This window comes from Lutra lutra, chromosome 4 (genome assembly GCF_902655055.1).
Source record: "Lutra lutra chromosome 4, mLutLut1.2, whole genome shotgun sequence".
NCBI classification, from domain to species: Eukaryota; Metazoa; Chordata; class Mammalia; order Carnivora; family Mustelidae; genus Lutra; species Lutra lutra.
Genome location: NC_062281.1, coordinates 94,040,227 through 94,322,354, shown reverse-complemented (window position 1 = coordinate 94,322,354; position 282,128 = coordinate 94,040,227). Strand labels below are relative to the sequence as shown.

General features: G+C 40.4%; 3 protein-coding genes and 1 pseudogene across 4 annotated transcripts; 1 reads left to right on the top strand and 3 right to left on the bottom strand.

Moving 5' to 3' along the window:
* Positions 1-5,936: 5,936 nt before the first annotated feature.
* REG4 (regenerating family member 4) lies at positions 5,937-20,970 on the bottom strand. 2 transcript variants are annotated; one of them, XM_047726670.1, is made up of 6 exons: positions 20,822-20,970; positions 18,247-18,422; positions 15,442-15,539; positions 11,745-11,882; positions 10,030-10,135; positions 5,937-6,516 (listed from the first exon to the last, which is right to left on the bottom strand). In XM_047726670.1, the coding sequence occupies exons 2-6, from the start codon at positions 18,311-18,313 to the stop codon at positions 6,449-6,451; spliced, it is 477 nt and encodes a 158-aa protein (XP_047582626.1). In that variant the 5' UTR covers positions 18,314-18,422; positions 20,822-20,970; the 3' UTR covers positions 5,937-6,448. The 2 variants fall into 2 exon arrangements, with proteins under 2 accessions (XP_047582626.1, XP_047582627.1); XM_047726671.1 differs by having other exon boundaries at positions 18,247-18,356; positions 20,822-20,926.
* Positions 20,971-73,295: 52,325 nt separating this feature from the next.
* Positions 73,296-75,797, bottom strand: ADAM30 (ADAM metallopeptidase domain 30). Its single transcript, XM_047727111.1, has one exon. The coding sequence runs from the start codon at positions 75,584-75,586 to the stop codon at positions 73,382-73,384; it is 2,205 nt and encodes a 734-aa protein (XP_047583067.1). The 5' UTR covers positions 75,587-75,797; the 3' UTR covers positions 73,296-73,381.
* Positions 75,798-85,393: 9,596 nt separating this feature from the next.
* On the bottom strand, positions 85,394-260,721 carry NOTCH2 (notch receptor 2). The gene is made up of 34 exons (XM_047724773.1): positions 260,514-260,721; positions 219,314-219,395; positions 179,152-179,411; positions 174,768-175,103; positions 164,237-164,359; positions 144,879-145,112; positions 143,413-143,568; positions 142,549-142,737; positions 141,480-141,593; positions 140,538-140,651; positions 138,614-138,847; positions 134,645-134,755; positions 128,455-128,647; positions 126,927-127,072; positions 124,843-124,956; positions 122,330-122,449; positions 121,726-121,878; positions 114,035-114,263; positions 113,077-113,278; positions 111,274-111,427; positions 110,514-110,698; positions 108,824-108,956; positions 103,157-103,393; positions 100,486-100,598; positions 99,029-99,534; positions 97,360-97,707; positions 96,485-96,627; positions 96,076-96,286; positions 95,548-95,644; positions 93,969-94,137; positions 92,769-93,070; positions 91,864-92,011; positions 91,134-91,231; positions 85,394-90,000 (listed from the first exon to the last, which is right to left on the bottom strand). The coding sequence occupies exons 1-34, from the start codon at positions 260,584-260,586 to the stop codon at positions 88,612-88,614; spliced, it is 7,416 nt and encodes a 2,471-aa protein (XP_047580729.1). The 5' UTR covers positions 260,587-260,721; the 3' UTR covers positions 85,394-88,611.
* Positions 153,777-154,102, top strand: LOC125097191 (ubiquitin-conjugating enzyme E2 D3-like; annotated as a pseudogene).
* Positions 260,722-282,128: the final 21,407 nt, after the last annotated feature.

Below are 282,128 nucleotides of genomic sequence, written 5' to 3'. Positions count from 1 at the left end.
TAATCTGGAAGAAATGGATGCATTCACAGAGATGTAAAAACTACCAAAACTAAACCAGGAAGAAATAGTAAACCTGAACAGACTCATAACCAGGAAGGATTTTGAAGCAATAATCAAAAGTCTTCCAACAAACAAGGGCCCAGGGCCAGACAGCTTCCCAGGAGAATTCTACTAAACATTTAAAGAAGAATTAATAGCTATTCTCCTGAATAGGTTCCAAAAACCTGTTCCAAAAAACAGAACTGGTTTTTTGGTAGAATTAATACCTATTCTCCTGAATAGGTTCCAAAAAACTGTTCCAAAAAACAGAAATGGAAGGAAAACTTCCAAGCTCATTTTATGAAGCCAGCATTACCGTGATCCCAAAACCAAACAAAGACCCCATCAAAAAGGAGAATTACAGACCAATATCCCTAATGAACATGGATGCAAAAATTCCAGACAGAAACAGAAAAAGAGAATGTTGGAGGGGCACCTGGTGGGGCTCAGTCAGTTAAGTGTCTGTCTGACTCCTGGTTTTGGCTCTGGGATTGAGCTCCTGCAATGCCCCCCTCCCCATGTGCAGATGCACTTCACACTCAGCAGGGAGTCCGATTGAGGATTCTCTCTCCCTTTCCCCCTGACCCTCCTCCACTAGCACAAACACTCTGTCGCTCACTAAAATGAATATGTAAACCTTAAAAAAAGAGAGAGAGAATGTTGGAGTTGGAAGGGACTGGCCTCCATGGGCAAAGGTCAGTGGGCCTGCTCTGTTTGGCGCTCACACAGCTGGGAAGAAATTCATGTAATTGCTAGTTTTCCAGCTCAAACTGCTTTCCACCAAGCCACTTCACTTACTCATATCTAACCAGACCTTGTAAGCATTTGAGTTTAACTGACGACCCTCATTTTATAGACAAACTGAGGCTTAAAAAACACATGTGGCCCAGGTCACAAAGACTTACAATGGCAATGAAACTGAGAGACAGGCCATATGTTTTGGCATTTAGAAGAGGAAAAAAGCCTTCTTAAACAGTCTTAGCAAAACCAGAGGAGAATCCTGAAGGGAGAAGTGGGGCACTTGGTCGGAAACACATGCAGACATCAGTTAGCAGATGAAGGGGCTCTAGGATATTCACGACAGAGGACCTGATATGTTTGAAGGGAGGGAGAGTGGTTAATCTCACTGGTCTCACTTTTCTTGGGGCCTTTGGAGTGTTAACATAACGGGGTGAAGGGACTTGGTACTGGATTAAGAAGGTAGTAGGAACGATAAAGAGAATGAGTGATGGAATGAGGTAGAGAGAAGGGAAATAAATAATTCTGATAGAGATGAGGTTGGGAGAGGAGACTAAGGTAGGGAACATGAACATGAGGGGTTTGGTAAATAAATAGGTTTGGATTTAGGGTTTTTTCAAAGGTGACATGTTATGGGACTAACTCAGCTGTATTGCTCTGCAGAAGCAGAAAAGTCACAGAACAGGCTTTCCAGCTGATTTTTTTCCATCCCTTTTGGGAAAGTTTTTCCATAACTTTAAGTCGCTTTTATTGAGGTCTAATTTATATATTTTAAATTCACCCCTTTTAAGTGTATAGTGTGATGGGTGACAACTGTAGGCTGTTGTGTGACCACCCCAACAACCGTGATCTGGAACGTTTCTATCACCCCAAAGCATTCCCCTGTGGTCCTTTGCCACCAACCCCCTTTCCCACATACAGCTGTTGGCCAGCACTGCTCTGCCCTCTATCACTATAAGTTTTGTCTTTTCTAGAGTTTCAGATAAGTGGATTGTAGCTTACAGCATGTAGTCCTTTGTGTCTGGCTTCTTTTTCATAGCAGAATGATAATTTTTGAGATCTGTCCATGTTATGTGGATCCATAGTTGGTTTCCCCTTACCACCGATCAATATTCCATTGTATGGGTATGCTTCGATTTGTTTATCTGTTCACCAGTAGATGAGTCAATACCTTTGGATTCTTCCCAGTTTTGTGCCATTATGAATTAAACTATCACAAAATAAAATGTAATTAACAATTGCATATTGGCCTTTCTGTGGACATGTGTTCTCTTTGTTCTTAGGTAAATAGTCAGGAAAGGACTGTTGGGTCATATGGTGAGATGTTTAACTCTACAAGAAAGTGCCCAACTGTCTTCCAAAGTGACAGTACCCTTGTGCGTTCCCACAGCTATATCTAATTGAGGGCTCTGGCCACTGTGTCTCCTCAACAACACTTGGTAATTATGAGTCTTGCATTTTAGCCATTCTAGAGGATTTATTGACGTATCACATTTGGTTTTGTTGTTGTTATTTTGAATTAAAATTTGAAGTACAGTTTCTCAGGGTTTTTTTCTTTTATGGTTTTTGCTTAGAGTCCCAAGACATTTAACCCAAGATCACAAAGATTGCTGCCTATATTTACCCTTAAAATAAATGGTTTCTGACTTAATCTTCATGCCCTCAGTTTACTCTCTTCTGCTTTTATTTACCTAAATACAAAGACTTCAGATATTATAGTCAGTCTGACAGAAGTGTGTATTAAGTTTTTAAATTAATGCTTCGTGTGTCCGCCTTCACTATCCTGTCTGTGTGGCCTCCTATGTGCTTGTTCATGCAATGCCAGACAGATACACACACAGAATTTTCTGGAATCCAAGGTCTCTCATCTATAGTTGTCTTCCCATGCTCCTGCAGAAGGTATTACTTAGAGTCCCGCAGTCAGGCAGTTCATAATGACAGCTCAAATGACTTCCAGAGAGGACAGTGACATTTGTTAAGCTCTTAGGTCAGGCTCCATTCCTAACAATTTTACCTATTTTAACTAACTTAATCCTCAGATCCCTGAGGAAGAAAATGAAGGCTTCAGGCTTCCTCTAATACAGCCTGTTTGTGGCAGGGCCCAGGAGATCTGGAGTGGCCTAATTCCAAGCACTTTGCTCTCCCCACTGTAGTAAACCACCCCAGGCTGTGGCTGGAGTCTTATGTGATTGAGCACATCTTGGGACACAATATCCACCTGATTGTTGTCTTTCTCGAATCAGATGTGCCTCCAGTCTCAGTTCAGACATCTGATTCTAAAGTCCGATGGCGGGGCCTTGGGACAGAGTTTCCCAAAGAATCGCCCTTAGCCCACAGGCAGAGACCCGCATGTGTCAACCAGGCCACAGAAGAAGGTGGTGTAGTTTGTACACTGCACAAATGTACACAGCGAAGGGGGCAAGTGAAGGCTCAATTTCAGCCTGCTTTTGTCCTATGGGGTCACGGGGCTGTGTCTTCCCAGAAGATCCTGTTTAGTTCCCACAAAGGCACTGTATCTGCTAGTAGTGGCCCTGTCCTGTAGGGGAAGCTGCCTAAGCCATGGACTCCAGGGGGAATCACAGGTGCTGTCACTGGCTAAATTAATCACCACATCGCACTCTCCTAGCCGTTTTGATTGGCTGAGGACTGAGAATACAACCCATGTCGGAAGATTCTTGGTCAATGAGGCTTAATCTGGAGGGTTCCCTTTGAGGGCTGTGGGTCTCTTTTCCCAAGGTGAGGACTGGAGCTGTGGCAGACGATCTTGCAATTAGATGGGGCTTGATAATGAGGCTCATTCCCACAAACAATGCAGAGAGAAAGCCCTATTATATAATTTTGATGAGCCCTTGGTCAGGTTCTGCCTGAAGCCTGTATCTCCTCATGGACCATGGAGTAACCTATAGTATTAAATTGCCTGTTTTGCACAGACAGTCTGGCTTGTCAGTGTCTGACCAAGAAGGCACCAACTAGTCCATGCATAGTGTACCCAGGCTCCCTCCCGGACCTCTTCCTGGGTCCGTACCTCCATCACAGGGCCTGCCACCCTCTCATACGACATTATTTACTTATTTAGTTAATTGAGTTTCTCCCTTCGCTCCTCCCGCCTGCTGAAGTGTATGCTCTATAACGGGAAGGGATTTATCTGGTTTGTCCACTCATGGATGCGCAGTCCCCGGAACGAGTTCTTAGCACATAACATGAATTCAAATAACATTCTGTTGAATGATATACCTACTCGCTGAATAATTAAAGATTACTAAAATTCCATATGCACAACTGGAAACCAGCACATCTCTAAAGTTAACCAAGGACCAGCCTTCTAATAAAACACGTGGCTGCTTGTCCTTGTTTTGGAATGTCGTGAAGCGTTCCTGCACTGCGCATGCGCAGCTTGGAATGTCATGAAGCGTACCCTGCACTGCGCATGCGCATCTCGAAATATTCCCGGATATTTCAGGGAGGGTGCTTAGTGCTACGTCACCACGAATGTGTCAGGTTGGTGATACTATTTAGCTGGAACTGTTTTAAACATATTTTAAATATTTTTAATTAATGTATTTGCAGAATGATTCTTAGATTTTACTTTGAGTTGGTATATCTGTTATTTGTCACTTTTGGGATTTTTATTTTGTTTCTCTTTACTTTGCTATCATGAGCTCCTTTTCCTCAGGAGAGGATGAAAGAATTAGGGGGCACAGGTGGTCTATGGTATCTTTTATCTCTCATATGTGCCATAGTCAGGAGCCACTGAGAATTTCTTCCTGTTTGGGATATTGTGATCAAGGTTTCTTTTACATTCTGTTAAATCTTCCAGGAAATACCAAAGAATCTGATGCTTAATCCAGCAAGTTTCTTACATGGCTCCCATCAGTCTCACATTCCAGATTTATCTTCTATCTCTGATATAGAATCTGATACCTTTGTTTGTTTCTCCGACGGTGGCTGGACCAGAACACACGTAGGAGTCAGTGGCTGGTTTTTGCTGAAGCTAACAATCAGCTTCGAAAGAATGGGCTTTTCCATCTGCCTGTCATCTTGCCTGAGCTCCCACAATTAAGACATTTATCCTGTGGGTTAACAAGCTTTTCATACGTAGAAGGAGCAACACAGGGACACCTGGGTGGCTGCCCGTTAAGTACCTCCCTTCAGCTCAGGTCATGATCCCAGGATCCTGGGATTAAGTCCAGCAACCAGCTTCCAACTCAGCAGGGAGTCTGCTTTTCCCTCTCCCTCTGCTCCTCCCCCTGCTCATATTCTCTCTCTCTCCCTCTCAAATAGATAAATAAAATCTTAGAAGAAAGAAGAAGAAGAAAAGGGAGCAGCACATTACTTCTGATGTCTTCCTCTTTGGTTACCGAAAGAGTGACAAGGGTGTGGGGGTAGGGAGAAAGAAGTGGGGGAGTGACTTGAGAGGGCCAGTTCTGTCTGTTCACTTCTCTTCTCCTCATTGCCAGCATGTGACAGCTGGTCTCAGCCTGCTAAGGTTACAGGGGAGCAGGGGAGCGTTCTCAGTTTCGGGTATAAGACTCCGTGTTGACTGGTTGGCAGAGCAACATAAAGGAAGCCAATGGCCATCCACCTAGTCTGAACTGCGTGGCCACATGTCCTCTCCTCTCTGGTGCTTCTAAGAAAGGCAGATATGATCACATCAAAGCCACATTTTCTGTAATTGTCAAGTCCATATCATTTCTTCTTACATGGCCAAGTAGATTCCTGATTTAGGGAGTCACAAATCTGTATGAGGGAAAAATTACCTTCTGAGTATTGGGGCAACCTCTCATAGGGGATCTCAAACCTCACCAGGCAAAGAGACTTGAGCAAGGTGACGGGGTTGTTAGTGGCTGAGGAGAGAGGAACATCAGGCCCAAGGCGGCACCAGGCACCAGCTGTGATTCTTGTCTTCCTTCCTCAGTTGCTGTACTCATGCTTAAATAACCCCCACCCATTCACCCCCACACAGAGGTTGGCTAGGCACGTGGCCTCCCTCTCTCCTCTGGTCAGACCAGGGCTGCAGCTGGGGTGGGTTGGAGGGGGGCTATTCTGAGAAAAGGCAGGGACTTTGAGGAAGGAGATGAAGAAACACATGGGTATGTTTTCTGAGTCTTATTTCACTTTTTCATTCCCATTGCTACCGAAGTGGAACAGAGCGATCTTCCATGCAGACAGCTATTTATTAAAAGATGGCTCTGGAATTGATGGTCCACGTCAGCCTGATACGGACCCTACCAGTAAAGATTCCCCATGGTGAAGGGAAAACTGAGCAGATGTCTGAGCAGGAGAACGTGGGCACTAGAGATAGGGCAGAGGGGTGCAGAAGCTGAAGGGGGCTGGAGGCTCATTCTTGAGGTTCCTCCTCCTGTCTTCAAACATTTACCCCTGACCACCCAACTCCCGGCTACTTCACCAGTCCCCTCCCCACTCCGAGACAACCTGATGTGTGGAGGAGGAAAGCAGAGGACCATGGAGACACATCCCGGGGTGACTTTAGAGCTAGAAGCCACTGTCGTACTAGTGTTGAGGACTTCGCCCCTAATAAACCTAGAACAGTGAGTGCAACAGGGGCACCAGCTGCTATGTTTACTCTGAGATGACGGGGAGATGCAGCCAGCGCGCACACAGGGAAGGGGACAGGGGCTTGCACGATGTGGACACAGCCTCGAAGCTCATTCTATGGCCGGTATTTGCACACGAAGTGCTGGCGGTTGCGGCATTCATTGCTCTCCCAGGTCAAAAAATCTGTAAGACAATAAACAAACAGTGAAATCCATCTGGATCTGTACTGCATGTACCCGAGTCACCTGAGGATTTTGCCTGGAACACCCGGGAAGGTACTGCCATGGTTCATTTCCTGTGTCGCCTGGGCTGGGGTGTGTTCCCAGGTGTTGGGACAAACACCAGCCTACATGTGGCTGTGAGGGATTATTTTTTTAAGCTGTGATTAGTATTTAAATTAGTTGACTCTGAGTAAAGCAGAGGACCCTCCATAATGCAGGGAATCATCCAGTGAAAAGATGGAGTTTCAAGGAGCAAAGAATTCTGCATCCAAAGTGCCTCCGATGCAGCACCACGACGTGAGTGGTTGTGGGGGTCTCTAGTTGCGGGGCCCGCCCTGCGCACATCAGCTCTGCCAGCCCAACAATTGCAGGATCCACGTCCTTGAAAGAAATCTCTCTGTCTACATGTGCATCCTGTAACTTCTGTCTCTCTGGAGAACCAGACAGTCCTACCGGTACTAACTTTGTTCCCAGAAAGAAAAATAATTTAAATGTCACCTACAATTGCAGAAGCCACATGCCAGCATTCCTTCTGAGGGAAGGCAGAGCTTGACACGAATCCACAAAAAGTGGGCGTCCTTTGTATTTGAAACAGTACTGTGAGGATGCGACGGTGATTTCTCCAAAGTTCACAGCTGAGGCACTAAGCAGCGCCTGTTTGAAAATCGAAGAATTGGAAGCCGCAGAGCCAGTCTCAGCCCACAGGCCATCCCTTTATGAGGAAGAACCCAGAGCAAGGAGGAGGTGGTCTTTTGAAAGTGAAATATCTTTCAGGAGCGGTCCAGCTGTGGTTACGCACAGAGTCACTCGTCATCTGCCTGCCTCTAACATGCGGGTCCCGCCCTGGTGCCTTCTTCCTCAACACCAGAGAGGTGTGTGGAGGTGACCACAGCCCTCCCCTCCAGGTTGCAAGAACCATGAGCTTACCCCACACTGGGAGAAGCACCTCCCCTTGTACGTATTCAGATAATGTGTATTCTTGGTTTGCCCTTTTTATGGCGGGGCAACTGAGGCACAGAGAAGTAGGAAATCTGCTCCAGGTCACACAGCTATATGGAGGAACTGGAATCCCACCCCAGGCGTTCAGAATGCAGAGCCCATGATCTTGACCCCAACTCCAGTGGATATGAAATTTCTCTCTAAATAGTAACACCCTCATTATCGTTATTAAATGTGTCAGAGAGGACCGGTAGAAATGTCAGAAAGTGCTGGGAAGTGCGATTTGCCAGAGTCATAAGAGAGTTCCACTGTGCTGCAGAAAGGGAGTCAGAGAGGGTGGGAGAAGAACCAATGGGACAAAATGCCCCAGAAGGGTTGTTCAAAATAGATAGAACAGAGGAACAAGTTCCATCACACATGGGATGTGTGTGTGTGGCTGTGTTTTGATGCATTAATCTTACATTAGTCTTTTGAGTCTTAAAGAAAATATTAGCCCCCAATTTGGTGGGGCTAAATCTGTTACACAAATATAAAATGACACTGATGGCACCAGGGAAGGCTCTCTAAAATTCTCTCTGCCACCAGTTTCTTGCTAATCCTTGTTTTGTTCCTTGTGCTTTTCTGGCTTGAGCACTTCTGCCCGCTGAGAGCTGGGCTGAATGAGCCCGGGAAAGGAAGAGAGTCTGAAAGATCAGTGTTCTCAGGAGTACGTCAGGTTTCCGGGTCCCACTCAAGTGGCTTCGTTCCTAGAAACTTGCTCTGGTGAACGTGGACCAATGGGAAAGACTTGTGTTTGAGAACTTGGTCCTGTTGAAATCTGTCAGGAGAAGGACTCTGGAGGGCATTAGGTCCATGGCTTCCCCAAAGCTGGTCCAGCCTGCAGCCCTAGACTTGCAGATATTGTAGGTCCAAAATGATGACTGGAATTTGTATTTTAAAAGTGTTCCTCAATCGATTCTCCTTGCGCCTTCGAGCTTCTTTAGAAGCAATTTTAGCAGCTACAGTTGTCCACTTTCACTTGGTTAACTCTAGTGATGGGATTCTCACTACTTCCTGGGGGTAGCCCATTCGATTTTTGGGTAGTGCTAATTGTTCAAATTTTTTCCCCTTAATTTAGACAGAAATCCACATTTTGTTAGCTTCTACCTATTGGTCTCATTTGTGTTCCTTCCATCTGGGCTGTCCTGAGTCTTTCACAGCAGTGGTTGTGTTCTCTGCAAGTCTGTGAGAAGTCCTTCCTTCATCTGTGAGGAGACCCTCTTATCATGAAGGGTCTAGACTTGGCCTCAGAGTTTGTGCCTTCCATCTACCACTCATCCTTTGTCGTAGGAAAGTTTTCCCACTCTTTTTTGTGCACATAAGCTTTATTTCTCATACGAGAGCCACGCTGCCTCATGTCCCTGAGTCCTCCATCCAGGCCTTTCCCAGGCTGACTTCCTGCCTGGAGGGGTGTCCTGGTGACACCTTGGGAACTTTTAAACCCACCAGGATGTTGTCTTTGGCATCAGGTAGCCTCTTTTATCTTCGATAATCTGTTTTCTTGTTTTATAACGGGGATCTTCCATACCACTTACCTGCTGTGGTTCTCAAAAAAATTAAATATGATTTTGCCCCTAAGGGACATTTAGCAATGTCTGGAGACATTTTTGGTGGAAACAAGTTGTGGTGGGGAGGGGCGGTTCTACTGACGTCTAATGGTTAGAGGCCAGGGTATCCTAAACCTACGATGACAGCCCTCATTATGAAGAGTTATCCAGCCCCAAATGTCATAGCTACAAAGGTCGTAAACTCTATTTATTTATTTATTTTTAAAATTTGTCAGAGAGAGATCACAAGTAGGCAGAGAGGTAGGCAGAGACAGAGGGGGAAGCAGGCTCCCTGCTGAGCAAAGAGCCTGATGCGGGGCTTGATCCCAGGACCCTGAGATCATGACCTGAGCTGAAGGCAGAGGCTTAACCCACTGAGCCACCCAGGTGCCCCCAAAACTCTATTAACATAAAAAGCAAGGAATGAAAGCAGACAAGAGAAAGAAGGAGACTCATATGAATTTGCGCAGCCTGCCTCTGAGGTTCTGGGCCCTGCACTTTGGGGACAAAACTCAGGGCAACAAACAAAAGGGCAGAATTCAGGTAAAGAGGAGGTCTCCCGGGCACCCCTAACCATCAAGAAGCCGACAAAGGGTCCTCTATTTTTGCACCCGGTAGTCTGGGTTTCCTACAGTGTGACATCTTTCTTGCTCATGGCTTGAACGTAGTAGCATTTAAAAATAAATGTATTTAAGGGAAAAAGTGATGGATTTAAAGAACGTATTAAGTAAATAACTGAACAGCTGGACCTTGGGTATGGCCAAGGTTATGAAGCAGTCACAGCTGACTGAAGGTTGGTCCACCATGTCCGCGGCAAGAGCGCTGTCCTGTAGAAACAGAGTCGCTGGTGCAGATGGGGGAATGGGGAGCGGATTCCATTTTTGCTCTTACAGGTGAAGCGCAGGAGCTGGGATTCAGGAAGAGGCAATGGGCAGTGCGGGAGAACTTACTGGTCTTGGAGCTCATCTCTGCACAGTACTTGTTCCCACGCTGGAATGCTCCAGACCAGCTCCGGTATGTATCCAAGGCTCCATCAATCCACTTCCACTGATGTCTCTGCCGGTAACCAGAGATGGAAGACAGTCAGTCTGCAGGCCTTCCTGCTGGGCGCTCCCCTCCAGCCACTTGGAAACTTGTAAAAATGTGTCACTTCAAAAACTGGGGAAGCCCAGAAATGTGCACCAGAATGGAACATGGAAAACTCACCCCACTTAATCAGTGAGAGGAAAACGCCAACGTTTTGGCCTATTTCCTTCTGGTGTAAACATTTTTCTGGATCACAGTATTTTTACGTGCTAACATATGAGATGATCTTGAAAATACCTCTTCAACGGTGCATCTTGCTTTGTAAACTTTTTTAGATGGTAATGATGTACTAGAATTTGCCTTACTTCTGTTGATGATAGTTACATTGTTTCCAACTTACTCTCATTATAAAGAATACTGCCATGAACAACTTTGTTCCTGGAGCTGTTTCTGTACTTAAACTTACTTCTTAGGATAGAAACCCGAAAGCAGAATGAAGAAGTTAAAGGATATCATTTGTTGAGGGTACTGATATACATGGTCAAACTACTTTCCAAGCACTTTTCAGTTGTAGGAATTTAAATCCCATCTACTGGACAATTTCTTTATATCCCTAAAAATAGTAGGCATTAAGGGTAAGCGTAATAATTAATAACATTGAATAATTAAGCAAAAGCTTGGTAATCTGACAAGTCAAGTTACATTGCTATCTTAACTTGCATTTCTTTGATAACTAGAGACACTGCACAAATTTTTAAAGGGTTTTATGAGCTATTTACTCTCTTCAGTTATGAATGTAGAAAAGTAAATTACCAAAACAAATCTGGTATAAATAGATGTAAATATTTGTCTGGACTCTGAAGGAGAGAGTTCTGATTGATAGCAATGTGAATACATAAAAATGTATAATGAATTGTATAAAATACTGGCAACATCTATGGCAAAGTTTTGGCAAGAAACTGGAGATTTCTTCTTGGTTTCTGATGTCTGTTTGGGTTAATGATAGAAGCACCATGAAGAATCTGTAAACTGCAGGTCCCACATACCTCTGCGACCAGCCCAAAGACCTCACATGCCATTCTTTACAAGGAGGTAGTGATGGAAAGTGAAACAAGGGAAAAAAGTTATGGATGACGTGAAAAACACAGTAGTATCTAGGAAAAAGCTTGGCTGAAATTTCCTAACTTTAACTCAAGATCTAATGAGTATTATTAAGCTGGGTCCCCTAACAGGGGTGTGTGTGTGCATGCGTGCATGTGTAGTGTGTGTGTGTGTTTATATATAAATATATGTGTGGGTGTGTGTGTATACACACATATATAGGTATATATGCCTATATATACCTATATATACTTACAAACATTTTTTAAGGCTCTGAAAAGCCAGTCATGGGGTGTTCTAAGATTTGGAAGGAATTTATTTAGATAGAAGTTCTATAAAACGATGCCACTGAAATAATTTCCTCCACAGAGGGACAGAAGGGAGACCCATAGCTTGAGGCTTTGGTGGATCAGAGGCAGTGACTGAAGGAGACCCACAACCCATGCCCCTGTCAGTAGGGCTGGAGGCTATTTCCCAGGCTAGGGGCTATCTATCCGGCTTTCTGCAGGGGGCCTCTGTGGACCAAGTCTGACCTTACCTTTTCTGGGTCGTGCAGGCCGATCCACACGGGCTGGATTCTTTGGTAGCCAATTATGTAGTTCGCTACCATGGAGGCTTCGTTTGCATTCTGGAGAGACACCAGGTGGGCTCCGTTTCCGTGGGACTGACACTCGAGCTGTGGGCCAGATGTCATGCTAATCACCTCTTGAGTTTTAAAAGGGTCATCCTCACCCCAGAACCCCAGTGCACCAAGCAACAGGGTGTGCGCAGCCCCACCTGCTCCAGAAGTTGAGATCTACACCCCGTGACTCTGCTGTCTCCAGAGGAGAAAACACAATTGCCCCAAGTGTGGGGTCTCAGAGGAAGAGGCAGCTGGAGGCAAGGTCGTGAGCTTTAGGGTCCGTGGACGTGCCTGGGGTCCTCCTGGTCTTGCCTCAAGTTACTGTACATGACCTTGACAAGTCACATGACCTCTCTGAGGCTCACAATGCTTATCTGTGAAGTTGAAGAAATAATCACTCTGCTATGCAATGGACTTGTGTAGGGATATAATGGCTATAATTAAATATTCTAATTCTGCATTTCAACAAACCTACGAAATCACTAATTATAAAATGTGCCCTTTGTTTCATGTTCCACTAGAAAAGAAAGAGAGAAAAAATCAGTGCCACTTTCTTTAAGGGAACACTGATTTCGGAGGTGTTTAGACATGATCAGGATGCATCTCACAGCAGAGAGAATAGGGCAGTGCTCTTCATGGAGCACCTCCAAAATGATGAGCACCTCAACACACTACCCCCATTGAATCTTCACACCGATCTCAGGAAGTAGAACCCACCTGTAGCTTATGGTGGAAATGCATGATCAGAAAAGTGTGTCAGACTGAGTTGCCCAAGAATAGAGGCCCGGTCTATGTAACTCCCAAGTTTGATGTCCATTCTATTTTACATCATTTATTATTTATTAAATTATTATGAAATGATTCTGGCTCTATCTTGCACAAGAATAGTACATTGTAAATTGTAAACAGTGTTCTGTACATTATCTTTATCTGGTACCAGATAGGAATAGTGTGGATTGTCCAAAAATCTGTGATGCTCCCTCCAGGAGAGGGGAGACGCCTCAGATGTTGGTTTAGAATTGAAGATCCCATGCTCATGACTTTCTGATTCTAGATGAATGTGCCCGTCTGTTTGCTTGTCCTCAGCAGTAGCCACAGGATTTAATCTAGTTGGGATTTTGAGTATCTTCATCCCAGTTAAACCAGACCAGGGGCTGGTGTGGGAGTGTGGAACTATCTTATCTCTCTGTTGCAACTTTTAAAACTCAGCTCCAGACCCAAGTTTGTTTTGCTGCTGTATGTCTTTTTTGATCCCAAATTCTTGTTCTTCAAAGATGCTGCCTTCATTCCTATGCAAGAGAACATGATCTGGATTTTTCTTATCACTTCCTGAATAATAATCCCCTTTTGTTTCAGGTATTGGATGTAAGACGTGGCATAACCGTTCCCTAACCGGAAACTTACTGTTCAATTAAATAAGACAAACTTTTACATGTACGTATCTTATAGCTAGATAGAGATACCCACTTATTTCATGCTTTTTGGGGGTTGTGTTACAGGAGCTGCCTACATGGTAAAACTTAATTTAATACAACTTAATTGGATAAAAACATGGCTTTGGCTGTGCTTGCTATTCCAGTGCTTCCCTTTGGTATCCTGCTCATGATGAGATGTGGTTAGAGTTGAGTGTTTGTGCCGGCCTCCCATTTGCCAACCACTTCACAATACCAGAATGCTTCCAGACCCCTAACTTCATTTGACTTTCGAACTTGGGAGGCATGGAAGTCAGAGAACCAGTCAACATTTACTGAGAGTGCCAGTCACCAGGGATTCCTGGGACAGAAGGGAAACAGGCTCCAAGTGGTTCAGTGAGCTTTTCCTCCAAGTTCCAACTCCTGGTAGTGAGGGAATTTGGCCTGGAACCCAGACCTCTCTGCCTCTCGTGTCCGAGATCAGATGTACCCACCATTTTCATGGTCCCCTTCATACCAGGGCTCTCGAGAACTGAGATCTACCCTCAGTACTGGCAACTAGTCAAGCTAGCAGCAGTGGCCATGGTAAAGTTTTCCAGCACTTTCTCTGCATTCTGATCAGGAGTAACCGGTTAATTCTGCTAAGGCCCCAGATCAATCGTGTAGACTGTTTTTGTCTTAAGAACCTCAACTGAGTACTTAGCATGTGCCATAGGCTCTTTGCAAGTTATTTTAAGGAATCCTTCTGAGAAGCCTATGGGGTGAATTATCATCCCCATTTTAAAACAAGAAAACCAGTCAAGTGAGGTATCACTTAACTCTGTAAGGCACTGTTAGGATTGAAACTCATGTCTATATTACTCCCAAGTCCTCCAGGTATCTTCCCCTTTGTGTTGGCAGAATTCGTGTTGGAATCTCTGGAGACAGGCAGAATGGGTGGCCTTCCAAGATTTCTTCCAGTTGCTTCTCAAGAATTGAGGAAAAGTTCATTGCTTTCCATCAGCTTTCTTTCTTTCATCGAACAGTGTCTGGGAAACCCCTTCTTCATTTAATGTTCTCTCTCTTTCTTCCTCGCTCTCTCCCTCTCTCTCTGTAACTATCATCCACGTAAGCCCAGAAAGCATTGCATTAGGGCTGACTTGCCTGGGTTTGTTCCACTAGTTACTCTGGGTGGGACCTTGGGAGAGTTAGTCATGCTCACACTGCATGGAAATGTTCTGTTTAAATACCACACAATCTTGCACTGGTCCTGCACGTTTTTTTTTTTTTTTTAAAGAATTTATCCATTCATCTAACAGACGAAGATCACAAGTAGGCAGAGAGGCAGGCAGAGCGGGGGAAGGGGGAAAAGCAGGCTCCATGCTGAGCAGAGAGCCCGATGTGGGGCTCGATCCCAGGACCCTGGGACCACGACCTGAGCTGAAGGCAGGTCCTAACCTACTGAGCCACCCAGGCATCCCAATCTTGCACTTTATAAGGCCACAGATGACTTTGTATCCCTAATAGCTATTACTTGGTAAGTGCTCTGTCATTGCTGAGTTAGTTATATACAGAATTCTGAGGCCATTCTGGGCCCAGATCACACCACATTTTCCCATAAGGTGCCCCCAACTAGTCACATCAGCTCAACAACCCAGAGAGACAGCAGCATGGGCTCCCCACAATCCTCTGAGGTAGAGTGGCTACTTGGGTATCTTCTAGACAAAGCCTCAGTGAAACAAAACCAGTACATTTGTGGGTGGTGTAGACAGTGAAGCCTTCCATTTGTTTAGTCTGCTTCCCTTTCTGTCAGGGGTTTCTGAAGACCATGCCCCAGGCCTGTCTGCACCCTGGTCTTTCTGGTAAATCAGGTACAGCAATTCAGTGATTCTTTCTAAAGGTCTTTATCTTCTCATTCTCCTGTTTGTGTATTTCTGTCCTTCCTCTGGACAGTGACCTCCTTGAGGGTAATGGCTGTTTCTTGTTCATTCTTATGTCTTGACAGCCCATCTAGGGTCTGGGCATAGATCACAGGCCCCAGCAATGTTTTGAGAACTGAATGAGAGGAACACACCACCTCCTTCTCCCCATTTCAGCAGGCACGTGACTCCTCAGAATGTCTCCTCAGAAGGACCCTTAATTCTGAGTCACATGAGACCAGCAGCTCTGGGTGGCCCATGGCTTTAGAGGTACCCATCCAAGCGTGGGGCAAGATTTCTTACCTCAGCCTCAGACCAGCTCCTCAGTTTCCGGAAGTATCCGTAGCAGTTGGACATGTAGTAAAACCATCCAGGAGCACAGCTGGGTCTCATGAGGATTTCTGCAGAGACATCAAAGGGCATCACAAGTTAGGATGGCAAAAACAATCACGTCCCACACTGTGAAGTTTCCAGAATGATGGGGAGGCTGGGTACCCTGAGGAAGGGCCCTGCCACGCTCCTCAAACTTTGTGCCATTAATCTTTCTCTCAGCCTTCCCCAAAGGGAACTATGGTCTTTATAAGGCTAAGTGCACATTGGAGAAAAGGAGACAACTGGATTCTTTGAGGATCACTGGACACTGGTTCTGAACTGGGAGACTAATTCCAGGAGACTCAAAACATCACTGTGGTCTGTCAGAGCAGAGCTTAGGGAGGTTCAGGTGACCATGTAGTTTTAGCTAGGAGTTTGACGGTGGGCACGGTGGGAACCCCAGCCCACCCTGTGATTCTTTCCTGGTTATGGGATGCACCATTGTAACAGACATATTCAGCAACTGGCAGAATCCTCACTTTGGTCCTAAGGTCAAACAGCCATAATTCGAGGTAGCACCAGAGTGGACGAGGGGCATAAGTTGGCAGTTTTAGGCATTACAAGGAAGGAGTGGTGTTTTGGGCCAGAGGGACACAGGACAGGTTAGATGGCAACTTGGACAGAATCGAAGATGCGTAAGCTGGGCTGTGAGTCAGTAGTGAAGGGACATGTTAGGCCAAGGGGGTGAGCAGAGGAATGGGGGCAGAAGCTCACAAGATGTGCAGAGCAAGAATGAACACTGAAGTTTGCCTTAAGTAGAGGGAATCTTTCAGACAAGCACGGTGGAAAGGAGAAGGAGAATCATTAGGCCTGGATGCTAAGGAAACTGTGACAGAGAGAAGCACAATCTCTTCCTGCTAGTTGCCTTAGTGAGGGGGCCATGTCACCGTATCTGAAGGTTCAAGAAGCAAGGAGATGACTGGCAATGCAGAGGGCCTAGATGATGAAGGGAATGCTAGGCTATTAAGTTTGGGCTTCGTGACCCTGTGGCTGCACTCCAAGGCTAGACGTGAGTGCAGGGCTCCTCCTGCTCCTAAAGGATGTCCACAGATTGTTGTTGTCACACAGCGAGCATTTCATCTCTCCCCACTCAAATGACACCACTGTCCCTTGTTTGCCCCATTCTCCTGTTCTATTTCATCCGTGCCTATAAATCCCTAGGGACTAACTATGCTTTTATTTTTTTTTAAAGATTTTATTTATTTGAGAGAGAGAGAGAGAGAGAGTGCACGAGAAAGCATGAGAGGGGGGAGGGTCAGAGGGAGAAGCAGAATCCTGCTGAGCATAGAGCCTGATGCAGGACTCTGATCCTGGGATTCCTGGATCAGGACCCGAGCCGAAGGCAGTGGCTTAACCAACTGAGCCACCCAGGCGCCCAGACCTCCTGTGCTTTTAGATAAGCGCCCTACTCTGGCTAGCATGGAGGGCTCTAGTGACCTAGCCCCACAGCCCTATCCAGCTGGATCTTCCTATGCAGCAACCCCAGAAAGTCTCTACAGCGGGGAACAGGATCTGTAGAGGAGCAGTGGAGTGACCGGTGGGCATGTCCTGGCTCTATCACCTCTGAGGGACAGAAACCAGAGAGCTTTAGTGAAGTCCCAGAGCAGGGCGATTGGTTTCTCACTCACAGGGTGTAGCTTGGGTGAATTTCAAGTCCCTGCAGGGCAGCCAGAACAAGAAACAACAGGGATCTAACTCTCTGGTTAGGTGGCTCCACGGGAGGGCTTGGGGGCTGCTTCTTTCATACTCTAGCATGGCTTAGAGAAAGTGGCTGAATCCCCCAGGTGCGGAGCAGCCATAAAGATTGAGAGAACTGGTGGCTGGCAGTTGGCGTGGGGTAGAGGGCAGAGAGCCTTTGGGCACAAAGGGGGCTAAGGCAAGGACTTCAGACCTTGAGCCACGGACACCTATGAGGCCTGAAGAACACTGCTTCTCTTCCTTTGTCCTCCCAGTGCATCTCCCCTTGGCCAAAGTATTCCCCAGGTTATATACATGCTCAGGCATGGCTTTCCCCACAGGGCCACATGGGACTCTGAGAGGCACCCCAGACTGGGAGCCAGAATATCCTGTAGTCTTGCTATGTGATATTGGGCAAGTCCAGACTTCCTTTGGGCCCCAGCTTCTTCGTAAACAGAACAAAGGCATTATACAAGATGTGTCCACATTCCATTTCTTTCCATTTTGGATGTTCTATGATATGTATTTGTAGCTCATGTGTATAGTTTTCTTCCCGCTTTCTCTGCTGGAAGATCTTAGGGTATTGATTCCTACCTTGTTGACATGTTACTTTGTACTTGATGCTGGGTCTACATGGGTGTAGGACCCATCTCTCCAATAAGGCTCTAAGTCCCTCGCAAACCAAAATTGCTGGTATGTTCAAATGGGAAAACAATGCATGAATGTTGGGGAGCTCTAATTCTAGTTCTCGCTCACCAACCGCTAGGTGACAGATGCTTTAAATACATTATCTCCACCCTTCACCAGAAACTTGTAAAATAATGATCATAACTGACATTGAGTTGATAATTTCCCTATGGCTCACAACCACACGAGGTTGGATTTGTTTGATTCTACAGTCCTTGTGATTTTCCCCACATGACCTTGTCCTTCTTTCCTGTCTTTGATATCTATTGCCTGCAGCACCTAAACATCATGTGGGGGGAGTGGAGGGCTGAGTCAGTGTGCTGCGCGAACACTGGCTGTCAGCTCACTTCCAGCTGAATGACTGATACTCACCTCCCAGGACTTCAGTGCTGGCTACACAGCTCAGCAGTAGGAACAGACGCATGCTTTGGGGAGTCATCTTCCTCTTCTCCGGGGAAGTTGAAGTGCTTCGGAAACCTCTCCTGTAAGGGTCGCAGAGACCGTGTGAGTTTTCCCTCGAAGTTCCTGGATTTGCTTGAATCTGCAATCTGAACACAGTGGGTGAGACAGACCCAGAATTTAGATGGCAAATCACATATGGAGGAAAAAAAAATAATTTTCTGAATGAACCCAGATTATACAATCAAGGGACTCTCAAGATAACTGTAGAGATTAGGGGTATTTAATCTATGTCACCTGCAAGGCCTCTGGTCCAGCGCCAGAGACCTGACTGTGTTGGGTTGAAGAGTTTAGTAGTCTGGAGGAAGGCATTTGGTCCACTGCGAAGAGCCTGCTCCTGCTATTCTCAGAAGGACCAGAAGAGGGCGCCTAAGGCACGCTTTCGCACAGATGGGGCGGTAATAAACTTTCTATTGAGTCAACTCAATCAAATCAAGTCAGTCGCAAGAGCGAATTTGTCTGTGTTAGCACTAAAAGGGCATATATGGTCCAATACCCACATTTATTGATGAGAGGACCTGAGGTCTATGGGTATTAAGTGGCTTGTTCCTAGTCACACAGCTACAACTAGATATCCTGACTCCAGGCAACCCTCTTTCCTTCAAGCTTAGGTATAACCGCATTTTTTTTTTTTTTAAAGAAAATGACTTTATTATCTTCCCCATCACCAGACAGTACATGAACTATTAAAAGATCCGTGACAGACTGGAAAATAGGAAGTAAATTCTATCTCCCAGAGATAAACAATTTAGTGAATAGCTTATGGACATCTTTCTATGTACATATGTCTATGTGTTGGTTTGTGTAGCACTTTATATAAGTCGAGTCATAGAATTCTGATACCTGGTTTTGTTGCTCAGAAACTGATCAACTGTAATGAACCTTCTTCCCCTTGAGTAACTATTATGCAGTTTTGGTTCTCTCTTTAGTATAAATGCACATACACAGGGCTGTGACTTCACAGAACATGCATGTTGTCACACTGATACCCTTAGCTAAAATGCCTTCTGGATGGGCTGTTCCATACATTCCAGTAATAGCACATAGACAGCAATGCTGGTTCCCCCAGGCTTCAAGGAACACCCAATTTATCCATTTTTTTCTTGCTAATTTTGGCATAATAAGAAAAATCTCACTGACTAGTATTTTTAAAATATTCATAATTATATTACTTAAATTAATAATTAAAATTTTTTTCAAGATATATAAAAAGTTGAAGATCTTTTTATATGATGATTGATTAGATTTTTAAATTTTTTTGTTAAATTTTTGGTTTATACCTTTGCACATTTTTCCTGTTTGACTGTTATCTTTTTTCTCAGAAATCTGTAGGGCCATTTTTGTGCATTTGTTGTTTTTCATATATTATTAATATTTTAATATTAATACTTTAATATTAATATTAATTTAAAATATTTTATATTAAATATTTAATATTAATACTAAAATACTTTGTATTTCTTTTTAAATTTAATTTTGTTTTTTCAGTGTTCCAAGATTCTTTTTTATATCTTTTGTCACACTGAAAATTTCAAAAACTGTCATATTTACCTTCTCCTTTAAACATTTGGACTTTATATCAGAAAAATGTGTCATTACCATCCACATAAGATTAAAATATCTACCCATATTCTCTTTTATTTTCGTCCATCTGGTGTTTATTTTAGTGTAAGCATATGAATTGGGTCCAAGATTTTTTTCCCTAATAATTATTAGGATGAGTGATTCATTGAATCTTCCCTTGAGCATGCTTTATGATCCAACAATCAGAATACATATTCTAACTATCAAATAATAGATTGCTTAAGGGGAATGATGGAACATAAGGTTCAAACTTTCCCGGATATTCTACACAGGTCCATGTAAGCACTCCAACACAGTGTGAATAAAGAAGGAAACCAAATGATGAAGATTGTGATGGACCCCCAGCTCCCAAACATTTTACATCATTGTATTAGCCCTGCACTTCTCTAACGAACCTCCCTTCAGAAGGTGATGGAGGTATGTTCAATGTCCTCCAACCCCCTTAAGACACAAACAGCAAGGACTTCTCTGTCCAACCAACAATCTGGGGGGAAGGGAGGTAGAGTATATTTTGGGATAATCCGTAAGTGGATCTTAACAAACTGACAATCATTGGATGCTTGCATGTCACCTAATCTAATCATAACTAGGCTGCCTTGTAGTTATCATTAACTTATTTTACACATGTAAACACACACTTCATTGAGATTAAGGAACTCTCCCAAAGTTTCACAGCTGCTAGATTTCACAGCCAGGATTTAACCCGATGCTGACACCAAAGGCAACGCTCTTTACAGACAGAGAAGAAAGAAATGCATAGTTCAAGTAAAAAAACCAGCAGCACAAAGCATGACTAACATCATTAGACCCAGAGCTTGTCACTTCTGGCCCAGTGAAAAGCTGATAGAAGAAAACAGATGTTCAGAGAAAGTCTTCTGCCCTCAAATGGGTGGAGATTACTTACCTGGTCAGCCCTCAAGGCTTTGAGGACCCCTGCCTTCTTCAGTGTCCTGAGAGATCCCAGGCAGTTTCTTGAGTTCTTATATCTTCTTGCTTCTGGAATTATATGGCCCTTGTTTTAATCATAGAGCAACAGTACTGCTTGAAGTAATAACCCATCCATAAAAGTCTTATCTGTAGTCAAAGTGAATGCGTGAGAGAAGGGAGAAGAACCCCTCCTTATTTGTAAATAGTCTTTCCTTTCCATCCCACCTTATCAAAACTGACAACATCCTGTAATCTGTTAGAAGATAGTCTTCTCTCCCCGTATTTACCTTTTTTTCCTTGTCAATCTTTTTTTTTTCTTAAGATTTTATTTATTTATTTGACATAGAGAGAGAGAGAGAGCACAAGCTGGGAGAGCAGCAGGCAGAAGGGTGGGAGAAGCAGGCTTCCCCCTGAGCAGGAAGCCTAACTCAGAGCTGGATCCCAGGACCCCGGGATCATGACCTGAGCCAAAGGTAGCTTCTTAACCAATTAAGCCACCCAGGCGCCCCTTCTGTCAATCTTTTTATCTCTTTCTACTGTCAATTTCCTTAATTTCTCTTTCCTTTCTATAAAGATGCCCCACTTCAACTCTGGAGAATCAGGATGTGTCTATCTTTCCGAAAACTATTTGCCACCAGGCCTGGATGTAAGTTTATGCACCCCTGGGGTGTGCTTGAGGGGTCCATACAGACTTTCCTCCTTAAGACACCAACCCCATCCACCTCAGCATGCACCCCATTCCTCAAATACCTGGTTTAACTCCTTCTCCTTATTCCTCAGGAACAAGGCACTGAAATCTTGACCTAATGGAGGGCAATTATGTCAAAATAGCTTACAGTGATACGATAATTTATGATACAGTGTTTCCACCTAAGCCATTACCTGAGCTCCTAACAGAATCCCCGGGACTGACATAGGACATATATGGAAGAAACTTGATATTAAGAGAGAGTAGAGAGCCTGCTCAATCAGGATCATCATACTGGTCAGTGGTGGAGCTGGACCTTGACCTCTGGCCCTCTCTGTTTCCTGACTCACACAGTCTAATGAAGAAAATAGCCTATTTGAAAAAGGCAACACCATTTCCTTCTCTGGTGTAGGTAGCAAAAAATTAAACTACATTGAAGGTGTTGGAGATCATTCAACCTCAACGGACTAGAACGTTGAGGCTGGGAAGGATAACAGGATTTCTCAAGTCCTGGGCTATTGCTCTACCAGTGAGGAACCTGAGGCCCAGAGAAGCCCAGGAATGATTCAATACACACAGCTAGTTCGGAGTACAGCTGGCATCAGAAGCTGGGCTTTCTTCCTCTCAACTCAAGGTTATTTTTACAATGCTACTCGGGCTTTTTGCCATCAGCTTTTTCCAACCTGTGTATACATCCATGGCAGGACAAGAGAAAGTCATGTTTCCATGGTGTACAAAGTGTACCGTAGAGAACCTCAGCCATTCTGATGATGCTCTGGGGAAAGAACACAGGCCTGGCTTCTGGTGGATGTGGGTTCAGGTCCTACTCCTGTTACCTACTTGCTGCGGAACATTTGGCGTGCTCCTGAACCTCTCTGCACCTCAGTTTCCTAAGTGTATGTGGTAGGATATTACCAGATGAATTTTGTTTTTTATACTACCTGTTAAACACAGCATTTTCCCCTTTAGGCAGCTGGGTGGGAATCTCCTAGGACTTTAAGAGATCTTACACTGAATCTCCCCCATTAGTTAGCTCCAAGAGAGGACATTGAAGGAACCCACATAAAACTTTGGAATGTAAGAATACAGAGGACTCAAGAACTATCTGAACTGAAAAGGGCCATAAGAATACTGAGTAAAAACATTTGGAATTTTTCTTTTCTTTTTTTTTTTTTAATTTTATTTTTTATAAACATATATTTTTATCCCCAGGGGTACAGGTCTGTGAATCGCCAGGTTTACACACTTCACAGCACTCACCATAGCACATACCCTCCCCAATATCCATAACCCCACCCCCCCTCTCCCAACCCCCCTCCCCCCATCAACCCTCAGTTTGTTTTGTGAGATTAAGAGTCACTTATGGTTTGTCTCCCTCCCAATCCCACCTTGTTTCATTTACTCTTCTCCTACCCCCTTAACCCCCCATGTTGCATCTCCTCTCCCTCATATCAGGGAGATCATATGATAGTTGTCTTTCTCCGATTGACTTATTTCGCTAAGCATGATACCCTCTAGTTCCATCCACGTCGTCGCAAATGGCAAGATTTCATTTCTTTTGATGGCTGCATAGTATTCCATTGTGTATATCTTCTTTATCCATTCATCTGTTGATGGACATCTAGGTTCTTTCCATAGTTTGGCTATTGTAGACATTGCTGCTATAAACATTCGGGTGCACGTGCCCCTTCGGATCACTACGTTTGTATCTTTAGGGTAAATACCCAGCAGTGCAATTGCTGGGTCATAGGGTAGTTCTATTTTCAACATTTTGAGGAACCTCCATGCTGTTTTCCAGAGTGGTTGCACCAGCTTGCATTCCCACCAACAGTGTAGGAGGGTTCCCCTTTCTCCGCATCCTCGCCAGCATCTGTCATTTCCTGACTTGTTAATTTGAGCCATTCTGACTGGTGTGAGGTGATATCTCATTGTGGTTTTGATTTGTATTTCCCTGATGCCAAGTGATATGGAGCACTTTTTCATGTGTCTGTTGGCCATCTGGATGTCTTCTTTGCAGAAATGTCTGTTCATGTCCTCTGCCCATTTCTTGATTGGATTATTTGTTCTTTGGGTGTTGAGTTGCTAAGTTCTTTATAGATTTTGGACACTAGCCCTTTATCTGATATGTCATTTGCAAATATCTTCTCCCATTCTGTCAGTTGTCTTTTGGTTTTGTTCACTGTTTCCTTTGCTGTGCAAAAGCTTTTGATCTTGATAAAATCCCAATAGTTCATTTTTGCCCTTGCTTCCCTTGCCTTTGGTGATGTTCCTAGGAAGATGTTGCTGCGGCTGAGGTCGAAGAGGTTGCTGCCTGTGTTCTCCTCAAGGATTTTGATGGATTCCTTTCTCACATTGAGATCCTTCATCCATTTTGAGTCTATTTTCGTGTGTGGTGTAAGGAAATGATCCAATTTCATTTTTCTGCATGTGGCTGTCCAATTTTCCCAACACCATTTATTGAAGAGGCTGTCATTTTTCCATTGGACATTCTTTCCTGCTTTGTCGAAGATGAGTTGACCATAGAGTTGAGGGTCTATTTCTGGGCTCTCTATTCTGTTCCATTGATCTATGTGTCTGTTTTTGTGCCAGTACCATGCTGTCTTGATGATGACAGCTTTGTAATAGAGCTTGAAGTCCGGAATTGTGATGCCACCAACTTTGGCTTTCTTTTTCAATATTCCTTTGGCTGTTCGAGGTCTTTTCTGGTTCCATATAAATTTTAGGATTATTTGTTCCATTTCTTTGAAAAAAAAAATGGATGGTACTTTGATAGGAATTGCATTAAATGTGTAGATTGCTTTAGGTAGCATAGACATTTTCACAATATTTATTCTTCCAATCCAGGAGCATGGAACATTTTTCCATTTCTTTGTGTCTTCCTCAATTTCTTTCATGAGTACTTTATAGTTTTCTGTGTATAGATTCTTAGTCTCTTTGGTTAGGTTTATTCCTAGGTATCTTATAGTTTTGGGTGCAATTGTAAATGGGATGGACTCCTTAATTTCTCTTTCTTCTGTCTTGTTGTTGGTGTAGAGAAATGCAACTGATTTCTGTGCATTGATTTTATATCCTGACACTTTACTGAATTCCTGTACCAGTTCTAGCAGTTTTGGAGTGGAGTTTGGATTTTCCACATATAGTATCATATCATCTGCAAAGAGTGATAGTTTGACGTCTTCTTTGCCGATTTGGATGCCTTTAATTTCCTTTTGTTGTCTGATTGCTGAGGCTAGGACTTCTAGTACTATGTTGAATAGCAGTGGTGATAACGGACATCCCTGCCGTGTTCCTGACCTTAGCGGAAAAGCTTTCAGTTTTTCTCCGTTGAGAATGATATTTGCGGTGGGTTTTTCATAGATGGCTTTGATAATATTGAGGTATGTGCCGTCTATCCCTACACTTTGAAGAGTTTTGATCAGGAAGGGATGCTGTACTTTGTCAAATGCTTTTTCAGCATCTATGGAGAGTATCATATGATTCTTGTTCTTTCTTTTATTAATGTGTTGTATCACATTGATTGATTTGCGGATGTTGAACCAACCTTGCAGCCCTGGAATAAATCCCACTTGGTCGTGGTGAATAATCCTTTTAATGTACTGTTGAATCCTATTGGCTAGTATTTTGGCGAGAATTTTTGCATCTGTGTTCATCAAGGATATTGGTCTGTAGTTGTCTTTTTTGATGGGATCCTTGTCTGGTTTTGGGATCAAGGTGATGCTGGCCTCATAAAATGAGTTTGGAAGTTTTCCTTCTATTTCTATTTTTTGGAACAGTTTCAGGAGAATAGGAATTAGTTCTTCTTTAAATGTTTGGTAGAATTCCCCCGGGAAGCCATCTGGCCCTGGGCTTTTGTTTATTTGGAGTTTTTTGATGACTGTTTCAATCTCCTTACTGGTTATGGGTCTGTTCAGGCTTTCCATTTCTTCCTGGTTCAGTTGTGGTAGTTTATATGTCTCTAGGAATGCATCCATTTCTTCCAAATTGTCAAATTTTTTGGCGTAGAGTTGCTCATAGTATGTTCTTATAATTGTCTGTATTTCTTTGGTGTTTGTTGTGATCTTTCCTCTTTCATTCATGATTTTATTTATTTGGGTCCTTTCTCTTTTCTTTTTGGTAAGTCTGGCCAGGGGTTTATCAATCTTATTGATTCTTTCAAAGAACCAGCTCCTAGTTTCGTTGATTTGTTCTATTGCTTTTTTGGTTTCTATTTCATTGATTTCTGCTCTGATCTTTATGATTTCTCTTCTCCTGCTGGGTTTAGGGTTTCTTTCTTGTTCTTTCTCCAGCTCCTTTAGGTGTAGGGTTAGGTTGTGTACCTGAGACCTTTCTTGTTTCTTTTTTTTTTTTTAAAGATTTTATTTATTTCTTTGACAGAGACAGATCAGAAGTAGGTAGAGAGGAAGGCAGAGAGAGGAGGAAGCAGGCTCCCTGCTGAGCAGAGATCCTGATGTGGGACTCGATCCCAGGACCCTGAGATCATGACCTGAGCTGAAGGCAGAGGCTTTAACCCACTGAGCCACCCAGGCACCCCCCCTTTCTTGTTTTGAGAAAGGCTTGTACCGCTATATATTTTCCTCTCAGGACTGCCTTTGTTGTGTCCCACAGATTCTGAACCATTGTGTTTTCATTATCATTTGTTTCCATAAATTTTTTCAATCTTCTTTAATTTCCTGGTTGACCAATTCATTCTTTAGAAGGATGCTGTTTAGTCTCCATGTATTTGGGTCCTTTCCAAATTTCCTTTTGTGATTGAGTTCTAGCTTTAGAGCATTGTGGTCTGAAAATATGCAGGGAATGATCCCAATCTTTTGATACCGGTTGAGACTTGATTTAGGACCAAGAATGTGATCTATTCTGGAGAATGTTCCATGTGCACTAGAGAAGAATGTGTATTCTGTTGCTTTGGGATGAAATGTTCTGAATATATCTGTGATGTCCGTCTGGTCCAGTGTGTCCTTTAAGGCCTTGATTTCCTTGTTGATCTTTTGCTTGGATGATCTGTCCATTTCAGTGAGGGGAGTGTTAAAATCCCCTACTATTATTGTATTCTTGTCGATGTGTTTCTTTGATTTTGTTATTAATTGGTTTATATAGTTGGCTGCTCCCACGTTAGGGGCATAGATATTTAAAATTGTTAGATCTTCTTGTTGGACAGTTCCTTTGAGTATGATATAGTGTCCTTCCTCATCTCTTATTATAGTCTTTGGCTTAAAATCTAATTGATCTGATATAAGGATTGCCACTCCTGCTTTCTTCTGATGTCCATTAGCATGGTAAATTCTCTTCCACCCCCTCACTTTAAACCTGGAGGTGTCTTCGGGTTTAAGATGAGTTTCTTGTAGGCAACATATAGATGGGTTTTGTTTTTTTATCCATTCTGATACCCTGTGTCTTTTGATTGGGGCATTTAGCCCATTAACATTCAGGGTAAGTATTGAGAGATATGAATTTAGTACCATTGTATTGCCTGTAAGGTGACTGTTATTGTATATTGTCTCTGTTTCTTTCTGATCTACTTCTTTTAGGGTCTCTCTTTGCTTAGAGGACCCTTTCAATATTTCCTGTAGAGCTGGTTTGGTATTTGCAAATTCTTTCAGTTTTCGTTTGTCCTGGAAGCTTTCAATCTCTCCTTCTATTTTCAATGATAGCCTAGCTGGATATAGTATTCTTGGCTGCATGTTTTTCTCATTTAGTACTCTGAATATATCATGCCAGCTCTTTCTGGCCTGCCAGGTCTCTGTGGATAAGTCTGCTGCCAATCGAATATTTTTACCATTGTACGTTACAGACTTCTTTTCCCGGGCTGCTTTCAGGATCTTTTCTTTGTCACTAAGACTTGTAAATTTTACTATTAGGTGATGGGGTGTGGACCTATTCTTATTGATTTTGAGGGGGGGTTCTCTGAACCTCCTGGATTTTGATGCTTGTTCCCTTTGCCATATTGGGGAAATTCTCTCCAATAATTCTCTCCAACATACCTTCTTCTCCCCTTTCTCTTTCCTCTTCTTCTGGAATCCCAATTATTCTAATGTTGTTTCATCTTATGGTGTCACTTATCTCAAATTCTCCCCTCGTGGTCCAGTAGCTGTTTGTCCCTCTTTTGCTCAGCTTCTTTATTCTCTGTCATTTGGTCTTCTATATCGCTAATTCTTTCTTCTGCCTCATTTATCCTAGCAGTGAGAGCCTCCATTTTTGATTGCACCTCATTAATAGCTTTTTTGATTTCAACTTGGTTAGATTTTAGTTCTTTTATTTCTCCAGAAAGGGCTTTTATATCTCCCGAGAGGGTTGCTTTAATATCTTCCATGCCTTTTTCAAGCCTGGCTAGAACCTTGAGAATTGTCATTCTGAACTCTATATCTGACATATTACCAATGTCTGTATTGATTAGGTCCCTAGCCTTTGGTACTGCTTCTTGTTCTTTTTTTTTGTTGCGAATTTTTCCGCCTTGTCATTTTGTCCAGATAAGAGTATATGAAGGAGCAAGTAAAATACTAAAAGGGTGGCAACAACCCCAGGAAAATATGCTTTAGCCAAATCAGAAGAGATCCCAAATCGTGAGGGGGGAAAAAGGGGATAAAAAGGGGTTCAGAAAGAAAAAAAAAAAGAAACTATTAAAAAAAGAAAGCCGATAAAGAAAAAATATAAAAAGGAATATATATATATATATATATATATATATATATATATATATTAGATAAACTATTTAAAAAACATTAAAAAAGAAAACGGTAAAAGTTAAAAAAATTTAGCAGAAGAAGAGAAATAAAAATTGAGAAAGAAAAAAAAATTAAATTAACTGCAAGTCTAAAGAATCATGGGGAGAAAGCCATGAGTTCCATGCTTTGCTTTCTTCTCCTCTGGAATTCTGCCGCTCTCCTTGGTATTGAAACTGCACTCCTTGGTAGGTGAACTTGGTCCTGGCTGGGTTTCTCGTTGATCTTCTGGGGGAGGGGCCTGTTGTAGTGATTCTCAAGTGTCTTTGCCCCAGGCGGAGTTGCACCGCCCTTACCTGGGGCCGGGCTGAGTAATCCGCTCGGGTTTGCTGGGTTTGCTTTCAGGAGCTTTTGTTCCCTGAGCGCTTTCCATAGAGTTCTGGAAGACGGGAATGAAGATGGCGGCCTCCCGGGCTCCGGCCCCGAGGAGCCGAGAGCTCGGGGCCCCACTCCTCAGTGCGCCCTCAGAGAACAGCGCCCAATTACTCCCGTCACCCTGGCCTCCGGCCGCGCTCCAAGCTGACCGAGCCTGCGACCGGTTCAAGGTAACCCCGAGCTGAGAGTCATCCTCGGCTCTGTCTCTGTAGCCGGCTTCCCTGTTCTAATACCGGTAAGCTCTGCGACACTCAGACACCCCCGATCCTTCTGTGACCCTGTGGAACCTGAGGCCACGCTGACCCCGCCTGGGCTTCACCCCAGTTAGGCCTCTGGAGCGATGTCCCTCAGCGGAACAGACTTTTAAAAGTCCTGATTTTGTGCTCTGTTGCTCCGCCGCTTGCCGGGAGCCGGCCCCTCCCCCCGCGGTCTATCTTCCCGTTGCTTTGGATTCACTTCTCCGCCAGTCCTACCTTTCAGATAGTGATTGATTTTCTGTTTCTAGAATTGCTGTTCTTCTTCTCTTCAATCTCCCATTGGATTTGTAGGTGTTTGCGATCTTTAGATAAGCTATTTAGCTGATCTCCCGCTACCTGAAGTAGTCTCAGCCTGCTACTTCTCCGCCATCTTGACTCCTCCTGGAATTTTTCTATATGTAGGCACATCATACATGAAATTTAGAGAGAACCCTAAAATGGCAAATCAGCAATTACCTCCAAAACTAGGATCAGAATAGCACCATACCAGAGTAATAAAAATGGAAGGGAAATAAATGAAAATATATAAATAAAAATAAACAAATAAATAAATAACATAAAAATAAATAAAAAGTGTGAAGGGAAACAACTTTCAACCCAGAACTATATTCTCACCCAAACAATCAATGAAGGAGGGGAGCATGAAATTAAGACAAGTGAAAATTATAAAAACATAGAAAGGATATTGTCCATAGTCTGCTACTGGGATTACTGCTCAAGCATGTCTTTTGGAAAAAAATAAAATAATCCCTGAAGAAGAGAATGTGGTAAAATAAAGAGATAGGTATTGATGTTAAATAAGAATTCTAATGTTTAGAATAAGATTCCTAGTGACTTTTAATTTTTCTTCTTAATACAAGCTGGGTCTAAAATATCAGACAACGACAACAGGAATTAAGAGTTTGGAGTAAAGTTAAAATTTCATTTCTAAGGTCTGGTGCTAGTTAAATTTACTTGATTAGAAAATTTTCATTTGAGAAGACCTGAGTGGTACGGTCAGTTAAGCCTCTGATTCTTGGTTTGTGCTCAGGTCATAATCTCAGGGTCCTGAGATTGAGCTCTGTGTCAGGGTCCAGGCTCAGTGCAGAATCTGCTTGAGATTCCCTCTCCCTATCACTCTGTCCACCCCCTCAAATAAAGAAGTACATCTTTAATATAAAAAAGAGAAAATTTTCATTTGAGTCTGTGTATTTCCAGAATACTATTTATACAATGCAAACTTGATGTTGTTACATTTATGAGGAAATAGTAAAATTGAGCCCTTCCTCTATCCAAATTTTTAGGACAGCAGGAAAAACCTTCCCGTCTTAGCCCCTTTTGTGACTCTAGTCTCTGGCACTGGGGCTCACTCCACTCATGTCTGACCACCATCAACACCCCATCAGTATTTCCTGGAAACCACACAAGTCATGCCTCTATGCCTTTTTCCGTGTCATTCCCCCTTTTTGCAATACTCTTCTTTTTATTTGTTTGGTCATGTTTATTTGTCTTTTAATTAATTAATTCAACAAACCTTGAATGTTACTAAGTGCAAGGATCCTGGGTTGGGGGATAGGTGCTGTGGGGAAGACAACAAGAGGTAAGAAAAAGATCACCAATCTGGTCCCCAGCTAGCTTGGTTTTGTTCCCGACTTGAAGTTTCTCCTTATTCTACTCTTGGACAGCAGAGATGCCTCTCTTGTGCTCACAGACCGCATGCTTATATTTAAATTCTATTTTCTGCCTGTCTTCCTAATCAATCTTTAAGCTACTTCGAGTCTGAGATCATACCAACTCATCTCACAATCTTATGCTCAGGAGGTTTTAGTGCTAAACTGACCAATACCTAAGAAAGAATAGAGGCTTCCAAACCTGCCCCTCTTTTTCTTAGGTGTTTCCTTCTAGAGGACAAGCAGACTCACTCATGCCTTTCTTTTTCCCATAAACAAAAGTTTTGTTTTGTGTTGTGTTTTGCTTTCTTTCTTTCTTTTTTTTTTTTTTCGAAGACATTCACCTCATTCTCAGAGGGAAATGTTTTCTTTCCTCTTTTGCAAGAATTCTTACTCTACACTTGCTTGAAGCATTTTGCCTTCATCTATGAAGTGATTCTACTTTACTTCCTAAAAGACTCTTCCTAGGGAAAACATACACATTGGTGTATCTCCATAGATAGATGGTACATTTCTGAAAAGATGAGCATGGTTAAAAATGCTTAAATCAAATTGAATTTTCTGATGGAAAATAAAAATATGACCTCTTGGCCTGCATTCATAAATATTCAGTAAGTTCTCATCAATTCACAGCCCACTAGTACAACTGCCCTAAAGGATGGGACATGTCCTAATCTGTGCTATTAATGTGGCAGCCATTAACCACATATGGCCATCAAGCACTTGGAATATGGCTGGTGTGAATAAGGGGTTGAATTTTAAATTTTATATAATTTTAAAATTAAATCTTATAATAAAATTTTAAATTTTATATACTTTTTGTCAACTACATTTAAATGTAAACACCTCATGTGGTTGGTTAGTGGCTACCACCAAGTGAAACCAAGAAGACAGGAGAGGGTTTCTTATAGAAACAGACTGATGTGAAAGAAGGGAGAAATTGTTCCTATTTTTGAGGAAGCTTAGAGGCAGAAAGAAACTTTGCAGAAATAAGTCCTAAGAACTTGAAGGAATTGTGGGGAGTTTGTGGAGAAAACCGTACAGCTTAGATTTGAGTCAAATTCAATTTGATCTCCAATCTGACACCTAGGTTATACTTCGGTAAATAATCCTTGTCATATCCACAGTTTTCTGATTCTAGTTTCCCTGACTGAAGCTCGGATGGCAGCGATCCCTTTGCCTACCTCTTCAAGTGACAGATGAAAGCCATTCTGAGTCAAAGAGTAGAGTCACTGCTTCTTCATCTGAAGTCAAGAATAAATCACCTCCAGCTTTGGGATGGCAGCTTTACCCATTTTAATTAGTGAACAATTTCTACTTTGCTGTTGATGCCTATTGGAAGTTTTTTGAAAGGGTCAATTATTTTTTGACATCTAAACATATCAATACTATTAAATCAGCATAAGAAAATAACCTCAGCCAGTCATGGGCAGTGGGAGCACCAAATGGGATGGTGAGTGTGAGAGAGATCAAAGAAAAATGCTTTAGGGGAATGTGAAAAATGGAAGTCTGGTAGAGGGATTTGGAAAAAAACATGAAATGACTATAACAAGAAAGCAAGTCTTGAAATTTTTTCCAATTCTAAATCTTAAGAAAACAGCATAAATTCTTATTATTAAAAAAAAAACCCACTATGGAAGAGTTTCTCCTTGCCCCTTTAGGGAGCAAATTTTTAGTGTTGGACTTAATCCTTGTATATTTGACAGAGATATTGACCATGAACAGAGCTGAAGGCAAGCCCTACAACATCCTATGCTACTGGACCAGTCCTATCAACAGGAGAAAGAAAATGAGTCACTTGAGGAGGTTTTCATTAACTTTTATAGCTAGTCTGAAGAAACTCTTGTTTTGAGGGTAAGTGAGTTTATGCCTATTCACTCATCTCTGATGTGGAGGACTGGTGACATAGAGTAATCTCCCCATCTCCACCTTTCCTAGGAAGTCTATCTGTATCTGTGGAAAGCTCTACCAGCTAGAAAGAATCAGCTGATTTGCTCAAAAGGCACAATGGAAGTTATGCCACAGAGACATAAATTGAAAAATTGTATATGCAACTAGCTCTTTTCTTCATCCTTCAGTGTTTTCAACTCAGGCTTCCTCTCCTCCAGAAACCCAGCCCTAAGCCTGCCCCTTCTCTGTAATAACATTCTCCTTTATGTAAAAATTACCTTTACATAATTTTTATGTAAAAATTATTTGTTTACAGGCCTGTTGCTCTCAACAGGGTGTCACTTCTCAAGCACAGCTATGTGACTTTCCATTTCTATCTGCTTATCTTAGATATGTGCTTAGATGGTGCTTAGATAATGCTCAAAATGTGTTTGCTGGACCAAACTCACTATACTGGAATGCCCCGGGCAGTACCTGACACAAAGAAGACACATAATGTATGTTATCTTCCATCTCCTATATTTTCTTCTAAAGATTTCCACTGACTTGATTGGGCTTATTATCTGAAAACATACATACTTTACAGATGCATATATGGAGGTGTGAAAAGATTGTTATAACAGGCCCTACAATTTGTTTGGGAGGTGTTGTCTTCAAAGACATTCTCTTGATAAGCAAATTGGGGTGGAAAGTAAGACCCTAAGAATATTGATTAGCAGGATGGAAGCATAAGACATATATCTAAGTAGTTCTGCTTTTGAGCAATAAACATGAAATTTGATGGCAGAGGGGCAAAAAGAGTGGTGAGGGGAGGGTGAGGGAAGAGAGAGAGGGTTAATGAGGCATCGTTGCTTTGCCCAAAAGACTTAAAAACAGGTTTGTCTAATATTAAACCATTTTTAAAATTATTATATAAACTGTTCTACATTTCACCAAGATATTTATAAATTCTGTCATATTCACAAAGACCTTACCAGACTCTGGATTTGGCTTGCTTTTTTTTTTTTATTAGTATTTCACTGTATAATATTAATGGAAAATTATAATATTGTATGTAGACTATGATCCTATTTTTGTAAAAGAACTAAGCTATCTAGGTATTTATGTGTGTATATAGCTATGTGCCTAGAAAAAGCATGCAAACCACATTTCTCTGATTACCCTGGAGAATGAGGTGGGACTAGGAAAAGGGAAGAGGTTTCAATTTTTGTGTAATTCTGCATTGTTTCAAATGGTCAATAGCATGTTATTTGGAGTCACTTTCATTTATCTTTTCGTTTTGTTTTGGAATTCTGGATGGCTTCAAAACTTCCTCTTCCTCCTCCCCTTTTTTTCCTTCCTTCCCTTCCCTTCCTTCTCTTTCCTTCCCCTTCTTCTTCAAGTCATTTTATTTCCACTGTATTATCCACTTGTTTCTCGTCTCTTGAGCCTTGCCATATCACATCTTCAAGATGTCTGGGTGAAAATGGATTCCCTTAATGCCAAATTCCTTGATTAATTGTGTTTTGTTTTCCATTCTAAGATTTTTTTAAATGATGACTTTACCTTATTAGGTTTAATGCGTGCATTTTACACATTAAGCTTGAAATTTTTTGACAAATCTACACAGCTGTGTAACAATAACCCAATCAAGATGTAGAACCTTTTCCATCCACGGGAAATTCCCTCCTGCCCCTCCCACCTAGGTGACTTCCATCACCACAGATTAGTCTTGCCTTTTCCTTTTATAAATTTATGTGAATAAAATATGTACTCTGTTATGTCCGGATTTTTTCACTTGACATAATGTTTTTGTGATTTTTCCACATTGTTGCCTGTATTGATAATTTGTTCTTTCTAATGCCCAGTAGCATTCCATCGCACAAATATAGCACAGGTTATTGTTATTATGATTCCTCATTCTTGGTTGATGGACATTTCAGCTATTTTCAGCTTCTGACTGAAGCTGCTATGAACATTGTTAGCCTCTTAATGGATATATGTTTCCGTTCCTGGAATAAGAGTGGGATTGCTGGCTCATGCCATGGGTGTGTAGTTAAGTTTGTTAGAAAGTAACAAACTTTCCAATTTTACACTCCCACCAGCAATGTACAAGAGTTCTAAGTGCTCCACATCCTCAATAACACTTTGGCTATTGTCAGTCTTTTAATACATTCATCTCAAGTCAAAAAGTATGATACTATTTCCTGTGCTATGATTTATCACAGAGTAAGGGATTAAAAACTACCTAAAGAAAATGACTCAGATCTTAATGAGAAGAGAATTCATATGTGGGAGAATCATAGTCCTTTCTGGGCCTCTTAATTATCTTCAAAATAATAACATTGGAGCAGATGACTTCTGAGGCATTTCTAACTCAGATAATGGATTTGAAAGAAGGCCAGTGTAGTGTCTGTGCATGGCCTTTGGCATCAAGATTCAGGTTCTCACCAGGCTCTGCTATCAATTAGCTGGAGGGCTTTGGGTAGACACTTAGGCTCAAGAATACTCTATTTTTTTTTACTAATACAATCAGATATGAATTATACACCTAACATAGGAAAGTTTTGAATATTAAATGAGATATTGAATGCAAGGAGTATTGCATAGTACACAGCAAAAACTTCATAGGTATCAGATTATAAAATCATGGACACTTTCTGTGGGCATGCTGACAACACTGACTCCATCGTTGGCCCTCCATCTTGTTCTCCCCTCTCATGCACAGATGGCCCCACTTCAGATAACTCCACTGTGCCCTTACAACCATGCCCCTTGCTTTATACAAGCCATGGCTTGAGGTCCAAATGGCCAAGAGGTGAGTGCAGAGAATAGCCTTATACCGTTTAGAATGTCTGACTGCAGGGTACCTCTGTCAGTAAGTTACCTCACATAAAACTGTGTAAGTAATATGGAGCAGCTTGCTTCATTTTTTGGCCTTAAAGTGAGTTCTCAATCTGGAGGATACTTTACTGGTCTTCCTCTGCATTTTCACACTTTCTAAAGTTGAAAAGATGGTGTTCTAATGAACATGATTAATCCTTAGTGTGGTTGACATGACATGATGACACTTTTCTCCTTGTGGGATCTCCAAAGACTTGAAGTACATAATCCCCTCCAGTTCCACCCATGTTGATGCACATGGTGGGTACTCATCCTTTCTAAGGGCTGAGTTATATTCTAAGGGCTGTGGTATATATGTACCACATCTTCTTTATCCCTTCATCTGTTGAAGGCAATCTCAGCATCACACTGGGGTGCATGTGCCCCTTCTTTTCACTATATCTGTATCTTTGGGGTAAATACCTAGTAGTGACTCCAGGAAACAAACTGAGGGTTTCAGAGGGAAGGCTGTGGAGGGGGATCCAGGTAATGGATATTAAGGAGGGCACGTGTTATGATGAGCACTAGGTGTTATACACAACTAATGAATCATTGAACACTACATCAAAAACAAATGATGTAGGCAAGGTTTAAAAGAGTATGTGACCACCAAGCCAGCACTACAAGAAATATTAAGGGGGGTTAATAAAAGAAGAAAAAAACCCAAGAGTGACATGGAACAGAAATTTACAGAGACAATCTCTAGAAACAAGAACTTCAGGCAACATGATGTCAATAAAAACTTATCTTTCAATAATCACTCTCAGCATGAATGGCCTAAATGATCCCATAAAATGGCACAGGGTTGTAGACTGGATAAAATAAAAGGACCCATCCATATGCTGTCTACAAGCGACACATTTGGAACCTAAGGATACATCCAGACTGAAAGTGAAGGGATGGAGAACCATCTTTCATGACAATGGGCCTCAAAAGAAAGCTGGGGTAGTGATTCTCATATCAGATAAATTAGATTTTAAGTTAAAGACTAGTCAGAGATACAGAAGAACACCACATCATGTTTAAAGGGTCTATCCACCAAGAAGATCTAGCAATTGTAGATATTTATGCCCCCAATATGGGAGCAGCCAACTACATAAGCCAAATCTTAATCAAAATAAAGAGTAATAACTATCATACAATCTCCCTGATATGAGGAAGTGGAGATGCAACGTGAAACAAGATGGGATTGGGAGGGAGACAAACCATAAGAGACTCTTACTGTCACAAAATAAACTGAGGGTGACTGGGGGGAGGGAGGGAGGGAGAGGGTGGTGGGGTTATGGACATTGGGGAGGGTATTGATATTGGTGAGTGCTGTGAAGTGTGTAAACCTGGCAATTCACAGACCTGTACCCCTGGGGCTAATAATAATATGTTTATAAAAAATTAAAAAAATACTTGAACTGAAGAAAAAAAAAGAGTCATATTGAGGGGCACCTGGGTGGCTCAGTGGGTTAAGCCTCTGCCTTCAGCTCAGGTCATGATCTCAGGGTCCTGGGATCAAGCCCTGCATGGGCTCTCTGCTCAACAGGGACCCTACTTCCCTTCTCTCTCTCTCTCTGCCTGCCTCTCTGCCTACTTGTAATCTCTCTCTTTCTGTCAAATAAATAAATAAATATATTATTTAAAAAAGAGTCATATTGATATGAATACACTAATTGTAGGGGATCTTAACATGCCACTCTCAGATCATCCAAGGAGAAAATCAATAAAGAAATAAGAGCTTTGAATGACATCTTGGACCCAGATAGACCTCATAGATATATACCAGAACATTCCACCGTAAACAACAGAAGACTCATTCTTCTTGAGCACACATGAAACTTTCTCCAGAATAGACCACATACGGGGTCACAATTCAGGCTCAACCAATACCCAAAAGATTGAGATTATTCCCTGCATATTCTCAGATCCACAATGCTTTGAAACTGGAATTCAGCCATAAGAAAAAGTTTGGAGGGATTTAAACACTTGGAAAGCTAAAGACCAACCTCCCTCAAGAATGGTTGGATCAACCAGGAAATCAAAGAACTTAAACAATTCGTGGAAGACCAATGAGAATGAAGACACATTGATCCCAAAACCTATGGGATACAGCAAAGGCGGTCCTAAAGGGGGAAATACATAGCCATCCAAGCTTCATTCAAAAAAATTTTTAAATCCTGAATACACCATCTCTCTTTACACCTTAAAGAGCTGGAAAATCTACAACAAATCAAGCCAACCCCACACACGAGAAGGGAAATAATCAAGATTAGAGCAGAGATCAATGAGTTAGAAACTAGAGATACAGTAGAACACATCAACAAAAACTAGAAACTGGTTCTTTGAAAGAATCAATAAGATCAATAAACCCCTGGCCAAACTAATCCAAAAGAAAAGAGAGGACCCAAATTAATAAAATTATGAATGAAAGGTGAGAGATCATGACTAAGACCAAGTAAATAGAAACAATCATCAGAAATTAATATCAACAGTTATATGCCAATAAATTAAGCAACCTAGAAGAAATAGATGCATTCTGGGAAACCTCTAAACTTCCAAAACTAAAACAGGAAGAAATTGACAACCTGAATAGACCAATATCTAGTAATGAGATTGAAGCAGTGATCAAAAACCTCCCAAAAAACAGGAACCCAGGACCTGACAGATTCCCTGAGGAATTCTCCCAAACATTCAAAGAAATGATACCTATTCTCCTGAAGCTGCTTCAAAAAATAGAAACAGAAGGAAAACTTCCAGACTCTATGAAGCCAGCACTACCCTGATCCCCAAACCAGGCAAAGACCCCATCAAAAAGGACAATTTCAGACCAATATCCCTGATAAATATGGATGCTAAGATTCTCAACAAGATCCTAGCTAATAGAATCCAACAGTACATTATAAAGATTATCTACCATGACCAGGTGGGATTTATCCCTGGGATGCAAGTGCACTTCAACATTCACAAATCAATCAATGTGATAGAACAAGTCAATAAGAAAAGAGAGAACCACATGGTCCTCTCAATTGATGCAGAAAATGCATTTGACAAAATACAGCATCCATTCCCGATTAAAATGCTCCAAAGTATAGGGATAGAGGGAACATTCCTCAACTTCATAAAATCTATCTATGAAAAACCCACAGCAAATATCATTCTCCATGGGGAAAACCTGACAACCTTCCCTTTAAGATTAGGAACAAGACAAGGATGCCCATTCTTGCCACTGCTGTTCAACATAGTACTAGAAGTCCTAGCAACAGCAATCAGACAACAAAAAGAAATAAAGGTATTTGAACTGGCAAAAAAGAACTCAAACTCTCTCTCTTCACAGATGACTTGATACTTTATATGGAAAACCCAAGAGACTCCACCCCCAAACTACTAGAACAGAACTCATACAGCAATTCAGTAATGTGGCAGGATACAAAGTCAATGTACAGAAATCAGTTGCTTTCTTATACACTAACAATGAAGACATAGAAAGGGAAATTAGAGAATCCACTCCATTTACTATAGCACCAAGAACCATAAGATACCTTGGAATAAACCTCACCAAAGAGGTAAAGGATCTGTACTTGAGGAACTACAGAACACTCATGAAAGAAATTGAAGAAGACACAAAAAGATGGAAGAGCATTCCATGCTCATGGATCAGAGGAATAAACATTGTTAAAATGTCTATACTGCCCAGAGCAATATATACTTTCAACGCCACCCTGATCAAAATCCCACTGGCATTTTTCAAAGTGCTGGAACAAACAATCCTAAAAGACCCAAATTGCTAAGGAAATGTTGAAAAAGAAAAACAAAGCTGGGGGCATCAAATTGCCTGATTTCAAGCTTTACTACAAAGCTGTGATCACCAAGACAGCATGGTACTGGCACAAAAACAGACCCATAGACCAGTGGAACAGAGTAGAGAGTCCAGATATGAACCCGCAACTCTATGGTCAAATAATCTTTGACAAAGCAGGAAAAAATATGCAGTGGAAAAAAGACAGCCTCTTCAATAGAGGTGCTGGGAAAATTGGACAGCTGTGTATAGAAGAATGAAACTTGACCATTCTCTTACACCAAACACAAAGATAAACTCGAAATGGATAAAAGACCTCAATGTGAGGCAGGAATCTATCAAACTCCTAGATAAGTGCATTGGTGGTATAGTGGTGAGCATAGCTGCCTTCCAAACTCCTAGAGAAGAACATAGGCAGTAACCTCTTCAACATTGGCCACAACTTCTTTCAAGACTTGTCTCCAAAGGCAAAGGAAACAAAGCAAAATGACTTTTGGTACTTCATCAAGATCAAAGTTTCTGCACGGCAAAGGAAACAGGCAACAAAACAAAAAACAACCACAGAATGGGAGAAGATATTTGCAAACAACACTACAGACAAAGGGCTGATATGCAAGATCTATAAAGAACTCCTCAAACTCAACACACACAAAACAGATAATCACGTCAAAAAATGGGCAGAAGACATGAACAGACACTTCTCCAAAGAAGCGTACAAATAGCTTACAGACACATGAAAAAATGTTCATCATTAGCCATCAGGGAGATTCAAATCAAAACCACATTGAGATACCACCTTACACCAGTTAGAATGGCCAAAATTAATAGGACAGTACACAACAACTGTTGGAAAGGATGTGGAGAAAGGGGAACCCTCTTACACTGTTGGTGGGAATGCAAATTGGTGCAGCCACTTTGGAAAGCAGTGTGATGATTCCTTAAGAAATAAAAAATAGAGGGGTGCCTGGATGGCTCAGTGGGCTAAAGCTTCTGCCTTCAGCTCAGGTAATGATCCCAGGGTCCTGGGATCGAGCCCCACATGGGATTCTCTGCTCAGCAGGGAGCTTGCTTCCTCCTCTCTCTCTGCCTGCCTCTCTGCCTACTTGTGATCTCTATCAAAGAGATAAATAAAAATCTTTTTAAAAAAAGGAATAAAAAATAGAGCTACCCTATGAGCTTCCCTTAAAATTGCATTACTGGATATTTACCCCAAAGATACAGATGTAGTAAAAAGAAGGGCCATCTGTACCCTAATGTTTATAGCAGCAATGGCCATGGTCGCCAAACTGTGGAAAGAACCAAGATGCCCTTCAACAGATGAATGGTCAAAGAAGATATGGTCCATATATACAATGGAATATTATGCCTCCATCAGATAGAATGAATACCCAACTTTTGTATCAACATGGACAGGACTTGAGGAGATTATGGTGAGTGAAATAAGTCAAGCAGAGAGAGTCAATTATCATTTGGTTTTACTTACTTTTGGAGCATAAGGAATAACACGGAGAACATTAGGAAAAGGAAAGGAAAAGTGAATTGGGGGAAATAGGAGAAGGAGATGAACCATGAAAGACTGTGGACTCTGAGAAATAAACTAAAGGTTTTGGGGGGGAGGGGAGTCAGTGGTTAGGTGAGCTTGGCGGTGGGTATTAAGGAGGGTACATATTGCATGGAGCACTAATCTTGGAACACTGAAAAAATAAAATCTAATTTAAAATATAAAGATCTGTTTTGTTTGTATCATTTAAAAAACTAATGATATACTATATGCTGGCTAATTAAATATAAAAAAATAGACTTGAGGGGCGCCTGGTGGCTTAGTCGTTAAGCATCTGCCTTTGGCTCAGAGCATGATCCCAGGGTCCTGGGATTGGGCCCTGCATCAGGGTCCTTGCTTGGCGGGAAGCCTGCTTCTCCCTCTCTCACTACTGCCGCTTGTGTTTCCTCTCTCGCTGTCTCTCTCTGTCAAATAAATAAATAAATAAAATCTTTAAAAAAAAAAAAGACTTGAAGTACAGTACTTCATTATCACAAAAATTTTCAAACATAAATTTGAAGGGCTCTTATAAAGGTAGTATACTTTTGCCTGTATACTCATAACTTAGAATCTATTGTTAGCATTTTACTATTCTTCCTTTATCACATATTTATATATTTACCCAAATCCCAGTGTACCTATTAATCCGTGTTGTGTTTTTTTAAAAATGCATTTCAAAGTAGATTGCAGCATCAGTATACTTTCCTCTAAATGCTTCAGCATACCTATCATTTACTAGGTTAAATACTTACTTACAGATTTTATTTTGAGGTAAAATTTATATACAAGGATAAGCACAAATCTCTAGTATAGATTTTCAGTTTTGACAAGTGCGCACAAATGTGTAAACCAAACTCCTATGAAGATATAGAACCCTTCCATCACCCTGGGAAGTTCTTTGTACCCCTTCCTAATCAATTCCTACCTGAGCCATAGTCAAGTACTGTTTGTTTTTTTTTAATCATAGATTTTAAATTTCAGAACTCCTAACAGTGGAATTAAAGAGCACACACTCTTTTTTACTCAATAAAATGTTTTTGAGATTCATCCATTTTTTTAAAAGATTTTATTCATTTATTTGAGAGAGAGAGCACATGTGTGAGTGGGGAGGGGCAGGGAGGGAGAGGGAGAAAGAGTCTGAAGCAGACTCCATACTGAGCACAGAGCCTGAGTTGGGGCTCAATCCCACAACACTGAGATCATGACCTGAGCCAAACCAAGAGTCAGATGCTTAACCAACTGAGCCACCCAGAGGCCCTTCATCCATGTTGTTTTCTTGGTCAGTGATTTGTTGCTTTTTATTGATTTTTGAATATTCCATAGAGGGAAAAGATCACAGTTTATCCATCCATTGAAAGGTACCTGAATGTTTCCAGCCTGGTCTTATAATATTAAAGCTGCTATAAACATTTTTGTATAATAAGTCATTTTGTGGATGTATTTTACTTTCTTTGGGGTAAATACCTTGGAATTACTGAGTCATAAAATAGGTAGTTGTTTAGTTTAATACGAATTTGCCAGACGTTGGGGCACCTGGGGTGGCTCAGTCAATTAAACATCTGCCTTCAGCTCAGGTCCTGATTCCAGGATCCTGGGATTGGGCCCCACATTGAGCTCCCTGCCCAATGGGAAGCATGCTTCTCCCTCTCCCTCTGCCTGCCGCAACCCCTATTTATGCTCTTTCTCTCTTTCTCTGTCAAATAAATACATAAAATCTTAAAAAAGAAGAATTTGCCAGAGTTTCCTCAAAAGTGGTTAAATCATTTTACATTTTTTTTTAAAGATTTCATGTATTTATTTGCAGACGGAGATCACAAGAGGCAGAGAAGCAGGCAGAGAGAGAGGAGGAAGTAGGCTACCTGCTGAACAGAGAGCCAGATGTGGGGCTCGATCCCAGGACCCTGGGATCATGACCTGAGCTAAAGGCAGAGGCTTCAACCAACTGAGCCACCCAGGCGCCCCTCGTTTTACATTCTTATCAATTATGTATGAGAAGGGAGACAGCTTTTGCTACTTCCAAAGGGTTTTTTTCCTAACTGGAGACATGGCTGGTGACTTCAGGAGCATGAGGGTGGGATACAGGAACACTGCCACCACCATCACACTAAACTGCAGGAAGTAGGTTAATTGTATAAGGAATCCTAAGACTAGCAAGAATTCTTGTCAGACAACACAGAGTACTCAACTTATTAGGGCTTAGGAGGGCCCTGAGATTACCAGTAAGGAAGTGTCCCACGGTGAGTCATTACACCTGTGCCCACCTGGCAGGTAGATATATTTTGTCCCTCCTTGGCAACCCCTAAAGATAAGGATGGTCAAACAAAACAATATCACATTTGGAGGAACCCAGATCTTAATACAAAGTAAGAGACAAATGCAGAGCTAATGCCAAGAAGCAGCTAATGGGCATCAAATGTGAGTCTGTGGGTCAAGGTAAGGAAGGAATGAAACACACAAGTTTTTTTTGGAAGGAGTCACCAGTTGTTTTTCCTAGGCAGAGATGGGGTCTTTGTTTGCATTTCTACCTAAGGTAACCCATATGCTTCTCTTTGAATGACGATGTTGCTTAGTCAACAATTTCCTAAACACTCTTTAGATAACAATTTTATGAGCATCCCTGAAAGGGTTCGGGCTTAAAATTAACAAATTTTATGGTTTTATTCCAAAGTCTTGCCTTTGTTTCCTTTTTAAGATGACATAATTTATAATATGCAAGCTTGCTGTCTCCTCCCTTTTATGTACACATCAAATGAGCAAACAGTTGGCCATGACACAGATGGTCATAAAGTTGGTTCAATGTTTGTGAGGATAGTTACATAAAAGCCTCTTATCTGAAATAGGCCTAGGAATGCTTAGGCACAGGAGGCAGAAGGTGTTCAGCTGGAAACTTTAGAGTATGTGCTTCCAAAAGCAAAGTCATTGAAAAGGAACTAGAAATACAGGATGTCAGAGCCAGAGAAGAATATGGAGGTCATTGATACCTCCTCATCATCATACAAGGGAGATAGTGGAATGAAACAAGAATAAGCCTAACTTCTGTGCTCACAGTTCATTGGAAATTATTACAATTTAAGATTTTGTGTATGATTGATGGAGAAATACACTCCAGTCAGCTCAAATTCAAGTGGGTTTATTGAGAGGATAAAGAAGCCTCTTGCAGAAATAAAGAATGACTAGGACTCTTGGGCCCTGCCTGGGGAAATGAGAAGCCCTTAATTAGTGGCTGACTCAGTCACTGACTTGGATCACATGGTCTGTGGTTCCCTTTGGGCATGTATTCTTCTCCCTTCCCTCTTCTTTGAGCCTGGCTTTCTTTGTGTATTCATCAGCACAAAACTGAACACTGCTGCCCCAGCCGCAATGCTACCTGACCTGTTAGGTCAAATGCTAAAAGTGTGTAATGGCTGGCTCTTTATGTCTTTTGGAATGACAGTTCCAACAGTGAATATTTTGACTGCTGTTTAGTGATTTATGCTGAACTTTCTCTTCTGAGCATAAGCACAGACAGTGAAAGAGCTTACCCTCAGTTTTCTCCTCACCAAGATAGGAATAATAATGTTTCTATTTTGCAGAGTTTCGGTGGTGATTAAACACATTTAATAATTGTAAAATGCCTAGAACATATGATACTGGTGATACCTAATGTTATTAACTGGTATTTTCCTTCTGCTCTCCACCTCCCAACACCTCTACCCTTGGACATGCATCTCTGTCCTGCCTTATTCTCTTCAGAATGCACACCCTGGGCTCTCTTGTTGATAGGCTCCCAGTTAGCTTTGGTCAATGGGAGGCACCAGAAGGAGCCTGGAAGGTGAGAGGAGAGTGAGGTCAGTGTTTCCCACCCTGCCCTCCCTGCACTGACACTGGGAATCTTGTAGTACTTGCATCTTTCCATTATTTCTGTGGCCCCTCTTCCACAGTCCTAATTCTCAGAGCTCCATGCAGCTGTATTTCTCTCCTTGTTTCTTTGCCTCCCACAAACAAAAGTCCAGAAGACATCTCTTCATCAAGACTTTAAGATCCTTGGGTCTCCTGGGTGGCTCAGTCATTAAGCATCTGTCTTCGGCTCAGTTCATGACCCCAGGGTCCTTGAATTGAGTCCTACACTGGGTTCACTGCTCAGCAGGAAGTCTGCTTCTCCCTCTCCTGCTTCCCCTGCTTGTGTTCCCTCTCTCTCTGTGTCTCTGTCAAATTAATAAAATCTTAAAAAAAAAAAAAAGCCTTTAAGAACCCTGTGGTATGTCCTCTACAGGCTGCTTCTAATGGTGGGAGTTATTGCCATGGATTTGGCTTCCTGATGTTGGTGGGAATCATAGGATCCTGGAGAAGTACAGGATAGGTATGGCACTTAACCACCTAGAGACAAAATAGGAGTAATTACCTTGTGGCCAGGGACATGTGGTGGTGATTTATTATCCTGGGGTCCCTGGGAGTGAAATAGATGGTAAGCTTATTACAAAATTTTTTGACTTACATAATAATTAGAAAAACTCTAGTTTGGGGCAACAGGGACCTGCCTGATTCACCATAGTGGGAATGTACGACCTCTCGTACAGTCCTTAGACCTGGAACTCTTTAAGTGAGAAAAGACTGAGTTTCTCAGGAAGAATGAACCTTGCCAAGCAGCCACAAGTGATGCTATAAATCTTCCCCAGGGCTTCCCTAGGGAAACTGGAGCCATTTCCTGGGATGATGGGGAGAGGGAAATACCCAGACTTCCTGGGTTTATTAGATCGTAGCTCCCTGTAATAGTGGACGTGAAAATAACCACTCCCATCTCCAGCTGCAGAAACCATAACTCTTCAACAGCCCTAGCTAGTGTGCACTAAGTTTAGGGCTCTCTGACCTCTCCCCATGTCTGTATCAGCCCATGAAGAAGAAAGCCTCACACTGGGCCCTCCAATGATGAATCATGAGGATGTCAACTGTTTTTCTGGCCAACTCTGACTTTTTTTCTCCAGTCTGGTTTATTTCTGCATATTAACGTATTTATGTGAAAGAAGAGAAGAAATCCTTAGACTCACCTAAGTCTCCTTTATTGAATCCTTCAATATCATCACATATATCATTTTTTCCTTGATATCTCTTGATTAGTTGAAAAATTTCTCCCCAATCTCCACAGGAATAGTTGAAAAATTTCTCTCCAATACCAAAATTATACATATACTTTTAAAAATGGAAATTTTTAATTTTTAAATTAAACCTTTCTGTTTAAGTTTTAAATCCATTTAAAAATTACATTTTTGAGTATGGAGAAGCAGAGGCCCAATGTTATTTCCTTCTAAATGGACAGACACTTAATTTTGCCAGCATCAATTCTTTTTTTTTAAAAATCATCATTTTCTTACTAATTTGATATGTCATTACATATATTAATTTTTATAAACTGTGATCTAAGTTCTCCATACTCTTCCACTTATCTCTATCATCTATCTATACATCAACAGCACACTGTTGTTCTTAATGAACATATAGTTTAAACATAAAAATGTACCTTTTAAGTGTACAATTTAATGCATTTTGACAAATGTATACACTGGTGTAACCACAATCTCAGCTGAGATCAAAATATATTCATCATCCAGAATGTTCTCTCATGCATGTTGACAGACAATTCTTCACTGGAGCAAAGAGTGATCTGGTTTCTGTCATTGAAGATTAGTTTAATCTTCTCTTAACACTTCATAGAAATGGACTCATATGCTGTATAGTTTTTATCTGTCCTCTTTCACTTAGCTGAACAGTTTTGAGAATCTTCATTGTTATTGTTAGTATCAGTAGTTTCTTCCTTTTATTCCTCAGGAGGATTCCGTTGTATGAATATATGAAAATTTGTTTATCTGTTCACAGATACTGGACACTTTCTTGGAGGTCTAACAGATATAGAACATCATGTTAGTTTCAGGTGTACTATAGAATGATTTGGTAATTTACACTGTGAAAAGATAGTAGCCCAATATCATTATTTTGCACATGGCTGTCCAGTTTTCACAACACCACTGATTGAAGAAACAGTCCATTCCCCATTTTTTATTCTTGGCTCTCTTGTCATAAATTAATTGGCTATAAATGCATGAGTTTATTTCTGGGCTCTCTCTTCTGTTCTATTGATCTATATGTTTGTTTTTATGTCAGTACTCTACTGTTTTGATTATGATAGCTTTGTAATATTTTGAAGTTTGATGTCTCTACCTTTGTTCTACCTTAATGGACATTTTGATTGTTGCCATTTGGAGCTATTGTGAGTAAAGCAACTCACAGGATTGTGTACACATCCTTTTGTTTGGTTGTTTATTTAAAAAATGTTTTATTTATTTGCGAGAAAGAGAGAGAGAGCATAAGCAGTGGGAGGGAGAAGGACAAGCAGACTGCATTGAGTGCAGAGCCTGACACAGGGCTTGATCTCAGGACCCTGAGCTGAAATCAAGAGTTGGACAGTTAACCGACAGACCCATCCAGGTGCCCCTACAAGTCCTTTTGTAGATTTATGTCATTTTATGTCTTGAGGAGCACCGATGGGTCACACAGTAAGCATGTATCAATCTTTATAAGAAACTGCCAAACTGCTTTCTAAACAAATTATAATATTTTGCACTCTGATCAATGACAGGAGCTCCATTTGTTCCACATTCTCTCCAGCACTTGGCATTGTCAGTCGTTTTGACTGTAGCCATCTTAACTGATGCGAAGTGGTATCTCACTGTGGAATTCACTCTCATTTTCCTGATGACCAATGGGTTCCAGCATCTTTTCTTTTCTTTTTTTATTATGTACAGTTAGCCAGCATAGAGTAGTACATCATTAGCTTTTGATGTAGCATTCAATGATTCATTAGTTACATATAACACCCAGTGCTCATCACCACACGTGCCCTCTTCAAAACCCATCTGTAACTCTCAGTTTGTTTTCTGGAGTACAAAGTCTCTTATGCTTTCTCTCTCTCTCTCTCTCTGATTTCTTCACATTCAGTTTCTTTCCCTTCCCCCTAATTCCACATATAAGAGAAACCATATGATAATTGTCTTTCTCTACTTGATTTATTTCACTTAGCATAATGCCTTCTGGTCCCATCCATGTCAATGTAAATGGTAGGTAATCATCCTTTGTGATGGCTGAGTAATATTTCATTGTATATATGAACCACATCATCTTTATCCATTCATCTGTTGAAGGACATTTTGACTCCTTCCACAGTTTTCCAGCATCTTTTTATGTAACCTCTGTGTTTATACATCTTTCTCCATATAGTATTGGTTGAAATATTTGACCCATCTTTAACTGAGTTGTTTGCCTTCTTACTGCTGAATTATTAGGAGATTTTATATGATTATGATACAACTTCTTTTTCAAATAAACGTATTGTGAATATTATCTATGGCTTGCATTTTCATTTTCTTGATGGAATCAAGAAGTTAAAAATTCTGATAATGTTCAATATCAATTTTTTAAAATTTCAATGGCTTGTCCTTTTTGTTTCCTGTATAAGATATCATTGCTTAATTCAACTCGTAAAGATTTTCTCCTTAGTTTTCCTTTATAAGTTTATAGTTTTAGCTTTCATATTTAATGAATTAAAGAGGAGGTCACTTAGGAATTGTTATGATTAGTATCCTCAGAGAGATTTGAGAAGCAGTCACCCCAATCCAACAGGAGAAGCTGCTATGCAATAAGAATCACTCAGACACAGAATACAATAAAAACTTCAACAGAAGCACAGAACAGCCATACTAGTCACAACCAAAACAGTTCTTGAGACTTATGATGTTCTCTTGCCAGTGCCTGACATGTGTTCATTCATTTAAATACTTTGCCACAACCTTTAGAGAATAGTGTTATTAAACTTTATCCCACAAGTGACAAAATAAGACATTGAAATCTTAAATAACTTCCCTACATCATGCAACTAGCAAGTAGCAAGAACTGACATGATAGACATGGTTGAACAATAAATGAGTGAGCTGAGAGGTCAAGCTGAGATCTTTGTCTATACAAAGGACAGATAACAGCTCCTATTCTGAGGAGAAAAGAAGTATGGAAGGAAGGTCCAGGAATTCAATAAGCTGTAATATGAGTTTTAAAGGAAGGAATGAAAACACAAGAGGAATATGGACAACATAACAAATTACATAAACGTAGGACAATTTCCCTGGCTTGGCTTCAGATACAGAGGGTCTATCAAAACCTTCATGGTTGGGGCGCCTGGGTGGCTCAGTGGGTTAGGACTCTGCCTTCGGCTCAGGTCATGATCTCAGGGTCCTGGGATCGAGCCCTGCATCGGGCTCTCTGCTCTGCAGGGAGCCTGCCTCCCCTCTATCTCTGCCTGCTGCTCTGCCTACTTGTGATCTCTCTCTCTGTGTCAAATAAATAAATAAATTAAAAAAAAAAAACCTTTATGGAAAACTTGAAACACCCCCACACAGGGGTATCTGGGTGGCTAGTCAGTTGAGTGTCTGACTCTGGTTCTGGTTGTTGATCTCAAGACACTGTCTAGCTCCACACTGAGCATGGAGTCTGTTTAAGATTCTCTCAAGAGGAAGCAGGATGGTGGGAGAGCAGGGGAACCTCATTTCATCTGGTCCCTTGAAATTAGCTAGATAACTATCAATCATCCTGAACATCCATGAATTCAACCTAAGATGTAAGAAAAGAATATCTGGAACTCTACAGTAGAAAGTGACCATTTTTTGCAAGTTAAGAGGTATGGAGACGTGAATTTGAGGGGATTATAACAGAAAATAAATGGCGGGGGAGGGAGGGACTCTAGGAGCTGGCTACCAGAAAGTGACATAGCACTGGAGGGCGAATCAGAAACCCTTAGAAATCTGCTCTAATGAAAGACATCCCAGTCTGAAAAGTCTCATGTGGTGAAATGGAGCAGAATTCTAGGTGAGGACCATGTGGTCTCAGGTTCCCCACAGTCACAGACAATAACGGGAGTTTCCTGAGTTAGTAGAGTTTCTGAGCACTGGAGGTGGGAAAACGGTACAGTCAGCAAGACTGGCAGGGAACTCTCAGCTCAATTCCACCATAAACTGTGAGCCTAGACCAATCAGGTGACCGTTTTCCATCTGAGGACCACGAATAGGACTAGAACACAGGGACCCTCCACCTTCCCCGGGGAGCAGCGGTGTGGGTGCATGCACAATTGGGCAACCTCTCTCTGTGCCAGGGCCCTACAAATTGCAGTAGTGATGGACCCACCATCTTACCCTGAGAGAATCAGTGTGGGCATGTACTGTAGGAATCTGCAGAGGTTGGCACACACAAAAGTAAAGACTGTTTATCCCTGAGGGCTTACTGAAGAGAGGGGACTGATCTTTCAGCTCTGGGGCTGGAGATCAGGGGGAGGGCATTTTTATTTAGATCCTCTAGAGAGGCCAGAAAACCTTCAGGAAACAAAAGCCACACAGAGTAACCCAAAGAGCTTACACTGAGCCTGTCCTCAGGCAAGGGATGGTGCAACTCCACCCAGGCAAAGACACCTGAGAATCAGTGCAGGAGGCCCCTCCCACAGAAGACTAGCTGGAAGAACAGGTGAAAAGCAAGTTTATGGACCTCACAGCACTAGGAGAAAATAATATAGAATTATTATTATTTTATAGGATAAAATATAGAATTCCATGTTTTTTCCCCATGATTTGTTATCTTTCAGTTTAAATTTTCCATTTCTTTTTTTCTTTTTTCCTTTCAACTAGTTTCTTATCAACTTTTTGATTTTAAGTCTGTTTTTAACTTCCATTTTTTACATTTACATTTTATAGATATATTCTTCATTTTTGGCTTCCTTTCATTCTATTCAATTTAAATATATATGTGTATATATATGTTTTGCTTTCTTTACAATTTTGGGATTTAGTATCTTCTAACACAGACTCAGGACTATGTAGATTGCCCTATTTTGTCCACCTGTGAGACTATATGCTACCCCTTCCCCACTTTTTTTCTTTTTCTTTCTCTTTTTCTCTTTCTTTTTCTTCTATTTTTGGTTTCTGACATCTTTGGATTTGTCTACCATATATTTTGCTTGGCTTGTGGTTCATATTTTTTATTTTGTTCACTTGTTCATCTATTCTTCTCTGGGCAAAATAATTAGAAGGAGGAATTCACAACAAAAGAAAGAACTGGAGGTAATACTCTCTGTCACAGATCTAATCAATATGGGTATAAGTAAAATGTCAGAGCTGGAATTCAGGATAACGACTACACAGTTACTAGTTGGACTTGATAAAAAGCATAAAAGACATAGAGAATCTTTTAGTGCGGAAATAAGATCCAATCAGGCTGAAAATAAAAAGGCTTTAACTGAGGCATAGTCTAAATTGGACGCTCTAATAGCTAGGGTAAATGAAGGGAGAAGTAAGTGACATTGAATGCAAGTTGATGGAAAGGAAGGAAGCTGAGGAAAAGAGAGAAAGAGAGCTTAGGGAACAGGAGGGGAGGCTTCCAGAAATCAGTGATGCTATAAAACAAAACAATATCAGAATCATTGGAATGCCTGAGGGAGAAGAAAGAGAGAGGGGGCCAGAAGGTATATTTGAACAAATCATAGCTGAGAATCTTCCTAATCTGGGGAAGGAAACAGGCATTCCTGTCCGAGAGGTAGAGAGGACCCCTCCCAAATTAATAAAAATAGATTAACACCCTGACATATAATAGTGAAACTTGAAAATTTCAGAGATAAAGAGAAAATCCTGACAGCAGCTTGAGACAAGAAGTTCCTAACCTACAAGGGTAGGAACATTAGACTGACATCAGACCTATACACAGAGACCTGGCAAGTCAGCAAGGGCTGGCATGTTACATTCAAAGTACTAAATGATAAAAACATGCAGCCAAGAATACCTTATATAGCAAAGATGTCATTCAGAATGGAAGGAGAGATAAAGCACATCCAGGACAGACAGAAACTAAAAGAATATGTGACCACCAAACCAGTCCTGCAAGAAATATTAAGGGGAATCCTGTAAGTGAAGAGAGAGCCCAAGAGTAACATAAAACAGAAAGAAACAGAGACAATCTACAGAAACAGGGACTTTACAGGTAATACAATGGTACTAAATTCATATATTTCAATAGTTACTCTGAATGTAAATGAGCTAACTGCTCCAATAAAAAGACATAGGTATCAGATTAGATAAAAAAAAAAGTAAGACTCATCCATGTGCTGTCTACAAGAGACTCACTTTAGACCTAAAATGACATCTCTAGACTGAAAGTGAGCAGATGGAGAATGATTTATCAGGCTAATGGACCTCAAAAGAAAGTTGGGACAGCAATCCTCATATCAGATAAGTTAGATTCTAAACCAAAGACTATAAGAGATGAAGAGGGACACTATATCATACTTAAAGTGTCTACTCAACAAGAAGATCTAACAATTGTAAATATTTATGTCTCTAATTTGGGAGCTGCCAGTTATATCAACCTATTAATAACAAAATTAAAGAATCACATTGATAATAACAAAATAATAGTAGAAGACTTCAACACCCCATTTACAGTAGTGGGCATATCATCTAAGAAGATCAACAAGGAAATAAGGGCTTTGAATGACACTGGACCAGATGGACTTCACAGATAAATACAGAGCATTTCATCCTCAAGCAACAGAGTACACATTCCTCTTGGGTGTACATAGAACATTGTCCAGAATAGATCACATAACGGGTCACAAATCTGGTCTCAACTGATTCCAAAGATTGGGATTATTCTCTGCATGTTTTCAGACTACTGTGCTTTGAAATGTGAATTCAATCACAAGAGGAAATTTGGAAGGAATTTAAACACTTGGAAGTTAAATAACATCCTAAAAAAGAATGAATGGGTCAACCAGGAAATTAAAGAGGAATTTAAAAAATTCAGGGAAACTAGAGAAATGAAAACACAACTGTTCAAAACATTTGGAATACAGCAAGGGTGGTCCTAAGAGGGAAGTACATTGCAATATAAGCCTCTATCAAAAAATTAGAAAAATCTCAAATACACAAGTTAACCTTATACCTAAAGGAGCTGGAGGAGAACATCAAATAAAGTCTAAACCAAGAAGGATAAGAGAAAAAATAAAGATGAGAACAAAAATCAATGAAATAGAAACCAAAAGAACAGTAGAATAGATCAACGAAACTAGGAGCTGGTTCTTTGAAACAATTAGTAAGATTGAAACAATTAATATGACTGGCTAGACATATCAAAAAGAAAAGAGAAAGCACCCAAATACATAAAATCATGAATGAAAGCAGAGAGATCATGACCAAGACCAAGGAAATACAATTTTAAGAACACATTATGAACAACTGTACGCCAACAAACTCAACAATCTGGAAGAAATGGATGCATTTCTGGAAACTTAAACTACCAAAACTGAAACAGGAAGAAATAGAAAAACTGAACAGACCCATAACCAGAAAAGAAATTGAAGCAGTAATCAAAATTCTCTCAAAAAACAAGAGTCCAGGGTCAGATGGCTTCCCAGGGGAATTGTACTGAACATTTAAAGAAGAAATAATATCTACTCTACTGAAGCTGTTTCAAAAGACAGAAATGGAAGGAAAAGTTCCAAACTCATTCTATGAGGCCAGCATTACCTTGATCCCCAAACTAGACAAAGACCCCATCAAAAATGAGAATAATAGGGGTGCCTGGGTGGCTCAGTGGGTTAAAGCCTCTGCCTTCAGCTCAGGAGATGATTTCAGGATCCTGGGATCAAGCCCCACATCGGGCTCTCTGCTCAGCAGGGAGCCTGCTTCCTCTTCTCTCTGCCTGCCTCTCTGCCTACTTGTGATCTCTCTCTCTCTCTGTCAAATAAATAAATAAAATCTTTTTAAAAAATGAGAATTATAGACTAATATCCCTGATGAACATGGATGTCAAAATACTCAGTAAGATACTAGCCAATAGGATCCAACAGTACATTAAAAGGATTATTCACCACAACCAAGTGGGATTTACTCCTGGGCTGCAAGGTTGTCTCAACATTTGAAAATCAATAAACATGATACATCGCATTAATAAAAGAAAAGACAAGAACCATATGATCCTCTCAATTGATGCAGAAAAAGCATTTGACAAAGTACAGCATCCTTTCTTGATTAAAACTCATCACAATGTAGAGATAGAGGGAACATACCTCAATATGATAAAAGCCATACATGAAAAGCCCACAGCAATATCATTCTCAATGGGGAAAAACTGAGAGCTTTTCCCTTAAGTTCAGGAACACGACAGGGAAGCCCACTCTCACCACTTGCTGAACACAGTACTAGAAGTCCTAGTCTCAGCAGTCAGACAACAAAAAGAAATAAAAGATATTCAATTTGGCAAAGAAGAAGTCAAACTCTCACTCTTCACAGATGACATGATACTTTATGTGGAAAACCCAAAAGACTGCCCCCTCAAATTGGTAGAACTCATACAGCAATTCAGCAACATGGCAGGATATAAAATCAGTGCACAGAAATCAGTTGCATTTCTATACAATAACAATGAGACAGAAGAAAGAGAAATTAAGGAATTGATTCCATTTATAATTTCACCAAAACCCATAAGATACCTAGGAATAAACCCAACCATGGAGGTAAAGAATTCATACTCTAAAAACTATAGAACACGTATGAAAGAAATTAAGATACAAAGAAATGAGAAAACATTCCATACACTTGAATTGGAAAAATAAATATTGTGAAAATGGCCATGCTACCCAGAGCAATCTACCCATTCAATGTAATCCCTATCAAGATACCATAGACATTTTCACAGAGCTGGAACAGAATAATCCTAAAATTTGTATGTAACCAGAAAACACCCCAAATAGCCAAAGGAATGTTGAAGTAGAAAACCAAAGCTGTGGGCATCACAATGCCTGACTTCAAGCTCTATCACAAAGCTGTAACCATTAAGACAGTAAGGTACTGGCACAAAACAGACACATAGATTAATGGAATAGAATAGAGAGCCCAGAAATGGACCCTCAACTTTATGGTCAACTAATCTTTAACATAGCAGGAAAGAATGTCCAACGGAAAAAGGACAGTCTCTTCAATAAATGGTGCTAGGAATATTGGACAGCCACATGTAGAAGAATGAAACTGGACCCTTTTCTTACACCACACACAAAGATAAATTCCAAATGGATGAAAGACCTCAATATGAGACAGGAACCCAACAAAATCCTAGAGGAAAACACAGGCAGCAACCTTTTTGACTTCGGCCACAGCAACTTCTTGCTAGAAACTTCCCCCAAGGCAAGGGAAACAAAAGTGAAAATGAACTGCCAGGGCTTCATCAAGATAAAAACCTTCTGCACTGCAAAGGAAACAGTCAACAAAATGAAAAAGCAACCTATGGAATAGGAGGAGATATTTGCAGATGACATATCAGATAAAGGGCTAGTACCCAAGATCTATAAAGAATTTATCAAACTCAACACCCAAAAAACAAATTATCCAGTCAAGAAATGGGCAGAAGACATGAACAGACATTTTTCCAAAGAAGACATACGAATGGCTAACAGACACGAGAAAACGTGTACAACACCACTCGGCATCAGGGAGATACAAATCAAAATCACAATGAGATACCATCTCACACCAGTTAAAATGGCTAAAACTAAGTAGACAGGAAACAACAAATGTTGGCAAGGATGTAGAGGAAGGAGAATCCTCTTACACTGTTGGTGGGAATGCAAGCTGGTGCAGCCACTCTAGAAACTGGTACGGAGGTTCCTCTAGAAGTTAAAAATAGAGCTACCCTCTATTTATTGCTATAAATATAAATTGCTATACCCAGCAATTGCACTACTAGGTATTTACCCCAAAGATACAAATGTAGCGATCTGAAGGAGCACTTGCACCCCAATGTTCATAGCAGCAATGTCCACAATAGCCAAACTGTGGATAGAGCTGAGATGTCCATTGACAGATGAATGGATAAAGATGTGGTGTATATATATATATATATATATATATATATATATACACACACACAATGGAATATTACTCAGCCATCTGAAAGGATGAACACTTACCATTTACAGTGATGTGGATGGAACTGGAGGGTATTATGCTGAGTGAAGTAACTCAATCAGAGAAATACAATTATATGGCTTCACTCATATGTGGAATATAAAAAATAGGGCAGAGGATCATAGGGTAAGGGAAAGAAAACTGAAGGAGAAGCCATCAGAGAGGGAGAAAAGTCATGAGAGACTAGGAAACAAACTGAGGGTTGCTGGAGGGGAGGTGAGTGGGGGGGATGGGGTACCTAGGTGACAGGCAGTAAGGAGGGCATGTGATATGATGAGCACTGGGTGTTATATGCAACTGATAAAGTGTTGAACACTATCTGAAACTAATGATGTACTATATGTTGGCTAATTGGATTTATGTATGTATGTATATATGTATTTTTAAAGACTTTATTTATTTGTCAGAGAGAGAGAGAAAGAGCACAAGTGGGAGGAGGGGAAGACAGAGGGAGAAGCAGTTTCACTGCTGAGCAAGGAGCCAGATATGGGACTCATTCTGAGGACCCTGGGGTCATGAACTGAGGGGAAGGCAGATACTTAACGGACTGAACCACCCAGGTGTCCCAGCGAATTGAAGTTAAAAAAAAAAAGATTCTTTCTCCCTCTCCCTCTGCCCCTAACCCCTTGAATACTTTCTCTATATGATCAATCAATCAATCAATCAATCTAGCTTAATCTAGCTTAAAAAACACACAGACATGCACACACACTCCTGGGCATATTCTAATGAAAATTCAAATTTTATACTGTTCCATTAAAAAGAGGAAGGCATTGGACTCAGACAAAATAAAATATGAATCCACGAAAGTGGTACATCTGAGGAATAAAGAAAAATGATGAGTAAGATCTTATTGCATTGTAAAACTATGCATTGATGATAGAGTTGTGAATTTGATTATACTATTTTTTAAGTGACAGATTCATTAAATAGAAGGTTATGTTATTAATAATCTTTTACAAAAGTTCCAGCTGACGTCAACAAAACTTGGAAGATGGCCAGAGAACTGCAAACCAAGAAATTATTGTGTAGGAAAGCTGTGTTATCCCAAGGTAATCTTCACAGTCCAAAAACAATTCCAAAACTATGTGAAAGAGAAATCTGAGTTGTCCAAATTTAGATGTTCAGGGATCTACTGTTTTTTTGTTTTTTTTTTTGTTTGTTTTTTTTTCAGCAGGTGTCAGAATGTGAGCACAAACACTGGTGCAGTGTCTTTCCCTCGCAGTTTTCTAATGGTGTCTGCACTAACTGAACACATGCATGTCCTCAGTACAATGCATGTTCAACAGCACAGAAAGATCTGGGCCAGAGCAGTCTTCAAACAATATGTCATTGTTTCTTAGCCCAGACTGATTCTTGGTAATGTGGAAAAGGTCCCAGGCAAGGGGCAGGCCAGCCCATGGGGCTCTCACAAAAGCCACTGGAAAAGGAAAGCTAATTGATGTGTTCATATCGAGACACCATGACCTGTCTTGTTAAGGGTCTGTTAGTCTCCAAAAAAAATTCTAACATGAGGATGCAAACATACTGTTTGCATAGGTAGGTAAAAGGCAATTGGATAAGATTGCTATGCTCTCCAGTACCCAATTATCCAACCAGAGCCCTCTTGAAGACTGTCTCAGTCAGCAGGGCTTCCCAAAGTCCAGGAGGAGGTGAAAATATTTATGACCAGGCACTACAGATCGAAGTGCAATTCTGATGCTTAAAAATAGCACCAAAGTAGTGTGAGGCAATGCAGAGACCAGGCACCAGAAAAGAAGATGTTGCTGGACTCTATGGCTCTAAAGGCACCCAATGTCCGCTCTTCTTCATCCAAGATGCTCCCTCCTTTTTTCCCCAAACCTTCTGTGCAGCCCAGGGTCTTGTCTCCTGGTGCCCTTTTGTTCTGGCTGCTCCTCTGAGGCTCAATTATACAGCAATACCTGGTGTGGGCCTTCCCTGACCTTCCCTACCTTGCTCTACCTACCATGACCTGCCCTACCCTGACCTGTGCTGGGCTCTGCACTGCCCACAGCTGCACTGACACCAGGCTGAGTGGCTGGAGGCTTCCAGTGGCCTGATTCCCCTGCCTGGGCCCCTGTGGCACCTCTGGTACTGGCCACTGTGGGTCTTGCTGGGCATTGGGTCTGGGCTTGGGCTGGAGGCCAATGGGGACTTCCTAGGTCCAGGATCACTCCATTCTGTCCCTCACCTCTTGGCCATCTATGCTGTCCCAGATATTTGGGACAGGACTTATATATCCAACTCCAGTGGGTCTTTGACTCTTATGAGATCATTATCCCCAGGAAGTTGAACTCCAGAATGGAGAAACAGTCTGGACCAGGGAACATACGTGTAAACCTACTTTTGCAATTTTGGTTTGTAATATCACTTTTTACTTACTATAAGATCTAAAAGACAAATGCAAAAGAAGTTATTTAAATCTAGGGTAATGGATACACAATATATAACGAGGCAATTTGTGACAACAACAGCATAATGTTTATGGATCTAGAGCTGTAAAGGAACAGAGTTTTGGTAAATGAATGATGTTAAGTTGGTATCACTTTCAATAGATTGCTAGAGCTTTAGTATATAATATGTAATCCTCTTAGTAAATCACAAGGAAACTATCTATGGAATACACACAAAGGAAATGAGAAAATAATCTAAACCACAAAAACACAACCAAACATGAAGGAAGGCAATAATGGGGGAAATGGACAAAAGGGCTATAAGACATACAGAAAACAACTGGGAAAATGCCCAAAATAAATCCTTCCCTATTAGTAAGTACTGTATTTTTAAAAAATTATTTTATTTTATTTTTTCAGTGTTCCAAGATTCATTGTTTATACCTGTGAAGTAAGTTTCCCAATCAAAAGACTTAGATTGACAGATTGCATTTTTAAAAAAGTGGATCCAGGAGAGAGGAGCAAGATGGCAGAGGAGTAGGAGACCGAAATTTCTTCTGGTCCCAGGAATTTAGCTTGATAGTTATCAAACCATTCTGACCACCTACAAACTCAACAGGAGATCTGAGAGAAGAAAAGCAGTAATTCTAGGAACAGAAAAGCGACCACTTACTGGAAGGTAGGATGTGCGCAAAAGTAAATCTGAGGTGATATATGGGAAGAGAGACTGTGGGGGAAGGGCTGGGTCCTGGCAAGTGGTAGAGCAGCAGAGCACAAAATCGGAGCTTTTAGAAGTCTTCTCCACTGAAGGATGTCACTCCAGAGGTTAAGTCAGGGGTGGATTCCTTAGGGCGACAGTGTGGTCTCAGGTTCCTCGTAGTCACAGAAAGACTGGGGGTGCCTGAGTGTGGCAGAGCTCCCAGGTATTGGAGCAGGGAAGCCAGCTGCAGAGATGGAGCTGAGGAGTTCACTTTCAGCTCAGGGTTACTTTAAACTGTGATCCGAGGCAAAGTCGGACCACTACTCTTTGAGCAGGGACCCCACAGTTGGCAGATCTGGGGAGACTCACCTTCCCCCTCCAGGAGGAGCAGTGTGGGAGTGGGTTGAAGGAATCTGCTGGGTTTGGAGACTCCAAACGGCCACGCGCCAGAGATAGATATGCTCCATCACAGGCTGGGTGAGCTTGGATTGTGGCCAGAGACCAGGGAGATGGGAAGGAATGACTGCTTTTCTCTGAGGACACATTGAGGAGTGGGATCTGAGCTCTGGGGTCCTCTGGGACTGGAGATTGGGAGGCTGCCATCTTCATTCCCATCCTCCAAAGCTGTATGGAAGGCATTCGAGGATCAAAAGCTGCCCAGAGGGACGCCTGGGTAGCTCAGTTGGTTAGGCAGCTGCCTTCGGCTCAGGTCATGATCCCAGCGTCCTGGGATTGAGTCCCACATCGGGCTCCTTAATTGGCGGGGAGCCTGCTTCTCCCTCTGCCTCTGCCTCTGCCATTCTGTCCGCCTGTGCTCGCTCTCTCTCCCTCTCTCTAAAAAAAAAAAAAAAAAAAAAAAAAAAAAAAGCTGCCCAGAGCGAAGCCAAGCAGATTAGCCTGGCCCCTGGCAAGGGCAGTGCAATTCCGCCCCAGGTAAAGACATCTGAGAATCACTGCAACAGGCCCCTCCCGTAGAAGATTAGCAAGGACATCCAGCCAAGACCAAGTTCACCGATCAACGTGAACTGTGGAACTTCAGAGTTATAGGACTACACATTGAATTCATGCCTTTCCCCCCTCCATTCTTTATTCTTTCAAAGTTAAATTTTATTTTTTTCTTATTCTATTTTTTTTTCAGTTTTTCCTCTTTCCTATTTTAACATTTTTAAAACTGTTTTATCTTATCAATACCATTTTTTTTTATTTTATTTTTTTGGGTGCCTGAGTAGCTCAGTGTGTTAAGCTTCTGCCTTTGGCTTGGGTCATGGTCTCAGGGTCTTGGGATCAAGCCCTGAGTCAGGATCTCCACTCAGTGGGGAGCCTGCTTCTCCCTTTCTCTCTGCCTGCCTCTCTACTACTTATGATCTCTCTCTCTGTCAAATAAATAAATAAAATCTTTAAAAAAAATAAAATAAATAAATTTTATTTTGTCAAAATAAACTTTTTGAGGAATCAAAATAGAGCTACCATCAGCACTGGGATCTTGGCAGTTCAGATTTCTACCTGTGGAGCCCAAGCAGTGGTCCCTGCCAGTGGCTTTGCTTACCTGCAGAACCAAGTCAGTGGTGCTGTCTGACCAGGGAACTTGGTGGAGTGCAGACCTGCTTGATTCAGGTCTTTAAGTGAGGAATTTCACCAACCCTGGAGCCTGGTCTGTCCCAACCCAGACATGGAAGCTGTCACAAACCCCTGCTATTGAGTAAGGTTTCTGGACCTGTCTGACCAGCAGGGCTTGTGTGAACATGTGGAAGTTACATAGCCCAGTCATGCTCAGGCTGAGAGATGGGCAGGCAGAATTGATCACCTCCAGAACAAAGTCAGTATGGGTCATAGAAAGTTCCCCTACTATGCTCAAGCAAAGGGAGTTAATTTGTAGCTCCACCCATTATTGAGTATAACTCTTGGCCCCTCCAGACAGAATGCTTGGAGTGGACTCTGCTGCCCTACCCAAGCATGGGAGTTGAGTCATGGCTCCACCTGCCAAGTGTGGCCAAAGGGGCTGCCTGGAGGCTACAAAGGGCAGTAAGCTCAAGCCAAAATCTGGGCAAGCAGAACTGATAATGTTCAGAGAAAAACCAGTAGACCTGTTTGACCAGGGAACATGGAGCAAAGATTGGCTTGAGTCAAGACCATAGACAAAATAAAAGAGCCTTACTGGTCCTAGAGGTGGTTTGGCTGCTACACCTGGACAGGGAAACTGATTCATTGCCCCACTCATTGCTGATTACAGTCTTCAGCCTGTCTGACCAGAGAACCTAACCAGAACACACAGAAAGCTGTGTAGCTCATCCAAGAGTGCTGCTTACAGTGATTTTTGACCAGAGAACACAGCCCCTGGTTTTCCCCATCTGCTGAGCAAAATCAGTATCCTTACCTAGCCAGGGAATTCAGTTCATACTCTTGCCTGATTTGGGTACTCAAACAACCTGTGCAGGCCCTGGGTCCTGTTCTGCTTCCCCATCAGGGCTGAGAAGCTAATTCATATTCCCACCAAATACTACATATAGTATCATTCATAGCCATCTAGTAAACCTGACCTGAGAAGCTAGACAATCATGGAGCCCATCCTTTAGCCTTGCTAGGTCAGGGAACCAATGAAGAGCCTTATCTAAATGTTCTCAGCCAGCAGTACATGCCCCTGACCTGACATCAGAGCTTGGACATTAGCCTTGTCCCAAAATAGTAACCAAAATGGTAACCCCAAGGATGTTACAAGTAGATATGTCTGAATACCCAAAGTAAGCTACTGGTAAAGAATTGTCCCTGCCAAAACAAACTTGTAAAGTATGGAAAAGGAGACCACTTACTCAAATTAATAAATACCAATATAGGGATTCAAGGATCACACACACACAATCAGGCAAATATGACACCACCAAAGGAAACTGACAAAACTCCAACAGCTGACCCTAAAGAAATGGAGATCTATAAACTTTCAGACAAAGAAATCAGAATAATTCTCTTAAAGAAGTTTAGTCAACTATAAAAACACACAGACAGACAACTCGACAAAATTAAGTATACAATTCCTGAACAAAATGATAACTTCCACAAAGAAAAAGAAATCATCTTTTCAAAAAACCACAACCCTGGAAAGTCTAGAGTTGGAAAACACAATGACTAAACTGAAGAATTCAATAGAGAGTTTCAAAAGTAAAGTCAACTCATAATAAGCAATGAGGAGCACAGTACTCTGCATGAAGCCATGTTATAATCATTGTTCGTATTTTCTTTGGAGGATCTTTGATATAGGAGAAATTATCAAGACTGACATGCTCCTAAAGTCACTACAACTACCCAGAAGCATCTGCTCAGCTCTTGGGGCAGGGAGGGATAATGGAGTTTGCATGCCCTTCATCTTGGGTCAAACAGAACCTGTTGTTGTACCTGGTATGATTTTTTAAAAATATTTTTATTAAATTTATTTATTTGACAGAGATCACAAGTAGTCAGAGAGGCAGGCAGAGAGAGAGGAGGAAGCAGGCTCCCCAGTGAGCAGAAAGCCCGATGCAGGGCTCGATCCCAGGACCTTGGGACCACAACCCAATGTGAAGGCAGAGGCCTCAACCCACTGAGCCACCCAGGTGCCCCTGGTATGATGTTTTTTTAAAACAAGATTTAAAGGGTTCTTTAATTTATGGTTTCAACCTGACTGTGGCTGTTGCTCTCTCTGTATTTTGTAAATTTCTGTATTCAAAATCTAGACTGATATTTTCCAACTTTGATTTCTTTAAAAGATGGTACAGTGACCAAGACTAAGTAACAATGGCTAGATATGCTTTACTTTCTGAAACAACTAAAAAAGCAGATAAAACACTGGAATGAATCTTTTCAAGACATAGGACATCAGGCCAAGGAGGATAGTCATCCCTGAACTCTACTACTGTCCCAAATGTACTTCCTTAGGAGAGTTTTCAAGCCGGTCACAGGAGGGAAAACTGAGGAGGAGCCCAGCAGACCCTTTTGAGCTGAGAGTTTAAGGAGGTCAAAGTAGATATAATCCATAAGACAGAATCTCAGGCAAGATCTCCAAAAAGAAAATCATGAAAAACTTCAGAGGAATTACCTCTAATACTCCCCAGAGTACTGAAAACTACCCAAAAGTCAAGATAGAATAGGATTAAAGGGGAGAGTGTCAGTTACCCACGAAGGGCTGAGAATAGACCTATTCCCAACAACCAGAATGGAACAACTTATAATTAACAGGGAATTGGGAAGATGACTCAGGGAGGTAGCTGGAAATAATTAGCAGTAGAATGATCACTGTTCTGGACAACTTAACAAATAATTAAATCAAGACCTGAGAGAATCAAATTGTTTCTAAGTAACCTACCTGCATCGCTGAACAAAGTCCAAAATTTCTAGCAGATAAAAACTATTCAACAACCAACAAAGTAAATATACCATCAAAATATTACTCTCCATTTGAAGGAGAAGGAAAATAGGGCCAACAATAAGGATACAAATCAATCATCTGAAACTGACCCAGATTGATACAGATGTTAGAATTGGCAGAGAACAGCATTAAAACTGTTATTATAGGGATGCCTGGGTGGCTCAGTGGGTTAAGCCTCTGCCTTCATCTCAGTCATGATCCCGGGGTCCTGGGATCAAGTCCTACATCAGGCTCCTTGCTTGGTGGGGAGCCTGCTTCCCCCTCCCTCTCTGCCTGCCACTCTGCCTGCTTCTGTGCACTCTCTCTCTCTCTCTTTGACAAATAAACAAATAAAATCTTTTTTAAAAAAGTACTGTTATTATAACTATATTCCATAAGTTCAAAAAGTTAAATATACAAATGGATGGAATAAAAAAGACCCAAATCCAACTTTTAGGAATGAATAGTATAATGTCCAAGATAGACATTAAAAAATCCCAGCTAAGCTTAAGAGCAGATTAGACAGTGCAGAAGGAAAAATTTAGCAAATATGAGGCCTAGTGAAAGACATCCAAAAGGAAACACTGAGAGAAAGAAAGAATGGGAAGAAAAGCATCAGTGAGCTGTGAGATAATTCATCTGGGCTAATATATGGATAATGAGGGTTCCTGAAGGAAAGAGAGGCACAAAACTACTTAAATAATAGCAAAAAACTTTCCAAGCATAATAAAAACTATAAATACACAGATCCAAGCATCTGAACATACTCAATTATTAGAAACAGGAAAAAATTACATGAAGAACCATCATCATCAGACTACTAAAAATAATGATGAAGAGCACATTTTAAGTAGGAGAGAGGGGAGGAGTCAAGATGGCAGAGGATTAGCAGACTGAGATGACCTCAGGTCACAGGAGTTCAGCTAGATAGTTATCAAACCATTCTGAACACCTATAAACCTAACAGGAGATCAAAGAGAAGAAGAGCAGCAATTCTAGAAACAGAAAATCAACCACTTTCTGAAAGGTGGAATGTGTGGAGAAGTGAATCTGAAGCAATGGGGAGATAGACCATGGAGGTGGGGGGTCTGCTCCTGGCAAGTGGTGGAGGAATGGAGCACAAAATTCAAACTTGTAAAAGTCTGCTCCACTGAGGGCATCGCTCCAGAGGCTAATCAGGGGTGGAGCCTGCGCAGGGAGAGTGTGGTCTCAGGTCCCACAAGGTCACAGAAGGATCGGGGGTGTCTGAGTGTACCAGAGCTTTCAGATATTGGAGCAGGGAAGCCAGCTACAGAAACAGAGCTGAGGGGTGAGTTCTCAGCTTGGGGTTACCTTAAACTGTGATCCACAGCACAGTTGGGCCATTGTTCTTTGAGCAGGGACCCCACAATTGGCAGATCCAGGGATACCCACTTTCATCCACTGGAAGAGCACAGTGGCAGGATCTGCTGGGTTTGGAGACTCCAAATGGGTCTGTGTGACAGAGATAGATAGAAACATTAGATCACAGGCCAGGAGAGCTTGGAGCATGGCCAGAGACCTGGGAGACAGGAGTGATTGACGAGTGATTGACCGCTTTTGTCCTAGGACACTGAGGAGTGGGGCCCTGAAGTCTTGGCTCCTCCAGGCCAGAGATTGGGAAGTTGCCATTTTCTTTCCTGTCCTCCAGAGCTCTATAGAAAGCATTCAGGGAACAAAACCTCCTGAGAGCTAACCGAGCAAATTACTTAGCCCGGTCCCTGGCAAGGGCAGTGCAATTTGGCCTTGGGCAAAGACATTTGAGAATCACTACAATAAGCCCCTCCCCCAGAAGATCAGCAAGAACATCCAGCCAAGATCAAGCTCACTGAACAAGGAGAACAGCAGAATTCCAGAGGAGGGGAAAGCAAAGCATGGAATTCATGGCTTTCTCCCCATGAGTCTTTAGTCTTGCAAAGTTAATTAAATTGTCTTAATTTTATTTTTTTCTTATTCTAATTTTTTAAAACTTTTCCTCTTTCCTCTTTTAACATGTTTTAACTAGTTTATCTTAAAACCTTTCTAAAAAAAAAAAGATTTTTAAGCCTTCATTATTATAGTCGTATTTTATCCTTCATTGTATCTAATTTTATTTTTTGTATACATATAGGGTTTTATCTTCTAAAAAATTCTGGGATAGAATTTCTTCTAATAGATCAAAATATACCCTAAATCTAGCACAGGGCTTTGTTCTAGGCTCCAGCCTGAGCAAATTCTCTCCACTTTCTTTTTCTTTCTTTTTCCAACCAACTTACCTTATCAATTCCTTTTTTAGAATTTTTTAAAAAATGTTTCATCTTTACAGTCATATTCTATCCCTTCATCATGCTTACCCTTATTTTTGTATATATATAAGTTTTTCTTTCTTTAAAATTTCAGGAGGTAGTTTCTTCTAAGAGACCAATATACATCCAAAATCAAGTGTGTGGCTCTGTTCCATTCACCAGTCTAATATATATATGTATTTTTAAATTTTTTTTTTAAATGTTTTAACTTCATTTTACCACCTTTCTTCTCCCCCCTGATTTGGGAGTCTCTTCTGATTTGGTTAGTATACATTTTTCTGGGGTTTTTGCCACCCTTTTAGTATTTTATTCTCTTGTTCATGTATTCTTATCTGGATAAAATGACAAGGTGGAAAAACTCACCACAAAAAAAAAAAAAAAAAAAAAAGAACAAGAGACAGTACCAAAGGCTAGGGACCTAATCAATACGGACATTGGTAATATGTCAGATCTGGAGTTCAAATGATGATTCTCAAGGTGCTAGCTGGGCTCAAAAAAGGTATGGAAGATGTTAGAGAAACCCTGTCTGAGGAACTAAAACCCCTTTCTGGAGAAATAAAAGAACTAACACCTAACCAAGCTGAAATTTTTTAAAAAGCTATTAATGAGGTACAATAAAAACTGGAGGCTCTACCTGCTAGGATAAATGAGGCAGAAGAGAGAATTAGTGATACAGAAGACCAAATGATAGAGAATAAAGAAGCTGAGCAAAAGAGAGACACTACTGGAACACAAGGGAAGAATTTGAGAGATAAGTGATACCATAAGATGAAACAATATTAGAATAATTGGGATTCCAGAAAAAGAAGAAATAGAGGGGGTCAGAAGGTATATTGGAGAGAATTATTGCAGAGAATTTCCCCAATTTGGGGAAGGGAACAAGCATCAAAAGCCAGGAGGCACAGAGAACCCCCCCTCAAAATCAATAAAAATAGGTCCACACTCCCATCTAATAGTAAAACTTACTAGTCTCAGTGACAAAGAGAAATCCTGAAAGCAGCCTGGGACAAAAAGTCTGTAACATACAATGGTAAAAATATTAGATGGGCAGCAGACTTATCCACAGATACCTGGCAGGCCAGAAAGAACTGGCATGATATATTCTGAGCACTAAATGAGAAGAACATGCAGCCAAGAATACTATATCCAACTAGGCTGTCATTGAAAATAGAAGGAGAGATAAAAAACTTCCAGGACAAACAAAAACTAAAAGAATTTGTAAACACCAAACCAGCCCAACACGAAATATTGAAAGGGGTCCTCTAAGCAAAGAGCGAGCCTAAAAGTAGTAGACCAGAAAGGAACAGAGACAACATGCGGTAACAGTCACCTTATGGGCAATACAATGGCACTAAATTCATATCTCTTAACAGTTACCCTGAATGTAAATGGGCTAAATGCACCAATCGAAAGACACAGAGTATCAGGATGAATAAAAAAACAAGACCCATCTATATGCTGTCTATGGGAAACTCATTTTAGACCCAAAGACAACTCCAGATTTCTAGTGAGGGGGTGGAAAATAATTTACCATGCTAATGGACATCAAAAGAAAGCTGGGGTGGCAATCCTTATATCAGATCAATTCGACTTTAAGTCAAAGACTATAATAAGAGGAGGAAGGACACTATATCATACTTAAAGGGTCTGTTTCAACAAGAAGATCTAAAAATTTTAAATATCTATGCCCCTAACATGTGAGCAGCCAACTATATAAACCAATTAATAACAAAATCAAAGAAACACATCAACAATAATACAATAATAGTAGGGGACTTTACCACCCCCCTCACTGAAATGGACAGATCATCCAAGCAAAAGATCAATAAGGAAATAAAGGCCTTAAATGACACACTGGACCAGATGGACATCACAGATATATTCAGAACATTCCATCCCAAAGCAACAGAATACACATTCTTCTCTAGTGCACATGGAACATGCTCCAGAATAGATCACATCCTGGGTCACAAATCAGGTTTCAACCAGTACCAAAAGACTGGGATCATTCCCTGCATATTTTCAGAACACAATGCTCTGAAGCTAGAACTCAATCACAAGAGGAAAGTTGGAAAGAACCCAAATACATGGAGGCTAAAGAACATCTTTCTAAAGAATGAATGGGTCAACCAGGAAATTAAAGAAGAACTGAAAAAATTCATGGAAACAAATGATAATGAAAACACAACAGTTCAAAATCTGTGGAACACAGCAAAGGTGGTCTTGAGAGGAAAGTATATAGCAATATAAGCCTTTCTTAAGAAACAAGAAAGATCTCAAATACACAACCTAACCCTACACCTCAAGGAGCTGGAGAAAGAACAGCAAAGAAAGCCTAAACCCAGCAGAAGAAGAGAAAGAATAAAGATCAGAGCAGAAATCAATGAAATAGAAACCAAAAAAACAGTAGAACAAATCAACAAAACTAGGAGCTTGTTCTTTCAAAGAATTAATATGATTGACAAACCCCTGGCCAGACTTATCAAAAAGAAAAGAGAAAGGACCCAAATTAATAAAATCATGAATGAAAGAGGAGACATCACAACCAACACCAAAGAAATACAAACAATTATAAGAACATATGATGAGCAAATATATGACAGCAAATTTGACAATCTGGAAGAAATGGATGCATCCATAGAGATGTATAAACTACCAAAACTGAGCCAGAAAGAAATAGCAAACCTGAACAGACCCATAACCAGTAAGGAGATTGAAGCAGTCATCAAAAATCTCCAGACAAACAAGAGCCCAGGGCCAGACGGCTTCCTAGGGAAATTCTACCAAACATTTAAAGAAGAATTAATACCTATTCTCCTGAAACTGTTCCAAAAAACAGAAATGGAAGGAAAACTTCCAAACTCATTTTATGAGGCCAGCATTACCTTGATCCCAAAACCAGACAAAGGCCCCATCAAAAAAGAATTACAGACCAATATCCTTGATGACCACAGATGCAAAAATTCTCACCAAAATACTAGCCAATAGGGTCCAACAGTATATTAAAAGGATTATCCACCACGACCAAGTGGGATTTACTCCAGGGCTGCAAGGTTGGTTCAATATCTGCAAATCAATCAATGTGATACAATACATTAATGAAAGAAAGGACAAGAACCATATGATACTCTCAAAAGATGCTGAAAAAGCATTTGACAAAGTACAGCATCCTTTCTTGATCAAAACTCTTCAAAGCGTAGGGATAGGGGTACATACCTCAATATCATCAAAGCCAACTATGAAAAACCTACAGTGAATATCATTCTCAATGAAGAAAAACTGAGAGCTTTTCTGCTAAGATCAGGAACATGGTAGGGATGTCCATTATCACCACTGCTCTTCAAATAGTACTGGAAGTCCTAGCCTCAGCAATCAGACAACAAAAAGAAATTAAAGGCATTAAAATTGGCAAAGAAGAAGTTAAACTATCACCCTTTGTGGATGATATGATGCTTTATGTGGAAAACCCAAAAGACTCCACTCCAAATCTGCTAGAACTTGTACAGGAATTCAGTAAAGTGTCAGGATATAAAATCAATGCACAGAAATCAGTTACACTTCTTTACACCAACAACAAGACAGAAGAAAGACAAATTAAGGAGTCAATCCCATTTACAATTGCACCCAAAACCATAAGATACCTAGGAATAAATCTAACCAAAGAGGCAACGAATCTGTATTCAGAAAACTATAAAGTACTCATGAAAGAAATTGAGGAAGATGCAAAGAAATGGAAAAATATTCCATGCTCATGGATTGGAAGAACAAATATTGTGAAAATGTCTATGCTACCTAAAGCAATCTATACATTTAATGCAATCCCTATCAAAATACCATCAATTTCTTTCAAAGAAATGGAACAAATAATCCTAAACTTTATATGGAACCAGAAAAGATCTTGAACAGCCAGAGGAATGTTGAAAAAGAAAGCCAATGTTGGTGGCATCGCAATTCCAGACTTCAAGCTCTATTACAATGCTGTCATCATCAAGACAGTATGGTACTGGCACAAAAACAGACATATAGATCAATGGTACAGAATAGAGCCCAGAAACAGACCCTCAACTCCATGGTCAACTAATCTTTGACAAAGCAGGAAAGAATGTCCAATGGAAAAAAGACAGTCTCTTCTACAAATGGTGATGGGAGAATTGTACAGCCACATACAGAAAAATGAAACTGGACCATTTCCTTACACCACACACAAAAATAGACTCAAAATGGATGAAGGACCTCAATGTGAGAAAGGAATCCATCAAAATCCTTGAGGAGAACACAGGCAGCAACCTCTTCAACCTCAGCCGCAGCAACATCTTCCTAGGAACATTGCCAAAGGCAAGGGAAGCAAGGGCAAAAATGAACTATTGGGACTTCATCAGATCAAAAACTTTTGCACAGCAAAGGAAATAGTCCACAAAAACCAATGGGAGAAGGTATTTGCAAATGACATATCAGATAAAGGGCTAGTATCCAAAATCTATAAAGAACTTATCGAATTCAACACCCAAGGAACAAATAATCCAATCAAGAAATGGGCAGAGGACATGAACAGACATTTCTGCAAGGAAAATATCCAAATGGCCAACTGACACATGAAAAAGTGCTCCACATCACTCGGCCTCAGGAAAATACAAATCAAAACCACAATGAGATACCACCTCACACCAGTCAGAATGGCTAAAATTAACAAGTCAGGAAATGACAGAATTGAAGAATTGAAGAAAGGGGGAATTTTTACTTTTTTTTTAAGTGAGGAAATGCTTTTCACCTAGGTTTTTAAAGCAGCACAGACTGCCAAAGGCTGTTTTCTATGGACTGAAATCACATGGGGAGATTTCAAGGGTGCAGAGAAAGGGGAACCCTCCTACACTGTTGGTGGGAATGCAAGCTGGTGCAGCCATTCTGGAAAACAGCATGGAGGTTCCTCAAAAAGTTGAAAATAGAGCTACCCTATGACCCAGCAATCGCAGTACTGGGTATTTATCCTAAAGATACAAATGTAGTGATCCGAAAGGGCACGTGCACCCAAATGTTTATAGCAGCAATGTCCACAATAGCCTAACTATGGAAAGAATCTAAATGTCCATCAATAGATGAATGGATAAAGAAGATGTGATACACACACACACACACACACACACACACACACACTCACAATGGAATACTATGCAGCCCTCAAAAGAAATGAAGTCTTTTCATTTGCAACGACATGAATGGAGCTAGAGGGTATTATGCTGAGCAAAATAGGTCAATAAGAGAAAGACAATTATCATATGATCTCCCTGATATGAGGAATTTGAGAGGCAACGTGGGGGGTTTGGGGGGTAGGAAAGGAAAAAAAAAACCAGATGGGATCAGGAGGGAGACAAACCATAAGAGACTCTTAATCTCACAAAACAAACTGCAGGTTGCTGGGGGCGGGAGGTAGGGAGAGAGGGGTGGTGTTATGGACATTGGGGAGGGTATGTGTTATGGTGAGTGCTGTGAAGTGTGTAAACCTGACAATTCACAGACCTGTACTTCTAGGGCTAATAATGCATTATATTTTCATAATCACATTAAATGTGAATGGTCAAAACATTAATCAAAAGGCAGAAATTTTCAGACTTGATTTTAAAAAGAACTCAACTATATGTTGCCTACTAGAAACTCAGTATAAGTATGAAGATACTAATATATTCAAATAAAAGAATGGAAAAAGGTGTGTATGCTATGTGAACAGTAGTCAAAAGGAAGCTGAAGTAACTGTATTAACATCAGCTATGACAGACCTCTGAGCAAGACCTATGACCAGAATCAGATAGTCATTTCATATCAATAAAGAGGTCAGTTCATCAAGAAGACATAAGAATCCCCCAAGTTTCTGCACCTGACAGCAGCTCCAAAAGACATCATGCAAACTGATAGAACTGCATGGAGAAATTGACAAATTCACCCGAAAAAGGAGTTACAGTTCTTGCTTGAATACAGCAAGGAGACAGTGGACTGAAACAACACTATCAATCAAGGCTGCCCAGCTAGTTTCTAGAGTACTCCACCCGGCCATGGCACTGTCTTCTCAAGAGCCCACATATAGAATGCTTCTTGTAGCAATACCATTACTTATTAGTTACGTCATCTTGAGCAGATTATTACTCGGCATCGTGCTTTAATTTGTCTGTTAGAGGGGGGGAAATAAGAACATATACCACACAGAGTTATTTTCAGGAGTGAAAATACATAAATGCGCATGAGGCATTTAGAACACTGCCTGGCACGGGGGCGCCTGGGTGGCTCAGTGGGTTGAAGCCTCTGCCTTCGGCTCGGGTCATGATCTCAGGGTTTTGGGATCGAGCCCCGCATCGGGCTCTCTGCTCAGCAGGGAGCCTGCTTCCCTCTCTCTCTGCCTGTCTCTCTGCCTACTTGTGATCTCTGTCAAATAAATAAATAAAATCTTTTTAAAAAAAAAAAAAAGAACACTGCCTGGCACGGAGGGAAATCTCCACACATGGCAGCTATCATTTTTACTATTCCAACTAAATGTCCTTGCTTTCTCAGGATGTTTTCTGGTGACAGCCAAGCCTAAAAAATGTTAGAATTATGATCATCACAAAGTCAGGTTTTCTTGTTCTCCCCTCACTAAAAACCAGTCCTCAAACAGTACAAGGGGACCCCTTCCCCACCCCAGCCTCCTGCAACTTCTTCAATTAGAAGAACAGTGTGGCTGAGAAAAGAGAACGGGACAGGCCGGGGAGGAAGGTGAGGATAGTGAGCCTTCAGTGGTGCTTGGGGAGGGGAGAGCACGGTTGGCAGGGGAGAGGGGCGCAGTGGGGGATGAGACAACAGTGGGATGGCACGGCCTAGAGCAAGACCGCAAACCCTTGGGCTGACACAGGTCTGGGAAGGATGAGGTCCTCCCTGGGCACGAGAGGGGAGCATTGATTCCACCCACGCTCAGCACCGTGAAAAGGGGCAAGAGTATTTGGAGGGAGACATGGGGGTCCATGATGGAAGGCTTTCCTCACCCTCCTCTGCTCTACTTAAGGATGTGGGTGTGGCAAACCTAGGGCCACGTGTCCCTTCAGCACACATTCACAAAAGACCAGATCCTGCCAGCAAAAGCCCAAAGCATGGAACTTTGTTACAAGTCTTGTCCCCAGGACGAGGCCACGGTTTGTCATCATTTATAGACTGGGGTGAAATGCAAGAGTTATGGTACATTAGGTCCTTCACCCAACTGAGATTGCCCCAAACCACACGCCTGCAGAGCTGGAGGGACCCATAACATGACCAGACCAGGGAAGAAGAATTACCCCTGTGACACCCCTTATAAAGGATGGCTTTCTTTTTACAAAAGCGGTCGTCCAGGGGCACCTGGGTGGCTCAGTCATTAAGCGTCTGCCTTCAGCTCAGGTCATGATCCCAGAGTCCTGGGATTGAGCCCTACATCAGGCTCCCTGCTCAGCGGGAAGCCTGCTTCTCCCTCTTCCTCTCCCCTTGCTTGCATTCCCTCTCTCTGTCAAATAAATAAAATCTTTAAAAAAAAAAAAAGCGGTTGTCCACATTTATCAGTCAGCAGGGGCCCAAGCCCAGAGTTCTCACTGATCACTTGAGGGAGGCAGACAGACAGACAATCACTTTGTGTGCTGGGATTCTGAGCCACGGGACTCAACTGTGAAAACCAATGCAATTCTGCAAAGCAATATCCAGAGCTTGAGTGTTCAGAAAAGCCATTGTGCCATGTTTTTCAGGATGTCCCAAACTTGATCACAAATGAAGGAGCAAGAGAATGCTAAAAAAGCAAAAGGCACTGATTTGTTTCCCAAACAAGAATATCATTTATTTGCTGATCGAAGCTTGAAGGAAGATTACCTGAAAAAAGAACTGGAAGAAGAACAAAAGTGCTGTTGGGCTAAATGAGAAGCTTTCGATTACAGCTCTGTGTTATCAAATGGCTGTGGATCGCCCACTTACTTGTTTGGGTTCTTGACATTTTTTGCCTTGGATTATTTATTTTGAATGTTAATCGGTGTTGCTTCTCTCTCTGTGGGGTTTATATACTGTTCTATCAATCTCCTGAAAAACACAGCGATCACTGAGATGATTAAGAAAATAAGGCGCATTAACATAATGGACACCACCTGCACTGGGGCAGGCATATCCTCTTTCAGCTGTCTCGCCGGCCCGCTGTCAATGCTGCCTCCATACCCTACCTCCTCGCAGAATGGAGGCGCCCAGCCATAGGTGCAATGGCAGTTTCTCTTATTGTTGCAAACGCCTCGGAGGTTGCACTTCGTAGGTGAACAGTCAAATTTCAAGGTGGAGGTATGCACACAAGTTCTGTTAACACAGATATGGTCAAAACCACAGGGGGTACCATCATTTATGACACCGATGTCAGATATTCCCGTGGGCTCCAAGGATTCGTGGAAACCTACCCCCCAGCACATGAGATTTTCTGCTCGCAGATGAGTAGAGATGAGGGCCCTATGCACTGGCATATCAGGGACGCTCTTGACATTTATACACTGTAGCCTGCCACACAATGCATTTTCCCTGGTACAGGCTTTGTATCTACGGTAACCTCTGAAACCACAGTTTCCATATTGATCACCCATTAAATTCACTGCCTGATAGCACTGCTCAGGAGCTTCCCTGGCATCCGATCCAAAAATATTTTGGCACTGCGTATATCTGGAATTGCACCTCCTTTTGAAACAACGGGAGTTACGCTCGCAAATGGTTCCATCGTGCTTATAAGTATCATTTGGGCAGAAATTTGAGATTCCACTGCAGTACTCTGCAAGGTCACATTCATTATCTTCCTTTCGACACATGTACCCAAGTGGACGAAAGCGACAGTTATGACAGCAAAGCCCAGTGTTACAATCAGCACCTTGCACGAATTTACAATCCGGCTGGCAACACCTGTCATTTTTACAGTCCTCTCTTGAACCACAATCACATTCTTCAGTGCCTTCCACAATTTTATTTCCACATCTCTCCACCACATAACCCAGTCCCGGGATATTATTCAGACATTCTGCTCCTGTTTGTACGTGATCAAAATATTCGCTATAACTACAATTACTAAACCCACTACTCCCAATGCCCATGATACAAGAGCGCTTACCTCTACACTGACAATATAGCGTATCATGTTTCATTCCCACTCCATGACCCAATTCGTGAGCAGACATTCTGCTGGCTTCAAGAATATTTGCGTTTGTAAAACTACTTACTGATCCACTATATTGGTCCTTACACACACCTCCAATATACGCCCATCCAAGAGAATGAGTAAAAGTATGTGTAGTATACAAATGTGCCCAATCTGCTGAAATCTGCTTAGAAAGGTTTGCTGTACGATATTTTAAAAACGCATTTAGAAGTTCTTGTGAGCTCATTTGGCGAATATTTAATCTGTCGTTCTCTGTCCATATTTCAACACCTTGTAGAACTATCCTCATGTTGAGATCTTTAAAGAAGGTGTCCATAATCCCAGTCAAAAGAACGGCATCCTGTATGATTCGAGTAACATTGGCATTTGAAAACAAGTATCTCCCGTGATCAAAGACCAGGGCTATTTCCATGTACTTCGGATGGAGAGAGGATCTGGGAGAGTCCCTAAGCCTCGCCATATTCTCCGTCTGAGCCGCCTGCTCTTCTAGGTCATCATTAGTTAAGCCACAGGTCTGATTCTGAAATTTGTCGTTTGTCTTCAGGAGATACATGACATGTTCAAAGCTGGAAGAGGCCTGGAGGGGCTCGATTTGGTAACGTTCCTCGTCAATTCTCAATATGCCTCGGAGACTCCCTGTGCATGTACTTAAAGTAGCTTCTGAATCCTGAGTTCCTTCAACCAGGCCTATGTAGTTGCAGTCCCTGGGTACGTAAGGGTGATCCTCCAGGAGTTTCCCTTGTTTTGTGAAGGAGAAAACCTTTAGATTTAGGGGCAGTAGAAACCTCTTGGGCCAGAGGTGGAGGACATACTTCTTGCCTTTGACCTGCAGGAGGTAGGACACTTGCTGAATGGCACCCTGCGGGCCTCCCCGGAGGCTCAGCTTCTTGGGAATGATGATTTCATACGACTCAAACCCCCACTCAGGATGAAAAATTAAACCCTCACCAAGAACGTCTAAGAGAAGCGCCACCAGGACGATCATGGGGAGCGAATGGCTTTTGGGGAATAAGGTCCATCCTGACCTCATGGCTGGGATGGGTGGCCCCAGCGAGTCAATCCCAGCAACTGGCCTGAGTCAGGTTCCAGGGGTGGCTGCCAGGGGCGCGGGAGCGCAAAGTGCCGAGTTCCCAAAGCAGGGTACGCAGAACGCCCCCCCCCCCCCCCCCCCCCCGCCCCCAGCCTCCCAAGGCTCGGTCTGGCTGACATTCCCTGAATGAATCTAGTTCGTTTTCTGGGCGGTGCCGTTGGGTGGTGCCGTTGCGCGCACGAGGGAGAACCGAGGGAAAGGTGCTTGGCTCCTCTGGAGAATAAAACAGGAAAGAGGGGCTTTTGACGCGAGGGATGGAGAAGGGCGGTGAGCAGCTTGGAGAAAAGAGAAGGACTAGAGAAAAAGGAAGAACAAAAGACATCTTGTTCGAGGATTACCACATCCTGTGCTGTTTCATCTGATTCTGTACTCCCTAGGACACACCTCGTGTTTTCCATCGGTGGGAATCATGTAGACGTTTCCTAAGCACTGCGTGCACCGCACTGCCACACCATTCCCAGCTTTCTGCTAGACTCGCGTAGCCTCGGGGTGGGGCGGGTGCGGCGGCAGCGGCAGAGCCAGGGACTGTCAGTGAAGGATCTAATCCCCACCCCCACCTGGGGCAGAGCCTGGCTTCTAGCAAGAGAAAGTTTCCAGCTCATTTTCTCCCGTGGCTCTTTCTGCTCTTTGTCCTTGGATGCCAGGGACTAGAGGGATTTGGGGCCTGTGTGCAGCGTGGGGGTGGGGGGGTGTGGTGGTAGGGAATGTAGGAATAGAAAAACACTTGTGAGAGCAGAACTCCTGGAGTTCTCGGAGAAAGGCAATTTGGTGGTTATGTTTGTAGTATGAGTGGTGGGTGAGGGAGGAGACCGGGAAGGGCCACGGATTAAAATGATTTTAAAACGACTGACAATAGCAGATATTGATGAGGGTATAGAATGAGAACAACTCTGACACGTTTCTGGAGGGAATTTAATAGGCTAAAACCACGTTAGAAAACTGTGTAGCAGTATCTCATATAGTTGAAAATATGCATGTTCCACTCCCAGATACATACCCTACAGAAATGTGTGCATGAATTTACCAGGATACATGGAAACTGCAATATTCTCCAAATTGGAAACAATTCAAATTTCCATCAATAGTGACTGCAGCAACAGGATATGACAGGGAAGAGTTATTTATATGCACGACATGAATGAATATTACAAAGAAAAACAAATAAATGTAAAGATTAAAATCAGACAAAATTGAACTTTACTTTTAGGGATACATGCATTGCTGGCAAAATGAATCAAGGAAATAATTACCCAAACAGTGAGGATGAGCTGTCACCTTACTTCTAGGGTGAGCAGAAGGGGCTGTACACGGGTGGATGAAGAAGGGGCAGGGTGTGGTTTAGGAAGCTTCTAATATGCTAGGGGTGTTGGGAGTGTATGTCTTGACCACTTGGGTTTGCTGTGCATATTTGTTAAACCAACTCTAAAAATTCATGCTCATTTCTGTGTAGGTTATATTTCACAATGAAAAAAAAAATTTAAAGATTTTATTTATTTATTTGACAGACAGAGATCACAAGTAGGCAGAGAGGCAGGCAGAAAGAGAGGAAGGGAAGCAGGGACCTTGCCAAGCAGAAAGCCCAATGTGGGGCTCGATCACCGGCCCTGGGATCATGACCTGAGCCGAAGACAGAGGCTTTAACCACACTGAGCCACCCAGGGGCTCCCCCAAAAACGTTTTAATAACCTAAAAATTTGTGACTGTTTTCTGAGATGAAACAAATATGCTTTCATTAATTTTTAGGCTGACAGATTAGTTTGGAGTCATAAAGATATTGTCGAAGGGATGATGCCGGTAGATTAAATATGACTACTATTTTTTAAATTTACATCGTGAAATTTTATAGCACCATTGTATTTGTCCCCATATATATATATATATATATATATATATATATATATATATATACTTTTTTTTTTTTTAAAGACTAGCTCCAGGCTTTTGAGTGAGCCATCATTCATTCATTCATTACGTCTCTTTTGGAAAAGAAAAGTTTTATAGATTAAAAGTTTCTGACTAGTGGGACGCCTGGGTAGCTCAGTTGGTTAAGCAGCTGCCTTCGGCTCAGGTCATGATCCCAGCGTCCTGGGATTGAGTCCCACATCGGGCTCCTTGCTCATCAGGGAGCCTGCTTCTCCCTCTGCCTCTGCCTGCCATTCTGTCTGCCTGTGCTCGCTCTCTCTCCCTCTCTCTCTCTCTGACAAATAAATAAAATCTTTAAAAAAAAGTTTCTGACTAGTTAATATTAAGATAAAACTAAGCACAACACAGAGCAATGTTTATTTCTCTGCAAAAGTTACCTTCTGTATCAGTCTGGGTTCAGTCAGGAGAAAGAATCCATATCATAGTTGAAGAGGGAAATGAGAATTATCAATTTGAACAGGGAATTGGAGGAATGAGAGATTTGCTGGTAAACTGTAAAGAGAATCCTAAAGAATATTGGAATTGTGGCTAGAATACTTAATACAGCAAATATGCAATGATATAATAAGATATGGTATAATATAAAATGATATGAAATAAAGCAGAATAGGATGTAGTAGTATAGTAGACCTACAAACCTGAGAGGTGAAATAGGCCATCCAGGAAGAGCTAGCCTCCTCCTAGTGCTGAGATCAGATCTTGTGAGATGCCACAGCCTTGGATACTGAATGGCAGAGAAGTCGGTGAGGTAGCACTCTGGTGGATCTTACCATAAATCCAACGTGTAAGGTACTGGGTCTCGTCTAAGGTGTCTCACTAGGGCACTGGGGAAAGCTGTTCAAATATATTCCGCTACAAAACACCCCCCGCCCTTGCATCCCCCCTCCCCCCATCGGCATAGGGACTGCCAGGTGTTGCTGACGAGGAGTTCCTGGAACCGGGAAAGAAAACTTCATACTCCTACAAAATCTCTCCAGCGCCCTCTACTGATAAATCTTAACATAGCGCCATTTGGCAAAGCAAACATACTTAAAGGTCCCATATCCGTTTTTCCAGAGCAGGTGGAAGGGGTGATTTCAGAAGTAAGAGGCAATGACCTGATCACCAACACAGTCTGCTCTGAGGAATTCGATCTGTCAGTCAGGAGAGGCATGATTACAGAATTCTAGTTAGCGCTCTCTTGGCTCTCACACAGATATCTGAGGCTGGGATGAGGAATAAGAACTATATGTGCCTTCAGGATGATGCTTCCTAAGGCACAGAAGGAATTCCCAAACGCATTTTTTCTTCCCAGTGTTCGTCATTAGGTCAACAGAGGCCCCTAAACCCACAGCTCCCAACATCCCGGTTTTTCTTGACTGATGTGGGTTAGAAGTCTCCTGTATCCAACATCCAGAATGCATGTAATTTCTTTACCCATCTGGTTGGAGTCAATAATCACTAACAGGAAGATTCTGTTCAAAACAAAACAGCTCTCTTTTGTCCTCTTTAATGGCAACAGTTTCTTTTAAAAATATTTTATTTATTTATTTAACAGAGATCACAAGTAGACAGAGAGGTAGGCAGAGAGAGAGAGGAGGAAGCAGGCTCCCTGCAGAGGAGGGGTTTGATCCCAGGACCCTGGGATCATGACCTGAGCCGAAGGCAGAGGCTTTAACCTATTGAGCTACCCAGGTGCCCCATGGCAACAGTTTCTAATAGTTTATATTTCTTCCTGGACTTTTAAAGAAATGGCCTATAAGTAATGACTTTCCATTTTTCCTGGTCAGAGCTAGGACTTCCAGAACAAACTGGATAGAATGTGTGAGAACTGGCATCTGCAGCGTAGTTAACATCAAAGGAAACAAATTTGTAAGTTCGTCATTAAAACTTGAGTTGCTTTCCACAGTAGATGCTGAAAAAGCATTTTACAAAGTACAGCATCCCTTCCTGATCAAAACTCTTCAAAGTGTAGGGATAGAGGGTACATACTTCAATATCATCAAAGTCATCTATGAAAAACCCACTGCAAATATCATTCTCAATGGAGAAAAACTGAGAGCTTTTCTGCTAAGGTCAGGAACACGGCAGGGATGTCCATTATCACCACTGCTATTCAACATAGTAGTAGAAGTCCTAGCCTCAGCAATCAGACAACAAAAAGAAATTAAAGACATCCAAATCAGCAAAGAAGTCAACTACATTTTTTGCAGATGGTATGATACTATATGTGTGGAAAACGCAAAGACTCCACTCCAAATCTGCTAGAACTTGTACAGGAATTCAGTAAAGTGTCAGGATATAAAATCAATGCACAGAAATCAGTTACACTTCTTTACACCAACAACAAGACAGAAGAAAGAGAAATTAAGGAGTCAATCCCATTTACAATTGCACCCAAAACCATAAGATACCTAGGAATAAACCTAACCAAAGAGGTAATGAATCTATACTCAGAAAACCATAAAGTACTCATGAAAGAAATTGAGGAAGACGCAAAGAAATGGAAAAATGTTCCATGCACATGGATTGGAAGAACAAATATTGTGAAAGTGTCTATGCTACCTAAAGCAGTCTACACATTTAATGCAATCCCTATCAAAATACCATCAATTTCTTTCAAAGAAATGAAACAAATAATCCTAAAATTTATATGGAACCAGAAGAGACCTTGAATACCCCGAGGAATGTTGAAAAAGAAAGCCAAAGTTGGTGGCATCACAATTCCCAGACTTCAAGCTCTATTACAATGCTGTCATCATCAAGACAGTATGGTACTGGGGCACCTGGATGGCTCAGTGGTTTAAGCCTCTGCCTTCGACTAGGATCATGATGTCAGGGTTCTGGGATCGAGCCCTACATCGGGCTCTGCTCAGCAGGGAGCCTGCTCCCGTCTCTCTCTCTCTGCCTGCCTCTGCCTACTTGTGATCTCTCTCTCTGTCAAATAAATAAGTAAAATCTTTGAAAAAAAAAAAAAGACAGTATGGTACTGGCACAAAAACAGACACACAGATCAATGGAACAGAATAGAGAGCCCAGAAATAGACCCTCAACTCCATGGTCAACTAATCTTTGACAAAGCAAGAAGGTATGTGCTATGAAGTGTGTAAACCTGGCGATTCACAGACCTGAACCTCTGGGGCTAATAATATATTATATGTTAATAAAAAAAAAAAAACTCGAGTTGCTTTCCATATGTTTTGACAATTAGCATTTCAAAAGCAGTGGTACTAGGGAGGCCTGGGTGGCTCAGTCCGTTAAGCATCTGCCTTCTGCTCAGGTCACAATCCCAGGGTCCTGGGATCCAGCCTAGGGATCGGGTTCTCTGATTAGGGGGGAGCCTGCTTCCCTCTTTCCATCCCCACTCCCCTGCTCATGCTCTCTCTCTCTCTTTCAAATAAATAAAATCTTTAAAAAAAAAAAAGACAAAATCTAAAAAAAATAGTGGTACTATTTGATAAGTATTTTGTGCTCTTTCTAAATATCTTCTAACTTACATTTGTATCAATAACTGATTTATAAGTTTAAAAATTCTTTGTACACATAGGCTGCTGGTAACATTTTTATTCCGATTCTAATTTGATAGTGCTGGGTTCAGAAATTCCTGTCTATATAATACTGATTTTTTGAAACTCTGAGATTTTAGCATGGTTTCATCTATGTGCATTTTTGTGAATGTTCCAGATATTCTTAAATTCCTGGGCACTCACTGTCACAGTCGGTGCTCTGTGTATAACAGGGTGTAAAGATAGGATTCTTTCTGGGTTGGAGCACAGACCTCTGCTGACGTCTGTGGGTCAGAGGCCACCAGGAGCACCCCTGCTCATCAAACAAAGATGGAGTACTTGCTGCTCTTTGCTGCAGGTAAAAAACTGCACACAGGGGGCAGATGTGGGTATGTGGAAGTGGGTGTTAGGCAGGGCTCAGCTGGCACGTGTGTTCGGTGAAATGGAGATGGGTTCAAAGACTTGAGTATTTTAGTGAATTTTATCCAGGTGGCAGGTGTGATTGGATATATTTATGATTTTTATCCAGCAGGTGGGAAGAATAGAAGCAGAGTTAAAGCTGTAATTGTTCAGGAGTCAGTGGCCACTCAAGTTGTCCGGAGTGGGTATATTCGTTAATATTTGCAGGTAGTAATTTTTAAAGGTTATTGGTGTGTGTGTTTGCTGTTATAAGTGTGATCTTCTCTTCAAATACATCCCCCAAATGGTTTTTATTTATAACAGATGTTTCTGCATGAATTAATTTGACATAATTTGAATTACTCAATTCCTAACAGTTAAGTGTTTCAGTAAGTTTCCTTGGGTTGTCTTATTAACCTCAGATGTGGACAGCCTCTCTCCCTCCTTTCCAATTCTTATATGCAAAGCCCTATAATAACCACAGTAACACAGATTCTGATATAACATGATTGGTGACTGGTGTCCATCCTCTGCCAGGTCCATGTTCTTAAATCTTTTTCAGGAGTACATTGAAAGTGGACACGGAGGAGAGAAGGTGGAGAAAAATAGAGAAAGAGGAGACAGAGAACCAGGAGGTGGGTCCCTATAGCCGGTACTTGGCTGACCCAAAGTTTCTGTAATGGGCATACAAAGCAAGGGATAATTTGAAGTGAGGTTCTTGCAAATTCCAGACGGTGTACAGAACCTAGAGTCAAACCCAAAGATATTTGTACTGAAGCAGACAGGTGCCACCAGGTAGCACCAAAAGACAGCCAGGACCCAGCCAGAGATGGATTATCCAGCAGGCCTCCGGAACTCCTAGCCAGCTAGCCAACAGCTGGCTCACCTCACTCACATAATTAAGTTTGTCATTACGCAATCCCACATTTTACACAATGGCAATGAAAATATATTTCTTTCATGGATTAGCTATCGCACATAATGATGTTTTTAAGAATAAAATAATCCCCACAAACCAAATTTATGAAATCAAGTAACTGGGAAAGGGAAGAGGGAGGAATAGAAGGAGAGGGAATGGAACAAGAGGGAAATACAGGAGTCTTTGCTATATGTGTATCATTATTAAACATCTGAAACAAATATAACAATTAACATTTTATGATGTAAAATATATATATAACTTTTATATTGGTTATATATACATTTCTGTCAGTTACTATATATGTGTTTTATTGAAGTCCAATTTACCTAAGTAAAATGCACAAAGTCCTAAGTGTATTTTATACAAAACTGTACATATTATATATTTATGCAACTACCACCCAGGCCAAGATATTTTCAGACTCCAGAAAGATTTTTCTTGCCCTCTTCTCACTCAAGACCCTTCTCCCAGAGGAATACCCAGTATTCCAATCCCTGTTTGCCTCTGGTTTGTTTTTCTTAAACGTATATAATGGAATCATACAGAATGTATGTTTTTGTGTCTGGCTTAATTTGCTTGACCTTATGTCAATGACAGTTCTTCATACGGTTGCCTGTTTTTGTTTTCATTTCTGTGTAGTATTCCATTGAGAGGATGTACATAATCTGTCCCTTCTACTGCTGATGATTATCTTCATTTTGAGTGCTCAAAGCCAAAGTGGTGAAGAAACACACTAGGAGATGGGGAAAAGAAGTTGAGTAGGGATTATCGATACCTAATTCCTTTTACTTTGTGTGTCCTGCCTTGACACCTCAATGGCAGGCTGCCCATAGAACTTTCTTAGAAATGTGGTAGCTCTAGGGAGAATATTCTGGTTAAGGATATGTTTGCACCCGCAGGTCCACTCTCTCTTCCCTTCTCTACCAAGCTCTCCAGTCCAGGAAGCTGACACGTATCAGTGGATCAAATTCCACAGGCTCCTGTATTTCCAGACTTCCACTGCTTCAGCAGTGTGTCTGGGTAGAAGTTGGGTGGGGAACGAGATCAGAGTTCTCATTCCCTGGCTTCCTCCTTGTGGAGGGTCCTGGGGCTCCCTGCGCTCCCTGACAGAAGTGACAGCTCTTACGGTGAGTGCTGTGAATTGTGTAAGACTGATGATTCACAGACCTGCACCCTTAAAGCAAATAATGCATTATATGTTAATTTAAAAAAAAGTCACAGCTTTTCTTGAGGTCACTTGCTCTACAGGTCTCTTTGCAGGTTCCAGTAACCTCTCCCGGCTTCATCCCTTTGGACCCAGTAGTCATAGCTCTGCTGTGCTAGCCAGCACTTTCTACATTGTCTCTTAGAGTTCCCCTCCACCTCACCTGTGCACACTTCCTAAGTAGTCATTTTGTAAGTAAGTCTTTCTCGAATTATCCCGATTGGAGTTTGCCCACACTTGGCAGGTAGGACTTGACTGCTGTAAATGCTTTTGTTGTGTTTCGCTAAGCTATAAGTCAAAAGAAGAGTTGTATTTTCTGTTTCACACACACTCACACCCCTACGCCTCCTCACCTACTCACACATTTTACACGCACTCTATCTTCAGGGCTTTTGCAAACACGTCAGGCGTGTGACGAGATGGAGCCGACCACACACAGAGCTGGCCCTGAGCAGTGTTCACCGGGAGAGCTTGCAGAAGCAGAGGCAGTAAGCAAGCTCAGTTCCTCCACTGCCCATCACATCTTGGACTGTGTGTGGGCATTAGGGGTGGTTGCTGTGTTCCTTGTATTCTGAAAGGTGTACTCGGCCCCCTCTCCTTGGGCTGTGAGGCTTTTGAGCTGCACAAGTGAGGGAAGCACCCATCCCTTCCCTGGCCTGACTGTGGCCTGTTGTCCAAGTCTCCTGTTCAAGCCATGTGATGTGGCAGCCCTTGGTCTATGGCCCTGATCTCCCTCCTTGGATTTCATGGTTGGGAGAGGCCTGGATCTTTCCGCCACAGTCAAGGGCTAGGTTTGTAGGCTTGCAAATACAGGGGTAGGATGTGGTGAGCGAGCTAGGGGCCTACAGCTCAGATCCATGAAAGCAGGTTTCCGGCGAGTCTTTGTTCCCAAATTGTCTGAAGAGGCAAGTCCAGCTCTGAGAGGCCAGCCTCCAGACGACCAGATTTGGCTGGTCATTCCTCAGCTCTCAAATTCATTTTCCTTTTACACCATTACAAAACCGAAGGTGAAGGCTTAACTGTGTTATATGAGATTATAATGCTCTCTGGATAACCAACATGGGCTGTCAGTTGTGTTAAGATGTATTTGTGCAGATCCTGAGTAATGCTTCTCCAACTATTTAACTGAAGTGTATCATAAGATTTCCAGTCATTTAAACAAATATGTCTACTGTTTAGAATTACATATGTGGGATTCAGAAGTTTCTGAAAAGTTAACAATATGGAAATAAGCTCAAGGCTAAAATTGATACAAGACTGCTAACTCCATAAATATCACCAATGTCAAGTATCTGTGTTGAAATGTCTCCCTGATTGACTTATACAAGGAAATGTATAAAGGAAATTGGTAACATATTTGTAGGCAAAATACTATTTTAGAATTGTATATATTAAGTGCTATACAAAATTTACTTTGAGGAACAATGTGGTTTAGGTAACAGCATCATCAGTGTTATTAGTTTGACTATGTTTTTTAATTCTGGCTTTAGCAGAATTAAATTCTATCCAGACACACTCTCCATCTCCACTGGCAGGCACTCTGTCCTGAGCAAGTGTCTTATTTGTCACCAACTAGTACACAGAAAAGTGACTCAGTCTTGTGATGCTTCCTGTTTGACAGAAATTTTTTCCTCAAAAGCGTTTCTTTACAATTTGGCTGGGGAAAGAAAAAAAAGATACCTAGTGCTGGGCTTTGTGGGATTCAGAATGAAAAGAAAATTATTTCTCTCTCAGCAAATTCTGACATCATCAGGTGTATCATCGCAAGACGAGGGACACAGGAATAGAAAGTAAAAAATGCAATGCCACAGAGCTTGACATGTAATCTTTTTTATTTTGTGATAAAAATGCTTTCATATAAATTTCATCTTAACTACTTTAGAATGCAACTTTGAAAAGTAAAAACATTGTGCATTTTCCTTACTATGTCATAGTTAGGAACATGCAGTCATTTTCCTTGGTTACTGGGTTTTTCATACAAACAGATATAATATAACTTTTAAGAGAAATGTACACAAGGAAGGAGCCATAGTACCAAACAGTTACAAGTGGGAGCGTCAGGTCATACAATTGTATCCTCTCAAATGCTCATCATACATTCAATGTGTTGGTTAAAACCAAAATCTCCAAGCTGCCTGCCAACAAAACATTATACCTTTGGTTCTTTTCCATGCAAGAATTGTGTACCACCAAATGTGATAATATGATGGTATAATGGGCTTGAGCATCATGGCTGATAGCTTACATCAAAGTCTTTCACTCTATTACCCTTACACCTTTCCCTCCCTCACCATCATGTAAGTCAGAAAATGATGCTTAACACAAAATAGAAGAAACAAATAGAAAAATCTACCCCCAAAGGCAGACAGGAGCCAAAGGAAGAATTTATAAAAATAAAAATAAACAAAAAATGGGGGGTGACCTATACATGGCATAAAAGATATGCCCTATAAAAACTTAGTCTCTAATTCAGAACCCAAATGAGAAAGTGATTCTCCATCTCACCTTCTCTTTTATTAGGCATTATACAACTCAAGGGTTCTTACAAACTAAGGGATTCATAAATGCTTGAAAGGCAGTGTCTTCCTCTTCATCACTGAAGCCTGTTGTCTGTAATGGCAGCTTTCACAGTCCCTTCCTCCAAACCCAAAGGATCCCAAGAAGGAAAAATACATGAGTTAGGCCTGCACTGTGGTTGGGGAGGGAGGAGGCTATAGAGGAGCCAAGCTGTTGGGTCAGAGGCTGATACTTTCAGAAGTGAGGATGAGATAGGATAAGAGAGAGAGCAGATGGGGTGGGGTCCACACTGGTCCATGCAGAGACGTTCTCCCCATCTGTGAATTAGCAGTGGGTCCAAGGTAAAGAGTCACCATTCAAAAGATAAAATATTACATGCTATGAAAGGGTTGGTAGAGTTGCCATGTGAGAGAGTAAAATACAGAATGAAGTCTGCTCATATTGGGGCAGAACTAATTATTTTTGTTGGTTCAATGAACTTGGGCACGACTAAAAAAAAAAAAAAAACAAAAAACAAAACAAAACAAAAAAACCCAAAACATTGTAGACTGCCATGTTAACAGACATACAGGGCCACAGACAAATCAGGTTAAGTGGGATGCTCTGATGGGCACTCCTAGCCAAGGCAGGAACAAAGACTATCATTCAGACGAAAACAAAATAGGAAATTCACCTGTCAATATCTACAAAATGCCCCAGCAGAACTAATTTCCCTGGTGTCATAACATCATAGCACCAGGTAGAAGGGAGCATCAGGGAGAAGAGGAAGAAAACTATTTTCCTCTTATTTCTAGCATTGACTAGAATGCGTCTGGCCTCGACAGAGGGTCACGGAAGGTGCCAAGACCACAAACAGAAAGCAGACTCAAGTACAACATAATCACAATCTCAGCACGAGCATGACAAAGACAGTAAGTCTTTCATTGTCCATCATCATCTAGAAGGTGACTCTAAGAAGGGAAAGTATCCTGGTAAGTTTCTATGTTAATTGCCTAAAAGGGAATGTCATGACTGCCATGAAGGAAAAGGAATGGTAGCAAAAACACAGCAAAGGCTGCGTCATGGTTCCAACTTTTTTATAGGGCTGTCTTGGACTTCAGAAAACTAGGCCAGCTTTCTGTTTCCTGTGCTTAAACACAGAAAATCCATGTGTTCAGCAAGAACCTACCTGGGTACACCATAACTTCGCGTGCACACTGTGGAGGGAAGACTGGTGAGCGGGTGTGCGGTCAGAAACAGACTCAGGAGGTGGAGACTGCAGCCCCCCAGCTGTCACGGGGTTCCCCCGAACCGAGCAGAGTTCATTTTTTCATGGCGAGGGAGCATCATTTGAAACATCTTCTTCTATGGAGATATCTGGAAGGAAAGGCTCAACAGCTAAGCCTAGCTTCCCCTGCTGGATGAGTAAGTGAAGTGGGCCGGGGGTTCCGAGATCTGGGAATAAATGTGTTTCACACTGGCCATCAGTGGAATGCTGGGCAGGAAGGAGAGGAACTTGATAGTGGGTAACCACTTCTCACATGAGTTAGCTTATCTCTTGGTCATTCCAACATTCCAATTTTTTTCTTTAAGGGTGTCATAGTACCTGCACTGCCAAGGATAAAAGTTCACACTGACTAGGCCCACAAATGGAAAAACAGCCAATTCTCATCCTTCTTCCTGGTAAGGTTTATGTAAAACCCTGCATGCAGGCAAGAGAATTAAGGTGCAGTCTCTTGAAAGGCTCTTCTGTCCCCAGAATGGGTTCAAGGAAAACTATCTTGCCCCTCTTCCTCTTGTAGGAATGATATTATGTAGGAGACTGCAAGAGATCTGTTTTCTAAAGAAACATACTTGAAAGGTATATGCTGAGAACCATAACCAAAACAAACCCTGTGATACTCCTGGGGACACTGGGAAAAGAGGAGAAAGGAGGCTGAAGTTGCTTTCCAGAGCAGGAATGATTAAAAGCACAAGGGTCTTGCCCTCAAACATGCTAGGGGCAGGGGTGCACAACCACAGAGAGGTGCAAAAAGTAAAGCACCAAATGAAGTCAAGAGAATTTCCAAGGAAGGGAAGATGAAACAGGTCAACGTCAGCAGAATTCCAGGGTACAATTTCGAATAGGACCGTTCTGTAGAATCTTCTCATGGATATCGCAGAAGCCCCCAGGGCTTAAAATGCAGTCCAAACCGCAAGAATGTCTGGGCTGTGACAGGCATCCATTCTCTCCTCCAAATAGAAAAGAGTAAACATGGTCCCAAGTCTTACATTAGTTTTGCACTTCCACAAAGTTGGCTTGATAGGTCAGAGATTAAAAGGAGCCATGTTCCCCTGAACCCAAATCCTGCAGATACCCAGTGAAGCTGACAAAACTGCTTCCCTTGCATTATCTAAAAGATAAAAGCATCTTCTTTCTCCTGCCTCCAGAAGCTGGTTCCAGAGATTTCTTCATGTCTCTCCCGGATGACCTTCATTTGTTCCTCAGCAGCATTTACAATAGGCAGCTCTGTCCCTACACTGGAGGCAGATTCTTTCATGCATAAACCTGCATGTTGCTGCGTGGTGGCTCAGACATGTGTGTTCCAGGTCCCCGCTGACCTCCTCCAGCACCCCCAGGGGTAGGGCTGGTAGTCACATCTGACCAGTCAGAAGCAGAGTGTGGTGACGAACTTGACCACTGGTCAGGAGACTCTGGGGACGGTGTCAGGTAGGGATGCTCACCCTGCAGGTGACCGCTGTGACTGGGTGTTCGCTCAGCAGCATTTGAGGAAGCATAGCTATGCTGTGAAGGTGGTGTGGGGTACTTGCCCACAGAGGCTGGAAAAGGATGATAGGCTGGGAGAATGGTCTGAGCAACCTGCCCATCCTGCTGGGGCATCATGGCAGTGGGGAAAGCCATATTGGGCAAACGAGCCATTTCTGGAATCTGGTACATGGTGGGCACGGGGCCTGCAACAGGAGGAGGGCAGTTGGACTGAGCCTGGGGAGTCCCTGCCGGTTGGGCAATACTGCCTTTGGGGATTAGCTGGAAAGTCACAATGGGGGGCAAAGGCTCCCGAGGGGTAGTTACGTGCTTCCCTTCAGGCGGCCTGCTCTGGGGAGCTATGCCAGGGTGCGTACCCTCAGCTGGAGCCAGAACCATCCCAAACATCTCATTGTACTGGGTCTCATTCACCTCCATGCGGCTCATCCAATCTGCTGGAACAGTGACAGGATGGAGCCTACTCAAGCTCCCTGCACTGCCACTGCCTGGGGGAACAATGTGGTGATGGGACAGCAGCTGGCTCACTGAGGGAAGCACAGTGCTGGCCCCATGAGCCAAAGGCTGCATTTCATGCAGGTTAGAGAAAGACAGTGCATGCTGTGCATGGACTGGGGCAGGGGGCGCTGCAGTGGCCAGCATGGGGTTGGGCGAGGCCTGTAAGATTCCAGGGGATGTAATCATTGGAGAGGATGTGGTGTCAGAAACGTATGTATGAGGAGACTCTAAGGAATCAACGGGGGATAAAGTCACTGAGCTCTCAGAAAGCTGACCCTTGTCACTCAGAGACTTCTTCCTCCTACTACCCTTGGCATCCTTGGCCTCCTTGGCAAGATTAGGGAGGCTAGTGGGCATGGTACTCTTGGTGTTGGGTCGTCTAGGCTTCTTGCCCATTGGTGTATGCTTTAGGCTGAGGAAAGATCTGTTGGGCCCACAGATCACAGGTGAGAGGGCAGAAGTCAGCACAGTGCCTGGAGGGCTCGGTGTCACATTGTACTCGTCCAGGAGGCGCACGATGTCATGGTGCATGCGGTCCCGAGCCACGTCCCGGGGAAGACGATCCATGTGATCTGTGATGTCCCGATTGGCAAAATGGTCTAACAGAATCTTGGCTGCTTCATAACTTCCCTCCCGGGCAGCAAGAAACAGAGGTGTCTCTTCCTACAGAAAAGGCCCACATAGCACATTAAAATTAGCAACACTCTTGAGAAGAAACCAGTGTTTTTCAAACTTTTTTTTTTTTTTTTAAAGATTTTATTTATTTATTTGAGAGAGAGACAGTGAGAGAGAGCATGAGCTAGGAGAAGGTCAGAGGGAGAAGCAGACTCCCCGTGGAGCTGGGAGCCTGATGTGGGACTCGATCCCGGGATTCCGGGATCATGACCTGAGCCGAAGGCAGTCGTCCAACCAACTGAGCCACCCAGGCGTCCCTCAAACTTTTTGTTATTATCAAACCCACAGTTATATTTTTCCTAACTGCCTCCCTGTATGAAATTTTAATACCACAGATAAAATGTCTTTCTGCCTGTGTACTGACTGGATATCTGTGTCTTTATACGTAAAAAGAGTAAGATTATTTTATCCTTCTCCAAGAAGCAATACTGCCTCATTGAGGGTGATGTCTCCTTAGTTGGGAATATGGGAAATAAAGCATGCCCCTGAGCCAGAGATTTAGTTAAAAGAACACTGAGCTTACCAAAATAGGGTTCTAAGAGGATAAGGAGTTAGAAATAAGAAAGGTAGGAGGGGAAGAATCTAAAGTGGGAAAAAAAGGGAAACCAAAAGCAAAAGGAAACTAAACATGTTCAAGAAAGAATTAAAATAAGGGAAAAGAGGAAATACAAAAGATAAGACGAGCAAGAGATGGGGAAACATGACCTAAGACTCAGAGGAAGAAAAGCAAACAGGAAAACACCCGTGGTGTCCAAGAACAGAAAACAAGAGCCACAGCAAAGAAAATGGAAATGAACAAGAAAAAAGGAAGTGGGCATGAGCCAAAAAGAGAAGAGGAGAAAGAGCAATGTCAAAGAAGAGGAAGGCAGAGAAGGCTACAATGACATTATTTATGGGACGGCCTGCTTCAGACTGAGTACTGTGGAGGCAGAGGGCTCACTCCAGACACTTCCCTGGGTAAGACCAATATCCTCCCCTCAAGCTCTTCAGAGCCAGTTCCTGTCCAACCTGTGTCCCTCTCTGTCTGAATTCATCACAAGAGGAGCTATGGGAGAAAAGGGAAGGCTTCATAACCTGAGGCACTGTGAGGTCTGCCCTCCAGCTCAGAGCCCAGACTGTACCTTGTTGTCTTGCATGTCTCGATTGGCTCCGTTTTTCAACAGCAAAAGGGTTGCCTCCACGTTATTGACAGCAGCTGCCCAGTGGAGAGCGGATTTTCCTAGAGGGAAAAACATTTTTGTAAGCCGACAGAGTAGAGGGACATGTCCTACTCAGTATAAAAAAGCATCATGACTTATATGAGGAAACTTTGAACTTCCCAGACAGCAGCGAGCCAGTTGTCTCTAGAGGTCCATGGGAAAAAACCAAAGTATTACCTTACTTTGTTCTAGAAATACTTTAATATAAGCTGCCTAGCTTTCAGAAGACACGTAGGTAAAAGGATCATTTGTCTATGGTACCCACATCCTCCCCATGACAGAATCCCACACTGAGGACAAAAGCCTATCTACTTAGCACACACCAGAAAGTCTATTTAAGATATTGTCCACAGCCTTCTAGTGAAGTCAGTTCACAAGTCCTCATACTGAGCGTGGTATGCCTGGGAGCCCACAAAGGCAAGCCTTTCATAGGCTGGCTTTGAGATCCAAGAATGCTTACTAGAAATCTCTTCCTATCTTTGCCTGTGAACTTCCCACTGGCATAGTTCTCTGAACTCAGAATGTTGAAAGGAAGAACAAAGAGTCTATGCTGGATTCAAATCTGGGAAATTCTACAAGGATCGTGTAATGATTTTCCCCTCAGAGGCATGCTTTGCAGGCAAGAGTCTGACTCCCCTCCTCTTGGCCCTACCATGGTCATCCACTGCGTTCACGTCTGCTTGACAGTTGATCAGTTCTGCCACCATTCCCTCCACAGCTAGGCGGGCAGCCAGGATCAGTGGTGTAGTGCCATCATTCATCCTGGCATCCAGATCAGTTACTCGGTTGCGGATCAAAATCTAGAAGATGAAGAAGTACAGAAAAGAGAGTCACCTGGAGATAAGAAATAATGAAGCTAAGAGAGAAACAAGAGCAACAGAGCTGACACTATGCTGTGAGATCCTGGAGGGCAGGGAATGCTTGTTATCTTTGTGTCCAAGACTCTATCATATTCAATCAATACTGAATGAATGAATGAATGAACGAACAAATGAGTGCTCAAGGGACAATGGCTCATGCAAAATGTTGTCTTCTACGTTCTAAAGAAAGGAGGGATATGGGAAAATATCACAACCTCAATTATGGTGTCTAGTTTAAGATGAACTAGAATGCTTCCAGTTTCCTTACAAGGGTAAAATAAAAGGGCAGCAAGGAATACACTGGAAATTCACATCAAGAAAACCACCAAGGAGCAGTTGGAAGTCCATATGGCCAGATAAATCTACAGGGAGAAGCTGATACTAGTCAAAAGCATCATAACAGGCACCTCTCCTCTCTGATCTATTCACCTGGGAGGCATTTAGGCACATCAAAAAGGACAATGATTAAAAATTAGAAACTGGTGTAATCTGCTGTTGGCTCTTTTGTTATCTGGCTGTTAGAATTAGGTTAGCTTGGGGCCATTCTTTCCCCGCTCTTCTGCCCAACAAGCAGGACTCCACCACCCATTCTATTCTCTCAAAGAATTTTTGAAGGAATATAATCAGATATTCAGTGCCTTAGCAAAGAGGAAACATTATGGACCCACAGGGAATCAGCCCTAGTCCTGTTCTTCACCTGGAAGACCCCCTGGGCGTCAGCTGCCACTGCAGCATGGAGAGGGCAGCGGCCCATGTTGTCCTGTGCGTTGGCGTCTGCACCTGCATCCAGGAGACGCTTGGCAGCATCAGCCCTTGAGTAGCGGGCTGCAAGGTGCAGCGCCATCTCACCGGTCCGGTCTGTCTGGGCCTGCAGGCTGGCACCTTGGTAGACCAAGTCTGTGATGATGTTGGCAGAAGAGTCCTCTCCATCTTCATCTTCATCGCTCATATCTGAGCTGCCTCCTCGGAGAGAAGCCAGCATCAGTGGGGTGCACCCATCTATAAGAAAGGAATTTCCCAAAAAGTATTCAAGGGGGAGAAAGACATTAATGTTCAATTAGCCCAACTGTTGGAACAGTCCATCTGAATGTTATTCTTGTGGAGGAAAAAAATCCCTAGGCTTCCCATGGTAACTGGCAATTAGTTTTATATCTGCCACCTACTTTTCCTCTGATAACGTCCTTTCTGTGAAGAGTAATGGGAAAGTAAGAGTCTTTTTAAGTTAGGGCTCTCCTCTAAGTTAAACAAGTCTTTGTGTTTAAATTCCTAAGTGCTATGTTATTTCAAACTGGGCCACATTTTAAAATCTCCAGTGTTAACAGAATGGTAAGCACTAAGGTATCAACTAAACTAATTTTCTATCCTGCTTTGGGATATTACTTTTCTATTTTTTTCTTTTTAAGATTTTATTTATTTATTTGACAGGCAGAGATCACACGTAGGCAGACAGGCAGGCGGAGAGAGAGGGGGAGAGAGGGAAAGAGAGAGAGAGAAAAAGAGAGGTGGAAGCAAGGCTCCCTGCCGAGCAGAGAGCCCAATGCAGGGCTCGATCCCAGGACCCTGGGATCATGACCTGAGCCGAAGGCAGAAGCTTTAACCCACTGAGCCACCCAGGCGCCCCTGGGATGTTACTTTTCTAAACTACTAAAATATTTTCCATATAACCAGCCTATCTATTCCTAAGCATGCTGTACATGAGGCAATGTGAAACTTTCCATTCTTCTCACACAGGTTTATGATTTCTGCATGCCTGTGTTCCCTAAGCATTCATTTCCTCATGCTGATTTCATCTGTGCAATCAGCAGGGGGCATAGCACCAAGTGGAGCAGACACAGGCACAACCCAGAACCAAGGGCAGGCATGGCAGGTGGAAAGGGGGAGGCTTGCGGCTGCTGACCTGGGCCACGGACATTCACGTCTAGCACGTCCACCTCCTGCTCCGCCTGTGGAGGAGTGAGCGCCAGCGATGGTGTCCTGCGGATATCTGCAGCCTCAAGGTGCTGCTGTGTCCATGGACGTCGATCGATGGCATCATCTTCCTCTGAGAGCAAAGCCTCATCTTCAGCCTGACAAGGGAAAACAGTGCTCCTTGTTGACCTGGCCCACCATTAGGAACTGTGGACAAGGAGCTAGTCCAGAGTCTTCTACTCATTTCTCTTTCCTTCTATTCCACCCTCCAGGGCATCATCCACACGGGCTTCCTGATGCTCCCAGGAGGTGGGTCCTGTTACCCTCTTCTGCACCATCCATACAACTTTCTCAACTTCCCCATCCCAAACTCCAGGCTTCAGCCTTAATATGCCATCTATTTCACCTACCAAATATGCTATCTACAGATCCCCAAAGCAGCATTTCCTTGCTTCTGGACTTTTGCCTGTGTTGACCCTGCTGTCTGCCATGTCTTTGTCTAACTCTTACCTATCCTTCATATAGAATTGGACTTTAATTCCTCTGGTGGGTCCCAAAAAGCACTCTCTGCTTAACTCTACTTAACTATTGTGTTAAGTGCTTACAAGGCATTACATGGCAGTCTCTACCACTAGAGAGTAAGGTTCATGAGAACAGGAAATAAGCCTTAGTCAACACCACTTCCCTGTACCTAACACAGTGCCCAGCACATAGCAAGCACCAGGGATATACTTGTTGGGCAATAATTACTATACTAATTTAAAAAGCAGTTACCCTTTATTGAATATTTACTATGTGATAGAAAATAGGTAGGGCACTTTACATGTATTGCCATATTTTATCTTCACAACTCCCTATTTTACAGATAATGACAATCAGGTACAAAGAAGTTAAGTAATTTTCTAGCTACCAAGTAGCAGAGTTTGGGATCCGAATCCAGTTCTGATTGTAACTAAAGCAATGTTATTGCCGTCATCCAGTACTGCATCCCTGTATTCCTCAAGCATGCATATCTTCAAGCCGCTTTAGAATATCATGGATATATGCATATCCCAGCCACGTACAGGTATGGATGGATGGTCTCCTTTTTTATATCAGCTTCAGCCTGATCTACCTCTTACTTCTATATGGTTTTAATTTTCTGGATTCAAGATGCAGAACCTTCAAATTCAATGGTCACTGCCTTTCTTCTTCTGTGTATCTACAACTTCCTTTCTAGAAGGAATATCCAGAGAGGATAAGAGAGAGATCTAGCCAAAAAGGAAGAAAGTTTTAATACACATCAGTCTTTATTTGGCTACCATCAGCAGAATTCTGAAGGAAGAAGGCATGTTTGTTTTATTATTTTTAAAGAGTTCTTACTGAAACACATACGGAGGAAACCCAAGGTCATTGATGACCTAACAATTTTTACCTTTCAGGACAACCGGGGTTAGCCATTGCCTGGGCAGCATATAAAGACTACCACCCTGTTCTCCCATTTGGGACACTCCAGATACCAAAAGACAGAAATATGAAGTGTGACCAGATAGTGCCTGACAATGGTGGTTCTACCATGGCCAGCTTACCTTGGCTTTCTTTGGCTGGGGCCCTTCATCATCAACCCAATGTTCACTTGTTCCAGAACCAATAAGGTTAGCCTCTGAGACTTGCACAGAGAGATTTCTGACAGGACAAAATTAAGAAGGGAAAAAATAAGAGCAGAGGTTATATCGTAAACTAACATAGTGGTTTTTAATACTTTTGCTATGGCTATCCTCAAAGATTTTCAGGGGCTGTGGCCCAGAAAGGGTGGGTAGTATTTTATGTCCCATTGCCTGAGTAAAAGTCCTTTCCTTTCCCATGGATCAAGAGCTTACAAAAAAAGTGTGCCTCTACAAAGAAGATGAACAGTGCCACTTAAATATGTACTGAACAGAAGCATCCAGACTCTACTATTTCATCGTCACTCAGCAGAATTCAGAATCATGGTCAAGTGTGATAACGTGGTATCGCCAGAGCTTGAAATTTAAAATAATAATTCAACAAGATCTCCTTTCTGATCTGTCCCTGCTTTTTACTACTGTCAACAGTAGTTTGCTGATAAACCATCTTACTTCAGCCCCACAGCATCCTGTCCCACTGGCTCACGACGCTTGTGATTGCTGGAGTCTCGGCGAAGGGTAAAACCTTCAGGCAGCCAGAGGGAGCCATGCTTACGCTTTCGTTTCGCCATGATTACTCCCAGCAGGATAATAAACAGGATAATGACAACAGCCACAGCAAGTAGATACAGAAGCTGAGTGCGTTCTGGAGTCAGAGATTCACCTGGAAGTGCAGAGGGACAAGGAAAGTGCTGAATAAACCTCTCAATATTAGTATAAATTCATTTAGAAGGCATGGATTGATTGACATCACCAGGCCTGAAAAACAGAGCTGCACATTGAAAAGTGTGCCCTTTTCTCCCTGCCCCCAAGTAACGCCTCCCCTGCCCCAAACTTTCCCCTTAACACCAGTGCTACTCACTGACGACAGACACAAGAGGGTAGGACAGGGTCCCCTGGATGGCATGAGAAGCCAGAAGAGCTGCTGCTGCATCTGTGTTCTTGAAACACTGGTCTGAATCTTGAACACACTGGCGGTTGTCAATTTCCAGAAATACCTTAGAGCTGTGGGATGCCAAGGGAAATGGTGAGAAAACAGAAAGGTGTCAGTTAAACAGCGAAGTTAAAAAGGATTACATGAGCCTTCCTTCCTCACCGTCAGCACTGGGCTCTCCAGCTCTGTGAGGCTTCCTTGAAAGATCTTAGAAATTAAGATCCTGTCCCTTCAGATCCTAACCACTAATTCCCACTTGGACTCTGTCTCACCTTCCTTGGCCTGGCTGAGTCTGCGCCTTCTGACTGAGGCAACACAAGACCAAGTGAGGAAAGTGGGTAAAGCTGGTCCTCATTCTCCTTTGTCTCTGCATCTGGATCCTAGCTAGCTAGAATTGTGGGATATACCAACAAAAAGTGGGGTGCAAAGACACAATTTAAGATGATTACAAAGACTTTTATGAATAGAAGGCAATGATTATTACAGAAGAAGAGTAGTACTGAAGGGATCTGAGGCAACCCTGGCAAAGGGTTACGGATTCTGGCATTTGAGGAGGCCTCCCTGACATCCTGCCTTCTGCTTGCTCCAATGCACCTCTCAGGATACCAGGACCAAGGCAAACCTTTACTCTTAAACACACATACTGGCAAATGGGTTTGTCTTACTTGGTGGGCTATTCCACTTCTCTGAGCTCTGCATTTTTACAGGTTCACTTATAACCTCTGTGTATCAAAGTACTTAGCTTTATAAACTTTAAGAAGTTAAGAAGTAAGCTTTAAGGGGTCTAGAAACCAAACACCTACCCAGCTACCTCCTGTTCTTGATCATCAGGAAGGGACCTGCGAGTCATCCTCTGCTTCTTCATGGCAGCCGACTTCTCACCATAGTAGGGGTAGACCATGAGTGCCCCCTGCGAGTCCCGTTTAATGTGCAGGTTGGTATGGAGCAGGGTACCCAGCGCCCTCAAGAAGCTGCGGGCGTCCTGGAGGAGCTGCTCTGGGGGCATGAGCACCACTATAACCAGGGTCCCCTCTGCCAGGTTCTCTGGCCTGTCAGCAGCACAGTCCAGCCCGTCCCAGCCACATTCCTCACTGTTGCATCCCTGGTCACAGTGGTTGTCTTTGAAGTGGTCTGCACAGTATTTGTCATACCTAGGCGGGAGGCAGAAGCGGGAGAGAACAAGCAAACAGTTCAGAATAGACTGCCGCAGGACTTGGTTTTCTACTTGGAACTATTGTGGCTTTCCCCACCTATCTCCTGTGGCCCCAATCAGGTCCCTTTGCCGTATCTCCTATCCCCGACAGCACAGAGTACACATCATCTAGTGCTCCCCACGCGAGAAAAAACACTGTGCTACCCCCTATGCCGCAGGGCTCACAGCCCCCCAGGCAGCTGGTGATCTTGTTAAGTCAGATTTGTAAGCAAAGCCACACCCCTGAAACAAAAATCAAGCAGGTACACGCTTCCTTTTTTTAATCCACTATCCTAGTGAGTTAACAGTGAGCTTCTGGAAGTAAAAGGTGCCTCCAGGAACTGAACCATCAGGGCTCTACAGAGGATCATGTCAGTATGGCTCATTTCCTTCCCAAACAAGACTGAATCTGAGCTCTGGAAGGCAGGTGCAGAGAGGTGCATGCCATACACGGGACCAGATTTAAATCTGTGCCAGAGCACATAGAGTCTCTTTCAAATACTAGGAACAGGAAATTGAGTCTCCAAATCCAAATGCTGTACAAATCATTTCATCTCCCTCTCCTCCCCACTCCCACCCCTTCAGAGTTATGCCACTGGTACAACTTGCCACACTGGCTCATTGAATTTGGGAGTCGACAGTAATTGTATGTGCTCTGGCAAGTTCTCCAACCTTCCACGTCTCAGTTCCCTCACCTGTGAAAGACCATTGACGGTAATTATGCCTCATAAGATTGTTGAGAGCTCACTGAGGTTAAATTAAATGCAAGAGCTAAAAGGAAAGTTGTTATTTAACCATAAAGTACCTTGTAACTGCCATAGTAACGACTACGAGGGTTAAGTAGCCTGATCTGGCTTATGCTTCCTGATAAATCTAGATGGGGAAACCCTGTCTAAAAGAAAGGGATGGGGTAAACAGAGAGAGGTACAGACCTTTTCATTCATCCTGCAGGCAGATTTTGTGAGAGGCTGCCTGGGAATGGGTAACACCACTTCCAAAACTTATTTCCCCTAGGAGGTCGTGAGAGCAGCAGGTGAGAAGGCAGAGAGAGGCAGAGAGAGGGTGGCTGTGCATGAGCATTCCTGGACCTCTGTCAGCAAGGGGGAGCACAGGGCAGCGTGCGGCGGGGCAAGGCTGACACCAGGAAGAGGGTCTCAGGGCACCAGTCTGAACAGCAGAGGCAGCCTAGGCTGAAGCCCTGGAGTGGTTAGGAGCAAGAACAAGGAACTGAGGTGTGTTAGTGATAGCCTTCTCAGCTTCTGGGGACCCTGGACTCTTACTTGCATGTCTTGCTGCTCCCCTGGCATTCAAAATTGTCAAAAAGGCACTCGGCTGTGTTACACAGCTCATCACACTGGTTGTTGATGTAATCCCAGCAGGGAAGTGGGGAAGAGCAGTTGGCCCAGGGGTTCTCCATGGTCAGGGAACAGTCACCCCCATCCCACTGGCAGGCATGGCTGTTGCAGGCTTCATCGCAGACGCCGTCCCGAGCTTTGTCGGCACAGTACTGGCTCAGGCAGGTGGCAGGAGGGGTGCTGGTGGGGGCCATGTAAAGCTCACAGTGGCTGCCCCAGAATGGTGGAGAACACTGGCAAGAGTAGTAAGGAGGCTGGCGCTGAGGATAGCAGCTACCCCCATGTTGGCAGGGACTACTGGCACAGCCTGATTCACAGTCCTGGGGGTTGGGGCAGAAGCAGCGGGGTCCTGAAGCCGTGTGCACACACTGCTCTCCTCTCCTGCACTTCACTTGTCCGCAGCTGCTCTGGCATCTTGCCCCAGAGAATCCCTGTGGAAATCAGTGAACAAATGAGGATAGCGGCCCTCATTTTTCCTCCCAATCCCTTCTCTGCCATACCTCTAAACAATAAAGATTAGACACATGGCTAAGATCCCTCCACATAGCCTCCTGCACCATGTTCTAGGAGGAAGCCTCTTCAAGGTGACCTAAGGTCAGAGATGAAGATTCCATGGGATGAACGCAGAATTCGTTTACTTTAAGAGCTCACTTCTAGAAATTAAATCCACAGGTCATAGGTGGGATAAAACTCAGATAACACTGTATCTATAAGCAACTTCCCTAGCTGTCTTTCGACCATTTATATAATGGGTTTTGGGGTAGAGGAGAGAGACGTTATTTCAGGAGTCTGGAGCATCTAATAAGCTTTCCGTGTCATTTTATTCTTATACTTCCTGCTCAGCCAGACCAAAGTTACTGCACAGGTCTCCCTTCACTATGTCCTCACACAGAGTGATCTCTGTTTTAGGGAGGTTTTAGCCCCTGGCAGAGGACAAAGAGTTTTCACACCAAATGGCTAAAAACAGGCTTCCTTCTAGTATAGTAAGCAGCTTGCTCCCAAATAGTCCCTGCTAAGGAGTATAAGCAGAGTAGCATTTCCAACCAACTCTGCCCCAATCTGGGAGGCAAGACTACCCTCTGGCAAACCCAGAAGCCAGAGACACTAGTCTTGTTTTCAAGGGAATATTCCACTACTTCCCGTGGATTTCTCTTAGTGCTTCTAAAGACTGAGAGTCATAGAATAGGGAGCTTACTCTTTCTGGGAGTATCTTAACAGCTTTAAATGGGAAACCCCAGCACTTTTTTGTGAAGGAGCTAAAATTAATCAATCTCCACACCAAGAAGTTCCAGATGGAGTGTGGAAAAATCAGGTTCAATCTCAGCTTCGTCCAGATTGTGTGAAAGAGAGCTTATCCCTTAAATAGACTACATGGCACTTACCGGGGGACAACGACAAATGAAACCATCAGGCATGTTGCTGGCCACAGCACAAGTCCCCCCATTCAGGCAAGGCATCTGGGGACACACATCAATGAAAGTTTCACAGTGACGACCTTAAAGCAGAAAATAGAAAGGAGTTTTAAAAGGGAGGAGTAGTAACTGCAGTTACTGAACAGAGTGCTGTTGGGACAGGAGCTAGCCAAACGGTGAGGGATGGGGCAAGAGTTGTGAGCTGAGTCCTAAGCCCAAGGGAACATGAGAAGATGAGGAAAACACTAATTGGACCACCACTGGCTCAGCCAATACCCTCATCTGTCTTGCCCACACAGTAAGTATATGTAGCACACATCCCCAACAGACTCACAAAACAGGGTGGACAGGGATGTGAAAAATCACTCTAATCTGACAAAAAGAGAAGAAAAAGAAAAGGACACCTCAGCTTTTTAATTTTCTTTGAAAATACTTCAGCTTTCATAAACCCAAAGAAACATTTACCAAAACCATTCAGTGCATTTTGTTAAAACTGTCAACTTCACAGGAGAGGCTACACTGGGCCAACACATCCAAGTGGTGATTTGTAGCTTACAGAGAATTTTCATCTGTAATATCTCTTTTCAATCATTTTCTAGCCATTTTGTAATCTGACCGGCACTGCTTTAAAAGAGAGCTGAGTTTTTTCCAGAGTTAATTTCCTCTAGAGACAGTTCTAAAACAGAAGGCATCTTGAGGTCACTGCTGCATGATAAAGTAAAGTAAGCAGCTGGAACCTAGGGGAAGACCTGGAGACACAGCTGGTGCCTCCCCCAAATGGCAGGAGATGGGTCCCGTCTGGCCCACAGCCATGGACAAAGAGAAGAGGGGTTTTCAAAAGGAAATTAAAATAGTCATAGTTTTGGCCAGTCCGGATTAAGAGGCAAGGGTTACATGTGCCTGCCTCTTCAAATCACAGCAGTAGCCACTAACCAAGAGCAGCCGTCACATGAACATGGAGCTCAGGGACAGATGGCCCCTCAATGTCCATCTCAGCAACCGCATCCCACAATAATTACACCCAGTGAGCTGAAGGGATTCTTTTCAATCACAAGTGCGGACAATGCATCACTACTCCTTCCTGGTGGTGGGACCCAAATTCAAGGTTGTCTTCAATCCTTCCTTCATCTCTTTCTCTCTTTCTTTGTAAGTGCTTGTCAGGGTTTCCAGAAAAAGGAAGCCTCAGAGGCAATGAAAGAAACAGCAGCCTGGTTTGCTTCTCTGGCTTCCCAAGAACCTCATGGCCAACATGAGGCTGCCGGACAGACTGTTCACACTCTGTGTGTCAGGAATTGCCCCAAAAGGCATGATGTTCATAATGGACTGTTTCTTTTTTGATATCGCATCCAGGCATCTTCCACAGTGCAAAATACTTCCCATTCTTCATAAATTACCAAAGTTCTTAAAGGTAACACCTCTTTAAAATTGGAAGGAAGGAGGTCTAGAGATGGGCTCACAATACAGCTGAGTCCAACTTGCCAAATTAGTACTCAGGAGACTACTGTAGCCTATCACCTGACTCCCAAGGAATACTACTATAGCATAAAGTCTGGAACGACTCCAGAAATGCCAGGCAGACTTCTGATTATCTGATGACACTGCCACTGTTAGACACTATTGTAGTCCCCCAAAGTCGCCAAGCTGCCCATCTTCAGAAATAACTAATAAGTGCCTATGACAAGCGCCCATTCTGAGACAGGACTTGGTCATCTTTATGCTCTGTGAAGATAAAGAAGCTTGAGAAGAGACTGGGAGCACAGCCAACTCTTAGCTGTGCAGGTAATACACCTGCAGCTTTCCAGTACATACCCTCATGAACTGGTTTTGCTTAAACACATCCCAATTCAGACCTACTCCTCTTAGGTGACCTAGAAGATCCTAATCATCTCTGGGTTCCAGACATGGAGAGAAGGGGCAGTGACTACCGGTAACCCAGGTTATTACATGCCAAAGGAGACAGGGTGATGAAGCCAGAGCAGATGCATGGTTTCTGAACACAAGACATTATTTTCCTCAGATGAAAGAGTTCTGTGGATGAATTTGGTGTTGGCAGCACAGCAACGTGAACATATTTAATACCACTGAACTGTACACTTAAAAATGGTTAAGATGGGGGTGCTGGGTGGCTTAAGCCTCTGCCTTTGGCTCAGGTCATGGTCTCAGGGTCCTGGGATCGAGGCCTGCATCAGGCTCTCTGCTCAGCAGGGAGCCTGCTTCCTCCTCTCTCTCTCTGCCTACTTGTGATCTCTCTCTGTCAAATAAATAAGTAAAATCTTTTTAAAAAATGGTTAAGATGGTACACATTGTTATGTGTATTTTGCCCCAATTAAAAGGTGTTATTTTGCTCAACCACTCCCAGCATTCTATTTCTTTTTTTGCATTTCTGCTCTAGTATGATATCATCAGTATATAACAAAAGAGAAAGCACCTCAGGAAAAACAAAAAGGGCAGAGGTAGACTCTAACATCCATGAAGCACAGACCTGAGGAAAAACTGTGCCTCCGAACTAAGCTGGCCTAGTTTTTCCTATGTAAGAAAAAAGCTACTTTGGGTCCAGTAGGTGACATACGTCCTTCACTCAAATTTCCTCACTCAAAGCCCCTCCAAGGTAGAGTGCTGGCAGTGCTGGAGAGACTCTCACCAGTGAAGGCGTTGCGGCAGACACACAGGTAGTCATTGGTTAGCTGGATGCAGTCCAGGCTGCCCTCAGAGCTGCAGGGGTTTGAGAGGCACTCGTTGATGTCCCCCTCACACCGCTCTCCGGCAAAGCCCGGCAGGCAGCGACAACTGTAGCCCCCGATCCTGTCCACACACTGACCACCATTAAGGCAGTGGGGACCCCCGGCACAGTCATCAATGTTCTCTTCACAAAGCAGGCCTGGAGAAAAGAGAGAAGATAGAGAGAATGATGACATTCTTTGGAACACTGCTTTCCAGCTGAAGAGAGCAGTTATTCAGGTTACACATCTCAATCTGTGATAGGACCTTTTAGGTCAGGCAAGGAGAAGCTGCCGTCTTCCCGGTGACCAGTAAGGGCCAAGGAAAGAATGTGTTCAGGTCTTCACAGGTACTCTCCCACACAATCCACCAAAGCAGTCCCCTGGGCAGTAGCCAGCATTCTTTGTTCCACCTGAGAGACGGGGAGCCTGGAGCTTAAGAGACACCCAGCAATTTTTATTACTTTATTCCCATTATTCAAACTATAAAAACAGTTCAAAAGAGACTATTACAATCAGGACATAGATTATAAGTATGTAAAAATATTGGTAAGAATGAGAACTTAATTTTGAGTGATATAGTTAGGTTTTAGACCACTGACTTTTTTCCTGTAAAACAAGGTGTACTAGTTGTTTATTTTTTAAAATTTTAGGGAAAATATCCTATTGAGAGCTCAAAGGTTATTCCATTTAAAATAGCACTCATACTATAGATGCCATTAGCCATCTAGTATGATATCTGTAAATATTCTTGAGAGTACAAAAGAAATTAATAATAATTCTAGAAATGATTCCATGAATGATTTAAAAAATTACAAAAGAAAGGAAAACAGTTATGTATTCTTGCCACTTATAGTGGTAGCATACACTAAGATAAGCAAGACTATTAAAAAGGAAAAAGAGGGGGGCGCCTGGGTGGCTCAGTGGTTAAAGCCTCTGCCTTTGGCTCAGGTCATGATCCCAGGGTTCTGGGATCGAGCCCTGCATCGGGCTCTCTGCTCAGCAGGGAGCCTGCCTCCTCCTCCTCTCTCTCTGTGCCTGCCTCTGTGCCTACTTGTGATCTGTCAAATAAATAAAAATCTTAAAAAAAAAAAAAAAAAAAAAAAGGAAAAAGAGGGCACCTGGGTAGCTCAGTAGGTTTAGTGTCTGACTTTGGCTCAGGTCACCATCCAGGGTCCTGGGATGGAGCCCCACCTTAGGCACCATGCTCAGTAGGGAGTCTCCTTGTCCCTCTCCCTCTCTCTCTGTCCCTCCCCACTGCTCATGCTCTTTCTGTCTCTCTCTCAAATAAATAAATAAAATCTTTTTTAAAAAAGGATGGAAAGACCTCATTTTCAACAGCAATATCAAAGACAAAATTATAGTAATAATCTTAAAGAAATGTACTATAGCTATATGAAAACTTTAAAATAGCCCTGAAAGACACAAAAGGAGATCTGAATAAATGAGAAGATGTTATGATTTAGTTAGGAAGACTCCTCATCATAAAGATGTCAGTTTTCCTTACACAGATTCATAAATTTAATATGACCCCCATTAAAAAAGCCACCAAAATTTTTTAATTAATTTTTTAATGGATAATCTGACTCTAAAGTTATATGGAAAAATAAACTATAACCATAGCCTGGAAAACCCTGAAAACAAAGATCCTTAATAATTAAAACAAAGTGGTATTGATAAATTAACAAAATAAAGCAGAATAAAGCAAAAAAAAAAAAAAAAAGAAGAAGAAAAAGAAAAGAAAGAAAGAAAAAGAAAAAGTCCAGAATAACACCCAGTTACACAAGCAAATTTAGAATTTGATAAAGTTGCCATCTCAAATTATTGCATAAAAGATCAAATATTCAGTAAATTGTGTTGGGAAAAATCAGTAGCTATATGGAAAAAAGTGCTATAATAGTCTTGTACTTAAAGAAAATATGGGAGAATTCCTTTATAAACTTAGAGTGTAGAAGATATTACTGACTAGGATTCAAAATCCAGAAGTCATAAAAAAAAAAAAAAAGGTTGATAAATCCAATCTGATTAAAAGGAAAAAGCTCCAAGGGTGCCTGCATGGCTCAGTCAGTTAGTTGAGCATCCGACTCTTGGTTTCAGCTCAAGTTATGATCTTGGGCACCTAAGACTGAGCCCCCTTTGAGCTCTGCATTCAGCGCAGAGTCTACTTGAGATTCTCTCTCCCCCTCTCCCTTTTCCCCTCCCCCTGCTCTCTCTCTAAAATAAATAAATCTTAAAAAAATAAAAATAAAAAGCTCTGCATAAAAAAACGGTTAAAAAAATCAAAGACAAGAAATAATATATTGACAATATTTTGTATCATAGTTAATCTCTATAAAATATTAAGATGATCAATGTAATAGGGGAAAAAAGATATAGATACAAACAGAGAAACCACTGAAAGAGGAAAACCAAATGACTCATAGATGAGAATACATTTATCCTGAGAAGAAGCCAGTATGCTCATATACTATGAATCAGCAATATTAATCTAAGTTACAAATGCACATAATTCTCTAATCCAGCAATTCCATTTCTGTAAATTTATCTACAAATATACACATGCAAGAAACCCAAAGTTCTATCACTAGGACTTTGATTCTATATACTCTACTCAAAATTCTACAGGATGAAAAAGATTAAGGAAGTTCTATAAATTGGTATGGGACCATCTCCGATTAAGTAAAAAAAAAAAAAAAATCAAGTGTGAGAGTTTATTTAATACCCTATCTTCAAAGTAAGAAGGGGGTAAATAAAAAAAAATATTTTTGTATTTGGCTTCTATATACATAAGGAAATTCTGAAGGGCACATAAAAAAAAACTAGAAGATATACAAGAAAGTAAAACAAATGGAGGTTATTTGCTTGTGGGAGAGGGAGAACTAGGTATAGGGAAGGGGAATGGAAAGAGAATTTTCACTTTATGCTTTTGTTACATATGTATGTATTTAAGAATGTGTGTGTCTATATGTAAAATTTGGGACATGTGCATATATTACCTATTTGCAAACTAAATAAAAAACAAGACAGTAAAAAACAAAACAAGTTTGCGATCCCACTGACACTGAATATTTGGTAATTAGGAGCTGCTAGTAAAATCAACACTGATGCCTAGCATCCCATCAGAATGGAACCAGCAGTAATACACAGACCTATTGATTGAGAATGAGCTCAACCTCTGCCCGAAGCAAGGTAGTAGGGATATGCACAACAGTTAGCTCTGGACCTGGAACCAGAGGTGCCCCCAGGTCAAGATCCAAAGCTCAGGAGTACTGAAATAAAAACAATCATTGTGATAACTCTCACAATGAACTTATAGGATTTGGTAGTCCGCTGGAGGCTGACCAATGGCCAGAGAAGTCAAGCCAGGAGAAATAAATACCAGTCTACATACCTAACCAAGCACAGGTAGTATGGTTAACTCAATGAATTCTAAGCATGATAAATTCAAAGAGATCCAAACCTACACATATCATAAGCAAAAGGTCATAAGACAAAGGCAAAGAGAGCATTTTGAAAGTACCAAGGAAGAAGCAACTAATCACAAACAAGGGATCCTCAATAAGGTTAACAGCTGATTTCTCCTTAAAAGACAAAAACAAACCCTGGAGGTCAAAAAGCAGTAGGATGCCAACAATGAATCATGGAACACTACATCAAAAACTAATGGTAACTGACATAACATAATAAAAATAATTATTAAGAAAAAGCAGTAGGATGACATATTCAAAATACTAATAGTCAATACTAATAGCAAAACTATTGTTTAAACTATGGAGTATTATGCCTCCATCAGAAAGGATGAATACCCAACTTTTGTAGCAACATGGACGGGACTGGAAGAGATTATGCTGAGTGAAATAAGTCAAACAGAGAGAGTCAATTATCATATGGTTTCACTTATTTGCGGAGCATAACAAATAGCATGGAGGACAAGGGGAGTTAGAGAGGAAAAGGGAGTTGAGGGAAATTGGAAGGGGAGGTGAACCATGAGAGACTGTGGACTCTGAAAAGCAATCTGAGGGGTTTGAAGGGGTGGGGGGTGGGAGGTTGGGGGAACCAGGTGGTGGGTATTGGAGAGGGACGGATTGCATGGAGCACTGGGTGTGGTGGAAAAACAATGAATACTGTTAACGCTGAAAATAAATTAAAAAAATCTTTTTAAAAAGTACAAAAAACCCCCCACAAAACTATTGTTTAAGCCATCCTTAACAAACAGAAAAGAGAACTTTTGTTGCATTATGGAAGGGTCCATTCCAGGACTAACATCTGTAATTCATAGAACATTCATGGTACAGCAGAATTCTTAGTGTGCAATGAATATCCACGTGCTCTCCCACATCCCCAGTCTCTCCTGGAGTCAGACTGAGACATTTTACTAATTCTGGCCAATGTGCTATGAGCAATAATGATGGGTGTCATGTCCAGACTGAGGCAGGGAGAGCTGCTACATGACCCTACAAGTCTGTCCCTCCTCCTCTGCTGTGGAGGCCTTGGAGGCCAAGTGCTTGCAACCTCATAGCTAGAATACAGAGAGAGACACTCCAACTTTGAGTGACAAACGTTGTTGTGTCAAGCCACTGAGATCTGAGGTTTCATCTGCCACCAGAATCAGAGCTTGTCATCAAGAGTAAAAATATTAAAAGGAACAAACTAATAATGAATCAAAATCACTCTACTTCTCTTTCAACTATTGATTTCTAGAGCAGAGAACTCCCTTTTTCACAGGACAAATCTTCCTGTATTTAAAGGCTGTTTCTCTTGAGTTTTCTCTTCCCCTTTAACCTCATTGCTTGATAACTATCCTATCAGTGGGGTACTCTCCTATCTTAAGTTAGCCAAACCCTGAACTCAAGGAAGGTAAATTATCAAAGTTCACTGCACAAATGTCTAAGAAAGTATAAATACTTCCTGATATTCTATTCTCTTCAACCCTGAGATGAATTTCTCACCATTGTGGATGGGCTCAGCTTTTTTCTTTTTACAGGCTGCTCAGAACGGTTATAAGTACACCTTTTCTAACAAAGAATTCTCCAAGCTCTCTCCAGAAGATTGTTCAGAGGCAGGGGCAATGCCCACAGTAGACTGATGCCCCATTGTTCAGTCTAGGGTTAGACTCTGTAGGCTTTACTGCAATTCTTAGTTACAGCCTTAGGGCATCACCTTCCACACCTGGGCTTATGAAAATAGGCAAATGTTTTCATTTCATTCAATCCCCCACCTTATGGAGGCAATATTTGGCAAGTTTTAAAAAATACAGAAGCTAGTAAATGTGAATTATCTATTTAAGAGACCACTAGTTATTTTCCCTTGAAGCACCAAGAAATCTTGCTAACCAGGCTAATCTTGTTGCAACACTGCATCATTTCCACATTCCATGTTTCATGGAACATAAGATGTCATCAACAACCAGAAAGAACTGAGAACATGAGTCAGAACATCAGAGCTAGGCAAGAGATGAGAGAGTGCAATGGTCTGAGTTACCGGAATCCAGAACTAAATGCTTAATTTTTTTAAAACCTCCTCCACACTAAAAATGGATTTATAACATAAGAAAATGCCCTAGATGGAGATGTGTAGGGCTGATGTCATACCTCGAGTGCCTGGTGGACAGGAACACTTGAAGTGGTTCACAAGGTCGACACAGGTGCCTCCGTTCTGGCATGGCTGATTCTGGCACTCATCTACTTCATACTCACAATTGACGCCCTGATACCCTGGGACACACTGATAGGAACAAGCGAATAGGAAGAAACATTGGACCATTGTTGGAAACAGACCACCAGAGCAAATGAAATCCGGAAGATTGCTGTATACCTCTGCCCACCCCGGGCCCCACCCAGCTCTTATATGCTTCTCCAGACCATCACACGCCCTACCAATCATCTGGTGCAGGACCAACTTGCAGCATACTAACACTGACATCTTCCAGCTGAAAAGCCACTTTAAAACAAAGGCAAGGACTCAACAATCTCAGGGATATTTCAGAGTTGACGCTTGTGCAAAACTTTCATCACTCCTCAACTTAGGTTTTCCCATCTTTCAAATATGCATTCCTTGGTATGCGATGAGGACCCTGTGACTCAGTCCAACAGTATGTGTGGACAGTAGTAAACGCACTGCATTTATTGATCTCTAGATTCAGGAAACCACACGTATGTATGAGAAACTGGCTGAGATGGGGGAGGGGTCGTGTTAGCTAACATAGTAGACATAGGGGTTTGAGGGATTTCAGGACTGATCAAGGAAAAAAACCCTGACTGTGAAGTGGCTTTATTGGGTAATACTTTGACAGGTTTGCATGTGCGGGCATCCCTCACAGCACGAGACTGTCCAGAGCAGACAAGAAGATAAGGAAAGGAGGGCAAGTGAATTCCAAGGGAAGGGGGTAACAGAGAGGGGGCCTACATGTTTCATGCAGCCAGGCCCCAGTCTTTGGGTCAGAGAGTTCTGAAGGGCAGCACTGGCCTGGGGTCTTCAGGTCCTGGGGCTTACCTAATGGCTTGCAGATATTGGGTGTAGTTTTGTAGACTATGCAAAGCAGAAAGGCTATACATGGCTGAAAACATGCTTTATTAGGGCTATTTTTAGAAAAACTGGATGTGTTAAAAAATTTTAGTTTGGTCCTGGTGGCTTTTGAACTAACAGGTCTCAGCCCTCTCTGAAGGAATAACTGCAGGGCCAGTATAAAGAGACCATCTTTAGCTCATTTATGAGAAGTAAAGCTTTTCTCAGTGGTCCTGGGTGGCCTGAATTGGTGTCAAATACAAGTCTCTGGTGTCTTGTTTACATCTTGCTCTACCCATTATCAGCGCAACCATCAGGAAGACAGTGCCATGTTCCTTCAGAGACACACACTTCCTCAGATATATACATGTCATACTTAGTGTGATGCTACATGGAACAGGCTAAGCAACTTCGGGACACACCTCAAAGTGGCTTCTCCTATCTCAGATGCTATTCAGGAATGTGCCAGGGGCCACTGAGCTACCGGCCTGTGAAATGCACTCTGGTAGTGAAAGTTGGCTCTGAATCCTGAGGCAACTCTATGCAAGTGAGATGGCTTTAGACCTCTATAAAGATACCTTACTAGAGCCATGTGAACTTATTATACAAGGGGATGGAAACTGGTGGTGGTTGGTAAACAATATATAATGGTGATTGGTTAAAAAACACATCTATCAATTGTAAAAATAAGTCACAAGCAGCTATCTTCAGTATCCTGGTGTTCACAAGACCTGTGCCATCTTTGGGAGGTCTCTGACATCTGCCCACTCATCTTACCTCACATCTGTACCCGCCGATGAAGTCCCTGCAGGTGGCTCCATGCTGGCAAGGGTTGGACGAGCACTCATCGAGCTGCTCCTCACAGTAGCTCCCGGTGTAGCCCAGGGGGCACTGGCAGTGATGCGAGTTGCCAGCATTGATGCAGACACCGGAGTGCTGGCACAGGTGGTCAGTGGACACCCCTAGGAAACCAAGTATGGGAAGAAACATCACAGAAGAGCACATGTGTCAGGTTCAGACCAACTAATTGTATTCTTATCTAGTTCATGACCCTCAGCACCAGATTTATATTGAAAATAAACCAGCCCTGGGAGTCTGGGGGGCTCAGTTAGGTGTCCGGATCTTGACTTCACTCAGGCAGTGATATCAGAGTTGTGGGATGGAGCCCATGTTAGACTCCATGCTTGAGACTCTCTCTCCCTCTCCACTCTCCCCTCCCCATCCCTCACTCTCTCTAAAATAAATAAGTAAATCTTAAAAAAAAAAAGAAAGAAAGAAAGAAAGAAAGAAAGAAAGAAAAGAGAAGAAGTAAGTCTTGAAAGTAGAATATACCTTCATTTCATTTTACATACATTTCTTTTTGGAATCTCTAAGCCTGTGCCTCTGCCTTTTCACCTTCCATCTCAGACCCTTTCTGTAGAGCCCTGCCCACCAACCACTGTCTGCGCTCCCATGATTAACAATATCTGCCCTAAAATGCAGATAGTTGGCCAATACTTTGGGGAGTGACCCTGGAGCCTGAAGGGACAGAGCTCACCTCTGTGGAAAGCTGCCACCTCACAGGACACATTAGGCACATCACAGTAAGCACCAGCCCATCCAGATGGACACAGGCACCGAGACTCTGCTTTTTCCTGAATGCAAGTACCTTTGTTTTTACATGGAGACCGACTACAGAGGTTCACCAGGGTCTGAAACAGAAGGATACAGCAACATCCAAATATCAAAAAAGAAGAAAAAAAGTCACACACACTGAATTTTAAGAATCAAAGGAGAGCACACTAATTTAAAAAAAAAAAAAAAAGAGCCTTCAGTCACATCTTAAATAGTCCAATGTTCTCAGGTAATCCAATAATTTTACATAGTCTAATTCTTCTTAGCTCTGCTATTTAAAAAGTTCTTACCACAGAAGTTTAAGCATTTGAGGGAACCTAATAGTTTAAGTTATTCCCTATGTTATGATTATGTCCAGATCTGTGGCCACCCTCCACAGCTAGAAAGAAAGAAATTACAGCTGTCAAGACAGGTCCATAACACCTGTGCTAATTCTGTGGGAGAAATCTACATGGGTCTCAGTCAAATCTATCCAGGTGAATACGAGTAAAAGGACTTAAAGCCTGTTATTAAACCTAAAAGTTGTCACAAAGCTTACTTAGAGGGGAGAAAATCAGGCTTATGAAAAACACGAGGCAAAGAATATGAGCGGACTAGTCCCATAACTCCATAACTCGCATGTGGTGACTTGATCCCCAGGGAGAGCACGGTCACACTCATGGAGTGTCTGTGAAAGAAGGGGCCAGTGTGTTTGGGTGGAGCACGCCCTGCTACATGTAACCTCACACTGTGAGAATGAGCAAGAGCCCAAGGAAGAATGTCCTTCTGATCCACAGAATCAGCATCAAGCTGTTTAATTTAATATGCAGAAGTGGGTTATTTGCATGTCCAATATAACCAAAGCCTAACTGAAATGCACCCTGTAAGTCTAGTTAAATTTGGCCACTTAGTTCTAAATGCTCTGGAGTTCTGTTATTCTATCATCCTATCATTAAGAGGTAAAAATAGCATAAAATTAAATACAATGTGGGGTGTCTGGATGGCTCAGTTAGCATCTGACTTTGGCTCAGGTCATGATCTCAGGGTCCTGGGATCAATCCCCACATCGGGCTCCATGCCCAGCTCCACACAAAATGGGAAGTCTGCTTGCCCCTCCTCTGTCCCTCTCCCCATTCATTTGTTCTTTCTCTCTCAAATAAATAAATCAAAAATAAATAAAAATAAATAAATACAATTCTGTTTGGTATGCAACTCTGGAAAGATTACTTTGCCCCCTCCGGGACTCAGTTTCTTCTTTTAAGAAATGAAAGTTTGCCCTCGTTGGCTCTGAGAGTCTATAAAAATGTAAAAAAAAAAATTTACATATATGAATTTAAAAAACTTGTGACAAGCTTGGTTTTGAGAATATTACAACACTGCAAGACATAATAATAATTATTATTTTCTGCCTAGATACTGTACCTGATCTTCAAAGACTTTAGACTGTTATCTTCCTTTTTGTATTTGCAACATAAATACTATCTATGCACTTATTTTCCACATGTATTTCTCTGCAGTTCTTGGTTAGCCTGTTACAACCATCTCATGCTTGTAAATCTGTATAATCTTGCCAGTGTCACCACTTCGGAATCTACCAGCTATTAAGAAGTTATGCAGATTTATCTCAGAGACATCCCCTCTGAGAGCCAGAATCTTCCCTTTTAGGAAGGGCTTATTCTGCTTAGAAGAAAAATAAGCGTAATATTCAGCTACTCTGAGGGAACTGAGTGGGCTGAAATTTAATTACCTGACAGTTTTTCCCTGTGTAGCCCAAGGGGCAGGTGCAGCGGTAGGTACCCAGGCCATCAACACATATTCCTTCATTTAGGCAGGGATGAGAACTGCATTCATTGATCTCATGGAGGCAGAAGGGGCCAGTGAAGCCCACAGGGCACAAGCAAGTGAAGGAGTTAATCCCGTCGACACAGGTGCCACCATTGAAACAGGAGCTGAGAAGCAGAGAAAGCAATGCCAGCTATGTAATCTGGTTCCTCTGACCTGCTATTTAAAAGTCAGTTTCCTAGAATCTAACATGTTACAGAGGCAAATACTCCTGAGCATCTTAAACTCCTAGATCTAATAAATTTTGTTTTTCCAAATTAGATTGGGTGTCAATCAGCCTGAGTCCCAGCTTCATTTCTACAACCAAAAAGGTTACAGGAGTAACCTGTAAAGTGAGGGTTTCCAGGTTTTACCCAGTCCTGTGGTTTTCCATGTATAACATTTCACTTTATCTCTAAGTCAATTTAATTTATAAGAAAAATGCTAAATAAGTAGGTCTGGACTCTAGATTTCTGAAAGAGAAACAGAACAAACTTGTTGAAAAAAAAAAACAAACCTGGAAATTACCAAAGAGTAATGACAAATCTGAAAAAAAAAAAAAAGAAAAAAAAAGAAAAAGGGATTTTAAAATGTCAGCTGAAATGAACAAGGGGCCAAGAGGAGAATGGAACAGCATTATAACTTTTCCTATTCCCTAAGCATTAGAAATAAATGATGGTCCGCCCCACTAAGCTTTTCAACCTCTGACCTTTCACCTGCTAACTACATATCTACAGGGAATCAGGAAGTAGGCAATAGAAGACAATGGAATGGGACCCAGGTAGCTACCTTACCCTGCCCTGCAACCACGGCATTGTGCTCTGTAGTTTTCCCTCCTTTCTCCATTCTCCCCATAAGACAGTGGTGGCTGTTGGGTTGCTCACCTCTCAGTGCACTCATCGATGTTGTTCTCACAGTGGACTCCATCAAATCCCAACTGGCACTTGCAAGTGTAACTGTTGACATAGTCAGAACAGGTCCCTCCATTCTTACAGGGTTCACTCAGACACTCATTCATGTCTGTTTGACACTTATCCCCAATAAAGCCAGGATTGCACAGGCAGGAGAAAGTATTCATTCCATCTACACAGGAACCTCCATTCTGGCAAGGATCTAAGTCATTACACACAAGAATTAGAGCTCTGAACTATAGCATCGATTTAATCTTAGACCAATAAAGGTGAGTGACCTGAACTAAGTCACACTATGAACAATTCTGACTTTTCTCTACTTGTACTTTTCTTTACAGGTATTTTGCCTTGACTCCTCCATTTACGAAAATGAATACAGTAACACTTGCCTGAGATTCTTAGCCTATTTGATAACTGGAATGAACTATGCACACACACCACTAGCAGTTTTGCAAAATTAAGAGTCCTAAAATTTATAATGGTCGCCCACATTTGCTAATCAAGTATGTGTTCCCAATATACAGAATCTCAAAAATACCAGTAAAGATTTTCAAAAGGTGTATGTGGTAATGGGAGTGGGTGATGTAGGATAGCATATATACTAAGCAGCCCCCTGTGCTGATCTGTATTCCTATCTTTGTCCTCCCTTCATCTTTCATTTCCTTTCCTTTCCTCTTCTCTTTCTTGTTTGTTTTTGTTTTCTAGATTTAGGCAGAATCAGGAAACATTAAAAAAAAAAATTCTAGGGGCACCTGGGTGGCTCAGTGGGTTAAAGCCTCTGCCTTCGGCTCGGGTCATGATCCCAGGGTCCTGAGATCAAACCCCGCATCGGGCTCTCTGCTCTGCGGGGAGCCTGCTTCCTCCTCTCTCTCTGCCTGCCTCTCTGCCTACTTGTGATCTCTGTGTGTCAAATTAAAAAAAAAAAAATTCTATATCGCATAGATCAACTTCAGAACACTTTAGGCTCACAGCAATTACTCAACAAATTTTGAGCTTCTATCATGGCACAGTCTTCCGAAATAAATGACATATAAATCAGAACAAGAAAAATAAGAGTTAGCCCCTGCTCTTAAGGAGCTTAAAATATATTGCAAAGACTGGTCCTCTACATAAAAAGAGAACTAAACAGCAGGTGGGTAATGTAGCCCTGATTTAATAACAGGCTTATTTAAAACTTATTCATCTATTAGGTTAATTCCACTTTAAGGCTCATCTGCAAACTTTACTGGAAAAATTATAAAAATCATTATTATTCCTTCTTATCCACAGTGCATAGCACACTGTAATTTCCATAGTGTCTTTCAGGAAACTCACCATAACTTACTGAATTATTATAAATTAATTATAAAAATTTTAAATACTGAAAATTTTGACTGATAAAATAATTAACATGGAAAAGAAATCCAAATAATTTGATCCCACTCCTTTAAATTTCTCCATCAACTGCTGTGAAATATTTTTCTTCACTACTTACTACACAATGTTGAATTTGTCTGCATATCTTTCTTTGCCAATAGACTATGAGTTTCATGAATGTAAACACTGAGTTTTATCTACCTTGGCATTGCCAGGACCTAGTTTGGTGCCATCCATATGGTGATCTGAAATTAGGTATGCTGTGAATTAGGTGCCATTACTCTTAACACATTGTGATAGCCTTGTTTGAAATTTAATGATTTAATCACCACACAAGTAACTGAGTACTGATAAGCAGTGAGTACTGGTAAGTAACTGAGTATATCACATGTGCGTGATGACACTGTCAAAGCCAGAGAATGAACCAGAAAGACAAGATGTAGATGGAACAATCCCAAGAGTTTACAATAGGATGAGAATAGCTAATGTTCATGACAGTCAAAATGAAAAGACCTCCTAACTAAGCACTAAATAGGATCCTCAGAGAATACTATCTCAGTAGTAAGCCATTTTAGTCCTAGACTAAAGGCTGTCTGGACCTAACAAATCCTGAAGAAAAGACCCAAAGGATAAAACTGTTTCCTAATGATCCTTAAAACAAAACTTGAAAATACTCTGAAGATCTCTGTAAAAGTCTAGCATCCAATAAAAAATTACCTGATAGGCAAAGAAGCAAGAAATACAACTCATGATGAAGGTAAAAGTCAAGAATAGATACAGACCCAGGGGGGCACCTGGGTGGCTCAGTGGGTTAGAGCCTCTGCCTCCGGCTCAGGTCATGATCTCAGGGTCCTGGGATTGAGCCCCGCGTCGGGCTCTCTGCTCAGTGGGGAGCCTGCTTCCCTTCCTCTCTCTGCCTGCCTCAGATCCAGGAATTTCCCATATGGTAGATTCAATGTGAGGACCATAAAACAACTATGATAAACATACTCTGTATGTTCAAGAAGAAGAAGAAAGCATGAACATGACAAGGAGAGAGATAAAGGTATAAGGAAAGACTCAAATCAAACTTCTAGAGATAGAAATACAATGAAGAAAAAAAATAATATTGAATGAGATTAGCAGCAAACAGAACACTATAGAGGAAATGACTAGTGAACTTGAAGATATATCAAAATATCTTCAAATAATAAAATTATCTAAAATGAAACACTGAGGGAAAAAACTCTAAAAAAAATAAATAAAATATAGTATTGTTGAACAGAGAGACAACTTCAAGCAGCCTAACAGATGTATGATGAAATTTGTAAAGGGGAGCAAAAAAGTTTTGAAAAAAACAGTGCTTGACTATTTTCCAAATCTGGATCCATATATCCAAAAATGTCAATGAAACCCCCCTCCAAAAGGAACATGAAGAACAATAAGTATAACAATAAATATAGTCAAACTGCTAAAAATCAGTAGAAAGAAAATACCTTAAAAACAGCTAAAGGAGAGAAAATAACATATAAAGAAACAAATATAAGAATTATCGCAGATTGCTCCTCAGAAAAAATGCAAGGTAGAAAAGAATGGAAGGATGACTTGACAGTGCCGGAGGGAAAAGTCAACTTAGAATTCTACTCCCTATGAAAATATCTTTGAAAACTGAGCCAAAATAAAAACCTTTTCAGACACAGAAAGGCAGAAAGAATTAATCACTAGGAGATAAGTACTATAAGAATTATTAGATTAATTTCTTCAGGCTGAAGGAAAGTGACAACTTGACAGAAATGCAGATCTATGCAAAAGAATGGAAAACACCAGAAACTATAAATATGTTGTTATGTATAAAGATTGTTAATTTATTTTTACATCTCTTGAAAAATTAATTGACCATTTGATGCAAAAATAATATTTTGAGGGATTATGATACATTTATGACAGCAATGGAACAGAAGGCAGGAGTTAAAGTATAAGCATACTGTTGTAAGGTTTTTATGTGCAATATAAAGTAGTAGAGTTGAAGGTAATCAGTTAAAGTTGCATACTGCAAACGCAAAACCACTGCCACCACCACCAAAAAAAAAAAAAAAAAAAAAAAAGATACAGTTAATGTGCCAGTGGGGAAATAAAATGTAATCCAAAAAATGTTCAATTATTTCAAACGAAGGCAAAAAAAGAGAGGGAAATGGAAAGAGAAGGAAAAAGATAAAGTAAAATGCAAGACGGCAAATATTGCACTCAGTTTAAATGGCATGAATACCTCAATTAGAAGTTAGACACTGTCATATCAGAGAGAAAAAGCAAGACTCAATATATGGTCTCTTTAAAGACACAGATAGGCCAAAAGGAAAAGGATGGAAAGAATATCCAACAATAATCAAAAGAAAGGGAGGGTAGTTACATTAATATCAAACAAGGAGACTTCAGAACAAGGAATATTACAAGGGTTAAACAAGGTTATTTCATAACAAAGACTCAATTCTTCAAGAGAACATAACAATCTTAGATGTTTATGTACTTAAAACCAGAGCTTCAAAATACATTAGGCAAAAACTGACAGAATTATCAGGAGAAATAGACAAATACACAATAATAGTGAGAGACGTCAATTTCACTAATTTATAGGGGCATCTGGGTGGCTCAGTGGGTTAAAGTCTCTGCCTTAGGCTCAGATCATGTTCCCAGGGTCCTGGAATTGAGCCCCAAGTCGGGCTCTCTGCTCAGCAGGGAGCCTGCTTCCTTCCTCCTCTCTCTCTCTGCCTGCCTCTCTGCTTACTTGTGATCTCTGCCTGTCAAATAATTAAATAAAATCTTTAAAAGAAAATCACTAATTTATAGAATAAGCAGAAAGAAAATCAGGGAAGACCTAAAAATACTATATTAACCAATTTGAATTAGTAACAGCTATAGAACACACCAAGAAACAGCAAAACAGACATTCATTTCAAGTGCACACAGAACACTTACCAAAACAGACCACAGACTAGGCCATAAAATACGATTTAATACATTTAAAATAATCCAAATAATGCAAAGTATCTTCTCTGATCACATGGAATTAAACTAGATATCATAACAAAACTATCTGGAAGGAATCAACAACAAAAGACACTTGGAATTAGCAACAACATAGATGGAGCTAGAGAATGTAATTCTAAGCAAAATAAGTTGGAGACAAATACCATATGGATATGATTTCACTGATATGTGTAATTTAAGAAAACAAACGAACGAGCAAAGGGAAAAGAGAAAGAGAAAAGGAGAGAGAGAGAAAGAAAGCAAGAAACAGACTCTTTACTTTAGAGTTACCAGAGGGGAGGTAGGTGGGCAGATGGGTGAAACAGGAGATGGGGATTAAAGAGTACACTTACTATGATGAGCACTAAGTAATGTGTAGAATTGTTGAATCACTATATTGTATAACTAAAACTAATAGAACAATGTATTTTAATTATAATGGAATTAAGATTAAAAACTTGATAAAAAAGATTTGGAATTAAAGAACACACTTCCAAATAATTTATGAGTCAAAGAACGAATCAAACTGGAAATTAGAAAGTATTCTGGAAAAAAAACAAACAAACCATGATATATCAAAATTTGTGAAATACAGTTAAATCAGTGTTTTGGGGAAAAAAAATATGGCGCTAAATGTTTATTATGTTAGAAAAGTAGAAAGAAATAAAATTAATGGTCTATGCTTTCATCTTAAACTAGAAAAAGAAGGGCAAGCTAGATCCAAAATAGGAAGAATAAAGACCAGAAATCAATGAATTAGAAAACAGCAAACCAACTGAGAAAAATATGAAACTAAAAATGGGTTCACTAAAAAGATTACTAAAACCAGTAACTTTCTACCAAGAGCAACCACAAAGAAAAGAGAGATGTAAATTACCAATTCTGAAATCAATGAAAGGAAATCACCAGAGATCTTACAGTAAAAGTACAATATAGGAATATTATGAGTGCCAATAATTCTGACAATTTAGAGAAAGTAAAACTCGTTCCCTGAAAGATACAAATTACCAAAGCTCAATAAAAAAATAGATACCCTGAATAAATATATTTATTAAAGACATTAAATTTATAGTTAAAACCTAAGAAAGAAAGTTCCAGACCTACATATTTAGTAGATGTAATACCAACTATACACAAACTCTTTAGGTAAATAGAGAGGAACCAATTCCCAATTGGTTCTGAGGCCAGCATTGCCCTCTTATCAAAACCATACAAACATAGCAAAACAAAGTTGGGGAACAATATCCTTCATGAACATAGACACAAAAATTCATAACAAAACTTTAAAATCATATCCAATAAATATGAGAGAGATAATACATAAAGACCAAGTAGAATTTATCCCATGAATTTAAGGTTAGGTTAACATTTGAAAATCAATTAACACAATTCACCTACATAAAAAAAAAATATTACTCCCTTAACAGATAAAGAAAAATCATTTGAAAAAAATCAACATTCATCAACATTCATTCACTGTACAAAGAAAAAAAAAACTCTCAGCAAACCAGGAGTATATGGTAAATTTCTCAATTTGATAGAAGACCAAAAACAAAACAAAACAAAACAAAACAACCCAAAAAACCCCCAAACCTACAAGTAATGTCATACTTAGTGGCAAAAAAACTATAAACATGCTTCTCCCTGCCCCAGAATCAAGAACAAAGAAGGATTTGCTTCTCTTACCATTTCTATTCTGCATTTACTAAAAGTCCTAGCCAGTATACAGATTGAAAAAGAAATAAAAATGTATTTGGCTATACTTATTCAGAGATAACATGATTATCTGTAAAAGAAAAAAAAATCCTGAAAATGTAAAAGCTAAACTAATCTAGAATTAATAAGTGAGGTTAGCAAGATTACCACACAAAATTATTCTTTAAAACCTTTAAAACCCACACTACATGTAAAAATTATCTCAAAATAGATTGTGGACTTACACAGTGCTAAAAAGTATAAAATCTTTAGAAGAAATCAAAGGAGACAGACCTCAGTGATCTTGGGTTAGGCAAAGGTTTGTTAAACAACATACTAGAAAGATGAACTCTGAATGATTATATTGAATTTCATCAAAATTAAACTCTTCCTCTTCAAAAGACAGTCAAAACAGAGGCTATAATTGGGAGAAGATATTTTTAAGGCAAATATCTGACAAGAAAATTGTATGTAGAATATAAAGAACTCAACTCAATAATAAGACAAACAATCCAATTGTTCAAGTGAACAAAAGTTTGGAATAGGTAGTATAGCAAGTAATATAGGCGGCTGACGAATAAGCACATGAAAAGATGTTCATAATATTAATAAGTAGGGAAATTCAAGTTAAAACCATTGTTAGATACCATATACACCCACTAGAAAGGCTAAAATTAAGGGAAATCACATCCAAATGTTCTTGAGGATGTGGTTCACCTGGAACTCTCAAACAGTGCTTTTGGGAATGAAAATGGTAAAACTATCTTGGAAAACATTTTGGCTATATTGTGAAACATACCTACCACATAATTCATCTATTCCACTTCTAGATATTTACTTAAGAGAAATAAAATCACATGTCTACATAGACTCACTCACAGCAGCTTTATTAATAATATTCCCAAACTTTAAAAAAGCTAAATGTGAATTATAGTATATATATATATATATATATATATATATATATATATAGTATATCCAAATAATGGAATACTACTTAGCAATAAAACAGAATTAATTGTTAATACATGTAACACAGATGAGTCTCAAATAATACGCTAAATGACAGAAGTCATATTTCCTCTCCTAAAAAAAGTTTGCATGAGATGATTCGATTTACGTAAAATTATAAAAAATGCAGGTAAATCTTTAGTGACAGAGGTAGGTCCCTGGTTGCCTGGGACAGGGAAGGGGAAAGGAAGAGAAATTAAAAATGAAAATATTTTTAGGGGGATGGATATGTTCATTTTCTTTAGAGATGATTTCAGTCGTCAAATGTCAAAACTTACCAAATTATACATTTAAAATATTGGTAGTACACTTCATATTAATTATACCTCAATAGATCTGCTTAAAAAAAAAAACCTATCACAGCACTGTCCCTACTTTATCAGTATATAAAAATCAGTAATGGAATGCTTAAAGAAATTTATTGCCTCAACTTCTAAAGTCATGAGCTTTGAAAAAAGATTTGAAAAATCCTAATATTAAAGACACATGATAAACTGTTAGGACGGCCAGTCTCAGCACTGAGAGGCAACTGTCTTGATGGGGCTCTGCTCTGCTCCCTGTATGCCTCAAGGGGCATATGAGCTAGCTGGCATACTCACTGGCAAGACAGTCATCGATGTCCTCCTCACAGTCCATACCACTGAAGCCTGGAGGACACTCGCACATGTAGCTGCCCTGGGTGTTATGGCAGAGACCGTGGTTCATGCAGGGCTTGGAGACACACTCATCAATGTCAATTGTACATCGCTGACCTAGAAATACAGGTGCAATGAATGGTCCTGTCTTTGGAAGGCAAGGCCCCTGAAATGTATGGGGCATCCGAGCTTCAGCTGTGGAAGATGGGGATATTCTGGTTGGTCTCCTGCTTTGGGAAGTCCTGTAAGGCTTTGTGCCCTTATTTTTATAAGGGCACAAATATTTTTTATAATTGTTATAAATTATTTGGGGCAAGTTTTGTCCAGTTGGTAAAACTGCCTTAGAACATCTTGGTTTCAGACTCAGGCCGGAGTCTTCCAGACACTAGGGGGCCCCAAAGACATGAAAATGAAAAAGGCTTTCTAAGTCATGCCAATTAGCACTCCTACACAAAGGCAGGGATTCTTGATGATGGGCAGGGTCAGAAGACCTGGGCCTTCAATGTCAATCTGAAGATCTGACCATTTTGTTTAAAACTTCTGCCTTCTCTAACTCCTGTATTGTTACCTTGCCAGCCAGGGGCACACAGGCAGGTGTAACTTTCAAAATTTGGTGCCTCTTTGCAAACAGCAGCATTTTCACATGGGTTTGGGGAACAGGGAGCCAATACCGTCTGACAATTCTTGCCTGTAAAGCAAATGACAGAATTTAGAGAAATAGCCAAGGAAACTGAAATCTTGCAAATTCTATACCAAAGGATGCTCTCTGAATCCAAGTCTAAGGTCTAAGAAGTTAAGAACTTTGGAATCTGAGACCCCTAGGTCCTTTGAGTCTTAGCTCTAGTTTGATTACTAACTGTGTGACATCAGGCAAGTTATTTATCTGCTCTGAGCCTTCCACATAAGCAAAATGAGAAGCAGGATGGTATAGATGCTTTTTGATGACTAAATGAAAAAAATGCTTACCAAGTCTTTATTAGCATAGAGGCTGGCACATAGAGTGAGCACTCAACAACTGTTGGGCTCCTCCTGTCTTTACTATCATGGGTAGTTATTATCGTGGATTGGGACACCTGCATCAGTCAAATGAGATAGTTTCTGCATCTCCATTGCTAAGATTCAGCCACTCAGAAGCTCAGCCACACAGATCCTCTTTCATGTGAGCCAGGAAGAAGCAACAACACAGCCTCCCTCTCCTCACAATCTCTGCTAGCCTGTTCCAGAAGGCAACAAAGTTGATCAGTAGGCCATGGGAAGCAGGAAAGAGTGAGGTAATTCTGACTGCCTGGTAACATGTCTCCTTATGCCAACATCAACAACATGACATTGATATTTGCATACCAATATTTCTTTCCTTAGCATACTGAAATATAAGCTTCCAGCACGGGGGGCAGTTGGGGGAGAATGGTTTTATTAAAAGGAAAAGAGTTTTTTTTTTTAAAGTCAAGTTACAACTAACTCAACTTAAAATTCCATTCTAAAATTTCATATTCAGAAAGAAAAAAAATTACCATTAATTTTTACCAACATACCCCAACCAGTTTTTAAGGTATCTGGTCAGAATAGTGGCTCGCAAGAGAAGGCAATGTTGTTTAGTTCCCTTCATGCTGGCAAAGCCCAATGACAGAACCCTTACCTACACTCAGCACTGAAATTTTAATCTACATAGGTTTTCAGTCTAACATAACTTCCCAAAGTTCATACACAGTAAATTCTTTATTGGGATCCTAATGTGAAGAAAAACCAAAAGCCAGCATAGAGTCAAATATTCTTACAGTATCTGAATAGCAAGAAGACAAAATAAATATTTTCATACCTACATCACACTCAGGTAAGCCTATGATATAACTGAGCATAGTGACACTTGCTTATATCTCCCTGGAGCCATCAAGTCTCAGTTTTTCTGGCTGGGAGATACTCTTCTTACTATCAACAAATGTGATTAGTGCTATCTTTATGAAATGTATTTTTTAGACATCCTTTGTCTGGGGATAGCTAGGGATATCCAATAACTTCCATTTTATCAAGGAGCATGGTAAACGCAGTTTGCCTCCATGAACATTTCTTCCAAAGAGGGGCTAAGTAACAATGTAGCATTAAGTCTTTTGGGTAACAGAGTTATGGTTTTGGCCACTCTGCCATTCTTAATAGCTAGAGTCACTAGTAACAGCTACTATAAACAGCCCACCAGGGGAGTAAGAACTCAGCCATGCTCCTGCCTACATGCTGCATACTGGAGAAACATGCAAAGCCATCATCCATGTTTCTGTTTTGTTCTCCACAGATCAAGAAAATGGATGACAAAGAGGTAAACAAGCCACACAAATACAACCACAAGACAGCAGTAATGAGGCAGGAAAATAGAAAGAAGAAATAAATGTCCAAGCACACTCCTAAAATACCACCTGACGCAAAGAACACTTGATACGAAATGAAGTAACACCCATGTCTTCTATGTGTGGAATCGCCATCCAAGCGGCAATACCTCTCTGAGGGAGACGTAGTGGTACTGAATGTAAGGAGAAGAAGGGCTGTTAAGAGCACGAACTTTGGATTGAGACAGACTGAGGGGCAAATCTACCACTTACCAATGTGACTTTCAGCAGGTAACTTCTCTTTGCCTCAGCATAAAATGGTCATAGGAACTTCTACTTTGCAGAATTATTGTGAATACTAGATTAAGGAATCCAAAGTATACAAAGTGTCTGGCATACAGTAAATCATCAGTAAGTGGTGGTTGTTGTATTATTGAACTAAGACTAAGAACACAGGTCATGACAACACTGGGTCCCTTCAGATAATGAATGAAACCAGCAGCCATACATAATTTTAAAGAATACTTTAAACCCCAAAGTATAAAGAAGGCAAATGAGTTCCCTTATCAGTTGCATCAGTTGCATCTAGGAAGGCCACAGGGTTTTGTCAAGGCTCAAGATCTAGTCAATGAGGGCAGGATGGTTGACCAGGGACTGATTCCTCAGAGCAGCACCACTGCCCCACAGACCCTGTCTCTGAGACTCAGGGGTTTAGAACGACAAGGCAACACGCATTCGCTCTGGTCCTTTCACCTGCAGAACTCACCTGTGTATGGCAGCACACAGTGGCAAGTATAGCCACTTATGTCATCAAAGCAGGTTCCTTGGTTCAGACATGGATTTGAAGCACATTCATCAATATTCACTTGACAGTTATAGCCTGTAACAGAAAAAGGGAAAACCCCCAAATAGTGAGAACTTTGTTAGCTCCTCATTATCTAAATTACTAAGCAAACCTCTTCATGGTAAATGTATTTTTTAGATTTTATTTATTTACTTGAGAGAGTGCACACACAAGTCAGGGGGAGGGAGAGAGGGAGAAGCAGGCTCCCCTTTGAGCAGAAAGCTGGTTTTGGGGCTTGATTCTAAGACCCCAGGATCATGACCCGAGCCAAAGGCAGACACTTAATGTACTGAGCCACCCAGGTGCCCCCATGGGAAATATTAACTGCTTTAGAAACTGAATTTCTTTAGGCCATTGGAACACTGGTTCATTCATTTCAGTGGCAAGTCCATGACATACAGTCAGTCAGTAAAACACACTCAAAAAGTTGAATAGAAAAAGTATATTCTAATAGTCTAAAGGTTGAATGCACCTTCAAATACAAGTAATTCCTCAATAATGGACCAAGAAGCTCATTTATGTTAAAACTCTGCTGCTGTATGTAAATATTAACTCTCTCTATACAAAGCAGCTGGACAGAGCCTAAAAGGGGGTATAATTAATCAAGGGATGATTTTTTTTTTTAAGATTTATTCATTTATTTGGGAGAGAGATGGGGAGAGAGCATGAGCAGAGGGAAGGGCAAGGGAAAGAATCTCAAACAGACTTCCTGCTGAGTGTGGAGACCCATGCAGGCTCAATCCCAGAACTGTGAGATCATGACCTGAGGTAAAATCAAGAGTCGGGTGCTCAACCGGCTGAGCTGCCCAAGTGCCTCAAAGGGATAATTTTTTTTTCAGACATTAATCAAAGTCTCTGGTTTATGCCCACTTTTTCATATACATAGTCTCTACTATTAATGTAGCAGTACTTCCTAAAGCCATAAAACTGTTTTCCCCTGATCCAAGACATGCAATCTATTCCCACTATGAAAAAGAGGAAGTATCAATGGGATAGGACAGTACCTGAGAGCCTCAAGATAGAGGAACTATAAGCACTGTAAATAAAAAAAATGGTGGTCTGGCAATACACGGGTCTGGGTTCAAACTGTACTCTGCTACTCACCAGTCACACAACTTTGGATTTTACATTTTGATTTTTATTTTGTTCACTGATCAGCAAGTCTCAATGAGACAAAGAAATAAAAGCATTTCTAAATTTCTTTGCAAATGTAATATGTCAGAAAATTAATGACTAAAATATAGTCTCAGAAAATTTTCAAATACATAAATAAATAAATAAACTGACCCTGGAACATATGTGAACAGTGGTCAGTAAAATTTTCAAATAATCAAATAAACTGACCCTGAAACATACTGATATATCGTGGTAGCCTGGCACAATTTTTGAGTGGGGAAATTAAAGGCCAAGTGGATAGAGGAGTGCAAAATAAATGATATGCCCACAGATTTCACTCTCATGAGTTTCTAAGAGAAAGTTGATGGTGGAAACATAATAGCAACTCAAAAACGGATTTTATACAACAGCCACTATAATACATTTTTCCAGAAGGCCACAGGTACACTATATGTTTAGGTTATCTCAATGTGTAAGATAATTTGTTGGAAGGTGTCTGGAACACACGGATTCTTCCACGGCATGACTGTTCTCATAATTGTAAGACAATATTCTCATTCTACTCTCTACAAATCTCTTTTGAATTACCATAGAATCAAACCGGCACCAGGGAGCTTACAATTAGAACACCTGTCCAGAGTTGTATAAGTGGAATCCTAGCTGATCACCTTAAATAGTTCTGTAGCTCACCTCTCTGCTAATAGAATTGGTATCTCTTTACGTGTTTATTTCCCAAGTGTAAAAACATTAAGTTCTTATAAATATTAAGTTCTCAAATTATGTTTGCTATAAGAGTGAATAGGAACAAAGAAAGGGAAAGGAAGAAGTCCAAGAATATGCAATAAGAAAAAGGCATAAAGGGAGATAGAAATATGCACTTCTGTTTTCACCTTTAAAACCCTTCTTGCAAGTACACCTGTATCCATTCACCAGATTGTCACAAGTTCCTCCATTCTGACATGGGTTAGAAAGACATTCATTTTTGTCCACTTCGCAGTTGATGCCAACCCAGCCTGCATCACAGAGGCACTTGTACCTGAAAGGAAATATAGCTTTCTTTACTATGGGAGGATAAATGTAAACTTGAGTTTGAAATATAAGACTTGGTGAAGAAATGAGGGACAGAGGAGCTCATCGGTAAACTAATCTCATTTTTACTCTTCTAGAAATCTATACTTGGATCGTTGTGGACACAATGTGAATTGTGTGGCCCCATCTGGAGTATTCAGTAACCAGATTTTTCCAGTGCTTCCCATTCACCAAGATGCTAGAGAACTTAATTAATTACAGTGAGCTTTCATATGTAAACAGCGGTCAGTAAACACATTGGACCAATTTGAAAGGCACATTAATGCGGATAAATCTGAACTTTTATTATACATAAAACTAAAGTAAAGCAAACCTTAGGATCATTTGTTTCTGATGCAAAACAGACACCTATGAAATAGGTTCGTATCAGAGACTCTAAGTCACTCTGAGGAGCTCTTGGGATGTCTCACTTTTGAGACATGCTTTGTTCTCTCCTGAAACCCTGCCCCAGAAAGCATGCAGGGTAAGTTGAGCAGGAAAAGGAACAAAAACAAAGGTGTCTGAAATACATGTATACTGTTTACAAGTTGAACATCATTAACACTTAGATTATAGCATCAGGAAATAAAAGCTCTCTTGTGTGGAGATCCTCAGGAAAAGGGTAGATGGGTTGGGATGCTTTACAGGTTACCATATTCTGAAACAGATATACCGAGGTAATTCATTTGGAAAAATTATTTGGTTTCCCTTCACCCCTAAATACACTCTTCATTCTTTCTCCTGTTTTAAGTATGGCAAATGGCAATGGCTAGAGCCATATCTTCTGGCAGGCATAGCAAGAGTATAGGACTATCTCGTGTGACCTAACATCACACTCTGAGTTCCTAGAAAAGTACCTATCAACACATCACACAACTCTCGGGGGCTTACAAACCATGAATGTTTTATCAGGGCCTGTTTAAAGTTAGCTGAGACCAACTCCACTTCAGTGGCACAGTGGTACCGTAACAGAATAGAACTGTTAGAGTAGGTGTTTTGTTGTTGTTGTTGTTTTTAACAACTGAGCTTTTTTTACGCAGCAGGAAAAGATCAAGTAGAACCTCCCTTAGAACTCAATCTTGCAGTGATTTCTAAAAGCACAATTGCCAAAGACTCACAAAATAATGCTGGACTTCTTCTGTGAGCTGACTACCTCCCTATTTTCTACCTATTCAGTCATGGAAGGTAGAGCAGAAGTGGTGGTTTGGAAGAGTGAAGGAGCCTACCAAAATCTACAACCCAGTCTCAGCTCAAGACCCTGAATGACTTCCACAGGGAAAGGCCTGTGTTGAAACCCAACTGGCTTGCTACAAGTCAAAAAGGAACTAATCGTACATGGCAGCTACTCACCCACTGAGGCCACCGGTACAGTTTCCGTGGATGCAGGGACTGCTCAGGCACTCGTTCACCTGTGAGTAGCAGCTGGGGTGATGGGGACCCTCGGGGCACAGACAGCGGAAACCATTCACATCATTGATGCACGTCGCACCCTTGCGACAGGGATTGGAGGCACACTCATCAATGTCAATGTTGCACCTTTGCCCTGTAGAGAAGGGAAAGTTTTTGTCAAATCCAAATCCTTAGGGAAGAGACACAGAACAAGGAGAGATACTGTGTTGACACCTTTCATCTGTACTGTAAGATGCCTTTGGCACCAAATGCAAGATTTAAATAAGACACCTAAGAGCACTTAGCTCCATGCAAGAAGTAGCAAACAGCATAGTCAGTCTTCTGATAATAGAGCCAAGTTAACAAATAGCTGGAACAGCATTGCAGTGTTTTGATATACATTTCTTTTCTATCCCATCTTAGAAACAGGGGAACTTCAAAAAGAGAACATCAAATGTTACCAAAGTTGGCCGCTCCTCTTGCTGCTGTTCTGAGTACTCTCGAAGAAGCTTTTATCACTGCTTTTAGCTGGTTCACCACAAAATAATTTTTTCAGTTAGTCAACCTCTTACATCTCTACCTGTGGTATATCTCAATTGCCCAGAATACTTAGTGAATAAACTATTAATTTAATGATTATATTGGTTACAAAGAAAACCATTTTGCTTTCATTCTTAGAGTTGTATTAACCCATTTTCTACCTAAGAAGGGTATTCTAAACATAATTATATTGTCTTCTGATAATTGAGAAAATAATCTAGGGTCTTCTAATCTAGATCAGTAGTACTCAAACTTTAATGTGCAAAAATAGTCTCTTAAAATATTTGTTTTAAAAGGAGATTCTTAGGGGCGCCTGGGTGGCTCAGTGGGTTAAAGCCTCTGCCTTCCGCTCAGGTCATGATCTCAGGGTCCTGGGATCGAGCCCCGCATTGGGCTGTCTGCTCCGCAGGGAGCCTGCTTCCTCTTCTCTCTCTCTCTGCCTGCCTCTCTGCCTACTTGTGATCTCTGTCTGTCAAATAAATAAATAAAATCTTTAAAAAAAAATAAAGAAATAAAAGGAGATTCTTAGGTCCTATCACCATATAGACTGATTACAATCTGGAGTGGAGTCCAGAAAACCATATTTTAAATAATGCAGATGGTTCAAATATTACATTTTGAAAACCTCTGATATAAACAATTATTAATCATCACATAGTAATGTAAATACTCAGAATATATGAAATAAGTAAATATATTCTTCCTCTAAAACCTCCATAAGGCTGCACTTCAAAAAGATGTCAGCTCTAACCTTGACATTTGTTGCTTTAAGTTGATTAAAGTGTGCCACTTATATAAAAGTTTTGCTTTGTTAAATTTTGAATAACTGAGATTTAACTATACATTCCAAAATGATATAAAAATTTTAAATAACCCATAATTCTGTAAATGAGTGGCAATAACAAACTGCTGTGAAGGAACTTAAAAGTTTCAAAGAATACAATTTTCTGATTCAGATAAAAACATGCATTTTTTTATTTAAGAAAGAGTAACCCTGCATTTAGAACAGGAAATTCCAAATGAAATAGATCCACACCCCTTTAAAGTATGGGTATTAACATTTTTTCACTCTCTGTTGCTCTCTAAACCATTATTGGTGGTTCTTGTGGTAAAGACCCATAATCTGGTAGTGGTTGCTGTTTTCCTCTTAAGTGTTTTATTAATAACTTATTTTTAAATACTATTTTCTTAGCCTCAACCTCAGAATTTTTTTTAGATGTTTGCCACTGGCACCAAGAGAGGAGCCAAACTCTTCAACTGCACAGCTATCCTTCGCTTGCTATCCAATGGAGAATGAGAAAGAAGCCTTCCTTTACTATCCTTTGTAGGAAGCATTTTCTCAGAAGTCTCTCCTCCCAGGTTTTCTTCATTTGTTTTAAAAACTCTTCCCAGATTCAATTTTCAAGTCATCTTTAACCAAGAGAGTTAAATGCCTCCTTGTGCAGTCTACCATGTGGACTGACTGCTGCTTCACTATTAAGGAGTTTCCACCCAGCATCAGAAATGCCCAGCACAAGGCAAAGCATCTTACTCGGCCCAGGAACTGCTGAATGAGAAGTTAACATTGGTTAACTTCACCTTGTAGGTACTCAACAAAATAGTGTTTAATGAACAAAAGCATGGTATAGTCCACTTGAAAGCCTGGATTTGGATGTCAGAAATCCCGTATGTGAGTTCTAGTCATTTACTCAGCAGTATCTATTGTTTCCTCCATGCTAGGCACTGTTTTAGACACTGGCTAAAAAGATGATCAGGGAGGTTTCTGCCTTCTGGAAACTCGCAGTCCTAGCTGTGTGACTTGAAACCTACAAAATATATTTGTATATATCGCATGGACACATCAAGCTCTGTCTCTCAGCTGTCTTGTTAAACAGGAAGAGTAAAACTTCTTTACCTTTTGTGTTTTGTCTTGTAAATAGTCTGAGATATAACTGATATATAACACCATACAAGTTTAAGGTATACAGCATACTGATTTGGATACACTTATACATTGCAATAGATTATCACTTTAATGTTAGCTAACATCTCTATTATGTCACATAATTATCATTTCTTTTTTTGTGTTGAGAACAATTAAGACTTACTCTCTTAGCAACTCTCAAGTTTATTATACAGTATTGCTGACTATGATCACTGTGCTGTGATAAATAAGGTCTGGAGATTTATCTACTAGTTTCAAGTCTGTACCCTTAAATACATCTTCCCAATTAGCCTGGCCCCTGCTAGCCACCATCCTATTCTATTTTTGTGCATTTGGCATTTTTGTATTCTGCATACAAGTGATATCGTAGAGTATTTGTTTTTCTCTGACTGACTTATCTCACTTAGCATAAAGCCCTAAAGGTCCATCCATGTTGTCTCAAATAGAAAGATTTTATTCTTTTTTAAGGCTGAGTAATTGATTTCAGTATTACTGCAAGATTCCTTGTTCTTAGCAGTGTGCCTGTTTGGGATAACCTAATAATGGCTAACTAAGGGTGAAAAAACCAAAAAGCAATTGCATGTTAAATGTTTATAAATTATAAATTTACATATTTGTATATATAAATTATACACCTTACTACTGATTAGAAACTACTGTAAGACATTTAGAGAGAGCAGAGATTATAAAACTCAAATATATGTTTTCTTATTGTACTTTGGTGATTTTATATGGTTTTATAATGACATTGTAATGAGGGTTAGTTACCTTGGTAGTTCTGTTACTCATGATTAGCTTTTCAAATGCTTTTTGAAAACTACTAGGGTTTGGCAGATAGTGAAGTTTTCAAAACTTTACCTGTTTCAGATGATATTGGGTTTCTAAATATAAATAATGATTTACAGTTTAAAAAAAAATACAATCAGTCTGTGGCTAAATCATGTAGCTCTGAAAATTACAGTGGATACTTCCAGTATCCTCTATCTAGAAATTATTGGGAATTTTCCAGTAATTGTTTCTAAAATTGCGTTGAGTTATTTCTGCCTAATGTGTGTGTGGTTTTTTTTTTTTAAGATTTTGTTTATTTACTTGACAGAGATCACAAGTAGGCAGAGAGGCAGGCAGAGAGAGAGCGGGAAGCAGGCTCCCCGCTGAGCAGGGAGCCTGATGCGGGGTTCGAGCCCAGGACCCTGAGATCATGACCCGAGCCAAAGGCAGAGGCTTCAACCCACTGAGCCACCCAGGCGCCCCGTGTGTGTGTGTGTGTGTGTGTGTGTGTGTTTTTTAATGAGCTATAATTGACATTTAACATACCAGTTATAGTGTGTAACAGAATGATCTGATATTTGTATATACTGCAAAATGACCATAAAAATAACTCTAGTTAACATCCAGCACCATACATTGTTCTAAAAAATTTTTTTCTTGCCTTTGCCTGTTTTTAAATTGGATTATTTGCTTTTTTGTTATTGACTTGTATGAGCTCTTTATACATTTTGGATATGATTAATCCCTTTTCGGATATATTGTTTGCAAATATTTTCTCCCATTCTGTAGGCTGCCTTCTCAATTGATTGTTCCTTGCTGTGCAGAAGCACCTTAAGTAGTCCCACTTGTTTATTTTAGTTTTTGTTGCCATTGCTTTTGGTTTCTTATTCAGCTTACCTGCTTTAATGGACTGTTATAAGAAGTCAGCAAAATAATTTTATGAAGGCAAAACTAAAAGAGTAGTTTGTAAAACTGAAAAGTAGCTTGTAGAAATATCATTTGATATTTTACATTTCCCAATCAGTAAGTATAAAGAGGTCTAAGAATACAGAATTTAGTCTTAAAAAGAAAAACTCATTTGTATCTGCCAAAGCTGTCATGAGAATTGTAAAAAAAGAAAGGAAGAAAAAAAGAAAGAAGAAAAAGAAAAGTAGTAGTGTTAAAATAACGGAAAGGATAAAACACCTCACATTTTCAGCTCATGTATATATAATACCAGAGCTGTCTGTGGTATTTTCAGCAGCTGATTAAAAAAACAACAAATGAAAAAAAACACAGACATAGAAAATTGTTCCAAGAACAGAGTACCACCCAGTAACCAAAACATTCCAGTTCTTGGTTATGTAATTTCATGCTACACCTTAGGTTTATTTTAGAATATTTTTAGCCTATGTCCTCCCTCCTTGACCTCCTTGGTTTGCTGAATGTTAAAATCAGAGAGAATATAATTTACTGGCATTTCAAAAAAAAAAAAAAAAAAAAGTCCAGTGTAACGCTTACATATCTAAAAAGAAGCCAGAACAGGCACCCACTTAGGCTGTCTGGTGAGCTGAGAACAGCCATGGACTCTAGAGTAGGACCACCTGGACTGGAACACTGGCCACAGTCTACTTGTAATGTTATTAATACTTTCTAAGCTCAGGGTTTCTCATCAATACCATAGAAATGATAATGGCTGTGATAATTAAATGAGATTAGGCATTTACCTCCTAGCTCAAAATAAGCTCTTAATAAATGGTAGCTATTCCCTTGTTACCTATTTAACAAAAATGCACCTATTATCCTATCTAGCAGGAATTTTTGTGTATACAACTGGCTATCACTTAATCTTGGAGTAACAAGTTTTAGGATCCAGCTACTAATAGCAGTTGGGCACTAGATATGACAGCTTTCATCATGCCTGTCTTCTGAGTGGATCTTCCACTGAGCAGAGATCTCAGTGACCCGTGTGGGCCACGAACATTACTCCCTTGGATCCATAATCATACCAAGCAGGAGAAAGGATTGTGAAATATACAGGAAAGTAAGTTCCTGGCAGGCGAGAGGGAGACATTAACTTCACTTGGCCCTGAATGCCTTTTGACATCATGGTTTAAAAAGCTCTGAGGGAAATTTCTCACATTGGTTGCAAATGACCACATGGTATTTATTAAGTGGTAACATTATTACCTAAGCTCCTGCTTGCACGTGGCACTGTCTAGAAAGAATAGAATTGGCATTATCACCTCTGATGATGCCATTAACAAATAGATGAGTCAATAAGGTGCCTTCGATTTCTTAGCCCCCCGCACTATTTGATCAGGAGGGCAAAAGGTAAAGGCAACCTTATTAACAACAAAACAGAGAGATTTATGTTTGTGTGTGTGCACATAAGCCTGTGTGTATAAATGTTCTAACTACTTATAATGATTATAACCAAATTTATTTTAGCCATGTACTTTCTTCCTCCTAGTGAGAAAAGATCTCCCTTGCACTGCCAAGTTAGCTTGGTCCTTCCAAGTTCTGGCCTCATCCAACAATCCCCCACAAGAGGAAGTACTCAGAAAAAACCATTTAGTGTTTTCATAGAATTTTATCTTGGGTATCCTTTTATGAAGGCATTCACTACTAAGTGTAGCAAATTAAAGGCGGCATTAGACATTATATAACTCAAGCACAGTGACAGAAACTCATAGTCTAACTAGGAATGCTTTTCAGGTAGGTATAACACATGGTCAAAAAATCCTAATTAATGAAAAGCTTCATGTTACAGTTTAGGGAAGGCCTGTAAGTAGAAAACTGGGACAGAGAAGTACAGAAACAAACTCCTAACATTCCAAGAGATAAAGGAATAGAAAACATTTGAAAAGTGAATTTTCTTTAGATGCCCCTTTCCCAAAGTGATGGGGCTAGGACTCCCTGTCAAAGAGTGTTTATTACCTGTGAACCCTGGTGAGCAGACACAACTGTAACGATTAATGCCATCCATACAGACTCCGTGGACACAAGGGTTACTTGCACAGTCATCAAAATTGATTTCACAATTAACACCTGCAAAGATAAAAGCAAAAAGAAACCAGTATTACTGAAAAATAGCATATGATACTAGGGGCTGAGAAATCTAGCGTATCCAGCCAACCCTGGATAGGGTAAAGCATCAGATCTCCAAAGTGTAGTCTTCCAGACCCTGTCAGGGTATTATGAGGTCAAAATTATTCTATGAATCACACTAAGCCACTATCTGCCCGTTTCAGTGCATTGGCATCTCCACTCCTGGTGCAAAAGCAATGGGGGTAGAATTGCTGGCATGTTAGCAGGAATCAAGATAGTGGTGCCAAACTGTACTAGTTAGTGGTCTTCATATTCTTTACCTCTATGCACTTACAATTTAAACCAAAAAAAAGACAGTCTCACTTAAGAATGACTTTGCTGGGGGCACCTGGGTGGCTCAGAGGGCTAAGCCTCTGCCTTCAGCTCAGGTCATGATCTCAGGGTCCTGGGATCGAGCCCCACATCGGGCTCTCTGCTCAGCAGGGAGCCTGCTTCTTCTTCTCTCTCTGCCTGCCTGCTTGTGATCTCTCTCTCTCTTGCAAATAAATAAATAAAATCTTTTAAAAAAAAAAAAAGAATGACTTTGGTGAAGAAGTCAAAATTATTAACTTTATATTTTTATTATATCTTGACCTTTGAATATACATCTTCTGTTCTATGTAATGAAATGGGAAATAAAGCAATTCTGTGGCATGCCAAATACACAGTTGCTTCCAGGAAAAGCAGTTGTTTGATTGTTGGAGTTCTGAACTGAACACGCTTTCTTCATGGAATCCCATTTTAATTGAAAGAACAACTGACAGAGGAACCAGGGCTATTCAGACCTACATATTTAGCAAACATTATGTGAAAGAGGTAAACCTGTCATTTCAAGGGAAAAAACTGGCAGTACTGTGTTCCAAAAATAAAATTTAAGCTTCTGTGAGAAAATTAGAATTTTGGAACTTAAATCCACTGCCAGAAGCTGGCAACTATCACTATTATGGACGTAAGTTCAGGATAAATCTTAAAGGGTCTGGTATCTTTCATCTGGGGCTGTGCTGCCTCCCTTCTGACCCATTCCCCAGACGAATGGTAGAGTTTGGCTATATTAAGAAAAGCTTAATTATAGATATGGATAACTAAACAGTATTGATATACCAATCATAATTTTTACCATCATTTTATAAAAATACTCATGATATTTTGGCATTTACTTAACATGAATTTAGTGATACTTTATTTTCCATCCATGGAAAAATGCCTTGGAAGTTTAAAAAAATCTAAAAATAAAGCCAGTATAAAGGATACAAACTAACAAAATTTCCGTGAAAAAAAAATGTGAAAATTCTGGTTCACTCACACTTCATATTAATATTTATTAATGATAATTATATTAAAAAATTACTGAGCCATTATTATGCACAAGTACTTTGCCTCCCACTTTACAGAACTTTTCTTTAGTCTTCTCACTCAACTGGCACATGAAGTTGTGTTACATACCCGTTTTATCATGGACTTGCACAATTACAGCAGCACAGCCAGGATGTAAGCCACACTCTTTGCCACACCATACTGGTCATTCTGTGATTAATGAGGTCAGGCTGCCTCACTGGCCACAAATCAGACAAGAGTTTCCATATTCCTTGCATACTAGTGCATACTTTTAGAAGTGTCTAGCCACTGGCTAATAACCCCCACTTACCCAAAATTGACCACAGCAGGCCACAGGAGGCTCTACTTTATTCGAACGGGAACAGATAACCCTGCCCAAGATGGGACAATGAGATTTTCTCATTGCAACGTTGGAATAGGAACTGTGGGACCCATGGTCTACAAATTGCTCTGCTTCCTAATTTCTGCAAAGCCTAATCAGTCAGTTCTCACTTGGAATCTGTAAGATACTTCTATGTACTTTCACGAAATTCTTTGTCTATTTCGTAGTTATGGTTTGCTTGTTTACTAAAGGGTCTTTAAACTATTCAAGTTGGTTTCTATGACTTAAAACCTAAAGAAACTTACTAAGAATAGTTTCCCATCGTAAGACCAAGGGTGATAGAAGCTTCAGAAGTGATTCTGGGTGGTATATCTCACTTTAAGTACCCAGTAAGTGAGAAACCACAATTATAACCAGCACATTGTAAAGTATTCCTTCTGTCTACACTCGTCCAAACCCCAACCTACTAACTCAGGACCATGTATTGAATGGGTCATAGATTCTTCCTCTAGAACTCAAGAGTCTATTCATAATGACTAATTAAATAAACATGTTCATCCAGGACATTAGTACATTTCAGGGCTTTCTCCACCTATTACAGACCAAGATTTTTTTCATGATGCCTGCATCTCTTTGCTTTAATTCTCCCAACAGCCATATGAAGGGATCTGGCAGTTTTCTGAGAGATTCCAGGCCTTTATTCTATGTTGCCTGCACACCACTCATATTTACTTATTGCATTTCTCAGTGACAGCTACTTACACCTTGTCTTCTCTGTCCTCCCCAGGGAATACACCTGATACATCCCGGCATAATGATATAATCCCAGAGAAAACAAAGTGCTTGCCAACGCACCACTCACCCAGGTTTCCAGTATATTTGTTATAATGGGGATGATAGCAAAGCCGTTTACAACAGCCCCACCATTCTAAAGGCATCCTTTCAATTGCTTGTAAATCTCTCAAATTTCTTTTCGTACTGCAATTTCTCATGTCTGGGGACCAGCCCGGAAGCAAATTGCTTTTGGAAGGTTTCACAAAGATCCATTCAGCTCTTTTAGTGAGTTATCTAAATGTGGGGAGGGGGAAGGCATTTTCAACTGTGAAGGCATGGGATGTTTTTCGTATGCTTGAGCAACTCAAAAAGGACTTTGTTTTCAAACTTGGCATGTACGAGGTCCTGGATGGAGACCAGGGCCTTTGACAAGTTTGAAGAAATGGATTTGGAAATAACAAAATAAAATGAGGGCAGTTAACCACCTCCCCCACCTTTGCCCCCTACATAGGCCACTTTCCTTAAATCAAGAATGAGTTCTCAATAAATCACTCCCTTGTATTGGCAGGTTCCCTTCTAACAAAGGCACACACTAGTTAATCTTCCACTAATACATTTTCTTTGATCTGAGACATAGTACTTCTCTGTCCATTAACCACAGTTGTGACCATAATTATTCCTTGAATAAGTAAAACAGACTCCAGTGAAACCTGTGAAATGCTGCTGCCTGAGAAAATAATTCAACATTCCCCCAGCAAGGAGCAGCATGCCCTCCTAAGTAACAAGCAGTCACTCAACCAGACTAGGGAAACTGCAAAAAACTCGGGGGGGAAATGGCGGCTCTGCATTCTAATTTACAATGGCTGGGAGGTGCTGCAAAGTCTCCCCTTTCCCTGAGAATTCCCCCAAATGGCCAAGGTCCACCTGAGACACATGGTGGAAGAAAAGTGTCACATTAAAGACACCAGACTCTGAAATAGAGAAAAACATAACTGGAAGGACAGGAGTAAGGGAGAAGGGAAAGGGCCAGCTTCATTCATCTGAGTGTGTCGGAGGCTAAAGAAAAAAGGATAATCAAATCAAGCCACAAAGCCAACAGGGTTTCCAATTTTAAATAATAATTTCAATTTTTTGAAGTGGTGTGTCTCCTTTTAACAAAAAAGACACACCCCAAATCATCAGTTTTGCAAAGCTACTGCCTCTAATTTCTCCAGTGGCTAGAGGCATCTGCCTCTGAGATGTTCTTGGCTGTAGCTTTGGCTGTGCCTCTCAGGATCAGGATTATTTTTCAGATATCTGAGCATATGCCATGACAGCCTGAGACATATGTGTAAACTATGTGGGGGGAACAGTGAAAGTCCAGAGGAGACACAGGCTGAGCGGCTTACCTGATGTGCCGGGCTGGCAATTGCACTGGTAGCCATTCACCAGGTCGATGCAGCGACCGTCATTCAGGCAGGGGCTGCTGTAACACTCATCTATCTGGTCACTGCAGATGGCACCCATGTACCCGGGGTTGCAGATGCAGGTGTAGGAATCAATCCCATCCTGACACTGGCCATGGTGGCAAGGATCAGGGTCACAGTTGTCGATGTTCTCCTCACACAACACACCAGTAAATCCTGGGAAGGAATTTTACCAAGAAGGCTTCAAACCAAGTCAGACACTCCACACTGAACATAAGTGTGGCCACATCCACTTATCCTACAGACCTCATGTCTCAATAGTTCATACTGTAGACAATGAGCAGCTGAAGCCAACTATTTGCATGACTTATAAGGCATGCCTGAGTTGTGCTTAAAATAGTTATCAAATAAAATTTGTAGAATTCAAATACCTTTTTTAAATGACCAGTGGTTTCATTTCAGATACTTAAACTACATCTTCATTTCATACTGGGCTTCAATGAGGAATAACTTCCAATATTTTTCTATTACGTATTTATCTCTATACTTCTTTCTTCCCAAAACTAACATACAGATACTATATTAATGGTTACATGTACCTTATTTCCCCAATTCTGACCTTGGAGGACAGAGAACTTTTCTTTACCCTTCTCAAACCCTCCCGGAGCACTATGCTTATATATCAAGTTTTTAGTAAGTACCCGTTAAATGAAATGAATGAAAATTTATGAGCATTTAAAAGAACAAGGGACAAATAAAGTCTCCTTCATTCAATCCATTCTTTTAGAGGATTTTAAAGGAAGAGGAGCTCTCTTCCCTTTTAAACAAGAATTCAATGTTTTTAAACTCTCTCCAGTGAAGGCTATTCTCTACAAGGATAATCTGGCCAGAGGAGGACAAAACCTGGAACTTCTCCAACCAAGGACAACAACTCATGAAAAGAGAAAGGAGTTAAGTGGTTCATTTGACAGGACCTAATCCAAGGAGGCCCAGTAAATGGTTATGCTCCAGTACTACCAAAACACTAATTCTGTGTTTATTTTTGTGACTTAGTTCCCTTTTCTGTCATCAGAAAGAAATCATGAACATGATGTTTAAAATCTTTCAGGAATCCATCTTCTAAAATAAGAAAAAGGTCTTGAATTATATCCATAATTTCTTTCTCCCTTAAGTGGTCATACAAAAAATAAATTGGGAAATCATCTTTTCTAATAATTTCTAGTCTTTCTCTAGAATACTGGTCTGTGCAGAAGTAAATGTGGAACAAGGGACGTCTGCCTTATTCAGTTCCACTCCCAAATGAGAAATGTGGCCACAGCTCAGAAATGGAGAATATCTGTAAACAGATTCTTTGTCACTGTAGTAGCAAAGTCAGGAAAGAGGACCTAAACTTTCCCAGAGTTCTCTCTCGTGTTCAGATACACACCTGACTCTCAGGGTCTGAGCAGTCTTTTATGCAGAAAACCTCTGCAATTGCACACAATGGTCCTTAGATTTCTGGGCCTTTGTTCAATCACTTGCCCCAAGAAACACAGAGACAGACCTCCTGCTGAGAAGCCCTAGAGAAAAATGGCTTTCAGCTGGAATTCTTCCCTTTCCCGAAGGAAAAAGTCAAGCCAGCTGGAAATTCACCACTGCCAAAATCTGTCCCAAAAAGACATGAACACCAAATGAAAATGTCCAAGCCAGACCACTGTTGTGGTGGAGAAGGAGGCAGGTGTTGTAGAAAGAAACAATGAGAGTAGCAAAAAAAAAAAAAAAAATCCAAAAATATGATAGAAGCAGCTCTCTCTAAACACAGAGTAGGCCATTAGTGGACTGGCTTGGTAGGACAGCTAGAAGAGGACAGTCTCCTATTTTGCTCAAATGGACCTACCAGAGGGATAAAAAGTGAGGACAATCTTACCTGTGGCACACTGGCATTCATAGCCGTTCGGGTGATCAATACACTTTGCTCCATTCAGACATGGAGTACTGGAACAGTCATCAATATCAATCTGGCAAACTGGCCCAGTGAAACCTTAAAAGGACAGAATGATGACATAGTCAAAGGACTATCCTATGTCTGTCTATCGAGGGTCTACCTAGGATATCCTATGAGAAGGATGCCCAAGGAGGGTTGGGTTAAGTTGCCAGTAGGGCTTAACCCAACGGTTCAGCAAACATAAAGTTATTCTACCAGTAGGAAACTGGGATAACTGCATGAAGCTCAGGGCATCAGAGGCCACTGGCTGTGTCTCCACCTCTGTTTCTTCCCAGTACAGATTTCTCTTCTAACTGAAGTGGGGACTAAATGGTTATACAAGGAATCCTCAAACAAGTGAGTACAGCTTCAGAGGAACTGGAACCTCTCAATAGAAACAACTTGAGAGGCTACTGTCAGTGGCAGAAAACCCAGCACATCTTCAACAATAGCTCTGGGGAACAAAAGGAGATACAGAACATTCTTTGGAAAAAACTGACTTGTGTTGCCTGTTTTGGGACCCAGAGTGAAATATTTAAAAATAAAAATCTCACAGAGAGGCTTTAAGAATATGACCTATGGGGGGTAAAAAGAAAAAAAAAAAAGTCCTGAATCGCCTACAAAAGGCTTCTGTGACCTTCCTGAAATATATACACAGACAGAGAGGTCATGGGCCATTCGGAATACACTTGGACTTCTGGCCACAAAGGATTTGGATGATCCACTAGCTGAAACAAACTCCCCATTTCTCCACACACTCCTATCCTGAAGTGCTCACTTTAATGACTTCCTCATGTACAGCCCACACACATTCTCTCCTCCTTTCCCAGTGGCCCGGGAGCTTTGTGCTTTCAAAGAAAACAGGGGCAGGTGGTGGGCACTTACCAGGCGGACACAGACACTGGAAGCGATTGACTTTATCCACACACTGACCATTGTTCACACAAGGGTTGCTCTGACATTCGTTTATCTCCAATTCACAATGCACACCTTTGAAACCTGAACAAATTGGACCACACAAGTGGCTTAGAAAGAGAGAAAGGCATATTCTAGCCAAGAAAGCACAAATTTGCAGAGATGACTATAACCTCTATGAGCATGAACACTTCTGCAGAAGTCAAAAGGGACTTTGCCATGATGGGAAATAGTCACTGAAAGTATCAGTGACAGAGGAGAATATTACGAAGATATCCATGTCACAGTGAAGAGGGAGAAGAGGTTACCTCCAAAGATACTGGCAAAACACAGCATGCCAGCAAAGACTATCCCATACTCTCTGACCAGTCCCTGCTTCACTTTCAGAGCAGCACCAGGCACACAGGGTCCCTAGTTAATGTTCCCAAACAGCAGCTGACCTGGAGATGCTGTTGCTCTCGGGGTACAAGTCAAGGGCAGGAGGGCCTCCCAATGCTACAGCAGCCAGCACCTTAATCTGGCAAAGCAGCCACTGTCCTGTCATTTTAAACTAGGTTTACTTGAGCTCTCTAAGGATTCAAGAAATAGTTTCTGCAGAAGAAATTCAGAATACAACTAATTATATGCAAGTCACTATGGACAAATGACAAGTTCCTATACAATTATGGGTAAAATAATTTCTATAAATGGAATAGTATGGTATTTATAATATATTAAAAGATCAGAAAAGCTTGCTATTTAAATAATCCTTATGGTAAATCCTTTATTAAGTAAAGGATATACTATACTTAAATAAAAACAATCACTTCTGAATTTTTCTCTTACATGTAACTGGTGTTGACATATGGACTTTTAAAATTTAGTCTCCATAGCTCTAAGACTTCTTGCACTGTATTACTCCTTCAAGGTCCCCTTGGCTGGGAAACCTGTCATTACTGGGAATTAAATGCTGACAGAGTTCATGGAATTGCCATCATATACTGAAAAGTGCAGGGAAGTAACTTTTGTCTAGACCCCACACACTGAAGGGCCCATGTACCTGGCATGCACAAACATGTGAAGCCTCCAATCTTATCCAAACAGGTTGCATCGTTCTGGCAGGGGTCGGAATGGCACTCATTGATGTCCATCTCGCAACGAGGCCCTGCATAACCCTTCAGACATTCACAGTGGAAGGCACCATCTGTGTTCACACATTTTCCTGCATGCTCACAAGGATTGCTATTGGCTGGAAAACACAAGCACCAATTACTGGGATCAAAGTACTTTAGTGGAATTTCCACAAATGTGGGTTACAGAAGTAGGTCTGATTGTTACAGCATTAGGGCCAGGCTTTTAATATTCTGGTTCTCAACTTCCTATTTTCTTCCTTAAAAAACAAGGGAAGAAAGGAAAGGGTAAAGGAAAGGAAATGGAAAGGGCAAGGGAAAGGGAAAGGAAAGACAGACTGGGGCAATCTCAACTCTTGCACATCTCTGCTGTTCTTTTGCCCAAACTGTCACCAAAGCAGGGCTTTCTATTAAGAATCAGGTACAGAGGTGCCTGGGTGGCTCAGTGGGTTAAACCTCTGCCTTGGGTTCAGTCATGATCTCAGGGTCCTGGGATCGAGCCCAGCATCGGGGTCTCTGCTTGGTACGGAGCCTGCTTCCCCCTCTCTCTCTGCCTGCTTCTCTGCCTACTTGTGATCTCTCTCTCTTTCTCTGTCAAATAAATAAATAAGATCTTAAAAAAAAATAATCAGGTACAGACCTTCTATATATTCAATTTTCAGAACAGAATATACATTTACATTGAAAGGTTGTAAACAGTGGGCATCTAACAGGAGAGATCTGAGGTTTTGCTTCTGAATGCTTGCTGAACTCGACAAACACCATGAGGAATAGGAAATGATCCACGTACTCACCCATGGCACACTCATCCACATCTTCTGTACAGTCAGCCCCTTTGTAGCCTTGGGGGCAGGTGCAAATATACTGCCCATTTAGGGGGTTGGTATCACACAGTGCCCCCTTGTGGCAAGGATTACTGATGCATGCATCATCCAGATGACATAAGAGACCTGTCACAGGGTGGGGCAAGAAGAATAAAGAGGAAATGTCTCTTACTTGAAGGACAGTTTTTTTTCATGGAGGAGGGAAAACCTTATGGTCGCCTCACCAAAATCCAATATGGAGATTTAGAGGCAACTTCCCCTTTACCTAACCCTACCTTAGGGATATGCTGCCGCCAACAGCAAGCAAAGAGCTTCTGCAGACAACTGCAATGCTCTGACCCTGAGCTCTCAGCTAGACTTCTCCTCAAGGGCAGAGTCATCTATAGGCCATAAAGTGAGATGGCTAGATGATGAAGATATCCTTCCGACTTAGCAAATAAAAATAGAGGATGCCCAGTTCAATCTGAATTTCAAATAAACAACAAACAAGTTTTTACTGTATTTTCCAAATATTGCATGTACCTTATATTTTACTTAGCAACCCACTTTCCCCAAATTACGCTACCTGATGATCAGGCGCCACCAGTACTTAGCTAGCTCAGAAGGAAAAAAACAGCTGAACACCATCAGCCTATACTAGGGCAGCCTTTTAAAAAGCGTCAACATTCCTGGCTCAAGTGCCCTGAGGACTCTGAAGGTATTACTAGGCTCCACGATCTGTGTAGTTCACATGAGAACTGGATTTTCCAGTCTGCAATTAGCTTAAGAACAGGTAGCCAAGGCTTCTTCCACAAAGCTGGAGGTGGGGCTTTTGGAAAGGCATAGATAGAAGAACACTTCAAAAGTGCTGGGCACAAAGTTCTCTCAGTTAAGCTATCTTCTTCTGTCACATTCCTCCCTTCACTGCTCTCTACTCCTAGGACTGGGAGCTGTTTACTTGAGAGGCTAGGGCAATGTTAACTTTGCAGTTAGTAAAATGCCTCCTTTGGAAGAATATTTCCATAGACACTGAGAGCTGGAATGCATTCAAAACTACTCTCCTCCCAACTCCTTCTGAGTAAAACGTTTCCTCTCAAAATGAAGTCTCTAAATCCACTTATCAGTAATTTTGTCCTAATTTCTGAGAAATTAATCTTAATTTCTGAGGTGCTTTCAGCTTAAGATCTTAAGGATGCTCCCAAGGCAACAGTTACTTTCATTTTGGGGGGGGGGGGGGTGAAAAACTGAGGTATGCAGACAAGAGATGAGAGCCAAAAGTCCTAAAGAAGAAGACTAATTTCATAGCACTTTGGCTAGCAATTATATTTCCAGAAGAACAGTCTTGAGTAACATGTTTCTACAGATGCTAATTAAAAGGACACAATTTAGGGAATGAAAGAGATCCTGAATGCTCTCCACCCCTTCTCTGAACTCCAGTTCTGTCCTGCTGGTCTTACCTGCCTTTCCTTCTGGGCACATGCAAGAGAAGGAGGCCACACGGTCAATGCAGGTGGAGCCTGGAGTGCAGGAGGCGAAGGCACAGTCATCAATGTTCTCACTGCAGTCATCTCCACTCCAGCCATTAACGCATACACAGCCATAGCCCCCATTGCGGTTGGTACAGGTGCCCCCATTCTGACAAGCATTAGGTTGCAGCAGACACTCATCCACATCCTCTGTGCAGAACTGTCCTTTGGGGGTAAAAGTGTATTTGATTAGGGCTCTTAAGTCTCAAAGGATTAGTACCATACCCACTCTCACACATTCTTCACCCTCATGTGACCTGCCTGAAATTAAGGCGAGCAGACCAGGTCTTCACATGAATCTTAAGGCCTACCATGAACCATCCAAATGATATTTATTCCAGGGAAATAACTTAAAGAAGAATGGAAACTGCTATCCCTAGAAATTCTGACATAAGAATTTAGCCAACATATCAAAGAGAAGATTAGTCTTGTAGCATCCTTGACTCAGTTAAATCCCTGGGACAATGAATATGTAAGTGAGAACAATGAGGGAAAAAGGGTGTATGAGATGAGTAAAAAACAGAATGATGAGAAGGAACCTAAAGGTCAAAACGTCAGGGAAGTTGTTCCATATCCTGACTATATCAATGTTAACATCGTGGTTATGGTACTATACAATGGTTTTGCAAGACACTGTTATCACTGGGGGAGACTTGGTATAGGGTATCTCTCTGTATTAATTCTTATAACTGTGTGTGAAAATATGATTATCTCAAAATAAAAAGTTTATTTATTTCTTTAAAGATTTTACTTATTTGTCAGAGAGAGAGAAGGAGAGAGAGCACACAAGCAGGGAGAACAGCAGGCAGAGGGAGAAGCAGGCTCCCTCCTGAGCAAGAAGCTTGATGTGGGACTTTCTCCCAGAACTCTGAGATCATGACCCAAGCCAAAGGCAGATGCTTAATCAACTGAGCTACCCAGATGTCCCTCAAAATAAAAAGTTTAGTTAAAAAATAAAAGTAAGGAAAAAAAAAAATAAAAGTAAGGGCAAGCACGGGTAGAGAGAAGAGATGAAGGACAATGAAAAGCCTCAATAAACTGTAGAGGTGAAAGGCAACACCAGAATGATGAAACTAGAGCAAACTGTGCCTAGCCTGAGGCACCCAGCCTTCAAAGATGTGGATTTGTGAAGTAAGATGCAGAAAGTTGACCCAATGTAAGAGAAGATGGAAAAAGGATCAGTTTGATCTGCCTGAAAAAGAACAAACTGAAGGATGACACACAAGATCACTTATGGATATAATGCAGGTCACTACAATAGTAAAGGATGAGGGGCTACAGCAAAGCCTCTCAGGCCCTGTCACAAGGAACAAAAGTATGTCTTCAACTTATAAGCAAGGCATATGTGATTAATAAGCAATTTAATGCTAGACCACCAGAGTTATAAAACAAGTTGATGAATCGTCCTTATTAATACCAGTTTAAAGATTGGGAGGGAGACAAACCATAAGTGACTCTTAATCTCACAAAACAAACTGAGGGTTGCTGGGGGGAGGGGGGTTAGGAGAAGGGGGGTGGGGTTATGGACACTGGGGAGGGTATGTGCTATGGTGAGTGCTGTGAAGTGTGTAAACCTGGCGATTCACAGACCTGTACCCCTGGAGATAAAAATATATTATATGTTTATAAAAAATTTAAAAAATAAAAAAAAATAAAGAGCTACCAAAGGAAATTCATAATCAGATCATCTGAATTCTCTAAAACACAACAGGACAAGTGGCTAAAACTCATAAAACCTCAAGGTGTCTTTTAATTTTATCTTTGTTTAAGAACTCAATGAATAATTCGAAAAGGCTTTCTGATGAAGGGGGCTCTCAATGAAAAAGTACATGATTTTTTTTTTTAACTTTAGGCAAATATTTCTTTCTTTCTTTTTTAAAATTTTATTTATTTATTTGAGATAGTACAAGAGTGAGAGAGAGATAGAGAGCACAAGCATGGGGAGCAGCAGGCAGACGGAGAAGCAGTCTCCCTGCCGAGCAGGGAGCCTGATGTGGGGCTTGATCCTTGGGCTCTGGGATCATGACCTGAGCCAAAGGCAGACGTTTAACCGACTGAGCCACTCAGGCACCCAAGTACGTACGTTATGTTTATACTCAGAAAATGTCAAGGCTATGCCTAGTCCCCAGAATACCAAACAATAATTCAAGGAGCTCAAGTATTTTCAGAAGGGCTTCAATGTACCCAGCTGTGTAGCCATCACCGATAACAGAGGTTAGCTGTGTCTGATCTAACCTAACTGACCACCCATTCTTTAACCCTATCTACATATACAATCACTGTACAGAACTAGAATCACTCTACTGTACTTATTTGATTACACATCCATCTCCCATCACATGGCTACAAGCAACCACAGTTTAGGAATTTTTTTTTTTTTTATATTCTTCACCTAAGATCCCACTGCCCAGGATGGCAGGATAGATGTGTGGGCATCTCTGGAACTCTGTGCTCATCAACCTCCTCTGGTGCTTCTCCTCACCCCACTTCAACAATATAATTATTTTTTTACACATAATTCTTGAGGGATCCACCATGTCTTTACATGATCATGCCCTCCTACTCTAGCTGGCTTACCCAGGATGGGCATCTGATACAAGCTATATCACAGTGTCCTTTTGCTAAACTTTTGGACTAGGGACTCTTTGACACATTGACCAAAAGGATAAAATGGCTGGTGACAGACAAAGTGATAAGGGTGAAATCAGAAGGGCACAGAAGAAAAAAACAGAGTCATGTGGCATTCAAGTTACTAGTGTCAGCTACTCCTGAAGCCCAACGGCTCTTAATGAGAGATGGCCCTTCCAACAGGTATCCCTAATTTCGGATGGGGATCTGTCAACTGCAACCCACAGTATTAACTAATACAGACTGAATGAGTGAGTGAGGGAGCACATACTGGCAATCATTTCCCCAGGGCGGATGATGTCATTTATTATAGAAAGCTTTGCTCCTTTACTATACTGGTAGAAATGCTACCTCAGAGTACAGACAGATGTGTAATTAGGATACAGGTGGGATTTAGAAATGATGACTAAGACGTAGGTGAAGGGTGGCTGTAACCTGGAAATTACAGAGAGCTTTGTCTCTTACACTTAGACTAACTCAAATATCTATGCTACCCTCAAACCAAACTTACTTCCTGAATGTGAGTAATTTGGATGTTATTTTTCTTTTTGACTGGCTCTGTGATAATTCTGAGTATAAGACACTGTGTGTTTAAAAAGATCTCATATATATTTCTTATGCGATATAATATCCAGACACTTAAATATTGTAGTAAGACAGACTAGGTAAATAAAACAATGCTTGGAATGGAAATTCGGCACCCCTGGGAAAGGAAACCAAGAGTCATTGCTTGCCTGCTATGAACCAGGCATTGTGCTTGAGCTGTCAGAAAATTTACCTCCTTTATAGTTGAGGATATAGGCTCAGAGAGTTAAAATAATTTGCCTAGTGTGAGGCAGGAAGTGCAGGAGAAGTGGGATTTAAACCAGAGCTGCCTGCCTCTAAAACGCTTAACAAAGGGATACCTGGATGCCTCAGTCAGTTGCGTCTGCCTTCAGCTCGGGTCATGATTCCAGGGTCCTGGGATAGGGTACCGCATCAGGCTCCTTGCTCAGTAGGGAGCCTGCTTCTCCCTCTGCCTGCTGACCCCCCTGCTTGTGCCCTCTCGTGAACATGCTCTCTCTCTCTCCGATAAATAAATAAAATCTTTTAAAAATTAAAAAAAAAAAAACCCTTTTAAAAAAGACTTGAGGTGTGAGTCTGACCATATCAAAACTATCTTCGTGTGCCTCAATTTCTGAAGCACATGAAGGCCTAAGGAAGTAGAGAGGATGAAGAAGGAAGGGAAGGATTAAAATCATTACTCATACGATCAGATTACTGGAAACACTTACGACTCACAGTTATTATTCAAAAATCAAATGTACTTGTAGGTACAGTTCACTATTTTTTGAAAAGATTATTGTTGAAGATTAGAACACCTGACAACTGTGTACTTGTCAGATACTGTTTATTAGAGAAATCAAATCTACAGAGCCAAGAGCACACTGGCTCCTAAGTTATTTTCTACAAAATGGATTTTTCGCTAAGATTCAGACACATTACTCCAGAAAAATACTCCCTCCTAGGCTCATTTCTGCCAGAATTTTTTTTTTCCCCTCTTCATTCCAATTCTATCAACCAGAATGAGGAAAATGGTAACCTGGGTGGCCACTACAAGTGTCTGCTCCAAAATTCCCAGTGGAATGTCTGCTAAGATACTACATTTCCTTCATGCCACCACTTCTTGGCACAGAAGGAAATCAATGCAGAAGACGAAGAATAAGAAACATAAGGGCTGGAAAAGTAAAGTAGCCTTCCCAAGGTCATAATAAACTAGTGAAAGCACTGTCATTCAAACCCAGATCAGTCTGACTCCAAATCTACTGCCCTTCTCACTGCAGCACTGTTAAGTTTTCAAGCCTTAGTTTTGATGAACAAGATCTGCAGACTAGGTCCCTGTTCCTAGGGTCTTAAAGCACGCTGGGAAAGCACAGAAGCATGCGGCAATTAAAGAACACTCTTGGTACAAACGAATAAAGGCAGAAGATCACTAAATATTGAAATAGAGTTTATTGCGATCATCTGGAGGGGTTGGGTGCATTGCCTGAGGTCATTGGGCTGTACCCACTATTCCACGACAAGAAAGCATAAATCCGGGCTGGAGGGAGAAGGTTCCCTAAGGGTGGTAGGGCTAGGCCTTGAAGACATCAAAATGACTGAAGGATAGTCTCTGGCTGGGGTTTAAAAGAAGAATAGGTTGGAGATCATTTAAGGCTTTTAATTCTAGTATGAGTTCTGAACATGATACAACAAGTAAGGGCAGTTATCACAGACTCATAGATGCGGGAAGACACGATCAAAACTGCATTTGAAGATTAATCTGCCAGGACAATATAAGAGGGACTAAAAGCAAATGGCTCTCTGTTGGTACTGAAAGAAGGAAAAAGTACTAAGTTATGAGCTACCTAGCATATAAACATGTCTGGTAAAAAGGGAGAGCTGCATTGTAGCCATGCCCTACCACACTACTAAATCTTGCACCCAAACAAGTCTTAGCACGGATACTATCTGTGTCAACACACAAACTTTGCTGGTGAACTCCCAAATATGTTGCACAAAGCTCAGTTAGGCAAATTCTTAAGGGCCTCAATTATCCCTCTCAGTAATTTCCACCTGCCAGATACTGCAGACTAATGCCAGTTAATGTTAAGACAAAGGCAGTGGGCTATTAGGCCCTTCCCTTTTCCTATCAGCAAAGGAGAAAAGAAATAACTTGTTTTTAGCAACTACTTTCTCTATTGCCACCATGAGTCTGGGCTATCTACAAAGTATTGCAATACCAAATCCTTGGGTGATACCTTCAATACCTGCAGCCACCTACAGTTCCTGATAATTTTCTGGCTGATCACTTTTGCCTCTCAAATACACCTCAAATCCATATCTTCCCTTCCTATATTTTACTCCAGACACAGTGGCTTACTGTTGGTTCCTTAAACTTGAAGTACTTACTCACCTCAGAACCTCTGCATACCCTATTCTCTCTGCCTCAAATATTCTTCCTCCTCTTATTTGTATGGCAGTAACTTCCCATCCTTTGACTTCTCTTAACTAGATCTTCAAATTCACATCTCCCCAATTTTCTCCATCATTACATCTATTCCATTTAATCCATCCTGCCAACATCAAAAGTTGTACTTTTATATTTATTTTTATATTTTTATATTTACTTATTTATTATGTATAGTTCCCACCCCTGTTAAACTATAAGTTCCTTGAGGATAGAAGTTGTGTCTGCCAATGACCTCGGTTTTCATATCTGGCACTTTACTAGGTACTTGTTATCAGTGGTGAAATAGACTGTAGACCTTAGATTTAATCTAACATGCTCATTTTACAGATGAGGAAAATGGGACCAGAGAGGTGCAGTGACTTGTCCACATCTGCACAGCTTGGAAGAATGTTAGAAAAAGACAAAATGAAAAATGGAAATCTTTGAGGGCTGAAAAGGATGCTGGAGGTGTGAGGTCATAACAGATCAAGTTAGTCTTCTAATAAGGAAGGGGACTCTGACCTGGCTGTTCAGAGATAGGGCAGGATTGAGAAACACAGGGACAGAGCAAGACACTTCAGTAGTACTACTAATGAAACAACACTACCATCAGAAAAATGAGTATGCTGTATTAGTTTTGTAGGAGTAGGTCACTTTCATGTTGATCTTTTCTTACTGCCTCATCCCATGGTCTCAAAAACCAAAGGGCGGGGCGCCTGGGTGGCTCAGTGGGTTAAGCCGCTGCCTTCGGCTCAGGTCATGATCTCAGAGTCCTGGGATCGAGCCCCGCATCGGGCTCTCTGCTCAGCAGGGAGCCTGCTTCCTCCTCTCTCTCTGCCTGCCTCTCTGCCTGCTTGTGATCTCTCTGTCAAATAAATAAATAAAATCTTAAAAAAAAACAAAAAAAACAAAAAAAAAAACAAAGGGCGAATGCCTAAGATTGTGGGCATAGCTTCTGACAGTAAATATAATAGAGTGAACCCAAGAGAACTGTACTGAAATGGAAACCATGACCTAGGCTTCATTAGCATCCAGCTCTAGCCCAGTGAGCCATGGACCACTAAACAGACATCATTTATGAGTTGAAACACACTGGGATACAAACAGCTCATTATGACTCTCTCAAAGTACCACAAACCAACCATCAATCTGACTTGGAGTTACAAGTAACTGGGAAGTGAGAGGAAGGGAAAAAAAGAAAAGAAAAGAAATGATCACTGAGCCTTAGCACTTTAGGATAAAGCCCTTACTCTTCCTAGTCATCTCTCAACTGTGAAGTGTGTGAGAAAAACTTTTATCACATCAATGGCCCTGTTAAGGGTCAGCTCTCATTGCAACAACAATCAGCACATGAGGAACATATAAAAAATGAGCCTAGTTGGCCCTTGCCCTGACCCTGCTACCTCCTCTTCCATGGTTAAATCAAGAGAATTCAGGCTCCAATATCTCCTTCCAGTCAGCAATCACCCAAGCTCCTGAGTGTGGTGTTCCATCCTTCCATACTACAGCAGAGGACTGTTACAACCTCTGCCCTCCTGAACCTTCTCTATACACAGATGTTCTATTCCACTGCTGAAGTGAAAGAACAGAGCACAAGCTTGACTATCCTACTCCTCCTGGGTCTAGGCTGGTTGAAACATTCTGTATAAACACTGTTGTCTACAGGGTCTGCCTAATGAGAAAATGTGGGCACCAATGCACAAGCACACAAATGTATGTAAAAGGCCTGGGGGTTAGGCAAGTGGCTAAGGGGATAATGCAGGAGTAGGGGATAAACATATGGATAAATGCAAGAAACTCAATGAATGTCCCCCCTAATCCTAGACACCATCATCTTTTCTATAACTCTTCAAAAGCCTGGTTTCCCTGTATCCTGACCAATATATTTCCTAAAATATCACCAGAATGATCTCAATATAAACAGTGGATTATGCCATTTGCATGATCAAACCTCTTGATGACAAAGGGTTTGATGACTTCATTATACTTAGGATGAAATTCTAAATCCTATCAATGTTTTCTTGAAATATCACCTTCTCAAGGAGATATTACATGCCTACCCTCAACTCAATTAATTCTGCCTGTTAATATGCTCTCCTAATAACCTCTATTTTTCCTGAAGGTATTCATTAGAGTTCAAAATTTTACAGATAAGTATATGATTTATGTGTTCCTCCCTAGACTGTAAATTCCATGAAGAAATAGGTGGTAGCTATTTACTTCATCAGTGAATCCCCAGCACTTAACATGGTGCCCAGTTAATACTTATTGAGAGGTATTCAAAAATCTTTGTTAAACAAAAGTTTATCTGTACTTGTATTCTCTTACATAGGTTATTCTAATCAAATAATAATCACTTTTCAACTCATCTTCTTCACACCTTTAGGGTGTCTCTATTCTATTCCTATTCCTAAAGTTTCCATTTTCACTTTATTGACATCCACCAGTCAATACTCAAACTCCTCATTCTATCCCTTTCCTTACTCACTGAACTCCATCCCATTTATGTCCACACCCAATTCACCTTGCCTTTTGACCCTAACTATGTCTCAAGGGTAATTATACACTATGGCAGGTACCTTCCCGCTTTGAATAAACCTAAGATTTCCCAAAAGACTACAGCCTAGTTAGCCCTCTTCAGTAGCGTTCTCTCCTCTTCTTCTAATTGCTTCCACTAACATGAAGGTAAGTAGGCAAAGAATCAATGTTTTCTTTATTCTCTAATGCTGCTACTAACTTCAAATAGGAAAAAAATATATTTATCAATTTCTAGGTACCAGACTCTGAGATAAGTGCTTATATTGTTGTCAAATGTAATCTTTTCATATAATTAGTCCAGTTTCACAGATGTAGTACAGACCTGGTCCATACTGAAAAAAGATACTAAAGTATCCCAAGGAATAGGGAAAAGAGATGCTGACAGAACCCAATATCAGCCCTGAATTTCAAAGGATGATGTTGGGCCAGCAACAACTGAAAATTTTCATGTTCTCATTCATTCATTCATTCATTCATTCATTCATTCAACAAATATATACATACCATGTGCCAGGGACTGATCTTTATACAATGAAATTATAATAGTAAAGGAAAGAGTTGTGGCTGTAAACAGGAGTTTTACAACCAAACACACACTGAGAGTGATAAGTGCTCTAATGGATACAGGTTGCCTTGGGAGTATAAAGTAAGAGAACAGAGCACTATGTTCTGCAGGTCCAGTTGGGGATGGTATGTTTCATTGGCAAGCCACAATTATGGGACCTAATGAGACCCCATGTCAATTCAGTGTAATTTTTTTTTTTTTACATTTTATTTTCCTACAAACTTACCCCTTCAAATCACCTAAGGCTGTATTTATGACAAGAATTTATCATCCAAATATTAACAGTAATGGCAGCATGTGTCTCGGCATTTGAAGATCACAGTGGTCTCCAGCCTTAACTCTTTCTAAAGTTCTTTAATCCATTTGTTCACTGCTATGTGATCCAAACCCAGATGACCCCCTAGTGCCAGAGACTTCATGATCTATAAAACAGATAGAGATAAGTACAACAGAATATCTTTTTTTTTTTTAAGATTTTATTTATTTATTTGACAGACAGAGATCACAAGTAGGCAGAGAGGCAGGCAGAGAGAGAGGAGGAAGCAGGCTCCCCGCCAGGCAGAGAGCCTGATGTGGGGCTCGATCCCAGGACCCTGGGATCATGACCTGAGCCGGAGGCAGAGGCTTTAACTCACTGAGCCACCCAGGTGCCCCAGCACAACAGAATATCTTGAGAATAAACTCAGAAGTATGCCATGTAATGCTATCTTAAAGTCAGAATAACTTGCAGTATAGCTGAATAAACTTTAAACTACCTTTAACAAGAGAGAAAGAAAGTGACTTCATATGTTAAGTGGGTTGTATAAGAGTGTGTATATGTGTGGAAACGTGTGTAGTAAGAGGGCAGAGTGGGGAGTATTTCAGGCAGAAATAAGTGTATGTGTATCGGTTTGAATAGAAGAGAAAGCATGCCTCATTTGAGTCAATGAAAAAAAATCAGTGTGGTTCACTTATAAGGCATGGATCAGGGGAGATATGGCTGAAGAGGGAGTTATATACAGAGCCTTGGAACTCTATCCAAAGACAAGGAGGACCCACTGAAGCATTTTAAGCAAAGACATAACACGATCGCATTTGTATTTCAGAAAGCCCACTCTGCTGCTGTGAGGAGAATGGACTGAACTCCACCTCACCCCTCCAGGTCAATAGCAATTTAAAGCCCTGAGGAGTTCCAGGGCTCCTGTGGCCGCTATAGCAATGAAAGAGTCTACAGTGCATCTGGGGCAAATTCCGGATGCAGCAGCACCGAAGAACATCCAGGCTCAGCCACTGTATGGACAGCAATGGATGCTGTGCCAAAGCTGGATGTTCAGAAAGCTGACCCCTGGCACAAAGGCTTCTCCACACAAGAAGAAGAAAACAGTGCCAAGCTTCAGTCCCCCTGCGTGGAGGCCCACACTGTGGTTCTCTCACCACCTTCTTGGGTTGCTGGGCTGTTAAACCAATTTACATAAAGAGCCCCTCACCTCACTGCAGCAGGGGTTCCAAAAAGAATCAACTGACTCTATTCACAGGCAAGCAGTTACTATGAGTAGAATGAGTAAAATGGAAAACAAAACAAAACAAAACATGGGACCTATTAAAACATTCTACAATATGAAAGATGGAGAAGGTACCCCTTAAGATGCAGATGAAGAGCATACCTGTGAAATAAGTTCCCTTCCAGAATGGAAGGAATTGGCTATGTATTCTCCAGAAATGTAGACAAATGGAGGTTTTAAAAATAAATGAAAAATAATACAAGATGTCAGACTCAGATGAAGGACAGGCTGAGAACAAAGCAGAATCACAGAGGACCTAGATGCAATGAGTACATTCTATTAGAATATAAAAAAACGGGACGCCTGGGTGGCTCAGTTGGTTAAGCAGCTGCCTTGGGCTCAGGTCATGATCCCAGCGTCCTAGGATCGAGTCCCACATCGGGCTCCTTGCTCATCGGGGAGCCTGCTTCTCCCTCTGCCTCTGCCTGCCATTCTGTCTGCCTGTGCTTGCTCTCTCTCCCTCTCTCTCTCTGACAAATAAATAAATAAAATCTTAAAAAAAAAAGAATATAAAAAAACGCAATTCAAATAAAAATCATAATCAGAAGCTATAAAGGACAGAACTGACAATGAAGAAAAATAAATCAGTGTTATAAAGGAAAAGTTTAAGCTCTCATAAAATGCAAAGAGAATTAAAATATCAAGAGATAAATCTTAGCTATAGGAAAGAATGAAGACTTAATTAAGATAACAGAGGCTCCTGAAGACACAAAAACAAATTAAAAAAATGAATAATCTTTTCTGCGCTGAGAACGGATGGAAGCCTGCAGATCCAAAGGGCTCAAAAGTGCTAGAAGATAAAATAATACGGATATACCTATACCAATAGTAGTTAAAGATTTTACTTTAAAGAGAGAAGAGACGAGGGAGAGGGGAGAGAGCCTGACTTGTCTGATATCAGAGTTCCCTATAATGTTCACAAGATGCAAAGTAACAATGTCTAGGAACTTGGCAAGATTGACTTGTGATTCAAGAATTCAATATCCAGACAAGATGCCATTTGTGTATGAAGGCAACTAAATCAAAAGATATTTTTTAAATATCTAAGAGCTCTGAAGATATGCCAACATGCAATTTTTCTGGTGAAAAAAAATTACTCCAAGATGTATTCATTTGACTGAAAAAATAAATCAAAATAAAGAATCCAGGAATGAAAAGGTTGTTATATAAATGTTCTGGTAGTTAACATAAAACAAGCTACATATAGAATTAAGTCCAAAATATTATAAATTAGATTATAAAGCAATGTAAGTATCAAGAATATTTTTTAAAAGAAAATTCATAAAATTTCAAAATTCAATAGCAATCCTATGATATGAATTTTTAAATCCCAGATCATATAAACAAAATCTGGAGAGTGAAAAGAAGATATAAGAGAACCAAAAGCATGCCTATTCATCTTACCAAAGAGGGGATGAGTATATGCAGTGTTACTTTTGACACTAAAAAACAGAAATGGATTCAAATCCACATTTTTCTAAACATGTATATATATATTTTTTAAAGATTTTTTATTTTTATTTATTTATTTGACAGAGAGAGATCACAAGCAGGCAGAGAGGCAGGTAGAGAGAGAGGAGGAAGCAGGCTCTCCGCCAAGCAGAGAGCCCGACGCGGGGCTCGATCCCAGGACCCTGAGACCATGACCCTGAGACCATGACCCGAGCCGAAGGCAGAGGCCTAACCCACTGAGCCACCCAGGCGCCCCTAAACATGTATATTTTTTAAGAAAACACTAAATACTATAATTTAAATAATCTCAGCTCTATCTGTTGTCTTCATGGACCAATTTCCAGCTCCTTGAAAGACTTAAACACATGACTTATGATCTTCTCACTCTTTCCTTTCCCATTTCCCATGAAATTAATATCTACGTTGAGGACTAATAAGATCATCCAAGCCAAGAGTTCTTTACTTTTCTCAACTCAACAGCTTCCACATCCGCTCCATATCACAAGCACACTCACATTCTGGATCACATTTGGATCCATTATTCCAACCACAAGATCTCAAATTTGGTATTCAACTCTGACTGTAACTTCCTGTCTCCCTCTTTCCCCATTCCCAACAATGATTTCACCTAATTATCCCCCACTAACACTTGCAAGAGTCAAGCCCTCCTAAATAACCGAGTTCATTAACCAACCCTCTTCTAGCTGCCTTAACTCAGTCCAGCCAAGGGGCTACGGTCAGTCATATGAATGAAGTTTCTGTCCCCTGTGGCTACTGCCCTGCACTTCTCCCTCTTTTAGCTGTACAAAATCTTGCATCAGTGATCTATACCCACTCCTCTTCCTCCTTCCTCAGCACCCACTTTTTTCCTAATTTAACCCTTTGCAATTTGGCATTCTTCTCTCCTTAATATTGAAACTACATATTAGAAGATTCCCATGACCTCAAAAATTTTGATTAACTCTTTATAGTTATCATTCTTATTTCAGTCTCTTGTTTGTCATTCACTCAATAACTACTATTTGTTAAAATTGGTCCCAAGAATGCCAAAATAAGTAACACCACCCCCATTCTCCAGAGGCTGAAAGCCCTCCTCAGGTGGGGTAAGCATATAAACCAGGAACAGTGGTAAAAACCAAGATGGTACCAGAGAGGCATGCAGAGTTGAGGCAAGGGCACAGTCTTAAAATGCAGCCCCTGGCTCAGGGATGCTGTCATGGCAGAGCTTTCCAACTCACAGACATCCCTTTCTCTCACCTTCCTTCTTTGGGTCCCTTTCTTCCTCCATTTTCTGAAGTGTGGACATTACTCACAATTTAGGTTCAAACTCTGTTTCTCTGACACCCCGCACTTTCCCTTACAAACCAGATACATTCTCAGAGCAACCAAAAAGAGACTCAAAATCTGAGTACCTCTAATCTGACCTTCTGGGTGTTACGTGCTTTTCTCTTGGAAAACTCACCTCAAACTCACCAGGATCTTTAGCCCACTTCTCTATCTCTGTCAATAGAACCCACATTCTCTTATTACACAGGTTTAAAACAGAAGTTAACTCTGCTCTATTTCCCCTTCATCCAACCAAGTACTTAGATGGCCCCCAATTTCTATCCAAACTCAAGTTCATTTATAGTTTCTACCTCCTATATGGTTACGTGTAGACTTTCTTCTTTCTTCCTAGTGAATCTGACAATCCTTAAAAGATAAGAATTGATTTATTCCTTCTTTGTGTCTCTTAAAGCATCCAGCATAGTATATTGGATATAACAGTGAATTATTCAATAAATATGTTATTGAAGCTACCTTACAACAATTCTGCAGGGGCTTGAAAAGCTATGGAATGAAACTAGATCTTGCCTGGAATGTAGCCAGAGTCAGACATTGAGTCATGGACCACAAGAGCACAAAAGATCCCTCAGTCTCACCTCCTATATTTTGTGGGGGGCTAACCTAACCACTCACCACTGTTCACACCAACATGACCACTCATCAACTCTGGGACCTTTGGATGAGGGTGCTTCAGGTTAGCACTCTGGCAGTCTGCCCAACTGATAGCAAACTGAAATTGGGTGAAGCAAAATTCCAGAAAACAGACTTTTATCAAGTCCTCACAATCGAGTTCACAGCGGAGAAACTGAAATGGGAGATGTATTTTCCCATTCCCCCATGCAGAATACAAATGAGAACAGTTTTGCAGCCCCAGATATAAATAGTTTCCACTCTCAACCAAAAGCCTACATTCCTATAGTATTTAAGAAACAGAAAAGTGGTTGTAACAAAAGCCTCATCCTAGGGAACAGCTTGTCACCAACTAGAGTCTAGACTGAAATGAGGCATCTAGTTCAAAATCAAAATACTGTCACGAAAAGACTTTGTTCCCAGACACAGGAGCTAGTGCACCACCTCTGGCAGTATGTACTTGCTGATTCATGCCAAAAAATTTTTACTGAAATTGGAGCAACCGACAGTCAAGGGAATCTTAACCAATTCTTTGGGCTCATCAGTTATAAAAAGGAGAGCTGAGAGAAAATGTGGTTGGTTTTATTTGACTCATGTCCACCTAACTTCCATTGTTCACTTCTGCTTAGCGTCCCAAAGCACTATTCCAAGCCCAAGCTAAAATTACATTTCTGGGTTAATAACAAGCACAGGAAAATAAATCACGTCTGCCCTAGGAGTGAACCCAAACCAAAAGCTGCCAGAGAGGAATTTGTGAGTTGAGTTTAGAGGCAACTTTAATTCTGAAGGAAATGAACCTTTAAAAAGAAAATTCAAATAACAATCTATGTAGACAAAACATTAATCTACACTGCTTTAATTAATTTGGGAGCCTTTTATAACTTTTTTTTTTCTCTTAAGTGGATATCTGCCAGAGCAGAACTTCTCTCATATAATGGCTTGGGCCTAATACAATAATAATATAGACTTTTGTACTCAGGCTTCATCAAATCCTTAGGTTTATTTCCATTTCCTAAAGGAACATCCAACTACTCAGACATCTCTTTAACAAGATTCCTATAAAAAAAGTAAACCATTTTGCCCAAATCCCAATACCAATTGCTTTCTTCCACCTGGGCTTTAGCTCATCTAGAAGAGTGGTAGCTTTTGAATACTGTTCTGGAAGCCCATGTTAGGTGAAAAGACCAGATCAGAACATAGTCCTGTCCAAAACTAATGCGGAAACCACACCAGAACAAGGGCAACATGCCTTCTTCTAGTGAGACAAACCCAAGGCCCCCCTATATAAACAACTGCGAACCTATCCCTCTACCACCCGGGATCAGAGAGGATACTCCTACAGTAGGAGCTGTGCTAATACCTATAGAACATCTTCACACCTAAAGTAGTTCTGTCCACTATACAGATTTCATTTAAAATTTTCTGGTAGCACTTAAAAGAAAAAGAAACTGATGGAATCAACTTTAATACCATATTTTATTTAACTCAATACATCCAAAACACTATCATTTTAGAGTCTAAACCAAAATTTAAAACATTGTTACTGAGACATTTTGCTTTTGTGTTGCATACTGAGTCTTCAAAATCAGGTATTTTACAGCTGTGGCACATCTCAATTTGACCTGTTACACTTCAGAAACTCACTAGCAAAATATGGCTAATGACTACGATATCAAACAGTGTAGATCTAGAATGTTTTACATGATAAGTGCAATTTACAGTTGTAAGTCTAATTTATAATTACAATTAATGTAATTTAATTTACATGATAAATGAAAGGCTTAAGAGGTTTTTTTATTGCACCATTTATTCTCCCAATACCCCAGTAAAGTAACTAAAAGATATTAGTTCCCTGGATAGCAAATAAAGCCTTCTGAAGAAAAGGAAGCTGACTCATTTATCCCAAATCAAACCATGAAAGACTCGGAAAAAATTTCTGGTCATCTTGAAGCCCAGAACTTGCTACTAAAGACCAAACCTTCTCTGTATATGTATTTATAAAACAAAATAGTGCCTATCAGGCTCTTCTCATTAAAAACTTATAAATATAATGCTATATGTTAACTATACAGAAATTAAAATAAAAAAATTAAAAAATGGCAAATTCACAAATCTCCTTTATTTCAAACTGATACCTAGTTTCTTCAGCTATATAATCCCATTCATTCTTTTTCAGACACCTGGCAACTTCACTTCTTCCTAGTAGACTAACTCCAACCCTTCTTTTTCTATTGTGTCAAAAGCAAGACCAAACTGTTCATGCTTCAACTCTATAGCTGGGAGTTGTATGGAGAAGTCTGAATAAAGTTGCAAGAAGGCTTTTGAAAAAATCTCCAGACTGAATATATTCATTCAATATTGACTTCTGACCCCAAAGTAACCAGGAAAATATCTAAAGTGGAAAAAAAGGTAAAGAATAAATCACTACATCCTAGAATAATAAAATTATAAGTTGAACGTTGTCTATTAAAAAGATTCAAAATTCTTAAAAAGTAAAAAATAAAGAAGGACAATCCAGAGTCAATTTGTATAGAAAAAGACCACAGATTTGAGCACAGACTTGGGGTTCAACACTAGATTCAAACCCTGACCCAACCACTTTGTGCCTAGAGTAAACTGTTTAACCCTTCTGTATATCCATCATCATTTGTAAAAAGGATATTTAATAAACTCTACCCCTAATACAATTATCACAAAGATTACACAAAATAAAACATTGTAATTAGCACAGTATTTGGTTACTAACAAACATTAGTTAACTCCCAGCCTCTAGCCCATTCATTTCTTTAATTTGTATAAAGCAAAAAATACTAATCTGAATTTATAGCTCTGATATCAGTAGAAATAGGAACCCTATGACTCCCAATTTTTTCTCTATTCTTCTCAGAATGACGTGAGGGCTGGGATGGCGAACAGTTCAGCTGTATGCTACTGAGAACAAAGGTGTGTAGAGAGCAGTAGTAACTGGTATCACCAACAACAGTTGTCATCATATAACTCGGTATTTCCCTCGCTTCAAGCATATAATAATGCCAATATTAATATGGTGAGCATTATCACTGAGGAATGTAATGTAGTAAGGGAATGCAGAGGACAATACCCAGCTCAGCCTGGAGAGAGGTCACGGAATGTTCCCTGAAGGGGCAGCCACTTGACCTGAGCCAGGCAGGTAAAACTGGTGAGGCTGCCTATAACAAGGAGAGGAACAGAGAAGGAAAATCTGTGGAAAAGGAATGCTGTGAGTGAAGACACAGGATGCAGTAGATACAGGAGAACTGGAAGCAGTTCTTACTGCTATTGGATTCATGAGAAGACTGGAGAAGCAAACAGGGTTGAGGCCAGGAAGGAATTCACACAGCCGAGAAAGGACCTCAGACTTGATCCTGTTAGTGATGTGGACAGTAAAAAACACTGGAAATCAAAGAATCCGCATGAGTGAAAAGAGGAAGGAAACCTGTGGTGGAAAGCCAAAGACTGAGAGTCACTTTAAATGACAGCAGAGCAAAGGAAATAAATACTGCCACATTAAACTTACCCCAAAGTCTGCTCTCCTTTCTAGAAAATACAAAAACACACGAAGAAAGAAACATGTTATAAGGACTTTCCTAAAAAGAGGTACTTATTAAACATTCTGGTATAAGAAATTTTGATAAAATATCATTTCACTGGGATAGCTTTCCCCAAGAATGCACCTTCCTAATAAATACCAAAGCAGGAAATGGAGTATAGCATCAAAGAAAACTCAGCAATGAAATCACCGTATCATTTAATCTTCATTGGCATCAGAACCCTTAGTACCATGTACAACAAAGGAGAGAGTAGGATGGGGTCAAGTTCCTAACAAGCATCACATCCTGTCTAATACCACTGTAAGGATCATTAAAAAGAGAAAAATGTAAATCCTTTCAGTTATTACTGTCAAGTAATGAACTTCACAGTAATTTTGTTGAGTTGAAAAGAAAAATGGCCTCCGAAAAAAAATCTATCAGTAAAATGGCAAAAGCTAGAGAAGAGAGAATATGACAGAAAGCGCAGAGTGTTGGGAGTAAAATCCTAGGATCAAGACACCAAGAAGAAATGTTACAGAAGTCCAATTCTAGAGAAACCCAGTGGAAAAGTATTTAAAAGGAGAGCTTGGAGATTAAAATCAGAAATGTGTGCCCTTCCAGGAAATCATGTAACCAACGATTTAAACCCTTTTAATCTTTTCATATTCATAGTGTTCAGCTCTAAAGAGTACTCTAAATAATTAGCTCCTAGAGATAAGGGAAAGCAACTTGGAGATTCTAAAGAATACCGGGTAGTAATGTCAGCAATCCAACATCAAGACTTCTTTGCTGGGCAAAATCCCTCACTGGTGTTCAAGTTTCCTTCTTATTCTTTTTTTAAAGATTTTATTTATTTATTTGAGAGCAAGAGTGCGTGTAAGAGAGCACAAGCGGTGGAGAAGGAGAAGCAGGCTGCTCCTCAGGCAGGGAGCCCGATATGGGCTTCTATCCCAGGACCCAAGCCAAGGCAGCCACTTAACCAACTGAGCCACCCAGGCACCCCTGAAGTTTCTTCCTTATAACATTAACTTGTTCTTGGGTTTCCACATTAAATCATCAAGTTCTCTCAAAAAGGCTTAGTTCTTAGTCACTTAATCAGTTCTTAATTGTTTCCACTTTCAGTTAGATAAATAGATATAAACAGAAATTAGAACCAAATGTCTGCATAAAATCACTTAACCTTCAAAAATAAGTGGAAAATCTGCCTAAGACAACAGCAGATACTTCAAGAGGTTGAACAATTAAGCAAGAATAATGTCTGAGGCTGAAAAATCTATTCTTGCCCCATGTGCAAAAAGGAACACAAAAAAGGAAAAAAATAGAAACGTAGATGGGTGTCATAAATATAATGTCATCAAAGGTGTCTGCCCAACCCTTTGCATAATTATAGGACATGGCAATAAGATAGATTTTTGTCCATGAATAAACTCTGAACTCTTGTAGTGTGTATAACTTATATTTCACTTTTTGGTTGGAACAAAGAAGAGTATTTTAATAGCCTTTTCATATAATTATTATTCTTTGATACTATACTGAAACTTAATAAGTTGTAGTTTCTTTTTTTTCCAGCTTTACTGAAATATTTTTGACATATAATACTGTATAAATTTAAAGAATACATTGTGAAAAAATAAGGTACACAATGTGATGATTTGATATGTTTATAGCGTGTGTAGCAAAATGATTACAATAAGATTAGTGAACACATCAATTACTTGCATAGTACCTATTTTTTTATAAGTGTGGTAAGAACACTTATATTTTCATAGTTAATTGTGTTCTTTTCCTCTTAAATATGTATTAAGTATTTGCTATATCCTAGGCAACGTGTTGCTTTTCCCAGACCTCGGAGTCTGTCAGTAATGCTCTTCTCTCATATCTGCCATAGCATCTTAGTGTGGTACTGAGGTACTAAGTCATATCTATGAAAATATTATTCTTGAAATGAGCATAGAAGAACATATGGGGTTAGCGCTCTACCCAATGATGTAGCACAGAGACCCCTGTAAAAGATGTCCACTTCAGTAAGAGCCTGCCTCTGGTTACTAATCCATCCCCCTACTCTAACTGATTTACCACAGTGTGCATACCTGTCCACTGAGGGGGGCAGCGGCAGTTGTAAGTATTAACCCCATCCACACAAACCCCTCCATTCTGACACTTGTGGTTAGGGCAGTCGTCAATATTCCGCTCACAGGTGATCCCTTCAAAACCTGGATAAAGAAGAACAAGAAAAAATAATGAATTTTCATGCTGAAGTAAGTGATCAGCTCTTCTACAGAACATGGTCATCAAAACAGACCTACTTCATTATTTCAGTTCAGTAGCCAGCAGGTGGTCAACCCAGGACTCACCATACAAAAAAATTGCCCAATCTTCCGTCTTCTCTTGCCTCAAAAGAAGCTAGACAAAGTGACTCATTATGCCAATGACATGCCTTCACAGTTACCTCACAAGTATTTCAAAGTGTTTTTATGAAATAAAATCCCAGTGAAGATAAATGTGTACTTAGATGACTATTCACTGATTCTTTAAAAAAGCAGGGGAGGAGGATGTTAGATTTTCCCCAGCTCCATCCTAGATTAATGGGAAGAACAGATAAAAGATCACCTAATTAAATTTAAACTCATTTACTTTCTTCTTAGGATGTTTGCTTGGGAAAACTAGGTGGAAGTAGGGAACATAAGAAAAATACTGAGAAGTCTAAATATATGGGTCAAGTTTCAATCTCACTACCTATAAGCTATTTAACACATGGTAAATTACAAACTGAACCAGCTTCCTCATCTTTAAAATGAGGCTCAATCCACCTGCCCAACCTGCCTTTCTAGGTTGTTGTAAGTGCCATATCATGAATAAAGTACATCATAAACATAAAAAGCTATCTTTTCAGATGGGGTGGCATTATTATTAATTAAACTTAACTTACCAACACTTCAAATTCTTCAACTTCCTCTCCACATTTATGGCATTACTTCCTCCCTCTTGATTTTTTTGTTTTGTTTGTTTTTTTTTTTTACCAACACACTAAACTTCACCCTAACTGCCCAGTGTGTTTCTCTGTAATTTACATATTGAGCTTTTTCCTTTCTTTCTCCTTGGCTACCAAATCCCTTAGCTATTAAGACAGAAGATCACCAACTTTAAAACTGAATGTTCAACTGATCATTCTCCTATTTGAAATATAGTATGGCCTCCTCAAAATGTCCCTAAGGTTCTTCTCTCACTCAAAACATTTATTGGGTCTTATACCACGCACTGGGGATTAAACCGTGAGTAAAAAAGACAGAATGTCCCTGCTTTTGGGGTAATTACAGCCTGGTGAGTGGGACAGACAACAATCACACCTTGCTTTATTCATTCCTACCATAAGCCACTGTGATGATATTCTTTATCTGCTTTGTTACACTGCAACATGGCTGGTTTCTCTGAATAAAGTGGCGGTCATGTAAATGCGTATAAACTAAGTGGCAAAAAAAAAAAAAAAATTTTTTTTTACTGACACCAAAGAAAATCACTTCACAGAAGATGGGGATAATTGAAAGCTTGACTAAGGAGAATTTGATTTCTCTAGGCATTCAGTATTCAGTCCATTCCAGCAGATAAATCACTAAATAAGCTTGAGAAAGGCTGTGAAAATTTTTATAGACTCAGATTTTTAAAAATTTATCGTATTACTCATATATCTGTTTAATTGTATGAAAGTCTTACAAATGAACTGATTCAGAAAATTCTGGTTTAAGCCCACCCATAATTAAGATGAAGTAGGGCAAATCTACAGATCCACCAAGTAGCAGTGTCTGAACAAAAACTGAGGTCTTTGCTCCTACCCTAGCGCTCTTTATGAAAACATTCCTTAGAAAAGTTAAAGATAAAGTTTTAGAGTGTGGGAGGGAAATAGGGCTCCTGGCCCACTACTGCTGGAACCTGTGTGGTCTAGTGGTATTCTGGAACTGGTAACTTGATCTCTCTGGTGACTAAGACTAATATGGTTGACTATAGTGTCAGGGAGGTGATAAAGCCCTGGTAGCCAAACTACTAGGAATTGAAATTGTGACCCTAAATTTTTATTAGCCAATGCTACAACTAACTGAATTCACCAACCGCAGACAGATTAAGAAAGCAGAAGCATTTCAGCATAACCACAACAATAAGAAATAAAATGTTTTCTTTTTATGACTATTTTCAAGGTAGTTCTTCCCTGTCAAAGGCAAGTAGGTAACAAAGCAGGTTGCTAAGAGTTAATTCATGATTAAAGTATGGCCTCAGGGGGCCTAGGTTCAACAATCAACCTTCATATGCAATAGGTGAGTGAACAGGGGCAAGATGCTGAAACTTTCTTTCCTCTCTGGGGGAATCAACAGGGTCTACCACAAAGGATTACTATAAAGAATAAATTAGTTAGATATACAGAGCACTTAATTCAGTAAATGGTGCTGGGACAACTGAACATCTACAGGCAAAATAATAAATTGGATCTCTTTCCCATATCATAACACAAAAATTACTTAAAATCTAGGAGTTAAAATTGTAAGACTCTCATAAGAAAACATAGTAGTGACTCTCTGTGACTTGGGCTAGGCAAAGCTTTCATAAATATGAACAAAAAGCACAAGCAACTAAATAAAAATTGGAAAGTTTGGACTTCATCAAAATTAAAAACATTTGGGTTTCAAAAGATACCATCAAGAAAGTGAAAAGACCGCACACAGGATGAGAGAAAATAATTATGAATCATTTATCTGATAAGAGACATCCAGGATAGATAAACATCCAGGATAGATAAAGAACACTTATAGCAATAATAAAAATACAGTATAAATAATATAATAATAAAAAGGCAAATAACCCATTATAAAATGGGTAAAGGATCTGAATAGACATTTCTCCAAAGGTGACATACAAATGGCCATAAGCACATGAAAAGATGCTCAACATCACTAGCCATCACGGAAATGCCTATCAAAACTGCAATGAGATGTCATCTCACACCAACTCAGATGGCCATAATCAAAAAAACAGCCAATAACAAGTGTTGGTGAGGATGTGGAGAAACTGGAACCTTCATATACTGCTGGTTGAAATGTAAAGGAGTGCACCCACTTTGGAACAGACAGGCAGTTCCTGAAAAGGTTAAACAGCATTACCATATAACCCAGAAATTCCTCCCTTAAATATAGACCCAAGAGAAATGAAAATATATGTCCACACAAAAACTTGTTTAAGAATGTTCACAGAGGCATTATTCATAATCACCAAAAAAGCAGAAGCAGCCCAAAATGTCAATTAACTAGTGAATGGATAAATAAAATGTGGTAAGCACTGAGTATGGGATTGTTGAATCAATGTTTTGCACCTGAAACCAATATAACATTATATGTCAATTATACTTCAATTTTTAAAAAGTAGGGAAAAAACGTGATAAATTTACAATGGAATACTTCAAGAGCCACAAAAGGAATGAAGCACTGATACCTCCTATAACATGAATGAACTTTAAAATATTAGGTGAAAGAAATGTTTCCATTTATATGAAATGTCCAGAACAAGTAAATCTATAGAGACAGTAAGTAGATTAGTAGCTGCCCGGTTCTGGGGGAGAATTAAGGACCAATGCAATGTGACTGCTGATGGTACGGGGTTTCTTCTGCAGTGATAAAAATGTTGTAAAATTGATTGTGGTGATGGTTACACGTATCTGTGAATACACTGAAAACCACTGAATTGTACAATTTTTTTTAAAGATTTTATTTATTTATTTGACAGGCAGAGATCACAAGTAGGCAGAGAGGCAGGCAGAGAGAGAGAGGGGTAAGCAAGTTCCCCACCAAGCAGAGAGCCCGATGCGGGGCTTGATACCAGGACCCCAGGACCATGACCTGAGCCGAAGGCGGAGGCTTAACCCACTGAGCCACCCAGGTGCCCTTGAATTGTATAATTTAAAGAGCAAATTATGTGGTATGTGAATTATATCTCACTAAAGCTATTCTATTGGGGGGAATGCACTTAAAACAGTGCCTGATGCATAAGTGATCTATGCATATTAGCTAATACTACATATGAATAGACTCAAACAGCCCTTAGAAAGTATCTACTCTAATCCTTTTATGTCACAGATGAAGAAGTTGAGGGCCATATGGCTGACTTATCTAAGTTTACATGGCTGGTAGGCAGAAGCCAGTACAGAACCAGTTCCAAACAGTATGCTGTCTGGGACCCCAGAGTTCCCTTGTAAAAATCTGAAAAACCAACCTAAGGTTAAAAGTTCCCATGTCTGAGAAAACTCAAGCCAAATCAGTTCTCCTCCAGAGTTAAGACAGGATTTATGCTTTAAAAATAGAGATACAGACCTCTTTTTGGAAATAGCTAGCAAATTCTTGTAAGAAAGTCCACCCAAGGAGAGGAGGTGGTGGTAAGGCTTATATGAATAAGCTACAGTGCAATCACTTCTTAAAAATATATTTTAAGGTTCTGGGGAAAGGGAAACAGACAAGTCTCCAGACCTGTGGGTGGGATGGGTGTAGCAGATTTACAAAGAGGCTCATGTGACCATACTAAAAGGAGTCAACTACTTAAAGCCAATTCACATCCTTAAAAGGCCAAAAGGAGAGAAATTAAACTTAGAAGGAACATTTTAAGACTGTGCTGTTATAAAACCATGGCCCATGTAACTGATAAATGATGACAGTGAGGGTGGGGAGCAGAAAAGAATTTTTTGAACTTGTCATCCCACACAGAGAACAGCATCTCTCAAGAAAGCATCCGTATCTTTCCACTTTCAGATGCCGGGATGTGTGAGGGTGGAAGGGCTTCTGGAGAGACACAAAGAAGAGAGCAGAACGAGGAAGATGAGAAGACACAACTAGGATTCTCTCATACCAGGCTAAAAGTCCTCTGGAGGAGCTTTAGTCCACAGGGATGAAAAAGTGAGGAAAAAACCAGGAATATCTGAAACTGGACAAAGGCAAAAAAGAGCTACAAGTCTATTTTCTCCCACAACCCCCCAAGAAGAAATCTGTCACAAAAGCAAACTGGTCCCGTACCAGTCCAGTTGGTCTTCTTGGCACACACCTTCCATTCTCCAAATGGGCCCAGATGAGCTTGCTGACCCTCATGACTGGCCCATGTATCCCTGAGCCCCCCACCCACATAGGTTGCTGCTCCTGGACACCTCTCTTGGTATCTCCCTAATGATCTCCACTCTTCTAAATTCATCACCAAAAAAGTCAAAAAAATGAATAAGACGAATCAAAAGAACTTCAGTATATATATATATATATATATATATATATACACTCGGTATATATATATATATATATATATATATATATATATATATATATATATATATATACCGAGTGTATATATATATATACCGAAGGATATATATAGGAAAGATGAACAAATAAACAATCAGCTTGATAAGCACTGTATTAGAGGTATACAAGTTACCAAAAGACCTTACGGAGGTCTCCAATCCCCGTGGGGATTGGGAACATTGAAGGCACTTCAGTGAAATAGGTGCCTTTGACACATCATAAAGAATAAGTTCTAGGGCATCTGGGTGGCTCAGTCACTTGAGTGTCCAACTCCTGATTTTTGGCTCAGGTCATGATCTCAGGGGCATGGGATGGAGCCCCATGTCAAGCTCTGCACTCAGCGTGCAGTCTGCTGGAGATTCTCTCTCTCTCTCTCTCTCCCCCTTTGCCCCTCCCCTATTCATGCTCTCTAAAGAAATAAAATCTTTTTTTAAAAAAGAATAATTTCTATATAAAAGGCAAGGTGGGCAGGGTAAGGTGATAGAAAGCTAAGGAGATACCATGGTTGAAACTACAGAGCATAGGAGAATAGGAAAGACGTCCAGGATCATCAACTAAAACTGGAACTAAAATAATGTACCCTGGAAAGTGGTATGATCATTTCTGCATCACTCCAGAGATTCCTGCAAAAGTATGATTAATATAATACCCACGAAAAAAAAATATAATACCCAAGAGAAAGCTACATGCCCTTGCGTATGAGAATGCAAGATGGAATTACTTCTAACAGTTTTTAAGCTCAGACACAAAAGCCACAAAATGGGCTTAAGCTTTATTTTAATGATATAGGGATATCACATATACTCAGCCTGTAAAGTACAGAGGTGGTTCACAAAGAATAAACCTCTGTTGTTTGGAAAGGACAGATCAGACAGCTTGTTATGAAATTAAAAAAAAAATAATAGAGGAACAGAGAGGTATAAGAGAGTAAGAAACGTAAAGCACACTGAGGATTCGCCAATCAAACTGTGAACTCAAAAGGCACAGCCAATAGATTCAAACAATCCACTGTTCTCTGATTACCTGGACTACTTTTTAAAGTATCCATATATACAAAACCAGCCTAACTCATTCGCTCCCCATTATTTGGCCCGAATGCAAAAATACTGGGAATCAATGATTCAATAATTTATTTTCTATGTTGCTCTTATGTTAAAATTATTCTCTTCAGTGCTTCTGCTAAAGACTTATTTAATGGCAGCCCGCAAAGGATCTGGATTATTAACAGCTGATCATCCAAGGAGAAGATAAAATATGGTTCCTTGGTCTGATTCTATTGCTTCTCTCATGAATATTTTCCTTTTTTCTTCTCTCTGTGGAGAAACATTTCTTTCTCTGTTACACAAGACTGGTCATTTTCTGCAGTTTTAATTCCCTCTCCATGAGTCTTACAGTAATACTCAAATACTAGAATCATATTACTCAACCATAAGAAGTAGGAAATCTTGCCATTTGTGACAACATGGATGGACCTAGAAGGTATTATATGCTAAATGAAATAAGTCAGACAGAGAAAGACAAATACCATATCATTTCACTTATATGTGGAATCTAAAAAACAAAACAGACTCTTAAATATAGAGAACAAACTGGTGGTTGCCAGAAAGGAGGTGGAGGTGGGAGGGTGGGCAAAAGAGGTAAGAGGGATAAAGAGAGACAAACTTCCAGTAATAAAATAAATACATCACGGAGGTGAAAAGTACAATAGAGGGAATATAGTCTAATACTGTAATAGTGTAACAGGGACAGTGACTACACTTAGTGTGGTGAGAACTGTGTAATGTATAAAACTGTCAAATCACTATGTTGTACACCCGAAACTAATATAACATTGTATGTCAATTATACTTCAACAGTAAAAATTTAAAAATCAACTCACAGTAACTATAGTGTCCTTTGCAGGAAAAGAACTATAACTTGACCATTTGAATATAGTCACTAACTTATGTGCAGTTCACTGACTGAATTTCAGAGTTGAAAAGGACTCTGAAATTCTTATCCAGTACCAGAGTACACAAGAACTAAAGAAGAAAGCACACTAAGTCTAGGATGTATGATACCAGGAAGAAAATGAAAAGACCAAAATTACATTCTCAATACTATGATATTATACTAAACTCACTTGGTTGATAAATATTTGTGTGTCTATTATGAACTTGGCACTGTTTTGGGGTGCTTGGGATACATCACTAAACAAAAACAAAGATTCTGGCTTCCACTCCGAAGAGGGGAAGAGGCGGCAGAATTTGGAAAAGACAGACAATAAACAATAGACATAATGAAGTAAATTATATAGTGCAAATTATATACTAAGCAGATGATAAGTGTTACAGAAAAAGAAAAGAAAAAGTCGACCAGGGCCAATAATTAAGGGGGGAGGGAGCTGGTTACTGTTTGAAATAGGATGATTAGGGTAGGCCTCAATTAAAAGTGCAATGACTTGAAATGTGGCAGGAAGCACACATGGGAGTTGCTTAATAACCTAACAAGCCTTTTTCCCTCCTGCTGACTTGGTTTCTCCATTTTTAGAACTGAAACAATGATTCCCTTCAAATAAGCGTGTTATTTACATTGAGATAGTGATTATTATTTTAAGTAATATTTTAGTTTCTTGAATAGTGCAGAGCACAATGGAAGGAGGGGCAAGGAGAATGGTATTGCATTATGAAAAGGACTTTCTCAGAAAAAATCATCTCCAGGCACTATTTCCTTATATGGAAATAAAGTTAATACTTTCCAAACTCCACCTGGCACATAAAAACAAGGAGAATAAAATCTTGCAAACTGTGTAAATACATCCTGCATCATCTATTGTTTTGAATTCTTTTTAAATTTCTTTTTATACATTGTCTAGGCTGATGTCATCTGTTTGAGATCATGAAACCCCAAAAGGAAAGAACCAGTCTACTTAACTATCCTGAAATGTCTGTATAGTGCCATACATAGGTTGATATGTAACAAAGAGTATTTGATCATAATTAGAAGTATCTCCTACTTTTTTTTAATCCAAACATCTCAAAGCATTTAACAAAAAAGTGTCACACATTTTCAAAGAACCTTCAGGGATAGACAAACAGTGCATTGTGATGCAGTAAGATGTAGAGGCTTTCAAAATAACCTGTCTGGTTTTCAGACCTCAGCCTAACCACATGTTAGCTGTGCAACTTTGGGTAAATCTCTTAACATCTCCAAACCTGAGCTATGTCACCTGGAAAACTAGAAAAATAATACCTATCCCCAAGGTTTTCGTATAATTGAGCTAAAGGATGCAGAAGTACCTGGCACGGTGCCTAACTCATAAAAGGCATTGAATAAATGTTAGTTTTCTCTTTGCCAAATCTTCTCTCCGCCCCTGCATCCCCATCCTGAACCCCAACACACACACACACACACACACACACACACACACACACACACACTCATCAGTGAGTAAACAAATGTCTTGCTTTCAATTACAAGCAGAGCATAAGAGACAGCCAAGATCTCCTTATTCCATCCCACAAGCCCTGGCAGCCTCTCAGCTGTGGAATCCCTGGTTATTTCCTTTCTCAAGGAGGAGATACTATTCTGGTTTGACAGATCCTTTCCTGGACACACTCTTAAGAATTCCCTAAGGTTCTTATCATGGTTAATGGATAACAATGCAGACTATGGGAGTGAACAATCACTCTCTCTTAGCTAAAAACTTCCTTTATTGACTTCTCTGACTTCCCGTCAGTATTTCTCTGCCAAATCAACTTCTTGTTCTAGGCAACTATTAAAACAATTTTCTTGAAACTGAAAAAAAAAAACATTTAGCTTTCAACAATAAATCATGCTAACCTCAATTATCAGCCACTTAGACTATTAGATCATTAGAGTATCAGAATATATGTAAAATTAAATTGTATTTCTGGCTCCTTCTTTAAAATTTGGAATATGGCCAACAAATTTGGGAGTGAAGAAAGATACCTTTTAGTTATTTCTTCTATAAGATAATGTGGATGACAGTAATATTCTGTCAATAAAATTTATTTAGTGTCTAGAATGATTTATTACCTACTCTTCATTGAAAGAGAAACTGAAAGCAATATAATTAATAGCTTGTTTTTGTGGCTTACAGTTAAATGGTAAAAAGTTTTTTATTATGTGGCAGCATCTTGTATCACTCCTTTCTAAGCACATAGCACAGTGCCCAGAAAACAAGTGGCAGTCAATAAATTTTTACTGAATGAAATGAATTAATTACCATTTGGTTTTATACCAAGGACCAACATATGACCTTTAATCCCCAAAAGATAAAACACACAATCCCATTATATGTGAACCACATCCACAAGACCAGAATCTAAGATCCCCATTTTGAAGAGTAGCTAGAACAACTTCTTTTTGAGGCAATTCTGCTTACTTAGCACTTTATTCCCCCTTACAGTTTTCCTTCTTTTGTTTTCGGACTAAGGATATTTGTATAAAAACAGAATCTTTGTTGCTTAGTAATTCATCTGCTCCAGCTGCTTGCGTTCTGTTCCCAATCAAAATTCTCGGTTTTCAACCTCCTCCTCATTTTTTACAACGGGTTAGAGAATTGGCCAGGTTTGCTCCTTTCTCCATCTCTCCGGAACCCTGGGACCCAAGCTCCCCATAAGTTGCTCTTTTTTTGGCTTCTGTTTTGTAATTATGTCTGGTTGTGCCATACCTTATCTATCAGCACGCATCAAAAAGTGCCCACTGAGTAACAAAGCACTACCCGTTCCAAAATTCTCTAGCTTCAAGTCAGAGCAAGGTTACCCAAGTCTCAGAGGGTACACGGAGAGGGCCAGGAGCCCAGGGAACATTATAAAAGGTGGGCGGGTACATTTAGGTAGGTAGGAAAATAATCTATTATTTCTTCAGAGGTGAAAGCATAAAGGAAAGTTGATCACTTAGTATTACTGTCAATTCAGTGTAAAGCACTTTACTAATCACACATATTTTTCAACATCTAATTCTCATTGTGTTCCCTTCCATTCCATAGACCTATCTATCTTTCTCAGAGCTGTTTCTCTTATTTCTTGCTGTTCTTCCAAAAAGGACAATAAACAATTTCCTAGCCACTCATCATCATAAACTCTGACATGTTAAATTACCCCCTACTCAGTTAATGGACCCTATTAGCCCATAAAACTCTTCCGTCACCAGCATCCCACCCCACAAAAAATTCTCATTTCCCCTTTTCCCTGCTGCAAAGAATATTTCCTGAAGGAGCAATTAAGCCACACCCACCACCCTCCTCCGGCGTTGAAGGTGTATCCCCCAACCCCAGGATACTAGGGGCTCTTCTTACCTGGAAGGCAGTTGCATTCAAATGTGAAGTCACCTGTCTGCCGGCAGGTGCCACCATTGACACAGGGGGAGGGTGCACAGGGCACGTAGGGGCTGTCACAGTGCTGGCCTGTGAAGCCCTGGGGGCATTGGCACTGATAGGAACCTGGTAGGTTGAGGCAGGTGCCACCATGCTGGCACTGTCCTAGAACGTCACACTCATTGACATCAGTCTCACACTTGTGTCCTGTGAAGCCTATGAGGCATTTGCAGGAGAACTGGTTGGCCACAGTGGTACAGGTACTTCCATTTGCACAGGGATGAGACAGGCAGGCATCAGTCCACTGGCACAGCTTACCTAAGGAAGGAGAGAAGAACTCAGTGCTGCTCACTGAAGTGGGAGCCAGCCCCGTCCTCAACAACCCACATCTCCCACCCAACTAACGTTACTTACTGTGTGGAGCATCCCTAAGCTCTTTGAACTTCACAGGAAGCCCAAATCAGAGCCCTCAAGATCATCTGATATAAGCACTCTCTAGGGCCCTCAGCCAAATACAAAGACCCAGTGGAACACACGGAGGGGACTGTAGGCTAGTCATATAGAACCCATCCTTGGAGAATTCCATCTGTCCCTTCGGGGACAAAGAAGGGTCTGGATCTACCTACTGTCTCACACCTTGTCTTTGCATAAGCTGCTCCTCTGTTTGGAATGCCATCTTCCTTTTTGTTTACCTAGTGAACTCCTACTCGACAATTCTACTCATAAGCTACCTTATTGCCCTTCTCAGTTCCCTAAATCACTCTCTGTCTCACACACACATCTGCACATATGTAAGCAGACCCCAAATTTTCTGTTTCCATTTATTATATCACCCACCACACAGGCAGGGGCTGGATCCCTGTAGTAGACTCTCAAAGCATGTCTTTTGAGTGAATAAAATGCACTATATTTTCCACAATATATAGTTACTAAACAGACCTCTTATATGATAGAAAACAAGTCAATGCTACTTCTATTTCCTTTAAACACAATCCACACACATATTCTAGGGAACATTTTATTAATTGTGATCTTGCTATAAATATTGCTTAATGTGTTTGATGAGGATGAAGAATCTCTGGCTACTTATCTATGAAAAAAACTAGAAGCTGTCATGAGAATAAAGGTCTAGAAACGTAAGTCTTGCGGACTCTCAGGCAGGAAAATACAAGAGGAAGTCAGAAGACTCTGATGTGCTGGATCCTATGTCTTTGAGGTAGAAAGAGAAAAAAAAATTCCCATGCTATTAGTAAATCTGGTATTCATATGGATTTTTGTTTTCATCAGCTTAAGCTTTTTGTTTTTAGCTAGAGATTATGAGAACTTCCTGAACTTGTTATTATTCCAACTGGCTGTCTAGGTAAACAACCAAATATATGAAGCTCATAGAAAAACAAATGAAAGCTATGACAGCTTTTCTTTTCTTTTTCTTTTTTTTTTAAAAGATTTTATTTATTTATTTGACAGAGAGAGATCACAAGTAGGCAGAGAGGCAGGCAGAGAGAGAGGAGGAAGCAGGCTTTCTAAAAGAAAGAAGGAGGTGACACATGAGCACACAGACATGCTCTCTATCAAGGAATGTCACATCAAAGGTGAAAGGTACAATAAAAATTTGGGCATAGCAGGGGCACCTGGGTGGCTCAGTCAGTTAAGCAACTGCCTGAGGCTCAGGTCATGATCCCAGGGTCCTGGGATGCAGCCTCACATCAGACTCCCTGCTCAGTGCGGAGTCTGCTCTAGCTTCTGCCTCTCCCCCCACTTGTGTGTACTCTCTCTCTCTCTCAAATAAATAAATAAAATCTTAAAAAAAAAAACTGGGCACAGCATATGTATCTTAGGATGCTAAGCAGAGAGAAAAAGAAGGAACTAAAATTCTTCTTCCTATTTTTTCTTCATTCCTCTGAGAGGAACTTACCTACAGTGGAGAAGAGATAAAAATGGTTCCTTCTGAAAATGGTGTGTACAGAATATTTGCCTACAACTGAAACAGAAAGGTCTTGAACCTTTGTTACATATAGGCACTAACTTCCCAACTCTGCTTCTTCAGCTATGATTGAAAGTCTGACTAGGTGGAGTCTAAGAGCTACCACAAAACCAAAAGGGTAAACTTAAAAGTTGTAATTCCCAAACACAGACAAAAGTGGCAGATGTATGAAAACAATAAGAGCCCTGCAGAACACCAAGAAGAGATCCTTTTCATGGCAAAGGAAGAAGTTTTATTATGGGGATCATTTCAGAGTAACATTTTAATTATTAAGAAGACATTACTGCCATTTCCGCTAGTCAGGATTAAAATGGTTTAAATGGCTAGGCCTTCCCTTCTGTTGGGGAGCAAAACAATTCAAAACTAACAATGAGGAAAAAATTATTCTTTTAACCACCAAATCTCTTCAATGAATCACAACAATAATTCTGTCATAGTCATGATGAAGATAAGGGCCATTCTAACTATCCTCTACCTCTACCAACCCCTTTTAATGAAAAATCGGTAAGACAAGTATTCCAAACTAACCAATCCAGTTTAGTTTACTGGTGTAGCAGGGGACAAAATAGTGAATGGTTCTGTTTTCCCCATCTAACTTAATAAACATCTATGGTTCATTTTGAATAAAGCTCAAACCTACCTCTGAAGAACTCATAATCTAGTCAGATGAGAGACATATAAAAAAAGTATTACAATAAAATGTGACATATAAGATAAAAGAACATAAAGACTACCTGCCTAAAGGAATCACAAAAAAGTCACTAAAACAGAATTTTAAATAACATTGGGCAATCACCAATTATAGAAAAGGACATTCCAGGCAAAGGGTGTGCAATAGCATGGCGGCAACAGGAAGTATGACATTTTCAGGAAATGATGAGAACGTTGTTGGTGTGACTAGAGCTAGATGCTTGTGGGAAGTGAGGTTATAAAAAGATGTAAGGCTGAGACCATGAAGGGCTATGAAAGCCATGTAAAAGAGTTTGCAGTTGACTCTGTAGATGATAAAAATCATTGGGCATTTAAGTAGGTGAGTTTGTGGGAAGATTGGCTTTTATGATCAAAGATGTGGCAATGGGACAGATGAGCAAGACAGGGATAAAATAAAGACAAGGACACCAGTTAGGGAACAACTGCAGGAACCCAGATGGGGGCTGAGCTGTCACCAACATAGACAAGATGGACCTCAACTGCAGAGCAGGAGAGGAAAGAGAGAAGAGTAGACAGGTGAGAGCTGCTTCAGGGGCTAGATTAGGGGCCTGAGTCTAAGGGTAGGGGAGAGGAGGGGTCTAGTTTGAAATACTTGGACTATACGTCACCACACCCATTTATTTTTTTTTTTTTTTTTTTTTTTTTTTTTTTTTTGGATTTTATTCATTTATTTGACAGACAGAGATCACAAGTAGGCAGAGAGGCAGGCAGAGAGAAAGGAGGAAGCAGGCTCCTTGCTGAGCAGAGAGCCCGATGCGGGGCTCGATCCCAGGACCCTGGGATCATGACCTGAGCCGAAGGCAGAGGCTTTAACCCACTGAGCCACCCAGGCGCCCCACCACACCCATTTATATCAACATGCTGAGTGTGAGGCACCGTTGCCAAGTTTCTAAGTATAATATGCAGTAGATAGTTAGAAATATGAGCCTGAATGTCAGGGTAGGGGTGGAGTGAAAAGGAGGACTCTAAGAGTCACCAGCAACTGATGAAGATAATGACAGCTGAACCCACTGGAGATAGTGAGCTGGGGGAGCTGTGATATGGCTCAAAAGTGGGCTCAAAACTGAGGGTTGATGGGGGGAGGGGGGTTGGGAGAGGGGGGGTAGGGTTATGGATATTGGGGAGGGTATGTGCTATGGTGAGTGCTGTGAAGTGTGTAAACCTGGCGATTCGCAGACCTGTACCCCTGGGGATAAAAATAAATGTTTATAAAAAATAAAATTAAAAAAAAAAAAAGTGGGCTCAAAATAGAGTTCCAAGGAACACAAAAATTTAACAGATGAGGGCAAGGCAATGCAGAAGCAAAAGGAATAGTCAGAGTACAGAAAACCGAAAAACCAGTGCTTTGAATATCTAGGGAGACATTAAGAAGCAAGTAATCAATAGCACAGACAGCTTTTCTTCTAGTGACGGTGAAGTAAAGTTCTGATCCCCAATCTTGACATACATACTTTAGGAAGTCAAATACTTCTGCCTTTCTCTTTCTCTCCTCTTAGAACTCTCAAAAGGAAGTTAAAGATAGTTGTCTTGAACACTGTAGTTCCTTATCATAATGTTAAACGCATACCAGAGTTAGAGGATCCTTAAGAGCAGCATGTCAAGATCTAAGAGATGCTAAAGAAGGGTATCTACTGAGAGTAGGAAAATGTGGCCCTGAGTCACATTTGTTACCTGTAAAACCAACTTGGCAGGTGCACTCATAGTCATCCCGGCTACGCACATGGCAGGTGCCTCCATTCAGGCAAGGGTGAGAAACGAAGCAGGGGTGTGTGGTCGAGTACTGGCAATCATCACCTGTGAACCCCAAGGCACATCGGCACGTGGCTTTCCCCAACATGGCCTGGGCCACACATGTCCCACCATTCTGGCAGCGATTCTTCTCACAGGGGTCTCGATGTTGACAATATTCTCCCAAGAAACCCTCCAGACATCTGTATGGAAAAGAGAGGAGTCCATGAAAACATATGACTTCTTATAAGTCCAAAAACTTACAAGATAATGCAGTGCATTCAAGAAAACACTAGATTGTGAGTTGAGAGACCTAAAGGTACAACCTATAAAACTGCCTTGGTCCAGAAGTGCTTAGAGAACTTAACACTCGTGTGTCCTTTCGAGTCTTGGTAGGTGATAGAATACCAGGGGGGTGACGCAGCATGGTCTGCCACGGCCAGTCAGCACAATCCTTATCAAAGACAAAATGCAACCACAGCTTTGCTCCTGTAGGTACAGGCTGGTACAATGTAACAACACTTGTTTGTGCAGCATTGTTGGTACTTGTCTGTTTAAATTCATTACCCGTCTCATTTTGACTAAGCCATTTGACAGGATTAGGACATTCACATGATAATGCATGGACCCACCCCCTTATCCTCTCCAATTTAGAGTAGATAAAATATCCTGTGCTTTCTCTCAATGAGGTACTGAGAAATAATAAGTCCTTTTCTTGTTCCTATTAAGACACCAACTGGCCTACATCTAGATTTCTGGGTTATGTTCAGGGGTTACAGTTCTCTGTGATGGAGAAAGAAAAAAGGAGGTACAGGAAAGGGGAAGGGTGGAAAGGGGCTTTTTAACAAGCTTGTATCTGTTAAAATATAAATAGCAGGCAGTTTTAACCAAATAACAAAGCACAAAATATAATGATAATAACACAAAAATATCTAAGGTACCATATAAATGCCAAAGTGAAGAAGAGTAAACAATTCAAGAATAACATTCTGTAACATTCTCCACATGGTGTGTTAAGGAATTTTTTTTTTAATTTTAAAGATTTTATTTATTTATTTGACAGAGAGAGAGACAGCAAGAGAGGGAACACAAGCAGGAGGAGTGGGAGAGGAAGAGGCAGGCTTCCCCCCAGAGCAGGGAGCCAGATATGGGGCTCGATCCCAGGACCATGACCATGATCCCCGGCCCAACCCAGTAAGCCACCCAGGCGCCCTGAGGAATCTTTTTATATGCCACCCATTGATTCATCAGATATGCAACCATCCCAAATTGTGTGTAGTATTTACGACAATCCTACACTCTCTAAAAACAACATTAAAAAGGCATGGATAGCCCCCATTTTCCTAATATAGAGGTTATTTAAATGAGACCTCTAAGAAGCATTCAAAAGTAACACAAAGACTTTGATTCTAAATATAAATTTTGCCATCTGGCTGTCGCCTCAGATATTTGATTAAACTTATCTCTCCATTTTACTTTTTTGGAGGATAGAAAACTAGGTCTACAAGGCTGCTCCATCATTACCTCAAAGATGATACACTTAAACCAATAGAACCACCTCCCTCAAAACCAGCTCCCATCACAGCTCCCTAAGTGCAGACTCTATGTCCTGATTCTCCCTATCACCCAGATTTGAAGCACCAGGGTTGTGTATTCCTCCTGCCTGTCTATGCCCAATTACATCCAAGACATTTCATTAGGTGTTGGTTGGCGAGGTGAAATCTTCAGAGGTCCCAGGCACTGAGAAAAGGAGGAGGACTGGATATTAAGGAACTAAGAGAGAACATGCCCATAACTGTGTAGTAGTTTACATGGCTGGAGGAGGAAACGGAGCTGGTAGGTAGCTCCAGTGGTACTGATGTAACTCGTGACAGCCCACTCTCTTCCTCCTAGATCTGAATACAGTAAGCAGAGCCAGGAACCTCTAGAGTTCTGAGCATCTTCATGAGCATGTGAAGCTAGAAATGGAGAGGCAGTGAGGAGAGGGTGAAGCATGAAAACAAAAGACTGGCTGAAGTTTCTGTGAGGAGTCTGCACCTCATATGGTCAGAAGACCTGTTTGGAGTTAAGTCCTGGTGCTGTGATCTTGTATGTGTTGCTTAACTTCACTGTTAGTTCTCTCACATTTTAAAGATTTTATTTATGTATGTATTTGACAGACAGATCAAAAGTAGGCAGAGAGGCAGGCAGAGAGAAAGGGGGAAGCATGCTCCCTGCTGAGCAGAGAGCCCAATGTGGGGCTTGATCCCGAAATCCTGGGATCATGACCTGAGCCAAAGGCAGAGGCTTTAACCCACTGAGCCACCCAGGTGCCCCAGTTCTCTCACATTTTAAATAGTTACTAAAGCTACATACATTGTTACAAGAACTCGAAAAATCAAGTATGTGAAGAGCCTTATGTTAAAAAGTTTTGCAAATGAAAAATGGTTTTTCTCTTTTTGTACTTATTGAGAAAAATATGATGCTTATTCAAATCACAGCTTGATCTGCTAATAGGTTATTTTCTGATTTTTTTTAAAGTAGAAGAACTGCCAATGTAGCATAGCTAAAATTATCCCTGAGCTATATTACTAAAAGCATTTGTAACTTATTTAGGAAGTCTGTTATGGATGATGTTAAAAAAAAAAAAAATGCAACACAATTCTCATTCACATTGGCAGTCCTATGGGCGTTAAGCCTGGCTAACAACTCTTGATTCACCCATATGGAAATTATTCACCTATAAATAGGCAAACTTTTAAACCTGGGTGGGCTTTTCCCAGCTTTGCTCCTGGACTATTACACCACCAAGACCTTCCCCAACACTATCATGTGGCATCTGCTCAGAGAATGCAAATTCACTTAAATATTAGTATCATAAACATGTAAAGAAAACATAAGGTTCCCAGGAAAACAAAAATGAAACAATATGAAAATTTCTGGAGCCAAAGAATATTCTTGAATTATGTGTCACTAGGGTTTAATCTGCATTGTTGCTCCCTACCAAGTATGGGAAAATAAGTTTCAACTAAGGTATGTTTAAGAAACCGGTAAAAGCAGTGGTGGGCAAATACAGCTTGTAGAGCTACTATGGCCCACTGCCTATTTTTGTATGGCCCATTAGCTAAGTATAGTTATTACATTTTTGAATGGTTAGAAAAATGTCCAAAAAAAGAAAATATTTTGTGACATTTGAAAATTATGTAAAATTCAAATTTCAGTGTCATAAATAGTCATATTGGAACACAGCCATACTCATTCATTTATGGATTGCCTATGGCTACTCATGCATTATAATAATTGGGTTAAGTAGTTGTGAGGAGACCATTTAGCCTGCAAAAATATTTACTATTTGGTGCTTTATAGACGTTTGCTGGATGACTGGGTGGCTCAGTTGGTTAAGCATCTGCCTTTGGCTCAGGTCACTATCCCAGGGTCCTGGGATCAAGTCCCACACTGGGCTCCCTGCTCAGCAGAGAGTCTGCTTCACCCTCTTCCTCTCCCCCCTGCTTCTGTTTTCTCTCTCTCTCAAATAAATAAAAGAAAAAAAGAAAAAGTTTGACAACTCGAATAAGAAAATATATGAAGCCCAATTCCATATATAGCATCCAACATGCTCATTAATAATGATATTAATGAAGAAGAAGAATGTTCTCCCATCAGTTTATACAAAGAATATTGCACTCATTCATTCATGCAACAAACATTTAGTAAGTGGCTATTATGTGCCAGATATTGTTCTAGTGTCTAGTGTTAGGAAAGTCCTTGAACTCATGGACTTTAAATTCTAGTAAGGGAAGACAAAAAATGAGATTAGTAAGTAAAACATACAATTTGTTTGGTAGAGTTAAGTGCTATGAAAAAAATAAAACAAGAAAGGGGGGATGTGAAGGAATTGGGAATAAATAGTAGGGTCCAGATAAAATGAAATATTTTGGTTTTAAATAGGAAAATCAGAGAAGGCCTCATTGAGAAGGTACATTTCAGTCAACACCTAAATGACGTGAGGGACTAGCCAAGCAGGTATCGAGGGGAAGGAGTGTGTTCAAGGCAGAGGGAACAGCAAATACAATGGACCTAAAATAGAAAATTGTCCTGGCATGTTTGAGGAATAGCAAAGAGACCTCTGTGGCTCTCCCAAAGGTATTAAGGAAACAAGTACCAGCTAAACGGATGAGAGCCATACTGTTAGGCAGATCATGAGGGGTCTGTAGACCACCACGAAGATAATATAATGTACAAGTGACTCACTCTCCTGAAGTCCATATATAGAACTACATCTTATTTTTATGTGAAACTTAATATAATAATACTTAATTTCTTATTTAAAACGTTCCAGAGGGCTAGACATCAATCAGCCTATTTCTTTACCTTAAAACATGTACAGATCTCTTAACCTAACAAATCTCTTTTAAATTAACAAATCTCTTTTAAAATGTTTTAGTGAATATTTTTCATTAAGCCCTAATTTTCTTTCCAAATTCACAACCAAACTTCTGTAACTGTGGCCTAATCTCACAGATAGTTTCCCTTTCTCTTCCATCTAGTTCTTACCTGTCCCTTTACAAAAATTTTCATTCTAATTATCACCCGGAAACTATGCTCTAAGAGCAATGACTTTCCCCCTTGTCAAGTTCAGTCTGAAATTTCATCATAAAGAAATTCTCTGGAGTGCTTGGGTGGCTCAGCCAGTTAAGCAATGACTGACTCTTGATTTCCACTCAGGTCATGGTCTCTGGGCTGTGAGACAGAGCCCGACACTGGGTTCTGCGCTGGACGTGAAGACTGCTTGAGATTGTCTCTCACTCTCTCTGCCCTCTACCCCTCTCCTCCCCGCTTCTCTAAATAAATTAAGAATAAACCTAAAAATATTTACTTAAAGAAATTCTCTTTCTGTAGGGGTGTCTCTGACCACGCCTTCTATCATTATAATATTTTTACATTTGGTTTCTAAGACTCCCTTTACCTCAAAGCTTGGTGAATTCTTAGTCTAGATTGCTGATTCCTCTTCCCCTTCCCCATCAATTGTGGGGGAAACTTTAAGTTTGGGATACACTGCTCTTTCCTCTCATATGCATTTGTTACTGTTGTTGTTGTTGTTGATTTGGTTTTAAGCAACTACATTCATGTACCCACATAAACAGTTCCAGTTTCATAGGTTCAGTTTACTAAAAGTCATCTACTTACCCTAATATACTCTGCAGTATTTGAAACTGAACATTTGAAAAGTGGGATCATTTTCCCATGAAACTTTAATTCTTCCATTTTTCTAAGGTTTCCCTTCACAATCTCAAAAGTCACTTTTGGTTACTGCTTTTAAGTTATATATAACATTATCATATTCTGACAAGTCTTATTAATTGAACTCCTACAATACTCACCATTCATATTCACAGTTTCCTTTTTGATATAAATTCTGATCATCTTAAAAGGCTCTGGCCAGATACTATCCTTGGAATAACAGAATCTTGGGATTCAACACACCCTAAGGTAATATCTACCCAATGAGATAATTCTTTCTAAGATATACTTAAAAGATGATTGCCAGTCTCTACTTGAATATAAACAGTTAAGCACAGTGCCTGAGTAGCAGTAAGAATTTAATAAATGCTTGAAGTTATTATTGTTCTTGCTATTAAGAGTACAGATTCTAGAACCAGACCACATGGATTTCAATTACAGCTCCACGTTTACTCGATGGGTGACCTTGAGCAAGTTATTAAACTTCCTTGTTGTAAAATGGATTTAATAATAGTGCTTACCTCATAGGGTTTTTATTTTTTTTTTTTTTAAGATTTTATTTATTTATTTGACAGAGAGAGATCATAAGCAGGCAGAGAGAGGAGGAAGCAGGCTCCCTGCTGAGCAGAGAGCCCGATGCGGGGCTCGATCCCAGGACTCTGAGATCATGACCTGAGCCAAAGGCAGTGGCTTAACCCACTGAGCCACCCAGGCGCCCCATAGGGTTTTTAAATAACTGTAAAGTACTTAGAATGGTATCCGGCACATAGTAAACACCATGCATTTGTTAAGTAAAATAAAATTAATGGCTCACTACTTCAACAACAGAACAGTCTTCAGTATGGGTGGATTTCTGATAAGAAAGCTCTTTCTTGACTCTTAATCACAGGAAACAAACTGGGAGTTGCTGAAGGGAAGGGTGGTGGGGGGATGGGGTAACAGGGTGATGGACATTAAGCAGGGCTTGTGATGTAATGAGCACTGGGCATTATGTAAGACTGATGAATCACTGAACTCTACTTGTGAAATCAATAATATGCTATATGTTAATTAACTGAATTTAAATTAAAAAAATAAATAAATGAAAAAGAAAAGAAAAGAAAGCTCTTTCTTTCTGATGTCTTAATTTCTGCTTCCCCTCCTTGGTATATACCCAAGATAGCTAAAAATGTTAAGTCCACACAAAAATCCATAAATAATATTCAGAGGGGCACCTGGGTGGCTCAGTGGGTTAAAGCCTCTGCCTTCAGCTCGGGTCATGATCCCAGGGTTCTGGGATCAAGCCCCATATTGGGCTCTCTGTTCAGCAGGGAGCCTGCTTCTCCCTTTCTCTCTGCCTGCCTCTCTGCCTACTTGTGATCTCTGTCAAATAATTAAAAAAAAAATTCATAGTAGTATTATTCATAATAGCAAAAGTAGAAACAACCCAAATATCCATAAGCTGATAAATAGATAAATTGAAAAATAAATGGATAAATGATATATCCATACAATAAAATATTATTTGGTCATGAAAAGGAATGAAGATCTGATACATGCTATGACATGGATGAACCTTGAAAACATCATGCTAACTGAAAGAAGCTAGACACAAAAGGCCACGTAGTATACAATTTCATTTTTATGAAACATCCAGAATAGGCAAATTCATAGAGACATAAAAGAGATTATTGTTGCCAGGGGCTAGGAGGAAGGGAAAATGGAGAAACCACTAAGGAACAGAGAGCTTCTTCAGAGTGGGGATAATAAAAATGTTTTGAAACTAGATACTGTTGATGGTTACACATATCTGTGAATATACTAAACACCACTGAATTGTACACTTTAAAAGGGTAAGTTTAATACTATGTGAATTATATCTCATTTAAAAAATTTTTTGCCTCCCTAAAATTTTCACTTAGTGGCAATTACCATCCTCTAGAATAAAAAATAAGCCTTCTGCTTCTTTAACATGTAGCCCTTCAAGAACTTAAAGATAGTTATGTTGACCCTTTGGTTTCTCTTTTATAGGATTCAGTACTTTGGACTATGCTTTAGTATAAAATTATTTCCAGACCTCCTCACCATTTCAGTGGCTCTTCTCTGCTTAAAATAGTAATAACAGTGACCGATATTTTTAAAGCACTTACTGTATATTATGTATTTCCCATGCATTTTACAGCTATTATGTCTTTTATTATTCCCTGTAACAGTACTGATAAATTATGATCCACATTCGCATCTGAGGACCTTGAAGCTTAGGATTAAGATTTCACAGCTAGGAGATGGCAAAGGCAGGGTTCAAACCCACATATGACTCCAAAGCCCATGTACCCCAAACACTGGGCCATCCTGCCTCCTCCTACTAGATGATTCTAGTTTATCAAAAACCTCTTTAAAACACAGGGCCCCAGGGGCACCTAGGTGGCTTAGTCGGTTAAGCGTCTGCCTTCTGCTCAGCTCAGGATCTCAGGGACCCCTGCTCAGTGGGAACCCTGTTTCTCCCTCTCCCTCTGTTCCCCCCAACTCACGTTTTCTCTCTCTCTCTCATAAATAAATAAAATCTTAAAAACAAACAAACAAACAAACAACAAACACAGTGCCCCAAATGAGGGGGTGGAAAGAATAACACATGTGATCTTACCAGCACAGCATAGAACTTGGGACAATCTGGACACTATATTTTTACTACTGCAGCATAAAGCTGTGTTCACTTTTTTAGAAGACACAAAGTACTATTATGAGCTACTGAACATACAGTTAAAATGCCAGATCTTTCTTTCACACAAACTACTCATGCTGTATTTCTTGCATCCTATACTTGTACAACACAGTTTTGAATGCAATAATTGGACCTGTCACCATGCTGAATCTTTACCCCAAGTTTCTTTGAGATAACTTTTACACTTTATTTCTATAATCACAGAATTTCAGCACTGCACCGTACTTCAGAAATCAATTGGTCTGAACCCCTATTTTACTGATAAGAACACCAAAGCTAAATGGCCTGCCCCAAATTTGCTATCTGTGAATCTAGCAATTTCCTGCACTTTTGCACCATCTACAACTATATTTCTATCTTTACCTAAATCTTTTATTGAAACATCAAACAGCACTTAACTGAATGTATTCTACTAGGTCTTGCCCCAACACGGCATCTATTCAGTCAGCCCTATCATCTTAGCTGCGTCAGCATCCTATTCACATCTCTCCATGAAGATAGCCAGGAAATCCCTCACTAAACCTAAGCATACTACTTACAGAATAATCCTTTTCAAGCATAATTTTGATCACGTTACTTCTCTGCTCAGAAACCAGCATTAGCATCCAGCCCTTCAAATCCGAGTTTCTTAGAGTCTATGGCCTACTCGTCTGCCGTGCTCCTATCATCCAATCCCTTACTCCTAAGTAGAACACTCCAGATAATGTCCATACTCTCTCTTGTCTACCGTTCCCTATATAAAAATCTTCTAAAACTTTCGCATCTGCTATGTCTCTAATTTATGCTCCTTTCTTCCATCCTTGCTTCAAAGGTCTGCTCAAAATCTGTGTCTTCCATTAAGCGCCTTCCAAACCATCTCATCCATCTCTGATCCTCCCAACAGCAGATGCAGTGTCATGTTATGCACTCCATTATTTTTGTCAGTATGGTACTACTTTGTTTGAGCCACTGTTATGTTATGTATTTCCTGGGCTTCTCTCGAACTCCCATTTGATCTCTTCTTGTAGGGGAGGGCATGTCTTGAGACACTTGGTACAGGTACTTTGAATACCATAAGCACCTATATACCACTAAGCAACTGGCTCACAAAAAGGTTAAGTATCATGTGATGGATAAAATCGGTCTCTCAATCCAAGTATGTTCCCAAATCCCCTACTGAACCCACACTGTGTTCTGTCTGGCAGAACACGGGCTAAATCAACCCTAAGAATCATCCTGAGGTACAAGATTATCCCTCATGCTCTAGGAGGCTAAGGGGAATTATGGACATGGGAAGAAAGCAGGTAAATGGGTAAATGAAAGAGACAGAAATAAAGGACCCCTATTTCCTAAGGCAGGAGACCTTTTGAATTTGCAAATCCCGGGCGCCTGGGTGGCTCAGTGGGTTAAGCCGCTGCCTTCGGCTCAGGTCATGATCTCAGGGTCCTGGGATCGAGGCCCGCATCGGGCTCTCTGCTCAGCGGGGAGCCTGCTTCCCTCTCTCTCTCTCTCTGCCTGCCTCTCCGTCTGCTTGTGATCTCTCTCTGTCAAATAAATAAATAAAATCTTTAAAAAAAAAAAAAAAAAAGAATTTGCAAATCCCTGTTCAACTGTAATACAAGTATACCATATACCCTGTTAGTCTGAGTGGAAATTAAGACTGCCTGAAAATAAGAACTACAATAGCTCCCTTCTTGAGATGGCTCAAGTTGGGTTTGGTCAGAGGCCGGAAACATGGGCTAATCATCCAAATTCTCTCAGAAATCTGTAGTTCTATTAAGCTATTACTGCAGTATAATTTTTGGAAAATAGCCAATATCTTTTTTTTAATTAATATATAATGTAGGGGCACCTGGGTGGCTCAGTGGGTTAAAGTCTCTGCTTTCGGCTCGGGTCATGATCCCAGGGTCCTGGGATCGAGCCCCGCATCCGGCTCTCTGCTTAGCAGGGAGCCTGCTTCCTCCTCTCTCTCTCTCTCTGCCTGCTTCTCTGCCTACTTGTGATCTCTGTCTGTCAAATGAATAAATAAAATCTTAAAAAATCTATCTATCTATCTATCTATAATGTATTATTTGCCCCAGGGGTACAGGTCTGTGAATCATCAGGCTTACACATTTCACAGCACTCACCATAGCACATACCCTCCCCAATGTCCATCACCCAGCCACTAGCCTGTATCGTGAACTAGAGGTGTATGTTAAAAAAATTTCTTTAAATAAATAAATAAGTAAATCTCCTTTTGTTCCCAAAACGTCTGAAGGCCTCCCTTCTGAAGGGAATTTATCACTTATTTTAGCAGTTCTCTCAGTGACTTCCTCCTGCTTTATCCCCCTTCTCTAGCTTTGGAACTCTGAAAGAATACAGTTAACAGAGGAGGCTGGAAATATAGAAAAAGTTTTGGGAAGCTTTTCCCTGTAAAATAATTCCATGAATTAATCTGAATATTTATCAGGCCCATACAGATATATACACACCTTTCTTCTGAAAAAGTCTGCCATTTCTGACATAAAGAAGTCCACTCTTTCATTGTTACTGCTCAAACACACATGGGGAATGGAGGGGGGGAGGTAAAGAAAGAGGGAGAAAAACATGGGATTCCTCCTCGTGGAACTAGAAAGCATTCCAACTAGAAGGACGCCCACACTGTGCCCCCTCAATAAAACAGATGAGAAACAGACCCCAACTCTCACATGTCACCAGCAGCTTGGATGCGTTTACATGTGGCCACTTTACAGATTTCAACGAAGCTGGGATTTGAATAGCAATTCCAATCTATCTGGCAATGGCTGCAGTGCAGCATCAGTCTCCCTAGTAATACAGGACAGAAAATTTTGTTCTTTCAAGTTTCCTAAGTGAATAGCCACTCATCTAGAGAAAAGCTTAAAACACTGTAGCAGCTTGTGTCAGCTCCAAGAAGACTGAAGTCCGAGCAGGAAATAAGCCCCCTTTTCCAAATAAAAGCCAGTGTTCCCTCTCCTTGTTTTCTCCACCGAATGTTCTCTATCAGCAGGGTGAGCCCAAATTGCATCCAGGGCTTTGCTGCAGCCCTGCCTTTAGCTTTTTTTAGTGAGGATTTGGTCATTAAGAAAATAAAACAACAAAGAAAAACCCCACCGCATACAAGAAGAAGAAAAAGAGAGGCGTGTTTCACAAAACAGCTATTTCAAAATCATGATTTTTTAAAAAACTATACAGAATGTGGAACGGAGGGGAAAAAAATGTCTCATGTGGGTTGCGTCGGCCCCGCAGCTGCTCCTCATTAAAGCGCCTCTTTACTCCCTCTGGGCTAGTTTCCAGCAGAAAATTCTTTAAACAGAACTCTGCTTTCAACCCACTTTCTTCTTGCTCTGGACCTCTCGGCCCCCCAATCCGCAGTGGCAGCCTGCCCTAGCTGAGCTCTAGAGGGGGGAGCTGTCGTTAAGGTAAATGAGGTAAAGGCAGGAGAAAAAAAATAACAAAACTCAGAAACCAAATTAAGCATTGGTCAGTAACAAAGGTCTGCAGTTTGAAAAGGCCCCAAATCAGTCTGTTCTTTCCTGTGACCATAATGCCAGCTTAGTTTCCTGCCCCCTCCCCTGGTTCCCCATGTTAAAGTAGATAAAAATAATTGCTAACAGCCAAGGCTAACTGTAACCAGTGAAAGTTCCTCCATAGCATTTAATTCCCGAGGTTCCAGCTACCAACTTCTAGATGCCCCAGAGCCTACAGAATCAAGTCTACATACACTCTGAGGGTGGCATTCAAGACCATCCCAGTAGTCTAACCTCATTGTCCCCCTCCTCCCATGCCTCCAGTTTGGTATCTCATCAGACTGTCAACGTCTTAATTCTGTAACTCTGTGTAAAGATAACTGGGTTATGCTAATTACTGACTTGGTATTAAAAAACAACACATGCAGACTCCTAGTCAACCTCCTGGTAAGGAGGGGAAGAAAAAGGAAGAAGCTCTGTGATGTTGACTTCTTGCTGTTCCTACTCCCACACTTACTCCCCTCCCCCAAAGAAGAAAGGAAAAAAAGAAAGAAAGAGAGAAAGAAAGAAAAGGAAACACTACAGCTTACTCAGCAAGAAGAGAAAACAAAAGAGCTTAAAAAAAAAAAAAAAAAAAAAGGTATTTGTGTATAGTTAGGGCCCAGTACTGGGCTGGTTTGTGGTGAAACACACTTTCTAGGGCTTTGCTGGTTTGATGTAAAGGAAACAAAGATAAATATACAACCAGTCTCTCTCTCTCTCTCTCTCTCTCTCTCTCTCTCTCTCACACACACACACACACACACAAACTTTTTACCACAACTAATAAACAAAGACTACCAAATACTGCAGTACAGCCCATTTTTCTACTATGTAAATTCAGCTTCCTGAACAGTGCATTTCTGCTTTTCTTGTAGCAGTATTTCAGAAAATGTTAATCTTGGTTCCCACATTAGGCTGAATGCTTCCAAATTAAAAGTTTCCCACAGGAAAAGAATTTTACGGGGAATTGTGAGGCTGGGAATTATCTTCTGAAACTCCACCTCACTTGGTTTCTGTGTGTTCAGGTTTTTCACCCCTTCCCCATTCAAATAAAGCAATAAACACACATGTATTTTAATAAATCCAAACCAAAAAAGAAGCTGCACTGGTACTAGTTTTAAAGCTGTAAATTCATGGCATCATTCATCTTCATCAGAGACTATGAAATCAGTAACCACTGCAATGCGAAACCATGCTTTATTTACACAAGAATTTGCAAACACCCTTATCTTCCAGTTTACAGTCAGGGCTCATTTATCAGAACTCAAAAGCTGAACCAAGCACCCAGGCTCTTCAATCATCACTTGAAAGATTGGGCAAGGGCACACAAACAGTGTTGAAAGACTTGCGTTGCTGCTATAACAGAAGGTGGTCTTCCCTCTGTCTTCTAGCGCTATTCAGTGCCCTGCCATATTCTACTGCACTGGACTCAGAAAATGTCTACTTCTAATTACAACATGGCAAACATACTCTAAACATTTGAGTTAACAAAAAGCACCCTCCACAGTAATAGGCAAAAATGAACGAGTTAAGCCAGTTGTTGCCAAGCTATGCACTGTATAGTCATTGCAAGGAATCTGCAAACACAGAGCACTCTCTAGACTACTAAAGAATGTCCTGTGTCCATATTTAAATGGACTGCAGATACTGTTATGATTATTAAAATATAAAGGTATTATATAGTGGCTACTGATGGTGGATTTTGGTACTATGCATTGCACTTCAAACAAGAAATTAAAAAAATGGTTTCAATTCAAAATTATCTCTCCTTTATGCATTTCTCTCTTTCAGCTCCCAGAACATGCTAAAGTGCACCACTTCTCACCTCCAGACCTTTGTACATGCTGGTCACTCAGCCCAAAACACTTTTCCTGACCCTCTTCTCAGAACTAAGCCCTAAAATTCCTTCCGACTTCCGCTTAAATGTTCTTCCTCTGAGAAACAGGCTTGAATCCCCCACTGCATACTCCCATAACTCTAATAGATCATATCACTAATTATCCTTTATTTTATTTGTCTTCCCAACACACTAAGAATTGTTCATCACCACACTAACACTGTAATTGGTATACAGAAGGCTTTCAACTATGCAGTGTTCACATTCTCAATGGAAGTGAGAAGAAAAATGCAAGGGTCCATGGAATCCTAAAAAGGCTCTCTAATGACACTCAAAGTTTGGGAACCATCAGGTTGAACTATTTATCCAAAGGATTATCAAACCTATTAAGATTCCTGATATGGGGGCGCCTGGGTGGCTCAGTGGGTTAAGCCGCTGCCTTCGGCTCAGGTCATGATCCCAGGTCCTGGGTTCGAGCCCCACATGGGGCTTTCTGCTCAGCGGGGAGCCTGCTTCCTCCTCTCTCTCTGCCTGCCTCTATGCTTATTTGTGATTTCTCTCTGTCAAATAAATAAATAAAATCTTTAAAAAAAAAAAAAAAAGATTCCTGATATGGGGAGGGCTTCTTAACCCCCACTCACCCCTAATTCATTCAAAATGGACTAGCCAACCCCATATGGAGATTTTTTCAATCATACATTCCCCCAAAATATGAAGTTAACTAAAACACACATGTATGTATACACGCATGTGCACACACACACAAACACAAACACACAGTCATCTTTTCTCTTGTAGTTTTATTATTCCTTGATAAAATACTGGTTATATGAACCACCAGAAGCCTGGAGTCCTGAGGAACATAACACCCTACTAAGTAGCCTCAGAAGCATGAACTCATTCTTAAGAGAATGAGCAGTAAAAATTAAACAAGGTATCAGAGAAGAAAAATGAGTATGGGTGCCTGCTTTCTGTTCCCCAGCATGAGTGGATGACTGCCTTAAAAGTTCTAAAGTTCAAAAGAAATGTCTGAAAGTAAAACAGTTCCAAAAGCTTATGGTTTGGTCTGAAAAGATTCCTAGTTGAAAAATAATTGTACCCAGGGGTGCCTGGGTGGCTCAGTTGGTTAAGCATCCAACTCTTGATTTCCTCTCAGGTCCTGATCTCAGGGTTGTGGGTTTGGTCCCTGCACTGGGCTCCAAATGGGTGTGGAATCTGCTTGAGATTCTCTCTCTCCTTCCCCACTCTAAAAAATAATAATAATAATAATAATAATTATTATTATTATTATTATTGTACTCAAATCCTATCAAACCAAACCTGAATGTAAGAGAAGGCTGGAGAAAAATCTGCATTTCTTTAAACTTGAAGAGGATTAAAAATATTCCTTTGTAGGTTCTAAATAAATCATTCTCCCCAAAAAAGGGGGGAGGGGAGACTCACACATGTAGGAATGCAAAATTGTTCCATGGATAATTGGAAATTAAATATATAATATCAAAATGCTCTGAAACACTACAAAACCCCACTTAAATTTCCTTAATTAGAACCACAGATAATAAAAATAATGGACATCATAGGATAAGAAATAAACAATGTCTAACCCTACTTTAAGACAAAAACTTCCCTTAAGATAAGATCATGGCCCAAGAGGTAAAAAATTGGTTCTTGGGGGTCATTCTTAGGTATTACAATGGTTTATGCCTTCCAAAGAGCCACAGTAGATAAACAAATATGCAGTATATCTGTGGTATTAAAACTGCTTTGGGGGGTGAGGGGGAATTAAGACCAAAAAGCCTAAAAAGGCTTCTTTGGGACAAAGAGTGATAATGATAAAAAGACTGAAAAACACCAAGATAGCATATACAAATAAAGTAATTCCTAGCCTATTATCTGGCACTTCATAATTCTTATAAATGTTGAACGGAATAGAAAAGTTTCCCACAAATGATGCCTCTATTAGTACACAATTGATCCTTGAATGAAATGAGTTTGAATTTGGCAGGTCCATTTACATATAAGCAGATTTCTTTCAATACAGTAGAGTACCATAAATGTATTTTCTCTTATGATTTTTTAATAACATATTCTCTTCTCCAACTTACTTTACTCTAAGAATACAGTATAAAATACATATATCATACAAAATATGTATTAATCAACTATTTATGTTATCAATAAGGCTTCTGGTTAATAATAGGCAATCATAGTTTCCACGTAATCAAAAGTTTTGTGGATTTTCAACTGTGCAGGACTCAGCACCCCAAAGGCCTGTGTTGTTCAAGAGTCAACTGTGTATTCAAATTCAACTGTCTTAAAAATAAAGTGTTCCTCGACTTTGGAAATTCCTTCATCTGTATCCGATCTGCTATATAAAATCAAAGTCTATGGCTCTATAGGAACAAAATGAAAATCCTACAAAACTAGGGTTTGAGAAAGTTTATCTGTGGTTTATTGATCTTACTAAAAATTTCAAAGAATAAGCTTCAAGTTTCATTAATGTGTTCTACTGTATTTCTGGTTTCTAATTCATTGATCTCTGCTCTAATCTTAATTATTTCCCTTCTCATGCATGGGTTAGGTTTAATTTGTTGTTGATTCTCCAGATTTTTAAGGTGTAAAGATAGTTTGTGTATTCAGGACTTTTCTATTTTTTTGAGTGAGGCTTGGATAGCTATGTATTTCCCCCTTAGAACCGCTTTTGCTGTATCCCATAGGTTTTGGATCTAACCAAAGATTGTTAAGGATCTATACTCTAGGAACTACAAAACACTCATGAAAGAAATTGAAGAAGACACAAAAAGATGGAAAAGCATTCCATGCTCATAGATCAGAAGAATAAACATCATTAAAATGACCATGCTGCAATCTATACTTTCAACACCATCCCAATCAAAGTACAAATGGCATTTTTTCAAAATGCTGGAACAAACGATCCTAAAATTTGTATGGAACCAGAAAAGATCTCGAATTGCCAAGGAAGTGTTGAAAAAGAAAAACAGGGCACCTGGGTGGCTCAGTGGGCTAAGCCTCTGCTTTCGGCTCAGGTCATGATCTCAGGGTCCTGGGACTGAAGCCCGCATCAGGCTCTCTGCTCAGTAGGGAGCCTGCTTCCCCCCCACCTCTCTCTCTGCCTGCCTCTCTGCCTAGTTATAACCTCTCTGTGTCAAATAGATAAATAAAATCTTGAAAAAAAAAAAAACCATAGCTGGGGGCATCACGTTGCCAGATTTCAAGCTATATTACAAAGCTGTGATCACCAAAATAGCATGGTACTAGCACAAAAGCAGATACACAGACCAATGGAACAGAGTAAAGAGCCCAGATACGGACTCTCAACTCTATGGTCAAATAACCTTCAATAAAGCAGGAAAAAATATCCAATGGAAAAAAGACAGCCCCTTCAATAAGTGGTACTGGGAAAACTGGACAGCTATATACAGAAGAATAAAACTGGACCATTCTCATACACCATACACAAAGATAAACTCTAAATGGATGAATGGCCTCAACGTGAGACAGGAATCCATCAAAATCCTAGAGGAGAACATAGACAGTAACCTCTTCAACGTCGGCCATAGGAACTTCTTTGAAGACATGTCTCCAAAGGCAAGGGAAACAAAAGTGAAAATGAACTTTTGGGACTTCATCAAGATAAAAAGCTTCTATACAGCAAAGGAAACAGTCAACAAATCAAAGAGGCAACTCATGAAATGGGAGAAGATATTTGCAAATGACACTAAGACAAAGGGCTGATATCCAAAGATCTATAAAGAACTTCTCAAACTCAACACCCAAAAAACAGACAAGTCAAAAAATGGGCAGAAGACATGAGCAGACACTTCTCCAAAGAAGACATACAAATGGCTAACAGACACATGAAAAAATGTTCATCATCACTAGCCATCAGGGAGATTCAAATCAAAACCGCACTGAGATACCACCTTACATCAATTAGAATGGCAAAAATCGACAAGGCAAGATACAACAAATGTTGAAGAAGTTGTGGAGAAAGGGGAACCCTCTTACACTGTTGCTGGGAATGCAAATTGGTGCAGCCACTTTAGAAAACAGTGTGGAGGTTCCTCAAAAAATTAAAAATAGAGCTACCCTATGACCCAGCAATTGCACTACTGGGTGTTTACTCCAAAGATTCAGATATAGGGAAAAGAAGGGCCATATGCACCCCAATGTTCATAGCACCAAAGTCCACAATAGCCAAAATGTGGAAAGAGCCAAGAGGCCCTTCAACAGACGAATGGATAAAGAAGATGTGGTCCATATACACAATGGAACATTACTCAGCCATCAGAAAGGATGAATACCATTTCTCCATCAATTTGGATGGGACTGGAGATTATGCTAAGTGAAATAAGTCAAAGAGAGAAAGTCAATTATCATAAGGTTTCACTTATCTGCGCAACATAAGGAGTAGCATGGAGTACATTAGGAGAAGGGAAAAATGAAGGGGGAGAAATCGGAGTGGGAGACGAACCATGAGAGACTATGAACTCCGGAAAACAAACGGAGAGTTTTAGAAGGGATGGGGGAGGGGGGATAGGCGAGCCTGGTGATGGGTATTAAGGACGGCACGGATTGCATGGAGCATGGGGTGTTATATGCAAACAATGCATCATGGAACACTATATCAAAAACTAATGATGTACTTACTATATGGTGACTAACATAACACAATAAAAAAAAAAGTTTATCTGACATACATCTAGATACCATACAAATTATTTCTTTTAAAAATACAACACTATCATTATTTTACATATTCTTGCAGTCTTTTAAGAAAAAAAAAACAATAGCAAAGCCCACAAACCCACATCATATGGAAGACACTAGCAGCGCACAGCTCTTAGCCTACTGGTGCCTATACTTGGAAGCATACTTTACACTACCTATTCTGCTGAGATTGGATTTGGTTTGTTTATGTTTTCTTCTAGATTATTAGCTTTTGAGAGCAATTATTAAAACCATCACCATCACCATAACACCCCAAAAATCTTTCCACACAAAGGGTAACTTTCGTGAAGTTAATGCCATCAGCATTTATTACTTTTATGACAGTAAAAGAACAGTTATTGTCCAAAAAAATGTAATGTTTTCATTTATTAATACCACTCATTAATTTAACAGGATCTTACTTTTGTGTAGACCTCCAGTATTGACCATCTCAACTAGAAAAGCAGCATCAACCAAAAACTGACACAGGAGGATTCAGATGTAATTCTTTGTTCTAACTTCAGCAACATCTGGCTCAAGAACTTCTTTTGTATGCTTAAAAAACAAACAAACAAACAAACAAAAAAACAACCAACTGACCACAAAGAAAGGCTCTTCCAGTTTATACCACATGCGCTTGGAAGATGCTTCAAGTGACTATTAGGCTCTAAGGTAAAGGTTGGCAAATATTGCCCTGGATGAATACCAGATGGTTTTGGATCTCCACCCCAGGAACTGGCTTTTACATTTTTTAAATGGTTACATTTTAAAGGGATATACTAGTACCTGTATAATATCCTCAATTTGCCTCTTGGCCAGTAAAGCCTAAAACATTTATTATCCAGAACTTAGAGAAAAAGTTTACTGATCCCTGCTCTAAGGCCATGACAGGAATTAAAGTATACGTAGGCAAAAACACTTTCAAAACACGTGCTTGAAATTTAGGTAACTTTCTGTTTACCAGAAGTCAGGCCACTCTAGAAACACCTGTAATGAAGTATGTTTCAGATAGGCAATTTCAGAAAGGCAACTGAATGGTCAAAAGAACATCATTGTCACCTCCCACAGCTCTGCATAATTAGAACCAAAGATAATAAAAATAATGGACATCATGGGAAAAAATTATGGTGTATAACCCTGATACCCTGACTCATGACAAAAAGCACTACTTACCTTAAGAGGACCATGGCCCAAGGGATCAAAAAAAAAAAAAAAAAAAAAAAAACTTAGATATTACAATGACTTATAGCCTTCCAAACCAGAGAAACTATCAAACAAGCATCCTGAAAGTGTACATTCAAGTTTATTCAAAGTGAACATAAATGCATTACCCCAAAAAGACGGAGTAATAAGCAAAACAGAAACTGTGAAACCCGAAATGGCCCAGGCTGGACCTGTACTTAGGAACCAAGTTGAAGCTAAATAAAATCTCCAAAATCTAAACCAAAACAGCATGATGGTAGACACCATAATATAAATCACAGCCCAACCCACATTTTCACACTAACTCTGGGGAGGCACTTTACTTACTAAACTGGGTCAAGGCAAAGCCATACCTGATGTGGCTCCATTCTCCTGAATCATTCCACTTTAGAAAACCCTTGCCTGGTGGCAGGTGAGATGTATTTAGGACATATTTGAACAAATATATTTTTAAATATATGTATTACATATATACATATAAAGTCATGAGTTTTTTTTTTATCTCAATAAGAATAAAAATGTAACTAGGATATTGTTTTACAAATCTCTTACTTAAGACTTCAGCATGTTCCCAGATCTTTTTTGATAGAGTGGCCCCACAAACTTCTAAGCCAGTCTAGTTCTGCCACTAGATATTAACCTTGTACCAGCCCACTTTAACTTCTATGAGCTTCAGCCTCCTCATGTATTAAAACATGCTAGGACAGGGGCGCCTGGGTGGCTCAGTGGGTTAAGCCTCTGCCTTCAGCTCGGGTCATGATCTCAGGGTCCTGGGATGGAGCTCCACATCAGGCTCTCTGCTCAGTGGGGAGCCTGCTTCCCCCTCTCTCTCTGCCTGCCTCTCTGCCTACTTGTGATCCCTCTCTGTCAAATAAAGAAATTTTTAAAAAATAATAAAACATGCTAGGACAAAAAACTCTAATATTCCCTTAGCTCTAAAATTGTATGATTCCATTTTGTATGTTCCATGGCCCCTTGGATATTCATATGGGATAGACCTCCCTTATGAGGAACTCAAAAAGAATTTCCACACTGTTTTATCTCATGGAATGTTAAAAAACAAAATGTATAGCTAGAGTTAAGATTCTTGGTCTTTAAAACTGCCTCACAAAAGCACTAAGTTTTTTTTTTTAATTCTCCTTTTATCTCTCTCTAGATAATTAGATAGATACATACATAGCTCTATTTAGAGACATAGATACATCTATACACACATACATATACATGTTCACTCACATTAGTTCCTTGGGGGTTCGTACCAAGAATGAAAGGAAATAGTGCTGAATCTTTAGATCCTCTAGAGGGGTGTAAGGAACGATTTTTAGTCCCAGTCTACATTCTAATCAGTTATGTAATCCAGGGGAGGTCACTCGGCCATACTAAGCCCTGGGCTCCTCATATATAAAACAAAATGAGTTAAGCAAAGTGCTTGTCAAAGTCCTTTTAACCTCCTAAGTATGATAACTCTACAATTTTGGCTTTGAATCTCCTCAGCAACACGTCCAAGGATGTTAACGCTTAGAGTCAGTGCTTGTGTTGTGTCTTCACCACTGATCCACTCTAAGACGGGGCTCCTGGCACAAAATTTGTGCCTTGTCCTCTTCCATCCTCCACGCTGCCTACCTGTCACCGTTCCAAATGCACAGACACATTCAGTGCTCATCAGTGTAAATGAACTCCTGCACAACTCATACTTCCTGCTAACCCCTCACAGGAAGCATAAAGAGGTAAAGAGTAATATATTTAAACAAGATATGGAGAATAAATAAGAATCCTGAACTTAAAGGGAAAGAAAGACCTTATCATCTTCTCCAAAACAGGTGGCCAAAACACGAGAACCTTTTTTTGTCAGACCAGAATGTTGGTAGATACCGCAAGACTCTTTATGGAATTGGACCTGCTGATAAATCTCACAAGGCTAAAAATGACTGATGCATGTATAAAATAATGGTCTGGGAAGATCTGTCCCAAATTTAAACTTGCAGGGAATAAACCACTTAAACATGTAGGACCTTTTTCCAGATACCATTTTTATATATCTTCTCAACACAGCATAAATGCCTATCATTTTTTCCACTCTTGATGCTCTCATTAATTCTCATAAAATTTAAGAAAGAATAAGTGATGTCCTATAATCAAAGAGATTGCTTCTGTGGAGACTAATTATGAACTCCTGATACTCAGTGTCAGCCTTTCCTGGAAGGAAATAAGTCAACTTTTCATTAGTAATCAAGTTCTCTCCATTTTTTAAGAGTGACCCAGAAATGCAAGACCGTGAGTTTTAGCAATATGAGCCAGAGAATCAGATACCACAGATATTATATACAAATAGGACTAAGACAGAAAATTAAAGTCAAAGAGGTTCCTGAGGTATTTTTCAGGATGACTGAAGTTTCAGAAGGAGCCCACTAAAATAATTCATCAAGGAAATGTGTCTGGCTTACACAAGAAGGGGCACTTCAAAATCTTAAAGGAACAGGCAATTAAATGGCTAAGGCCCTGCCATGGTCTTGCCAAGAGACTCATAACCATTGTCAAATGTTTTCCACACAGAATAGGCAGCCCTGGTTTATTCTGGATAATTGAGGGTTTGGATATGTACTATATAATCAGAGGAAACAAGCAGTAAAGGACATGAGCTAATTTGGGCTAACCAAAGACTTGGCTAACAGATGCTTGCTTACTCTGGATCCCTGAAATGAACTAGATCAGGCCAATGATATGCTGGACAGAAGAGGTCAGAGGACAGGATACCTGAATTCTCAACTAGGAGAATGAACTATGCCATATATGACAAATGATCCTATTCTTAGTGTCTGTTTTTCCATCTTTCTCCTATCTTAACCCATTCTTTTTCTTGCCTCAAAGATTCTTGGATTCTGAATTCCCTTGTAAATGGTGTCCACAAGCTTACCTGGCTACTTCTGAAAGCAGCATAAAAATCAAGTCAAAATCAAAAAGTTCTAGGAGTAGGAGAGGTGACTGCTCCCAGTTGCCCTCCCTTCCTGTCTCCTATGGTCTTCCTCTTACCCCTCACACTAGACATTTTATCTTTAAGCATTCAAGCCAACATGTATTAAAGGAATGATTTTTTTAAAATCAGTTATCTATCACCATGAAACCAGATGAATCCACACACTGGTTTAGTAAAACCTCAGAAGAGAGCAACAAGTTGTAGAAAAGTTTTAAAACTATGTCATTAAGGGGGCGACTGGGTGGCTCAGTGGGTTAAAGCCTCTGCCTTCAGCTCAGGTCACAATCCCAGGGTCCTGGGATCGAGCCCCGCATCAGGCTCTCTGCTCAGCGGGGAGCCTGCTTCCCCCTCTCTCTCTGCCTGCCTCTCTGCCTACTTGTGATCTCTATCGAATAAATAAATAAAATCTTTAAAAAAAAAAACAAACTATGTCATTAGAACAAAATGATGAAGGTATTGGTAATGATTATTCCAGGAAACAATGGCACTTCTGGTCCCCTTAGTCTCTACTTCCATCCTTCTACTACCCATCTCCATCATATTCTCAGATTTATAAGCTAAGTTATCCACTAAAGACCGTCTGATTTTAATCTTCTGTCCTGTAGTAGTTGCTCCCTTGTCTGACTCTCCACAGTTTTTATCATCTGTGCTGACACATCGGGTAGTTACAGACCACTGTATTTTATACAAAATTTATGCCTCATCTCCCTAACAAGATGGCAAGATGTCAGAGGACATCTTGTTTTATATGAGAGAAACATGACATTCGTTAGCAGACACTCCCAAGGTATTTCAGACTCACAAATAAGTAAGTCAGAGAACACAAGCCTCTTGGGCCTTTGTGTCTATTCACAATACCTAGCATGGTGCTTAGTCAATGTAGCCAGCTCAACAAATACTAGATTGATGAAAATTAAACTTTTCTTTGAAGAGTGCTATGGACTGAATGTTTGCATCCCTTCCCCCCCAAATTCATATGATGAAACAATAATCCCTAATATAATGATAGTTGGAGATGGGGCCTTTGGAGGTAATTAGGTAGTAAAATCACGAGGTAGTGTCCTCGTAATGGGATTAGTGCCCATATAAGGAGAAGAGGGGACCACAGCTTTCTCTCCCTACTATGTGAAAATATATATAGTGAGAAGGTGTCCATCTCACCAGGAAGAAGGTCCTCACAGGGAACTGAATCTGCCAGTACCTTGATCTTAGATTTCTCAGGCTCCAGAACTATGAGAAATAAATACCTGTTGTTTAAGCCACCCAGTCTGTGGTAGTTTATTAGAGTAGCCTAAGCTGGTTAAGACAAAGAATAAGAATCCTACAGTGCTTCAGTCTATCTGACCTTCAGTGTTCGGGATACAGGATTATAGATAGAGCAAGTAAAGGAAAATGGCCTGAACCTACAGAGATTCATTACCCTAAAGCCACTATGCTACATAAGTCTGAATCAGGTTATTTTCTCATTAATATCTACGTTCTCCTCATACTTATGTGAAGAAAAAAATTGGATATGATGTTCTAGTTGGATGGGTTCACTGAGTAATACCGCCTGTCACTGAACTAATGCCCTTATTAATTAGTCTTTGCTTTGACTTTTCTTGCATAAAACTCCTTTTATAAAGATTTAAGTAATAGTTTGTTTAGGAGAGGACCATTTTAAACAGAAGATAACTGCATTAATAAGGGAAGCCTGAGGACAGCATATAAAAATCAGTAAGACATTTTTGAACATGGAGCATGAAGTGCCAGCAAAGATTATTGACAACAGATAAACAGAATATAGAAAACTTTGGGAAGCCCCAGATAAATTGTAATTTACCTTACATCAAAACATAAAGTAAAACAACTAAGACAAATACAAAAACAAAAAACTCACATAACACACACACAGAGAAAGAGAGAAAAGAGACTGTAGGGATGGAGGAGACACCAAATTTTATTCCTAGCTACAAAATTCCAAGCTATAGTACGTTTAGAAGAGCACTTAAAGAAAATCTCCTTTAACGTCCACACATTTATGTTAGCTTAATGAAAAAGAAAGCATTTGGAAATTTTTAGATAATTACATTTTTATCACATTCTGATATCCCCACTCCTCTGTATTCAATCTTGCTAGCCTTGATGAAAGATAGACAGTCAAAATTTAAAATGAAGTACTTAATTAAGCTACTCCAGATCCTGAAAGAAAAATATTTCTCATCCTGCTTAGTCACAAGAAAAAAAGGGAGAAAAGAATTCCTACATGAAATTAATGGTGCTGACATGCCACAATGGAACAATAAGAAAGAAACTTTACAGAGGATTACGGTTAACTTGAGGACTGTGTTGAAAGAAGCCTAGCTAAACTCACATCTATTCATGCCAGGTTTGCAGGCCAAAATTATTTGATTTAACTTATTGGCAATTATCCAAGAGAGGCAAAAGGATACAGGCAGAGTCTAAGAATCACCTTCTCCTACTTCTTTACCTAACACTTAAGTTTATAAAGGTTCAAACCTGAAAAATAAAGATTAATTGAAAAGAGTATAGGAATCCCATTGTTCTATATTATAAGAACCTGATAATCAAGACTTACTTTATAAAAAACTCCTCAGGGACACCTAATGTATTTGAATGTATTTGTTAAAGGATTTTTCAAACACATAGTGGTTAATAAGAATCACTTCAGAATGGTACTGTTAAAGTGTCCAGATCTCGTGTCCTAAATAAGGAAAGCCTCCTGGGACATATATCTGTACATCTGTTAACTCACTATGCAAATGTAAGGCACTATGTTTAACAATGTGTGACTTTTGACCTGGCAGCAAAATTTATCAGAAGTTGTTGAATTTGACCAGTCCAATTTCACAGCTGCATAAAATCTGTCTGGACTTGTTCATTTTCCATTAGGAAAAAGAAGAGAAAAGTTACAAGTTTTTTTTTTTTTTAATTTATTTATTTATTTGACAGACAGAGATCACACATAGGCAGAGAGGCAGGCAGAGAGAGAGAGGAAGCAGGCTCCCTGTGGAGCAGAGAGCCGGATGTGGGGCTCGATCCCAGGACCCTAGGATCATGACCTGAGCCGAAGGCAGAGGCTTTAACCCACTGAGCCACCCAGGCGCCCCTGAGAAGTTTCAAGTTTTTCCATTTAATTTTCTCTACCAAAGACCATTTTAATAGAGAGAATCCTCTCTCCCCACCTTCATTGCCTTCTTATATTTCATCTGCAATAATTGCACTGAGCTTTCACATCAAAGGCCACTTCTCAGAAATGCAGCATTACTGGCACAGGTACGCTCACAGAGCTACAAGCAGGTTCAATACTCAAATATTATGTCAGCTGCCCAGGTCTACCTAATGATATTGTCTCTGTTTAAAATCAGAAACTATGTAGAGTTATAATCACATCCCTGACCTAAAGAGTCACTTCAAGTTTTTTAAATGTCCCATATTTCCTTTTCAGAAAGTCATGTTTGAATTACCCATTTTAAAACAGATCGTTTTTGGAAAGCCTGGGTGGTTCAGTCAGTTAAGTGTCAGATCATGATCCCAGAATCCTGGGATCAAGTCCCACATCGGGCTCCCTGCTTGATAGGGAGTCTGCTACTCCCTCTGCCTGCCTCTCTCCCTACTTGCGCACTTGCTCGCTCTCTCCCTGACAAATAAATAAATAAATACTTAAAAAAAATAATAAAATGAAATAGGTAATTTTGCCCCATTTTACTGATAGGCAAACTGAGACTCAGACTGACAGCCCATTTTCCCAGAGTGTGTGTCAGGTCAGCTACTTAAAAGATATGTGATCATATAGACCAATATTCCTAATGAGCACAGATGCAAAAATTCTCAACAAAATACTAGGAAACCAAATCTAACAATACATTAAAAAAATCATTTACCATATCCAACTGGGATTTTTTTCCTTGGTTGCAAGGGTGGGTCAATATCTGCAAATCAATCAATGTGATACATCATATCAATAAGAGAAAGGGTAAGAACCATATGATCATTTCAATAGATGCACAAAAAGCACCTGACAAAGTACGACCTCCATTCATGATAAAAGCCCTCAACAAAGTAGGTTTAGAAGGAACATACCTCAATATAATAAAGGCCATATATGAAAAATCCACAGCTGACATCATCCTTAAAGGGGAAAAACTGAGAACATTTCCTCTAAGGTCAGGAACAAGACAAGGGTGTCAACTCTCACTACTGTTATTCAACATAGTACTGGAAGTCCTAGCCACAGCAATCAGACAACACAAGGAGATAAAAGACATCCAAATCAATAAGGAAGAAGTAAAACTTTCATTATCTGCAGATGACATGATACTATATATATAGAAAACCTGAAAGACTCCACCAAAAAACTGCTAGAACTGATAAATTCAGTAAAGTCACAGGATATTAAATCAATGTATAGAAATCTGTTGATTTCAAATACCAATAATGAGCAGAAAGAGAAATTAAGAAAACAATCCCATTTACAATTGCACCAAATATAATAAAATACTTGGGAATAAACCATACCAAAGAAGTGAAAGATCTCTACTCTAAAAACTATAAAACACTGATTTAAGAAACTGAAGATGACACAAAGAAATGGAAAGCCATTCTATGCTCATGGATTGGAAAAACAAATATTGTTAAAATGTCTATACTACCCAAAGCAAGCTATACATTTAATCCAATTCTCCTGGAATCGAGCCCGTCAGGCTCCCTGCTCAGCAGGGAATCTGCTTCTCCCTCTCCCTGCTTATGCTCTCTCTCACAAATAAAATAAAATAAAATAGAAAAAAGAAAAACAAAACTGGAGGCATCACAATTTCAGACTTCAAGTTATATTACAAAGTTATATTACTGATTTGAGTAATCAAAACAGTATGGTACTGGCACAAAAATAGACACATAGATCAACGGGGGAGAACAGAAAGCCCAGAAATGAACCCATGACTATATGGTCAATTAATCTTTGACCAAAAAAAAGAACATCCAATGGGAAAAAGACAGTCTCTTCAACAAATGGTGCTGGGAAAACTGGACAGTAACATGCAAAAGAAACTGGACCACTTTCTTACCATACTCAAAAGTAAATTTAAAATGTACTAAAAATTTAAATGTGAGACTTGAAACTATAAAAATCCTAGAAGAGAACACAGGGAGTAACCTCTTTGACACTGGACATCAGTCATATGCACATTTTTTCTAGATATGTCTCCCAAGACAAGAGAAACAAAAGCAAAAATAAATACTGGGACTTGTATCAAATAAAAATCTTCTGCACACAGAAGAAAAAAAATCAACAAAGCTAAAAGCAAGCTACAAAATGGGAGAAGATGTTTGCAAATGACATATTCAAAAAGCTTAGTATCCAAAATATATAAAGAACTTATAAAACTCAACACCTGGGGTGCCTGGGTGGCTCAATTGATTGGCCAGCTGCCTTCAGTTCAGATCATGATCCCAGGGTCCTGGAATCAAGCCCTGCGTCGGCCTCACTGCTCAGCAGAGACCCTGCTTCTCCCTCTCCCTCTGCCTGCTGCTCTGTCTCTTGTGCTCTCTGTCAAATAAATAAATAAAATCTTTAAAAAAAAAAAAAAGTCCGGGGGAGGAGTCAAGATGGCGGAGAAGTAGCAGGCTGAGACTACTTCGGGTAGCGGGAGATCAGCTAAATAGCTTATCTAAAGATTGCAAACACCTACAAATCCAACGGGAGATTGAAGAGAAGAAGAACAGCAATTCCAGAAACAGAAAATCAACCACTTTCTGCAAGGTAGGACTGGCGGAGAAGTGAATCCAAAGCGACGGGAAGATAGACCGCGGGGGGAGGGGCCGGCTCCCGGCGAGCGGCGGAGCAACGGAGCAAAATCAGGACTTTTAAAAGTCTGTTCCGCTGAGGGACATCCCTCCAGAGGCTTAACTGGGGTGAAGCCCAGGCCAGGTAAGCGCGGCCTCAGGTCCCGCAGGGTCGCAGAAGGATCGGGGGTATCTCAGTGTCAAAGAGCTTACCAGTATTAGAACGGGGAAGCCGGCTGCAGAGACAGAGCCGAGGAGTGACTCTCAGCTCAGGGTTGCCTTGAACCGGTCGCAGGCTCGGTCAGCTCGGAGCGCGGCCGGAGGCCAGGGTGACGGGAGTCATTTGGCCCTGTTCTCTGAGGGCGCACTGAGGAGTGGGGCCCCGGGCTCTCGGCTCCTCCGAGCCGGAGACCGGGAGGCCGCCATCTTTATTCCCGTCCTCCGGACACTACGGAAAGCGCTCAGGGAACAAAAGCTCCCGAAAGCGAACCCGAGCGGATGACTCAGCGCGGCCCCGGGTAAGGGCGGTGCAACTCCGCCTGGGGCAAAGACGCTTGAGAATCACTACAACGGGCCCCTCCCCCAGAAGATCTACGGGAAACCCAGCCAGGACCAAGTTCACCTACCAAGGAGAGCGGCGGAATTCCAGAGGAGAAGAAAGCAAAGCATGGAACTCATGGCTTTCTCCCCATGATTTTTTAGCCTTGCAGTTAATTTAATTTTTTTTTCTTTTTCAATTTTTTTTTCTTTTTCTCTTCTTCTGCTAAATTTTTTTTAACTTTTACCATTTTCTTTTTTTTAACGTTTTTTAAATAGTTTATCTAATATATATATATATTTTTTCCTCTTTTTATATTTTTTTCTTAATCGGCTTTCTTTTTTTTTAATAGTTTTTTTTTTTTTCTTTCTTTCTGAACCCCTTTTTATCCCCTTTCTCCCCCCTCACAATTCAGGATCTCTTCTGATTTGGCTAAAGCATATTTTCCTGGGGTTGTTGCCACCCTTTTAGTATTTTACTTGCTCCTTCATAAACTCTTATCTGGACAAAATGACAAGGCGGAAAAATTCACAACAAAAAAAAGAACAAGAGGCAATACCAAAGGCTAGGGACCTAATCAATACAGACATTGGTAATATGTCAGATATAGAGTTCAGAATGATGATTCTCAAGGTTCTAGCCGGGCTTGAAAAAGGCATGGAAGATATTAAAGCAACCCTCTCAGGAGATATAAAAGCCCTTTCTGGAGAAATAAAAGAACTAAAATCTAACCAAGTTGAAATCAAAAAAGCTATTAATGAGGTGCAATCAAAAATAGAGGCTCTCACTGCTAGGATAAATGAGGCAGAAGAAAGAATTAGCGATATAGAAGACCAAATGACAGAGAATAAAGAAGCTGAGCAAAAGAGGGACAAACAGCTACTGGACCACGAGGGGAGAATTCGAGAGATAAGTGACACCATAAGACGAAACAACATTAGAATAATTGGGATTCCAGAAGAAGAGGAAAGAGAGAGGGGAGCAGAAGGTATGTTGGAGAGAATTATTGGAGAGAATTTCCCCAATATGGCAAAGGGAACAAGCATCAAAATCCAGGAGGTTCAGAGAACCCCCCTCAAAATCAATAAGAATAGGTCTACACCCCGTCACCTAATAGTAAAATTGACAAGTCTTAGTGACAAAGAAAAGATCCTGAAAGCAGCCCGGGAAAAGAAGTCTGTAACGTACAATGGTAAAAATATTAGATTGGCAGCAGACTTATCCACAGAGACCTGGCAGGCCAGAAAGAGCTGGCATGATATATTCAGAGTACTAAATGAGAAAAACATGCAGCCAAGAATACTATATCCAGCTAGGCTATCATTGAAAATAGACAGAGAGATTAAAAGCTTCCAGGACAAACAAAAACTGAAAGAATTTGCAAATACCAAACCAGCTCTACAGGAAATATTGAAAGGGGTCCTTTAAGCAAAGAGAGACCCTCAAAGTAGTAGATCAGAAAGAAACAGAGACAATATACAATAACAGTCACCTTACAGGCAATACAATGGCACAAAATTCATATCTCTCAATACTTACCCTGAATGTTAATGGGCTAAATGCCCCAATCAAAAGACACAGGGAATCAGAATGGATAAAAAAACAAAAACCATCTATATGTTGCCTACAAGAAACTCATCTTACACCCGAAGACACCTCCAGGTTTAAAGTGAGGGGGTGGAAGAGAATTTACCATGCTAATGGACATCAGAAGAAAGCAGGAGTGGCAATCCTTATATCAGATCAATTAGATTTTAAGCCAAAGATTATAATAAGAGATGAGGAAGGACACTATATCATACTCAAAGGAACTGTCCAACAAGAAGATCTAATAATTTTAAATATCTATGCCCCTAACGTGGGAGCAGCCAACTATATAAACCAATTAATAACAAAATCAAAGAAACACATCGACAAGAATACAATAATAGTAGGGGATTTTAACACTCCCCTCACTGAAATGGACAGATCATCCAAGCAAAAGATCAACAAGGAAATCAAGGCCTTAAATGACACACTGGACCAGATGGACATCACAGATATATTCAGAACATTTCATCCCAAAGCAACAGAATACACATTCTTCTCTAGTGCACATGGAACGTTCTCCAGAATAGATCACATTCTTGGTCCTAAATCAAGCCTCAACCGGTATCAAAAGATTGGGATCATTCCCTGCATATTTTCAGACCACAATGCTCTAAAGCTAGAACTCAATAACAAGAGGAAATTTGGAAAGAACCCAAATACATGGAGACTAAACAGCATCCTTCTAAAGAATGAATGGGTCAACCAGGAAATCAAAGAAGAATTGAAAATATTTATGGAAACAAATGATAATGAAAACACAACAGTTCAGAATCTGTGGGACACAACAAAGGCAGTCCTGAGAGGAAAATATATAGCGGTACAAGCCTTTCTCAAGAAACAAGAAAGGTCTCAGGTACACAACCTAACCCTACACCTAAAGGAGCTGGAGAAAGAACAAGAAAGAAACCCTAAACCCAGCAGGAGAAGAGAAATCATAAAGATCAGAGCAGAAATCAATGAAATAGAAACCAAAAAAACAATAGAACAAATCAACGAAACTAGGAGCTGGTTCTTTGAAAGAATTAATAACATTGATAAACCCCTGGCCAGACTTATCAAAAAGAAAAGAGAAAGGACCCAAATAAATAAAATCATGAATGAAAGAGGAGAGATCACAACGAACACCAAAGAAATACAGACAATTATAAGAACATACTATGAGCAACTCTACGCCAACAAATTTGACAATCTGGAAGAAATGGATGCATTCCTAGAGACATATAAACTACCACAACTGAACCAGGAAGAAATAGAAAGCCTGAACAGACCCATAACCAGTAAGGAGATTGAAACAGTCATCAAAAATCTCCAAACAAACAAAAGCCCAGGGCCAGACGGCTTCCCGGGGGAATTCTACCAAACATTTAAAGAAGAACTAATTCCTATTCTCCTGAAACTGTTCCAAAAAATAGCAATAGAAGGAAAACTTCCAAACTCATTTTATGAGGCCAGCATCACCTTGATCCCAAAACCAGACAAGGATCCCAACAAAAAAGAGAACTACAGACCAATATCCTTGATGAACACAGATGCAAAAATTCTCGCCAAAATACTAGCCAATAGGATTCAACAGTACGTTAAAAGGATTATTCACCACGACCAAGTGGGATTTATTCCAGGGCTGCAAGGTTGGTTCAACATCCGCAAATCAATCAATGTGATACAACACATTAATAAAAGAAAGAACAAGAACCATATGATACTCTCCATAGATGCTGAAAAAGCATTTGACAAAGTACAGCATCCCTTCCTGATCAAAACTCTTCAAAGTGTAGGGATAGACGGCACATACCTCAATATTATCAAAGCCATCTATGAAAAACCCACCGCAAATATCATTCTCAATGGAGAAAAACTGAAAGCTTTTCCGCTAAGGTCAGGAACACGGCAGGGATGTCCGTTATCACCACTGCTATTCAACATAGTACTAGAAGTCCTAGCTTCAGCAATCAGACAACAAAAGGAAATTAAAGGCATCCAAATCGGCAAAGAAGAAGTCAAACTATCACTCTTCGCAGATGATATGATACTCTATGTGGAAAACCCAAAAGACTCCACTCCAAAACTGCTAGAACTTGTACAGGAATTCAGTAAAGTGTCAGGATATAAAATCAATGCACAGAAATCAGTTGCACTTCTCTACACCAACAACAAGACAGAAGAAAGAGAAATTAAGGAGTCCATCCCATTTACAATTGCACCCAAAACTATAAGATACCTAGGAATAAACCTAACCAAAGAGACTAAGAATCTATACTCAGAAAACTATAAAGTACTCATGAAAGAAATTGAGGAAGACACAAAGAAATGGAAAAATGTTCCATGCTCCTGGATTGGAAGAATAAATATTGTGAAAATGTCTATGCTACCTAAAGCAATCTACACATTTAATGCAATTCCTATCAAAGTACCATCCTTTTTTTTCAAAGAAATGGAACAAATAATCCTAAAATTTATATGGAACCAGAAAAGACCTCGAATAGCCAAAGGAATATTGAAAAAGAAAGCCAAAGTTGGTGGCATCACAATTCCGGACTTCAAGCTCTATTACAAAGCTGTCATCATCAAGACAGCATGGTACTGGCACAAAAACAGACACATAGATCAATGGAACAGAATAGAGAGCCCAGAAATGGACCCTCAACTCTATGGTCAACTCATCTTCGACAAAGCAGGAAAGAATGTCCAATGGAACAAAGACAGCCTCTTCAATAAATGGTGTTGGGAAAATTGGACAGCCACATGCAGAAAAATGAAATTGGATCATTTCCTTACACCACACACGAAAATAGACTCAAAATGGATAAAGGATCTCAATGTGAGAAAGGAATCCATCAAAATCCTCGAGGAAAACACAGGCAGCAACCTCTTCGACGTCAGCCGCAGCAACATCTTCCTAGGAACATCACCAAAGGCAAGGGAAGCAAGGGCAAAAATGAACTTTTGGGATTTTATCAAGATCAAAAGCTTTTGCACAGCAAAGGAAACAGTGAACAAAACCAAAAGACAACTGACAGAATGGGAGAAGATATTTGCAAACGACATATCAGATAAAGGGCTAGTGTCCAAAATCTATAAAGAACTTAGCAAACTCAACACCCAAAGAACAAATAATCCAATCAAGAAATGGGCAGAGGACGTGAACAGACATTTCTGCAAAGAAGACATCCAGATGGCCAACAGACACATGAAAAAGTGCTCCATATCACTCGGCATCAGGGAAATACAAATCAAAACCACCATGAGATATCACCTCACACCAGTCAGAATGGCTAAAATTAACAAGTCAGGAAATGACAGATGCTGGCGAGGATGCGGAGAAAGGGGAACCCTCCTACACTGTTGGTGGGAATGCAAGCTGGTGCAACCACTCTGGAAAACAGCATGGAGGTTCCTCAAAATGTTGAAAATAGAACTACCCTATGACCCTGCAATTGCACTGCTGGGTATTTACCCTAAAGATACAAACATAGTGATCCGAAGGGGCACATGCACCCGAATGTTTATAGCAGCAATGTCTACAATAGCCAAACTATGGAAAGAACCTAGATGTCCATCAACAGACGAATGGATAAAGAAGATGTGGTATATATACACAATGGAATACTATGCAGCCATCAAAAGAAATGAAATCTTGCCATTTGCGACGACGTGGATGGAACTAGAGGGTATCATGCTTAGCGAAATAAGTCAATCGGAGAAAGACAACTATCATATGATCTCCTTGATATGAGGGAGAGGAGATGCAACATGGGGGGTCGAGGGGGTAGGAGAAGAGTAAATGAAACAAGATGGGATTGGGAGGGAGACAAACCATAAGTGACTCTTAATCTCACAAAACAAACTGAGGGTTGATGGGGGGAGGGGGTTGGGAGAGGGGTGGGGTTATGGATATCGGGGAGGGTATGTGCTATGGTGAGTGTTGTGAAGTGTGTAAACCTGGCGATTCGCAGACCTGTACCCCTGGGGATAAAAATATATGTTTATAAAGCTGTAAAAAAAAAAAAAAAAAAAAAGAAAGAAAGGATGAATCCCCAAGTTTTGTAGCAACATGGACGGGACTGGAAGAGATTATGCTGAGTGAAATAAGTCAAGCAGAGAGAGTCAATTATCATATGGTTTCACTTATTTGTGGAGCATAACAAATAGCATGGAGGACAAGGGGAGATGGAGAGGAGAAGGGAGTTGAGGGAAATTGGAAGGGGAGGTGAACCATGAGAGACTATGGACTCTGAAAAACGATCTGAGAATTTTGAAGGGGTGGGGGGTGGGAGGTTGGGGGCACCAGGTGGTGGGTATTGTAGAGGGCACGGATTGCATGGAGCACTGGGTGTGGTGCAAAAATAATGAATACTGTTATGCTGAAAAAAATAAAAAAAATTAAAAAAAAAAAAAAAGTCCAAGTGAATGAATCGATAATTATTTTATGACTTCCCAGAGTGTGAAATAATGTGATAACACTATCAATTATTTGCAACTACTACCACAGACTTCAGTTATCTGTTATATGTGGTATACATAAAGAGCATAAAATAATTTCTGAATTAATAGCTTCTTAAGTATCACATTAAAAAAAAAGATTACTCTGTGAAAGCTATTTAGTGAGTAGAAGACAGTATTCTTCATTTTATGGTAAAGATAAAAGAACTATGGGAAAGTGGCCAGGCTTCTGCTAGCATCTCCCAGAAAAACTCTATATACGATGTTCTGCTGAATAGGGCACGCTACTCGAAGGACTCTTCTTGGGGGAACCAGTTTCAGCACAGAAGAAGAGAAAGTGATTCAACAGCTGACATTTTTCCCAATGTACCTCTTTGATCTGATATTTTCCCGAACAGCACTGAATGCACTAACAAGTTGAGTAAAAGGGAAGATGCTGAGTCAGCCATGACTTTTGAAAATGCCTTTCTAGGAGAGTACCACAACAACACATATATTGATAGAGCCTCCTCTATTCTAAGCTCTGGAAGATTCCAAGTGTCTCTATTCTCTCCTGACTATATAGAAACTTTGTCCAAGAGGACAAAGAAGGCAATAGCTCTAGTTTTCTTGAAAGGATTTAGGAGGCCTGGACCACCATTATTACCCCTAATCCTGGCAAGGAAAGTTTAGTTGTTAATGTTTACTATTTCTTACAGTTAGTAGACAAATTTTAGGTTAATTGTGAAACAAAGTTATACTTTATAACATTTTATATTTATAATGATTTACTTTGTTTACTCTGATAATGTAAAGTAAAAATAATTTATTTTGATAGTGATTACTTTAAAACGTAGTTTCTATTTAGATACTTTGGCAAAAAATAGAGATTCTCAAACGCAATCACCCATTCACAGGAACCTAAGTAACTCATGGTGACTTTCCAGTGTTCAATAAACACTGTGCTAGTTACCTAAGCAGCATGTAGAATTTTTTGAAAGAGTCCTTTATAATGATAACCTTTATCATTAAAAATAATGGCAGAGTAATTAGATCAACTCTCTTGCTTACAATAATTAGACACTGTGGACAAAGATTAAAGGTACCAAAGAGTAATCAAACCAGGCAGAATCTGGGATATGAGCCTCAAAAAAAGAAAACCAAACCATATGAAATGTACATTTACATAGTTTTTTCCCTGAAGGTAGTCCTTGGTCCATGCAGCACTGAGGAACAGAATACAAGCAGAAAATGGGAGTCTTACTGAGCTGAGGAATCAAAGTATCTGGAACTGTCAAAGCAGCTAGAATTTGGAGGAGGAGAAATCCCCCTGGAAAAAACAGAGCCACAGAGCAGGTAGCTCTAAAATATGTATATGACTCCACTAAAATCCTTAAATGATTCCTGGCTGTGCATGAACAAGGTATTTAGGAACCCAAAGGAAAGCAAGAGTTGGAAGTGGAAGGCTGAAAAACTGAGCATGGTTCTGGGGAGTTAGAAGTTTGAATTCAAGTCCTACTAAATTAGAAGGGTTTGGGGAACACAAGGCTTGACAAGCACCTCACAATTCCCACTGATCCCCCAAGGGGTCATACCTTGAGAGTAAGGACCACATCCCAGGACTAAGACTTAAATACTGTCAAACTAAAGGCAAAACAGACCGGCCAGAGAAAAGCCTAAAATCAAGCCTTCATAGGATCAAGGTGATCTTCCAGTTATGTAACGGGCTGTTAGAACAAAACTCACCATTCTTTAGCAGAAGGTAAACACTAAAATGCATCACTCACAATGTCCAGTAAATAACAAAAACTACCATAAATGAGAAGTAAAGGGAAACTATAACCAGAGTCAACAGAAAGAGCTGTTAATACAAACATACCCAAAGACAACCCAGATGTTAAGAACTGACAGATAGGACTTCACATAACTATGATAAACATGTCCTTAAAAATGCATATATTGTGAACTTTACAAATCAAAAACTTACCCTCCCCCAACATTCTAGTGAACTTGAGTTACCCATGATTTTCAATCAAACCGGGATTTGGAATGGTTTATCTTTGAAAGCCTGAGACAAACAATTTTAAAGTGATTAATGACAGCCAAACTTAATTATATATTTACACCTCCCAGAAGGACAAGGGAGGGAATAAAATGTCTTATCTCTCTGTAGTGAGAGGGCTTTATTAAGATCTGACAACAACTATTTAGGAGCAATAACTGAGTTTTATGCAAGATTATACAGGTTCTCCTTGTCTGGCATCCCAATCTAATCACAGACTTATAGAATACTTAGGCTCCTAACAGTTAGAAAAAACAGCTGAGCTATATACAAAACTAACCTTTTAAAGTACTTATCCTCATCTGTCAATGTGATCTTATCAAGGATTTCTATAATTTCTATAAACAACTATTATATTTTAGCTAAATCAGTAGCATTATGCTCTTTAAACAGATAGTCAGATACCTTCTACTCTAAAACATTTTCCATTAATTCTTGCCTTCCCACCCCCTATAAAAAAGAATTTGGCTTCAACTTTCTTTTCCTAATCCACTAAGCAATCTCATGAACAAAAAGATAATCATATGCCCTGCATGTCTAATGTAATTTTTATAGAACTTATGTTCTAATATCCATTTACCATTAAAATAATATAAAAATATATAAAAATAATATTTACTGAACAAGCTGGATTACCTTCTTTCCCTAAGGAAAAAAGCAAAGTTGGTGAAGATACACTGAAAGTTCTGCTAAGCAGATGTTATTTTTGCTTAAAATTTTGCTCAATATCCTATGGCATTGTCAGGATGACTGAGTTGGCCTCCTTGATATTGTTCGTGCTTTTCCTGTATCCACTTTATGTTGACACTAATGTTGCTTTTACCAATGTAGAGAAATATTCTCTTTTTACAAGTTTTATTGCTCATATTGGTCTCCCAAAAGGACAGTCTGGCCCATTTTTTTTTTCCTTACTCTTCCTTCTCAGAGGCTTGTTTCCCTCACACAGGGCTGGAGGACATCTGAAGGACTCACCCAGAACTATATCCATAAGCAACCTATCCCATCAACAATAACAAGCATCCACAGACAGATTTTGGGCAGCTCCATTTTTGTAAACCATAAAGTGTGTTCCCTGTTCCCTACCAGTGCTTCTTCCAGAGACCGGGGTAACCCTGTCTCTCTCACTTTGGAGAATTTGAGACCAATGGCCCACAAAACTCCTTTTGCCCAAAAGTGACCCTTAGTGTCCTCTCCTGGTAAAATGCTCAGAGACTAGTCTCTCTTCCTACAGCAGACCACAAATACATAGGCCAACACTTAGAACCTATTTCAAATTCCCCTACAGAAGTCACCACATTGAATTATGTTCAGATAGAACTAAAGTACCTCTCCGTATAGTACCACCATACTAAAGGCTGTGTGAAGCAAATAAAATTCTCAGAGGAGAGGTCAGTATCTTCTTATTTAAGACACAGATTAAAAGAACATATGAATGATGAACTCTATTGAGCACCTTTTGGTTCAAGAAACACACTGTTAAGCTCTAGCTACATATCATCATGTCCTATATACAAAAATATATAGGCCAAGGACCTCGAAATCCAGTAGGAGAAACAAATACATCCACAAATGATCATAATTTAATGGGTTAACTACCACAAGAGAGCTGGATAGCAGAATAAAACAAGTAACTATGACATTGGGTGCCAAAAAGGGACTGAAGACTTTGGTAGCAAGTTCTAAGGCATTAAAATAAAAGTTCCTCCCCTTTATTATCTCCAACTGTATTACCATTCTGAAAGAAGACGATATCACATTTTTGTTTTTTGTTTTCCAGCTAGAAAAACTATGTGAGCAGCTCATTATCAGTTAAAAAATAAAAAAATTTTTTTCATTCCCAGTATTACCTTTATTCCAATGCAAGCAACGTATGGTTAAACTTTACCGTCATCTGGAGTGCCTGGGTTGCTCAGGGTCCTGGGATCGAGTCCCACATTGTGTCCCCTGTGTCCATTGCCTCCCCCGTGTCCCCATGTCAAGCTCCCTGCTCCTGCTTCTCCCTTTGCCTCTGCCTGCTGCTCCCTCTGCTCATGCTCTCTCATTCTCTCTCTCAGATAAATAAATAAAATCTTAAATTAAAAAAACAACTTTACTGTCATCATAGTTTAAAATATTGTCACTCTGCTCAAGAGCATCTTCCTTCACTTATAAAAATCCTCACCGATGGCATTAAGGAACTTAGATCCTGGGATGCCTGGGTGGCTCAGTCGGTTAAGCATCTGCCTTCAGGTCAGGTCATGATCTCAGGGTCCTGCTCAGTGGGGAATCTGTTTCTCCATCTGCCTGCTGCTCCCCCTGCTAGTGCGCACTCATACACTCTCTCTCCCCGCCCCGCTCTCACAAATAAATAAATAAATCTTTTTAAAAAAAAAAAAAAAAAAAAAGAAAGAAAGGGAACTTAGATCCTGGTGTCAAAATGGACTTGACTGGAACCAATGTCATATTATATTTATGTTATTCAATTAAATACCCAGAAAAGAAATTAAAACATGTTGGATAAACTCATTTAAAATGCTTACCAAGCAAGTATTGCTACTGAAGCAGAGGACAAGTGTACCCCATGCAAGTGTTAAAGAAAAGTTACATTATCAATCTTATTTCACATGATCTAAATACAATGAATACATGTTCCTGTCAAAAATTTTCAACTGAAGGATGGCTGAGTGGCTCAGTCGGTTAAGTGTCTGGATTTGTCTCAGGTCATGATCCCAGCATCCTGGGATCCAGTCCTGCATTGGGCTCCCTGCTCAACAGGGAGACTGCTTCTCCCTCTACTTGCTGCTCCTTCTGCTTGTGCACTGGCACTCTCCATCTGACAAATAAAGAAATGAAATCTCTAAAAAAATAAAATTTCAATTGAGCCAGAGCCAGAAGGAAAAAAAATACAGTCTGTAGGACACAAAGAGGAGCTATTTATGAGATAATCTCACAGGCCTCCTCAAAGAAACAAAAAGTATAGCTAAACTAGGTGTGGGAGAAAAAGAAAAACTGCTCTTGAGAACCAGCCTCTACTACCTGGTCCTGTTCCATACCGTTATTCTTGTAAGCCCATAAAATGACCTTCACCACAGTACCTGCTCCCCATCCCATCCCTACTGGTGCATACACATCTATCTAACGGTCTCTTTCTAGGAGCTGGACTTTTTTACACCAGAAAAATAGTTTCATGTTGTAATACTCACTTACACTAGGCAGAATTAAAGTTAGTATCTATTGTGGTTTGACTTAAAAACAAGATCATAACTAACATGTTGAGGAGTGATCCTAAGAATGTATTCAATATACATTAACTAGCCACTCACTGAAAAGTCTTTTTCATAATGAAAAAGATAGTGATAAGATAGGAAGAAGTTCTTGTTAACCATTTATCTGACATCTACATCGTTCCATCCTCATCCTCCACAAAGACTACATCAGAAAAGTAAGAGAACCAGTAACATTTCACAGAAGTACTGAAAATAGAATTAGTAGAACCAAATCTTGTCCAGGGTTATTCTGAGGAAAAATAAAATATATAAAAAGGAAAGAAAAAACAAGAGAGAGAGAAAAACTTACTTGCAATATCCTGTGCCATTGTGGTAGGTAACACACACTCCTTCATTTACACAGGGCTCATAGCCATCCCGACACTGCAATGCTAAAAATAAAAACAAATGCACATTAGAAATAAGTCCTAATCATAACCCTCAAACAGCAAAGAAATGTTACCCAATCCAGGTCAATATTCGTTCCCATATCCAACCTGATCTGGGTCTCCCTTTAGAGCTTTCATCAGGTTTTTTGTTTGTTTCTTTTGTTTTGTATTTGTCCTTTGGCTCCTGGGGCCATAGAAGCATGGAAGTTCATCCTAGGAGTCTCTGCCTACAATAACTACTTTACAGTATTGAATGATGCTCTTAATTCTCTGTGCCTCTATCTTCCCAGCTGTTGCATCCCTATCTCCCAATGATACTAAAGAAAAGTAAAGCTCTTAACATCCATGACATGCACAAGCGTCTTGAAATTTGAATACTTCAGATAAGCAATATAAGGATTCATCAATGAATATTTAGGAAGACTTGGATAAATACTAGGTCACCACAATACTAATGAATTACATAACCCTTCAAGTGAGGTTTCAGAACAGGCCACTTTAATAACTATTCAGAAACATCAACAACATTCATTGAACAAACTGTAATTGAAAGCCTAGCATATACTAGGCACAACATTAGTATCCAGAGGAAAAGAGGAAATGGAATATGTAAGAAATGAATACAATATAATCTCTAGCCTTAAGGGACTCACACAAAGATGGGGGAGTAGACCACAAATACATATTGTAGGTAGGGGGGTCAAAGTAAAGAAAATAAAAAGTTAATTTTATATACGCAGACAAAACAATAACTCTCAAATTCTTAAACTCCAGTCCTCTTACAAGGTACCTCACTACCACAATCCCTCCCAAAAACAGGCTACTCAGAAATAAATAGCAACAGTAGAAATTTTCATTGATTTTGGCCACAAGAGGAGAAAGGCTCCTAAAGTCTACCCCTCACTTGCTAGATAACTTGATTATTTAGCTTTTAGAGTTAGAATTTTCATCATCAAAATCCTTATCAAGAATCCTAATAACAGTTGGAAAGGCAAGACAGAAAGAAACCTAGTCAAACAACAAAAACCAACATTAAAGTCAATTAACTTTTTCTGTAAGATCTTAAGATGTCCATCTGCTAGACAGTTTGTATACAAATACCTGAAAGCAAAACTGAGAAGTTTCTACCTTTGAGTTTTCTCTAGCTATACCACTCTATGAATAAACTGCTCAATATCACAGGCTCTAGGCCTGACATTCTAGGGTATCAAAATCAGCTTCTTTTCACAGGGGGGGCCGAGGCACAAACTGGATGCTAGAACAACTCCTCCATTAACATTTACTGCATAAGATGGGTGCCTGGGTGGCTCAGTCTGTTAAGCATCTGCCTACGGCTCAGGTCATGATCCCAGGGACCTGGGATCAAGTCCCACATCCGGCTCCCTGCTCAGTAGAAAGTCTGCTTCTTCCTCTCCTGCTCCTCCCCCTGCTTATGCTCCCTTTCATGAACATGTGCGTGTGCTCTCTCACTCTCAAATAAATAAATAAAATCTTTTAAAAAATAAAGGGATTTCCTTTAAAAAAAAAAAAAACTACTGCATAAGAACCCTCTATTTGCCCAGTACCGTTACCAAGTGATAGAAGCATTTGAGAACATGTTTATAGGAATCTCATCTCTTAAAATAATATTTTTAAAATAGTAATAACCACAGCAGCTAAGGCATTGCACTTACTCAATCCCAGATACTATTTTATGCACTTCACATGGACTAACTAATTCAATGTTCCCTACAAGACTGTGAAGCAGTTAATTTCATTAAATGTGTTCCACAAAAAGGCGAAGTGACCTACTACTGCCAAAAGAGCCAGAATTTGAACCTTAGTGAGTCTGGAACCTGGGAAGTCTGTGGTCCTAACTACAGTGATACACTGCTTCCCACTATCTGACATTTTTCTTCTCAGATGGGCAGGATAGGTATTGTTAGACCCATTTACTAGAAAGTGAGGGCCAATGAGGTTAGGTGACCTCCTCATGGAACATCACACCACTAGCTGTGGCGTGTTAGGCCTGAGACCCAGGTCTCTTCCCAAGTCCAGCCCCATCTCTGACAGCTGCTGGGATCACACAGTCACTAAGCTTCAATCTGAACAGGCAGATTCAGGAAGAGGGTCATCTTGTTGTCCATATCCCACTTCCCTGTAGGGCTCAAATGCTCCCTCTTCCCACACTGATAAGGCCAATGCAACAACTATAATTAAAACAGTTAATGTCAGGTTATTTCCTCCATACCAAAGTTCTCAAACTGCTTTTTTCATTCTCTTTAGACACTTTTATTAGTTTCAATGAGAACTTCCTGACTTTTTTCTATTTGCTTTTTCTCTTTAAATAAAAAAGAAAACCTGTCAGTAGGAAAGGAATGTCCTGCAGGCACAGAGCAAGCTAAACTGCAGCTTTGTCCTCCCCCTGCAGGAATCCTGGCTCAGTAGAATCCAGAAACCTGAAATCCTGTCTCTACCACTAACTAGCTGTACTACTGCAAGTAAAGCACAACCTCATGGGAGCTCAATTTCCCTACTGGTAAACTAAACTTGGGTGAACTAAATGTTCGTGAAGGTCTTCTGTGATCCAACAGTGACACCTCCCTCATTAAAAGTATGTGAATGGCATGCCTGGTACCTGGAGAAATCTATGCAGAAGGACATTAAGGGCCTAGCCACCCATGACTCAGAAAGCCATGGGTGCAAAAAAATTACAGCCTGTTCCTATTAAGTGTCCTGGCAAATCATTACAGTGACAGGTTCAGAGAAACACAAACAACGCAAAGTCAATATGTGGCAATCCATCAAGCAAGTAACTTTACAGCCTAGCCTTAGTGAACCAATCAAATTCAGTGACCAAAAAGGAGGTGGGCTTACAGGGCTAATAATTAATGCCATTTGGCTAATCTGTAGGATCACGCTACCTTGACCCTTTAACATTTACTAAGCCATGGTGCTCAAAATGTGTATCAGAATCAACTAGAGGACTTGCCAGACACCACCCCCACAGTTTCTGATTGAGGAGGTCTAGAGGGGGCCTGGGCATTTGCATTCCTAACAAGCTCCCAGGTGATGCTGATGCCAGAAGTCTGAGGAACCATACTTTGAGAACAACTAAGGCATGAGTGTCCAAGTTATGGAATCCCCTAAGACTATAGAATCCACTGGAGGTTTAGGGTAATCTAGACAGTAATTTATTCCCTGAATAGACAAAAGAAAAATAAAGTAAAACCTGAGACTCATGACTTTGCTCAGGGGTATTTCTAAATGAATACTGTAATTATCTGCCATTCAAAGAGAAATTAAAACTTTGATAACTCAAAAAAATTGCAGTGAAACCGGAAAAGAATTTCATTTCAAAATTCAATGTGCTTTTTCCAATGTAAAACACTTAAATTTAACAGTGAAACTGAAAGCACCCCTTTATATTTGTAGAGTAAAAAACGAAATGCCCAATCATATCCCATTTAGAGAACAGATGCTTAACTGATGTTTTAGTAGACTCAGAGAAATGAGTCACTCACCAAAAAAGTGACTTTTTCCCAAATTTTCACCTTAAGCCATAGTGATCACTCAATAAATACCGTTGACTAGAATCAATTTCATATACTCTGTGTGTGTCTGTGTGTCTGTGTGTCTGTGTGCATGCTCCCCCCTCCCCAAAAAAGGGGCAAAAACAAAGCGAAGCAGGAGATTTCAATTTTATCACTCCATCAACCTGGCAATGTGACACAAAATTTAGAGACAAATTTCTAATTTTCACACATTTTCTGTCCAGTGTTTTGGGGGCTAACCTTCTAATATTCAGAACATACTTATAAAGCATCTACTCCATGAGGTGTAGGCCCTAATGTCAGGGATTCCATAGTTATCAGAATAAAGTCTCTGTCCCCATGAACCTTCTTTTCTATTAGCGAAAGATAGAGAATACATGAATAAATAACATTTTAAGAGAAGGGTAAGTGATAGATTCTGTTGGAAACAGAACCCAGATATGGGAGACAGAGTAATCACAAAGGCTGGAGGTATAGGGACCACCTTTAGATAGGAAAACTGGGAAAGGCCTCTCTCAGAAGCTATCTTTGAGCTAATATTTAAATGAACAAGAATCATGAAGATGTGGGAAACAGCAATCCCAAACTGAAGAAAGAGCAAATATCAAGGCTTTGAGATAGGAATGAGACTGGTATTCTAAGTTCATGTAGTTGGGGACTATTAAGCAAGGAGGGGGAGTAAAAGGAGGAAGGCAGGGGTTAGACCCTGGCTTCTGATCTAAGTGTGAGGGTAAATACTGCTCAGCTTTAAGCAAGGAAAATGACACAATTAGATTTGTGTTTGGAAACAGTCACAATTGTAGGGGCCCCTGGGTTGTGCAGTCAGTTCAGCATCTGACTCTTGGGCTCAGCTCAGGTCTGATCACAGGGTCTTGAGATCAAGCTCCACATCAGGCTCCACACTCAGCACAGAATCTGCTTGAGATTCTTTCTCCCTCCTCTCTGCTCTTCCCTGCTGCGCTTGCTCTCTCTCTCACTGAAATAAATAAATCTTTGAAAGCAAAAAAAAATAAAGATAGAAAAGAGTCACAACTGTAAAATGTTCCAGTAAGTGAAGGCTTTTATTCTTTTTATATAAGCTTATTCAAGTCATCACTTTTTAGCGTAAGCTGAAGACATCTATTTTCTCAGCTCCCCAAAAGTGGTAAGGCTTTTATTCTAATCTCATCCAACCTCCGAGAAGCCCCACTTACAAAGTGTTGGTACAGCACTCTCTAATCTGCATTGGCTTTCAGTTCTTAATTCTCAGAACTTACTCTCAGTTTGGCTTCAGAAGAACCAGCTGAGAGGTCTATGCAGTACCTTCACACAATGGCACAGATGGTACTTCTTCCAGGAACAAGCCATTTCTTACTTCTTCCAGTCTAAACCCTCAGGTTTGCCCTCAAGAACACAGTCCACCTTACCCTCCTGGGACCCTCCCACCATAATAAATGCAGTCCCTTGTTAGAATGGATCACCACTGCACTCAGGTCCATGTCTATCGACATCTCAGCTTCCTCAGCTGCCACTTTCCCTCCACCATCAAGGACACTCTATTCATTCCGCCGAGGCCCAGCCTACCTTCCACTTCACCCTCAGGACCCCTGACTCTTAAAATATTCAAAACTCACTCACAGTTTAGCACTTAATTCTATGTTGTCTTCTTTCTCTATTCTTCCATGTTTAAGTTACTAGACGATAAAAAAATACTTATTTTCTGTATATTTGAGGCAATATCGTTTCATGCACAGATGCTAAAATCAGGATCTGAGTTTGAAAGGCAGCTATGCTAACCTCTATACCACCAACGCCAGGATCTGAGTTTAGATTCTAGCTCCACCATTTACTATCTATATCTGTATCCTCTTTCTGTTTTAGTCTCTTCACCTGTAAAATCATCTCTTAGAGCCCTGGCAGGAACTAACTGAATCAATACATTTAAACAACCTCAAATGCCTGATTCATAGTAAGAACTCAAAAAAAGCCTAGCTCACACAGTAGGTACTTAAATTCTTTGGTAAGTGAATGCATGATAAATGATGCCTCTAGGGAAACTTGTTAAATCAATCAAACCCAGTTTGAGCAGACAAATCTGGGAAAATAGAAGAGCCCTAGGCAATTTAAGATGTACTATCAGTAAGTGGAATAAATTCTTCCCAGTTGCCATCACTAACAGTCTAATAAAAGAAATACTGAACTACTACTACTACCAAAAAAATTTTGTAAATAATAATAAGTCAGCGGTCACTGCCTTTAAAAAAAGGTATAGCACTGCAGGAATTAGGAGAAGTGACATAGTAAAGGTAAAATAAACATATATATGAGCAAAAATGTCTTTCAATTTAATATGGTTCTATATTTGTTGAAGAACTTACAGTGAGCATGGCCCTCCACTAGGCATTGAATGGAAACCAAACAGAAGTAAAACAATTCCTATCCTTACAGTCCATACAGTGAAATGGGGGAAAGTTAGGGGCAGGGGCAAAGAGAATGTGATTTACCCAAATGAATCCAAGACAAATACAGACAAAATAAAACCTGCTTTTATTAAATACCTTTAGCAAACCCTCTAAATGTCAATTTCAGGACCACTCCAGAAAGAACCTCTAAGAAATACAACCCAAACCCTTGTGTTTAGCACTGTGTAGCTCAGTATAGACAAGGTCCTGGTATTTACTCAAGTTTATTGGCCTCATTTGTCTATAAATACTGCAAACAACAGAATAAGCTGTCATTGATTTTAACCAGTTCTAGTGCCTCAGGAATTAGCCATTTAGGAACTGGCCCAATATCCTGACAGGATGGAATCTTCCTTAAAATTTCGTCAAGGCATTTGCCTAGGTTTTCCAGGGCTTTTCAGTATCATGCCAGCTACATATCATTGGTTTAAAAGCCCCCCTTTGTTTTAGAAATCTCTAACGTGAGTAATTAAGTCTGCACCCCAGCCAGCTGTAATCTGAGCAGCCTTCAATGTGTTTCACTTGTTGCATTAACATGTAATCGGTGTAAAGTGGCATTACTTGTTGCTTTGTAGCCTCTTCAAATAAGCCTCTGTCTGTTGTCTATCTCACATGATTTTTTTTTCCCATATCCTGTTCTGTTGGTCTGCAGTGTGATATCTGTGTTCATATGCACTGCTCACTCAAAAGACATTTTAATATCTTCAATGGGTGGGGTTCCTAAAATATATGAAGAGCTGGCATACAGGGCTCTTTTAATTTTCTCTTCAACGTTTATGCAAATTTCGAGTAGCAGCATTTGAGAGAGAAGCCTGAGTTTATGCCCTAGGACCTTGGCTACAGCTGGCTGCTGTTGCTTCAGGCACATGGTGTCTGGAAGAAACTCAGTAAAATGAACAAAGCAAAGTTTTTTAAAATGACTGCTTGCATTATTACCAAAAGTTAAGAAAATTGAGGGCAGACAGAGAGACATCAGGGATTTGCAATAATTCTCATAGCACCCTGTGATTTCAAACAACAAACTTCCACTAAATTTTTTATTCCATTTTTTGGAATCAAGCCATAAAACAAAAAATCCAAACAAACAGAAGTGCAGAAGCTTCAAATCCCAAGTGGTATATTTAAATAAAAACAAAGTAGAGAAACATCTGTCTTCCTCCTTGAAATTCGTCTTGATTAAAAAGCAAATAAATGCAACAAGGGAGATACCAATTTTACTTTCCTGACCGCGTTACAAGGATTTCTCTGTCCTTTACAGACATCATTTAATAGAAAATGTGTTTCCTACTTAAGAGATGCTGATATCAGGACCACAGAGATTAAGGCTTAGGCTACAGAGTTCATAGTATTACTACTTTTCAAAAACAGGTATACCTTGACTAAAGAAAATATAACCAACAAAAAATGAAGTTATATGTAACATAAGGGTGTTTTTGACATTACTAGAATTTTTGTTTTATAAAGATATTTGTCCTAGTGAGTTAATGAGTCTGTAATAATCTTTGATTTAAAAAATTCCAATTTTCTATTTTATACTACTGGATTTATTTATTACAAAGAGGAAAATTCACCAATATTTGCTGTGCTCTACTGACATATACTATACACTGTGTTATTTCCTTCATTTTTCTGTCTTACAGACTGCAGAAAAATTTTGACTTAAATAAAATGAAAAGTTATAAAAACATATTTACGAATCGGATGTGGTGGGCGCCTGGGTGGCTCAGTTGGTTAAGCGACTGCCTTTGGCTTAGGTCATGATCCCTGAGTCCTGGGACTGAGTCTCACATCTGGCTCCCTGCTCAGCAGGGACTCTACTTCTCCCACTGACCTTCCCCCTCTCAAGCTCTCTCTCTCTCAAATAAATAAATTCTTTAAAAATCAATCAATCAGGGGCACCTGGGTGGCTCAGTGGGTTAAGCCGCTGCCTTCGGCTCAGGTCATGATCTCAGGGTCCTGGGATCGAGTCCTGCATCGGGCTCTCTGCTCAGCGGGGAGCCTGCTTCCCTCTCTCTCTCTCTGCCTGCCTCTCCGTCTACTTGTGAGCTCTCTCTGTCAAATAAATAAATAAAATCTTTAAAAAAAAAATCAATCAGACGTGGCAAATCTGTCAATAATCATCGCTACATATATGACATTCTTTCACTTGGAAAATACTTTCCCTCCCTTTCTTCCTTATCCATCTCGTTTACTCCTACCTACATTTCAAATCATAGATAAAACATTACCTTCCTTAAGAAGCCCTCAGACACCCTCCAGTCTGATTTAGGTGTTCCTCATTTAGGTATTATTCTCATTACATCCTAGGCAAATTTAATAAAAGTGCTGGCTCACCTATCTCTCTCCCCAACCTCTGCGCAAATTCTCTAAAGACGATGACCATGATTGGCTCATCTTTGTATACCCAGGACCTAGCACAGCGCCTGGACCATAGCAGGTATAGTCTATACTCATAAGATATTCAATGAATGTCTTTAACACAAAAATGTATGGACAAAGTCAACAACCATTTTATGTGTTTAGAATTTTCTAAGGCTTCAATTTTAATAAGCATAGTGATACCCAAATGTGACTGTGTCTAACAATTCTGATTTCATTTTGTATAAGCATTAGAAAAGTAAAATAAGAAGGAAAAAATGGTGCAAATTTCCTGCCCTTTAATGGGAATGAGAAGTTGAGAAAGTGGAACTATACTTTTCTAATCTTCACAAAACTGGAACATATTTGGAAATTCCTGCCTTAAAATTTGCATAAAGATATACACTCCCCCACTCTTCCCCATGAATCTTAAGCCGTGGTATTATGGTTAGGAATTGATTTAGATGGGTTGAACAGAAGCCAAAATAATTTATATCTAAATGGCAAATGCAGAAAATACAGTAATAAAAATTTCAAGTGAATGGTAAGCTAAGATCATATGTTTCCATTATATATTACCATTTTCCCCATGAGTAGATTCACTGACACACATCCATCAAAAAATATGCACCAAAAAAACAAAAAAGCGCCAAACTGATCCAAAGTAGCTCCAATGTACTTCTTCACTATTAAGTATATAATATTTTGTAAAATGACACTGACCAAAAAAAATTACAACACTTTGACATCCAAAAGGTTCAAGATCTCAGTATAACAAAACCCAAGATGGAAGAAGCTATATCGGATCTAGAAGTTAAATTATTCTCTATGAAGAAGTCAAATTATTCTCTATGTATAGTGGTCAAAAAAGGCCAATCTGAGGTGATACTCTATTGTCTTCTACCTTCTATTATCTCCTTTATGATCTCCATCTGTTCTGTTATCAGAAACAAATTCTGTCACCAATTTCCTGTGCTTTTAGTAAATGCTCCCTTTTTAAAGCTTTTTAAAGACAATTTTGTTAAGTAAAGCTTCATTTTTTTAAAAGCTCTTAATTTTAAATACATGCTTTTAAGTACCCTTGCTGGAAAAGAATTTTATAAATATATATAATCTTCTTGCTACTCACCCAAAGAAAACAAAGTGTTCTTTTAGCTTAAATTGTTCAGAAAACTTTTTAAATGGAGTAGATAATTTCTATTATTTAGAGGTAAACCCCCAAAAGAATAAGGGACAAAATTATGTTAAAAATAAAAATGGAAAAACCTAAAATTGTTACATTATATAAAAATCAAGGAATTACGGAGGGCATATAATATAACGGGCTCTGGGTGTTATGGGCAACTGATGTATCACTGAACTCTACCTCTGAAACCAAAAATACACTATATGTTAACTAATTGAATTTAAATAAAATCAAATCTTAAAAAAGTAATAAATTAAAAAAAGTAAAATTGGGGCGCCTGGGTGGCTCAGTGGGTTAAGCCGCTGCCTTCGGCTCAGGTCATGATCTCAGGGTCCTGGGATCGAGTCCCGCATCGGGTTCTCTGCTCAGCGGAGATCCTGCTTCCCTCTCTCTCTCTCTGCCTGCCTCTCCATCTACTTGTGATCTCTCTCTGTCAAATAAATAAATAAAATCTTTAAAAAAAAAAAAAAAAAAAAGTAAAATCAAGGAGACTTCCCAAAACCAACTGAGGAAAAATCCAGAGAACAGCCCCAGATTTCTCTATGAGTATCCTTCCCCACGTCCTTTTTTTTTTTCAAAAACTATGGTTGTAGCAATGAAGGCTAGTCTCAAGAATCAGGTCACCTGAACCCCACAAAATGTTATTGCATGACAAAAAAATCTGAGTCCAGCATAAAGCACCATTCCATTATATCTAACTCTTCTGAAGACAGAGCTTACAGAAACTAAGGTCCTAACACTTGGGTTATTTCTGTATTATTATCTGGGTGACAGAGGTTCTATACCTTCAGCCAAAACCAAACCCTATTCACCTGTAGAAAATACTCAATACAAAACTCACATCACTGAGAACTGGTTTTTTGTTTTTTGTTTTTTTTTTATTTTTTATCATGTTCCACTGAGAACTATTTAAACTCAAGAGCTCAAAAGGCCCTAAACCCTGGGCTTATAACCCAGAATACTCTGGATAAACAAAGAAACCAGCATTGTGAGGAAAATGTCTAAATCTGGAAATGGTAAATGCATATTGTTCCCATTTCCAGAGAACATGTCTGGGACAACAACCCTGGAATAGAAGGTAGACACTAGGAAAATATCAAATCTTTATTAACTACTGAGGGAAGAAAACATGTAATATAGCTCCAAACTTTCATTTTTATTTAGTTTTGTTTTCAATTGCTCCCTTCTTCTCACTTGTTTCTTCAAACACAGACAGTGCTAACTCACATCAACAGAACGTGGGTCCCAGGGTCAACAGAAAAAAGTAATAATGTACACTTAAAGATATTTGATGAATAGCTGATAATTTCAATGTTTACTCAAGTCCTCTTTAAAACTCCTTTCCTCTAAGACTACTCAGATTTCCATGGAGTTGTAACAGTCATTTTAAAACAAACAAACAAACAGCCCCACACACTGACAGCCACAAACTCATTTGCAAACAGGCAATCCTTGCCGTCCTTGCTCATCCATGACCATATCAGAGTTTGAGCTTTCCATGTTTGTGTTTTTTGAAACAGGAAGGAAATCTAGATTTCTCCATTTGCAGTAATACCCAATTTGGCAAATCCAAAATTTATGTTGCCTTTGACGAAGGTTTCCTTAGTTCCAGAGAGGCCTAGAGCTTCAGTCCAGAGTTCTCAGAAAAAGCTACAAAAATAATCTAAACCTCAATATATTAAATTAAAATGGGGGTGGGATCCTAGAAGGGGTATTGCTTTCTTGAGCCCAGTCTTCCCCAACTCCCCAAAAATGAGTCATAAATTCCTAGAGGAATTAAAAAAAAAAAAAGCAGATGCCCTAAACTACCACCAATTTTATCTACCTTGCTGTCAACTCCTCCAGCCTGGCAGTCCAAGTGGGTTCCAGTAAAGACAGATTTTGGACTCAGTAACACCAACACCATGTCTGTTCTACCTAGATTCAACCTAGCTATGTAATGCTAGGCATATGGTAAATGTTTGGGAAATGTTTTCAAAGCCAGACTGTTGAAGGAGCAGGCCAGTTTTCTATCTCCCTCCAAGAGAACATAAACAAGTTCCTAATTTCCCATAAAAGAAGACAAAAATAAAATCTGCAAAATGATAGTTTATTCTAGATTTCTAAGGTCACAAAGACCTGGCAGAGCAGATATTTTCATCTCTTTTGTTTATCACTCTTAAAATACTCTCTTCAGTAAAAATTCATTCCACTTTGGGGACATGGGAGTGATACTCATGTAGAATAAGACGGATTTAGAAAGGGAGTTTTACCAGTTACACCACTCCAGGCCCAGTGGGAATGTCCTTCCCACCATCACCTCATCACATTAACAGGATTAAGTCCTTTGGAAAACCAGTATTAAAGCAAGTAACCCTGAGTTCAAGCAAAGGACAAAGGATTTAGCTAACGTGGTTATTAGTGTAGTGCTGGTGATTAAATAACATTTCTCCTCCTCCCCACCAAAGCACACATTACCTCATCAAAAATATGAAAACTAAGGCATTGTAATCACTTTGGCTATGAGCCTAAATAGAAGTTATCATAGAAAGTCTCAAATACTTTAAGTTTCATATTAAAAATGTGAAATGAATCAAGTATCCTCATCCTCATGTGATCTGGTTTTTGAGTTAAGTAGAAAAAGTTTATAAATATGCACACAGTGGGCTTCTGTATGTGCTCTTCCAACTCCACTGAAAATAGCCCCAAATCAGCAACCTTCCTACCATACAATATCTTACCCTCAGGGAGTAACTAATGATGTGCCTTCAGAAAGCAGTCAGTCACATCCTAGGCCAGTTGGCTGGTCAGTGTCCTTCCACTGCAATGAGAGTAACAAGCACCCGCTCTGCATAAAGATGGAGTTGGTATTGACTTGGCAACGTGTATTTAGGATTAAGGTCTCAGCTTCTAATGGGCAGGGATTTCTAGCTGATTTCCATCTATGCTGCCCCACCAAAACCTACAAGTATTCTAAGACCAATGTGAACACTGGCCAAACAAATCAGAACCTCAGCTCCCAACTCTCACTTTTCTCACCCCTGAGAAGTCTGACCAAAGGCAATGCTACAAGAAAAATACCTTCATAGTTTATAAAACATTTTCATACAAATGATTTTATTTGATCCCCACAACAACCCTGTAAGGTATGCAAATTGGTATTAGCACCATTTACAACAGAGGAAACTGCAACTCAAAGAAATAAGGAACTTGCCCCAAATCATTCAAATCAAGATGGCCAAACCTGCCCCAGAACACAAGTCTTTTATCTACCAGTCCAGCCTCCTTCCACTCACATCTGCTGAAATGCAGTCAGAAAAACCCCATGTCCAACCAAACCTGTAAACCTCCATAACAGAATATTCTCATGCAGATAAGCACCCACATACCAGCTATGTACATAAAAAGCATTTATGCCAAAGACCAGCTAATGGCCACATGCTTGCCAAAAATCAAAACAAGACTAAGTTCCTAGGATAAGAGGGGCCACCAATGATGTATTTCAGAACCACTCTTCATGTACATGCTCTAACAAGTACATTCAATAGTATCACTCCTACCTCCACAACAAAAGAACCTCACTTTTGAAAATTTGCCAACTCTAGGATTCAATATACTGCTATGTACTATTTCTCAGGAAAAACACAAAAACAAACTATCCTATGAGGTAAAAGAATGGGTACAACTATACAGAGTTTTTCATTTGAAAAATTATAATTAGATACCACAGTAGCATCAAGAAGCAAAAGGAAATTATGAACCAGGTCATAAGAAGGATCAAACCTTATGTTGACAAAATTTTACTCTTAAGAACAGTGACCCTATTAAAAGTAGGCAACCCATCATAATTTGATCAAGCCACCCATAAATCAACTGATCGGAAATAAATTCCTCCAAACAACAACACATCTGCAATTAAGTTAGTGAAAAGGGAACCTCTAAACAGAAAAAGTGTGGCCTGCTAGTCAGAGAAGGCATGTAATAACTAATGTGGTAAACCAAGAATGCCATAAGAGACAGAATATTTTCTTCAACTGGTCTGCTCCTCTCCCAATTAAAGGAAATCAACTGAGAGAGGAAAAAAGACAAAAACTCACCTTCCCAAACCAACAAATAAACTATCCAGACACATACCGTTAATCACATTGGATCCTATTTGAGGAAACCTCAAACAGTGCACACCACTATTTTTCCACAAGTCTCAGAACACCAGACTCTTGGCTTCCAAAAAGTCAGAAGGATAAATTTCATCATTACAGTTTGGTATAATGTTCCATAAAATACCACCCTACTTCATGCCCATACCACTAAAAAACTTAGAAAAATAATGACATGTTAAAATAAATTATTTTTCTGTTTCTCTTATGACTTTTTTTAAAGGATATCTGACACCATATACCAACCCTCGTCCATGAATTGGTAGATGAATTTGAAATAAAACTTTAATATACAATTGGTCTATAATAAATAATATACTTCCCATAAATAAATACTCCATCAAAATTCAGAAAATCTAATGACACAAATCTAAGGAGAAAATGGATTTTTGAAAAATGCGGGCAAAAAGAAAACCAGCTACAATTGAGAAAGAAAGGAAATGGTCAACTTCTTTTTTTTGCATATAAGCCCTACTTCTGAAACAAGAGCTGTCTTTGCTCAGCTGGAGGAAAACCACAGGACTTGGAATAACTCACTTAATGTACTGTCCCTCCTTATGTTAAAATGACACTGTTGACTCACCCTCAGTAGGACATGTGCTTGGTTTAACTCGTTTTTCCAGTAACAGTAATGAACCAAGCTGCTCTATTATTGTAATGATTTGCATCCTCACAACCAAAAAAATATTTGGAAACATCTATATCTATAGAATACAAGTCCCTGAGTTTGTCTTGTCTTGCTCTCCTGTGTAGCCAAAAGGAGTTTGATCCCGCTCTCTAATTTCCTCTGCAGTCTCTCCACAAATGATGGCCAGTTACTCCTTTTTACTTCATTACAGAAATGGAATTTCTTCTAATTACCAAAATAATCTTTCACTGCATTTACTCAGTGTATCTTTGTCTTAGCTAATCCCCACAGTCCTTGGCTTCCAAATTCTGAAATGAAATGAACTAATTTATTTCCTTTACTTCTGATTACAAGTCCTGCTCAGCTTTGGGTGACACTGTAGAAGGCCTACAGCAAACCAACAACCACAGCACGGCACCAGTACACTCACCAGCAGCTCCACAGCAAAGTGCAGCACACTGTCCATTCTATTGCTCTGTCATGTCTAGTGTGCTCTCCAGTTACAATGGAAGGAATTTTTTTAAAAATCAGCAAATATTTCCTAAGCCCTAATCTGGAGTATGAGGTTTATCACTATGATGGTGGGGAGGGAATTACGTCTTAATGACATCAAACAAGGGTTTTGTACCAACAGAGACCAAGTAAAGGGAAAGTTGTGGGGTGCCTAGCAGGTTCCATCCATGGAGCATAAGCTCTTCAACTACAAGTCATGAGTTTGAGCCCCATGCCAGGAATAGAGTTTACTTTAAAAAACAAAAACAAAAATTTTAATTGGGAAAAAAAAAAAAAGGGAGGTGTACGTTTATTTTCCTTAGATCAAAACCATCATTCTTTCTCCAGGAGAGATTCAACTTCACTAATGTACATCCTTCATTCTCACATAATCCACTCTGGAAAGATAGCCCCCCTTTTTTTCAATTCAATTAGCCAACTTATAGTACATCATTAGTTTCAGATGTACTGTTCAATAATTTATCAGTTGCATGTAACACCCAGTACTCATCACATCACATGTCCTCCTTAATGTCCATCACTTAAAGATAGCCTTTTAATTCAAAATTTACATTCAATGGGGCACCTGGGTGGCTCAATGGGTTAAGCCTCTGCCTTCTGTGCAGGTCATGATCTCAGGGTCCCGGGATTGAGTCCCGCAGTGGGCGCTCTGCTTGGTGGGGAGCCTGCTTCCTCCTCTCTCTCTCTCTCTCTGCCTGCCTGCCTCTCTGCCTAGTTGTGACCTCTCTCTCTTTGTCAAATAAATAAATAAAATCTTTAAAAAACAACAACAACAACAACAAAAAAAAAAAAAACCAGGGGCACCTGGGTGGCTCAGTGGGTTAAAGCCTCTGCCTTCAGCTCAGGTCATGATCCCAGGGTCTTGGGATCGAGCCCCGCATCGGGCTCTCTGTTCAGCAGGGAGCCTGCTTCCCACCCCACCCCTTGCCTGCCTCTCTGCCTACTTGTGATCTCTGTCTGTCAAATAAATAAAATCTTAAAAAAAAAAAATTTACATTCAAAAACTATTTTGTAGAGGGACATTAAAAATATTGAGAGTAAAAAATCTATATAATGGAAGAACCAACATCTTTGACATTAAACTCTTCAATTTCTGGACCAGTGGTCTACAAAATGAGATGTGTGTATCCCAGAAGCAGAGGGGTGCGAGACTATTCCATGGGGCACCAGAAGCACTTTAAGACTGTCTAAAAAACACGTAATTAAGCTTTACTAAGAGTTAATATATGCATGTATGGTTTAATAGCTGTACATATATACATGTATATAATTTGAAAATATTTACCTAGTGGGAGGAGGGAGTCCATGTTCAAAAAAACTGCTTCTCTTGGGGCATATATTTTATTAAAAGTTTGGAGGTTCTTGCTTTACTCCTGCATTTCACAAACTAGGACACACATAGCCCTGAGGGTATATAGCATTTGAGGAAAAATGCAAAGAACCTGGAGAAAATGCACAGATAAACCAGGTACATGTTCCTGGTGCCTCTATTTCATTCCCAATAGGGTAAGTGACAGTCACTCTTTCCTGTGAACAGGTGCTTCAGAAGACAACACTGGTGAACATGTCTTAGAATGAAAGGGGCCACAGAATGATAACCTAAGTACCCTGCCTGCTTCCTCTCATCTAGCCATCTGACCAAAGGCCAAGCACCTCATACCTCCAGGCCTTTCAGGCTCCTTCTCACTTGAATTTTATGATTCACAAGTTAAGGTTTTCATCCCATCCTTATCTACTTCTACATGTCATTCTTTTAACAAGAATGTATTAGCCTCTCCTCCCCACCAATCTCCATCCCTGCCTCCCTCCTGATGAGGCCCTGACTTTGCATTTCCTCAGCTTCTATGGACCACTAGTATGATACTAAAGAGCACTTGCTGGAAGGATTTGTAAGCATTCTCACGTTATTTCCAAGTGTCTTCTATTACTTCTGGAGAGACTGTAAGCCCCTTGGTATAAATTGTTGGGGCAGCATTCTCTAGAAGGACCGACATATGTCATCACCAGATCATGCTGACAATCCACAGCCCTGCCCCTGATGCAAATCAGCAACGTACTGATGTAAGGGGAAAAGTATTAGGAACCTAAATTACCCGCATAATGAAGGTATATAGTCTAGGGAAAAGGAAGAAAAGGAAGAAAGGAAGGAAGGAAGAAAGGGAGGGAGGGAGGGAGGGAGGAAGGAAGAAAAGCAAGCAAGCAAGCAAGCTAGCTGAAACCATGCCTAGGTAAGCCAGGCTATAAGGAAAGTAGCCCTGAACTCGACAAGAACAAAATGAGGAACTGGGGACAGCATAGAGAAGTGTTAACTCATGCTGGTAGGATGCCCCCTCTCACTCCAAACCGCTGAGTTCATGTCCCAGCCACGGCCACCCTGCCAAAATAATTAGTAATTATGCAAGTTAACATATGAAACACACTTAGAGTCTGGTATTATTAGTTAATATCATTACCCTCATTCCACCAAGTATACTAGAACTAACAGGAGAAATGTTACATCTTCATCTGCAGGCTTTGGGGGTTTCAGGGCAGAATTTTTACCTACCCAGAACAGACAGACATTCAACTTCCCTTTTCAGGTTTTGTCAACATCTCTAAAGGTTCCATGGCATATTTCCATCACGTGAAAAGATAAGACTCAATTCCCAGGCAATACAGTGCACTTTTAAGGAAGCAGCATGATGTGAGAAAGGAAGCAGTGAACCAGGGGCTAAAAACTCAAACATCTTGTCTTGGTATTGCCGCTGACTATTCTGTGCCTTTGAAAAATTATTTTCCTAAGGCTTAAATTTTCTAATCTTTTTTTTAAAATGATGACCTATGGTCTGACAGCCGATGAAGCATTAGTTTGTAAACATTTTTTTACTGTGATCTAAAGTAAAAAATACATTTTAAGTCTGAACTCAATATTCACACATATACATACACAGAAAAAAATGAAAATCTTAAGAAGCAATGCTTATCCCATGTGATATTTTCTATTCAGTTCCAATTTCCCCTCAAAGTACTGAGACTTACCAAATTGGATTCATGCCCCACTAGTGGTCACAAGTTGCAGTTTAAAAACCTTAAACTGCGGCATGGTAATAAAGAGTATGGCCTTGCAATCAGACAGACCACCTAGTTGTATAATCTTGGGTGAGTTACCAACCCTTTCAAAATTCATCTTTTAAAATGAGATGGGAACACCAGGGTTGTTGTAAAAATTAAATGGGATAATAAATGTAAAGCACTTAACTACACTGTTTCTAACATAGAACAAGTACTCAATAAAAAGTTCTGGTGATGATTAGTAATATTGATGTCATTATTATTAAATTCAAAGATTCCAAAAGAAAGTAAAGTAAGTAGAAGGGAGCTAAGAAAAGGAACAGGCTCACCTGCAAGCATCATTAAACAGCAGGACTGATATTAAGTAAATCCCAGCCTATGCTCACTGAAGTTCCACAAAGGGATTTTTGTGTGCTTTTTTCAGAATATCCCCTAACAACTATAACAGTGGCTGGCACATAGCAGACACTCACAAATTTGTTGGATGAATTAATTAATACATCTGGAAGCTCACCTCTGTGCACTGGTGAAAAGATCTGAAAAGATCCCAGCTAAGCTTGCATAGCTCTCTTTGCCCCAAAAGTCAAAAACCTGATGTTCCTCTAAGCCAACGGTTCTCAAAGTACAATTCCCAAAACAGCGGCAGCAGCAGCATCTGGGAACTTGTCAGAAATGCAAATTATCAGGTCCCACTTAAGGCTTACAGAATCAGAAACTCGAGAAGTAGGCCCTGAGCTCAGGAATCTGTGTTCTAATAAACCTTCCAAATACTCACTCAACTTTGAAAACCACTATTTCAAACTGTGATGACTTAGAACCTTATAGCAATCCCAGAGAGCTACATGTGCAACCAAAGGGACTCCTGCAAAGTTCATTAGTCATAGGAACGAGTTACTCATCTAGTTCAACCAGAACTCTTTAGAACCAGCTACAACCTCCAAGGAAATCCCCAAGAATGGCTTCTCCTCTTCTGCTTCTCCTCAGCTCACCACCAGGAGCCTAAACTAGACAAAACAAAACAAAACAAAAACTTTGAAACAACTACTTTAACATTCAGCACAAAGCCTAATTCTTAGAAGGCACACAAAACCTATTCCTTACATGTTCTCTTACCCCTAAGCACATTCCCTGGGCTTACACTGGACCACAGGCTCAGGGTGATTTCTGAAAAATGTACATTTGTCCTCAAAAGGTAAAGCCAGTCTGCAGAGCAACTCTGGCACCGAAGTTGTACGGTACTGTTCTACCAACACTCATCTTGCATTTGGCCGCTTGCCGAAATCAATGAGCGCTAGTTAAGCATCCATTTTGTGCACAAACACATGCTTCAGAAAGAAGGTAATCAAATATGAAAACTCCAAAATTAAAATTTATAATGTGTTAGTAAATCAAATAACACACCTGTACCACTAAATTGAATCTGTTCCTTCAGAAAGTCATGGATAAGCTCCCTAATTTCTATAAAACCTTAATTTTCCCAAAGGTACCTTAGAAGCCCTGCAGTGCCATCAGACTCAGGAACACTAAGATTTAGAGATAACACAATGATTTCCTATCAAAAGGCTGGAAAATATAACTATCTTCTTCCCACTCTGGAAGGGAGTGCTAACATACCTTCCAAAGGCAAGTTGAGTACCTTTTAAAAATCGAAAAGTTCCATAACTCTGCCAATAAAATAATGATCCAGTTATAAACCAAAGAACAGAAAGAAGACCTGGCCTTGATTCTCCAGCCAGCCCTGGTACTTGACAGCGTGACTTTCAAATAGGTCCCAGAGGGACCGTCGCAGTCTCCAGAAATGAACACATGGTCTTATAAAAGATATAATGCACTTGAAAGTGCTTAGAAACATATTAGATATTATCTTCCCAACATGCAAATGTATTCCTGTGAACCAATTCCTTCCCTCCCACTTACAGTGACCAAAATGATTTATATTAGAAAGCACTCATAAGTGGTTTGACAGCAGTTGTAACAAAAATGTAAACTAGTAAAGATACTGAATGTCTCTGTACACATAAAACAGCATGAAGCCAGAGACATGAAGGCTTTCAAATGACAAAGAAATGGATTAGAAAAATGACCCAGATACACTGGCCCTTCATGTTTTTGGCAAAAATTTTTGCTAGAGGGGCGCCTGGGTGGCTCAGTGGGTTAAGCCGCTGCCTTCGGCTCAGGTCATGATCTCAGGGTCCTGGGATCTAGCCCCGCATCGGGCTCTCTGCTCAGCAGAGAGTCTGCTTCCTCCTCTCTCTCTCTCTCTCTGTGGGCCTCTCTGCCTGCTTATGATCTCTCTCTGTCAAATAAAGAAATAAAAATCTTTAAAAAAAAAAATTTTTGCTAGAAAGATATGATATTTAAGAAGGAAAATGAATGACAAATGAGAAATAACATGAGATATTTCAAAACTTCACAAAAGGATATGTTTAAAGAGAAGTGTGGGAACAAAGCATTAGGGAGGGCTATATGCTTTTGTCAGATCTGACTTACACTTTGCTATGGGTATACTGTCTTTTCATGTGGCCCCAAAGAAACAGTTGAGCCATTATTGTTGTTGATAATGACGAGCAGATGCTGATGGGATGATTGCACATCAACCGTTCTCAGACTCAGGTCTTGTGTAATTGGGTGTGTCGATCTATGTCACTCCACAAAGGGTTATTAAACTCATTACAACTTCCCTAAATCTTTTCGCTAGACCTGAGCAACATTTGGATAGCTATTCCCTGCCAACTGAGAATGGGCGCTATTATAAAAAAAATTTTTTTAATAGTTCCAAGATCTATTCCTCCTCCCAAAAGACAGACAAAGACAGACACACACACAGTTAAAGTAGGGATGTTTGTTTAATTCAAATTCCAAATTATGAAATTTGAAAATTTAACACTTTACCAAAACCATGAATATTCTTCAGTGAATGTTATAAGTCTGTCAATTTAAACCTGTCATGAAGAAAAACTGTAATCAATTCCCAACTTTCTATGAACAAATTATATGCATTTAGAATAAGCTATGTATCTCAGGAGCAACACTGCTATCAGCACTATCAAAGCTCTCCTCAGGAATAATGGAATGATGGAGAATGGGGTATCCCAGGTCTCAGGACAGACAACTGCCAAAGACTTCCTAGTGAGAAAGGTTCATGGCCCTGATGTGGCTAGATGACAGTGGCCTTCATCAAGGAAGCTCTCAGCTGACCACAGGGCATGGCCAAATGTCTACCTGGATTGCTGAAGGAGTCAAAATGGTCCATTTGACATTTTGTTGATACTGAGGTATCAAACCTTCAACCAGTTGGCCACTGGGTAGAAAGTTCCTGCACTGTTCCCCTTGGAGGAACATTTGTTGAGATGGCTCCCTTGAATGAAAAGCACAACTTGTGAAATGGATTCTGTGGAAAGGCAAGCATACTTTCATATATAACAGGTGTAAATAAGGCAGAGGCTCCTATAAATTATTAACCTTAGAATTAATAAGCTAAACTGAAGTGCAGTATGAGAGCTTGGTCATTTTTCTTTCTTTCCTTGTGAACATTTGGCAGACTTAAAATTTTAGCCATCATGCACTTTGTTCCCTGAAATGTATCAGTTACATTTCCCACAGAAGCTAACTACGCATTTCCTCGTTGGTGTATGTGTAAAACTACCATAACAAAACATTCTCTATTTCCTCATTTTGGTTAAAAGGAAAGAAGAAAAGCTAAAGTGCACTTATATACATGACAGTGCAATGTTGACACACCCATCTGCATTCACAATTTATATTCTGCTTAAGTTAAGGAGAGAACTGCCAAGAGCAATGAAATAAAATTACATTGAGGAGAAGCCCATGCTGCACACTCTTGAGAGATTTTAGGGAAACTTTAAGGGACAGGAAAGTCACTTCAGGCCATTCAGGAAGAACTAAGGCTTGTGACATTAAAAACAGCTGAGAAAAATACTAAGAAATAGACATCAGAGCACATGAAATGCATGTAAATGAACATGACATTACAGAGCCACTGGCAGAACACACAGAAGCTGTGATGGGCTAAGCTGAGTGAGCCCCACTCTCCTGTCTATTTCACTTTGGATCAACATCCTGTCCAGGTAAAACAATAACAACTAGGGGTGCCTGGGTGGCTCAGTGGGTTAAGCCTCTGCCTTAGGCAGGCTCTCTGCTCAGCGGGGAGCCTGCTTCCCCCTTTCTCTCTGCTTGCCTGTCTGCCTGCTTGTGATCTCTCTCTCTCTCTCTCTCTCTCTGTCAAATAACTAAAATCTTTAAAAAAACAAAAACAAAAAAATACAGTAACAACTAGTGATTGCAGCCACAGAATAGCTTTAGGAAAAGCTAATTGGTCATCTGGGGAGAGAATCCTCAACTTCTGCTTCACTGCTGTCATACTCTGACGTAGCTAATCAAACAGAAAGGAAGAGAATCCTTTCCTATCCTGGGGAACAGAATTCAGATTTAGGTACATTATACAGGAAGCAGTGTGGTATAATGAAACAAGAACTGCCATAGAAATCAGAACCTGAGTTCTAACCCCAGCTTTTCTGTATACTCACCATGTGATCTAAAGGAATTCCTTTGAGCTATTTGAGACTTATTATTCTCATGTGTAAAACTAAAATAATGTCACCAACCTTCCCTCCTTAGAAGAGTTTATTTGCAGCTAAAGTGAGATCATGTTACAAAAGTGACTATACACCAGAAAGCACTATTTAATGTAAAATTCCCAATCCAAAATTCTGTGAAACAGGAAATCCTCATCATCTAGCCCTGAAATGACAAACTTTACATGATTCAAATTAGTTTACATATACCTATGTTATGAGACCAGCCCAAATGAGAGTGGGATGTATGTTGGACTGGTATAACCAAGTTCAACCTCTTTTTTTTAATATCCCTACTGCTCTCCCAGTGTCTCGACAATGCTCAGGAATTATAAGCAAGAGCGATAATCTCCTCAACCTCCGCTAGCCTTACTGGCACAGAAATCCAACATAGGCCACTTCACATGCCTGATTAGATAAGCTTTACCAATGCTGAAAACCAACTGCTTCTAACATTTCAAACCTGATTTCCATTAAGACTCAGGGGTGAAAGATGGAAACAAGTAAACCAACCAAGTAGATCCTCTTATTAAAAGAGATCTCTGGCTTTAATTTGAAATACTAAATAACTTTTTTCTATGAATCAGCTATTTCTGAGGTGACAGGTGCAAGATGCTGCCAACTTGAGCAGACAAAAGGTTAGAAAGGCTTTTTTATTTTTTTTTTAAGATTTTATTTATTTATATCACAGACAGAGATCACAAGTAGGCAGAGAGGCAGGCAGAGAGAGAAGGGGAAGCAGGCTCCTCGCCGAGCAGAGAGCCCGATGTGGGGCTCGATCCCAGTACCCTGGAATCATGACCTGAGCCGAAGGCAGAGGCTTTAACCCACTGAGCCACCCAGGCGCCCCTAGAAAGGCTTTTTTAATTCACACAGTTAATTTACAAATTTGAAATTACCAGATAATAGTGCTTTAGTCTGCTCTTGCCTTGGCAATGAAGCAGAGTCTGAAGGGAATCCTTGAAAGAAACTGAAACGAGAAGGGTAAGAGACAAGTATTTCCAGACTATCTTCTAAAGGGAGGAATTATCATGAGGTTAATGAAGTTTTAAATTGCGGGTGTCCTCCCCTCAACTTGAATGTCTATTTTGTGCCTAGAACCATGCAGTTAAAATGTTGTTTCTAATATCTGCAAATAATCCTGCAAGTTAGGTACTACTATTATCCCTGCTACAGAGATAAGAGAACTGAGACTTAGAGAAGTGGCTTGCCCAATATTCCTAACTAAGAATCAGAGCCAGGTCTAGCTGTTCCAAAACTCACCAGCTATGCTAAAGCAAAAATCAAAATGTAGTGGGAAAAGGTACCTAAGTCAAGCCAAGAGTAATTAAAAACAATCAAGCTCTACTGTCATTTATCTCTTTCATTTCCTTAATATCCCTGAGCATTCTCCCCTTCACCATTCAATGGGCATCTAACACAACTAAACCTTAAGGAGAGTCCAGTATGTTTGAAAGACCCACATATGTGAGCACGCATGTGTAAGGCTCTATTTTATAGCTTCAAGCTGAGGTAAGATGCTCAGAGATTCACACAGCAAGATGGGAAAAAGTTCAAGGAAAATGGATTTAAAAAAAGAAAACCAGAAGCTGGATTCACATGACTTCTAACTTAGTCTTTTGGCAACCAAGATTCATTAGTAAAACATCCTTTCAGTCCAAAGTAACTTTTCCTCATGGGAATCATGTGCGTAGAGACTGGAGTAATAAGAGGGAAATGTGCCTAATGAGCAGACACGGGGAGGTGTAAATATCACTTTGTCTCAGGTCCATCATCCTGTGCAACCTTGGATGTGAAAGGCCATGCTTCTTGTCTGTTCTGAGTCCTAATTCTGGCTGGGAGCCAATGCTTCACTTCTTCCTGCTGTCTCAGCTGAGGACAGAGCTGTAGACCCTATCCTCTGCTGTTCAGGGAAGTGATTCAGACTTCCACAAGGACACCTTCCTGTCAGGTGAGTCCTATTGTGGATGACAGAGAATGGAAGCCAAGAATATTGAACCTAGTGGTGGGTATTAAGGAGGGTCTGTGTTGCATGGACCACTGGGTGTGGTGCATAAACAATGAATCTTGGAACACTGAAAAAATAAAATTAAATTTAAAGAAAATAAATAAATAAATAAATAAATAAAACAGATGGGACTAGTGCGTCTGGGTGGCTCAGTCATTAGACGTCTGCCTTTGGCTCGGGTCATGGTCTCGGGGTCCTAGGATCGAGTCCCACATCGGGCTCTCTTCTCGTGGGGAGCCTGCTTCCTCCTCTCTCTCTGCCTGCTGCTCTGCCTACTTATGATCTTTGTCTGTCAAATAAATAAATAAAATCTTTAAAAAAAAAATTAAAAAAAAATAAAACAGATGGGATTATCTGTTGGTGACAGACACATTCTCTCATCTATCAGTACAGATGACTATTGATTGTCAGTAACAAAGGAGATAATATAATAAGGAGAACATTCACAGAAAAGAGTGTACTTTTTCTATAATGATATACATAGAAATGCTGCACTTCCCAGGCCAAGATAGGTTAGTACTGGGTAGCTTCAGTAGCTGGCTATGTTCATTATTCACATGCTTAGGGATTCTAATTGTTTTATGTGGTTTCTTACATCCCTTTCAAGATTAAATAATGAGAATATATGTGCATACGCACAGTCAAGAAAAAGCTATCGGAAAAACAAAAAAGCGCTATCCATAACTAAAAAGGCTGGCACAAATATGACTCAGGATGGCCATTTTCAATCTTTCAAATTGTTTTTTATTATGAAAAAAAAAGCTACCCATTCATTCCTGATCTTAATCTACTACAGAATTTCTTTTAGGATCAAGATATAAAAGGGAAAGAAATGCTAAATAACTTTCCTTGGATTATGACAAACATAAATCCATTCTTCCCACTTTCAAAAAGATTTGGAAAGGACTGCAAATCCTTGAAATAGAATTTTGAATTTAAGTAATTCCCATATTATGCACATGTTCATTCAGAGGTAAGGTGTTAAGAAGTAGAAAACTTAAGTCAGTTTGGTATACAAAATATTATTAAATCCAAAGTTACATTATCTGTGACTACAGGATTCCACCAAACGGACAAGAGCATTATTTATAATGGGTAAGTGTGTAAGCTCTAGAGTTGGGCAAGAGGGGTTCCAATTGCTGGCCTATACCAATGGTCAGCTGAGTGGCCTAGATGACCACTCTTTAATCTTTCAGTAAATAGGAATCAAATACCTACTATAAGGACCAAAGGAAACAGGTGAAGTACTTTTATCAAGTACAGTCAAGCATCTGTCACATAATAAGCCCTCAGTATAGGAAAGCTATGGTTACTGCATATAAGCTCCACAAGGACGGAAATTTTTGTCTTGTTTTGTTCACTTTATTAATAAGGAAGCATGCCTCGGTCTGCTTTCATTCATATACTCCCAGTTCCTCTAAAGTGACATTCACTTTTATCTGATATTAATTACATCCAAATGCTGCTATCCTTAGTATACACCTCCTCTCTTTTACCATAAGTGGTTTCAGCTGCTTTTTTGGAAAGATTTAAATTATTGGAAAATATTTTAAGTGTTTTAAGAGTATTTGAGTTACCATATGCACCACTTACATTTTCTGTAAACAGTGTGCTTACACATAATTATAAATATCTCAGACTATAAAAGAAAACCCTTTATAGTACTCCCACAATTGAAAAACAAAGTCTTAGAAATAATTATAGAGGGAGCAAAAGGGAGTGGTAGGTAGAAGACAGTTTACTAAATCAGCAAAATAAAATTGGAGTTTTGTCTTAAAACAAAACAAAACAAAAACCTGATAACCATTTGCTCAAGACTGCCAAAACTTGAGAATAAGCAAACTGTCATGGGAAACAAATGTTAAAATACGAAACCCTTTTCTGAGAAAGTAACTCCACCAGTCCTGGCTAATCCAATACTGAATCACTAATGACACCAGCCCCACTGGCTTGTCTTAACCACTACAGAGAAATCCAAAGGGGGACAGGCAGGGCTCACAGTCAAATATTTTCTCTGCAGTCACTGACATTTTCAATATGCACACCTCTCCCCTCCCCCACTCTTCCACTCCTTTTAGGATCTAAAAAAAAAAGAAAAAAAAGATGGTCGACATACTGACAGATCATCTGAGTAATGAATGCAGAGGAAAGAGCACTAGAAAACAAGAGCTTGGATTGGGCCCCAACCTCGACCTAGCTCTGGGTTCTTTGGCCAGTAACTTCTTTGGGGTTTAGTTTCTGCATCTGTAAAACAAGGATGGACTAGATGGGTAACCCTCCACCTGAGATCCCCAAATCTCCAGGAGCCCCTAAAAGCGTAATAACAGACCATAGGATATTTTTATTATTTCAAAATGCCCAACAGAGATAGTCCATTAAGTGCTATAAGGCTAATTAAAACATTAAATATTTTGGGTTTAGACTAGTATTCCACATGGTGACACAGAATGGCACGTGATGATGTTTGCCATATTGTATGAAATTGGGGAACAGTTGAGTTGGATCTGATATTTTCCTTAAAGATACAACTCAGAAAAATCACCATTTCTGTAGTAAGCATAACATCCAACCACAAATGCCTGATTAATAAATAATGGGGAAATGAATTAACATCTATCAGTGAAATTTGTGTAATAGACAAAATTTCTCCAAGTGGCAAGTACACCCCATTAAAGAAAGAGACTCGGGGCGCCTGGGTGGCTCAGTGGGTTAAGCCACTGCCTTCGGCTCAGGTCATGATCTCAGGGTCCTGGGATCGAGCCCCACATCGGGCTCTCTGCTCAGCCGGGAGCCTGCTTTCCCCTCTCTCTCTGCCTGCCTCTCTGCCTACTTGTGATCTCTCTCTCTGTCACATAAAAAAATAAAATAAAAAAATTAAAAAAAAAAAAAGAAAGAAAGAGACTCAAATACAATACCCTTAAACATTTATGGGGTCACTGAAAACCAGTGAACAATATACATGCTGCAAAGCTGAAGAAGCTCCTATTCCTCACCAAGGGTCCAAATCACTCATCCAATTTTAATTAAAGTGAAACCAACAAAAAGTCCATATTGTAACATAAAATAACACCACTAACAATAACTACTATTTACTATACTATTTGCCAGGACTGTACTATGAATTATTATCACATTATACAATTATTAATTTATTTAATCCTCGTAACAACCCTAATAATTACATGCTGCTATAATCTTCATTTTATTAATAATGAATTTGAGGCATAGAGTGCTTAAGAAACTTGCCCAAGGACACGGGGCTAGTATGTTCAGAGCCAGACTTAAACATATGCCCACCTTCTCTCCCCATAAGGGGACAATTCCCTCTCAAGGAAGTCTCCAGAAACATAGCCAGGAATGTCCCCAGGCAGAGCCCTTGGAAGTCAGGCCATTGCTCCCGACAGGAGCTCTCTGAAGATCTCACAGCGCGCCCCATTTTGGCTTAAAGACTCATTCTTAATGAAAACTCCCTCTTCTCAGCCCAAATTCAATCTGTTTGTCCTGGTGATTGAAATCAACTAAGGAACAAGGGCCATCAGTCAACTAATGTCTATCCATTTCTTTTTTATTCAGAAGCTACAAAGGATTCCTAATAGCTGACCTCTATATTCAAAGAACTGCCAGTCTAATGAATTCATATCATAAAAACATGCATCTTAGTACATTGGAATGAGTAAGGACTGCTGAGACAGACAGACATAGCTTTAAATCCCAACTCTGCCACTTAATTAGCTGCATTATCCTGGACATGTTATAAGCCTCAGTTTCCCCACTTAATCTACTCCCCATTTCGTAGAGCAGTTGTGAGGTATAACTGTAGGAAGGTGCATACAGCACCATGGTTGACTGAAGAGGCTCTGGAGCCAGAGGTTTGAATCCCGGCTCCATTCTTCATTAACCACATTATTCACCCCAACACCCAAAGCTATGAATCCAAGTTCCAATTTCCTTATCTGTAGAACAGTTATATACTGTCTACCCTAAAGGACAGCCACATGAATTAAATGAGGAAATATATGTAAAGCCCTAGCAAAATGACAGACACATAGTAAGAATTCAACAAAATGTTAAAAAAAAAAAAAAAAAGTTTTGAGGTTTAAAAAGTCAAACCACAAGTTTTAGTCCCAGCTCTGTCACTTATTATCTAGAGCTAAACAATGGTATATAAGCCAGTAACTCCTCTGAGGCTCAGTTTCCACCAAGGTTTCATGAAGAATAAAGGAGGCAATTACATAAGAGGGTTCTGTAAACTCTACATAGCTATGTAAATGTTGGGGTTGTTTTACTTTAAGCAAATAAGTTTTGTGTTAGTTATATTGACTGATCCTTCCAAATACTATCTTCATCTTTAAAATGGAAAAACAGGCAGAGAAATTTTAAGCCATAGAGGGAAGGCTGATGGTTCCAAAAGAAGGATGGAGTAAAGGACTGGGCCAAAATAAATTCAGATCATGACAGAGCAGAAAATGAATAAGCCTTCAAGAAGAGATGAGAATAAGCACCCATCAACCTGTTTTTAGTCAGCAGCTTCACCTACTGATTAAGCTTCTCAATGCACAGTCTAGGCATAAGAATTCTCTAATTTCCTCCCAGAAACAGTAGACTTCAGGGTAAGAAAGAGCTTCACTATCAAATCTCTCTTCCTACCCATAAACTAATTTTATGGGTAGGAACTAGATGGGGCATAGAAACAAAGACCAGTGGACACAAATTGAATCTCTTAACTGGCATTTTCTTAACCACACCTAAAAAACAAAACAAAAAGAGTCACAATCCTCTTCAGAAAGCTTTCCTTCTTTGGTTGGTCAGAAAGGTCCTTGTTCCCCAGGTCTTTTCATACTAAATATGGCAAGAGCTGGCAAACGACCAGCCCAGTAAATTCCAATGATACTTAAGAAAGCATTCATATTGCCTGAAATTACTCTGAATCAAACACTTAAGACCTGCAGGGCTTCCACATACAACAGTTCGGCTGGAGCTCTTAATGTCAAAAGCAGCAGGGTACCTTAAGAACATACAAGCTTGAGAAACAGGCAGTCTACTCTTCTTTATTGCAACATTCTTCAGCAACAACACTGATCTCCTACCCACAGTGCACACAGCACCGCAGTAGGGCAGTGGGAAGCTGGAGGGAGAAATTGAAGAAACAGGTGGTGTTCATGGGGTGCCAAAACAACAGGTTGATTCAGTCAGTTCTGTCCCACAACTAATCAATTTGGTTAGGAGAGAGGGGAGGGAATCTTAGTCATCCTGTTGTCTGACCAAACTGACTGGCTAGACCACAGTACAATTATCAATTAGGTCAAACTGTCAGATTTAGCAGTGCACAAGTCCTGTCTTTTAGGGATGTAACATACTTCAAAAATCTTGGCTATCCGGGAAGACAGGACATAATCAGATTACCCTCAACGCACCAAAAATCACATATATACCTCCAGAAAATACTGTTTTCCTCCAGTATTTTTTTTTTATATAAGGTTAAATGTGCATTTCCTGAGCACATACAACAGACAGCTTGTTGTTTTAGGATACAGATTAGAACTTTAAATTAGCTAAAGAAAATACCAGTTAACAAAGAAAACTGACCAAGCTCATTACAAGTCAAAGGATTAAAAAATAAAAATAAAATATAAATTAAAAATAAATAAAATATTATAAAAATATAAATAAAATATAAATAAAATAAAAAATAAAAAATAAACAGTTTTCAATATCAGTATTGGTAGCAATGGGTATTAAGGAGGGTATTTGGGGCACCTGGGCGGCTCAGTGGGTTAAAGCCTCTGCCTTCGGCTCAGGTCATGATCCCGGGGTCCTGGGATGGAGCCCCGCATCGGGTTCTCTGCTCAGCAGGGAGCCTGCTTCCTCCTCTCTCTCTGCCTGCCTCTGCCTACTTGTGGTCTCTGTCTATCAAATAAATAAATAAAATCTTTAAAAAAAAAAAAAGAAAACAAGGGAGGGCATTTGTTATGATGAGCACTGGGTGTTATATATGTAAGCGATGAATCACTAAATTCCACTCCTGAAACCAATATTACACTATATGTTAACTAACTTGAACTTAAATAAACATTTGGAAGAAAAAAATAATATATTAGTAGCAATCTGAAATGTTGCAATACATTTAAGACAAAGGACTCATATCCTTAATATAAATCAGAAACAAAAAAATGAGTATCTCGAGGGGTAAAAGACACAGTTTACCAAAGTAAGTAAATAAGTGGCCACTGACCATATGAAAAACCATTCAATATCACTGTGTAATCAGGGAGGCAAATTAAGGTGAGGAAGCATCTACCACTTATCAAATTAGTTAAGTTTTAAAAACAAAAATCAGTGTTGAACATAGCTGGCAACAATGGCAGTTTCATATTCTGCTAATGGAACTATAGCTTGGTCAAACTATATGGAAGGGAATTTGGCAGTGTGTATCAAAGACACAAAAAGGTCCATACTCTTTGATACAATAAGTTGACTTCTGAGAGCTTAGTGTTAACAAAATAAATATTCCTCCCAAGATTTATATGTAAGAATTTCATTATAGCATTATTTATAATTATGAAAACATTACAAACTAAGAATTAATTTCAGTTTAAATTATATATATATTATTATATTAATATATATATATAAATATATATATTAATTTCAGTTTAAATTATATATATATATATATATCTGATCCTTAAGATAGAACAGTATGCAGCCTTTTATATCATTAAAGAAAAAAAATACATATATAGGAAAACATTCACAGTATTTTAAGTAGCACAGAAGCAGATGATAAAACTATATATATGCTAATCTCCCAATTGCAATAATAGACAGAGGGGAAAAAAAGAAAAAAACCTGTCTACAATGTACCAATATATTAACTGTGGGTTTTGGCTGGAGGTGATGGAATTATTAGAGATTTTAATTTTCTCCTATGTTTTCCTGTTTGTTTTTAAATTCTGTTTCCCAATTCCTTTAAGTCACTCTCTTTGGCATAGCAATTTTTCTTCTGCAAATCTATTTCTGTATGAAGATGAGTATCATTTATATAGGAAAAAAAATGGAACCAACTAAATATGCAACCAAACCAAGGAATGGTCAAAACATAGTAACCCAATTAATAAGAATATTATTGGGACATCTGGGCGGCCCAGTCAGTTAAGCATCTGACTCTTGGCTTCAGCTCAGGTCATGATCTCAGGGCCATGCAACTGAGCCCTGCACCAGGCTCCACACTCAGCCCAGAGTCTGCTTAAGACTCTCTCTTTCCCTTTCCCTCTATCCCTCTGCTCTTCTCTAAAATAAATCTTAACAAAAGTCTTTTAAAAAAACAAGAATATTTTTAAAAGAATAGTACTTAGCCAATAAAATTCAATTTATGAAAAAATGCTTAAAAATATGAGAAATATTTATAACCATCATAGAAAGGCAGCACAGAAAATTGTGTATATATATATATTATGAATCAAAACATTTTAGAACTAAAGGTAGAAAAAAAAAAAAAAGATGTACACCAAAATATTGAGTGGGATGATTGTGACTATTTTTCTCACACTTTTTTAGATTTTTCAACATCCTTAACTACTTTTTTTTTTATATTTATTTTTATTTATTTGACAGACAGAGATCACAAGTAGGCAGAGAGGAAGGCAGAGAGGGATGGGGGGGAAGCAGGCTTCCCGCTGAGCAGAGAGCCCGATGTGGGGCTCGATCCCAGGACCCTGAGATCATGACCTGAGCCGAAGGCAGAGGCATTAACCCACTGAGCCACCCAGGCGTCCCCTTTAACTACTTTTTTAAGTAACCTCCTCCTCCAAAAATATCTTGTAAAGGTGCCAGAGAAAATTTAAAAAATATAAATATAAGTTAATTATGTATAAACATGAGGAATAATTATTACTATGTAAACCTACCTTAAAATATTACAATGTTTTTAGGTACAACCATTTTCCTTAAATCTCTTAGGAAGTATATGTCACAGGAGTCATGAAACATTGTCACTTACTTTAAATAGTAACACAGGACCAAGGACTTGAATGATTCACAAGATATGTCCTTCCTCTAATAATCCTCATAAAGATTAGAAAGTGTTTCAAATGTTGTAATAACGTAAATTGTCCTTAACATTTCCAATTAAAGAAGATCTAGCAAATAAATAAAGGCATGTTCACGGCAAACAAAAACATAATAAAAATCATAAAATATACACATCCTCAAACTTCAACAAGTCTCAACACTTTCTGGACAAAAACATGTGAAAGCAGAGAATTAAACAAGTTTCTTTGCAGCTCACTACAATTACCATTTAGAGACGTTAACACATTAGCACTGTCTAGTTTTCTGACCATTCATATTCAGAGACTCAACAGAAAATATTAGTGAGTAAACACTATTCAATTATTCTAATTTAAATGTTGGATAAATATGCCAGCATAGCAACCTGTCCCTCCTAGGGTCAGTTAAAATACACTATTTAATCTTCAAGGCTTAAAAACTTTCCAGAATCTCCTCACAAGACAGATGAGAGTAAAAAGATAGGAAAAAGAAGCAAAAAATTTAAAAATGTACCTGCCTCTGAACAAGGCAGTATACTTCAGAATGTAACCACATCTTCTTGTACAACATTTTATTCAGCAAGCAAAATTGTATTTTAAAGCAATGCTATTTGTTAAAAGACAACATATTATTGAGGAGACGATATCCAACTCCAATCAAAATATTATCGTCATGTTTTCCTTACTTCATAAAAGACACACATGCTTTCTTCATATGATTAAATATATATAAGGGTGGGGAGCTACTCTTAACCCAGAAACAGGTTCTGCAACACCCATAGATCCAACCTGTCTTTGTGAAGCTTTGAGTCCATTTTGGCATGAAGTTTGGCTGACGTATTCAAAGAATCAGAGTCACTGCCCAGGTGCCAATATTCTGAAAGGAACTAACTTGAAGACTAGAAACTGCCTCAGGCAGGCCTCTGGGGAAGGTCTTCAGTCCAATGGGAAGAAAGACCAAGGCCTCTCACTTAATGGCCAAAGTCCAAGGGCACCAGAGTTGGACCAATGTAACTGACCGCAGTTCAAGAGTGGCAAAGAACAGTAAAATGACCCCCCAAGACTTTGCTCAATCATATCTAGTAAAACACAAACTTTGAGGAGCTGGTAGAACAGGGTTTTGCCAAGACAAGCACAGTGGGTGAGGGAGATGTTAGTATGATTAATCAATGCCACCTGAGGCAGCAGCTCTGGGTGTGTCCATACTGTACCTCAGTCATTGCCTGGCCATGACAAGAAGTTCCTTCAGTTACTGCCACTGAGAACTAGATCTTCCAAAGAAGATATCTCCACCTTAACTTGTTCTAGATCAGGCCTGGCATCCAGGACTAAGACCAGCCTTCTCTCTTGCCACAAACCTACTGACAGACATAATAGATACCACAACATATGCCAAATTTACATTCAGACCCCCACCAGACAAACGGGCCTTTATCTGTTCCCCAAGTTAAGTTTTGATACTTCTAAATTACAAAAGAGGAAGGGGTGAATAGCAGAAAAGCCTAGCAAGAGTACACCAGTAGTCACTATTCCCTAGTACACTTGCAACTTACTCCCCTAGACCCTACAGCTCTTAGTCACCCCAACTGCAGGAAACTGCTTTCTGAGACTGTAGATAAGTGACTTAAATGACTTGTATTTCATATTCCTAATTGTGTGCTCATCTGCTTTATCTCCACAATGATGTCAGCTCCTTGGGGGCAGGGCCCTATCTTCTGCTTGGTCAAAAGATTCCCACACATCTACAAAAGCAGAATACCCTGTACTCCCTACCACATGAAGAAACACACAAATTAAGGATAACACACACCACAATCCTCCCTGACACATCACTGGGACAGAAGAGCTACAAAGATAATAAATCTCGGAGCCAACAGCTAGGGCTCCTACCAGAGTCTTATATGGAAGCTTACATATAAATGCAATAATTATCTCACTTCTCACACTCCAAGCTCCGGCTTTTATCATCCACTCTTCTTGGCTTTACTCTTCTTTTTAAGGTCACAACATATTTTCTGCCACACAACTAGTATCTGTCTCAAAAAGGAAAGGACAAAAGCACAGATCTACAGCAAACCTACCACTACAAATGAAAACTGCAGTTTGTCCATCCACAGGCCCTGAGTCTATCGTTTCAGATCTGAAGTCACTTTCTAGATCTTATAAAGGACAGCAACATTAAGTGTCTTTGTCAGAGGAGCACTCCTGGGCCCCTTCTTACAGAATGCTCTGTTCTGCTCAAGAGACCCTTGATTCCTTCTTTATTCTCCCTTCCTTATTCCATTTGCCGCAGCAGCCCAGACAGCCTGAAGGCAGGACTGCATGAAATGAGTGGGCTTTATCTCTTTGCACTAACACATTTGAGGGAAATCCCTGATACCAGGTATGTGTTCACAGATAAAAAAGGAGACCTCTTCAAAGGCAGTGTCATCACAAGGAGTAGGACAGAATTCCATAGTGGACACCAAAAAAACCAATGAACACCTATGTATTCTGCCATCTCTGCTAACATTCTTATGAAGGGATAAGAAGGCGTTCACCAAATTCATATACAACACATACACAGCAGCCCTAAGATTCTGAATAGTTTGTAGATTATTTTTTTAAGACAAAACAACTTTACTGGTCTTCTGGGGATACCAGAGCAACTTCGCCAGCAAGCTAGGCATTTAGCAAGAAGCAAGCATTTTCAAGGATAGAAAATGACTACAAGACCCAGGCAAAGCAACCTATCTCTAGTACTATCAAAGAACAAACAAACAAACAAACAAAAATAAACCAAAAAAATCCTTGGTTTCTCTGCACTCTGCAATGATTCCAAACTTCCCTAATATATAAATTAACTGGCTATTTCTTAAGTATACAAATTCCCAGACATTATTTCAGACCCACTGAATCAGAATCTCCAGGAAAACACCCCAGATGGAATCATCTTCATGCCCCTCACTAGGTCTAACTCTTTTTATGGAGGGGTAGGTATCAATTCAGTGAAGAGTACTCCTTTGGATCCTTGTTGCTCACACAGGACTCAGGACTCTATAAGGCAAATTCCTGAGAAGATGCCAAGGGGCACAAGTCATATGGAGACAGACTGCAACTGAATATAAGAAAATCTTTCTAAAAATCAGAGTTGTCCAGAGATGAACTAAGCTGCCTCCAAAGGCAGGAAGCTACCACCACAAGAGGTAGGCCACCTCTTGACAAGAATGTTGTAAGAGGAGCAGATCCAGCATGGAAAGGATAGAAGGACTAGATGGATTTTAAAGTTTCTGCCAACACGTAAGTCAACAAAGAGGAAAATTTCAGCTACCCATTAATTAATAAAGAGATAGTATAAAAGTCTATAGGTGGGGTCATCTTTCCAACTGATCTTTTCTTTTCAAAGGAGAAAGAAGCATAAAGACACACTCCTGACTCACCATGGGCCTCTCCTCTAGAATGTCCCAAATGTGGGGAGGACAGAGCGGGAGTCACAGGTGCTATAACAAAGCCGACCTGTTGCTTGGATGACTCTACATGCTGGGCATATGCCAAACAAGTTTTATCAACCAGAGAAGGGATGTGTGTGACGTAGTACCTCCCCTCAAGGAGTAAACCTTGTTGCAGAGATAGCTCAAGCACTATATGGTTCTCTCAAGGTTTTACTTATCACATCTCATCTTTAGAGTTTTGTTTGTGGTAGTGGCTTTTAGGGAACTCTCTTGGTAGGAAAAAAAAACTTAACTAAACGTATATATCCTCTTAATCTAATACTAGTTTGTGATATCAAGCTCATAATGAAAATTTTTTAAAACCTCAAAAAATCTGGGGCGCCTGGGTGGCTCAGTGGGTTAAGCCGCTGCCTTCGGCTCAGGTCATGATCTCAGAGTCCTGGGATCGAGCCCCACATCGGGCTCTCTGCTCAGCAGGGAGCCTGCTTCCTCCTCTCTCTCTGCCTGCTTGTGATCTCTCTGTCAAGTAAATAAATAAAATCTTAAAAAATAAATAAATAAATAAAAATAAAAAAATAAAACCTCAAAAAATCATCAAAACAAACATAAACTTAGTTAACTCTAATTTTAAAAATACCATTCCAATAATCCCCCAAATGACCAAATTACAATAAAGTGTGGCAACTCTGAACAAAATAACAGAAATTGCTGATCTAGTAATATAGTAATACAGGAAACAGTAGAAACAGCTCAAGTGAGAGGCAGGGGGTGGATGACAGCGCCTTTGAGGTTAAATTCCAAAGTCAAAGTGACCTTTATGATTTGCAGAAGTGATCAGAAAAAAAAGAGAAGAAACCACACACACACACACACACACACACACATACACACACACACACTGAATTTCAAAATGGCAAGTTTAAATAAAACATGTGGGGAAGGGAAAAATTTGGTTTTTCCCCAAATGCAAGGTAAGCAATGACTCTTGAAAATACTATAAAAAAAAAAAAAAACCTGTCTTGGATTACCATAGTAATCTAGAATAAGAAAATGACTATAAATAATTGGTCAATTGAATGAACATTTATTGAATGTCTATTAGATGCCAAGGCACTGTGCCAGGTACAGGGAAAGGGCATTAGGAAAAAAATGCATAAGTGAAAAAACACAATTCTCTTCCTCAAGAAGTACACACTAACAATAAGCACTTGAGGATGTTCTAAGTGTTTTCGTGTACATGAGCTCATTTGTACAAAAGATAGAAGTGGTGTGGAGAGTGGAGGAAGCACTGGACTGAGGACCAAAGGAGAGATTCTAGTCTCAACTCTAACTGGCTCAGTGACTATGGACAACATACCTGAACAAATGGAGGACCAAAATCCCTCTCACAAGATTACAATACTAATTAAATATAGACCTGGAGGAGAACACTGGTCTTCTGGCTCCTAGTCCAGTGATCTTTCCAAAATATTATACATATGGTAGACCAATAAAAACAGCAGAGTAGAAGAAAATAAAACCTTTTGGTTTCAAGTCATCTGCAAAAAAGGGAAAGAGGAGGAAAATGAAACATTCAACTTGTGGCATCCAGACAGAAATGTCAAGAAAGCAAGCACTTAAATAACAAATGAAAACATAATATAAGGAAAATGTAAAATCTCTTACTATATTTTCATTCAAACCATGGCTTAGGATTTTTTACTCAAAAAAGCACTAAGGATAAATAAAGGGAGTCCAAAATTATATATATGAGTGAAACTTGAAGAAAAAAGGACAACAGACAAGAAAAGGATCTGGGAGAGGATTTATAATATATCTTTCAAATATATGAAGCCCTTCTAAAGAGACAATGGAGACCCACTGTGTCCAGATGAACAAGAAGAAATGGCATTATACTCAACAGATTTTATGTTAGCAATTTTAAAAATCTTTGATAGAGGGTTAAAACACCGGTATAGCTAAGGTTAGATTAATTCTGGAAATTATTAAAATTAAGAAGGAAAGACCCCCATATATACACTATATACACTTCAAGGCAGAATAATGAACTATCAGTGGGTTCCAACAAGTTACTGTAAACCTTGAAAAACACAGATTCTCAGACCTGCTGTATCAGAATCCCTGGGTGTTGAGTCTGATTTTGATCATCAGCTGATTTTGATGCAGCCAGGACATGGAGCCTCCTTCTATCACAGGGGATGGGGTTAGGAGAAGAACTACCAGGAATGGCATCAGAGTGGGAACTAGATCAATGCAAATTTTGTGGGCAAAATAGAATTTCTGCGGGTGTGATATTTTTAAAATGTATTGTAAGGCTGCTCTGAAGCATCTAAGCATATCCCACTGAATTTCAACATTTTCTAAAGGTCCTGAAGTCAGCAAATACAATTCAGGTAAACGAAACGTTTACTCCTCTATACCACAGGAAGCCCATGGAAGAGACAGTAGAGTGGGAATAGCACAGTGGGATGACAAGAAGATGTGGGTTAATATTTTAAAAAATCAAAACATCAGGAAAAAGAAAAGAAAGACAAGAGATAATCACTCTCCTTCCTCCTACCTCTACCACCCCCACCCTGTCCCTGCCAAAGAATAATAAGATAGAAAGAACCAAAAGAAAGAAAAAAGAAAAATAGTGTTAGGATAAACTTCATCCTCAACTGAAAGAAAAAAAAAAATTGCTCTTTGTGATTTCTTTTTTTAAAAGCAAGAGAAGAATTCAGCTGAGAAATTATCTAGCAGGCTTCAAAACCAGGGAATCACTTCCCATTACAAAGCAAAAGAAAACAAGGAGCAAGAGGTGGTCTTGGATAGCTGTTTAGACAATCAGATGGGTTGACTGCTTCTTGCCTTAGGAACTCAATGATATTTAAATTAACAACTGGCCACAATCCCAAATACAGGAACACTCAAAAATTGGAAGTATGTGTTATAATTGGTACCTTGACAAAAACACAATGATAACAGATCAAGAAGATTCAAGAAGCCTTCACTACTAGACTCTGAAAAGATTTAAGATTTATACCAAAAAACAGGTTTTTAAAATATTTTATTGCAGTAGTTTAGCATCTGGAGAACACCTACCTAAAAATCAACATATCCATATCTAGTCCTTTGAAGTAACTAACATTCAACTTGTCCACCTTAAAGCTTGCTGGTAATAGCACTACGTCATCAGTACCAAAGTATATAAGAGGATATCATTCTATGTTCTGAGGTCCTAGAATGAGAGAAGCCTTATGTGTCAAAGTAATCCAATTTCTGACATCGATCTTACCATTTAACACTTAATTTTGAAAATTGCTTTGCAGTCTTATTTATTATTCCCTCCAACTCTCTAAGATTATTTCTTCAGTTCTTTTCATAAGTGAGGAGAGTACCTACCATGAAGATTAAGTTATTTACTAAACCAAGTTAATGTTAGAAACCAAGGATTGTAATCCTCAGACTAGCCCATTGTTTATAGTCCTTTTTATCATAAATCTACACTTACAGTCAAGCTTTAACTCAAAAGAAAAAGGAAAGGCAAAAATGCCATCCTATTTCGTTAAATGTTTCTGAAACAATGATTTTTGGTTCATCATTACACAGCCTCCTGGTCCACTTCTGAAATCCTTAGGGACATAGTGGTGCATGGAATTAGAGCTTTCCAAGAAGTACCTGGTTGGTGATGAACAACACAGTACTGTGATAAAAAGATTAAAACAAACAAACAAAAAATGTGTTCTCTTTTAGACATCTGTGATTGGCACGCCAACTGTCTGTTAACAATGAACAAAGAGCAAATTTTTCTGAAGCTCATCATCTTTTTAACCTTTTCTTTGCAAAAAGACATAGCTCATGTACCACTTTTTTTGTTTTTTTGGGGTTTTGTTTGTTTGTTTGTTTTGTTGTTGGTTTTTTTTTTTTTTTTTGGTAAAGGTAAAAACTTTCCTCGGATTAGGCTAGGAAAAGAAGAAATCTCAGTTTAACAAACATGCATAAGCTACCAACCCACTGGAAGCAGAGTTCCTTAAAAATAAAACACGGCCCTGTCCTGAAAGTACTTTCTGAATACCTTATATGCCATGGGTTTAATATACATTCTCTTAATTAACCCTATTAGCTGGGTAATTTCATTCCCATTTGGTTGGTGGCAGAGCTGGATTTGAACCCAGGATTACAGAGGGCTCCAAAACCCAAGCTGTTTCTACTAAACAGTCTGAAGAAAATCGGACTCTAAGACTATGGGTGGAATGGATAAGACGTGATTCGATTTCCCTTTCCTCGGTCCAACCGTGTTCGGAAAGACTGCTGCTCATATCCAACCATAAAGAGGCTTTCCAAGGAAGCACTTTGAATTAACGTATCCACTTTCCTCACCCGCCCCTGCCCCACCCCCAACCATGCCAAAAGAGCAGCCAATGCTGCTGCCAGGTTGGAGGAGTTGGTGATCGTCACACCACATTCCTGGGGCTGGACACAGACTCTGAAACAGCGCCCGAGCTCAGCGCCTCGGAAAGAATAACAGCAGTCGAGATTTTTAAATCATGTGGCTCAGCATGCAGCCACACCAGTTTGCCTACTGCTCCTGCCTCCACCTTTCAAAGTCCCCGAGCAAAACACACCGGATTCATCGGGAGCAGGGATTCGGAGTGTCAGGACTCTGGCGCACCACGAAACCCTGTCCCCATCCAAACCAAACCCACCCACCCGGACTGCGTGCCTCCCTCCGCCAGAGCGAAGTCTGGCAGCGGAGGTACAAGCCGTTGAGAGCTAGGAGGCCCTGCCCCCGCTCCCTCCACGCCAGAATCTGGCATTCCTTTGCTCAGCCCATCTGCGGCCCCCGGCCGGCGAGGGTTCGTCTCGCGCAGCCGGCACTCGGCTCTCTCCCTCGACCCCAGGAAACGCGGAATCAAAGGGCAAAACAACCCAACTCCCCGAACTCAAGCGCCTGGGAAAGCGAGTTTCGGAGGCTCGCGGCCCGCCCCCCCTTCAGCCGAGGGGCGTAGGAGGCGGCGGGGAGTGCGGGGGAGGAGGCCCTGACGGTGTCCAAACTTTGGGGAACCGAGTGGCCTCACTCGTGCCCGGCCTCCTAGCAGAGTGGAGGACGGGGGGGGGGGGGGGGATGATCGCCCCAGGTGGCCGGTCGGGCCGGGGTGGCGGTGCGCGGGCCCCGGGACAGGGGACAGCACTCCTCGGCCGGATACTCACCACGCGCGGGGCCCGCGCGGCACAGCCAGAGCGCCAGCAGTGCCCACAGCGGAGCGGGGCGCAGGGCGGGCATCTTCTCGGTCGCCTCCTCCGCCGCCTCCGCCTGCGCAGATCCACATGAGGAGGGGGTCCCCACAGAGGGTCCCCCACTCTCTTCTTTCCTCCTCCTGCTTCTGCGGCTCACGGCCTCGAGCTGTGCCCCGAAGCTCACGGCCTCGAGCTGTGCCCCGAAGCTCAGGCGTTTAAGTGGCCCCACTGCCCGCACCCCAGGTCTGCCGCTCCTGGGCCGCCGCCCGAAGTTTGGCTGAAACTTTCTCGGCTGTGCAGCGAAGCAGCCTCGTGTGTCCTTCCGCCTCGGCCGCCTCCTCCCACTGCAAACCCCGCCCCCCTGTCGCCACGGCCGGGCCCCGCCGCCTTCGGCACCCAGGGGTTTCCCGCAGGAAGAAGCGCCGGCCCGAGCTGCGCGCGGAGGGATCTACTACGAGTCCTCCGACTGCCCTTCCAAGCCTTCTCCAGCCCGCGTCTAATCTCGACGCGCCTTAACTCAGTCGGCGCTGGACTGCCTCGTTGGGCTGGGCCTCTGTCGAAGGAGGTGGGTGATAGGACCCTGAACTTCAGACGCTAGGGTTGCCGAGACCGTGAACTTGCCAGGAGAGAGAGACCCCTTCCCGTGAGATAGGTGTCGCCCCCACACACTCATACTTACACTCCCGGGCTATGGAGGAGTGCGCTAGAGAAGGACCAGCGCTGTCAAAGAAGGAAATGGGGGCTCAGGCGCCAAGCCCACTGAAAAGGAACACGGCCATCAACCCCAGTTGTGTTCTACACCATTCATTCATTCATTCATTCATTCATTTAGCAAGTATTTCTTTAACTGCCTTACTTTGCGTATCAGTGTCCTCAGCACAATGGGATCATACTACAGTCGGAGGATGCACAAGCCACTTTTGAGGAGAATCCTGTTTTGCTAAGATACTCATTGTAACATTGTTTATAAAAGCCAACAACTGACATATATGACACCCTGAATCCCTGTAAAAGCCAACAATTGGAAACAGCCTAAATCCCACCCATGAATAATGTATGGCATATTTATAAAATGAAATACAGCAATAGATGAGACTATATTCATACATTCCGTAGGGATAACTCAAGAAAAAATGACAGTGAAAAGCTCAATGCAAAAGGAGATATAAAGAGTATCATTTATGTATGTTTAAATGTCTTCAAAACAATACTATAGATTATTTATGGATGCATACCATGCAGTATATAGTAATAAAATATAACCAGAATAGTGGTTACTTCCAGGGAGGAGAGTGGGGAATATGATCAAGCATGGGTATATGTGGGCTTACGATTTGTAAAAGAAAACAGCTGAAAACAGAACAAACAAAAAGGTTTGTGTGGTTGTAACATTCCAGGGGACAGCCACCATAAAAGCAAAGGTACAGATAAGGGAATAAGCAGATGAGTTCTGGCACTATTTGCAGTGATAGGAGTCAAGAAGGGAAGGAGGATTAAAAAAAAAAAAAAAAAAAAAAAAAAAAAGAAGGGAAGGAGGATTGGGACCAGATTAGTAAGATCTTGAAGGACCAACTGAGAAGGGGGAGGTGTAGTTATCTCTCAGATCATAGAAAACCACTGAAGGCTTTTGAACAGGAGTGAGACTTGATGGGAAGGAAAGTTGCTCTGATAATCCTGTGTAAAATTGATTGTCAGGAGCAGAAGGTGAACTGGAGCCCAGGGACCAGTCAGGAGTTTGTGAAACACTCCAGGCATGGGGAGATGAAGGCCTGAACTAATGAGGTAAATGTCAGAATGGAAAGGAAGAAATGGATCTGAGACAATCTTGGGGGCTAGGGGTGAGTGGGGGGGGGATGCAAACCTATGTGACTAATTGGATGTGAGAGTTTACAATCCTACTGGGAAGGAAAATCCTACACACAGAAACTCTTCCTGCCTCTTACAGGATAAAGTCCAAACTTTTAAAAGCAGCAAATACAGGCCTTTACTTCATTGGGCCCTATCTCTCATCCTTTCTGCCCCCATTGTGAACTTTACACAATAACAGTATTGAACTACTTGAGATTTCCCCAAACATATCTTCTTGTTTCAGCCTCTGTACCTTCTGTTCCCTTGGTTTGGAAGGACTCTTATCATCCCCTTCCCTCCTTCTTTTAGTGAACTTCTAATCATCATTAATCCTTCAGTCCTGAGAAGGCTTTGCTGACACTGTAACAAATTCCTCCCCCTCACAGACAGTCTCTCCACTGTACTGCTTCTTTATCTTATTAAAATGCCTATTTTTTACACAAGACTGTTGGTATTTCTGTGTTCTCAACTAATTAGGAGGTCCTTATGGGCAAAGATCATGGCTTTATTGATTCCCAGTCTCTACAAAACAACACTACACAAGTATGAGAAGAGGTATTAGAGGCTTATGAAGTTCCAAACTGGATTTGAATAAGCACTTTACAATGAAAAAGCAAGTACTATTATTGAAAGTAGTCACCTTGGGATGCTAGAAACTCTTTTCAAAAATAACATAATTAGTCAAAATAGCTTTGGAATTTCCCTTGTGCAAATATGTTCAGAGAAAGATAATAACATTACTTTTTAGTTGTTGACACATAGAGTTACCAGTTAGAGCATTCGCTTTACTCACTAAATATAGTTCATGGTGACTTGGCTCTATACAAATTTTAAACCTCACCTGCAAAGACCAACTTTGTCACTATTAAAATATATTCAGAAAAATGTGAAGGTATTCATCCCCAAAGAGTAGCTCCAGAAATGACTGTGGCTTTGTCTAATTAAAATAGGTGGGCAGTTTCCCAAGGTGACTGTTTTAAGAAAAACAACTATTATGTTCACATATAACTTTTGCTGGATTTGTTACCATTTTAAACTTACATACATTGCCACAAGGACAAGAGGAATAAAGATTAGATGTTATGAATCAAAGTAGGATAAGTTTATGACCAAAGAGGTGTTTTAAAAGACATGTTTTGAAGGAAGCTATGGATATAAAGGAGTCAAAACAAAACAAAATGGGAGCTGAAAATCAAGGGAAAAACTGGAGTTGGCAAAGACTAAGATAGGAGAACAACTCAGTCCAACTCATCATGTAGCATTTTGGTGAATATTACCATGAGTCAAATCCTGTGTGAGTAGCTGAGGGATAAAGACAGACCAGTGACCAACAATGAAAATCCAGTATGACAGGTAGAATATTGTGGGTTCACATCTGATGGACTATGAGTCCTGTCCCAGCTTAGGAGTGGGCAGGGAAGGCTTCCGGGAAAACCTCAAGAGATGGACTAAGAATTAAAGAACCAAAAGTTTAATCCAGTAGAGAAGAGATATCTCATGTTTAGAGGTCTAAGGCTTTTTCGGACATAGGGAACAAGTAGAGGAAGGCAAACAATAAAGACCTGAGCCTGTCCCCCCAAGATAGGAACTTGGGCAGGAGCTGTGGGGTTGCAGAAAAGATGGGTATTGGCTCCTAAGTCTATTAATTGCTTAGATGAGAGAGGAAATGTAGGTCAAGGAATCAGCAATGACCTCAGTAGCTTGGAGCATCATGGGCTATTCTCAGATATAGGAAATACAAGAGAAGGAAAAGGAAGTTTGGTAGAGGAGATAAAAATGGCAAGAGATCAATGTAGCTGAAAGAGGAAGAGTTATGTTCAGGTGGAGCACCTCACAGCTGTTGATTACTTTAGGACCCTAACTGATTAGCAGGATGGAATTGCATGGAAATATACTTTCTCCTGTTGAGCTCTCCCCAAAGCTAAGCCAAAATTCTACTGTGTGCAGTTAGGTGACTAGTTTCCTAATCCCTGTCAGGATCCAGGGGGTCATGTGGTGGTGTCTCAAAGCTTGAGTAGCAGCCAAGGATATGAAATGCCAGAATCTACCTGGAAATGTCAGCCCCAAATGCACTCTTCAGTTTAATTACTCTACTGGACTTGGGAATGGTCTTCCCCAGGACAGTGCCTCTAATCAAAGCAATTCTTACTTTATAGGAAAAATTGGCAGGAAATTATTCAGGTAATCCCATAACTAATTAGCTATTGCTATTTCTTAAAGTTTCATAACAATACTGAATCAAAGAAAAATGGGATACCCCAAACTTTCATCTGAAGTAAACAAAACAAAACAAAAACCTCAGTCTCTGGGGCCCAGTTAAAACCTACAGACCATTAGCAGTAGAAAAACATGAATAAGGCCAGCACTAGTTTTCATTTTAGTCAAAACTAAAAATATACATAGATGTCTTTACTAATTAAAACTCAGGTAAAATTGCCTCTCAAAACAAATGCAGAATTAAGCACTTACTTGTTCTCAAGTCTGTTCTTTAAGATCCCATAGGCTTCCAAGTCCCTCAAAAACAGAGATCCTATGTTGTCCATTTTGCCCCAGTTCCTCTCACAGTAGTACACATAAGTGCTCATAATATGTTTTGAATAAATGCTGAATGAAGGACATATATGTATGAATTGGAGAAAGATGCATAATTGTCTAGGTCTTTCGGAGAACCCTAGGCTGGATCAGTTAAATGCTACAGATGTTGAACCAAAGATTCTGGTGGGGTGCCTGGGTGGCTCAGTTGGTTAGGTGTCTGCCTTCGGCTCAGGTCATGATCCTGGAATCCTAGGATCAAGTCCCGCATCTGGCCCCCTGCTCAGCGGGGAGTCTGCTTCTCCCTCTGCCCTTCACCCCACACTCTCTGGCTCTCTCTCTCTCAAATAAATAAATAAAATCTTTAAAACGAAAAGAAAAGAGAAGATTCTGGTGAACGTGTCAGCTTAGGGTGAACTACTCTACACATCTCATCACATAACCCAGGAACCTGGAGATGTGTGATAAAGTGTTTGTGGAAACAAGAATTGAAAGGAAGACTTCTTTGCAAAATAATACCTTGTACTCTTGCAGTGCTTTAGGCTTTTCAGAACACTTTAAGTAATATTATCTCATTTGATTCACAAAGCAGTCATGGGAAACAGCCAAGCCAGTCATTACTATCCCCCATTTCACAGATGAAGAGACTGAGATAGAGTTTAAGTGCCCTGCCCAACGTCAAATAAGTAATTAATGACAGCTGAGACAAAACTCCTGCTGTTTCTGACTGCTTATTCAGTCTCATTCTACTGTCTCTTCCTGCAACAGTAATGAAGCACATCCAAGACCATCTTTAGTGTGAGCACCTCTGGGCAGAGGTCCACCAGTTTCACCATATTGGTGAAGTCCGCAATACTGGTACAAAACAAGCTGCCTCACTCTAATTAGGAAGTCCAAGCAAGCAAATACATTCTTTTATTTAAATACATTTTTTGAGAGCCTATCCTCTGCAAAGCACATCCTTGACTCTGTGGCAATACAGACATAGAGAGAGAATAGACTTGAGAACAAGACCCAGCCCCTGTTCTCTGGAGATTAGAGTACATTCTGGAAGGCCAATATACAAATAACATAGATACAACAGAGATAAAGCATGGGGCTGTGGGAAAGTAGAGAGCATTGTGATTAATTCTAAGGTTACTTTCATTTCATCCTGTCCCCAGCCTACAAGATATGAATGAACTGAGGTGGCCTGTACAAACTGGACTATAAACAGTTTGAACACAGGAACTGTCTCTCATTCATGTTTGTAAACCCCACAGTAGTTGGTTGTTTGTCTTGCATGGAGCATGGAATAAGTGCAAAATAAAGACCCACACTCTGAGAGGTCCACCAGGTTCAGTCAAACAGAGGACAAGTTCCAGAAGACAGGAGCTCATCTTAAGATTCAAACTAGTTCTGAGAATTAGGAGCCAATCAACTCTTCAACTAATTGTCTCTGCTCTGATTAAGGGTATAAATAATATAAGAAATTATAATTTGGGCTTCCTGACATATTTTTGCCCTTTTAGGAATGTGACTATTTCAATGTAATTGATGTCAAGAACAGGAAAATCTGGGGTGCCTGGGTGGCTCAGTGGGTTAAGCTTCTGCCTTCGGCTCAGGTCATGATCTCAGGGTCCTGGGATCGAGCCCCACATTGGGCTCTCTGCTCAGCAGGGAGCCTGCTTCTTCCTCTCTGTCTCTGCCTGCCTCTCTGCATACTTGTGATCTCTATCTGTCAAATAAATAAATAAAATCTTTAAAAAAAAAAGAAAAGGAAAATCTGAGATTGTCCTTGTATAATGAACTGTTCCTCATGTGCGTGTACTACATGATGAATGGTATCTTAACAAAGAATCCAAAATTCTCTGCCATCCATGAGGTAAGCAGGAAAGCTTACCTATAGGAATCCTCACTTTAATACTACCTAACTTAAAATTTTCTAAGTATTTTATGCTGGGAGGTGTTACAATTCAATTACTAAATCGACATATACATTTTATATATAATGACACAAAAAAGGATTGGTTTGTATGCACCAGGACGTCTCCCCAGTTCAAAAGGAGCATAAATCCACAACTGTGTAATTATCAAACCACAATATTATTGGATGACTCGCAGTGCTTCAGTCACTAAAATGGTTATGCAACTGTAGATATTTATGCAGTGTTAAGGCGTTTTGTTCTCAGAGACTATCCAGGTGTTTCTACCCAACATTCTTATATTCTTCTCTCACAATTAGCCAAGAAATTCTTGAGCAGTGAGGTCCCAGCATACAGAAAGTTTCCACCTTAAAGTATGAAAAAAAACTTCACCCTGAGGACAGATCACATCTAAGTCCCTTGAAGCAGAAGAAAAAGGAACATTTTCTTATTATGTGGAATTCAAAGTGGTTAACTAAGTATGAAGGGGTGCATCACAAGTAAGGAAAATAAATCTCACTTTTTAAAGTAAGCATTAAAAAATCTTCTAAAGTAATTCATCAGGAGATAATTAATGGCTGGCAACAGGTATTTATAATGGAAGCGTACATGGCCTTAACGATAGGTTTTGCTTCTGAAAACATTCTAATTAAAAAGGGAAAGAGTAATTTTATAGGAAAGTACAAATCAGTGGTGTGTATGTGTGCTAATGTGTGCAGAGACAGAGGTGGTAATTGCTGGGCTCAGAGCAGGTATCTGGTGCTGAAGGTAATGACCTTGTAAAATATACAAATAGGGTTTCCAACAAAGCTGAAAGTACATCATTATTACTCATGAATGTGGGAAAGAATGTAAAATTGGAATTCAGAAGGTGAGTGGTGGTTGTACCTGATCTGGATACTAACTTGTTTTTGTTTTTAATCATTTTGATACTTGTTAAGAATAATGTAATATGACTACTCTGCTCTCTTGCTCAGACTACTGGTCTAAGCATTTTTCTTGCAAAACTTTGACTTTTTCCCTTTTATCCCACTTATTAAATGTCTAAGCAAGAAAACAAGAACAGATGCTAGCAAGACAGAATGGTTCCCACGTTAAGATCTACATCTGAGTCCAGGAAAATACACCTCATTGCCTAGAAGGGCCCTGTGGACAGTTCACACCTCTGTTGGTTTCTTTTGCAAGATATAGTTACCTCAAAAGAGCCTTCCTTAATTGGACTTTTATGGTCTGGAAGATTTGCCTGTCTACAGATGACTATCATTTAAAAGTATTTATTAAAGGCAGTGGTTGGGGGCATAGATCCTCTCTAAGGGGAAGAACGAATAGCAGGCACACAGACTGATTTAAGTAAACTCCACAAGATGCAACTAGGAGACAGCCTGCAAGTTTCAAAAAGCAAACTCGGAACATGCAAGATAGTGTAGTTCCTTATCCACTCCTTGGGGTCTTGAGGAGGAAAGGGAAGTAAGAAGAGTTGAAAAGAAGAAAAAAAAAAGAGTGGAGAGGAAGGGGAAAGCATGCTCTGGAGTAATACACACCTGTTTGTGGGGGGAGGGGCGGGAAGTAGCACAAATACAAGCAAAAGAAGAACCAACATGGAGTTCCTCCTTGCATATTTCCCTCTTCCCTCCTGAAGTCCTGGAGTGAACTCATAGCATTGCTCTTAGAGGTGAGAGAGAAGCACTCTGGGGACACCTCCCTGAATTCCCTCCAAAGAAGTAAAAGTTGTTCCCTCTATCGTAAATATTTATGGATAATAATAACATTCATCACATTAATAATGATAATGGCAGGACATATTAAGGGAGCGCTGTCAGTTAGGCACTGTATTAAGCACTTTATCTGCTTTACTGTTTGTAATGCTCCAGCCAACTTATCAGTAGGTATGATGATTCCCACGTCACAGGCAGAAAGTGAAGCCTGAAGTTGCCCAAGAGCACACAGCTGCTAGTCAGAGGCACAGCCCGGGTTCATCTGACTACCTCCAGTAGCACACAAGTGACTTCTGCAAAGTCTGTATACCTGCTCTCAGGTCTCTGCCTCAGAGATTCAACCCTACCCGTTGTTTGGACTACTCAGCTGAGCACAGAATAAGTTGTCCAGTAATCATTTATTGTAAGCCTGGCCTCCCAAGTTTATTGAAACAAGGGCTTGATCACATCCTTCCTTTGTGCTCCCCTACAGCATGATGCCCAGTCTCTTGCTTGCCAGCCACAGGCTCTGGAACAACTCAAGGATTTCCTATCCCTGCCTCTGCCACTCCGATGAGAGAAGCTCACACAATTCTACAGGTTGGTTCCACACTACAACTGTTTATTTTTAAATACTCTCTTCTAAATATATCTAATAAAAGACAAAGGCAGTAGGGGAAGAACCAATTCTATTTATTTCTATATTTTTATTTAAATATATATTTTTCATTATGCTGAGTGAAATAAGTCAAGCAGAGAGAGTCAATTATATGGTTTCACTTATTTGTGGAACATAACAAATAGCATGGAGGACATGGGGTGTTAGGAGAAGGGAGTTGGGGGAAATTGGAAGGGGAGGTGAACAATGAGAGACTATGGACTCTGAAAAACAATCTGAAGGGTTTGAAGAGGTGGGGGGGTGGGAGGTTGGGGGAACCAGGTGGTGGGTATTAGAGAGGGCAGGGATTGCATGGAGCACTGGGTGTGGTACAAAAACAATGAATACTGTTACGCTGAAAATAAATTTTAAAAAATGATTAAAAAAATAATAAATATATATTTTTCTAATTAAAGGAAAATCCCCTATAATACCATTGCTATTAACATTTTGGTATATTTTATTCAGGTGTGGCTTCATATGCACCTTTCAGAGCTGTAATCATGACATACATATAGTTTGTATCCTGCTTCTAAGCTCTAATTCGTATATCTTAAATCTTTTCCTGTGTTGCTACATAGTTGTCCTATGTAATATTGTTATTGTCTGTGTTATATTCCAGCATTGATGATAGGTAGAGCTAGAATGCTTTCTGTGTTGGTATTGGGATCTGTATCCAGAATCATCCATTGTATTGCAGAGACAGTGCCTGAAGACAGTCCACCCATACTGCTCCCATTGCCAAAGACAGTGGAGTGAATGGGGGGGCCTGCAGCAGCTATAATGGATCAGCACCAAAGAATACCCCTACCCCCACTGTTGCTCCCTAACCTCACTACCCCACCCTCACCTCTAAGGCATGTGCAGGCCTCTACCACTCTCCTCCGGCCTCTTTCCCTCTTTCTGTTCCCTGTTTCCTCCCCAGCAATAGGCCTCACTTCCCACTTCAATAAAGACATCTCCTAGCTCAAATATCCCCTCCCCTGTAAAACTGTCCCTAGCCTTCCCCGTTTCTAAATTGGCAGACCAACAAAGAGCTCCCCAACCTCTCTCCTTTAACCTTACAACTTAGGTCTTATGTTCCTACTCTTCCTTCCTGCCCTTCTATCTCAGAGACAAGTCTTTCCTTTATTCCAATGTTAATCCTTCTGCATTGACGTTGATTTCATCCCCTCCTGCCTTTTCCGAAGCCATCTTGCCATTCATTATCCAACTGCCCCCACTCTCATTGTCATGCATTTCTTCCCTTCTATAGATCTGATCCTCTCAGCCAACAATTTTCTTCTAGCCTTAATGCACACGTGTGCCCACACACAATTACTGTCTATTGTAGACTCAAAGAAATTTCTCTTTCAAATTTCTTTCAATTTCAAATTTCTCTTTCACTCATAAACCTCTTAAAAGAGTAGTTTCTCCCTGGCTGTTCTTATTTCCTCAACCCGTTACAGCTTTCTGTTTCTACATTTATTGAGCATCTACTATGTGAAAACAATGGGGATATAGAGATAAACCAGGCAGTCCCTGCTCCTGAGGAGCTTCTAGCTAGTGGGGAAGACAGTAAACCAAACAATACAGTACAATAAAATAAATGCCATAATAGGGATATGTGCAAGAGGATCCATTGAAGGGTTGCCTGGAAGAAATTAGAAAGATTTCAGTGGCGTTTGAGTTAGACACTAAACAATGAGTTCAATATTGCCAGGTAGAGACTATCTACATGTATCTATACATAGAGAGAGAAGGTTGGAAGAGCATACAATTGACAGAGGAAACAACTTACGCAGAGAGCTGAGAAACCATGATATTGATGAGTATTTAGGGCATCAGCTCAGTTTTGGAAGAGCTGGTTCCTGATAAGGACTGCTTACAGAAGAGATGGAGAAAGACTTGTTCAGGCCAGTAGTTCTCAAACTTTGGCGTGCATCAGAATCACCCAGGATGTACTCCACTCCCAGAGCTTCATGGTGGGGTATGGGATGAGGCTGGGTAGTTTGCATTTCTAGCAAGTTCCCAGGTGATGCTGCTGCCTTTGGTCTGGAGACAACAGTTTGAGAACCACTGGGTTAGCAACATGGCTTCTGCTTAAATTATTCTAGTGAAATTACTTTTAGGTGTCACCAAAGACCTTCAGCTGCCAGATGCAATGAACTCCTTCTCAGTCCTCATCCTCTTTGACCATTTTCAGCATTTGACACAATTGATGATCTTCTCAACTGGTCTCCCAGCTTTCAGTCTCACCTTCCTTTGTACATTCACTGTACTGAAACCCAGAGGACTACCCAAAATATAAGTATAACCCTATCACTCTGTACTTAAAACCCACCAGTGGCTCCTATTACCTGTAGTTAGCACCCAAACTCTATAAGCTGACACAGAAAACCGCTGGCATTCGGGCCACATTTACCTCCTCTCCCTGCCCCAGTGTTGCACAGCCTATGTTCCAAAAACATCAGATGATAGTCCAGTCCCCAGACCTGCTGTGGGCTCATGTGCTCTTCAGCACTACACACGTACTTTCCTCTGCCTGGCATGCCCTTACTCCTTTCTCCCCTCCACCCAATCTTTCCCTTGACCTTTGGAATCCTAGCTCAAATGTCATCTCTTCTGTGAAGGCTTCTTTAGATTTGTTGTGCCTTTCCCTGTGTCCCCCCACCATTGGCTTCTGCATATTATACGTACCATTTAACAACTAGTTGAACATATGATTGTGATATTGGGACCTTCTTGAGTACATGGTCTATTTATTATTTTTGTTATTCTCATACAAAACATTCAATATAGATGTGTTGAATGAATATTCAACATAGGTACATAGTACATAGGATACATAGGGTACATAGGACACAATAAATCAGTAGTGATTTAGGTAGACACCCACTGCCTACCCAGTGGAACCTAGGGGTGGGTAGGCAGGCAAAGAGGAGGAGGACATAAAGACAAACTTCATTCATGAGCAAGGGTCAAACATGCTACCTCACAACCCTCTGACTCTATGACTGAGATGTTGAACCACAGACTTTTATTTCACATGACTCTCTCTTTCTTTGATGACACACCGATTTGTCAGCTCCATGGACTGGGCAGTTATGCAGCTGCCTTTCTTGCTTTCAGCAAAATACTCTCCAAGGGACTTATCCTGAGCTAAAGATCAACATTTGTGGAGACTGAGCAGGAAACACGTTGGTTGCTTGGCTTGGTGAGCATACCACCAGCGGCCATCTATTTACCTTTTATTCCTGTCCTACTGCTGAAGGAATGCTAGCGATTCTCTGCCTTTGGGAGGAACAGATCCTTTCCATGCTTCTCTTGCTCTTGCTCTCCCTTTCCGTCCCTCCCTCTCTTTCTGCTTTACCCCTGTACTTTCTGATTGCTGTGGTGACCAGAAATAAAACAGGCCTGGATTTCTATGTGACCAGCTTGCATTCTCCTCATTCTCTAATGATACCATCATCTTATGAAAGCATCTAGCTGCTAGTGAGCTCAGAACCCCCAGGCCTTTTATCACCTAGCTTTTTCCATTTCTGGGTGCAAATATCCCTATAAGAGTAGTCATTTTTCAGTGATTCATATATTCTAGGTGTTTTACATACACGATCCCATTAGATCCTCACAACATTCCTACAAGGTAGATGTCTTTATCTCTATTTAATAAATAAGGATGTTACATTGTGTGTCAACTACACTCAAAAAAATTTCTTTTAAACCCTGCAGATAAATATAGTGAGGCTCAAAGAAGTTAAACAACTTATCCAAGCTCAACAAGGTAATAAGCGGTAGGGGTGGGATGAATAAGTGGTAGAAATAGATGAATCCATGTTGTAATAATTCCAAAGTCTCTATGTTTTCCATTATTTATGTCATCTTGGAGAAATGAAGAGGCTGAAAGTTATAGAGTCAGCCAATCTTACGTCAGGGATTAAGTTCAGGGTGGCCTGATTTCCAAGGTAGCCTACAAATATCTACTATATCGAGGGAATTATTCAAATGGGTATGTTTGATGGTCCAAGAATTTACAAAACTTAAAAAATATATTGAGGCAGGGCTCCTGGGTGGCTCAGTGGGTTAAAGCCTCTGCTTCGGCTCAGGTCATGATCCCAGGGTACTGGGATCGAGCCCCGCATCAGACTCTCTGCTCAGGAGGGAGCCTGCCTCCCCCTTTCTCTCTGTCTGCCTCTCTGCCTACTTGTGATCTCTGTCTGTCAAATAAATAAATAAAATTTAAAAAAAAAAATATATATATATAGGCTATGATGTGAAAATGACCCAGATCTGGAAAAGCTGTCTAATTATCCATCAGTGTCCCTTATCCTGATTCTCCTTGTAGTCTATGGCCCTTTCTAGTTCAAGCACCTAAGCAGACCTTCTTCTCAACCCCCTAAAGTCACTCCCACTCAAAGCAGTGTTTTAAAAATCTTCCCTTCCCTCCTTCTTTTCCTTTTGGAGCACCAAGTATGACCAAAAAGGAGGAATAAGACCATGACTACAGGCACAACTAGTTTGACAAAATATAAATGATTGTTTATTTATAAAGCAAAGCCAAATTTGATAAAACAATGATTTTTTTTTTCTTTTCCGGTCAACTTGACACTTGAAGAGTAGGTTTTCCTGAATATTTCCCTGCTCAACTGGTGCTCTTGGCATTGTGAATAAACAGAGTTGATGATAACATCCATCAGAGAGCTAAGCACACAAAGTGGGTGATAAAGTCAACAAGAAGCTGAAAACAAGATTTACCACGGATAAGCTGCCAAGAGTTGGCGCTAGATTCCAAGTGGACGCTGTGGCTCATCCATCTTCCCCCGTCAGCTTTCCACCCCAACAGTGTCATCTCTGCTTCAGCACTCATTACAAGAGAAGGAAAGCAGGAGAGGAGAGCTTAGGAGTCAACACAGGAGATGAGTACATAGCGTAGACAATGTGACTAAGATAAAATGCAAAGACTTGTTGATAAATTCTTAACAAATGCTATAAGAGAACCAAGAAGAGTATTTTAAAAGTCAAAATAATCAACCAAATAAAGATGATACTCTAGGAGAACAAGTAGACACAAATGATTGCTGGGCTTCTTTGAGCAACATTTTGTTTCGTGTCCTAGCCTACCTCAAGCCCAGCTAAGGAGGTTTTAGAGTCTGTCTATTGTCCAAAGACTTGAAATTGTTTTCCTTGGATTATTCCCAATCCTGTATTTTCCTTGCCTCTCTTTTCAAAAGTAGGTTAAGGATGTTCAGATTTCCCTCAAGCATCTTAATGAGTTAGTCATGATTACAATTGCATCTTTTAAATTGCCCAACCCGTTGAAAGGCTGCCATGAAAGGAGCTTCTACAAACACAAGCTGGACTGTGTTTTTCATTTTCTTATGTTGCAAAATGTGAATGAGGAGTTGCCTCCAACTACATGATTAGCATAAAAGGTGCTGTAGCAGAGAGGAGGTAGGTGGGCTACTGTCTCAATGGAAAATGTTGCTATTGTTCCTGCAAGAAACAGGTACATTGAGACTCAAATAAGGTGAAGCTTATGGGTTTCACACAGCTCAGGGCACATAATAAATTCTCAAAATTTGTTTGCTAGCTTGGAATCTTCTCCATGATCTATATAGTCAAGTAACCACTCTGTTTCCTCACTATCCACACTTCTTGTGTTCTTCTTGTGGCTTGAATTTCAGCTTCATTACCTAACATGGTGTTTTTGAACCTTTTTTTTTTCATTATAGCCCTCCTAAGGAGACTTTTCAGACATTTTTAAAGTGCTCTTCCATATAATACCACAGATAAATTGTTTTATCAGTTGATGTTCTGTGTTTACATCTGTACTTTATATATTAAAAAATTAAGTTGTTTTTCATCCCCTGAGAATCATTCTTATTCCTGTTGAGTATGCATGACCTGTCAGACCAGAGTAGTTTGATTTAGGACACAACAGAAGCAGATCACAGAGCTAAATGCTAGGTGAAATCAATTTGGGAAGAAAACCCAGGAAGATGGTAGGCATAAGAGTGTGTCTAGATTAAGCATAGCATGGGTCAGGACAGACAGCTGGCCACAAAGTTTAGCCAAATGGGACATAGGTTGTAAACGGCAGTTTTGGTGGAAAACAGAACATGGTTCAAGGCAGGCAGAGGCAGGAGAATATTGGTCCACTGGGTCAGAGAATGCCTCATACAGAGAAATTCCAATATCCAGAAAAGCTCCATGGAAGGGAAATTCCTCTCAAGTCTGTAGCCAGACTAGACATTTGCCTTTAATTCTAAAGCATTCTTAGACTGCCAAGCTGAATGTGCCCCATTGTTGAAAATCATAGGGGAACATGTCAAATTAGTCCCTGTATTCCTTAAGAACCACCCACACCTCCCAGTACTTTGATCCCTCTGTATCAGTTGAAAGAACCAAGCCTTTCAACCTGACCTGGAACTGTACTATGGGGTTTATGTCCTCAGGCATTCATCAGGGTGATTGGATAAGAAGTCTGGTTTTCCTTTTCCTCAAGTCATTTATCTTCTGGAGATCCTTCCTCCCCTAACCTAAAAACAGGAGCAGACCCAGGGCCCTGGCTGAGTACTCTCAAAGCTGTGCTTCCTAAAGCCCTTAGGATCTCTTAGAGGTCAAGTCCAGCAGCCTTTCTCATTGATTTCCAAGGTCAGCATCTCAGTGGCATTTGGTACTGTTGCTCACACTCTCCTCTTTAATTAGAGGTCATTCGGACTCTGGTCTTCATCACACTCTGTTTCCTTGAGTCTTCTGAACACACTTTACAAGTGTCTTCTCAGTCTCCTCCTCCCTTCTTTTCTTTACTCAAGGGCATCCTTTATCTTTGGTTCATTTCTATTGCCTTCCGTGCCCATCCCCCCATGCTGATTTGTTCATATGTTCAATTTAAGTTAATAAATATTTGAGAACGTGTTTTGTGCTGGTATAAACAAGATATGGTCCTTGTATACTGCTGTAGAGGAACAGATGTGTATATAACCAAGTGAAACATAGTGTGAGATATGAAATACAGATATTTACAAAATATTTTAGCACCCCAAATGAGGAGTTGATTAATTCTGTCTTGAAGAGATCACAGAAGACATCACAGAGGAAAAATCTTTTTAATTTGTTCCTTGAAGAATGAGTAAGGATTCATAAAACAGAAAAGTTGAAAGAAAGGCATTACAGATAGATGAGGATGGGAAAGGAATGGCATGATCAAGAGAGGTTAGGAAGTCCATGTGACTTGAGGGGAAATAGGGGCGGGTCATCACAATGCCTAGCACATTCAATTTTTTAAAATAAACATGGCTTATATTTCTTTTTTTTTTAAGATTTTATTTATTTATTTGAAACAGAGAGAGAAAGATCACAAGTAGGCAGAGAGGCAGGCAGAGAGAGGGAGAAGCAGGCTCCCCACTGAGCAGAGAGCCCGATGTGGGCCTCGATCCCAGGACCCTGAGATCATGACCTGAGCCAAAGGCAGAGGCTTAACCCACTGAGCCACCCAGGTGCCCAAACATGGCTTATATTTCATGCACTGTGCTAGGTGTTGGCAATACAAAGATAAATAAGCTGTTCTCTCAAGAGCTCTAAGTATAGTACAGAGGTAGACATATTCAAAAAATTAATATATGCAATACAAGCTAATCCATGCAGTGATGGTAAGATGTATAGGAAACAAAATAGATGGTGACTAGCTCTGAGTGGGAGGATTGGCAGAGGATGCTTCAAAAAAAAGTGATATCTGAGCTGAGCTTTAAGAGATAAACTGGAGGTGCATGGTATGGTAGGTAGAATAATGGCTCCCCAAAGATGCCCATGTCCTAACCTATTAATATGTCACCTTACTTAGTGACAGAGATTTTGCAGATGTGATTAAATTCAAGGAAGATGAGGGGAACCTGGGTGGCTCAGTCAGTCAAGTGTCTTTCTTTGGCTCAGGTCAAGATCCTGGGGTCCTGGGACCCAGCCCTGTGTCAGGCTCCCTGCTCAGTGTGGGGGAGGGGGGAGGGGTGCTTCTCCCTTGCCTTCTACCCTCCCCTGCTCATACTCTTTCTTTCATGTTCTCTCTCAAATAAATAAATACAATCTTAAAAAATTTTTTTCAGGGAAGAAAAAAAGATTACAGATTATCTGAGTAAATGTGAAGTAATTATAAACATCTTTATATAAAAGGGAGACAGGAGTGTCTGAGTCAGAGAATATGTAACAATGGGAGCAGGGGTTGAACTGACATGGCCATCAGCCAAAAAATATGGGAAACCTCAAAAAGCTAGAGAAAGCAAGGAATAGATTCTTTCCTAGAAACTCCAGAAAGTATACAGCTCTGGCAACACCTTGGTCTTGGTCCTATAATACTCATTTCAGACTTCTGATTTCCAAAAAAGTAAGATAACAAGCTTGTGTCATTTGTAAGCCACTAAGTTTGTGGAAATTTGTTACAACAGTAAAAGTAAACTGCCACAGATGGAGCAGCAGGGAGGGTGTAGGGGTGGAGAGCATACTAGGCAAAAGGAATGGCATAAGCAAAGGCACAGAGGCACAAACAAGCATGGCACACTCTTGGGGCAGGAGTTACAAGTAGTTTAGTGTTGCTTAGGTTCGAAGAGCAGAAGAAAAGGCTGGAGTGTGACACAAGTGCCAGATGATATAGGGCCTTGTAAGGTGCTACCCTAACATGGAGGTTAAGTATTACTAAAGCTTAGAAGGTAAATCAGGAGCCATTCAAGGGCATTAAACAAAAGAGTAAAAACACCAGATTTTCAATTTTGAAAGAATGGGTGAATGGGGAAAAGCCTGGGACAGGGTGACTATTTAGGGTTAGGGTTAGCCTATTACAAATGTCTTGGGGAAAGTGCCACAACTTGGACTAAAGCAGTGTGAATAGGAGAAGTCAGAATAAAGAGATATTTAAGACTCACAGAGTGATAGAATACTGGGGAAAAAGATAAAGGGAAGAGTCAAGGATAATCCTAGATTTTTTAACTGGACCTTAGTGGATAGCCAGGCTGCCTACTGAGATGGGAAAAACTGGAAGAGCCTCTCATTATTTCTCAGATTCATGTTTTCTTTATTCCTGTGTCCAGTAGGCTGATTAGACTCATCAACCTGTGTTTAGACTGTCTTTAAATTCTCCTAGCTATGTTTTCTAATGCTAGCCTTTCTCTTCCAAAATCCATTCTGTATGTTGTAAGTAGAACAACTAACTCAGTATTCAACAGACACTTATTTAGTGCCCATCATGTACCAAGGACTGTTAAAGACCTTGGGGATGTTATAACGAACAAAGCAATTTAAAAAATAAACTAGACTACATTCAATCCAGAAGGACTTTAGAAGGTAACTTTGGACTTTTCTAGCACGAATTCACATCTTCTACAACGGACATTTAATTTCCTCTGACTTTATAGCTAAATTTTTTGGTGTGTGCTCAAGCTGTCAACTAGCTTGTCCCAAGTTAAGTATAAGAAGTCTTACAAATGGGTTGTAACCTAAAGCAGTACTTCAGTGCTTCTTATACTATCTGTGGGTTGTTGGGGTGTTTTGTTTTGTTTTGTGTGGGGGGGGTATTTCTTAAACATTTCCCAACTATTAGGATATGGGATACTGGGATTTGGGGATATCAGATCCCAACATTAGGGATCTGATACCTGGTCTTCTTGCACATGACTAGTGCACAGGTCATGCACGTCCCATGTGACTCCCATGTGAATTCCACAACACCCAAACTCATCTATACCCTTCTTGGTGACATAAGTCCACAATGATGTGCTTATATGTCACAGCATTCTTTTGGTGCTCTGAAAACGTCTACGTGCTTTCTTTCAATTTCTGTACTCTGAATTTCAGCACTATCTTCAGACCATCCTTCAAGTCCCCACACTTTCTGAATCCTTTAGTAAAACAGTTTTGAGGAATTTGAAACAAATTATATGGTGATTGCATTACTTGCTAGCCCACTGAAACCTATATTGGCCATGCTAGCTTATAGTTTTCCTATAAATAGAACCTAGAGTATGTGGAGGTAAGTGAATCAAGAGCTCTGGAACTGCTTTTAGGCATTTATTTATTTCCTCTTCTTTTTCATGCTCTGCATTTACTTCTTTCATCAGCTATCTCCTTAATCTACCCCCAGCTCATACATATGAAAAAGAAAATGTGACAGTTCTTCAATTCTTTATCGAGTTCTTGATGGAGATGGATCAACCACCTCGATTTCACTAGCTCTAAATAGATGAGGCTATTTAGCATAGAACCTACTTTAAGTCAACTTCCGCCTTATGAACTGGATGAGAGTAGGAAATAGGAGGAGGCTTTTGTCTCTGACTCACTGGCCCAATGCTGATGCTGGCCTTCCTCCAGCCACCGACAAGTACGTTTACAGTCTTATACTACAGCTCTTCTGGGACTCTTTTTCAGTCCTCATTATCCTCATCTTTTCTTTGGTTTTGACACCATTAATTCTTTCTTCCATGTGAATAAACTGTCTTTGCTTACAGCTTTCATGACTCCACATTGGATGTGTTTCTACTTCTTGATCGATTTCAGTTTAGTCTCCTTCTCCCTCTCCTTCTTTCCTAAGGGCCTCATCCTAGACTTTCTCCCCTCACTCCCATGATCTCCAGATGATCTCACCCTCTCCTTCGGACTCAGTTATCAACTGGATATACTCACGACTTCCTGAGTATAAGACTCATGATTCCAACCGCTTTCTCAACATCTTCATCTAAGTATCTCACAAATGTCATGAACTCAACTTAATGTTTTTTTCCAAAAGCCTCTTCTTCTTGCATTCTGTATCAGAACACTGGCATCCATTTAAATATTCAAGATAAGTGCTTGAAAACATCCTTGCCTCTCCCTTTTCCCTCATTCTTCATCTTCAACCAGTCACCACTCAATGTTCCAACACTGTTGTGCTTGCTCAATCATTCTGTTTGTCTCCACCTCAACTGCTTTGCTTTAGGCCCTCTCACTTCTCACCAGGACCATTCTCAGTTCTCCAAACCCTCAGATCAACAGTGTCATACCTGGACTCAGAGAGGCTAGTTCTACCTTTTCTAGAGCAACCTCTCTTCAGTTGTTGCAGTCCTTTCTCTTGACAGGCAAATCCAGTCATTCATACTCTGGAATATTGATATTCACGGTTCTTCCTTCTCTAGCTCCTTGTAATACAATAAAAATTCCTTTCTGTAATGGATTACCAGGACTTTCACACACAGGCCTTAACTGACTTCTGTAGACTCTTCTAGTTTAACAACAAACAAATCACCATGTGTCAAATATGCCACATTTCCCACCATTTCTCAGGCCTCTGTACCTTTATGCATTCTGTTCTTGCCACCAGGTATGAAGCAAACCCTGCCCTCTGCTTTGATGGGGGTATTGATCATCTGAGACTTGGGACCTGAGCTTTCTTTCCTGGGACGACTCCTCCAAGCACAGGCCGCTGCATCTTCCTTTGCATTGCCATAGTACTCTGCAAGGCTCTTCATGGGTAGTTCCTTCAGTGGAGGTTTTATGTGCCAGATGCTGGGCTATGTTCTAAAGGTACAAAGAAGATGGTCCTACCATCAAAGAGCTTGCCTTCAATTAGTGGAGAAAAGCGTAAGTGTAAACAGCAAATACATTATTTGTTTTTAAGAAGTCAATGTTACAAATAGTACAGGTGCCATAGGAGAAGTATAGGCGGCGCACAGTGGACAATAACCAAAGGCAGGAATGGCCAACTCTAATTGTGAGATTGGAGATTGGAGGAGAGAAACCTGAGGAAATATGTTATAAAGGAGACAACCCGGTCAACTGCCTCAGGTCCCCTCCCACTTTGGGAGCTTTATACTATCACTCAATAAACTATCACCCAATAAACTTTGCTTTGCTGCCCCCCAAAATAATAATAATAATAATTTATTATATATATATTATATAATAATGATGATGATGATGATATGATGATAATAATAATGATGATGATAATAATAATAATAATAATAAATAAAGGAGCCAACCCTCCTGGAGGATGAGAGGAGGGCTTTGTAGGCAGAGGACAGCATGAGCAAAGGCCTGGCAGGACAAAACAGCATGTGCTGTTTTGGAAAAAGCAATTGGTCCTCTGTGGCTAATCTTGGACATCGGCATAGATGCAGTTAGACAAGAGGCTGGAGAACGAGGAGGAGGATTTGCCTTATAGGCAAAGAGGAACCACTACAGGGACAGACAAAATGTTTCAATTCATATTTTTATTTTTTTATTTTTTTTAAAGATCTTATTTATTTATTTGACAGAGATCCCAAGTAGGCAGAGAGACAGGCAGAGAGAGAGGAAGGGAAGTAGGCTCCCCGCTGCACAGAGAGCTCAAAGCGGGGCTTGATCCCAGGACCCTGGGATCATGACTTGAGCTAAAAGCAGAGGCTTTAACCCACTGAGCCACCCAGGCACCCCCAATTCATATTTTTAGAAAGATCATTCTTGCAACAATGTACAGAGTGCAATATAACACTTTTTTTTCCTATTAGATTTGAGCTCCATGATGTCACCTTCGTCTTTATCCTCCCAGTGCCAACACACTCATTTACCAAGCAATGCGAGAGAGGCTGCCTAGTGCTGGTGCTGCAGTGTGGGTCTGAGAGTCAAGGGACCTGAGCTCTGGGTCAGGCTCCATGAGACATCACCAGGTCCCTCTGTGCTTCAGTTTCCTCATCTATAAAATGGTGGCTTACTCAAGATCATCTTTCAGTTTTCTTTTGCGCTAATAATTCTGTAATGCTCTAAGGGAGGTTCCTTTTTTTAAAGCTTGCAGTCAGTGTTTGACAATACAAATATTAAATCTGTCTCCAGTTTATAGAGGTGAGTGTCAAGAACTTAGTGCACCATGAAGCACAAGTTGAGCCAAAGGTTCTATAAACCACTCTCTGAACAGTGGGCAACAATTCTGGTTAAATTGTTCACACGATAAAAGGGTAGGTGCTTCCTGTTGTAGAGG

Coding starts and splice junctions, on each gene's coding strand:
- REG4 (XM_047726670.1), bottom strand. CDS start 18,313: ATGACTCCCCAAAGCATGCGTCTGTTCCTACTGCTGAGCTGTGTAGCC. Junction 10,136..11,744: donor GCCTGCACGACCCAGAAAAG/GTAAGGTCAGAC, acceptor GGTTACCGGCAG/AGACATCAGTGGAAGTGGAT. Junction 6,517..10,029: donor AGAGATGAGCTCCAAGACCA/GTAAGTTCTCCC, acceptor ATTGTCTTACAG/ATTTTTTGACCTGGGAGAGC.
- NOTCH2 (XM_047724773.1), bottom strand. CDS start 260,586: ATGCCCGCCCTGCGCCCCGCTCCGCTGTGGGCACTGCTGGCGCTCTGG. Junction 134,756..138,613: donor TTGCCAGCCCGGCACATCAG/GTAAGCCGCTCA, acceptor TTATCTTTGCAG/GTGTTAATTGTGAAATCAAT. Junction 96,628..97,359: donor CAAGAACAGGAGGTAGCTGG/GTAGGTGTTTGG, acceptor GGCATCCCACAG/CTCTAAGGTATTTCTGGAAA.
- ADAM30 (XM_047727111.1), bottom strand. CDS start 75,586: ATGAGGTCAGGATGGACCTTATTCCCCAAAAGCCATTCGCTCCCCATG.